Source organism: Chelonia mydas, chromosome 28, assembly GCF_015237465.2.
Source record: "Chelonia mydas isolate rCheMyd1 chromosome 28, rCheMyd1.pri.v2, whole genome shotgun sequence".
Classification (NCBI taxonomy): domain Eukaryota; kingdom Metazoa; phylum Chordata; order Testudines; family Cheloniidae; genus Chelonia; species Chelonia mydas.
Genome location: NC_051268.2, coordinates 129,916 through 385,385, shown reverse-complemented (window position 1 = coordinate 385,385; position 255,470 = coordinate 129,916). Strand labels below are relative to the sequence as shown.

At 57.3% G+C, this 255,470-nt stretch overlaps 16 protein-coding genes and 1 long non-coding RNA gene across 59 annotated transcripts; 11 read left to right on the top strand and 6 right to left on the bottom strand.

The window, feature by feature from the left end:
* Nucleotides 1–14,516: 14,516 nt before the first annotated feature.
* Nucleotides 14,517–17,693, top strand: LAMTOR4 (late endosomal/lysosomal adaptor, MAPK and MTOR activator 4). The gene is made up of 4 exons (XM_037887575.1): nucleotides 14,517–14,654; nucleotides 16,319–16,399; nucleotides 16,701–16,818; nucleotides 17,217–17,693. The coding sequence occupies exons 1-4, from the start codon at nucleotides 14,532–14,534 to the stop codon at nucleotides 17,312–17,314; spliced, it is 420 nt and encodes a 139-aa protein (XP_037743503.1). The 5' UTR covers nucleotides 14,517–14,531; the 3' UTR covers nucleotides 17,315–17,693.
* Nucleotides 17,694–18,176: 483 nt separating this feature from the next.
* TRAPPC14 (trafficking protein particle complex subunit 14) lies at nucleotides 18,177–24,942 on the bottom strand. Of its 3 annotated transcripts, XM_037887643.2 has the most exons (11): nucleotides 24,491–24,939; nucleotides 24,034–24,129; nucleotides 23,793–23,922; nucleotides 23,527–23,613; nucleotides 23,073–23,193; nucleotides 22,814–22,961; nucleotides 22,548–22,630; nucleotides 20,790–20,953; nucleotides 20,305–20,459; nucleotides 19,622–19,815; nucleotides 18,177–19,229 (listed from the first exon to the last, which is right to left on the bottom strand). In XM_037887643.2, the coding sequence occupies exons 1-11, from the start codon at nucleotides 24,875–24,877 to the stop codon at nucleotides 19,076–19,078; spliced, it is 1,719 nt and encodes a 572-aa protein (XP_037743571.1). In that variant the 5' UTR covers nucleotides 24,878–24,939; the 3' UTR covers nucleotides 18,177–19,075. The 3 variants fall into 3 exon arrangements, with proteins under 3 accessions (XP_037743571.1, XP_043393034.1, XP_037743572.1); XM_043537099.1 differs by lacking the exon at nucleotides 23,793–23,922 and having other exon boundaries at nucleotides 24,491–24,525; XM_037887644.2 differs by lacking the exon at nucleotides 20,790–20,953 and having other exon boundaries at nucleotides 19,042–19,229; nucleotides 24,491–24,942.
* GAL3ST4 (galactose-3-O-sulfotransferase 4) lies at nucleotides 19,135–31,636 on the bottom strand. Of its 2 annotated transcripts, none has more exons than XM_037887631.2 (4): nucleotides 31,527–31,636; nucleotides 28,420–28,732; nucleotides 26,591–27,813; nucleotides 19,135–19,147 (listed from the first exon to the last, which is right to left on the bottom strand). In XM_037887631.2, the coding sequence occupies exons 1-3, from the start codon at nucleotides 31,634–31,636 to the stop codon at nucleotides 26,998–27,000; spliced, it is 1,239 nt and encodes a 412-aa protein (XP_037743559.1). In that variant the 3' UTR covers nucleotides 19,135–19,147; nucleotides 26,591–26,997. The 2 variants fall into 2 exon arrangements, with proteins under 2 accessions (XP_037743559.1, XP_037743560.1); XM_037887632.2 differs by lacking the exon at nucleotides 31,527–31,636 and adding an exon at nucleotides 29,533–31,245.
* Nucleotides 25,618–32,430, top strand: LOC122463937 (translation initiation factor IF-2-like). Its single transcript, XM_043537101.1, has 3 exons — nucleotides 25,618–25,922; nucleotides 31,243–31,449; nucleotides 32,072–32,430. Exons 1-3 carry the CDS (start codon nucleotides 25,782–25,784, stop codon nucleotides 32,171–32,173), a joined length of 450 nt encoding a protein of 149 aa, XP_043393036.1. The 5' UTR covers nucleotides 25,618–25,781; the 3' UTR covers nucleotides 32,174–32,430.
* A 10,262-nt stretch (nucleotides 32,431–42,692) lies between these two features.
* Nucleotides 42,693–49,720, top strand: GPC2 (glypican 2). The gene is made up of 10 exons (XM_037887630.2): nucleotides 42,693–42,858; nucleotides 43,853–44,011; nucleotides 44,997–45,307; nucleotides 45,582–45,662; nucleotides 46,059–46,224; nucleotides 46,483–46,613; nucleotides 46,827–46,967; nucleotides 47,724–47,860; nucleotides 48,128–48,303; nucleotides 48,590–49,720. The coding sequence occupies exons 1-10, from the start codon at nucleotides 42,693–42,695 to the stop codon at nucleotides 48,835–48,837; spliced, it is 1,716 nt and encodes a 571-aa protein (XP_037743558.2). The 3' UTR covers nucleotides 48,838–49,720.
* An 871-nt stretch (nucleotides 49,721–50,591) lies between these two features.
* On the top strand, nucleotides 50,592–75,679 carry STAG3 (stromal antigen 3). 17 transcript variants are annotated; one of them, XM_043537088.1, is made up of 34 exons: nucleotides 50,592–50,718; nucleotides 52,294–52,486; nucleotides 53,831–53,942; nucleotides 54,370–54,483; nucleotides 54,831–54,927; nucleotides 55,197–55,273; nucleotides 57,871–58,075; nucleotides 59,251–59,402; nucleotides 59,623–59,696; nucleotides 59,891–60,014; nucleotides 60,151–60,249; nucleotides 60,489–60,568; nucleotides 60,728–60,835; nucleotides 61,212–61,311; nucleotides 61,394–61,505; nucleotides 61,606–61,709; nucleotides 61,945–62,037; nucleotides 62,341–62,430; nucleotides 62,870–63,070; nucleotides 69,091–69,161; nucleotides 69,411–69,498; nucleotides 69,720–69,800; nucleotides 69,915–70,007; nucleotides 70,139–70,307; nucleotides 70,457–70,590; nucleotides 70,995–71,096; nucleotides 71,298–71,443; nucleotides 71,643–71,771; nucleotides 73,204–73,394; nucleotides 74,476–74,626; nucleotides 74,715–74,819; nucleotides 74,900–74,993; nucleotides 75,268–75,342; nucleotides 75,438–75,578. In XM_043537088.1, exons 2-34 carry the CDS (start codon nucleotides 52,329–52,331, stop codon nucleotides 75,444–75,446), a joined length of 3,738 nt encoding a protein of 1,245 aa, XP_043393023.1. In that variant the 5' UTR covers nucleotides 50,592–50,718; nucleotides 52,294–52,328; the 3' UTR covers nucleotides 75,447–75,578. The 17 variants fall into 17 exon arrangements, with proteins under 17 accessions (XP_043393023.1, XP_043393022.1, XP_043393032.1 ...); XM_043537087.1 differs by having other exon boundaries at nucleotides 61,603–61,709; XM_043537091.1 differs by having other exon boundaries at nucleotides 50,594–50,718; nucleotides 60,154–60,249.
* On the bottom strand, nucleotides 75,650–81,705 carry AP4M1 (adaptor related protein complex 4 subunit mu 1). Of its 2 annotated transcripts, XM_037887580.1 has the most exons (17): nucleotides 81,579–81,705; nucleotides 80,814–80,879; nucleotides 80,322–80,416; nucleotides 79,957–80,063; nucleotides 79,689–79,785; nucleotides 79,394–79,504; nucleotides 78,775–78,855; nucleotides 77,821–77,883; nucleotides 77,573–77,639; nucleotides 77,375–77,428; nucleotides 77,178–77,284; nucleotides 76,973–77,064; nucleotides 76,851–76,895; nucleotides 76,660–76,710; nucleotides 76,364–76,481; nucleotides 75,918–76,093; nucleotides 75,650–75,857 (listed from the first exon to the last, which is right to left on the bottom strand). In XM_037887580.1, exons 2-17 carry the CDS (start codon nucleotides 80,869–80,871, stop codon nucleotides 75,842–75,844), a joined length of 1,338 nt encoding a protein of 445 aa, XP_037743508.1. In that variant the 5' UTR covers nucleotides 80,872–80,879; nucleotides 81,579–81,705; the 3' UTR covers nucleotides 75,650–75,841. The 2 variants fall into 2 exon arrangements, with proteins under 2 accessions (XP_037743508.1, XP_037743506.1); XM_037887578.2 differs by having other exon boundaries at nucleotides 75,650–76,093; nucleotides 81,579–81,641.
* Nucleotides 81,706–81,801: 96 nt separating this feature from the next.
* On the top strand, nucleotides 81,802–90,041 carry MCM7 (minichromosome maintenance complex component 7). 2 transcript variants are annotated; one of them, XM_043537098.1, is made up of 16 exons: nucleotides 81,802–81,916; nucleotides 81,981–82,066; nucleotides 83,036–83,115; nucleotides 83,273–83,437; nucleotides 83,525–83,649; nucleotides 83,802–83,982; nucleotides 84,820–84,957; nucleotides 85,159–85,308; nucleotides 85,533–85,647; nucleotides 85,949–86,080; nucleotides 86,260–86,343; nucleotides 86,514–86,907; nucleotides 86,990–87,073; nucleotides 88,166–88,334; nucleotides 88,994–89,103; nucleotides 89,469–90,041. In XM_043537098.1, exons 2-16 carry the CDS (start codon nucleotides 82,036–82,038, stop codon nucleotides 89,674–89,676), a joined length of 2,166 nt encoding a protein of 721 aa, XP_043393033.1. In that variant the 5' UTR covers nucleotides 81,802–81,916; nucleotides 81,981–82,035; the 3' UTR covers nucleotides 89,677–90,041. The 2 variants fall into 2 exon arrangements, with proteins under 2 accessions (XP_043393033.1, XP_037743505.1); XM_037887577.2 differs by having other exon boundaries at nucleotides 81,911–82,066.
* A 3,142-nt stretch (nucleotides 90,042–93,183) lies between these two features.
* COPS6 (COP9 signalosome subunit 6) lies at nucleotides 93,184–99,586 on the bottom strand. Its single transcript, XM_037887647.2, has 10 exons — nucleotides 99,429–99,586; nucleotides 98,525–98,650; nucleotides 97,022–97,153; nucleotides 96,169–96,257; nucleotides 95,403–95,465; nucleotides 94,844–94,891; nucleotides 94,633–94,747; nucleotides 94,409–94,501; nucleotides 94,071–94,171; nucleotides 93,184–93,397 (listed from the first exon to the last, which is right to left on the bottom strand). The coding sequence occupies exons 1-10, from the start codon at nucleotides 99,514–99,516 to the stop codon at nucleotides 93,257–93,259; spliced, it is 996 nt and encodes a 331-aa protein (XP_037743575.1). The 5' UTR covers nucleotides 99,517–99,586; the 3' UTR covers nucleotides 93,184–93,256.
* Nucleotides 99,587–101,254: 1,668 nt separating this feature from the next.
* On the top strand, nucleotides 101,255–106,604 carry LOC119564655 (lysophosphatidic acid receptor 6). Its single transcript, XM_037887658.2, has 2 exons — nucleotides 101,255–102,988; nucleotides 104,586–106,604. Exons 1-2 carry the CDS (start codon nucleotides 102,650–102,652, stop codon nucleotides 105,672–105,674), a joined length of 1,428 nt encoding a protein of 475 aa, XP_037743586.1. The 5' UTR covers nucleotides 101,255–102,649; the 3' UTR covers nucleotides 105,675–106,604.
* Nucleotides 106,605–106,829: 225 nt separating this feature from the next.
* On the top strand, nucleotides 106,830–120,068 carry LOC119564582 (beta-galactoside alpha-2,6-sialyltransferase 2-like). The gene is made up of 3 exons (XM_037887292.1): nucleotides 106,830–106,902; nucleotides 108,113–108,217; nucleotides 119,812–120,068. Exons 1-3 carry the CDS (start codon nucleotides 106,830–106,832, stop codon nucleotides 120,066–120,068), a joined length of 435 nt encoding a protein of 144 aa, XP_037743220.1.
* A 2,230-nt stretch (nucleotides 120,069–122,298) lies between these two features.
* Nucleotides 122,299–134,084, top strand: LOC102932175 (lysophosphatidic acid receptor 6). 4 transcript variants are annotated; one of them, XM_043537116.1, is made up of 4 exons: nucleotides 122,299–122,633; nucleotides 126,479–126,578; nucleotides 131,085–131,244; nucleotides 132,773–134,084. In XM_043537116.1, exon 4 carries the CDS (start codon nucleotides 132,921–132,923, stop codon nucleotides 133,932–133,934), a length of 1,014 nt encoding a protein of 337 aa, XP_043393051.1. In that variant the 5' UTR covers nucleotides 122,299–122,633; nucleotides 126,479–126,578; nucleotides 131,085–131,244; nucleotides 132,773–132,920; the 3' UTR covers nucleotides 133,935–134,084. The 4 variants fall into 4 exon arrangements, with proteins under 4 accessions (XP_043393051.1, XP_037743590.1, XP_043393052.1 ...); XM_043537117.1 differs by lacking the exon at nucleotides 122,299–122,633 and adding an exon at nucleotides 124,896–125,462; XM_037887662.2 differs by lacking the exon at nucleotides 131,085–131,244.
* Nucleotides 134,084–139,181, top strand: LOC119564654 (fibroin heavy chain). 9 transcript variants are annotated; one of them, XM_043537111.1, is made up of 2 exons: nucleotides 134,084–134,634; nucleotides 134,986–139,181. In XM_043537111.1, exons 1-2 carry the CDS (start codon nucleotides 134,085–134,087, stop codon nucleotides 137,724–137,726), a joined length of 3,291 nt encoding a protein of 1,096 aa, XP_043393046.1. In that variant the 5' UTR covers nucleotide 134,084; the 3' UTR covers nucleotides 137,727–139,181. The 9 variants fall into 9 exon arrangements, with proteins under 9 accessions (XP_043393046.1, XP_037743585.2, XP_043393041.1 ...); XM_037887657.2 differs by having other exon boundaries at nucleotides 134,084–135,051; nucleotides 135,649–139,181; XM_043537106.1 differs by having other exon boundaries at nucleotides 134,084–135,576; nucleotides 135,649–139,181.
* A 1,045-nt stretch (nucleotides 139,182–140,226) lies between these two features.
* Nucleotides 140,227–145,554, bottom strand: LOC119564656 (flavin-containing monooxygenase FMO GS-OX4). 5 transcript variants are annotated; one of them, XM_043537112.1, is made up of 6 exons: nucleotides 145,520–145,554; nucleotides 143,886–144,112; nucleotides 143,380–143,518; nucleotides 142,107–142,237; nucleotides 141,544–141,596; nucleotides 140,227–141,369 (listed from the first exon to the last, which is right to left on the bottom strand). In XM_043537112.1, the coding sequence occupies exons 2-6, from the start codon at nucleotides 144,098–144,100 to the stop codon at nucleotides 140,585–140,587; spliced, it is 1,323 nt and encodes a 440-aa protein (XP_043393047.1). In that variant the 5' UTR covers nucleotides 144,101–144,112; nucleotides 145,520–145,554; the 3' UTR covers nucleotides 140,227–140,584. The 5 variants fall into 5 exon arrangements, with proteins under 5 accessions (XP_043393047.1, XP_043393049.1, XP_037743587.1 ...); XM_043537114.1 differs by lacking the exon at nucleotides 145,520–145,554 and adding an exon at nucleotides 145,176–145,466; XM_037887659.2 differs by lacking the exon at nucleotides 145,520–145,554 and adding an exon at nucleotides 144,346–144,395.
* Nucleotides 145,555–155,777: 10,223 nt separating this feature from the next.
* On the top strand, nucleotides 155,778–168,239 carry LOC102932620 (zinc finger protein 436). Its single transcript, XM_043537191.1, is given in 6 exon segments — nucleotides 155,778–157,016; nucleotides 163,629–163,696; nucleotides 164,373–164,499; nucleotides 166,028–166,141; nucleotides 166,499–167,865; nucleotides 167,867–168,239. Coding segments are annotated over 6 exon segments (1,785 nt in total). The 5' UTR covers nucleotides 155,778–157,009; the 3' UTR covers nucleotides 167,969–168,239.
* Nucleotides 168,240–181,212: 12,973 nt separating this feature from the next.
* ZNF3 (zinc finger protein 3) lies at nucleotides 181,213–196,217 on the top strand. Of its 6 annotated transcripts, none has more exons than XM_043537194.1 (5): nucleotides 181,213–181,361; nucleotides 181,740–181,963; nucleotides 185,648–185,809; nucleotides 190,206–190,319; nucleotides 190,680–196,217. In XM_043537194.1, the coding sequence occupies exons 2-5, from the start codon at nucleotides 181,912–181,914 to the stop codon at nucleotides 191,795–191,797; spliced, it is 1,446 nt and encodes a 481-aa protein (XP_043393129.1). In that variant the 5' UTR covers nucleotides 181,213–181,361; nucleotides 181,740–181,911; the 3' UTR covers nucleotides 191,798–196,217. The 6 variants fall into 6 exon arrangements, with proteins under 6 accessions (XP_043393129.1, XP_043393130.1, XP_043393132.1 ...); XM_043537195.1 differs by adding an exon at nucleotides 186,487–186,613 and having other exon boundaries at nucleotides 181,214–181,361; nucleotides 181,740–185,809; XM_043537197.1 differs by lacking the exon at nucleotides 185,648–185,809 and having other exon boundaries at nucleotides 181,214–181,361; nucleotides 181,740–181,880.
* Nucleotides 196,218–212,786: 16,569 nt separating this feature from the next.
* On the bottom strand, nucleotides 212,787–215,552 carry LOC122463941. 2 transcript variants are annotated; one of them, XR_006287720.1, is made up of 2 exons: nucleotides 215,316–215,552; nucleotides 212,787–213,206 (listed from the first exon to the last, which is right to left on the bottom strand). It is a non-coding gene; the product is annotated as an uncharacterized LOC122463941 (long non-coding RNA). The 2 variants fall into 2 exon arrangements; XR_006287721.1 differs by having other exon boundaries at nucleotides 212,787–212,988.
* Between the last annotated feature and the right edge of the window lie 39,918 nt (nucleotides 215,553–255,470).

The following is a 255,470-nucleotide window of genomic DNA, read 5'->3' as shown; positions in this document are numbered from 1 at the left end:
CGTCCGTGCCCCCCCCTTAGCGAGACTCCCCATGAGCCCCTGGGGCAGGTATCGCCCCCCGCCCTTAGCGAGACTCCCCATGAGCCCCTGGGGCAGGTATCGCCCCCCCCCCTTAGCGAGACTCCCCATGAGCCCCTGGGGCATGGGTCGTGCCCCCCTTAGTGAGACTCCCCATGAGCCCCTGGGGCAGGTATCGCCCCCCCCCTTACCGAGACTCCCATGAGCCCCTGGGGCAGGTGTCGCCCTCCCCCCTTACCGAGACTCCCCATGAGCCCCTGGGGCAGGGGTCGTGCCCCCCTCCCCCCTTACCGAGACTCCCCATGAGCCCCTGGGGCAGGGGTCGTGCCCCCCTCCCCCCCCTTACCGAGACTCCCCATGAGCCCCTGGGGCAGGTGTCGCGCCCCCCTCCCCCCCCTTAGCGAGACTCCCCATGAGCCCCTGGGGCAGGTGTCGCCCTCCCCCCTTACCGAGACTCCCCATGAGCCCCTGGGGCAGGTGTCGCACTCCCTGACCCCTCAGCGAGACTCCCATGAGCCCCTGGGGCAGGTATCACACTCCCGGACCCCTTAGCGAGACTCCCATGAGCCCCTGGGGCAGGTGTCGCACTCCCTGACCCCTTAGCGAGACTCCCCATGAGCCCCTGGGGCAGGTATCACACTCCCGGACCCCTTAGCGAGACTCCCATGAGCCCCTGGGGCAGGTATCACACTCCCGGACCCCTTAGCGAGACTCCCCATGAGCCCCTGGGGCAGGTGTCTCCCCCCCCTCTTAGCGAGACTCCCATGAGCCCCTGGGGCAGGTGTCATGCCTCCCTCCCCCCCTTAGCGAGACTCCCATGAGCCCCTGGGGCAGGTGTCGCACTCCCTGACCCCTCAGCGAGACTCCCATGAGCCCCTGGGGCAGGTATCACACTCCCGGACCCCTTAGCGAGACTCCCATGAGCCCCTGGGGCAGGTGTCGCACTCCCTGACCCCTTAGCGAGACTCCCATGAGCCCCTGGGGCAGGTGTCTCCCCCCCCTCTTAGCGAGACTCCCATGAGCCCCTGGGGCAGGTGTCATGCCTCCCTCCCCCCTTACCGAGACTCCCATGAGCCCCTGGGGCAGGTGTCGCACTCCCTGACCCCTCAGCGAGACTCCCCATGAGCCCCTGGGGCAGGTATCACACTCCCGGACCCCTTAGCGAGACTCCCATGAGCCCCTGGGGCAGGTGTCGCACTCCCTGACCCCTTAGCGAGACTCCCATGAGCCCCTGGGGCAGGTGTCTCCCCCCCCCTCTTAGCGAGACTCCCCATGAACGCCTGGGGCAGGTATCACACTCCCTGACCCCTTAGCGAGACTCCCATGAGCCCCTGGGGCAGGTGTCGCACTCCCTGACCCCTCAGCGAGACTCCCATGAGCCCCTGGGGCAGGTATCACACTCCCTGACCCCTTAGCGAGACTCCCATGAGCCCCTGGGGCAGGTGTCGCCCTCCCTGACCCCTTAGCGAGACTCCCATGAGCCCCTGGGGCAGGTATCACACTCCCGGACCCCTTAGCGAGACTCCCATGAGCCCCTGGGGCAGGTGTCGCCCTCCCTGACCCCTTAGCGAGACTCCCATGAGCCCCTGGGGCAGGTGTCGCACTCCCTGACCCCTCAGCGAGACTCCCATGAGCCCCTGGGGCAGGTATCACACTCCCTGACCCCTTAGCGAGACTCCCATGAGCCCCTGGGGCAGGTGTCGCCCTCCCTGACCCCTTAGTGAGACTCCCATGAGCCCCTGGGGCAGGTATCACACTCCCGGACCCCTTAGCGAGACTCCCATGAGCCCCTGGAGCAGGTGTCGCACTCCCTGACCCCTCAGCGAGACTCCCATGAGCCCCTGGGGCAGGTATCACACTCCCTGACCCCTCAGCGAGACTCCCATGAGCCCCTGGGGCAGGTAGCACACTCCCGGACCCCTTAGCGAGACTCCCCATGAACGCCTGGGGCAGGTATCGCCCCCCCCCCCTTAGCGAGACTCCCATGAGCCCCTGGGGCAGGTGTCACCCCCCCCTTAGTGAGACTCCCATGAGCCCCTGGGGCAGGTGTCATGCCTCCCTCCCCCCTTACCGAGACTCCCATGAGCCCCTGGGGCAGGTGTCGCCCCCCACCTTAGCGAGACTCCTGCTGCCGGCACCCAGCGCCGAGAGGCTAAACAACAGCAGGGGTTCGCTACCCGGTGTGCGTCACCCAATCATCACAACGGGGTGGAGAAGCAGAAAAGTTTATTTGCAGCTGCAAAAAGGTACAGGGAGAATAGAATCTCAAATCCTGCACACCGAGCAGGAAGTTACACAGGCTTTTATAAATTTTTGGTTTTTTAGCATACTTATTTAATAGCAAGCTGCCCTAAGTATTTATATAGCCAGCCAATCCAGTTTTCAGCTAGTTTTTTTGTTTCTTGTATTATTTGTTAAACCATAGATAAAGCTGCTTTATTTAGCCTTGTTTTTTTATATTTGCCCTGTTTGCCTTGCTTAGTTTTAGGCAATTTGACTCTGCAACATATTGTTGCAGATCCTCAGCATAACTGCTGCGAGTGCCTCCAGGCGGGGGGGCCAAGGACACTTGGGCCTAGTACGAGGGGGCTTCATCGACACTCGTGGTTTTCCATTTTTTTGAGTTATTTAGTGGCCATGCCCCAGTGTTTTTAACAACTCCCTCCTTGGAGAACACTCAACAACCTTGGCTCTGAGTTTTCTTACTTGGGCTACTTATTTTTTTATAACAGGATTTTGCGTAAGCACTTTGTGATAACCCTGAAGAGAATGACTTATTAACTTTTGCAAAAGGGCCTTAACACATGATACTGCACAGCATAATACCGGTAATACAAGCAATACAGGAAAGAGAAGTTTCAATAGCAGGCTAAAAAAACCACCAAGCCAAGACGACAAACCCCAGCCTGAAAACAAGGTTTGCAACCAATCGCTCTCGGGGGCAGTATAGGCAACCTGTGCTCCGGCTCGGGCATGGGCCTCAGCCTGTACCACCTTTTCATAGATTTTATAACTGTTATTATTTACATATACATAACATTGGGGCCCGACGAGGGCACAAACGCTTCCTTGGGATGCCAAGAGATAGTCCAAAGCCAGCCTGTTTTGGAGGGAAAACGTCCTGAGCTGCTGTACCTTTTTATTTAATGTTTTTATTGCTGATTTTAAATTACTAACCGAGTTTTTTAACTTTAAGGCCATTTTTGAAGTACCATTTGCAGCCTTACAGTATAGTGGCTTATACATGCCATGGCTGGCCGGGTAAACGGTGGCGCTATTCCCAGCACAGAGCACCCTACAAGCTTCTCGGTTGTGAGGGAATTCTTTATATTGCCCTTTAATGCCGTAGTCAGTCGCCGCAGGGTCTTTTCTTGTGACTTAACAGAGGTGTCTCGGGCATTTTTAATTTTTTTTTTGGGCAGTGTGGCAGTTGTTGACAGATGAGGAACTCCACGAGCTATATAACACCTACCTGTCCAGTTGGCTGGCAGCACCTTGTAAGCCTTTTGGCCACATACAAAATAGTGACCCTGTAGGGCCCAGTAAGGACTGTTTCTTAAGGGGATTCCTGGGATATTTAAAACTGTTTTTTTAAACAGTTCATATGCCCCTAAGGGGACATTCCATTCTCCTGATTGGGTGCAAGTGGGGGCGTTTTTAATTGTGCCCTTTAAATTACACTCGCCATAGGGACCACTACAAACTTATCATTGGCTGGCTATGTTGGAGATATTAACTGGACAGCAAGTTATATTTCCAAACCTTTTTTTTGTGGTAAGATTATTTGTAAGAGTTTTCCTAAAAGGGGAGGAACCATTACACCCACACTGTTGGCCTCCCCTTTTGGTTTTTATTTAATACCCATCAGCCCACTGTGTAATAACACAGGAGCTTTTTCCCACAGGACGCCCATAGTGATTAGACTGGTTTCGGGTAAAACATAACACTCCCTCAGTGAGTTCTGCAACTGTATACTCCTGGTCCTGATAGGTGGCCTGCTGTAAAGAGGTCTTATTCCAGAACGGCGAGTCCCTTCTTTCCTGCTTTTTGGTGGCGGCTAATTCTGGTAGGGTCAAGGGAAGCATGTCAAGGGGCATTCCCGTTTGGGGGACAGTGGAGTCGGAGCACACACCCAGCAATCAGTCTGGTTTGTTAAAGTAGCAACATGGTGCGCAAGCAAAACAAAGGAGTTATGCTCCCGATATGCACAGTTTGGAAATACCAATACAGAGAATAACAATGTTACCCAATTAATTATCACCAGAGTCTTCCCAACCCAGGGTCTCCAGTACCTGGGTGGGCCCATTTTAGCGTTAAGATGCCCACTATTTGTGTCTTTTAAACCGTAGCTTTAGCCAGAGATCGTCACTAGATGAGGAGTCAGCAGGTTGGACGGTCCACTGTTCTGCTGACGAGGGGGCGGGTACTGCCTTCAGACGAGAGTGATGGATCCAGTTCTTGTGTCCCTCGATCTTTGCCGCTGTATGGGAGACCAGCAGGACAGTATAGGGTCCTTTCCACTTTTCCTGGAGAGGCTCGTCTTTCCAGGTGCGAACAAGCACCGAGTTACCAGTCTATAAGGAGTAGACAGGAGAGTCCAAGGGGAGAGGCTGGGAATTCTTGCTATACCTGTGAAGAGACAAGAGAACAGCAGACAGGGAACACATATACTGTGACAAAAAACCATTACCCAACTCCCATTCCCCTGACAGAACCGGGGTGCCATTCATAGGCCATGCCCTTTTAAACATCATTTTAAAGGGACTAAGCCCTAATTTACCCTTAGGGAGAACGCAGATACGAAGTAGGACGAGGGGCAAAGCATCAGGCCATCGCAGTGCGGCTTCTTGGCACACTTTTGAGAGATGCCGTTTACGGGTCTGATTGGTACGCTTCACTACCCCACTGGCTTGCGGTCTCCAGGGCGTATGGAGTTTCCAGGGGATCTGTAAGGCATGTGAGATGCTTTGAATGATTTTTGACGTGAAGTGTGTCCCGTTGTCAGATTCCATCCACCGGGGGAGTCCAAAGCGAGGAATGATCTCCTTAACAAACTTGAGGGCCACTGTTCTGGCAGTGCAGTTACGGCATGGGAAGGCTTCTGGCCATCCGCTGAACCGATCCACTATAACTAGGAGATATTTGAACGCTTGGGTCTGGGGAAACTCAGTAAAGTCTATTTGCCACACTTGTTCGGGACCCAGAATGGGTTCTAGGGCAGCTGGTGGCACAGGATGTCCCAGTCGGGGGTTATTTTTTTGGCAGACTAAACAGTCTGCTTGTACCTGGGCAGCCAGGGGTTGGAGTCCGGAAGTGATAAAGTATTTTCCCATTAGCTGGATAAGTGCTTCCCTGCCAGCATGAGTGGTTTGATGTAGTTTCTGCCGGATTAGGCCCTTTGGTAGGAGGACCTTCCCTTCTGGGGAATGGAGCCATCCCTCCTTTTCCCGGAGACCGAGTTTGTCAGTGAGCTGTCTCTCCTCCCCAGAGTACTGAGGGGTTGGAAGCTCCCCTACTGATGGGATAAGGGCAGCATATGGGCGTTCTCAGTCTGAGGGGATGGCAGGGTGGCAGCATGCTTAGCCTCTCTATTTGCCCGGGCGTTACCTCTGGCCACATCTTGATTTTCCCTCTGATGGGCTTTACAGTGTACCACCGCCACTTCCGAGGGAAGTTGTACGGCTTCTAGGAGCGGGAGGATTTGGGGCCCGTACTTGACTGGGGAGCCTTGGGCTGTCAGCATTCCCCTTTGCTTCCATAGGCCAGCATGAGCATACAGCACACCAAAAGCATACTTTGAATCAGTAAAAATGTTGACCCGCTTTCCTTTTGACAGTTCAAGTGCACGGGTCAGGGCTATTAGTTCGGCAAGCTGGGCAGAGGTCCCAGCAGGCAAACCTTCAGCTTCCACAGTGTCATGGAGGGTCACAACAGCATAACCCGCCCTCCTTTGCCCATCTATTACAGTACTGCTACCATCAGTGTACCACTCATAATCTGCATTTGGGAGGGGTACATCCTTTAAATCCGGACGGCTGGAGTACTGGGCATCTATGATCTCTAAACAGTCATGTTTCTGTTCCTCTGTTTCTGGCAAGAGGGTGGCTGGGTTAAGGGAGGGGCAAGGCTGTAAGGTGGCTTCAGAGTTCTCTAACAGCTTAGCCTGGTACCGAGCAATCCGAGCCTGGGTGAGCCAAAGCCCTCCCTTTGCATCCAATAAGGCTCGGACCATATGGGGAGTATAGATTTGCATAACCCCTTCCAATGTTAGCTTCTCGGCTTCCTCAAGCACTAGGGCAGTAGCTGCGACCGCCCGTAAACATGCCGGCCAACCCTTTGCAACCTGATCCAGTTACTTAGAAAAATAAGCCACGGGACGTCATGCTCCTAACAGCTGTGTGAGCACTCCTAGGGCCTCCCCGTTTTGTTCATGTACATACAACTGAAACGGCTTAGAGAGATCATAGAATCATAGAATATCAGGGTTGGAAGGGACCCCAGAAGGTCATCTAGTCCAACCCCCTGCTCGAAGCAGGACCAATTCCCAGTTAAATCATCCCAGCCAGGGCTTTGTCAAGCCTGACCTTAAAAACCTCTAAGGAAGGAGATTCCCCCACCTCCCTAGGTAACGCATTCCAGTGTTTCACCACCCTCTTAGTGAAAAAGTTTTTCCTAATATCCAATCTAAACCTCCCCCATTGCAACTTGAGACCATTACTCCTCGTTCTGTCATCTGCTACCATTGAGAACAGTCTAGAGCCATCCTCTTTGGAACCCCCCTTTCAGGTAGTTGAAAGCAGCTATCAAATCCCCCCTCATTCTTCTCTTCTGCAGACTAAACAATCCCAGCTCCCTCAGCCTCTCCTCATAAGTCATGTGCTCTAGACCCCTAATCATTTTTGTTGCCCTTCGCTGGACTCTCTCCAATTTATCCACATCCTTCTTGTAGTGTGGGGCCCAAAACTGGACACAGTACTCCAGATGAGGCCTCACCAGTGTCGAATAGAGGGGAACGATCACGTCCCTCGATCTGCTCGCTATGCCCCTACTTATACATCCCAAAATGCCATTGGCCTTCTTGGCAACAAGGGCACACTGCTGACTCATATCCAGCTTCTCGTCCACTGTAACCCCTAGGTCCTTTTCCGCAGAACTGCTGCCTAGCCATTCGGTCCCTAGTCTGTAGCGGTGCATTGGATTCTTCCATCCTAAGTGCAGGACCCTGCACTTATCCTTATTGAACCTCATCAGATTTCTTTTGGCCCAATCCTCCAATTTGTCTAGGTCCTTCTGTATCCTATCCCTCCCCTCCAGCGTATCTACCACTCCTCCCAGTTTAGTATCATCCGCAAATTTGCTGAGATCCGGCAGGCCCAGAGCCGGGGCTTCCATTAATTTCTTTTTTAAGATTTTAAATGCCCCGTCAGCCTCTGGGGTCCAATAGAAGGGGTCATGATTTGCTTCTTTTACACAGTCGTACAGGGGTTTAGCCCACAGTCCAAACTCTGGGATCCATATCCTGCAAAAGCCTGCCATACCCAGAAATGACCTGAGCCGCTTACGATTACTTGGGGTAGGAACTTGACAGATAGCTTTCTTTTTTTGCTTGAAAGCTGACGCTCCCCCTGCCGTATGTGAAACCCGAGGTACCATACCTCTGGGAGGACAATTTGAGCCTTACTCCGTGCTAGCTGATATCCCCGGAGTCCAATAAAATTCAGGAGGCTCACGGTGGCTTTAAGGCAGGGGGTTTGGCCCACAGTGGCAATTAACAAATCATTTACATACTGCAGAAGGAGGGCCTTCTCATTATCCCACTCCTTTAGGTCCCTGGCCAGAGCCTGGCCAAAGAGGGTGGGGGAGTTTTTAAATCCCTGGGCCAACACTGTTCAGCAAAGTTGCTTTTTAACCCTTTTTCGGTCCTCCCACTCGAAGGAGAAAATCTCCTGTGACAGGGTGGCAACTGGGATGGTAAAGAAAGCATCTTTCAAATCGAGGACTGAAAAATGGGTATATCCCCCTATAGAAGCCAATAAGGTATACAGGTTAGGGACAAGAGGGTGCAAAGTCTTAACCCGTTTATTGACTGCCCCTTAGGTCCTGTACTAGCCAATACGTGCCATTAGGCTTCTGTATGGGTAGAATGGGAGTGTTCCAGGCTGACTGACATTCCCAGAGAATACCATATATTAGGAATCGATTTATAGTTTTTTGTAAACCTTTTTCGGCTTTTCTTTTGATTGGATACTGTTTTACTTGCACTGGGCCTTTCCCTGGTATGAGTTGAATAGTAATGGGGGTCTGGTGGGTGGCCTTTCCTGGGATTCCTGATGCCCACACGAGGGGGTACACCTGGTCTTCCCACGGGCTCCATTCTGGGGCTTCCATGGCTGAGGGCTCAACTGCAAGGGTCATAATTTATGCATTCTTAGGGGGTAAGGTAAGGGTTATTTCATCCTTAGTAAAATGCAGGGTGGCACCGAGGTGACAAAGCAGATCCCGTCCCAGCAGAGGTGTTGGACACTCAGGGAGGTATACCAGCTTGTGGGATATAGTCCTGTTTCCCAAAGCGCATTCCGCTGGGGCATACACTGGGCACTTGGTGTCCCTGCCTGTGGCTCCCACCACAGTAAGGGAATCTGCTACCGGCAACTGAAGGGGTCGATTTACAGCAGTTCGGGCCGCTTTAGCGTCCACTAAAAAATTTATTTCTGAGCTTTTTACCCGCATCTTTACTCGGGGTTCTGGGGGTAGGGTGGTCCGTCTCCCCTGACACCCCTATTCCTGCTCCGCCATTGCCATTAGAGAGGCACCCCCCTTTTTTTGGGGGGGGGCACTCATTTTTCCAGTGTTTCTCTTGTCGACACAAGGCACACTGGTTGCGACCCAGTCGTCTCTTCTGCAAGCCCGGACGTTCGCGTCCACGGCTTCTTCCTCCCCAGCCACTTCCCTTAGTGCTGGCCTGTACCGCTGTTACCATCAGTGTCACTTGCTTTTTTGTTTTGTTTTGTTTTTTTTAGACTGTAAGCTTGGTTTGCAGTCTCTAAGATTTGTGCCATGGTCATGCCCATTACATTTTTTTTTTTGTAACTTTTTTTTAATATCAGGGGCTGCTCTGCTTGTAAAAATTCCCTTAATAATTGACTCAGTTGTCTGATCATTGGGGTCAGCATTAGTGTTCTGTTGAATTGTGTCCCGAATACGCTGTAGAAAGGCCCCTGGGCTTTTTTTTAAATCCTGCATTACTTCCTATGGCTTTGCCCAATTATTATGTCGGACAGCCGAGTGACGGAGTCCATGCAAAAGCAACTTCTTATAGGAGGTAAGGCGGGTCATATTCCCATGATCATTTGGATCCCACCTGGGGTCTGCTCGGGGGACTTGTGCATCCGGGTCAGGGACATTAATACAATCCCGGTCGTATTGTTTCTGTGCCTTTTTCCTTGCCTTGGACACAACCTGTTGTCTTTCAACCTTAGACAATAGGGTTCGCAAGAGGATGTTACAATCATCCCGGTCTGGCTTGTGACTGCTGAGGCACCCCTCAAAGACTGATATAAACCTGCTTGGGTTGGTGGAAAACTCTCCTGCCTGTGCTTTGAAAGCAGCCAAATTCACAGGATTAAAGGGCACATGAGTATAAACCTGCATAGTCACGGCCGGACGCCTGTCTCATCCAGACCGGGCGACTTTAGTTTTGGTGATTAAGGGATATAGGCCAACCATTGGGGACTTACAAGGTGTGAGTGTAGGGGCCGAAGGGGACACCGGCTCTGCCATTACAGTGGGGGTGGGGGTCTGGGGACTAACATTAGCTGCTACCGAACCAGTCGGAGTCAGATTACAGTGCTGTAAAATATCTGGTCGAGTACATAAAGCCAGAAACAAATGCGTATACATATGTTCATTCCATTTTTTTGTTTTTTGACAGAACAGGAGTAACTGAAGGATCGTGTTGTAATTAATTGACCCTCCTGGTGGCCACCACTCCTGGTCCTTTAGTTGATATTGAGGCCAGTTAACTGTACAGAATCATTTTAATTGGCTTTTAGTTATTGGATCCGCACCAAATACCTTCCAGTTTGCTAGAATGCATTCTAGGGGCGTACACCGTGCCCTAACCCCCGAGCTCTGTCCCTGTCCCATGCCTACAGGGTAACTCTGGGCATCCCCAGGTTTCAACAGAGCATACAATCTGGATTTTAAAAGGTTCCTACTTTATTCCAGGGATCGGTTCCTCACCGTTGTCCGCAGCTGCTTCTCCACTATATGAGTGCGTTGCACCGTTGTGCCCTCCGGGGCCGATCAAATCGCATTTTTTCTGAGGCCCCCGATGAACTCACCGGTGCGCACTGGGCGTTGGTTCTCGCCGCAATCCTTGACCTCCAGGAGGGGTCTGGGCAAGGCTAAATAACAGCCTCGTGGCCCACCCAAGGATGCCAAAAGCTGTTGCCGGCACCCAGTGCCGAGAGGCTAAACAACAGCTGGGATTGGTTTGCTACCTGGTGTGCGTCACCCAATCATCACAACGGGGTGGAGAAGCAGAAAAGTTTATTTGCAGCTGCAAAAAGGTACAGGGAGAATAGAATCTCAAATCCTGCACACAGAGCAGGAAGTTACACAGGCTTTTATACATTTTTTTTTTAGCATACTTATTTAATAGCAAGCTGCCCTAAGTATTTACATTGCCAGCCAATTCAGTTTTCAGCTAGTTTTTTTTGTTTTTTGTATTATTTGTTAAACCATACATAAAGCTGCTTTATTTAGCATTGATTTCAGACTAACAACCGTGTCAGTCTGTATTCGCAAAAAGAAAAGGAGTACTTGTGGCACCTTAGAGACTAATCAATTTATTTGAGCATGCATCCGATGAAGTGAGCTGTAGCTCACGAAAGCTTATGCTCAAATAAATTGGTTAGTCTCTAAGATGCCATTAGTACTCCTTTTCTTTTTATTTAGCATTGTTTTTTTATATTTGCCCTGTTTGGCCTTGCTTAGTTTTAGGCAGTCTGACTCTCCAACCTATTGTTGCAGATCCTCAGCATAACTGCTGCGAGTGCCTCCAGGCGGGGGGGCCAACGACACTTGGGCCTAGTGCGAGGGGGCTTCATTGACACTCGTGGTTTTCCATTTTTTTGAGTTATTTAGTGGCCATGCCCCGAGACTCCCATGAGCCCCTGGGGCAGGTGTCACACTCCCTGACCCCTTAGCGAGACTCCCATGAGCCCCTGCGGCAGGTGTCACACTCCCTGACCCCTTAGCGAGACTCCCATGAGCCCCTGGGGCAGCTGTCACACCCACCCACCCCAGCGAGACTCCCATGAGCCCCTGGGCCGGTGTCGTGCCCCCCTCCCCCCTTACCAAGACTCCCATGAGCCCCTGGGGCAGGTGTCACACTCCCTGACCCCTTAGTGAGACTCCCATGAGCCCCTGGGGCAGGTGTCACACTCCCTGACCCCTCAGCGAGACTCCCATGAGCCCCTGGGGCAGGTGTTGTCCTCCCCCCCTTAGCGAGACTCCCATGAGCCCCTGGGGCAGGTGTTGTGTCCCCCTCTCCCCTTCGCGAGACTCCCCATGAGCTCCTGGGGCAGGTGTCACACTCCCTGACCCCTTAGCGAGACTCCCATGAGCCCCTGGGGCAGGTGTCGCCCTCCCCCCCTTAGTGAGACTCCCATGAGCCCCTCGGGCAGGTGTTGTGTCCCCCTCTCCCCTTCGCGAGACTCCCCATGAGCCCCTGGGGCAGGTATCACACTCCCTGACCCCTTAGCGAGACTCCCATGAGCCCCTGGGGCAGGTATCACACCCACCCACCCCAGCGAGACTCCCATGAGCCCCTGGGCCGGTGTCGTGCCCCCCTCCCCCCTTACCGAGACTCCCATGAGCCCCTGGGGCAGGTGTCACACTCCCTGACCCCTTAGTGAGACTCCCATGAGCCCCTGGGGCAGGTGTCACACTCCCTGACCCCTTAGCGAGACTCCCATGAGCCCCTGGGGCAGGTGTCGCCCTCCCCCCCTTAGCGAGACTCCCATGAGCCCCTGGGGCAGGTGTTGTGTCCTCCTCTCCCCTTCGCGAGACTCCCCATGAGCTCCTGGGGCAGGTATCACACTCCCTGACCCCTTAGCGAGACTCCCATGAGCCCCTGGGGCAGGTGTCGCCCTCCCCCCCTTAGCGAGACTCCCATGAGCCCCTGGGGCAGGTGTTGTGTCCCCCTCTCCCCTTCGCGAGACTCCCCATGAGCCCCTGGGGCAGGTATCACACTCCCTGACCCCTTAGCGAGACTCCCATGAGCCCCTGGGGCAGGTGTCGCCCTCCCCCCCTTAGTGAGACTCCCATGAGCCCCTGGGGCAGGTGTTGTGTCCCCCTCTCCCCTTCGCGAGACTCCCCATGAGCCCCTGGGGCAGGTATCACACTCCCTGACCCCTTAGCGAGACTCCCATGAGCCCCTGGGGCAGGTATCACACTCCCTGACCCCTCAGCGAGACTCCCATGAGCCCCTGGGGCAGGTATCGCCCCCCCCCCCTTAGCGAGACTCCCATGAGCCCCTGGGGCAGGTGTTGTGCCCCCCTCTCCCCTTCGCGAGACTCCCCATGAGCCCCTGGGGCAGGTGTCACACTCCCTGACCCCTTAGCGAGACTCCCATGAGCCCCTGGGGCAGGTGTTGTGTCCCCCTCTCCCCTTCGCGAGACTCCGCATGAGCCCCTGGGGCAGGTATCACACTCCCTGACCCCTCAGCGAGACTCCCATGAGCCCCTGGGGCAGGTGTCACACTCCCTGACCCCTCAGCGAGACTCCCATGAGCCCCTGGGGCAGGTATCACACTCCCTGACCCCTCAGCGAGACTCCCATGAGCCCCTGGGGCAGGTGTCACCCTCCCCCCCTTAGCGAGACTCCCATGAGCCCCTGGGGCAGGTGTTGTGTCCCCCTCTCCCCTTCGCGAGACTCCGCATGAGCCCCTGGGGCAGGTATCACACTCCCTGACCCCTTAGCGAGACTCCCATGAGCCCCTTGGGCAGGTGTCGCCCTCCCCGCCTTAGCGAGACTCCATGAGCCCCTGGGGCAGGTGTTGTGTCCCCCTCTCCCCTTCGCGAGACTCCCCATGAGCCCCTGGGGCAGGTATCACACTCCCTGACCCCTCAGCGAGACTCCCATGAGCCCCTGGGGCAGGTGTCACACTCCCTGACCCCTCAGCGAGACTCCCATGAGCCCCTGGGGCAGGTATCACACTCCCTGACCCCTCAGCGAGACTCCCATGAGCCCCTGGGGCAGGTGTCACCCTCCCCCCCTTAGCGAGACTCCCATGAGCCCCTGGGGCAGGTGTTGTGTCCCCCTCTCCCCTTCGCGAGACTCCGCATGAGCCCCTGGGGCAGGTATCACACTCCCTGACCCCTTAGCGAGACTCCCATGAGCCCCTTGGGCAGGTGTCGCCCTCCCCGCCTTAGCGAGACTCCATGAGCCCCTGGGGCAGGTGTTGTGTCCCCCTCTCCCCTTCGTGAGACTCCCCATGAGCCCCTGGGGCAGGTATCACACTCCCTGACCCCTCAGCGAGACTCCCATGAGCCCCTGGGGCAGGTGTCACACCCCCCCCCCCAGCGAGACTCCCATGAGCCCCTGGGCCGGTGTCGTGCCCCCCTCCCCCCTTACCGAGACTCCCATGAGCCCCTGGGGCAGGTGTCACACTCCCTGACCCCTTAGTGAGACTCCCATGAGCCCCTGGGGCAGGTGTCACACTCCCTGACCCCTCAGCGAGACTCCCATGAGCCCCTGGGGCAGGTGTCGTCCTCCCCCCCTTAGCGAGACTCCCATGAGCCCCTGGGGCAGGTGTTGTGCCCCCCTCTCCCCTTCGCGAGACTCCCCATGAGCCCCTGGGGCAGGTATCACTCTCCCTGACCCCTTAGCGAGACTCCCATGAGCCCCTGGGGCAGGTATCGCCCTCCCCCCCTTAGCGAGACTCCCATGAGCCCCTGGGGCAGCTGTCACACACCCCCCCTTAGCGAGACTCCCATGAGTCCCTGGGGCAGGGGTCGTGCCTCCCTCCCCCCTTCGTGAGACTCCCATGAGCCCCTGGGGCAGGTGTCACACTCTCTGACCCCTCAGCGAGACTCCCCATGAGCCCCTGGGGCAGGTATCACACTCCCTGACCCCTTAGTGAGAGTCCCATGAGCCCCTGGGGCAGGTGTCGCCCTCCCCCCCTTAGCGAGACTCCCATGAGCCCCTGGGGCAGGTGTCACACTCCCTGACCCCTCAGCGAGACTCCCATGAGCCCCTGGGGCAGGTGTCTCCCCCCCCCTTAGTGAGACTCCCATGAGACCCTGCGGCGGGCGGCCGTTGGGCCGGGCTCCCAACAGCCCCTGCGGCGGGCGGTCACGAGCGCGGGGGGCGGCTCCCGAGGAGCCTTCAGGCCACGCGCCTCATTAATATTCATCGGCTCGCCCCGGCGGTCGGGCGGGGGCGAGGAGCCGGAAGTTGCCCAGCCCGCAGGCCCCGCCCCCTCCCGTCCCCCAGCCCCTGGGCCAATGGCAGCGCGAGGCTCCGCTCGGACGGACGGCGCGGCGGGCCAATGGGCGGGGATAAGAGCGGGGCGGGGCGGGGCGTCAGCTGACGGCGGGGCGCGGAGCGGCCGGTGCTGCCCCGAGATGGTGAGAGCGGGACCCCCCCCCATGGCGCGGGGCGGGAGATTCCCCCGGGGGGGGGCGCCCGGGACCCCCCCCCCATGGCGCGGGGCGGGAGATTCCCCCCGGGGAGGGGGGGCGCCCGGGACCCCCCCCCCCCCCCCCCCCATGGCGCGGGGCGGGAGATTCCCCCCGGGGAGGGGGGGCGCCCGGGACCCCCCCCCCCCCCCCATGGCGCGGGGCGGGAGATTCCCCCCGGGGAGGGGGGGCGCCCGGGACCCCCCCCCCCCATGGCGCGGGGCGGGAGATTCCCCCGGGGGGGGGCGCCCGGGACCCCCCCCCCCCATGGCGCGGGGCGGGAGATTCCCCCCGGGGGGGGGGCGCCCGGGACCCCCCCCCATGGCGCGGGGCGGGAGATTCCCCCCGGGGTGGGGGGGCGCCCGGGACCCCCCCCCCCCCCCCCATGGCGCGGGGCGGGAGATTCCCCCCGGGGAGGGGGGGCGCCCGGGACCCCCCCCCCCCATGGCGCGGGGCGGGAGATTCCCCCCGGGGAGGGGGGGCGCCCGGGGCCCCCCCCCCCCCCATGGCGCGGGGCGGGAGATTCCCCCCGGGGAGGGGGGGCGCCCGGGACCCCCCCCCCCCCATGGGGCGGGGCGGGATATTCCCCCCGGGGCGGGGGGGCGCCCGGGACCCCCCCCCCCCCATGGCGCGGGGCGGGAGATTCCCCCCCGGGAGGGGGGGCGCCCGGGACCCCCCCCCCCCATGGCGCGGGGCGGGAGATTCCCCCCGGGGAGGGGGGGCGCCCGGGACCCCCCCCCCCATGGCGCGGGGCGGGAGATTCCCCCCGGGGAGGGGGGGCGCCCGGGACCCCCCCCCCCATGGCGCGGGGCGGGAGATTCCCCCCGGGGGGGGGGGGCGCCCGGGACCCCCCCCCCCATGGCGCGGGGCGGGAGATTCCCCCGGGGGGGGGCGCCCGGGACCCCCCCCCATGGCGCGGGGCGGGAGATTCCCCCCAGGGAGGGGGGGCGCCCGGGACCCCCCCCCCCCCCCCATGGCGCGGGGCGGGAGATTCCCCCCGGGGGGGGGGGGCGCCCGGGACCCCCCCCCCCCATGGCGCGGGGCGGGAGATTCCCCCCGGGGAGGGGGGGCGCCCGGGACCCCCCCCCCCCCATGGCGCGGGGCGGGAGATTCCCCCCGGGGAGGGGGGGCGCCCGGGACCCCCCCCCCCCATGGCGCGGGGCGGGAGATTCCCCCCGGGGAGGGGGGGCGCCCGGGACCCCCCCCCCCCCATGGCGCGGGGCGGGAGATTCCCCCCGGGGAGGGGGGGCGCCCGGGACCCCCCCCCCCCAGGGCGCGGGGCGGGTGATTCCCCCCGGGGCGGGGGGGCGCCCGGGCCCCCCCCCCCCCATGGCGCGGGGCGGGAGATTCCCCCCGGGGAGGGGGGGCGCCCGGGACCCCCCCCCCCATGGCGCGGGGCGGGAGATTCCCCCCGGGGAGGGGGGGCGCCCGGGACCCCCCCCCCCCATGGCGCGGGGCGGGAGATTCCCCCCGGGGGGGGGCGCCCGGGACCCCCCCCCCCATGGCGCGGGGCGGGAGATTCCCCCCGGGGGGGCCGGGACCCCCCCCCCCGGGCCCCTCTCTCCAGCCTCTGCCCCACACACCTGCTGACCCTCCCCCCCCTCTCCCCCCAGACCACGGCGCTGACCCAGGGGCTGGAGCGGATCCCCGACCAGCTGGGCTACCTGGTGATCTGCGATGGAGCGGTGCTGGCGGTGAGTGGGGGGCCCGGACGCCTGGGTTCCCTCCCCAGCGCTGCGGGGGGGCTGGGAGCCCGGACTCCTGGGTTCTCTCCCCGGCTCTGGGAGGGGAGTGGGGGCGGGTGGGTTAGAGCAGGGGGGGCTGGGAGCCCGGACTCCTGGGTTCTTTCCCCGGCTCTGGGAGGGGAGTGGGGGCGGGTGGGTTAGAGCAGGGGGGGCTGGGAGCCTGTACTCCCTTGCGCTGCTGACCTGCTGTGTGAATTTGGGGGAGGGGGGCTCCACACGCTCTCTAACCCGGGGCTCCCCTGCTCCGCAGTCGGCTGGTGAACTGGAGAACGCCGAGCACACGGCCGGGGTGATCTCGGAGCTGGTGGCCACGGCCTGCGGCTTCCGGCTCCAGCGTGGCCCCGACCCCCCCTTCAAACGCCTCTCGGGTGAGTCTGGGGGGAGGAGAACGCCCGCGGGGGCAGGGGTGTGTGTGCTGGCATGGTGGGGTGGGGAGGAAGGGGGCGCTGCTGCTGTAGGGCTGGGCCCTTTGTCCCAGGCCTTCCCCCCGCCCCGTGCCCACTCCCTGTCTGTGACCCCCCAGGAGTGGTGATACGCCCTCCGCTCCAGAACAGCCTCTGGGACCCCAAGGGGTCTCTTCCCCCCACTCCTGAGACTGACCCACTACACAGACCTCCCCTGCCTGACCCCCGTCAACCCCTTGGGGGGACAGAGGTTTCCTCTCGCTCTCCCATGAGCCTCTGGGGTAGCGAGGGTGGCCACCCCTGACTCTCTCTGTCCCCAGCCCTAGCCGGGGGGTCTCATGCCAAACTCTCTCCCCCCTTAGTGGTGTTCGGGGAACACACCTTCCTGGTGACCGTCTCTGGCCAGAAGATCTTTGTGGTGAAGCGACAGAACCATGTGCGGGAGCCGGTCGCCGTCTGAGCCGCGGGGGCGGGTTCCACATGCGAGTGTGGCTGGGTGAAATTGGGGGGGCTCCCCCCTCAGAGTTCTTGATCTGTGGGGGTCTCGCAGGGGCTGGTTGGGGACCCCCCTGGCTTTCCCCTTGCATTACCTGCCCCCATGGCTGCCTGAATGAAGCCTCTGCACCTGCCAGGCCTAGCTGGGTGGGGTCCCCCACTTCACCAGGGCCCCTGCTGGGGCAGGAGGGCTCCAGAGATGCCCCTGCAAACACCCACCCTGTGGGGACAGGAGGGGAGGCTGCAGCGGTATCTGTGGGGCTTCCTGGAGATATGTGGGGGGAGAGAATAGGCTCCGGCCAGGGGCTTCACTGTAACTGTTCAAGAATAAAGTGTTTTTCCTAGCTGGTCTATGGGGTCTCCTTCTGTGGGGAGAGGGAGGCTGTGCGGCTCCTACCCCTGCCATGCTCCAGAGGAGCCCTTGACTTGCCATGGGTCATTGCTGCCCCTCCTCGCCTTCTGCAACTACAGCCGTGTGGGTCACCTAGGGGGCAGCTCCCCCCTGCTCGCAGGGATGGCTCAGGCTCCCTGCACATGCAGCCAGTGGCACTGGGTCGTTCCCAGGCGGGGGCCGGCTCCCCGCTCTCGGAGCGAGGGGCTGGGGGCTCCCGGCAGCCCCCGTCGCGCGGGGGCCGGCTCCCTGCCAGTCGCCCACTGCTCTGCTTTGGCCTGCAGCTGCCTGGACCATGTGTGTCTCTGGGGCCCAGCCCCCTGCAGTTGCTCCGGCTGCAGTGCCTGGTACCCTCCTGGTCTCTGTCGGGGAGAGGGGGGGTCTGCGCCGTGCATGGTGTTATACCCTCCCCCGACACACAGCAAAGCAGGGCCGGTTCCATCCCATGAGGTTTATTCACAGACACAAATAAAGCCAGTTCAGAGACAAATAAATAACAAAAAAATGTAAATAAAGTGCAGTGGGGGCCCCGGTCCAGCGAGTCCCTGTAGCCACAGGGGGCAACCTAGCCTAGGTAGGCCCCCCCCCCCCACCAACAGCAAGGGCTGGGGAATGTACCTGCAGCGAGGCACGTGGGGCTGGGACCTTCCATGCGGTGGCTCAGGGCTGCGCCAGGCACCTTCCTTCCCTCGGCTGGGATGGGGGCTGGCAAAGCTCATCTAGATAGCAGTGGGAGGGGCAGCCCCAGGGGCTGGGGGGAGCCTGGCTCTCAGGGGATGCTGCCCCAGGGGCTGATAGGAAGGAAGGTGCTCACTCCAGCCCAGCCAGGGCCAAGCAGTACCATGGGTCCCTGCCCCCCAGCTCAGGGGGAATTTGCAGGGCCCCCAAATTAAAAAGGCAATGCAGGAAGCGAAGGGTTTTGTAAACAGTGACTGGGAACCAGCAATGAGATGTGTTCACCCCACCCACCCATAGCCAGGGGTCCCACCCCTGGCACCCCCACAACTGACAGCAGGGAAACAGCAGCAGGATCACCCTGAAAATGGCACCCAGCCCACCCCGCCCTTCACAACACAGTAGCTGTGGCCTCTGCTGCCCCAGCTCCCCCCTCCCACCCAGAATGCAATTCTCACACACACACACACCCACCCATACTGGCCTGCAGCCTACCACATGCTGCTCCCCTGAGTCTGCAGTTCCCTCCCCCCCTTGGCACATGCCAGCCTCCCCCTGCACCCCGTCCATGGTCCCAGGCCTCCAGCAACATGAGCTCCGTGGGGAAGCAGCAGCGAGGCGATGGGGGGGACCAGGAGGGGGGAGGGACGTTTGGCCTCTTCACTTGATGGGCTCCACCACCAGCACCTTGCACTCGCGCTTGGCGATCTTGTCCAGTGACAGGACGCTCTTCTCGGGGGGCAGGTAGAGGGGGCGGCCCACGGGGGAGCCCACAGGCGGGGTGATGGCGCGGCGCTCCATGACGCTACCAGACCTGCCGGGGGGGGGCACCAAGTGTCAGTGTGTGTGGGGGGGTGCTGATTCCACCCCTGCCCCCCAGACAGCTCCCCTGCCACCCCTTCCCTTTTCAACCCACTCCCCTCCCAGAGCCAGGAGAGGGACCCAGGAGTCCTGCCTCCCACCAGCCATGTGTATGGGGGGGGGAAGCACAGATGCCCTCACCTGATTGGCCACCCTAGTGCAGACAGGTGAATGAAGGGGAGGGGCCCAATGTTAGAGCCCCGCCTCCCCCAGGCTCCACCCACTGGCCAGGCTCCTTCCCCCCTTAAATACTCCAGCGCTTCTGGGTGGAGGTCTCTGGGACTGAAGACTCCAAGCCTCCCCCAGTCCCCCTGGCCCTCAGCAGCCCCCCACCCCCCTGCACACCTCATGAGGTGGCTGCGGGAAGGCTGCTGGTGGGAGAAGGACTGGGACCGGCCCAGCCCAGCCTGGTGCCGCTCGACCAGGTCCCGCACAGCCGGGCTGCCAGGGCTGCTCCTGCGCGAGATGGGCCGGGCGTCGGGGGGTGGGTTCGAGACGCTCGCCGTGAACTGCAGCTTCAGCTTCATGTGCTGGGAGAGCTGAGGGGAGGAGAGATGATAGCACAGAAACTGCCCCTCCCTGCACCCCCCCCCCCCAAGAACCCAGGAGTCCTGGCTCCCAGCCCCCCCTGTTCTAACCCACCAGCCCCCACTCCCCTCCCAGAGCTGGGAGAGAACCCAAGAGTCCTGGCTCCCAGCCCCCCCTGTTCTAACCCACCAGCCCCCACTCCCCTCCCAGAGCTGGGGAGAGAACCCAGGAGTCCTGGCTCCCAGCCCCCCTGCTCTAACCCACCAGCCCTCGCTCCCCTCCCAGAGCCGGGAGAGAACCCAAGAGTCCTGGCTCCCAGCCCCTCCCTGTTCTAACTTACCAGCTCCCACTCCCCTCCCAGAGCTGGGGAGAGAACCCAGGAGTCCTGGCTCCCAGCCCCCCTGCTCTAACCCACCAGGCCTCGCTCCCCTCCCAGAGCCGGGGAGAGAACCCAGGTGTCCTGGCTCCCAGCCCCCAGGGAGGGCCAGGCGGGCGGGTACCTCGAAGAGGCCGGCGCGGAGGGCCTGGAAGGCGACCTGGATGGTCAGGGCGCTGCCCTTGCGGGAGTAGCCCAGGCTGTTGAGAGGAGTGTGGCAGACGATGGCGTCCAGGGCTGCCTGCGTGGCCCGGCGCTCCTCGCTGGACAGCTTCTTCCCTGGGGGTGGGGAGGGGTCAGAGCCGCCTGGAGCCCCCCGCGGGCCCCACAATGCCAGCCCCCCGCCAAACTCCCACCCCCTCCCAGCGTTCCCAGCCCCACCTGACCCCTCCCAGCGTTCCCAGCCCCCCGCCGACCCCTCCCAGCCGCACCTGACCCCTCCCAGCCCCCCACCGAACCCCCAGCTCCAGGCCGCTCCAGGCCACCCCAGCCTGCTCACGGTCCCCACAGCTCCATCCTGCACGCCCCCCATGCCCACCAGCCGTGGCCTTGCCCACATCACAACACCAGGCCCCTGCAGCCCCGCCCACCGGCCGCGGCCCCGCCCACCGGCCGCGGCGCTCTCCGGGGTCCAGACCAGCCGCACAGCCAGGAAGTCCTGCAGGTTGTTGAGCAGGGTGTAGGTGACGGTGAAGCGTCGGCGCAGGGGCACGGGCGACTCGCAGGCTGCCGTCATCACGAATCGCGGCCGGTCCAGCCGGATGCTGGGCAGCCTGGGAACAGAACATAAGAACAGCCAGACTGGGTCACAGCAAAGGTCCATCCAGCCCAGTGTCCTGTCTGCCGACAGTGGCCAGGGCCAGGTGCCCCAGAGGGAATGGACCGAACAGGGAATCACCAAGTGATCCATCCCCTGTAGCCCATTGCCAGCTTCTGGTAAACAGAGGCCAGGGCCACCATCCCTGACCATCCTGGCTAATAGCCATTGCTGGACCTGCCTTCCAGGAACTTCTCTAGTTTTTTTTTTTTAACCCTGTTACAGTCTTGGCCTTCACCACATCCTCTGGCAAGGAGTTCCACAAGTTGACTGTGCGTTGTGTGAAGAAATACTTCCTTTGGTTTGTTTCAAACCTGCTGCCTGTTCGTTTCATTTGGTGGCCCCTAGTTCTTGTGTTATGAGAAGTAAACAACACTTCCTTATTTACTTTCTCTACACCCATCATGATTTTACACATCTCTCTCATAATATCCCCCCCTTTGTCGTCTCTTTTCCAAGCTGAAAAGTTCCAGTCTTATTAATCTCTCCTCTTACAGCAGCCGTTCCGTACCCCTAATCTTTTTTGTTGCCCTTTTCTGAACTTTTTCCAATTCCAATATGTCTTTTTTGAGATGGGGCGACCACATCTGCACCCAATATTCAAGAGGTGGACGTACCATGGATTTATATAGAGGCAACATGATATTTTCTGTCCTATTACCTAACCCTTTCTTAATGATTCCCAGCATTCTGTTCGCTTTTTTGATGGCCGCTGCACATTGAGTGGATGTTTTCAGAGAACTATCCACAATGACCCCAAGATCTCTCTCTTGAGTGGTGACAGCTAATTTAGACTCCTTCATTTTATACATATAGTTGGGATGATGTTTTCCAATGAGCATCACTTTGCATTTATCAACACTGAATTTCATCTGCCATTTTGTTGCCCAGTCACCCAGTTTTGAGAGATCGCTTTGTAACTCTTCCCAGTCTGCCTGGGACTTAACTATCCTGAGTAGTTTTGTATCGTCTGCAAATTTTGCCACCTCACTGTTTACCCCTTTTTCCAGATCATTTATGAATATGTTGAATAGGCCTGGGCCCAGTACAGACCCCTGGGGGACACCACTATTCACCTCTCTCCACTCTGAAAACTGACCATTTATACCTCCCCGGTGTTTCCTGTCTTTTACCCAGTTACTGATCGAGGAGGGGACCTTCCCTCTTATCCCATAACAGCTGACTTTGCGTAAGAGCCTTTGGTGCGGGACCTTGTCAAAGGCTTTCTGAAAATCTAAGTACGCTACATCCACTGGATTCCCCTTGTCCACGTGCTTGTTGACCCCCTCCAGGAATTCTAGCAGATGGGCGAGGCAGGATTTCCCTTTGCTAAAACCATGTTGACTCTTCCCCAACAAATTATGTTCATCTCTGTGTCTGACAATTTTGTTCTTTACTAGAGTTTCAGCCAGTTTGCTCGGTACTGAAGTCCGGCTCACTGGCCTGTAATTGCTCCGGGCGGAGGGGAGCCCAGGGCCAGGAAGGCGTCAAAGCTGGGGAGGGCCCAGGACAGAGGGAGCCCTGAACCATCAGAGTCGGGGGGTTCTCACCTGTAATGGGTGTAGATGCTGCTGGTGAAGGGGAGTTTGGGTGTCGACCACTGAACCACGGCCACCAGGGGGACCTCGAGACCCTGGGGGAGCAGGGGGCAGAGTGAGTAACAGCCCCATGGCCCTGCCCCCAGTCCTATCCCCTCTGCCTTCTGGCCCTTTCCCCTCCTTGCCCTTTCCCCTCCTTCTGCCCTGTGGCCCCACCCCCCATGGCCCGACCCCCTCACAGCCTGTCCCCGCCCCCTGCCCTCGCCCCTTGCACCCACCTCCTTGGTGTCCTCCTGGGGCCGCTCAGGTGCCTGCAGCTGGAAGAGGAAGTTCTGCTCCTCCAGGGCACTCAAGGCGCAGGGGCAGCCGGAGCCGGCGCCGGCCACGCGGCAGAAGGCGCCGACGGGCACCTCACCAGAGTGATGGCTGAGGCGGGGAAGGAGGGAGGGAGCGTTAGCCCCACAGCCTGCCCCACAGATACCCCCCTGCTCCTTCCCACGGCACTCCCCGACACTGACCCCCCCCGCCCCCACTCACCAGACGTCGTCGACCAGCAGCACGGAGCCATCGGGCAGCATGGGCAGGTAGCTGGCGTTGAAGTTGGGCAGGATGCGGACGTCCCACAGGGAGATTTCCTCCTGGGAGCAGCCATTCAGCACTGGGGAGGCGGGCGGGTCAGAGACAGGGAGCCCCACGCTCAGACCCCCCCCTACCCCCACGGCTCCAGGGCCCCCGCCGTCCTGCCATCCCTCCCGCCACGGCTCCAGGGCCTCCGCCGTCCTGCCATCCCTCCCGGCACGGCTCCAGGGACTCCCCCAGTCCCGCCCCCCACGGCCCCTGCCCCCCGTCCTGCCATCCCTCCCGCCACGGCTCCAGGGCCCCCGCCGTCGTGCCATCCCTCCCGCCACGGCTCCAGGGACTCCCCCAGCCCTGCCCCCCACGGACCCTGCCCCCCGTCCTGCCATCCCTCCCCCCACGGCTCCCCCGTTACCCTTGAGCACGGTGAGGTATTTCCCAGAGACGTTCAGCTGGCGGCACCTGAGCCCCGGAGGGGGCAGCACGGTCAGCATGGTGCTCACTGCGGGCGCAAAGGGCAGGGGTCAGAGCGGTCCCGGGGGGAAAGGTCGGAGGGGGGTCGGGAGTGATCCTGGGAGGGGCTGCGTCTGTCGGCTGCCCCATGGGGCAGGCGCTGTCAGTCTGGGCTGAGGGGCAGGGGCTGAGGGGCGCCATGGGGCGGGGCCAGGGGGCTGCACCTACCTTGGGCTTTGAAGGCCCCCTGCTCCTCGCGGAAGAGCTGGGCCGGCGCCCGGTTCTGCAGCAGGCTCAGGTACCCCCGTTCCCGCACCTCCGGCGCCTCCTGTTCCCGCTTCCACACCGTGACCACGATCTGCGGAGGGGTGGGGGGTGTCAGCGCTGGGGGGCTGGCCCCACTCCCACCCCCCCACAGGTCCCCCCCCCAGCCGCCTTGTCCCACAGGGCCCCGGCCCCCCTCACTCACCTTGGCCTTGACAGTCCCGGGGGGCAGGTTGTCCAGGGAAATCGTCAGGGGGAAAATGACCTCGTCCGTGCAGACGATCGGCTCCTCCACCGGTATCTGGGGCGGGGGAGGGATTGGGGGGGGGCATCAGTGCCACAGTGACCCCAACCCCGACCGGCAGCCCCCATGTCCCCCCAGGTGCCCCTCACTCCTGACCCACAGCCCCCCACCATGTTGATCCTCACTCCTGACCCGCAACACCCAGTACCCGCCCCTTGCTCCTGCCCGAGAACGCCCCCCGGGTTCCCCGCGCTGCACCCCACAGCCCCCCCAAACCCCTGAGCCCCCCCACCCCTGGGTGCCCCTTGCTCCCGACCCACAACCCTCCCCCGCTGGGTTCCCCTCGCGCCCACCCCACAGCCCCCACCCGCCCAGCGCCCCTCGCTCCTGTCCCACAGCACCCCACGCCCCCTCTCACCCCGGCGGCCGGCCGCCCCAGGGGTCCCTGGCCGTGGGTTAGCAGGGGCCGGCAGTCCCGGAAGAAGCCGGGGGCCGGAGGAGCCGTGTCCCCGTCCCCCCCCGGCTCCTCGGGGGGCTCCCCGTCCCCCTCGCCCCCCGGGTCGACCGCCCCAGGGCTGACGCTGGCCAGGGCGGCCAGGGAGGAGCCCAGCTCCCCCCAGGGGGTGCGGGCGCCCCCCGGCCCCGGCCGGCCCCGCAGCACCAGCAGGAAGCGGACGGTCTCGCCCAGGTAGAGGTGGTTGCGCCGGGGCAGCGCCCGGTACCGGCCCGGCTCGCCCCGCAGCAGCTCCCGGGCCGGGAAGGGCACGGCCGGGAAGTACATGAAGTAATCGCACTGCGCCTCCATGGTGTGGGGGGGGGGCTGGAGGGAGGATCTGGGGGGCTGGGGAATGAGGGGCTGGGGAACTGGGGCAGTGGGGGGCCCCTGGAGGGATCTCGGGCAGTGGGAGGATCTGGGGGGCCGGGCTGGGGGGTCGGGGCCCTGCAGGGACTAGGCTGGGATCCTGGGGCACTGGAGGTCTAGGGGGGGAAGGGGATCTGGGGGAGGCTGGGGGGGGGCGCTGGGGATGGGATTCCAGGTGCTGGGGCAGTGCGGGACCTGGGGGGCCGTGAGGACCCGGGGGGGGGCACTGGTGGATCTGGAGGGGGCCGGGGGGTCGCTAGGGCGCTGGGGCCGGAGGGGACCGGGGGGGGCGCTAGGACGAGGGGGGGCCGCTGGGGGGGCGCTAGTGGATCCGGAGGGGACCGGGGGGGCGCCAGGACCCGGGGGGGCGGGGAGGTCGCTGGTGGATCCGGAGGGAACGGGGGGGCGCTAGGACCCGGGGAGGGCGGGGGGGGTCGCTGGGGGGGGGCTGGTGGATCCGGGGGGGGGCGCTAGGACCCGGGGCGGGAGGGGGGGTTGGTGGGACCGGGGGGGGTCCGCTGGTGGATCCGGAGGGGACGGGGGGACGCTAGGACCCGGGGCGGGCGCTGGGGCCGGCGGGTCCCGCTCTCGGGGGGGTCCCGGGCCGGGCGCTGCAGCCGAGGCCGGGCGCGGAGGGGGCGGAGCCAGAGCGGCCGGCGGGGAGTGGGGGGGCAGGGCGCGCAGCCGAGCGCCGAGCGCATCGATCGGAGCGAGCGCGTGGGGGGAGGTGCTAGCGGGGAAACGGCCCCGCCCCCTGTGCCCCCCAGGACTGGCTGGGGGAAGCCCCGCCCCCAGGGACCCGGCGAAAGGGTGATGGACACAGCCAGTGACCAATCCCGGTGCTAGAATGAGGCGGGACTTCCTGGATTCCCCCCCCTCGAAGCTGGGATGTGACGGATCGAGCCGCTGCCCAACCCCGACCCTGGAAGGCCCTGAGGAGGCGGGACTTCCTGGTAGGCCAGGGCAAGGCCCAGGGAATGATGGACAGGTAAGGAGGCCAATTCTGCTCCTGGGAGCTCCTCAGGGGGCGGGACTTCCGAGGTTGCGGGAACCTGAGGCCCAGCATGATAGACAGGCCCAGAGGCCAATCCACAGCCCTGGAACGCCCTGTGGGGGCGGGACTTCCTGGATTGCCCAGGGGAGGATTGACGGTTCCCGGGCCCAATAACCGTTGGGGCCCCTGCTCGGGGTCCTGCCCCAGGGAGCTTGGCCCAGCCTGGGCCTCTGGCCCTGGGCTGCCCCCCAACCTGCCCCCCACCAACTGGGTGGGGGCCGGGCTTGTGCTGCCGGACTGGGGGAGGGGAGGGGCGGGGGGGGCTTCGGCTTCCCATCTTGCTCTTCTATGCACCCCCCTCCTCAAGCCTCCTCCCACTTAATGCCCCCCCCCGGGGCCCCTCTTCTGTCCCCCTCCCCCAGCCCCCCACCCCCCCGGGGCCCGTTCCCTCTCTGCACCGCCCTCTGGGTTTCGGTTTGCAACTTATAATCGCCAGACCCGTTTCCTGATTTAATTACTTTATCAAAAGGAAACAAACCGCGCGAAAGCGGGAACCGTAGAGCCGGGAATTTAACAAGCCCAGTGCGGTGGTGAGGGGCGGCGGGGGGAGGAGAGAGGTACCAAGGATCCCCCCCCTGCCGAGTACAGACCTCACCGGGCACCCGCTGCCCAGTTACAGGCCTGTGATAACAGACCAATAAATATTGTCCAGGTGGAGCCCGGAGACATCGGAGCTGGAGCAGGGGGGGGGCTGTGGCAGCCCCCCAGCTTGAAGTGTGCAGGGTTTACAGTTTGGTTCGACGGCTCTCAGCCCCCCGGGCGCTGTACCCATTGTCCCAGCTCCGTCTGTCCATACCAGGAGCCAGGATATTGGGGGATCCCAGGGGGTTTTGTGCCCCATTGAACCCCCGTCTGTCTGTGCCAGGGGGCTGTGCCCCATATCTCCCCGTGTCTGTGCCGGGGGGCCGGATCTGTGGGGTCCCCATGAGGGTATGTACTGCGTGCCCCCCATCCTTCTGGGGCAGGGGGTCCGTACCAGGTGCAGGGGGTGGGGAGAGGCGGCCCCCAGCTACCTGCCCGCCCCTCCAGGCGCGCCCGCCGAGCCGTTGGCCCCGAACTGGCGGGCGTCCAGCCTGTCCTTGTACTGCAGCTCGGGGGTGACCAGGCGGGTGCAGAGCTGCTGGTCGACAGGCCCCAGCCCCGGCCGCAGCGCGTAGCCCAGGATCTGCGCCTGGCCGAACTGGAAGGGGCGGATCCGCTTGTCGGGGATGCCGGCCGCCTCCACGGGGCCCCCGCCCTGCAGGCAGCGCCTGGCCAGCTCCTGGCGCCGCTCCCGCAGCCTGGCCACCTCGGCCCGCAGCCGGGCCGGCCCGAAGGCCTCCACGTGGCGCCAGAAGCTGCGGTTGAAGTGGGCGTAGAGCTTCCAGTCCAGGGCGTTCCAGGCCCGCAGCTGGGTGGCCTGGGCGGAGGCCAGAGGCCGCACGGCCCGGGGGCTGCGCTCGTTGTGCCGGAAGACGTCCACGTCCTCCTCCCCCCAGCACAGCGCCTCCCGCAGCAGCACCAGCGACTCGTCGAAATGCTCCGTCAGCAGCACCAGCGGGAAGGTCCGGTCCAGCTGGGCCAGCGCTGCCAGCACGGCCTCGGGGCCCGGCGAGGCCGGCGGCGCCAGCCCGAAGTCGAACCACAGCAGGTTGCGGGCGTAGTGGTTGCCCCGCTCGGCCGGGTCATAGAAGCGCCCGGGCGCCTCCAGGAACTGGGCCAGCGAGCCTGCCCGGCGGAAGGCCGGCGCCACCCCCCGGTAGTAGGAGAAGGCGGATTCGGCCAGCGACCCCGGGTCCCGCACGATGGAGAAGTAGAAGCTGTCGGGGGGCATGACTTTCTGCACCTGGGGGAGAGGAACAGGGGGAGAGAGTGGGTCAGGTGGAGGGGAACCCCCAAATCCTGCCTCCTAGGGCCCCCATGCTCCCCCTTCAGAGCCCCCCCAGGCTCTCCCCCAAACCCTCTCACAACTCCCCCCAGAGTCCTCCACATGCTGCCATCTCCCCTCAAGCTCTCCCAGCCCCCCAGGTCCCCTCCCTGTGCTCCCCCCAAATGCACGGTCCGTGGTCCCCCCAAGCTGCCTCCCCTGTACTCCCCCCAAATGCATGCCCCTTGAGCCCCCTCCCCCACACTCCCAGCCCCCCTGAACCGCCTCCCCTGTGCTCCCCCCGAATGCACACCCCCGGTCCCCCCCAGCTCCCTCCCCCATTCTCCCCCCCCCAAATGCATGACCCCAGCCCCCCTGAGCCCCCTCCCCAGGGCTCCCCCAGTATGCATGGCCCCTAGCCCCCCTGAGCCCCTTTCCCAAAGCCCCTGAGCCCCCTCCCCAGGGCTCCCCCCGTATGCATGGCCCCTAACCCCCTGAGCCCCCTCCCCTGGGCTCCCCCGAATACACGACCCCTGCCCCCCCAACCCCCTCCCGGCTGCCCCACTATCCCCCCCCCAGTCTCACCTCGGTCAGGTCGAAGCGCATGTGGTGACAGAGGATGTCGAAGCTGGGCCCCCCCGGCCGGTAGCCCTTCACCCGCCGGGCCTGGAAGGGGTAGGGGTACCCGAACTGGTAGCGGGGGGGCAGGGCGAAACGCAGGCCCCGCGTCTCCCCGAACCGGTGCAGCAGGTTCACGATGGTGCTGCTGCCCGTCTTGTGCGTCTTTAGGAAGACGATGTGGCGCCGGGGCTGGCAGGGCCGGGAGGGCGAGGGGCCCCCCTCCTCAGCCCCACCCCCAGGAAGCAGCTGCAAATCGGGCAGCTGGTCCGGGGAGCCACTGGAACAGAGGGGGGAAGTGAGAGACGGACAGAGACCCCGCTGACCCCCAACCATGGGGGATCCCCTCCCCCCACAGGGCTCACAGCCCCTGGCCCCCAACCATGGGGGATCCCCGCCCGCCCCAGGGCTCCCAACCCCCAACCATGGGGGATCTCCTCCCCCCATAGGGCTCACAGCTCTTGACCTCCAACCGTGGGGGATCCCCTCCCCTCACAGGGCTCACAGCACTCTCCAGACCTTGGAGGCTCAGAGGCCCCCCTCTGGACTCCCTTCCCTCCCCCACCAGGGATCTCCCAACCTGGAGGGGGGCGTCCCCCTGCGCAGCCCTCTGGAGCCAGTCACCTCCTGCCCCTGTTAATACCCCCCCACCCCCCCAGTAGGAGATCAGCCCTTTTGCCACCCGACCCACCCTAACCCCCGGCTCCATGTCAGCAGCGGGGCCGCCTCTAGCTGGGAGCCCCCGTTCATGGGGGCGCGTGTGATTTTCCTTCCCCCAGGTGACCCTTGGTGCTTGTCTGTGCTGAGTTTTGCCATGTGGATTTCGGACCCCTCCTCCAATTTGTCCGGATGGTTTTGAATTCTGCTCCTGTTTCCCTGGCTGACTTCTGAGACTGTCCTGCGGTCCTGCCTCAAAAGCCAGACTAAAAGCTCGAGATCTAGTGAGTCTGCCACTTCCCCCCGCACCCATCAGGCCGGTTGCCCCGTCGATGACAGAAATGACCCCGGGGTGTCAGGGTTTGTTTGTGACACACCAATGCTGGCTGCTCCTCGTCACCCCGTTCCCGTCCAGGGGCTCACCGCTGGCTTGTCATTCCCTGCGTCCTCCATGTTCCCCTTTGTCTAGACCAGTGCCACATTTCCCCTTCTCCAGGCCGCTGGGCCTCCCCCGTCTTTCCAGGAGTTCTCCAAAATCGTCGCTAATGGGTCTGAGATGACTTCAGCTGGTTCCCACAGTAGCCAAGGCTGAATTCAGGCCCTGCCGACTCGGTTACGTCCAACGTATCCACGGGGTCTTTAGGCTCTTCCTTCCCCGGTTCGGCCGGCGTTCCTTCCCTTGCTGTGCCCTGCAGCCTGGCAGAGAAGGGGTAGCTCTGTTCTCCTCAGGCTCTTGGGAACGCATTCACTGTGGATGCTCTGGGGATGTTGGGGTCCTCCAGGGAACCACCCGGGTACGGCCCGGATGGCGGCTGGTTTCAGCGTCACCCCGAGCCGTGACTGCAGTTTGCCAGGATCGGGTCAGAAGCCCTGGAGCTTTTCTGCCTCTCTGCCATCCCCGGCGCTGAGCGGATGCTGGCTGTTTCGGACGGCTCGCCGCAGGGGAGAACACCTGTGTGCCAGCCGAGAGCGGCAGGACAGTGGAGTGCGTGTACAGTTTGACCCGCGGGCCTGGCGTTAGCAGCGGGAACGGCTCACTCCAAGACGTGGTTATTGCTGCCCTGCTGGGTCAGGCCGAAGGGGAGTTCTGGAGAGATCTGCCCCGACTGCCACAGCTGGCAGAGAGAGGTCTAAGGATGCCCAGAGCATGGGGCTCCGTCCCAGACCACCTCGGCTAGTAGCCATTGGTGGACCTCGCCTCCAGGAACTTCCCCGGTTCTTGTTTGAACCCGGTTATACTTTTGGCCTTCACAGCATCCCCCAGCAAGGAGTTCCGCAGGTTAGTTGTGTGACAAAGTGCTTCTTGTTGGTATAAAGCCTGCAGACTGTTAATTTCATCAAGCGACCCCTGGTTCTTGTGTTGTGTGAAGGGGTAAATAACACTTCCCTCTTCGCTTTCTCGGCACCAGTCCTGGTTTTATAGACCTGGATCGTATCCCCCCCTTAGGCGTCTCTTGTCCAAGCTGAACGGCCCCTGTCTATTTGGTCTCTCCTCGTACGGGAACCATTCTGTACCCTGGATCACGTGTGCTGCCTTTCTCTGAATCTTTGCCAGCCCCACTTGCTCCCTTTACAGTGGGGACTGTGGTAGAGATTGTCCCGTTTACCCCGTCGTTCCTGCGTAAAACCTTCTGCAAAGTGGGGTTCCTGGGCGGGGCTCGAACAGGAGTTTTCGGGGGGGGGGGGTACTCTGACCCAACCAAAGCTCAGATAGTGCCCTGGGCCATGTCTCCCTGTCTCGCCCTGTGCACCGTTCCTAGGCAGTTTACTCCCCACGCGCAGGCGGGCCGTAAACACTGCAGCCCTCTCGATGCCATGCGTTCCCAGCTCCCCTTCTCCACTACGCGGCGGGCCTCCGCTTTCCCCGTCTTCCTCCTGCTCCTGACGTGTTTAAAGCACCTTTTCTGCCTCCCGATCCTGACCCGGGCTGGGTATAACTCATCCAGCGCCGGGGTCTGATTTCCTCCCGACCTGCCTTTCGTTTGTTTTCCTCCGCAGCAGTTCGCCCGGGTTTCCGCCTTGTGGGAGGTTCCCTTGGGATTATTAAGGCACTCTCGGTGGAGCCTTTTGGCCCCGTCCTAGTCTCCCCGCCCTCCCTTGGGACTGAAATTTCTCTCTCTTCTTTTCCCCTAGGGGCAGCCCAGAGGCAGGAGGCTGGATGGGAGTCGCAGGTTCGATGCACAGCGTGAGGAGCGCAGCGCTCTCCCCTCAGCCCGGGAAGGACGGCAGTGGGCAGGGGGATTTGCAGGGTCCAAGGGCAGAGGGGACTGGCTGGCAAGCTCACCAGCTCCTAGAAACGTGGCAGAGATGCGCGGCCCCCCTCTCCCCTCGCCCGTTAAGGTAGGTGCAGGCCCCGGTGGTTCCCCTGCATGGCCAGCAGGTGGCGCCCCTGTTGCAGCTGCACCCTGGGGACTCACCTCCGCTGGAAAGGCGCCCCCAGAAGCTGGAGGGTGAAGCCGATGGTCATGCACACGGCCAGGGCAGCCCCGAGGACCTGGAGCCGGCAGCACGCCAGGGGCAGCTTCATCCTTCTGCCGGGACCAAGAGGGGTCAATGGGACCCAGGTGTCCTGGTTCCCAGCGCCCCCTGCCCCCTGCTCAAACCCCCCAGCCCTCCCTCCCTTCCCAGAGCTGGGGAGAGAACCCAGGAGAGAACCCAGGCTCCCCACCCCCCCTGCTCTAACCCACCAGCCCCCACTCCCCTCCCAGCACTGGGGAGAGAACCCAGGAGTCCTGGCTCCCAGCCCTCCCTGCTCTAACCCACCAGCCCCCGCTCCCCTCCCAGAGCTGGGGAGAGAACCCAGGAGTCCTGGCTCCCAGCCCCCCCTGCTCTAACCCACCAGCCCCCGCTCCCCTCCCAGAGCCGGGGCGGGAACCCAGGAGTCCTGTGCTGTTAGTACCAGCTCCACTGAGCCTCTCTCTGCCTCCTCCCATCCTGACCTCCTCCCTCTCCTCCCCCACAGCCCGATGTGCTGTTGCCTGCCAGGGGAGAGCGCCCCCACCCCGCTCCCCACAGCTCAGCGCCCCCTAGCGCAGCCGGGGGCATCGGGGCCAGCACTGACTGAGAGGGCGGCCGTGGGACCTACTCCCTGCATTGCCCTGCCTTGTTCTCTGAGTTGTCTCCAAGAGGTGCTGCTTCCCAAGCAGGATGTGACACCTTCCCAGATGGGTCAGACAGACAGACGGACAGACAGCTGTCTCCTTCCTCCCCCCGCCCGCCCCCACCTCTCTTCCTGGGTTTCCTGTGCCAGTGCCCCTCGCTCCCGACCGGCCGCCCCTGCTAGCCCAGCCCTGGGTTCCCCCCAGCCCTGCCGGTGCCCCTCACTCCTGACCGGCCGCCCCTGCTAGCCCAGCCCTGGGCTCCTCCCAGCCCTGCCGGTGCCCCTCACTCCTGACCGGCCGCCCCTGCTAGCCCAGCCCTGGGTTCCCCCCAGCCCTGCCGGTGCCCCTCACTCCTGACCGGCCGCCCCCTGCTAGCCCAGCCCTGCCCCCCCAGCTCTGCCGGTGCCCCTCACTCCCGACCGGCTGCCCCCTGCTAGCCCAGCCCTGGGTTCCCCCCAACCCTGCCGGTGCCCCTCGCTCCCGACCGGCCGCCCCTGCTAGCCCAGCCCTGGGCTCCTCCCAGCCCTGCCGGTGCCCCTCACTCCCGACCGGCCGCCCCCTGCTAGCCCAGCCCTGCCCCCCCACCCCAGCTCTGCCGGTGCCCCTCACTTCCACCCCGCAGCCCCTGCCAGCCCAGCCCTGCCCCCCAGCTCTGCTGGTGCCCCTCACTCCCGCCCCACAGCCCCTGCTAGCCCAGCCCTCCCCCCCCAGCCCTGCCGGTGCCCCTCACTTCCGTCCCGCAGCCCCTGCCAGCCCAGCCCTGCCCCCCAGCTCTGCCGGTGCCCCTCACTCCCGACCGGCCGCCCCCTGCTAGCCCAGCCCTTCCCCCCCAGCCCTGCCGGTGCCCCTCACTTCCGCCCCGCAGCCCCTGCCAGCCCAGCCCTGCCCCCCAGCTCTGCTGGTGCCCCTCACTCCCACCCCACAGCCCCTGCTAGCCCAGCCCTCCCCCCCCAGCTCTGCCGGTGCCCCTCACTTCCGCCCCGCAGCCCCTGCCAGCCAAGCCCTGCCCCCCAGCCCTGCCGGTGCCCCTCACTCCTGACCCGCAACCCCTGCCAGCCCAGCCCTGCCCCCCAGCTCTGCCGGTGCCCCTCACTCCCACCCCACAGCCCCTGCTAGCCCAGCCCTGGGCTCCCCCCAGCCCTGCCGGTGCCCCTCACTCCTGACCCGCAACCCCTGCCAGCCCAGCCCTGCCCCCCAGCTCTGCCGGTGCCCCTCACTCCCACCCCACAGCCCCTGCTAGCCCAGCCCTGCCCCCCCAGCTCTGCCGGTGCCCCTCACTCCTGACCCGCAGCCCCTGCTAGCCCAGCCCTGCCCCCCCCATCTCTGCCGGTGCCCCTCACTTCCGCCCCGCAGCCCCTGCCAGCCCAGCCGTGCCCCCCAGCTCTGCCGGTGCCCCTCACTCCTGACCCGCAACCCCTGCCAGCCCAGCCCTGCCCCCCCCAGCTCTGCCGGTGCCCCTCACTTCCGCCCCGCAGCCCCCTGCTAGCCCAGCCCTGCCCCCCAGCTCTGCCGGTGCCCCTCACTCCCGCCCCACAGCCCCTGCTAGCCCAGCCCTGGGCTCCCCCAAGCCCTGCTGGTGCCCCTCACTCCCGACCCGCAGCCCCTGCCAGCCCAGCCCTGCCCCCCCAGCTCTGCTGGTGCCCCTCACTCCCGACCCACAGCCCCCTGCTAGCCCAGCCCTGCCAGTGCCCCTCACTCCCGACCCACAGCCCCCATACTCTGAGACAGGGCCCCCCTCGGCCAGGCCGGCCAGCTCCTCCCAGGGCCCAGCAGGAAGGAAACCAGCGCTCCGGCCCCCGCAGAGGGAGCGACAGATCCAGGTGCGTACTGGACAATGGTGGCCCGTGTGGCTTCCTCCTCCTGCTCATCGGGGCCAGAGCGGGGGCTCCAGGGGGCTGGGTCAGGGTTCGGGGCTGGAGCGGGCCCTGAGCTCTGTGTCTGTCCCAGGCTGGCCGAGGGGTCCCCCTGTCTGGCTGTCCCTCCGACGCCTGGCGTCTGACAACCGACCCCTAATGCAGCGCTAAGCTGCAGCTGAGCGGATTAGCTGGGCCCTGCCCCCCAGCAGATGGGAGAGGGGGGCGGGGGGTGAGGGAAAGGAAGTGAGGGGGTGCTGTCCCATAGGGGGCGCTGTCTGCTGGCACACAGGGCTGGCCCCAGTGCAGGGAGTGGGGGCAGCACTAGGGGGTGCTGCGCTATAGGGAGGGGGGACGGGGCGGCGCTGGGGGCACTGGGCTATAGGGAGGGGGGACGGGGCGGCGCTGGGGGCGCTGGGCTATAGGGAGGGGGGACGGGGCGGCGCTGGGGGCGCTGAGCTATAGGGAGGGGGACGGGGCGGCGCTGGGGGCGCTGGGCTATAGGGAGGGGGGACGGGGCGGCGCTGGGGGCGCTGAGCTATAGGGAGGGGGACGGGGCGGCGCTGGGCTATAGGGAGGGGGGACGGGGCGGCGCTGGGCTATAGGGAGGGGGGACGGGGTGGCGCTGGGGGCGCTGCGCTATAGGGAGGGGGACGGGGCAGAGCTAGGAGGTGCTGCGCTATAGGGAGGGGAGGCGCTAGGGGGCGCTGTGCTGTAGGGAAGGGGATGGGGAGACGCTGGGGGAGCTGGGCTATAGGGAGGGGGGACGGGGTGGCGCTGGGGGGGCTGTGGTATAGGGAGGGGGACGGGGCAGAGCTAGGGGGCGCTGCGCTATAGGGAGGGGGGACGGGGAGGCGCTAGGGGGCGCTGGGCTATAGGGAGGGCGACTGGGGGGCGCTGGGCTATAGGGAGCGGGACGGGGAGGCGCTGGGGGGGCTGCGGTATAGGGAGGGGGACGGGGCGGCGCTAGGGGGCGCTGCGCTATAGGGAGGGGGGACGGGGAGGCGCTAGGGGGCGCTGGGCTGTAGGGAGGGTGATGGGGAGGCGCTGGGGGCACTGGGCTATAGGGAGGGGGGACGGGGCGGCGCTAGGGGGCGCTGGGCTGTAGGGAGGGGGATGGGGAGACGCTAGGGGGCGCTGTGCTATAGGGAGGGGGGACGGGGCGGCGCTAGGGGGCGCTGCACTCTAGGGAGGGGGGACGGGGCGGCGCTGCGCTATAGGGAGGGGGGACGGGGCGGCGCTAGGGGGCGCTGGGCTATAGGGAGGGGGGACGGGGAGGCGCTAGGGGGCGCTGTGCTGTAGGGAGGGGGATGGGGAGACGCTGGGGGGCACTGCACTCTAGGGAGGGGGGACGGGGCGGCGCTAGGGGGCGCTGCACTCTAGGGAGGGGGGGACGGGGAGGCGCTGGGGGGCGCTGCACTCTAGGGAGGGGGGACGGGGCGGCGCTAGGGGGCGCTGCACTCTAGGGAGGGGGATGGGGAGACGCTGGGGGGCGCTGCACTCTAGGGAGGGGGGACGGGGAGGCGCTGGGGGGCGCTGCACTCTAGGGAGGGGGGACGGGGAGGCGCTGGGGGGCGCTGCACTCTAGGGAGGGGGGACGGGGCGGCGCTGGGGGGCGCTGCACTCTAGGGAGGGGGACGGGGCGGCGCTGGGGGCGCTGGGCTATAGGGAGGGGGGACGGGGCGGCGCTAGGGGGCGCTGGGCTATAGGGAGGGGGGACGGGGAGGCGCTGGGGGTGCTGGGCTATAGGGAGGGGGGACGGGGTGGCGCTAGGGGGCGCTGGGCTATAAGGAGGGGGGACGGGGCGGCGCTAGGGGGCGCTGCGCTATAGGGAGGGGGACGGGGCGGCGCTAGGGGGCGCTGCGCTATAGGGAGGGGGACGGGGCGGTGCTAGGGGGCGCTGCGCTATAGGGAGGGGGACGGGGCGGCGCTGGGCTATAGGGAGGGGGGACGGGGCGGCGCTAGGGGGCGCCGCGCTATAGGGAGGGGGACGGGGCGGCGCTAGGGGGCGCTGGGCTATAGGGAGGGGGGACTGGGGGGTGCTGGGGGCGCTGGGCTATAGGGAGGGGGGACTGGGGGGCGCTGGGGGCGCTGCGTTATAGGGAGGGGGACGGGGCGGCGCTAGGGGGCGCTGGGCTATAGGGAGGGGGGACGGGGCGGCGCTAGGGGGCGCTGGGCTATAGGGAGGGGGGACGGGGTGGCGCTGCGCTATAGGGAGGGGGGACGGGGCGGCGCTAGGGGGCGCTGGGCTATAGGGAGGGGGACGGGGCGGCGCTAGGGGGCGCTGGGCTATAGGGAGGGGGGACGGGGAGGCGCTGGGGGGCGCTGCGCTATAGGGAGGGGGGACGGGGCGGCGCTGGGGGCGCTGGGCTATAGGGAGGGGGGACTGGGGGGCGCTGGGGGCGCTGCGCTATAGGGAGGGGGACGGGGCGGTGCTAGGGGGCGCTGGGCTATAGGGAGGGGGGACTGGGGGGCGCTGGGCTATAAGGAGGGGGGACGGGGCGGCGCTCGGGGGCGCTGCGCTATAGGGAGGGGGGACTCGGGGGCGCTGGGCTGCGGGGCAGGTTGGGGGTTTGTGGGTGGGTGAGAGCTCGGATTCAGGGGGGCAGGGGCAGGGGCAGGGTGGGGCCCCGGCCGGCCGGCGGGGGCGTCGGCCGCATTTGGCGGCTGTGGACGGGGGCTCCGGCCAGCTGGCCCCGGGCCCCGGCCTCGGCCTCTCCCTGCCCCATCTGGATCCCATTAGGGAACCGCAGCCCCAGACCCGCCCCCATCCCCACAGACAGACAGGCCGGCCTCAGGGTCAGCCTCCTGTCCCGCCCAGCCCCACGGCCTGGGGCACCCACCCCGTGGGCAGGGAGCCGCGTGGGAGACTGGGGGGGCAGTGTGGGGAGATGGGGGGCAGTGTGGGGAGAGGGGGCAGCATGGGGGCGGGGGGGGCAGTGTGGAGAGATGCGGGCAGCGTGGGGTCGGGGGGGCAGCGTAGAGGGCAATGTGGGGAGATGGGGGGCCATGGGGGGAGATGGGGGCAGCGTGGTGGGCTGGGGGGGGCAGCGTGGAGAGATGGGGCACCGTGGGGGCTGAGGGGCAGTGTGGGGAGATGGGGGGCAGCGTGGGGTCGGGGGGGCAGCGTAGAGGGCAATGTGGGGAGATGGGAGGCCATGAGGGGAGATGGGGGCAGCGTGGTGGGCTGGGGGGCAGTGTGGGGAGAGGGGGGTAGGATGTGGGGCTGGTAAGTAGCATGGGAAGGGGGGGCAGTGTGGGGCAATGTGGGGCAGGACGGGGCTGGGAGCTGCTTCTCCATCCCCGCCCCTCAGCCCCCCATCCCTCTCAGCAGTGTCCAGCCCTTCCCCACCCCCCAGATGTTTATCTCGGTGAGTCATGGCTGAGTTCATGGGGGGGGGGGGGTCCTCGGGGTGTGTTTCACCCGGCCGGGGCGGGGGGGGCGAGGGGTCTCGTGTTCAGGGCGGGGTAACCCAGGGGTGCCTGCCTTTTGAGTCATGGGGGACAGTTAGGGGCCCCCAGCCCCCCATAGGCCCCTCCCTGCCCGAAGGGGGAGCCCCCCGAGTCCCCCTCACTCTGAAAGCGGATGCCCTGGGCTGTGTGTGCCCCCAAAACCTCCAACCCCCTCCCAGACCCTGAATCTCTCCGAAAACCCAGCCCCACCCCAATCCCCAGCCCCCCACTGCGCCCCCCGGCCGGGTTCCGTGCACCCCCCGCCGTGTCTGTCTGCTCCCCCCCCAGGTACTCACCCTGCGTTGGGGGGGGGGACCGGCGGAGTTTTCTTCAGTCCCACTCCCAGCAGCCGGGACCCCCCATTCCTGCAGGGGGAAACTATCCCCGAGACCCCCCCCGTCTGTCCCTGAGCCCCGAGACACAACCCCCCCCCCCCCGTCCCCGGGGCGCCCCCCCGCCAGGTCTGCCTCACTCCCTCCAAACTTCTTCTCTCTTCTCTAACTTTTCTTCTCTGCTCCCTTTGTCTCGCCCCCCCATCCCCCGTCTCCAGCCCTCCCCCTTCTCCACCCCCAGGCCTCCACCCCCCCCCCCACGTCTCCACCCCTCCCCAGGAGCGATGCCTTTCCCAGCTCTTCCCAGGATCCTTCACAACAAAAGTCCCATTCACCGGGATGGGGGGGGTGCATGGGGGGGAGTCTCTGACATGGGGGAGAAACGGCTGCCCCCCCCCAAAAACTCTCCCAGTCCCAACCTAGGCTGCTTCCCCCCCCCCGCCCCCCCAGCTTGTCCCGACAGGCCAGGCTGGGGTGGGAGGGGAGGAGTTGGCAACCGGAAATCAAGGACTGGGAGGTGAGAATCCACCAGCCCCATCTGTCTGCCCCCCAACCCCCCCGCTGTCCCCCCTTTCCAGGTTTAATCCCCAGAGCAGCCGGCAGCTGGGGGCAGATCTGGGGGGCCGGGGGCTCAGCACTTAGACCGTCCCCCCCAAACCAAAGGGAACAAAGCCCAGAACAGGCCAGAGACCCCCAAGAAGTGGCCCCCAGGTCCTGCCCCCTGCATCCTCCCAGCCCCGCAGAGACCCGCAGACCGACACAGGCCCCAACACGCAACCAAGACATGCAGATACACAGACACACGCAACATGGGCCAGCCCGGCACACGCCTCCGGGCGCAGGCTGGCAGCCAGATCACAGAGTCCCCCGCAGAGACGCTGGTCGGGGAGCTGGGTCATCGCACACCACACGGACACACCATGGCACACGGACACACCACGGCACACACACACACAACACACGGGACGCCCACACATCACACAGACACGGACACACCACGCTACACACACACAACACACGGGACGCCCACACAGACACACATAATAGACACACCCACAGCACGCGGACACACCGAAACACCCAGGGGATGCACACATGACACACCACAACACGTGCACACACATGGGTGACACACACACATATGACACACGGACACACCCAGGGGATGCACACACGCCTCACGGACACACCACGCCACATGCACACACGGGGGACACACACACACACGACACATGGTCACACACACGGGATCCTCACACAACACCACACACACCCAGGGATGCCCACCGGCAGAGACCCCATTGGGAAGGGGTCCGGGCCAGTCCCCTGTGTGTAGCTCCCCAGTCTCAGCAGGGGGCCCCAGCCCCGATCCCAGCCTGGCAGAGACCCAGGGACAGGGCCCGGCCACGGTGATCAGGCTGCGAGTTCATCCCAGAGGTGGCCGCATCTCAGTGCTGGGCGAGGGATCCCTGTGTCACCCACCGCCCCGCCCCAGAGGTGGCCGCATCTCGGCCTCGGGGTCCCCGTGTCACCGGCCGCCCTGCCCCAGAGGTGGCCACATCTCAGCACCGGGCGAGGGGTCCCCGGGTCACCAGCCGCCCCGCCCCAGAGGTGGCCGCATCTCAGTGCTGGGCGAGGGGGTCCCCGTGTAACCCGCCGCCCCACCCCAGAGGTAGCCGCATCTCCGCGCCGGGCGAGGGGTTCCCGTGTCACTGGCCGCTCTGCCCCAGAGGTGGCCGCATCTCAACACCAGGCGAGGGGTCCCTGGGTCACCAGCCACTCCGCCCCAGAGGTGGCCGCGCTTTGGCGCCGGGCGGGAGCCCTGTGCATGACACAATTCTCCCTGTGGGTCCGTGGCTCCGTCCTGCCGTGGGAGATGCTGTTTCCTGACCAGCTGCAGGTTCGGGAAGTTCGAAGGGGCCTGCCTCCATTCCCAGCTGATGCGTAGGGTACATTGACGCCGCCCAGAGAGCCAGCCCTGGGCCATGCCCCATACCCTGGCACCCCCTGCCCTGATCCCCAGTTCCCCTTGTCCCTGCCCCGCTCCCTGCACAAATGGGGCAGAGGGAACTAGGCCCTGTACCCACAAATCTTACTCCCCAGCAGGGACCCCTCACCCGGCGCCGAGATGCAGCCCCCTCCGGGATGGGGCGCGGGGGCTGTTCATACAAGCCCCCCTCGCCCAGCGCTGGATCATGCCCTTCAGCCCTTTCTGCCCCTCGCTGCGCCCCGCTTTCGGCCCCCTGCACCCGGAGAGCTGGAGCCAGTGTGCCACGCTGCCAGCACACGGACAAGGGCCCTTTGTTCTTTGTCCTGCTGCAGGGATTTGGTGACACCAGACTCCGGCGAGGGGGGTCTCTGGCTTTTCACTGGGCGGTGACCTTTAGCTCCCGCTATGGGGGGGTCAGAGTTGGGGGGCTGTGCCCAGCCAGGTACCAGCCCCGCCCCGGGTTCGGATTCCCCAACCCCCTGGTGCTACACAGGCATGGTCGGGACACAGCTGGGAGAGCGGGAAAGGGAGCGCGCCACAAGGCAGGGGGCAGCGTGGGCAGTGGTGGGGAGAGTGTCCCCTGCTGAGCCCCCCGCCCCTTGCCCCACAGTGCCCCAGCACAGCGCTAACCCATCCTATTTCCACCCCACACTATCTATGTATCCCCATCCACCCCCTCTGTCTGTCTATCTATCTATCTATCCCCAGACACCCCCTCTATCTATCTATCCACCCCCTTTATCTATCCCCATCCACCCCCTCTATCCATCCATCCCCAGACACCCCCTCTATCTATCTATCTATCCCCAGACACCCCAACTAATCTAATCTATCTAACCATCCCCAGACACCCCCTCTATCTAATCTATCTATCCTCAGACACCCCCTCTATCTATCCCTACCCACCCCACCCATCTATCTATCTATCCATCCCCATCCACCCCCTCTATCTATCTATCTATCTATCTATCCATTCATCCCCATCCATCCCCTCTATCTAATCTATCTATCCCCAGACACCCCCTCTATCTATCTATCCCCAGACACCCCCTCTATCTAATCTATCTATCTATCCCCAGACACCCCCTCTATCTAATCTATCCCCAGACACCCCCTCTATCTAATCTATCTATCTATCCCCAGACACCCGCTCTATCTATCTATCTATCTATCCATCCCCATCCACCCCCTCTATCTATCTATCTATCTATCCATTCATCCCCATCCATCCCCTCTATCTAATCTATCTATCCCCAGACACCCCCTCTATCTAATCTATCCCCAGACACCCCCTCTATCTAATCTATCTATCTATCCCCAGACACCCCCTCTATCTAATCTATCCCCAGACACCCCCTCTATCTAATCTATCTATCCCCAGACACCCCCTCTATCTATCTATCCATCCCCATCCACCCCATCTATCTATCTATCTATCTATCTATCCATCCCCATCCACCCCATCTATCTATCTATCTATCTATCCATCCCCATCCACCCCTTCTGTCTATCCCCATCCACCCCCTCTATCTGTCTATCCCCAGACACCCCCTCTATCTATCTATCTATCCCCAGACACCCCAACTAATCTAATCTATCTAACCATCCTCAGACACCCCCTCTATCTAATCTATCTATCCCCAGACACCCCCTCTATCTATCTATCCACCCCCTTTATCTATCCCCATCCACCCCCTCTATCCATCCATCCCCAGACACCCCCTCTATCTATCTATCTATCCCCAGACACCCCAACTAATCTAATCTATCTAACCATCCCCAGACACCTCCTCTATCTAATCTATCTATCCCCAGACACCCCCTCTATCTATCCCCACCCACCCCACCCATCTATCTATCTATCCATCCCCATCCACCCCATCCACCCCATCTATCTATCTATCTATCTATCCATCCCCATCCACCCCCTCTATCTATCTATCCACCCCCTTTATCTATCCCCATCCACCCCCTCTATCCATCCATCCCCAGACACCCCCTCTATCTAATCTATCTATCTATCGATCTATCTATCTATCTATCCCCACCCACCCCACCCATCTATCTATCTATCCATCCCCATCCACCCCCTCTATCTATCTATCTATCTATCTATCTATCTATCTATCTATCCCCAGACACCCCCTCTATCTATCTATCTATCCCCAGACACCCCCTCTATCTATCTATCTATCCCCAGACACCCCTCTATCTATCTATCTATCAGGGTATTTGGGTGAGTGGCTGGGGGTGTCTGGGAACAGGTATGTAGAGAGGGGGTGTATGGAGAGATGGGGGGTGTATGGCGAGACGGGGGTAAGGGCTGGCTGGGGCTCGACAGGAACAGGCAGATAAAGGGGAGGGGGATAGATGGGAACGAGACACCGCCCTGGACTCCCCCCCCCCCCCCCCGCGACCCCCTCCCGTCAGTGACAGACCCTCCAGCCTGTGCACCAGATGCAGAAGCAGCGACCAGCTGTACCCCCAAGGGACATGGGCAGCTCTGGGTCCTAACGCCCGCCTGTGCAGGCCGGGCTGGCAGGGCTGCGGGGCGGGAGAGCTGCGGGGGGCAGGGGCTGGGCTAGCGGGGGGCTGGGCTCGCCGGCGGGCGCTAGGACCCGGGCCCCGGCGCCATTGTCTCCCGGCGGCGGCGGCCGGCGCTAGGGCCCCGCGGACGCCCCGCCGGCCGCTCGCGCTCCCATTGTCTCGGCTGCTGCCGGCGCCGGGTGCGGGCTCGGCGGGGGACGCGGCGGCTCCGTTTTTCTCCGGGCCGGGCCGCCTCGCCGCCGCCGCGCGCCGCCCTCCCCGGGCCGGGCCGCTCTTCCCCCGCCCGCGGGGCCCTGCACCTCGCGCCATGGCGCCGCCGCCGCCGCGCCTGGCCGCGCCGCTGCTCCTGCTCCTGCTGCTGGGGGCCGCCGGGCCGGGGGCGGCCGCGGGGGCGCGGGGCTGCGCCGAGGCGCGACGGGCGCTGGGCGCGCGGGGGCTGGGGCCGGGCGCGGTGCCCCCCGCGCTCATCTCGGGTAAGCGGGGCCCCTGCAGCCGGGGCGCCCCCCACGCCCCCTGCCCCGCCCCCATGGGCCCCCCTGCAGCCGGTGCCCCCCTGCACCCCCTGCCCTGCACCCCCATGTGCCGCCCTGCAGCCGGTATACCCCCCCCCGCGTGCCCCTGCCCCCCCCATGTGCCCCCCTGCAGACAGCGCCCCCAATGCACCCCCTGCCCTGCACCCCCATGTGCCGCCCTGCACCCCTTTGTGCCCCCCTGCAGCCGGTATACCCCCCCCGCGTGCCCCTGCCCCCCCATGTGCCCCTCTGCAGCCAGCGCCCCCAATGCACCCCCTGACCTGCACCCCCATGTGCCCCCCTGGAGCTCCCTGCAGCCAGTGCCCCCAATGCACCCCCCGCCCTGCACCCCCATGTGCCCCCTGCAGCCAGAGCACGCAGTGTCCCCTCTGCAGCCAGTGTGCCCCCGGCGCCTTCTGGGGTCCCCCCCCCGCAATCTCCCTGTGCTCTCTTCATTGCACCCTCGTCTGCAGCCAGCGCACCCCCCTGTGCCGGCACCTCCCCACCACACCCCCTTCTCTGCTCCCCCACTGTGCCCCCTGGGCTCATGCCGGGTAAGGGGGGGCACCCTGCATCCTGCTCCCATTGGGGCTTGAGCCCCAGCCCCAATCCCCCTCCAACCTCCCTCTCCAGCCAGAGAGTGAACACCCCCTGCTGGAGGGGCAGCGGCCCCCATAGGGCAGGTCCAGTGGTGAGGAACGAGCCTGCAGCTCCCATGTGAGCTAAATCCTTCCCCAGTGGCCCCCTGCACCCCCAAGCATCTGACACTGGTTCCCCCCCTGATCCTTAGGCACCCGCGACGCCCGCTCCCTGGGTGTGGGAACCAGGTGGTGGGGCTGGGGACAGCGGTGGCTGTCTGAGTGTGGCAGGCGGGGGTCGGACTGTGTGTGGGGGGGATCTGCGGGCCCCCCATGGCCAGGCACTGAGTGGTGGTGTCTTTCTCTGTCCCGCCCAGGGGAGCACCTGCGGATCTGCCCCCAGGACTACACCTGCTGCTCCAGCGAGATGGAGGAGCAGCTCAGCCTGCGAAGCGACAGGGACTTCCGCGCCCTGGTGGAGGACGGGGCCAGCTTCCTGTCCAGCACCCTGGCCTCACGCCACCGCCGCTTCGAGGGTGAGAACCCAGGAGTCCTGGCGGCCAGCGACCCCTGCTCTAACCCCCAGACCTGCCTCCCTTCCCAGAGCCGGGGGGAGAACCCAGGAGTCCTGGTGCCCAGCTCCCCTGCTCTAACCCCCCAGACCTCCCTCCCTCCCTTCCCAGAGCCGGGGGGAGAACCCAGGAGTCCTGGTGCCCAGCAACCCCTGCTCTAACCCCCCAGACCTCCCTCCCTCCCTCCCTTCCCAGAGCCGGGGAAGAACCCAGGAGTCCTGGTGCCCAGCTCCCCTGCTCTAACCCCCCAGACCTCCCTTCCTCCCTTCCCAGAGCCGGGGGAGAACCCAGGAGTCCTGGTGCCCAGCAACCCCTGCTCTAACGCCCCAGACCTCCCTCCCTCCCTTCCCAGAGCCGGGGAAGAACCCAGGAGTCCTGGTGCCCAGCTCCCCTGCTCTAACCCCCCAGACCTCCCTCCCTCCCTTCCCAGGGCTGGGGGAGAACCCAGGAGTCCTGGTGCCCAGCTCCCCTGCTCTAACCCCCCAGACCTCCCTCCCTCCCTTCCCAGAGCTGGGGGGAGAACCCAGGCATCCTGGTGCCCAGCTCCCCTGCTCTAACCCCCCAGACCTCCCTCCCTCCCTTCCCAGAGCTGGGGGGAGAACCCAGGCATCCTGGTGCCCAGCAACCCCGGCTCTAACCCCCCAGACCTCCCTCCCTCCCTTCCCAGAGCGGGGTGGGAGAACCCAGGAGTCCTGGTGCCCAGCCCCCCAGGTCTGGAGCCCGTGCATCCCCTGGTGGGGTGCTGAGCAGTCTCTGCCTGTCAGTGGCCTGGCTGGGCATCCCGGCCCCGAGCCGGGGTCTGACCCGTTTCGTTCAGGGCTGGGGTCGGACCGGGCACCCTGCCCTTACAGTGCGATGGGAGCGGGAGGCGTGTACGGGGGGCAGGGGCTGAGGGTGCCCTCAGTCTGCCTTGACATCTCATGGAGCTTTTCCCCGTTCTCTGGTGCAGAGTTTTTCCGGGAGCTGCTGGCGGCCGCCGAGCGGGGGCTGCAGGCCATGTTCACGCAGACCTACGGCCGCCTGTACGCCCAGAACGCCCGGCTCTTCCAGGGGCTCTTCACCGAGCTGCGGCGCCACCAGGAGGGCGCCCGGCTCAGCCTGGACGAGGCGCTGGGCGAGTTCTGGGCCCGGCTGCTGGAGCGGATGCTGCCCCTGCTCAACCCCCAGTACCAGTTCCCCCCTGAGTACCTGGAGTGCGTGGCGCGCCAGGGGGAGGCGCTGCGGCCCTTCGGGGACGTGCCCCGCAAGCTGCGCCTGCAGGTGAGACTCCGGCCCCACCCAGCGCTGCCAGCTGGGGCTGTGCGGTACCTGGGGCCCAAGGGGGCTGAGCTGGGGGGAGACCGTGGTGTCCTCTCCCACAGCTCCCCATGCCAGGGCTGGGGGCTCTCGGCCAGGGTCCCTGGGAGGCCGGGTCTCTGGGGTGAGGCTGGGGTCCCCGGGGGGCTGGGCTCTCTGGTGTGTGGCCGGGGGGCTGGGCTCTCTGGGCTGGGGGGGATCTCTGGGGGGCTCCCCTCACCCGTCCTGTCCCCCCCAGGTGACGCGGGCTTTTGTGGCAGCTCGGGCCTTTGTGCAGGGACTGGCCACCGGGCGTGATGTGGTCGCCAAGGCCTCCAAGGTGAGTCGGGGGGAGGCATGGGAGGGCAGAGGGGGTGTGGGGGGCTGCGGGAGGAGGCATGGGAGGGCAGAGGGACTGTGCAGTAGAGATGCAGAGGGGATGCGGGGGGAGGTGTCTCTCTGTCCTTCTGGCTGCCCTTTGGAGTCGACCCAGAGCCTGGAGACCCCCCTAGATTTTCCTCTCACACCCCACAAAGCCTGAGGGGCTGCTTGGGGCTCCCCCGTCGACACCGCTGGGGTCCCCAGCAGAGAATGCCAGCTGGGGAGTGGGTCCCCTCTCTTCCCCCGTGTCCCCCCAGTGCAGTGTCTGGAGGGGGCGGGTCCCCTCTCTGCTCCTCGTGTCTCCCCAGTGCAGTGTATGGGGGGGTCCCCTCTCTGACCCCCGTGTCCCCCCCAGCTGCCCCCCAGCGGCGAGTGCCTGCGGGCCGCCATGCGCATGTCTTCCTGCCCTCTGTGCCGTGGGACCCCGGCCCTCAAACCCTGCAATGCCTTCTGCCTCAACGTCATGAAGGGCTGCCTGGCCCGCCCGGCCGAGCTGGACCCCGAGTGGAACCGCTTCCTTGGTGAGACCCCGGGGCGCTGGGGGGTGGCACAGGGTGCTGGGGGGGCGGCATGGGGCTAGAGGGCAAGGGTGCTGGGGGAGGGTGTCTCCGCAGGGGATTCTCCCCACCTGGGCTTTGCCCCCCTACCAGCTTATGTGGGCCCCCCATGGGGCTGGCACTGGTGGGGGGCTATGAGCCCCACGGGGGATCTCTGGGAGGGGCTCCCCCTTCCCCATGGTGTAACTCAGCCTCCTGCCCCTCTCCCCCCCACCCCCCCAGACGCTCTGATCCAGGTGGCCGAGCGGCTGGAGGGGCCCTTCAACATGGAGCTGGCGGCCGACTCCATCGGGGTGAAGATCTCGGAGGGGATCATGTACCTGCAGGAGAACGGGGTGCAGACCTCTGCCAAGGTTAGGGGCTCGCGCTGCCGGGGGGGCGGGGGTGCTGCTGGAGGGATCTCACAACGCTGCGGGTGGGGGCTCTGCAAGGGGAAGCTCGTAGCGTGGGGGCGGGGGCGCTGCTAAGGGGGAAGCTCGCAGAACCAGGTGGGGAGGGTCTGGCTGGCTCTGAGCTGGCCCTGCCCTACCCCATCCCCATCTCCCCCCCTTTGCCCCTGCCCCCAGGTGTTTCAGGGCTGCGGGACCCCCCGCCCGGCCCCCGCCCGATCCCGCCGTGCCGCCCGGGATGACACCAAGCGTCGCTTCCGCACCTACCCCCCCGAGGAGAAACCCACCACAGCCGCAGGGACCAACCTGGATCGACTGGTACGGAACCCCCGAGGCCTCCCCCCTGCTGCTGCCCCCCGAGTCCCCTGTTGCCCCTGCCCCAATCTCCAGGGTCTGACGACACCCAAGCTTCGGAGCAGGCCTGCGGAGGAGCCCAGCAGCGTGCCATATCCTCCCCAGAGCAGCCACCTGGCCTTTGTGAAGGAGCCTGGGGGCTCCTGCCGCCCCACGAACTCTTCCCCACTGAGCCAGCTGCCTGGGAGAGCCTCTCCCCCTCTGCAGAGAGCCTGGCGCCCAGCACAGTGGGGGCTGTTGGTCGCCTGCACCTGCATGGGCAGCCGGCAGGGTGGCACGAAGGCAAGGAGGTGCCCCTCGGAGGGCAGCACTTCACCCCGACGCTCTTCCCTTGGCGCTGGGGCTGGGGCCGGGCCTGCCTGCCGAGAGGCGGGGGACGGTCTCCGTCCTCTGGGGTGCTGAGGGGGCAGATGGGACGTTCCCCTCCTCTCTGTGGGGTTCTCTGTCGAGACGGGGTCACCGGCACTCACCCCAAGAGCAGACTTAACCCTTTTACACCCGCGTGGAGCAGTGCCAAGCGCGGAGGGAGACTGAGGGATGCACAGGCTTTGTAGGCATGTTTCAGAAAACTTCCCCCCATCACACCTTGGCCCCAGCCCTCCTCCCTGGAAAGACTGGTGTGGACCCCCCTGGGGTGGGGTGTAGCGGCTCACGTCCCCCAGCCAGCCCTGAGGAGCTGGCCCATGGGCACTGATCCCATCTGCCGCCCCCTGCCCCCAGGTGACGGACGTGAAGGAGAAGCTGCGGCTGATGCGGGGGTTCTGGGTCACCCTGCCCCACACGCTCTGCAGCGACGGGAAGGTGGCGGCTGATGTGACGGACGAGGACAAGTGCTGGAACGGGCAGGCCCGGGGCAGGTGAGGGGGGCAGGCTCAGCTGGGCAAAATGGGGGGGTTGGGGGACAGGGGGAGCTTCCCCAATAGCCAGCGCTCCTGCCCCATGGCGCCCCCTTCTCGGAGAGGCCAGGGCTTGGGATGCCAGGAGGACACCCCCCCCCACACACACATACATACACACATTGGGAGAGGCTGGGCTGGGGTACCTGGGAGCTCCCCCCAGCTGGTGCTCCACCCATCCCCCACCTGCCGTGGGGAGCAGCGCTGTCTCTGACCCCCTCTCCCCAGGTACCTCCCGGATGTGACGGGGGACGGGCTGGTGAATCAGATCAATAACCCGGAGGTGGAGGTGGACATCGGGCGGCCCGACCTGCTCACCCGCCAGCATGTCCTGCAGCTGCGGGTGGCCACCAGCCGCCTGCAGGGGGCCTACGGGGGCCAGGACCTCGACTTCCAGGACACCTGTGAGTCTGGGGGCTGAGGGGGGTGGGGGGGACCGCTCCCCTGCTACAAGGCCGTGCGTTCCTTGGAGGGGTCTGGCCCCCTGCCCACGTGGGTGATAGGGATGGGACCCGGGCGGCGAGTGCCTCGTCACCTGTTCTCCTGGGGTCCAGGGCTGGGGGGGTTGATCCCCATGTGTCCCCCACAAACACCCTCTCCAGGCCCTTGCAGCTCCCCCAGGGAGGTGTGGCCGGAGGGGCCCCCCATGTCTCTAACACCCCCCCCCCCACCCCTTTGCTCTGGATGCAGACGAGGACGGCAGCGGCTCCGGAGGGGGCGAGCGGTACAGCGAGGACTGGCCGGCTGGAGGGGGCAGCGCCAGCAATTCAGGGTCCCGCCCCCCGGACTCCCGTTCACCCCGCAAGGACCGGCCTGGCAAGGGCTCCAGGCAGAACCACCGCGTGGGGGGCAGCAGCAGCCGTGCCGCCTCCTGGGGGGGCCCTGCCCTCCCCCTCCTGCTGCTCCCCACCCTGATGCTGCCTCTGCTGGGGCGGTAACTCCCCAGGCGCCTTGAATGTAGGGGGCATCCCTCACTTGGGCTGCAGCTGGGGGGGACTTGCATCCTCCAGTGGCTCCCCCACCAGCCGGGGGAACTGGGAGGGGGGGAGGTTTTTGGGGGTGGAGAGCGAGATGGGAAGTAGCATTAGGGGAGGAGGGATGGTGGGGGGTAGTAGGTGAGGTTTATCCAGCCCCCCAGAGGGAATTGCCAAGGGGAGGGAAGGGGGGCTAGGTTAGTTAGGCCCTGAGCCGGGGCTGAGCATGGACGAATGTACTGGGGGGGCAGGGTGTGGGCCCCACACAGAGCTTTTATTTTTTTACGTTGGTTTTTTTTTTACAGGGTGTATTTATTTGGGGGGTTGTTTTTTAATGAGGCAACGGCCAGGTTAATTTTTTATAGGGTGGGTGGCGGGGGCAGGACTGATTTATTTCCTAGTCTCTTTCCAGAACACACATCCGCCCGCCCCCCCCCCCCCGGCTCACCCTGCCCCGGGGGCCCAGCTCTGAGCAGCCCCAGCAGGTCTCGGTCTCTCTCCCCCCGCCCCAGTATCCACCCTACAGCAGGGCAGGGAATGGGGTGGGAGCTCCTGGCTTCCCGCAGCAAGGAGTGATCCTGCCCCGCTCCCCGCAGCGCCCCTGCTGGGGGAGGCCGGGCCTGGAGAAGCCGGGCGCTCCCCTTGGGCAGGGGGGCAGCGTCCCCAGGGCTGCTGGGCGTGGGGCGACTCTCCCGGCCCTGGCACAAGGGGTTTTGTAGCACAATGTACAGTAGATGCCGATCTGGCTTTTTAAGGGAACGAACCTTTTTTTAACGAGTTTGGACGACTTCTCCGTGTTGGTTTTTGTCTTTTTTTTATCACACAATAAAACATTTAATTTATTGACTCTCATTCTGGTAGGATCTTATGCAGGGGTGGGGCGCAGGGGGCTGTTTTCACGGGGCCCCAGCGCTGGGACGTGGCCCCTCAGGGGTGGGGCGTGGAGACAGGGTACGGGGGAGCCCCTCGCCCACTGCTGGGACGTGGCCCCTCTGGGGTACGGGGATGGGGTACAGGGGTGCCCCTTGCCCAGGGATGGGCTGTGGCCCCTGGGGTTGGAGCGTGGGGTCTGGGTACAGGGGCGCCCCTTGCCCAGCACTGAGATGCAGCCACCTCTGGGGTGGGGGAAGCTCCTGGGAGATGGGGGGGAGGAAAGCAGTCAGGGAAGGGGCGTGGCTTCTGATTTAGAACCCCAGCAGGGGTGGGTCTTATCTGTGAGGGGTGGAGCCAGGGGAGGGGGTGGGGCTTAGCTGACAAAGAACCCTGGAAGGGGCGGGGTCTTATCTGTGAGGGGTGGAGCCAGGGGAGGGGGTGGGGCTTAGCTGAGAAAGAACCTGCCGGGGCGGGGTCTTATCTGTGAGGGGTGGAGCCAGGGGAGGGGGTGGGGCTTAGCTGACAAAGAACCCTGGAAGGGGCGGGGTCTTATCTGTGAGGGGTGGAGCCGGGGGAGGGGGTGGGGCTTAGCTGAGAAAGAACCTGCCGGGGCGGGGTCTAATCTGCAAGGGGTGGAGCCAGGGGAAGGGGTGGGGCTTCTGGGGGCAGGGCTGGCTGGAGAGGGGGGAGCTTCTCCCCCGAGGGTGGGGGGCGGCTCAGAGGCCGGCGGGGGCGTGGTCTCCGCGCAGGGGGCGGGGCGCGATGGGCGGGGCCGGCGGGAGTGGGCTGGGAGGAGGCGGGGCTAGGCCGCAGGGAAGGACGGCGTGGGAGGGGGCGGAGGGAGAGCGGTTCCGCGCCTGCGCAGTGTTGGCGCGCGGGCCCCTCGTGCTGGGCGTGGCCTGAGCGTTTCCCGCGCTGGGCCGAGGCTGAGGAGAACGCGGCCGTTAGAGCGGCGCGCGCGGCAGCGGCCGGGCGGGTGAAGGGGGCGCGACGCTCCCCCCACGTGACTCCCCTCCCCTTATTCTGAGTGGGCGATAGAGGGGCGCGAGCCCCGCCCCCCCCCAGCTGCCGTTGGGGGCTCGAGACCCCTCCCCCCGCGTGACGCCCCCCTAACGGCCGTGAGGTGCAGGGGGGGTCTCAGTGAGGAGCAGCCCCCCCCGTGTTCTGTGGGGGGCGGGTCCTCTCAGTGTGTCCTGGGGGGGGTGACTGCCCCATGGCGGGTCCCTGTGGGGGGAGGGGGTGACTCCCCTCAGTGTGTCCTGGGGGGGTGACTGCCCCATGGCGGGTTCCTGTGGGGGGTGGGTCCCCTCAGTGTGTCCTGGGGGGGAGGGTGACTGCTCCGGGGAGGGTGACTGCCTCACGGTGGGTCCCCGTGGGGGGTGGGTCCCCTCAGTGTGTCCTGGGGGGGAGGGTGACTGCCCCACGGCGGGTCCCCGTGGGGGGTGGGTCCCCTCAGTGTGTCCTGGGGGGGAGGGTGACTGCCCCGGGGAGGGTGACTGCCTCACGGTGGGTCCCCGTGGGGGGTGGGTCCCCTCAGTGTGTCCTGGGGGGGAGGGTGACTGCCCCACGGCGGGTCCCCGTGGGGGGTGGGTCCTCTCAGTGTGTCCTGGGGGGGAGGGTGACTGCCCCATGGCGGGTCCCCGTAGGGGGAGGGGGTGACTCCCCTCAGTGTGTCCTGGGGGGGTGACTGCCCCATGGCGGGTTCCTGTGGGGGGCGGGTCCTCTCAGTGTGTCCTGGGGGGGAGGGTGACTGCCCCATGGCGGGTCCCCGTAGGGGGAGGGGGTAACTCCCCTCAGTGCCTCTTGGGGGGGAGGGTGACTGCCCCATGGCGGATCCCTGTGGGGGGAGGGGGTGACTCCCCTCAGTGTGTCCTGGGGAGGGTGACTCCCGCCCGCGGGCTGAGTCCTGGTGTGGGGGTGACTCTTCCTGGGTGGGTCCCTGTGGGGGGCGGGTCCCCTCAGTGTTTCCTGGGGGGGGTGACTGCCCCATGGCGGGTTCCTATGGGGGGCGGGTCCCCTCAGTGTGTCCTGGGGGGGGTGACTGCCCAATGGCGGGTCCCAGTGCGGGGCGGGTCCCCTCAGTGTGTCCTGGGGGGGAGGGTGACTGCCCCATGGCGGGTCCCCGTAGGGGGAGGGGGTAACTCCCCTCAGTGCCTCTTGGGGGGGAGGGTGACTGCCCCATGGCGGATCCCTGTGGGGGGAGGGGGTGACTCCCCTCAGTGTGTCCTGGGGAGGGTGACTCCCGCCCGCGGGCTGAGTCCTGGTGTGGGGGTGACTCCCCCTGGGCGGGTCCCTGTGGGGGGTGGGTCCCCTCAGTGTGTCCTGGGGAGGGTGACTCCCGCCCGCGGGCTGAGTCCTGGTGTGGGGGTGACTCCCCCTGGGCGGGTCCCTGTGGGGGTGGCTGGCCTGGCTCAGGGCCAGTCTCCAGGGGGGTGTCTGTAGAGCAGGGGTAGGTGACTCTGCAGGTAGTTTCCCCTTGTTGGGCTTTGGGGGGGCCATGTTCTCCATCCCCGTTATCCCGTCACATGTGCTGTGCTCTTCCCACAGGCTGCTCCCGGATCCAGGCCTCGCTCCCTCCCGTCATGTTACTGCGGAAATCCTCCCGCGTTCTCGACTCCCCAGGCAGCTCCAGTTCCTCCCTGGTGCAGCCGCAGGGCATGTGGGCCAGCTCCAGCTCCTCCGTGGCACAGGGGGATGCGGAGATGGGCTCCCTGCCAGCCTCCGGGGTGCCAGATGTCCTGTGAGTGGGCTGCAGAGCACGGTGCAGGCTGTCTGGGAGCAGGCAGGGGGGCAGCACTGGAGGACTGCTGGTGTGGGGACAGAGTTGGGGAAGGCTGGAGGGCAATGGGTCAGGCGTTAGCACTGGGTAATGGCATAGAGTGCACACTTACACAGCTTGCGGACGGTACCAAGCAGGTTGCAAGGGTTAGAATTCCAAAAGAACAAACAGGAGAAATGGTCTGAAACAAATAGGGTGAAATTCACACAGGACAAATGCAAATTTCTGCCCGGAGAGACAAATACACAATGCACAAATACAAAATGGAAGTGTGAGTGCCGAGAGAGGAGCACTTGAGGCAGGCGTCTGGGGGTTGAGGTGAATCCCAAAATAAATGAGCAAAATTGTGCCCAAAAAGTGAACATCATTCTGGGTTGTGTTAGCGGGAGTGATCTAAGCATGACACGCTCCACTCAGCACTGATGAGGCCTCAACTGGAGTACTGTGTCCAGGTCTGGGCGCCACGCTTCAGGAAAGATGGAGACAGATTGGAGAAAGTCCCGAGGAGAGCAACAAAAACGATGAATGGTCTAGAAAGCACAAGCTATAAGGAAAGATTGAAAAAATGGGGTTTGTTTAGTCTGGAGAAGGGAAGACTGAGGGGGGGACGTGAAAACAGTTTTCAAATGCATAAAAGGGGGTTATAAAGAGGAGGGTTATGAATTGTTCTCCTTCAGTCCTGAGGATGGGACAACAAGCAAAGGGCTTAAACTGCAGCAAGGGAGGGTTAGGTAAAACATGAGGAAACCCTTCCTAGCTGTCTGGGTGGTTAAGCCTTGGAACAAATTGCCCAGGGAGGCTGTGGTATCTCCGGCACGGGAGGTTTGTAAGAGCAGGTTAGACAGACACTTGTCAGGGGTGGTTTAGTTCAGTGGTTTTCAAACTTTTTAGGTTGCATACCCCTTTCCAGATAATCGAGTGTAGCGTGTACCCCCATCTGAGAGAGGGTTATAGTATACCTGTGAAAGCAGAAACAAAGGTTGGTAAGGGATAACACGGTGCGTTGTCCGCCACCATAGGATTTTTCTCACATACCCCCTGACCAGAGCTCGTGTACCCCAGTTTGAAAACCACTGGTTTAGATAATACTTAGTTCTGCCTCACTGCAGGGGTCTGGACTAATCTCGAGGTACCTTCCAGTCCTACATGTCTGTCACTGGGGAGTCCTCAGACCACAGAGGTTGCTGGGGTGGTGTGGGCGTGCCAGATGGCATGGTGGGAGCCCTGGGGCTGTGAGGAGGGCAGCTGGGGGAGGGCAGTGAGGCCATGGGGGCTGTCTGCTCAGGACGTGTGCTCTGCCCACAGGGACCTGAGCAGCAGTGAGGATGGAGGTGGCTCCGACTCAGGCAGTGACTTTGAGGACACACTCTGGAAGGGCGGCAAGCGGGGCACTAGGACCCCTCTTAGCCGCACCCTGGTATGCATGGCCCTTGCCTGTCTCCTCTCCAGTCTCCCAGCCCCCTGAACCGCACACTGGTACACCCCCTTGGCTCCCCAGCATCCCCTCATGTGGACACCCTCAACCCCCTTGAGCTTCAGCCTGGTCCTCTGTGCCCCCCTAGCCTCTCTATGCCCCCACTCAGTCTGATCCCAGCTCTTCTGCTACAGCCAGGTTTGTGCCATGGAGCTGATGGGATGCAGGTGCAGCACAGCCCAGGAACTTCTGACTCTGGTCCCAGCCTCCCCCTTTCCCCTGTTGTGGCCAGCCAGGGCAGGAACCCCAGCCTCACCTGGCTTTGGGGTCCCTGCAGCATGGGTTCAGTGTTGTCTCTCAGGCACACTTCTCATGAAGTTGTGATATACTCGAACCCAGGGCTCAGCCTGTGTCTTTTCTCCTCCCCCAGACAGCCAAGCGATCCCGGAAAGACGCCAGCAGAGATGGGGGTAGCCTGGCTGAGAGAAACCAGGAGCCCAGCAACCTCTTTGAGGTAGTGAGGCTGGCTAAGAGTGCCATGGAGGTAATCACACCCTCTTCATCCCCCTGTTTCCACCCTCCCCATGTCACTGCACGGGAGTATCACTGGGACTCCTGGGTTCTCTCCCCAGCTCTGGGAGGGGAGTGGGGGCTGGTGGGTGAGAGCGGGGGGGCTGGGAGCCAGGACTCCTAGGTTCTGTCCCTGGCTCTGGGAGGGGAGTGGGATCTAGTGGTCAGAGGGTGCAGGGAGTCAGGACTCCTGGGTTCTGTCCCCGGCTCTGCTGACTCACTGCTTGACTTTGGGTGCTCAGGCCCTATCTCTGTATCCCACGCCCTGCGTAACCCCTACTTCTCCTTCTGTCTCTTTCCTCACGTCTCCTGTACCCTAAGTCCGTGGTGGACGACTGGCTGGAGAGCTACAAGCAGAACAAGGAAGCTGGGTTCCTGGAGCTCGTCAACTTCTTCATCCGCTCCTGTGGCTGCAAAGGTGAGAGGCCCTGGGCCTGCATCCTGAGATCCCTGGCCCAGCTCTGTACCCTTCTGTGTCTGTGTGGCACAGCTCAGCTCCAGGCACTGGTCCCCACCTCTGGATTTGCCCCCAACACCTCTTTTTAGGGTGAGCTCCAAGCCCCATTTCCTGCCTCTTTCGGGGGAGGAACCACTGAGAGATCCCTGGGTAGTCTGTGGGGAGCCCAGGGCAGGAGTCCTGGCTGGTTGTCCCCTTGCCACCCGATCTCACCTCTCTCCCCTTGGTAGGTGTCGTGACCCCGGAGATGTTCAGGAAGCAGCAAAACTCGGAGATCATCCAGCAGCTGACGGAGCAGTTTGATGAGGTGCCCAGTGTGTGGGGCAGGGGAGGGAGGAGCTGTCCAGGCAGGGCTCCCAGGAGGGTTGGGGTAGTGGATATAGGCCCAGCTCATCCCCTGTAAGGGTGGCTGGGAGGAGACAGAGGAGCATGGGGTCTGGCATAGGGGGCAGTGGGCGGTGCCCTCCCATACCTGTTGGTAAATCGCTACCCCCTGCTTATGGTGTATGAGAGAGCCTTGTCTGTGCCCAGTGGGGGTACACTCTCACAAAACTGCTGGTAGCACAGGGGTTCCACTCTGGGCTGTCGCAAGCCCCCTCTTTCCCAGTGCTGGCTAGCAATCCACACGCCCCACTTCATTACACTCGAGTGCCCAGCCCCTTATCTTCTGGACACCCGCAATGCACACCGGTCTGCTGCCCCGTGGGAGCACCACACCCCACTCCACCAGTCTCTCCTCTGTTCAGCGCTCCTAAGCACAAGGCTCTTAGGCAGGTGTCTAGTAAAACCGGAGTGAAGTTGATTTAACAAAGCTCAAGCTAAAGATTCAAATAAAAGCCAGGAAATGGATTTGGAAACATATGGTGTCACGGAGTGTGGGGGAGTCCAGGCCCTGCACCCCTCTTCCTGGGATTCACCGTGACTCTCAGCCAGCCAGTAAAACAGAAGATTTATTGGACAATAGGAACACAGTCTAGAACAGAGCTTGTGGGTACAACCAGGACCCCTCAGTCAAGTCATTCTGGGGGGGCAGGGAGCTTAGACCCCAGCCCTGGGGTTCCCTGCATTCCACCACCCAGCCCAAAACTGAAACCAAAGCCCCTCCAGCAGGCTCTCTCCTGCAGCCTTCGTCCAGTTTCCCTGGGCGGAGGTGTTACCTTCCCCCCACCCCATCCCCCTCCTGGCTCCGGTTACAGGCTCTCGGGTATCCCATCCCCAATGACAGGTTTCAGAGTAACAGCCATGTTAGTCTGTATTCGCAACTCCCCTGCCACATTCCCAGGTCAACACTCCCCCCTCCCTGCTGCGTCACATCAGGGTACAGGGAAAAGAAACGCTTGACTTGCAATCTGTAGCCTGTATTTACTGACTGCCTCATAAAGTGTTTCTAACCCAATGGTCCGTCCCTACAGCATTTGACCAGTCCAGAAAGCTGGGATCCGCTTTTCACTGAATGCATCCGATGAAGTGAGCTGTAGCTCACGAAAGCTTATGCTCAGATAAATTTGTTAGTCTCTAAGGTGCCACAAGTGCTCCTTTTCTTTTTGCGAATACAGATGAACACGGCTGCTACTCTGAAAGCTTTTCATCAGACACTCATGCTGACAGAGTGTTGCCTGCAGAGTGGATCATCTCTTGTGCCCATCAATGTAACAAAGTGGGACTGTTCTTAATGTTTCCTCTGAATAGTGTGGGGGTGCCTCAGTTTCCCCTATGCAGTTCTCAAGTATCTAGGGGGTGGGATAAGGGTGTATGATCATTGCAGAGCCCTAGAGGGCAGGTGTGTGCAGGGGTCTGGACACAGAAAATGTCCGACACCCTGTTTCCTGGCAACTGATGGCCTGGGCCCTTCTCCCCTGCGAGGTGAGAGCTAAAGGGTTGGAGAACAAAGGAATCCGGTGACCTCCTGGCCCGGGAAAGGGACAAAGCCCAAAGGAGGAGGGGCTGGAGGGGGTTTCAGTTTGGGGCTGGCTGGGACATGGAGTGAAGGGCAGATGTGGCTGTCTGGCTCACTGCCCCCCCAAAATGGACCCAGCTGAGGGGTCCTGTTCTCTGCACCTGCAAGCTCTGTTTTAGACCATGTTCCTGTCGTCTAATAAACCTTCTGTGTTACTGGTTGGCTGAGAGTCCCGTCTGACTGCGAAGTTGGGGGGCAGGACCCTCTGGCTTCTCCAGGAGCCCCGCCTGGGCGGACTCGCTGTGGGAAGTGCACAGAGGGGCAGAGGATGCTGAATGCTCCAAGGTCAGACCCAGGAAGGTGGAAGCTGTGTGAGCTGTGTGTCCTGCAGACAGGCTGCTCCCAGAAAGGAGACTGCCCCAGAGTCCTGCCTGGCTTCGTGGGGAGCAGTTCCAGAGCATCGCCCAGGGACTCCGTGACACCATCCTTCTCCCAGACTTTGTCTCTTTTCATAATGAGGGCATTTCATTAACTTCAGCTTAGCCCTGAGGGTTCGCTGCTCAGCGGGTTTTCTTGGGGTTCTTCTGTCTAAATGCTCAGGCCTGCATATTGCTCAGACAGTAAACACAGGGTGGGACGTGTTGAAAGTGGTTAATTATTCTCTCTTTTAGCTGAGTTAGCTCCGAGGCGCACCCTGCTTAAGATGATGTGCTTCAGCTCCAGCGGTTTTGGAACAGAATGAGTCTATATTATACATCTCACTTAAAATAGTTCCTGTACAAACATCTTTTCTTTTTGCGAATACAGACTAACACGGCTGCTACTCTGAAAACAAACATCTCTCAGTAACCATGGCCATCCACTAATCCTTAGCTTTCACTGGAGACCACACATGACCCCCGGCCTTTGGTGGAGTATTGAGAAAATGGTCAGACATAGGTGTAACTGGGCACGTCTACGTCACGCCTGTCTCACCCCTCGTGCCTTCCCTCTCCTCCCCTCTGCAGGACTCTGCTGAGTACCCGCTGGTCTTGACCACCCAGCCCTGGCGAAAGTTCCAGGCGGGATTCTGTGAGCTGGTGACAGTGCTGGTGCGACGCTGTCAGTACAGCATCATCTACGACGAGTACCTCATGGACACACTCATCTCCCTGCTCACTGGCCTCTCCGACTCCCAGGTGCGCGCCTTCCGCCACACCAGCACCCTCGCAGGTGAGCCCCGCCCCAGGGACGCGAACGGCATCTGCCTTAGCATTGCAACCGCAAGGTAGCAGTTAGAGCAGGGTGCCTGGGTCAGGGGTATCTGGGGAATCCTGGCTTTCTGCTGTGCTGCAGTGCGTTCCTGTATGGGCTCAGAGGGCTGGGAGCCCACGGATGGCCTCTCTGTAGGGGAGAGTGGGAGGGTAACTTGTAATATTGTTGTCCTGTTTGTATCTCAGTTTCCCCTATATGCTGCATTGTTATCCAGGCTGGTAGGGGGGTGGTGACCACTGTTCCCTCTAAGCTGTGCGAGTCCTAAACCCTGCGCACACGGTGAAACTCTGCATGTACAAAAATTTGCACAGAAGAAATTTTTTGCGCACCCGGCCTGTCAAAAATTAGAGGAAACATTGGCGGTGGCTGTTTGCTCTCGGGGCAGGCGAGGAGACAGAGGGGTGGGTGCTCGCTGTCTGGGCCTTAGGTCCCATATCAGTGGCGCTCTTGAGAACACAATGGCAGATCCAGTCACCAAGACCTAGCAAGCCAGGACCCAGAGGGAGATGGATTTAGCCTCCTTGCTGAGAGGTGGGGAACAGCATTTCACCAGCTCCAGAACAAACAGTTAGATGAGGTGGGGGGACAAATGTTGGCTGCTGGAAGGTGTCAGGGCTCTCAGCTGGAGTCTGGCCCAGGAGGTCGGATAGACGGGCAGACAGCTTGAACCAAGGGTTCCCTACAACGTGGCTCGGCTCTGGGCTACCCAGAATGGAGGATGCTTTAACCTTCATTTCTCTAGACTCCCCTGAGCTTTCTGTGTGCTATGTGTCACTTAACGAATAAACCCAGCTGTTCTGACAGTGCTGTGTGAGTGTCACAGCGAATGCCAGGTGAGGGGTGTTAATCCCTGCAGAGCGGGCGAGTCTCCCCCAGGGTCTGTCTCTGGGACTCGCTGAACAGAGCTCATGGTGGGAAGCAGGGGTGCTGCAGCCCCAGAACCCCAGTCTAAGGAGGTGGTGAAACAGTGTGGCTTCCCCTGAAAGAAGAGGGAAACCCCTCGGGGGTCTGGCACGCTGACGGGTTCCTCCTAGAGACTGTTCCAGAGCGGGGGCCGTAGCCCCGATCCTGGGGATCCATAACCGGGTTACGTGCAGAGCTCCCCACTTTGCTCACTCCATGCTCTTTGCCAGCCATGAAGCTGATGACAGCGCTGGTGAAGGTGGCCCTGGGCGTGAGCCTGCACAAAGACAACAACCAGCGGCAGTATGAGGCTGAGAGGAACAAGGGGCCGAGCCGCAGGGCCACGGACAAGCTAGAGGCGCTGCTGGAGAAGCGCAGGGAGGTGAGCAAAGGCTAGACCCTGGATTGGCAGGGGCAGTGCTAGGGGACACTGGGTTGGTGGGGTGGGGCACGGTGCCAGGGAGTGCTGGACTGGTGGGGATGGGATGGGAGTGTTGGGATGGTCGGGGCAGGGTGGGGGATGGTGGTGGTGGGGGCGGGTGCTGGGCTGGTAGGAGCAGGGCCTGCAGGAGTGCTGTGGGTGGCACCTGTGTCTGTCTCAGCTCCAGGAACAGCAGGAGGAGATTGAGAACATGATGAATGCCATCTTCAAAGGGGTCTTTGTGCATCGCTACAGGTGAGTGCGGGGAGGGGAGGTCAGGCTGGGAGGGGCCCCCGCCAGCTGGGTGTGGCTCTGCAGGGAGTCCCCGTCTTTCCCTGGGACGGCAGTGTGCCATCTGCACTTGAGGCTGGGGGTGGGCCAGGGCTCACGCATGCTGTGGGGACAAGGGGCAGGTGCCGCAGGGGCATGCTGCGTGTCTTGTCTGGCAGGGACGTGGTGCCTGAGATCCGGGCCATCTGCATAGAAGAGATGGGGAACTGGATGCAGAGCTACAGCGCCTCCTTCCTGACAGACAGCTACCTCAAATACATCGGCTGGACCCTGCACGACAAGGTGGGGAGCAGGGGCTCGGCGAGGGCTGGGGCGTTGGAGGGGAGCAGGGAGATCCAGAGGCTGGGCTCTGACCTGTGAGACAGGGAAGGGACGGAGGCTGGTGCTGGCCTGGCTCTCAGCTTCTCCATCCCCACAGCAGCGGGAGGTGCGGCTCAAGTGCCTGAAGGCCCTGCAGGGGCTGTACCGCAGCCGGGAGATGGCTGCCCGCATGGAGCTCTTCACCAGCCGCTTCAAGGTGAGTGCCCCACCCTGCCGCCCGCCTGTCCCTGGGACGCCCCCACTCCTGGGGAGCCCAAACTGCCGACCACTCTGCTGCTGGGACCCCCCGCCCCCCTCCTGGGGAGCCTGCCCTGCTGCCCGCCTGTCCCCCTGCAGCCCACCCTGGGAGGCCTCCCTCCTGTGGGGCCCTGTTGCCCACTTACCCGTCCTGTGACGCCCCCTCCCGTGATTGACTCTCCGTTCTGTGGCTCTCAGGGTCGCATGGTGTCCATGGTCCTGGACAAAGAGCCCGAAGTGGGTGTGGAGGCCGTCAAGCTGCTGACCCTGATCCTGCAGTGAGTACGGTGCTAGGAGCCAAGTAGGGACACGGGGGAGGCCAGGCACATGCAGGGCATTTCAGGAAGCTGGGAGGGGCACGTAGTGAGCCCCATGGTGTGGGGCAGCTGGAGACCCCTCTCCCTGCTCAGGCTGAACCTCTCCCACTCTGTGGGCAGGAACATGGAGGGGATGCTGACAGATGAGGACTGCGAGGCCGTTTACCCCGTGGTGTATGCTTCCAACCGGGCGCTGGCTGCTGCGGCCGGGGAGTTTCTTTACAGGAAGTGAGTGAGCGAGCGCGGTCACAGCACCGCCAGCAGGGGGCATGGGGCTGCCAACAAATATACACCTTCCTACCCCTGGGGTATAGGGCTCCCCCAACAGCCACTCCACACAGAGGGGTTTCACCTCCCTCCTCCCTTCAGGCCTTAACCTGCAATCTCAGCCTGTGCTTGTCACAGGTGGCTGAGATACAACATTCCCTCTCCTCTGCTCCAACCCACCAGCCCCCACTCTCCTCCCTGAGCTGGGGAGAGAACCCAGGCGTCCGGGCTCCCAGCCCCGACTGTTCTAACCCACCAGCACCCATCCCCTCACGGAGTTGGGGAGAGAACCCAGGCATCCTGGCTCTCCCCTCTCTAATGTGTGTGTGGTTTGCAGGCAGTTTGACCGGGATTGGGAAGCTGTGAAGGAGAAGGGGCGCCGTGGCGGGAGCAGGGACTTCTTTAGACTGCTGCTGGCTTTCTTCATCGAGAGCGAGGTGAGGGGCGCAGTGGGTCGGGAGGAGCGTGGGGGGTCTGTGTGGGGGCTAGTTTCACCAAGTCTCCCCTCTCCTGCCCCAGCTCCACGAGCATGCGGCGTACCTGGTGGACAGCTTGTGGGACTGTGCTGCCCCCCTGCTGAAGGACTGGGATGGGCTGACCCACCTGCTGCTGGAGGAGTCCCCGGAGGAGGGTGAGTGAGGGAGGGGAGGCTGTGATGCACGGGGTGAGAGTCACAGCTGCCTGGTAGCCTTTGGGGCTGGTCCTGGTCCTATTCCCTCTCCCCCCAGCAGGCTGGGGTGACCAGCAGGAAAACGCCCTGATCGAGATCCTGGTGTCCAGCATGCGCCAGGCAACGGAGGGGAAGTCGCCCGTCGGCAGGGGCCCTGGCAAGAAGGTAAAAGTGCCCGAGAGAAGGGAGGGGAGTGCTGTCCATCAGCTCCCCCGGGGGGTTCGGCGGCTCTGGGTGACATGTCCCCATAGACCCGGAGATTTCAACACTCACCCTTCGCACTCCCCCAAGGGGGTAGGCAAGCGGGGTCCCTGTGCCGCTGGCCGGAGGTGTGCACGCTGCACCGTCTGCAGCCACCGGGCAGGGGAGCCAGCTCTCACAGCACCATCCCCTGCGCCAGGTCCTCTCAGCGCGGGAGCGGAAGGCCCTGGAGGACGACAGGGAGAAACTCACTCAGTACCTCATCCCGCTGCTGCCCCAGCTGCTGGCCAAGGTAAATGGAGGGGAGGTGCAGGGGGGCGACCTCCCAGAGGTGGGTCCCGGGGGAAGTAAAATGCCCCTTCCTGCCTCTGCTCTTCACCTGCAGCTGGGGAGGGAGGGGGCCATGATGAAGCAGGAACCCTGGGTCTGGCCTTTGCCCTTCCCCGGGCACCCCAGGGCCTCACGTGCCATAATCTGGATGATCTTGCTGTGAGGCCATTCCCAGCTAGGTCATACGTAGTGGGGAGTACAAGGGGGGGTGTCTGCCCCATCCTGCTGCCTCCCTGCTTGAGTGACACCTGCTCTGCTCCCGCAGTTCTCAGCTGATGCGGAGAAGGTGGCGCTCCTGCTGGCGGCGCCGCGCTGCTTCAACCTCAGCCTCTACAGCAGTGGGCGGCTGGAGAAGGTACTGAGGGTGGGTCTTAGCAATCCTGGCTCCCAGCCCCCCACGTCCCTCCCAGAGCCAGGGAGAGAACCCAGGAGTCCTGGCTCCAGAGCTGCCAGTCCCGGAGCAGGGGAGACCCAGGTGCTCTGGGGCCTGCAGTGCCATGGGAACAGGAGCATCTGGGGTGGGGAGGAGGGGACCCCATTAGCTGCTTCCTTTGAGGTGCTGGCTGAGTTGCACTGTGCTGTCTGGGGACCCCTCCCATCCAAGTGATGCAACTAGTGCTGGGGGTCCCCTTGGACAGGGGTACAGTGAGTCACAGCCTGTGAGCCCTTCTCCTCCCTCTGCAGGAGCTGGGGATCCCCCTTTTCCTTCTCCAGAGTCTGCCTGTTTCCCTCCACCACCTTCCCAGGAGCTCTCCCCCCTCTGCCCAGCCCCACCATACCCTCTCTCCCCACAGTACCTAGAGCAGCTGCTGGCCCAGCTGCGGGAGGTGGTGGAGAAGCACACTTGCCAGGAGGTGCTGGAGGCTGCCTCCCAGGCGCTGTACGTGCTCTGCAACCCAGAGTTCACCTTCTACAGCCGCGTGGACTTGGCCCGCAGCCGCCTTGTGGACACGCTGACTGACAAGTTCCAGCATGAGCTGGCTGAGCTCCTCCAGGTACCTCCCGGGGCTGCAGCCGGGGGCTAGGGTTGGGACCCTGTGGGAAGGGGATGTCACTGCAGGGAGTGGGGGGACTGCTAGCCAGGCAGGGGAGTGGAGAGGGCATCTCTCTGTGAGGGTGGGGGGCCACCAGTGTCATGGATTCACAGCTGCAGAATGGTCTCTAAGAGGGATCCTTCAGTGGGCCAGACCCCCAAAGGTCTCCCTCTTCCTCCAGGGGAAGCTATGTGGCTTCACCGCCTCCTGAGGCTGGACTTCTGGGCCTGCAGACCTGCTGTTCTCTCCCCCCCCCACTCCCGTGAGCTCCGTTTAACAAGTCCCAGGGAGACTTGCCCGCTCTACAGGGATTCACACCCCTTGCCTGGTGCTTGCAGTGACACTCTCACAGCACTGTCAGAACAGCCGGGTTTATTCGTTAAGTGGCGCAGAGCACAGGAAGCTTAGGGGAGTCTAGAGAAATTGTTAAAGCATTGTCCATTGTGGGTAGCCCAGAGCCCAGCCACTCTGTCCGTCCATCCGACCTCCTGGGTCAGACTGCAGGTGAGAGCCCAAACGCCTTCCAGCAGCCAACACTTGTCCCCCCACCTCATATGCCTCCAGTCCTTTGTTCTCCAACTGGGGAAATGCGGCTCTTCTTGGAGTGATTGCTCATATCGATTCCAATTAGGTGTGCGCGCGCCGCATGCACGGTCATCGGAAAGTTTTTCCCCTGGCCCTTCGCATTAAGCCTTCGATTCCTCCATGGGCAGCGCAGTCCCGGGGAAAGCCGGTGATGATCGGCCCTTCGACTCAGCCTGCAGAGGGGAGGTACCACTCGGAGTCCCGGCACTGATCAGTCTCATGGCACCAGTTGCACTTGCGGTGCAGGTCTGACTCGCGGCACCGATCCAGGTCCCGCCAGCGCTCCCGCTCACGCGCAGATCACCTTTGTGCAGTAGGTCCCGGTCTCGGCACCATTTGTATCCGACTCTCTGCGCAGACCCCACTCATGGCACCACTCCCCAGCCTTGCGGCACTGCTCCCTGGCTCAGCTGCATTTGGCACCGCCACAGCCATTGTGGTCCCGGTCCCCGTTTTCGGACTTGGAGACGGGGGTCCAAATATTCGCAGCAGCCCTGGCAGAAGTTGGCACGGGACAGACCTGACATTGGTGCAGGGCAATGGCCTGCACAGTAGCATAGGCCAGAGCAGTGAGCATTTTGGACCCCATGGGCATACCACCAGGCCCAGGGTGCCCAGTCAAAGGCCTCATGCTCAGTGGCGTCTGAGCCTAGGGTGCCAGAGGCAGCGGCCAGTCACCCCAGCCCTAGGGGTGCAGAGGAGCCGGCGGGCGCACCACCTCCTCCGGAACCCACCCCAGTTCCTGAGCCAGACCCTGGAGTGGCTGGCACGGAGCTAGAGGCGGTCCCCAAGGACCAAGACGGTCAGAAGGACCCAGTTTCCCCACTAGTGTCCTCCTCATCCTCCCCAGACGAGGCAGTGGTGGGCACCTCCGTCTCAGGGCCGCCCCCTATAGATAGCCGTGCCCACCAGGAACTCCTGTGCAGGGGGCACGGAATATGAACCTGCAGCTGAGGAGGTGGTAGTGTGAGAGGACCCTATGGTGGACATCGCGGCACCAGAAGGACTATCTAGGGTCACTCTACCCCTCATCAAAACTATCCAGGCCAATGCAAAGACCGTTTGGCAGACCCCAGCCTCCATCCCTCACACCGCTAAGGATGTGAAGAGGAAGTACTTTGTGCCCTCCAAGGGGTTCGACTACCTGTTCACACACCCACAGCCTTGCTCGTTGGTAGTATCTGCAGTAAATGAGAGGGAGAGGCAGGGTCAGGAAGCCCCAGCACCTAAATCTAAGGATGCCAAGCGCCTGGATTTATTCAGATGCAGTTTACTCCATGGGTGGGGGCTTGCAACTCAGGATTGCCAACCAACAGGCGATCCTGAGCAGATACAGTTTTAACTCCTGGAACTCAATGCTGAAGTTTAGGGATCTGGTACCAGCAGAATCTAAGGAGGAGTTTGGGGCAATTGTCAAAGAGGGCAAGGCAGTGGCATGGACCTCTTTACATGCCTCACTGGACACTGCAGACTCGGCAGCACGCACCTTGTCCTCAGGGATAGTTGTGTGGCGTAGCTCATGGCTGCAGCCTTGGGGCTCCCACCCGAGGTTTGCAAACTATGCAAGACCTACCCTTTGATGGGGTGGGTCTGTTTGCTGAACTCACTGACTCCAGGCTGCATAGCCTCAAAGACTCCAGGGCAACAATGAAATCTTTGGGTATGCATACCCCAGCAACCCAAAGAAAGCCCTTTAAGTCCCAACTGCCGCAACAGTGCCCGTATCCTCCTCAGCTGAGGCAGGATTTTTACAGGCGCAGGGGTAGGAACGGCAGGCGTAAGCCTTCCCATTCCCCATCCGGGCAGGGCCAGGGCCTGACTAAGCCTTCGTCAGGCTCAAAACAAACATTTTGAAGGTCCGCCCAAGGATCGAGCACCTGTCTCAACGCCGGATCCTTCCACGTGTTTTTTGAACTGTCTATCCCACTTCTACCATGCATGGTCCCAAATAACATCGGACCACTGGGTTCTTCACATGGTGGGAGTGGGATATTTTCTGCAATTCTGTTCCTACCCTCTTCCCGTCCCTCTTCAGGGACCCTTCTCATGAGCAACTCCTTATCCAGGAGGTGCAGGTGCTCCTCGCCATAGGAGCGATGGAGGAGGTTCCTCAGCAGCTAAGGGGCAAGGGATTCTACTCCCGTTATTTCCTAATCCCCAAGCCAAAGAGGGCTGGGGGGTCTCAGGCTCATTCTAGACCTGCGAGGACTCAAGAAGTTTCTGGTAAAGTTGAAGTTCTGCACAGTCTTTCTCAATACAATCATCCCTTCCTGGGATCCGGGAGACTGGTTCGCCGCTCTTGACATGAAAGATGCATACTTTCACATAGTGATTTGCCCTGCTCACAGACGCTTTTTAAGGTGCGTGATCGACCAAAAACATCAGTTCACGGTCCTTCCCTTCGGCCTGTCGACAGCTCCATGAGTGTTCACCAAGCGTGTTGTGTAAAGCCTCCGCTCAATCCAGTAGAATGCGATTGTAAGATTTGTAGTCTTTCAGTCATTGCCAGTATGTTCATTAAGTTCTGTAACCTTTTGCAAACTTTGTAACATGTAGTCATTGTTAGCATAGCCTATTAAATCTTGTAATTTTTGCAAGCTTTTGTAAGCTTGTATAACCTGCAAGCTTTGCAATATTCCATCACGCGATCAGGGAGAGGGTGAACAAGGGAGTTTGTGTGGGAGAGAAGGGAGTGTGAACAAGGGAGTTTATATTGGGACTGGGTGGAGAGGAATTGCAAGGGAAAAGAGCCAGGAGACAGGTGTGTCTGATGTAATCTGCCCTGAGAAGGCAATCACAGGGTGCTGTAAAGAAAATAATAACCTGCTATGCATGAAAAGAATGTCTGGGAATGCTGTGATGGACACAGAAGGAAAACTCAGTGTACGTGACAGAAGCCGTCCAGTTCCAATAAAAGGAAGACCGCACGCTCACAGCTGTCTCTTCGTCTTGGCCTGCTTGCCGGCCCGGATCCATGACCGCAGGCGGACACACCAGATCTGCTATGCTTTGGCTTCTCGGCTTCCTCAGCTGTCTCCCGGAACTCTCCACCTGCATGAATGTGGGGATGCATGAGGGTATGAATGTGTTGAATGTATGCATGCATGAATAAGCTCCATCCCTTTTCTGTTTGATCCAATAGCGGCATTTAATAAAACCAATATAAGTGTAACCCTGAGTTGGTTTCTAGTGAATTTGCGGTAACAAAGTGCATGTCGATGGTAGCAGCTTTCCTCCGAAGGAGGCAGGTGTAGGTATACCCCTACCTCGACAACTGGCTACTCAGGGGGCACACCGGAGAGCAGGTGGAGTTGCAGATCAGTCTGGTCACATCCACGTTTGAGAGACTGTCTCCTCTTCAGTGTGAACAAGTCAACCTTGTCACCGACCCAGAGAATACAATTTATTGGGGCAGTGTTGGACTCGGTCCAGGCAAGAGCACGTTTGCCAGAGTCCCGATTCCAAGCAATGTCATACATCATTTGATGTGTGAGAGAGTACCCAACCACTACAGCAAGGAATTGCCTTGATCAGAAGGCCACCTGCATGTACGTGGTCCGGCATGCCAGGCTGAGGCTCAGGCCTCAACAGACGTGGCTTACCTCGACATACGCCCCGGGGTGCAGCAGCCTGAATTTAGGGGTCATGGTGCCACAGAAGGTATGAGTCACTCCAGTGGTGGCTCAATGCTCAGATAGTCTGTGAGAGAGTCCCCTTCAGCAGCCCTCAACTCTCCTTGTCTCTAGTTGCGGACACGTCAGCTCTAAGGTGGGGCGCACATCTGGGAGATCTCCAAATGCAGGGCCTCTGGGCACAGGACGAGCTCTCTCTCCATGTCAATATCAAGGAGCTCAGAGCGGTGCGACTCGCATGCCAGGCTTTTCAGTCATAACTGCAAGGCCAATACGTGGCAGTCATGACGGACACCGCCGCAATGTTTTACATCAACAAGCAGGGTGGAACCCGGTCCCCACCCCTCTGCCAGGAGGCCCTCAGGCTCTGGGAATTCTGTATAGCCCACTCCACCTGGAAGCATCATATCTGCCAGGAGTCCAGAATATACTGGTGGACTGCCTCAGCAGGTCCTTCCACAACCACGCGTGTTCCAGCCAGCCAGACATCGTTCACTCCATTTTCCAGAGGTGGGGTTTCCCCAGGTCGACCTGTTCACCGCTCGGAGCAACAGGAAGTACCCAGCGTTTTGCTCCTTCCAGAAAAGCAGCCTGGGCTCAATCGCGGCCACATTCCCGCTACCCTGGGGAGGCCGCCTGCTCTGCGCCTTTCCCCCGAGCACTCTCGTGCACAAGGTCCTGCTCAAGGTCCACAGAGACGGTGTGACGTTCCCTGCTGGTGGTATCTGGACTGGTGATCTGCTAGGCCACTCCAATCCTTGCCTCTGGGAGCCAGCTTGACCCTGCTCTGCTGTGAGAACCCCCTGAGCACCTGACGGGTTCTGCTGGAGGAAAAACTTTCCAACGACTGCACACAGCAGACACACATCTAATTGGAATGGATATGAGCAACACATCTCGAAGAACAACAATTACGAGAAGGTAATTAACCGTTTTTAGCCTGCCTGCTGAGAGGGGAAGTCCATCTCCCTCTGGATCCTGGCTTGCTAGGTCCTGGTGATTGGATCTGATTTAATTGGGGATTGGTCCTGCTTTGAGCAGGGGGTTGGACTAGATACCTCCTGAGGTCCCTTCCAGCCCTGCTATTCTATGATTCTGTGATCTGCCATTGTGTTCTCAGATGCTCCATTGACATGGAGACTAAGGCCCAGGCAGATATGGACACCCACCCTTCTGTCTCTGAGAACAAACACTCCTTTTCCACCCACGGGGTAACACTGCCGCATATGGGGAAACAGGTCCAAACAGGACTACAAAAATATTACAAAATATTCCCACTTTTCACAGCTGGGCGTTCAGGGAGTAGAGTGTATGGGGCGTGTTACTGCAGGCTCTGGGGGTTAGGGGGGCCAGGCATTCAGGGAGTGGGGGGTATATAGCATGTTACTGGGGTTTGGGGGCACCAGGTTCTCAGGGATTATGGTGTATGTAGTGTGTAACTGGGAGCCAGGGGTGCCAGGCCGTCAGGGAGTGGGGCGTGTTACTGGGGGTGTGGGAGGGGGTACCAGGCACTCAGGGATTGGGGTGTATGGGGCATGTGACTGGGGACATTGGGGGCACCAGGCGCTCAGGGAGTGGGGCGTGTGACTGGGGGCAGTGGGGGCACCAGGCACTCAGGGAGTGGGGTGTACATAGTGTGTAATTGGGAGCGGGGGGGCGCCAGGCGCTCAGGGACAGTGCTGGGGGTGCTGTGCTGGCTCCAAGGGGAGCTGTAAGACTGGTACCTAGGGGCCTGCCCTGCTGAGATGTCTCGGTCCCCCTCAGGCCTCGTACCTGGACGAAGACGAGGTTTACAGCATGGCTGCCACTCTGAAGCGCATTTCCATCCTCCACAAGTGAGTACCAGACTGTGTCCCCCCGTCCCCCCCAAGCTCCGTCCGGACAGCGGGGCCCGGTCACACAGCTCTGCCCTTCCCGTCCCATCTCCTGGAGGGTGTCCCTGCCTGCCCAGGGAGCGCAGAGTGGGGAGGAGCCTCCCCTGCTCCCTGTTCACGTGGGTCCCTTCGTCCTTGCCCTGCAGTGGGAGGGGGTCGGGGGCTAGGACACCCCTGTGAGCGAGGTACTCTCTCTCTCTCTCTCTGCAGTGCTCACGACCTGACCCCATGGCAGCTCTATGAGCCCTGCAGCCTCCTCCTCCAGCGAGCTGTGGACACAGGCGAGGTCCCCAAGCAGGTACTGGGGGGCCTCTCGGGGAGCCAGGAGCCTGGCCACCTCCTCACAGCCGGGAACCCAGGTGGGGCCTTGCCCTGTCGGGCAGTGTGGGGGACTGTGGGCAGAGGATGTCCTTGTCTGGACCCAGGGGAGGGGAGGCAGAGGAAGCAGCGATGCAGTGGGGCAGCTTGGGACTGAGGGGGACTGCTACTCCACATGCTCACTCTGGGCTTCCATTGCAGGTGGTCATCCCCACCATGACCTGTCTCCACTTCAGCATCCTCTGGGATCTGGCTCATGTCTCCGGCACCGTCCCTGTGCAGGTGAGGCCGATGGGGAGGTCCCTGCCAAGAAGGGCAGCGTGGGGGGGAGCCCTGGCCCTGCCTCTGGGGCTTGCGGGTTCCTGCCCCTCACAGCCTCCTCTGCTCTTACCCCAGAAGGAGCTGCTGGCCCTGAAGCGCAAAGTCGCCTCCTTCTGCTCCCTCTGCCAGAGCTGCCTGACCGACGTGGACTCCAGTGTCCAAGAGCAGGTGAGAGGTGGACAAGGGCTGGGAGCCGAGGGCTGGACAGGCTGCAGCTCGGGCGTGCTGGGGGAGGGGGTCTGGGAGCCCCCACCAGCAGTGCTGTTTGTGGGGTGATCATTCTGCCTCTGTCTGTCCAGGCCTTTGTGCTGCTGAGTGACCTGCTGCTGGTGTTCAGCCCGCAGCTGGCTCGAGGCGAGCGGGAGGCGCTGGAGTTGCTGGTGTACCGGCCCGAGGTCGCCCTGCAGTCCCAGCTGGCCGGATTCCTCATGGATCACGTCTTCAACCACGCCGAGCTCGTGGGCAGTGGTGCGTACTCGCCCCATGGGGCCGGGGGGCAGTGGCGGGAGAGTGGACAGGCAGGCTGGGGAAAGGGGGCTGAGTAGGGAGGGGGGAACAGAGAAATGGGGAGAGGGATCTGTTGGCAAAAGCCTCACCCCTCCACCCCTCCTCTGCAGATGAAGAGGACAGTGAGGGGAAGATTGAGAGGCTACACCAACAGCGCAACCTGCTGGCCGGGTTCTGCAAACTCATCCTCTACAACGTGCTGGAGCTGAGCGCTGCCTCCGACGTCTTCAAGCACTACGCCAAGGTGGGGGAGACACGGGAGGGACCCCACGGCACAGGGCGGGGGTGCTCCTACCATACTAAGGGGTGGGCCGCTAGAGCTTGGGGTGCGGATCGGGGGGACAGACTCTCAAATGTCTGGGACTGCGCCCAGCTCCCTGCTGCAGGTGTTGCGACCCACCTGGCACACGGGGCCGCAGCACTGCTGAGGTTTGGCCTGGCCTGCGCCTGACCCCTTGTGCCAGGTTGCAGCACCCAGAGCGGGAAGCTGAACCCAGCCCTGCGGGCAGGCGCCGCCACTACAGGTGAGTTTTTCTTAAAATCCTGGCCCCAAAGGAAAGTCACAGCAGCTGTGACAAGCCTGCAGCCCTACTCGCCACTGGTGGGGCTGGGCAGGCGGGGCCCCCACCACCCTGCTCTCCCTTCCAGTTCTACAAGGATTACGGGGACATCATCAAGGAGACGCTGAGCCGGGCGCGGCAGATTGACCGGGATGAGTGGGCCCGCACCCTTCTCCTCAGCCTGCAGCAGGTACAGGGGAGGGGGTTGTGCCCAGTGCTGCCTGGGGTAGAGGGGAGCCCCTGTCACTGATCCATATCCGTGTGTATGCTGTTGGGGGGCTGGGGAGGCCCTTGGGTTGGCCCGTCCCTGTGCGTCTGTGTAGGGAGGTGGCTGGGGGATGGGGCTCGGCTGCCATGCGGCCCCATGTCTGACTCTCTGCCCCCTGTGCAGCTGCTGACAGAGCTGCTGCTGCAGCAGGGCCCGGACGCAGTTTACAGCAAGGCCTTCCTGGAGATCCGGGACCTGGCACGGCGCTTCTCCCTGTTCTTCAGCCTGCACCAGCTGCACAATCGCCAGGCGCTGGTTGCCCTGCACAAGTGAGATGGGGGGCTGGGCGGGGAGCAGAGCAGAGCTGTGGGGGCATGCTGGGATCCGGGAGCCTCTAGGAATTGGGGAGCGGCATGCTGGGGTCCGCACTTCACGTGGGGGTGGGATGGCTGGCACTTGGACTTGCAGGGTTTGGTGTGTGTCTCCCCACCATCCTGCTCCCCGTCTCTCTTTCTCTCTCTTGCCCAGGGCTGGGATCAAGTTTGCCTTCCAGGAGCCAGCACCCTCAGGCTCAGAGTTGGGGCCCCTCAACTTGCCCTTCCTGGAGGTGCTGAGCGAATTCTCCCCCCGCCTGCTGCGCCCGGACAAGAAACTGCTGTGAGTGCCCAGGGTGGTGGGCCGGTGGGGGTGGCAGTTCCTTGGGGAGGGGGTACAACTGGGCTTTCAGGAGTGCTTGGGGGGGTGATTGCAGTGGCCCCCATGCTGTAAGGGTTAACCTGCCTTTGGGGGGGTCAACAACCACGTGGACAAGGGGAATCCAGTGGATGTAGCGTACTTAGATTTTCAGAAGGCCTTTGACAAGGTCCCACATCAAAGGCTCTTACGCAAAGTCAGCTGTTATGGGATAAGAGGGAAGGTCCCCGCCTTGATCAGTAACTGGGTAAAAGACAGGAAACACAGGGGAGGTATAAATGGTCAGTTTTCAGAGTGGAGAGAGGTGAATAGTGGTGTCCCCCAGGGGTCTGTACTGGGCCCAGGCCTATTCAACATATTCATAAATGATCTGGAAAAAGGGGTAACAGTGAGGTGGCGAAACTTGCAGACGATACAAAACTACTCAGGATAGTTAAGCCCCAGGCAGACTGGGAAGAGTTACAAAGCGATCTCTCAAAACTGGGTGACTGGGCAACAAAATGGCAAATTAAATTCAGTGTTGATAAATGCAAAGTGATGCACATTGGAAAACATAATCCCAACTATATGTATAAAATGAAGGAGTCTAAATTAGCTGTCACCACTCAAGAAAGAGATCCTGGAGTCACTAGGGATAGTTCTCTGCAAACATCCACTCAGCATGCAGTGGCAGTCAAAAAAGCAAACACAATGTTGGGACTCATGAAGAAAGGGAGAGATAATAAGACAGAAAATATCATATTGCCTCTATATAAATCCGTGGTACCCCCACATCTTGAATACTGTGTGCAGATGTGGTCGCTCCATCTCAAAAAAGACACATTGGAATTGGAAAAGGTTCAGAAAAGAGCAACAGAAGTTATTAGGGGTACAGAATGGCTGCCATATGAGGAGAGGAACTTTTCGGCTTGGAAAAGAGACAGCTAAGGGGGGGTATGATTGAGGTCTATAAAATCATGACAGGTGTGGAGAAAGCAAAGAAGGAAGTGTTACTGACTCCTTCTCATAACACACGAACTAGGGGCCACCCAATGAAACGAACAGGCAGCGGGTTTAAACAAACCAAAGGAAGTATTTCTTCACACAATGCACAGTCAGTCTGTGGAACTCCTTGCCAGAGGATGTTGTGAAGGCCAAGACTATAACAGCGTTCAAAGAAGAACTAGATACGTTCCTGGAGGATGGTCCAGCAATGGCTATGAGCCAGGATGGTGTCCCTAACCTCTGTTTGCCAGAAGCTGGGAATGAGAGACGGGATGGATCACTTGGTGATTCCCTGTTCTGTTCATTCCCTGTGGGGCCCCTGGCATTGGCCACTGTTGGAAGACAGAATACTGGGCTAGATGAACTTTTGGTCTGACTCAGTATGGCCGCTCTTATGCCTTCCCTCGCACAGCCTGTCCTACCTGGAGCAGACCTGCCAGGCCAGGCTCTCCCCACAGCAGAGAGGGAAGGCCTGGAATCCACTCCTGACATATCGCCGCTCCCTGAGATCCCTGGATGACATGGGCTCTGACGCCAGCCGGATTGCAGCGCCCCGACCCCGGAGGAGACCCGGCGCCGCAGCCAAGAGGAGGCGTCTGGATGGTGAGGGGCAAATGCCACACGCTGCTGCCCCTGCTAGGAAATGGCAGGTGTAACGCTGCTTGCAGTGACTAGTCCGAAGCATGAGCGCCAGTCTCAGGGCAGCTCCTCAGGCAGGGTAACAGGGTCACAGACAGGCCCCTCAGGGACAGGTGGGCTTAGCTGTGTCACAGCATCACAGCAGTGTTCAGGTTACTGCCACTCCCGAAGGGCCAGTCCCTTACCCCAGGTCAGTTCCACCTGAGGGCTTGCACCAAGGATAAGGCTTGTAGCCATGATAAACTGTGTGTGAAACTGGGAAAGGAAACCAGGGAGTTATTTACAAGCCTAAGCAAGTCGACAGAGAGCCACACAGATGAGTTACAATCTTAAATTTCAAAAGGTAATGAAAGCTGCTATAGTCTGCAAGCTCTCTAAGTCCTGTGGGGTAAGCCAGTCATGCCTACAAACACACACTTCGCCTCCAGCGTAATCAGTTCCTTCTTGTCAGGGGCTTTATTCCCCTCCGGCCATGTTCTGAGCTGCAAGCTCACCTGCCGGGAGTCCGCCTGCATGACTCTCCTTCCTGGGGAAGAGTGCAGAACAGTAGAAGTCTCGTGTCCTCTTGCTGAGAGTCCCTAGGGAAGTTCCAGTTGCACAGTCCCAGCCCCTAGCGCTAGTTAACGTCTCTCTCCTGTCTGGCGGTTTACACAGGCCCAAATACTACCATGCAATGTGGGACACGGATGGTACATGTGAGATTAATACAGGCGGCCGCTCACAAGCATAAAGTCTAAACATACTCTTACCATTCTAATACCAGTTTTACCAGTACTAACGCACAGGTGAGCCGGACAGCTTCCAGTTGTGTAGCTGTCAGTGTTTGACTGAGACATGGGCATGTTGGTCTGCTGGCACCACAGCGGGGGGCTGCGGGTCAGGATTGAGGTGCACTGGCAGACCGAGTTGGGGGTGGAGAGCCCAAGGCTGGGATAGCAGGGGATGTGGATCAGGATTGGGGGGAACCAGCAGAGCGGGGGGGTACAGTGGGGTGACTCCGGGGCCAGGACTGGATCACCTGGCATCTGTCTCTCTCCTGTTGCAGACTCGTCTCAGCGAGGGGATTCCAGCCTCCAGCTGAGCAGCCGCCTGGAGGCCCCGATGCTCACATCAACGGTGCTGAAAAGGGGGCGCCAGCCGGGCAGCCCGGCGCAGCTGCAGGAGGAGGAGGGGTCCGAGTCGGACTTCGTGCAGAGGTGAGACCCATGGGGGGCAGGGCAGAGCCAGCAGGGATGGGGGACGGATTAACCTGCTCTGACCCTGCTGCCCTCCTGTCCCTTGCAGCCAGCCCTGGTTCAGCTCCCAGCGCTCCCGAGAATCGCCCGGCCGGCAGCAGCTCCTGGTCCCCCGGAGCGCCTCGAGACCTGGGCTGGGCAGCAGGATGGACCGGTGAGTAGTCGTCGCTGTCCTGGGGGGCGGCTCTCCCTCTCTGGACCAGAGCCCCCTTGACCCTGCCCTGTGTCCCCTAGGCTCAGCCTGATGGAGGAGGAGGAGGAGGAGGAGGAGGAGATGGTGATCCAGGAGGAGAGCAGTGATGAGGAGGATCCCCAGGGACGGGACATGGTGAGGGGAGCCCTGGCGGGAAGGGCTATTGGTGATGTGTTGAGGGCCTGTGAGCCCTGGCCTGACTGGGGCAGGCCCCTTCCACACAGCCTGGCTGGGGATGACCCTAACATGAGCTGCGTCCAGCGGGGTGTCCGGGGCCTGGCTCCCCACAGCCCCTTCCCCTGGGGCTCTCTCTACCTTGCAGCCAGGACTCTGGCTGGCTTGCTGGCGGCAGGAGGGGCTGGGCTGGGGGGCACAGAGGGCACTAAGGCACTGGCATTTGCCTCTCCAGCCGCTGATCCGCTCGCACAGCTCCCAGGGTGAGCAGCTCCGGGACCTCTTCGACTCCACCATCCTCGGCATCGAGGTGAGCGCAGGGAAGTGTGAGAGCCGGGGGAGGGGGAGCACCTGCCGTGTTGCAGTGGGGGGAGCTAAGTCTTACTGGGAATCTCTCCCCCGCAGGACCCCTGACGTGGCTGGAGCAGGCGGGAGACCACCTGTCCGGGAACAGGGCCTCTCTCAGGGAATTACACACCAGGCTCTTTCTCTGTGGCCCGGCTCCAGGACCGGCCTCCCAAGGGGGGTGAGCACCCTGGGGGGTCTGGGTCGACGGGTCTAGGCCAGGCTCTGTCGGTGCCCTGACCGGGCTGCTGTTCCAGATGTTAGGGGGTTGGTTCTACTCATAAATAAAGTTGTTTATTGCCAGAGTCCTGTGTGCGGGGAGGTGACTAGCCTGGAAGAGCGCAGCGCAGGGGGGACGCTCTGGGAGTTACTGCGCAATGCCGTGGGGCAGGGGATGCAGGCCAGGGAGGTGGATGAGAGCCGTTGCTGAGGATGACCTAGCACACCCAGCGGTGGGGCTGGGCTCAGAGGCGGATGACGGAGGAGTCGCTGTGGGTCACAGCGCAGCCAGCGGTAGGCTGGGCTCAGAGGCGGATGACGTAGGAGTCGCTGTGGGTCACGTAGCGCACCCAGCGGTGGGGCAGCCCAGCTGGGGGGGCCGTGAAACGCAGGAAGCGGATCTGCAAGCCGGAGCAGGTGTGCATGGGCAGCTCGAAGGACATGTTCGCCGGCCCCACTTCCAGCAGCGAGGAGCTGCTCAGTCCTGGGACCTCCAGCTGCAGGGAGAGTCGGGGGGTTATTGCCCAGGGCAGAGCAGGGCCCGCCCCCCCCTTCTGAAGGGTGGGGTTGGGACCCCTCAAACCCCATCATCGACAGGGGAGCCCCAGCCTGCTCCTTCACCCCCCTGCCGCTGCCGCTCATCCTCCTTGCAGAGGGCAGGGGCTATCCACCCTCTCCCCAGCACCGGGGGGGTGTGCCCCCCTGCCCCACCCCTCCCCGCTCTGGCCAGGGGCCGTCTCCCCCTCCCCCCCCAGGCCAGGCTTTACCTTGAAGAGGGCGGAGAGCTGGGAGCCCCCCTGGACGCGCGGGATCACCCAGCGAATGGCCTTGAGGGTGGGCTGCAGCTCCACGGTCTGCTCGGGGCTGCTCAGCTCCTGGGACAGGCTGGGGGAGAGGACAGAGCCGGGGTGGGGACTGACCCTGCCGGAGCCAGGCCCCAGTGAGGTGTCTCAGGGCCCAGGCCCGCCAGCCGCTGGAGAAGGGCTGCCTCTAACCCCCCCCCCGCCCCGGATGCAGCTCCCCATACTCGAGGGGAGACCCACCGGGAGCCCATGTCACCCACCTGACGACCCCCTTCGGCACCGGCAGCTGGACTCGCACGTTCAGGGCCTGGCTGGAGGGAAGAGAAAGCGGTGAACTGGGGCCAGGAGGGCAGGGTCTCCCCGCAGCCTGGGAGCCGGCTCAGAGGCTGGGGGCCTGGATGGCAGGGGCCATCCCCACCCCAGGGAGCCCCCCAGCTCACCGAGCTCTTACCTTTTGGGCGCCAGGTCACAGCGGAGCTTGAGGTAAACACGGAGCCTGTGGGGAGATGGGAACGGTGAGTGCCGAGGGGCTGGGCCGAGGGGCCTTGTGCTCCCGGCTGCAGCCTCGCTCACCTGCCCGTGGGGTCCCGCTCCAGGGTGGGGAAGAGCTGGAAGGGCAGGGCAGAGGGGATGTCGTCTGACAGCTGGTACTGCATCAGTGGGAGCTGGGGAGAGCAGAGCAGGGTCAGGCCGGCCCCCCAGGGCCACACTGGGGGCCGGCCCCCAGCTGCAGGCCGTGGGGCTCCAGAGAGGGGTCAGGGCAGGCTGTGGGGCTCACCTCCCCCTGGCTGGGATTGACCTTCAGGATGCGGCTGCTCTCGAACTCGTCCAGCTTCACGGAGCTGTGGAAGGCGCACTGGTCGGCGCGGACGGCGGTGCCGTAGCCTGCGGGGGGAGGGGGGGGTCAGAGCCGGGGGGGGTCAGAGCCAGGGCGCCCCCGCCAGGCGGAGCAGAGACCTGCGTCCGGCCACTCACCTCGCAGCTCCGACTTCCCCACGCAGAACTCCTCCGTCAGCCCGATGCGCAGCTCTGCGGGGAGAGGGGCGAGCGTCAGGGGAGGGCTGCCCCACGCCCTGCTCCCGCCGCGCACGGGTATGTCTGCACGGACGTTAAACCCCCACGGCCGGCCCGCGTCCGCCGACGCAGGCTCACGGGGCTGCAGGCGTTACTCACCGGAGCAGCTGGGCAAGTAGCTCTTGAGGCGGATTTCTCCCTGGATGTCAGCCTTCATGGGGGCGCCCTGGGCGGGAAGCAGGGGACGGGGGTGAGTCCCAGACAATGAACCAGCCTGGTGGGGACAAGGCCCCAGCTGGGGGGTGGGGGGCTGGGGCATTACTAAGACCCTGTGGATCCATGATGTGGGGCCCAGGACTGGGGCCCAGGACTCCGCTGGACACCTCCCCCTCCTGCCCCTGACTCACGTTGGCCGCGATGACGACCGTCAGCCTCTCCACCACGTCCAGAAACACCTCGTTCCTCGCGCCCTGTGGGGAGAGATGGCTGGGCATTGAGCGACTGCTGTGGGCGGGGCCCTGCCCCCCCACCAGGGGGAAGGTGGATCCGTGCACCCCTCCCCTGCCCCCCACCGAGGGGCTGGTGTGACGTAGTGGGGATTTTCCCTTATGTTGTATGTGAGCCTATGTGAACCTTACTGTTTCGCATGAATGCTGTGTGCCTCGGTTTCCCTGTGTATTGCACCAGTGTCTAGAGAGTGGGAATAAGGGGGTGTGACTTTTGTGGGGGCTCCTCCAGCTGCCTGCAGGGAGGGATGCTGTGGCTGCCTCTTCGTCACCTGAGACCCAGGAGGGGGATGCAACCAGGTGACTCTTGGCCCAGGAAAGGGAGACAAAGGCCGGAGGGGGGAGCAGCGGGCCAGGCAGCTGGAAGGAGTCGGTCTCAGCTGGCTTGGGGGCAGCGGGAGGGCAGAGGCCTGGCTTTGGGCTCCCTTCACCCCAAGATGGACTTGGCTGAAAGTCCCCGATTTCTGTGCTAACGAGCTGTGCCCTACGCTATGTTCCTGTCGTCTAATAAACCTTCTGTTTTCCCGGCTGGCTGAGAGTCCCGTCTGACTGCGGAGTTGGGGGGCAGGACCCTCTGGCTTCCCCAGGACCCCGCCTGGGCGGACTGGCTGTGGGAAGCGCAGGGAGGGGCAGAGGAGGCTGAAGGCTCCGAGGTCAGACCCAGGAAGGTGGAGCCGGGGGAGCTGTGTGTCCTGCAGACAGGCTGCTCCCCGAGAGGAGGCTCCCCCAGAGTCCTGCCTGGCTTCCTGGGGAGCAGCTCCAGAGCATCGCCCTGGGGACCCCGGGACAGCTGGCCTGTTCCGTGCCGGAGGAAGGGGTAGTGCTCACTGTTGGGGGGCTCGGGGGGTGTCTCACCTGGTCCCCATGGGGGGGCAGCACAGGGCGGCTGGCGGCTGAGCTCGGAGCCACTTTGCTTTGCTGCGTCTCTGCTCCAAACTGAAACCAAAGGGGCCAGGGTCAGAGCAGGGCCCTGGGATGGAGCCCTGGGGCAGGAGGGGCCCTGGGGAGGGGTCAGGGGCACCAGGTACCCCATGGCCTGACCCCTCTCAGGGTAACATTTTCCCTGGAGGAGCCACTGCCCTGAGCTCAGCCATGGGTGGGGAGAGACCCCCAGTCTGCAGGGGAGCGGGGGGCGGGAATCAGGCAGTCACTGTCTGGGGGGATTTGGGGCCCGGGCTCACAAGGTGACACTGCCCAGGGGGTTTGGGGGCCATGCTCACCAAGCCAAGAGGGGTGCTAAGGGAGGAGAGGGGACCGGGTTCCCCAAGCCCTGGGGGGGCGGGGACACGGAGGGGGGAATTCGGGGGCTGTTCTCACCAGGCCGACGCTGCCCAGGGGGTTCGGGGGCTGTGCTCACCAAGCCGAGGGGTGCTGAGGGGGGACAGGGGGCAGGACTTGGGGACTGGGCTCCCCAAACCCAGGGGGTGCTGGGGGGGCGGGGACACGGGGGGGGGAATTCGGGGGCTGTTCTCACCAGGCCGACGCTGCCCAGGGCCAGCAGGCTGAAGCCCTTGCTGTGCACAGGCTCTGTCTGGATGAAGTTGCACAGCACATCCGGCGCCGTGGTCTGCACGTAGCCGTAGTCCTGGGGGAGGGGGGGGGCACAGCGTGAAGGGGAGGGGCTGGCTACACCCCCCCCCCCGGCAAGGGAGGCCAGTGCTGCGTGCTTCCCCGCAGCAGTGCCCCAGCTGGGGGGTCTGACCCAGGGACCTTCCCTGCAGCAGCGCCCCCCCCATGCCAGACGCAGTGCCCCCCCCGCACACACACACCAGCATCTCGTCCAGCAGCTCGTAGATGAGAGCGAAGTTGAGGCTGACGGTTTTCTCGCTGAGGGAGCCGCAGTAATCGCGGACCAGCGTCACCAGCCTGCGGGAAGGGAGGGAGACGGGGGTGAGGACGCGGACGGCTGCTGCCCCCAGTCCCTGCCCCCGGTCCCCCTGCCGGCACCCACTCCTGGGGCTGCGGCTTATCCCCCCATCTGCCCCCTCCCCAACCCAGGGTCACTCCCCCCCCCCCCCCCCGACACGCCCGCCTCACCGGTTCAGGAACTCGATGATGGTGAAAGGGGAAACGTCGTGCCCCGTCGTGGCCACGAAGTAGAGGCCGGCGTGACGCACGTGGACGAAGTGCAGCCCCTCGTGCGCCTGCGGGGAGGGGAGCGGGGGGGGAAACACAAGCAGAGTTAGACAGACCCCCTCCCCCACCTGGGCAATGCCTCCCCCCCCATTACCCCATGGACATGTCCCCTGTTCCCATAGCGATATTAGAGATGCTCCCCGCCTCTGTTACCATAGAGACGCTTACTTCATCCCCATAGCGGTACCCCCTCCCCTGTTACCACAGAGACACTTAACCCGCCCCATTGTGGTGCCATTCACTGGCCGCCCCCCCCGCCCCAGTACCATGAAGACGGGGGCCTGGTCCCTGGGCAGGGCTGTGATCTTCCTATAGAAAGTGTCCACCAGATCCGTGCTGCCCCCGCCGGCCTCGCCGCGGACTCGAGGAGTGGGTTAAGGAGAAATGACCCCATCAGGGTGCAGGTGGCTGTGAGCTTCCCCCCAGCAGTGCCCAGATGGAGCCCCTGGGTCTGGGCGGCCCCCCAGCAGTGGCCTTCCCGGGGCAGGGTGATCTGCGGGACGTCTCTGAGGGAGGAGGTTCCTGGGGGGTGGGGGGGGCAGTGTCCAGAAGAAGGGGACCCGGGGTGAGGAAAGGGGGGATATGACCCCTGCATGGGGCCTGGGGGGGGTGGTTTAGGTGGAACTTGGAGGGGGGCACGATACAGCCCTTGGGGAGGAGCTGATCGTGGGGGCGCTGAGGGGGGTTATATCAGAGCCATGTGGGGGGCAGTCGGGGGCTCCAGGGGGAACACGTGGGGCGGCCTAGGGGCAGGATACAGTCCTTGTGGACGAGTCTGTCTCCCTTGGAGGAGAGAATGAAAATCTGAGACAACATCACAGAGCCTGCCGGGGTGGGGGGAAGGAGAGAGAGAGTGAGCGGGACCCGCCTCCAACCCCGGGGCCCCGCCCCTGCCCCAACCTCTGGGCCCCCCTTCCCCTGAGACCCCGCCCCCAACCTGTAGCCCCGCCCCCGCTACCCTGCCCCCACCTCTGGGGCCCCGCCCCTGCCCCAAGACCCCGCCCACAACCTGTAGCCCCGCCTCCGCAACCCTGCCCCCACCTCTGGGGCCCCGCCCCTGCCCCAAGACCCCGCCCACAACCTGTAGCCCCGCCCCTGCCCCCACCTCTGGGGCCCCGCCCCTGCCCCAAGACCCCGCCCACAACCTGTAGCCCCGCCCCTGCAACCCTGCCCCCACCTCTGGGGCCCCGCCCCTGCCCCAAGACCCCGCCCACAACCTGTAGCCCCGCCCCGTGGCCCCGCCCGCAACCCTGGGCCCCGCCCCTTCCCCCGAAACCCCGCCCCAACCCCCGGAACCGCACCCCTTGACCCCGCCCCCACTCCTAGACCCCGCCCCCTGCCCCGGGGCCCCGCCCCCTGCTCCAACCTACCCCGGCTCCGCCCCTGCCCCCTGAGCTCCCGCCCGCAGGAACCCTCCCTGGGCCCCGCCCCCTGCTACAGGGGCCCCCCAGGCCCGCCCCGGGGTCGCGGCCCCTTTAAGTGGGGGCGGGGCTTGCGGGGGGTCCCGCTGGTTCCGCTCGAACCTGGGTCCGGCGCGGGCCGCTGCGCTGTCACGTGACGGCGACGCGTGGGCGGGGCCTCCGCACGACGCTCTGCCCGAGCTGCGATTGGCGGGCTGGGCGGGGCACGTGCCGGGCACTGGTTGGCCCGGGGCGGGCACGTGGCAGGAGGCGGGTCTCTAGTTTCGCGCCACTTTTGGTTGCGGCGGCGGCGGCGGCAGCGAGAGCCGGGAGCGGTGCTGGGCGGCAGCGGCCGGGACGGACCCCGACGGGGACCCGTAGCCAGGGGGCCGCGAACGGCCGGGACTGACCCCAGCGGGGACCCGTAGCCGACGGGCCGCGAACGGCCGGGACTGACCCCAGCGGGGACCTGTAGCCAGCGGGCCGCGAACGGCCGGGACGGACCCCAGCGGGGACCCGTAGCCGGCGGGGACCCGTAGCCAACGGGCCGACTGGACCTGAGGGACTCTCCCCCCGCGCTATGGCGCCCAGAGACTACGCCGCGGAGAAAGGTGGGTGGTGCCCACGCGGCCGGCCCGGGGGCCCGGCAAGATCCCATTGGCCGCGAGCCGGAGGAGGGGGCGGGCCTCGGGCTGCCATTGGCGGCCGGGGGATCCGGTTCCCGCGCGGCGGGACGCGGCATCCCCCCGGAAGTGACGTCACGGCGGAGCCTCCGCTCCCGGCTCAACCGTGTCCGTCCGCGGAGGGATCCGGGCGCGCGCCGGCTCCGCGTGCCGCTGTGTTTACACGGGACGGGGGGGGGGACCCATGGGAGGGGCTGGGGCAGGGAGGTTACGGGGGCTGCAGCAGGAGGTGGGGGTTGGGGGGCTGGAGGGGGGATGGGGGGCACATTGGGGTCGGTATGGGGAGGGTGGGGGGGTGCCGTGGGGGGAGGCTGGTGTAGGGAGAGGCGTTGGGGGGGGCTGGGGAGGGGGGGCTGCAGCAGGAGGTGGGGGGCTGGAGGAGGGATGGGGGGCACATTGGGGTCGGTACAGGGAGGGTGCGGGGGTGCCGCGGGGGGAGGCTGGCGTAGGGAGGGGCGTTGGGGGGCTGGGGAGGGGGGGCTGCAGCAGGACGTGGGGGGGCTGGGGGGCTGGAGGGGGGATGGGGGGCACATTGGGGTCGGTACGGGGAGGGTGGGGGGGTGCGGTGGGGGGAGGCTGGTGTAGGGAGGGGCGTTGGGGGGTGGGGGCTGCAGCAGGAGGTGGGGGGCTGGGGAGGGGGGCTGCAGCAGGAGGTGGGGGGCTGGAGGAGGGATGGGGGGCACATTGGGGTCGGTACAGGGAGGGTGGGGGGGTGCCGCGGGGGGAGGCTGGCGTAGGGAGGGGGCGTTGAGGGGCTGGGTGTGGAGTAGGCCGTTGCTGGGAGGTTTGAGGGGGTTGGTGCCAGTGTGGGGGTTGCTGGGAGGAAGTGGGGGGGCAAATCGGTGCATGGGGGGGTCCCCGGCTTGACTTTCTCTCTCTTTCTCTCTCCCCCCTCAGAGAAGGTGAAGCGCTTCTTGCAGGAATTCTTCCGGGATGGCGAGCTCGGCAAGAAGGAGTTCCCGTATCGGGACCAGCTGGTGAGGGAAACCCCCCCTCCTCCCCCCACCCCACAACACCCCCCACCTGCCCCAAAGCTCCCGGCTTCCCCATCCTCCGTCCCAGCAGGGGGTGCTGCAGGCAGCTGTGGGTCTCCCGCAGCTCAGCCCAGCACCCCTCCCTGCCCCGCACCCGCAGGTGTCTCTGGCTCACCGGGAGCAGGTGGCCCTGTACGTTGACCTGGACGAGGTGGCCGAGGAGGACCCCGAGCTGGTGGACGCCGTGTCTGAGAACGCCAAGCGCTACGGCCGCCTCTTCGCCGACGCTGTGCACGAGCTGCTGCCCCAGCACAAGGAGCGGGAGGTGAGGGGCACTAGGGAGAGAGGCCGGGGCGGGAGTGGGAGGCCGGGGCCATGCCCCCGCTTCACAGAGCCCTTGTCCGCCCCCCAGGTGGTAAACAAGGACGTCCTAGATGTGTACATCGAGCACCGGCTGATGCTGGAGCAGCGTGGCCGGGACACAGGGGAGACACACAGGCCCCAGAACCAGTACCCCCCGGAGCTGCTGCGCCGCTTGTGAGTGCCTGGAGTTCTCTGACATCTCTGGCTCCCTGCCCCCACCTCTAGGCCCCTGGATCTCCCAGCCCTCCCCACGCAGGGAGCTGGGCTCTGGGTCCCTTAAATACCCCGTCCCGTCTCTAACTCCCTGCCTCTCCCTCCTGCCCCAGCGAGCTGTACTTCAAGGCCCCGTCGGGCTCCAAGGCCCGCGTGATCCGGGACGTGAAGGCCGACTGCATCGGGAAGCTGGTCACCGTCCGCGGCATCGTCACCCGGGTCACCGAGGTCAAGCCCATGATGGTGGTGGCCACTTACAGCTGTGACCAGTGCGGAGCAGAGACCTACCAGCCGGTGAGTGGGCGGGGAGTGGAGCTGCCGCCTGTCTGTCAGCTTGGGGGAAGCTGACGGGGCCAAGCGTCCTGTCACGGAGCTACGGGACCAGTGCGGTCTCTTGGGGGAACCTCTTTGACGTGCCGGACCCCTCAGGGGCCTCCAGGGGAAGCCACGCGGCCTCACCGCCTCCATGAGCTCTGGTCAGTGAGTCAAACGGAGACTGAGCCTTGGGAGAGACATGTCTGTTCTGCAGCGACCAGCGCGCCCCAGCCAGTGCTGACAGCGACGCTTAAGGCAATGGACCCAGCACGGGAGGTCCGGGGTTTAGCACAGAGAACAGAAGGGTGAAGCGTCGTGCGATCTGCTCAGCCCAGGGCAATTCCCCAAGCCAGGCTTTAGGGGATCCCCATTTTCAGAGTGTCTCTGACTTCCTTCCTGGCCAGACGCCAGCACTTCTCCCTCACCTCCCACCTTCCCGGCCTTTGTTCTTCAGCTGGGGTCTCTGCTCAGTCACTGGCCCTTGCATTTGTGTCTCTGGCCCTCTTGTGGGTTTGGGTCTGTTTCATCCAGTTCCTTAACCAAGGCTGCTTCCTCTCCCAAGACCAGGAGGTGACACGCACACCTGTGTCTTTCAGTCTGCCCTCAGAGCAAACTTAACCCCCTTTCCCTCAGTGGGTAGCCAGGTAACCCCCAGGGGAAACTGAGGCAAGTATAGGCCTCATTAAATAATTACAAACATTCCCAGTTTGTCATACCCCCCCACCTGGGCGTGGGGGAGCATCCGAGTCCCCTGTTCAGACACCGGGTGGGGGGGTGTGTGGCTGACCCTCTTTCTCTCTCCACCCTGGCCCCCAGATCCAGTCCCCAACTTTCATGCCGCTGATCATGTGCCCAAGCCAGGAGTGCCAGACCAACCGCTCTGGGGGACGTCTCTACTTGCAGAGCCGCGGCTCCAAGTTCATTAAGTTTCAGGAGCTGAAGATGCAGGAGCATGTGAGTCGGGGGTGAGGGGGGTTTCCAGGCTGGGGAGGGGAGTTGGGGCATGGAACTGGGGGCCCCAAAGATTGATATGGGCTCCCTGACGTGCCCCCCCATTTGGTTATGGGGTTTCTGCCAGAGTCGGGGGGCTGGTCCCCTGATGGGGGGTGCAGCTGGATCGGGGCTGACTTTTTTCCTACTCTTTCCCCCGTGCAGAGCGACCAGGTGCCGGTGGGGCACCTCCCGCGCTCCATCAGCGTGGCTGTGCACGGCGAGAACACGAGGCTGGCCCAGCCCGGGGACCACGTCAGCATCACCGGCGTCTTCCTGCCCCTGCTGAGAGCTGGCTTCCGGCAGATGGCCCAGGTGAGAGCGGGAGAGGAGGGTGGGGGGCAGGGCCAGATCAGGGGGGCTGGGCTTGAGTGGAAGGGAGGTGGTTGGGCCAGGCGTCCCTGCTGGTTGCTGAGGGTAGTTCTGGGGGGATGGAGGGGAGGGGAACCTTTCACCCCATGGGTGGGTGCTGGGCGGTTGCCTGGGTTGGGCCTGGCTGGGCAGGTCGCCTGGAGTGACGCGCCCCCTGCTCCCCCCAGGGGCTGATTTCCGAGACCTACCTGGAGGCGCATCGCATTGTGAAGATGAACAAGAGCGAGGAGGACGAGCTGGGGTCAGGGGAGCTAACGGAGGACGAGCTGCGCCAGATCACAGGTGACCCCTCTCCCTGCCCATAGCCCTGCTCATCCCCTGCCCTCTCCCTCCGCCCGCCCCCAGGGAGCCACGCCAACTCCACGGCCCTGCGGCACCTCCTGCCAGCCCCTGGGCGTGCTGAGTGCGGGGCAGCTGACGGAGGAGGAACAGGGCCTGCTCGTGGGTGAGATCTCCTCTGTATAGCGCTGTTTGCCCCTCCTGCTAGCAGCCCCCACACCCTGGCCTGGTTGGGGGGGCGGGGGGGAATCATGGATCAAGGACCCCCCAGCCCTGATGACTCCCCCAACCCCGCTGTGTGCAGAGGAGGATTTCTACGACAAGCTGGCAGCCTCCATCGCCCCCGAGATCTACGGGCACGAGGACGTGAAGAAGGCCCTGCTCCTGCTGCTGGTGGGGGGTGTGGACCGCAACCCCCGGGGCATGAAGATTCGGGGTGAGTCTGAGGTGGCGGGGACGGATCCCCGGGGTGAGGAAATTCAGGGAGGCTGCGGGGGAGGAGCGCTGCGGGGGTGTGTGTGTCTAGGGGTGGGTCTCGGGGGCGCTCGATCCTGTGGGGGGGGGGGGGGGGGGCCTGCTCTGATGCTAACCCAGCTCCTCGCCGTCTTCCTCCAGGGAACATCAACATCTGCTTGATGGGTGACCCGGGCGTGGCCAAGTCCCAGCTACTCTCGTACATCGACCGCCTGGCCCCCCGCAGTGAGTAACACCCCACCCCAGGGGTTAGGGGGCACTGGGGCCCAGCTGGGGGGGGCATTCAGGACCCCACAGGTGCATCCTCCAGGGGCTTCCCAGCAGTGGTGGGGAGGGGGACCCTGGGGCTGTGACCCTCCGACTCCCATCTCTTCCCCCCTCCCCCCCTTCCCCAGGTCAGTACACGACGGGGCGCGGCTCGTCGGGCGTGGGGCTGACAGCCGCCGTGCTGCGCGATCCGGTGACGGGGGAGCTGGCCCTGGAGGGTGGGGCGCTGGTCCTGGCCGACCAGGGTATCTGCTGCATCGACGAGTTCGACAAGATGCTGGAGAGCGACCGCACAGCCATCCACGAGGTGATGGAGCAGCAGACCATCTCCATCGCCAAGGCGGGCGTGCTGGCCACCCTCAACGCCCGCTGTGCCATCCTGGCGGCCGCCAACCCCGCCTACGGGCGCTACAACCCCAAGCGCAGCCTGGAGCAGAACGTGCAGCTGCCGGCGGCCCTGCTCTCCCGCTTCGACCTGCTCTGGCTGATCCAGGACCGGCCCGACCGGGACAACGACCTGCGGTGAGAGCCCGGTGGGCCCCTCTCCACTCAGGGCCGGGGTGGGGCGTCCGGGCAGCAGTGCTAACGTGTGTCGCCCCTGCAGGTTGGCCCAGCACATCACCTACGTCCATCAGCACAGCCGGCAGCCACCCTGCACCTTCCAGCAGCTTGACATGAAGCTCATGAGGTGAGAGCTTGGTGGGGGCTGGGAGCCAGGACTCCTGGGTTCTCTCCTCCGCTCTGGGAGAGGAGCCGGGGGGGGTGGCTGGGAGCCAGGACACCTGAGATATTTCCCCCGCTCTGGGAGGGGATGTTGATGAATGCAAAGTAGTGTGCACTGGAAAATATAATCCTACCTATATCTATAAAAGGATGGGGTCTAAATTGGCTGTTAACGCTCAAGGAAGAGATCTTGGAGTCACTGTGGATAGTTCTCTGCAAACATACACTCAGTGTGCAGCAGCCGTCAAAAAAGCGAACAGAATGTGGGGAATCATTAAGAAGGGGAGAGATAATCAGACAGAAAATATCATGTTGCCTCTCTATAAATCTATGGTACGTCCAGGTCTCGAATACTGCGTGCAGATGTGGTCGCCCCATCGCAAAAGTCATCTAGTGGGACTGGAAAAGGTTCAGAAAAGGGCAACCGAAATGATTAGGGGTGTAGAATGGCTGCGGTATGAGGAGAGATTAATAAGACTGGGACTTTTCAGCTTGGAAAAGGGACGACTAAGGGGGGATATGATCATGATGGGTGTGAAGAAAGTAAATAAGCAAGTGTTCTTTACTTCTCATAACAAAAGAACTAGGGACACTCAATGAAATTAATAGGCAGCAAGTTTAAAACTAACAAAAGGAAGTATTTTTTCACCTGTGGAACTCCTTGCCAGAGGATGTTGTGAAGGCCAAGACTATAACAGGGTTCAAAGAAGAACTAGATACGTTCCTGGAGGACAGTCCAGCCATTGGCTATGAGCCAGGATGGGCAGGGATGGTGTCCCTAGCCCCTGTTTGCCAGGAGTTGGGAATGGGCGACAGGGGATGGGTCACTTGATTCCATGTTCTGTTCGTTCCCTCTGGGGCCTCTGGCACGGGGCACTGGGCTGGATGGACCTTTGCTCTGACCCAGTCTGGCCGTTCTTACGTTTCCCAGCTCTGGGAGGGGAGTGGGGGGCTGGGAGCCAGGGTTCTACGCCCAGGTCTGCCCCGTGCATCCTGCTGGGGAGGGGCAGATTCTCCCCCCCTCCCCCCGCACATAACCCATCTTGCCCCTCCCCAGGCGCTACATCAACATGTGTAAGCGGAAGCAGCCGGCCGTGCCGGAGGCGCTGGCCGATTACATCACAGCCGCCTACGTGGAGATGCGCAAGGAGGCCTGGGCCAGCAAGGACACGACTTTCACCTCGGCCCGCACCCTGCTGGGCATCCTGCGCCTGGCCAGCGCCCTGGTGAGCCCCCGCCCCGGCTCGGGGCAGGGAGGGGGCGGGGCGGGGGCAGTGTCGTTCCCGGCTCCACAGGGCTAAAGTGCTGACAGTGCAGGTAGCTGGCGTCTGTGTGCTACTGCAGTGTGGGGGCTTGCAGCTCTGGGGGGCCACTGGCGTCGGCAGGCTCCCCCCCCGGCCGGCCAGCCTGCGGCCAGGGGCAGGGCAGAGAGGGAGGTGCCCGGCGCTGGGGCTTGGCCACCTGGAGCAGGAACCGCTCGTCCCGTCCCCCCCAGCCAGTCCCAGAGGCTCCAAAGTGCTGTTCGTGCAGGTAGCGTGGGCAGCCGTCTACTGCCGAGTCAGCGCTTCGCGAGCCCCCCGGACGCCCCGTCGGGGGGACCCCTCTCGGCTGCAGGGAGGGACCCAGGGGCCCTGGGGCTGCTCTTCGGGTCATGCAGCGGCCAGGCCCCCTCCCCCGGGGGGGTGGGGGTGGAGCCCCCGCCAGGCTGAGCGGCTCGGGATTGGCAGGGGTTGGGTCAGTAGCTGGAAACAGCCCGGGGCATTGCCCCTCATCTCAGTCTGCCGGGGCGGGCGCAGTGCGCTGGGGATGGACGGGCGCTGGCGGTCAAGCATTTCCTGGGCTCTGGGGCAGAGCTGACGCCCTCCCCGTGCCGCCTCCCCTCCAGGCCCGGCTGCGGCTGGTGGATGTGGTGGAGAAGGAGGACGTGAATGAAGCCATGCGGCTCATGGAGATGTCCAAGGACTCACTGCTGGGGGACAAGGGTCAGCAAACCAGGTGAGACGCGGGGTTCGTGCCCCCTAATGCTGACACGCCGAGGCAGGGCTCCCGTCCCCTAAGACTCCTCCCCACACACACACACATCCAGGGGTTCTGCTAGGGGCAGGGCGCTCTGGAATAGGGGCACGTTCCTGCTCAGGGAGTGGGGTGTTCCCATGGCTCCATTTGTCTCTCTTCCTTTCCCCCACCCCCCCTAGTCCGAAGGAAGCAGCAGATGGGATCTCTGTGGGGGGGTGTTCCCCGAGGCTGGGACTGGGGGCAGTGCAGGAGGGGGTTCATGGAGGCTGGCAGTGGAGGGGGGGGTGTGGCCGGAGGCTGGCGCCAGGACTGGGGCAGCGCTGACAATTTCCCCCTTTCCCCAGGACGCAGCGGGCGGCTGACGTGATCTTTGCGGCCGTGCGGGAGCTGGCGGGCGGGGCGGGCGGGCGCTCGGTGCGCTACGCCGAGGCCGAGCAGCGCTGCGTCTCCAAGGGCTTCACCCCCGCCCAGTTCCAGGCCGCGCTGGACGAGTACGAGGAGCTGAATGTGTGGCAGGTGAACCAGGCCCGGACCCGCATCACCTTCATCTGAGCCTGTGGGGCACAGGAGGGGAGATCCCTGCCCCCGGCTGAGCCCAGCTCGCTCTGCGTCCCCGGGGGCTGGGCTGTACCCAAGCAGGGGGCCCCCCTTCATGTGGTAGCTGGCTTCAGCCCTCTGCAGTGGGGGGGAGATGCGTAGCCTCCCTGGGGTGCGCATCCCGTGCCAGGTTCTGGGGTACAGTTGGTCCCAGAGCCCCCCGCGGAGCTGGGGCGGTGCCCCATGGGCCCCTGTTCTGTGCCGAAGGGGTGGGGGAGGCCAGGCCTGTGTCGAGGGGACTCCTGCCCGGGGCTCCCTGTCATTGCAAAGGCGACTTGTTCGGCTTTTTCTCTTACCAATAAACCAGTGTTTGTATGTTACAGCGCTGCAGGTGGACCGCGGGTGAGGAGCTGGTAGCAGGGTTGGGGGGGCAGCAGGGGGGTGTGAGCATGGCCTCCCAGCAGGGGCTGTGAAGCTGGGGGCAGAGATGGGGGCCCATCTCACCAGGCAGCTCCTGTCCAGGCTGGCGGGCGAGCGAGCACCTCACCCCATCTCCCTGAAGGGCAGGGCTGAGCCCAGCCTCTCTGCTCTGTGGGGCAAAGCAGCTCCGTCCCGCCTGCAGGCCTGAAGCCCCGTGCCAGACCCAGTACTGCTGGGTTCTGGTCTGAAGGGGCCGGGTGGTGGCTCTGTTTACGCTGAGGGAATTGGCTGTAGCTCCCTGCATCACCCCTCAGGGCCTAGACCCCAGGCATCCTGGTTCTCAGCCCCACTGGGTGAAAGCCCTAGACAGGGGCTAGAAGCGAGGAGCGCAAGGATGGGCCTGGGTGTAAGATGTTCGCCTGGGACTGAGAGCTGGGGGTGAGCGTGGACACCTCACTTCTCCGTTCTCAGCTCTACCGTGGGGGGAACGGCATGGTCCAGTGGGGGGTGGGGTGAGGATAAATACACAAGGGGGTACAACTATGGTGGAGACACACACGCACACAATGTTGGCAGCCACTCTCCATCTCTAAGGGGAGTTCGGCTGCAGAACAGGCTTCCAAGGGAGGTTGGTAGGGGCAGGTTGGCCAAACACCTGTCAGGGCCGGTCCAGGTTTGCTTGGTCCTGCCTCCCCCTGGATGACTTCTACAGCAGAACAGGGTCAGGTCCATCTCGCCCAGGGTCCTGTCCACTGAGCGTGGTCAATGCCAGAGCCTCGGGGAATGAACAGAGCAGGCAGGTACCGAGTGATCCCTGTTGTCCACTCTCAGCTTCCTGCAGTCAGAGGCTGGGGACACGCAAAACAGGAGGTTGCAGCCATGGCCATCCTGGCTAATAGCCGTTCATGGACCTGTCCTCCAGGAACTTACCTAGTTCTTCTTTGAACCCTGTTATAGTCTTGGCCTTTGCAACATCCTGGGGCAAGGAGTTCCACAGGTTGAGACTGCATTGGGTGAAGAAATACTTCCTTTTGTGTGTTTTAAACCTGCTGCCTGTTAATTTCACTGGGTGACCCTTAGTTCCTGTTATGAGAGGGAGTAAATAACACTTATTTACTGTCTCCAAACCCACTGTGATTTTATAGACCTCTATCCTATCTGCCTTTTTAATCTCTTGTCATACGGAAGCTGTTTCATACTTCTAATAACTTTTGTTGCCCTTCTCTCTACCTTTTTTCATTTCTAATATAACCTTTCAGAGATGGGGCGACCAGAACTGCACCGAATATTCCAGGCAGGGGCCTACCATGGATTTCTATAGTGACATGATATTTACTATCTTGCTATTCCTTTCTAACATAGGGGTAGCTTGTTTGCCACTGCATGTTGAGTGGATCGTTTCAGAGAACTATCCCCAATGACTCCAAGATCTCTTTCTTGAGTGGTCACAGCTTGACCCCTGGGGGACACCACTATTCACCTCTCTCCACTCTGAAAACTGACCATTTATACCTACCCTTTATTTCCTCTTTTACCCAGTTACTGATCGAGGAGGGGACCTTCCCTCTTATCCGACAACAGCTGACTTTGCGTAAGAGCCTTTGGTGCGGGACCTTGTCAAAGGCTTTCTGAAAATCTAAGTACGCTACATCCGCTGGATTCCCCTTGTCCACGTGCCTATTGATCCCCTCAAACAGCTTGTCCCCAACAAGTTATGCTCATCTCTGTCTGATAATACTGGTCTTTGGTGTAGTAATAACCACTGGGCCTGGGACTGAAGTTAGACTGAAAACAGGAGTCCTGTGAGCTCTTGGCCACTCAGCTGGTCGAGAAGTGGGTTTAAATGTGTGATTACACACCACAGGTAGTGGTTCTGCATTTGTTGTTTGAGTTCCTTCGGAAGGCTTAGGGGCTGCCCTCCAGTCCAGGTGACTCATTTGTGTTGGATTTATCAATTCTAACACCTCCTCCCGCGATGCCTCAGTGTGGGGCAGTTCCTCACAGTGGCCCGGCTCTACCCAAGGTGGCCACTCTGAGAGCAGTGCCCCGGCCTGAGGAAGGGCTGCGCGAGCTAAAAGCTGGCCTCTCTCTTCAACAGAGGTTAGTTGGATACGATCTCCTGCCCCTTGTATCCCTCATTGCTTGTGACCAACGCAGCTACAGCACACATCAAGGTGAATACGAGGACCCCACTCCCCTCCCAGAGCGGGGGAGAGAACCCAGGAGTCCTGGCTCCAAGCCCCCCTGCTCTGACCCACCAGTCCCCACTCCCCTCCCAGAGCCGGGGAGGGAACCCAGGAGTCCGGGCTCCCTGCCCCCACTGCTCTAACCCACCAGCCCTCACTCCCCTCCCAGAGCCGGGGAGAGAACCCAGGAGTCCTGGCTCCCAACCCCCCTGCTCTGACCTACCAGCCCCCACTCCCCTCCCAGAGCCGGGGAGGGAACCCAGGAGTCCGGGCTCCCTGCCCCCACTGCTCTAACCCACCAGCCCTCACTCCCCTCCCAGAGCCGGGGAGAGAACCCAGGAGTCCTGGCTCCCAACCCCCCTGCTCTGACCCACCAGCCCCCACTCCCCTCCCAGAGCCGGGGAGGGAACCCAGGAGTCCGGGCTCCCTGCCCCCACTGCTCTAACCCACCAGCCCTCACTCCCCTCCCAGAGCCGGGGAGAGAACCCAGGAGTCCTGGCTCCCAGCCCCCACCCTGCTCTAACCCACCAGCCCTCACTCCCCTCCCAGAGCCGGGGAGGGAACCCAGGAGTCCTGGCTCCCAGCCCCCACCCTGCTCTAACCCACCAGCCCTCACTCCCCTCCCAGAGCCAGGGAGAGAACCCAGGAGTCCGGGCTCCCCGCCCCCACTCCCTTCCCAGAGCAGGGAATAGAGCCTGAGAGTCCTGACCCCTGCCCTTTCTCTGGAGCTACCCCAGCCCAGCATCCCCTCGCTGCACCCTTGTGACACATAAAAGGGGAGGGCGCCGCCGGCAGGCTGGGGTGTCGATTTGTAACCTGCTTTCGCAGGGGCGGGGTGAGGCCGGGGGAGCCTCCCCCCGCACAGCAGAGCCCCCAGCCCGTCCCGTGGCCGGAGCAGCAGTGAGCAGGCGCCAGCGTCGCTCCAGCAGGAGTTTATTGGCGGGGAGGGGAGAGGGCCGGGAGGGGGCCGCGCCCCCCGGGCCGAGGGCTCAGAAGAAGAGCCCGCGCATGCGGCGCCCGATGCCCTGCCGGTCGTACAGGATGTTGAACTTGTTGACAAACTGGTTCATGGTATTGCAGGTTTTGGTGATGGTGCCCAGGTAGGCCATGAGCCCCACATCGTTGCATTGCTGTGGGGGAGGGAGGGCAAGGGGGTTAGTGATGCTCTCGGCCCCCCACAGCCCTGGGGAGACGGCTTCCTGCCCCCCCAGCCTCCCCTCCCCAGCCCTGGGGAGACGGCTTCCTGCCCCCCCAGCCTCCCCTCCCCCGCTGGGGAGACGGCTTCCTGCCCCCCCAGCCTCCTCCCCAGCCTGGGAGACTGCTTCCTGCCCCCCCAGCCTCCCTCCCCAGCCCTGGGGAGACTGCTTCCTGCCCACCCCCCCCAGCCTCCCCTCCCCAGCCCTGGGAGACTGCTTCCTGCCCCCCCCCCAGCTCCCCTCCCCAGCCCTGGGAGACTGCTTCCTGCCCCCCCCCCCAGCCTCCCCTCCCCAGCCCTGGGGAGACGGCTTCCTGCCCCCCAGCCTCCCCTCCCACACTAGAGAGACGCTTCCTGCCCCCCCCCCCCAGCCTCCCCTCCCCAGCCCTGGGGAGACGGCTTCCTGCCCCCCCAGCCTCCCCTCCCCAGCACTAGGGAGACGGCTTCCCACCTGCCAGCAACCCCAGCAGAGATGCTCCCGCCCCGGTCCCTGCCTGCCCCGGCCCAGACGCCCTCCAACCCCTGCTCGCCCCCACGCCAGACACCCAGCCCCCTGCCCGCCCCACCACAAACATCCCCCCAGCCCAGATGCCCCAGCCCGCCCTCACGTCATAGAAGTCGGTCTTGAACTTGTCGGTGCTGAGGACAGGAAGGCAGTGGCAGAGGGCATAGGCCTCACGCAGGATCTCGTGGTTGAAGGGCACCTCGCCTGGGGGGGCAGGGGAGAGACAGTTAAAGGGGGCAGCACCAGGGACCCTGCCCCACCTGGCGGGGGGTGGGGGGCAGCCCAGGCCTGACACACCAGGGCCATGGGCTCAGCGTCAGAGCTAAGGGGGCAGCGCAGCCCAGGGCCCCGACGCACCAGGCGGGTGCTGGAGCTAATGGGGGGCCCTGATGAACGGAATGGGAGGGAGTGGGGGTCGAGGCGCGCAGCCCGGGCCCTCACCTGCCTCTGAGGCCTTGACATACTCCAGGATGAGCTTGACCCGACTGTGGAGCATCTTGATGGCGCTGTGCTGGGCGATCAGGTGCTCAGCCACTGGGAGAGATAGGGCAGGGTCAGGAGGCTCCGCCCCCCGGCGACTCACCCCTGAAGTCCCCCATCTCCAGTGTCCCCTGCACGCGCACCCCTGGGGAGTCCTCCCCTACCCCCCCCCCCCCCCGGCTCACCTGTGGAGTTCTCCCCGCTGCCGGTCGCCGTCATTCGGGCCACGTGGTCGACCCCGATGCGCTCTGCTTCCTCTGTGGCCAGTGTGTAGGTCAGCTCCGCAAACAGCATGGTGGCCTGGGGGCAAGGGGGGGTCAGGAGGCTTTGGGCCGGAACCAGCCCCTCCCCCTAGGGAACACGCACAGCCGGGGGGGCCTGGGGGAAGGTACTTACCTCTCCATTGATGATGTCGATCACTGACTCAAAGACACTGACTGGCAGCTGGGGACAGAGAGCAAGAAATACCCTGATACACTGCACACAGACGCCCTTCGCCCCACAGCGAGAGGGGTAGGACAGGCTGAGACGCGGCCCCCCTGGGGTGAGGTACGAGGCTGATTATACGGGGACCCCTCACCCAGCTCTGAGATGCAACTTATTCTGGGGGGGGGGCGCGCAGGGGCTGTTCATACGGGGACCCCTCGCTTGGCACTGAGACGTGGCCCCTCTGGGGTGAGACGTGGGGGCTGGTTCTACAGGGACCCCTCACCTGACACTGAGACATGGCCCCTCTGGGGTGGGGCACAAGGGCTACTGAGTGGTGGTTTGAGACAGGAAGTGAAGGGAAATTCCGTACGCAGCCAAAGCTGCAGGGGGCAGGGAGGACAGACGCCCTCGAGCCAGACTTCACTCCTTGGGGCAGGTGGGGGGCTGGTTTCCCTTCCCCTACTGACCGGGCCCCAGGCAGCCCCCTCTGGATCAGGCTGTTAGTGGGGGGGAGGGGGGTACTCACATCCGTGTGCTTGGTCATGGGGTTCAGCTTCAGGAAGAGGGGGCTCTCGATGATCTCGCACACCTGGGCTCGGGGAAAGGCGACCATGAGCATGGTGCGTGTCAATGTCAGGCCCCGCCCCGCCCCCCACTGCACACAGGCTGCCAGCACCCAGGGGCTCCACCAAAGACCCCCGGTGTAGGAGGGTCCCTCCCCTGCCACGTGGGGTCAGAGGGACTCTGGGACTTTGAAATGGCAGCTCCCGCTATTGCTTAGTGGCGGGCGGGTGGGGGCAGCTGGGAGCCAGGACTCCTGGGTTCTCTCCCCGGCTCTGGGAGGGGAGTGGGGGCTGATGGGTTAGAGCGGGGGGGCCGGGAGCCAGGACTCCTGGGTTCTCTCCCCAGCTCTGGGAGGGGAGTAGGGGCTGATGGGTTAGAGCAGAGGGGGCTGGGAGCCAGGACTCCTGGGTTCTCGCCCCGGCTCTGGGAGGGGAGCGGGGGCTGGTGGGTTAGAGCAGGGGGGTTGGGAGCCAGGACTCCTGGGTTCTCTCCCCAGCTCTGGGAGGGGAGCGGGGGGGCTGGGAGCCAGGACTCCTGGGTTCTCTCCCCAGCTCTGTGAGAGGAGTAGGGGCTGATGGGTTAGAGCAGAGGGGGCTGGGAGCCAGGACTCCTGGGTTCTCTCCCCGGCTCTGGGAGGGGAGTGGGGGCTGATGGGTTAGAGCAGGGGGGGCTGGGAGCCAGGACTCCTGGGTTCTCTCCCCAGCTCTGTGAGAGGAGTGGGGGCTGACCTGTTTATGGACGTGGATGTCAGACTGGTCCGGGGGGCCACCCGTCGTGTACCAGCCCAGGAACTCCATATCCTTGAAGACCTGTTTGACTGGGTGGTGGAGGAAGAGAGGAACACGGTTAGCGGGGGGGGGCAGATCCCAGCCCCCACCCGCTCCTGCAACTCAGGGCTCTACAGACAGTCAGGCCAGCAGGGCCCATTCGATCCTCAAGTCTGAGCTCTGCAGGCCAGAGACTCTCGCCCAGTTCCCCCGCGTCGTGTTTGGCTCAAAAGCCTCCTGCCTGGCCTGGAACCATCACCAGACTGAGAATCCCCCGTGCCCCAGGATTCACCCTCCCGGCTGGGGATCTGCCCCCTCTTTCTAACCTGGACTGCTCTGGTTTTAGCTTCCACCGGTTCTTGTTCTACTCATGCTCAAAGAGCCCTTTCGTACCTGGTGTACCTTCTCCCATGTCACCTTTCTCCCCATGAAGGGTCTTCGTACCATCACCAAATCAGCCCCGTCTGCTTGCTGACAAAGAACACCGGCCGGGTGGGGTAAGCGTCTCACTGGAGAACATTTCCCCAGCCTCCGAAGCAGCAGCGTGGCTCCTTCCTGACCCCCTTTTAAAACGCGGACACCGGGACTGGACACTGTGTGCAGAGGTAAAATCCCCTCCCTGCCCTGCCCGCTACGCCCTGGTTACACACTGACCCCCTGCCAAAGCATCACACCCCCATTCCTACTCCACCTGCCAGGCCCTGATACTGCTGCCATGTAGCACCAGGCCCCTCCGCACTGTGCCCATGCAGTCGCCTCAGGGAGGGAGAGCCGCTCGGCCCACCAGCCCCCCGTCCCCCCCGTGCGCACTCACACTGCTCCTCCTTGGTGTAGTAGTACTCCTTGTCGATGACAATGTTCTCCTCCACCGTGTGGGACAGCAGCTCGAAGGAGTTCATCACCTCGATGTTCCGGCCCTCCTGCCGCCCGATCAGCGCCCCGATCACTGGCAGACACGGTGGAGGGGTGTCATGGGGAGCCAGGACCCTCTCGGGACAGGAATCACGGGCCTGGACCCTCAGAACACAGGAACCCGCTGCTTTACCGGCTGGACCCTCCCTCCCTGGCTCAGTGGGGGTGCGGGGCACAAATGCAGCCTTAAGCAGCAGATGCCCCCACAGCCCGGCAGGACCGGAGGTCTAGGGGCAAGGTGTGCCCTGACTCCCAAGAGCAGCTGTGAAGGGAACAGGGGGTGGGGTCCTCAGAGCAGCGCTGGGACGGGACCCAGCCGGGTGTCATGCCGGGAGGCTTGGCCTGCGTCCGGGGGATCCCCGGGCTGGCGGCTGCCGGAGCGGGGGGCCGCCGCGAGGCTTGGCCTGCGTCCGGGGGGACCCCGGGCTGGCGGCTGCCGGAGCTGGGGGCCGCCGGGAGGCTTGGCCTGCGTCCGGGGGGACCCCGGGCTGGCGGCTGCCGGAGCTGGGGGCCGCCGGGAGGCTTGGCCTGCGTCCGGGGGGACCCCGGGCTGGCGGCTGCCGGAGCTGGGGGCCGCCGGGAGGCTTGGCCTGCGTCCGGGGGGACCCCGGGCTGGCGGCTGCCGGAGCTGGGGGCCGCCGGGAGGCTTGGCCTGCGTCCGGGGGGACCCCGGGCTGGCGGCTGCCGGAGCTGGGGGCCGCCGGGAGGCTTGGCCTGCGTCCGGGGGGCCCCGGGCTGGCGGCTGCCGGAGCGGGGGGCCGCCGCGAGGCTTGGCCTGCTTCCGGGGGGCCCCGGGCTGGCGGCTGCCGGAGCGGGGGGCCGCCGCGAGGCTTGGCCTGCGTCCGGGGGGCCCCGGGGCTGGCGGCTGCTGGAGCGGGGGCCGCCGGGAGGCTTGGCCTGCGTCCGGGGGGCCCCTGGGCTGGCGGCTGCAGGAGCGGGGGCCGCCGGGAGGCTTGGCCTGCGTCCGGGGGGCCCCGGGCTGGCGGCTGCAGGAGCGGGGGCCGCCGGGAGGCTTGGCCTGCGTCCGGGGGGCCCCGGGCTGGCGGCTGCCGGAGCGGGGGCCGCCGGGAGGCTTGGCCTGCGTCCGGGGGGCCCCGGGGCTGGCGGCTGCCGGAGCGGGGGCCGCCGGGAGGCTTGGCCTGCGTCCGGGGGGCCCCGGGCTGGCGGCTGCCGGAGCGGGGGCCGCCGGGAGGCTTGGCCTGCGTCCGGGGGGCCCCGGGGCTGGCGGCTGCCGGAGCGGGGGGCCGCCGGGAGGCTTGGCCTGCGTCCGGGGGGCCCCGGGCTGGCGGCTGCCGGAGCGGGGGGCCGCCGGGAGGCTTGGCCTGCGTCCGGGGGGCCCCGGGCTGGCGGCTGCCGGAGCGGGGGCCGCCGGGAGCTGGAGCGGGGCGGGCGAGGAGGCCGGTACCTTGCACGGGGCGCCCCTCCTGCGAGCGCATGCGGATCCAGTGGTCGGAGATGTTGAGGATCACCAGCGGGTGCAGGGCCACCGAGACGCTGCCCGTCACGCCCGACGCCATGACGGTGGGGAGCACTGGGGGGGACAACGCGGTCAGCGGGGCGGGGGGCGGCTGGGGGGAGGGAAACAATTGGGGTGGGGCAGTGAGCCCCACTGGAGACCCTGCCCCTCGGGGGGGGTCTCGAGGGCAGACTGGGGCGGGGGGGTGGGTCCAAGGGGAAGGGGGCAGGCCCATGAGAGGGGCGGGGCCCCAAAGGGAGGGGGTGGGGTCTCTCAGGGGCTGGGCACAAGGGGAAGGGGAGGAGTCTCGTAGGGGGCGTGGCCTATTGGAAGGGGCGTGGCCCGCACGAGGCCACTCTGGGGCGGGCCTGAGGGGAAAGGAGGGGGTGGGGCCTCTGAGAAGGCGGGGGTCCCCAGGGGCGGGGCGAGAGGGACCTCGGAGGGGGCGGGGTCTGCGCGAGGAGGGGTTCCAGAGGGGGCGTGGCCCGAGGGGAGGGGGCGGGGTCTGCACGCGGAAGGGTTCCAGAGGGGGCGTGGCCCAAGAGGAAGGGTCTGCGCGCGGAGGAGTTCCTGAGAGGGCGGGGCCCGAGGGGAGGGGCGGGGTCTGCGCGCGGAGGGGTTCCTGAGGGGGCGGGGCCCGAGGGGAGGGGCGGGGTCTGCGGGCGGAGGGTTTCCTGAGGGGGCGGGGCCCGAGGGGAGGGGCGGGGTCTGCGCGCGGAGGGGTTCCTGAGGGGGCGGGGCCCGAGGGGAGGGGCGGGGTCTGCGCGCGGAGGGGTTCCTGAGGGGGCGGGGCCCGAGGGGAGGGGCGGGGTCTCGCTGGCCTCCTCCGGCCCCGCCCGGGGCGGGCCGGTACCTGCCGCGTCCACCTCCATCCCGCCGGCCCCGGAGCCCCCGTTGCTCCCCGCCGCCGAGCAGGAGGCCCCGGCCGCCGCCGCCGCCATCTTGACGCCGTTTGTCCCGGCGCGGCCGCCGTAGCCAAGTCCCTGCGCTCTGCGCCTGCGCCCTACGGCCGCCGCTTTAGGGAGCCCCGCCCCCTCCCCCGCGCGCCAGCTTCTGGCGCATGCGCTGTGCGAGGGCGGGAGGCCGCCGGCGTCCGGAGCATGCGCATTAGCAAAGGTTAGAGCTCCTGTGGCCATAGGAGTTTGCGCCGCGGCCCCGCGCATGCGTGGAGGGAACCGATGCTTCACGTGCGGCGCTTCGGTTCCCGCCCCGGCGCAGGGCGGCTGGGAACGGGCCCCCCCCCGGGCCCCCCCGTGCTCTGCCCCCCCCCGGCACCGCCCCCCTGCGGCCCCCCCGCTCCTCCTCCCACCCCGGGGCCCCCTTCACCGCCCCCCCCACTCCGCCCCCCCTCGGCACCGCCCCCCTGCTCTGCCACCCCCGCGGCCCCCCCGCTCCTCCTCCCACCCCGGGGCCCCCTTCACCGCCCCCCCCACTCCGCCCCCCCTCGGCACCGCCCCCCCTGCTCTGCCACCCCCGCGGCCCCCCCGCTCCTCCTCCCACCCCGGGGCCCCCTTCACCGCCCCCCCCACTCCGCCCCCCCTCGGCACCGCCCCCCCTGCTCTGCCCCCCCGCGGCCCCCCCGCTCCTCCTCCCACCCCGGGCCCCCCCTTCACCGCCCCCCCTGCTCTGCCCCCCCGCGGCCCCCCCGCTCCTCCTCCCGTCCCCGGGCCCCCCCACTCTGCTTCCCCTTCGGGCCCCCCCGTGATCTGCCCCCCTCGGCACTACCCCCCTCTCCTTCTCCCGTCCCCGGGCCCCCCTGGCACCGCCCCACCTGCTCTGCCCCCCCCCCGCGGCCCCTCTCCACCCCCCGGGCCCCCCCCGCTCCTCCTCCCATCCCCGGGCCCACCCCTTCACTGCCCCCCCCACTCTGCCTCCCCCCGGGCCCTCCCCTGCTCTGCCCCCCCTTGGCACCGCCCCCCCGCTCCTCCTCCCGCCCCCGGACCCCCCCTGCTCTGCCCCCCCTCCACCTCCTGGGCCCCCCCGCTCTGCCTCCCCACCGGGCCCCCCTCTGCTTTGCCCCCCCCGCTCCTCCTCCCGGGCCCCCCTGCTCTGCCCCCCCCCCCGCAGCCCCCCCACTCCCCCTTCCAGGCCTCCCCACGGCACCGACCCCCCTCGCTCCCTCGCCTGCCCCCAGACACCCCCCCCCGGGCCACCCCTCTGCACTGCCCCCGGACCCTCCCGCTCCCAGGCCCCCCCGGCACCGCCCCCCTCGCTCCCTCTCCTGCCCCCCCAGGCCTCCCCCGCTCTGTGCCCCCCCCGGCACTGCCCTGCTCTGCTCCCCCCCTCGGCCCCCCCCGTTCCTCCTCCCGGGCCCCCCCCCCCGGCACCGCCTCCCCGCTCCCTTGCCTGCCCCCAGACCCCCCCGGACCCTCCCGCTCCCCCTGCCCCTCCCACTTCCAGGACAGCCCCCGGCACCGGCCCCCTCGCTCCCTCTCCTGCCCCCCTGGGCTCCTCCTCCCGCCCCCCCCCCGGCACCAGGCTCCGTCCCCAGACCCTCCCCTGCTCCACCCCCAGCACCGCCCCCCTCACTCCCTCTCCTGCCCCCAGACCCCCCCCCCCGGGCCGCCCCTCTGTACTGCCCCCGGACTCTTCTGGCCCCGGGCCCCCCCCCCCCACTCCCCTTCCCGCCCCCTCGCTCCCTCTCTTGCCCCCCCCTGCACAACCCCCGGGCCCCCCTGCTCCCCCTCCCGGGCCCCCTCCCATTCCTACTCCTGCACACACCCTATCACATCAACACGTTGCATGCGCACACACCCCGTCACGCACACACAACACGTCGCACAACGCGTTGCACGTGCGCACACACCTCATCGCGCACACACCTTGTCTCTCACACAACACGTTGCACACCCCGTCGCACACCCCGTCACTCACGCACAACACGTCGCACACCCCGTCACTCACGCACAACACGTCGCACACCCCGTTGCACGTACACACACAACACGTCGCACGCCCACCCGTCGTGCACACAGAGCGTGTTGCACAACATGTCGCACGCGCACAGCACGTTGCGCAACACCCCTGGGGTTGGACACACCTGCCACACACGGCACCTCACCACGATCATGCACACGCCACACCCTCACACACAACACATCACAATCACACACACGCAGGCCACCGTCACTGTTGTACACCATATTCACACCCAACGCCCACTTCTCACGTACAGTACCGCTCACAGCCATACCCCCCCTCCTGATACACCCAGCCCCACACATCTCACGTATCACATGACATTCACGCCCGCCCCCTCACATCTCACGTGCGACCACACCACAGTCACATACCACACTCACCCCCACCCCACCGCAATGTCACACCCACAGCAGCAGGAAGCTGGTCTCAGAAGCATTTTGCAACCAATCATTACTTAATAATGGGAATTTCCCAGCCCTGCGGCTGTTTCCCGTCAGTCCCGTTCCCCCACCCTGCCCCGGGCACAAGACGGGGGCTTCCCGCTCCCCTGGCCCGGCCTGCGGGCAAATCGGCCAAAAATAATTTGTGCCACGTTGGGGGAGGGGTGAAAAGGACAGCAAAACGCAGGTTGGGTGTGTCAGGCTGAGTGGGAAGGCGTGCGTGGGTGTGAGCAGAGGTGTGCAGGTGTCAGTGCAAGTGTGTAAGGTGTACAGGGCGTAGGTGTGAGTGAAGGCGTATCGTGTGTGCATGAGAGGGTGTGCAGGAAGAAAGGGTATGAATGTGTTGAACTGCGGGGGGGGTGTGCGCGTGCATGTGCCTTTGTGTGTTTGGGTTAGTGTGTGTGGGTTTTTATGGTGCGAGGGTGTCTGTTTACACGGCTGTGAGTGTGTGTGCAGTGCATCAGTGTGCATTTGTGTCTGTGTCTCGTGTGTGTGTATGTGAGTGAGCGGGAAGCTGAGAGTGTGCCTGTGTGTGTGTGTTCAGTCGGGGGGGGGGAGTGGCAGACAGCAGCTGGTCTGTATGTAGGTGTAACGCCCATCGGCTGAGGCCCCCCTCCCTGGGGGGGCTTTCACCCCAAAGGGAGAGGAGCTGCCGGCTCCAGGAACAGCAGGGTCACTAGATGCCCAGGGACAGACTTGGTGCCCCTCGGCCATGGAGCCAGCAGCCTCGCCCCAAACACAGGGACCCCCAAGCGATAACTTGCCGGGACCCCTTGCAGCCCCCCAGGGCTGGTCTTATTGGGGATCAGCCCCCACCCCTCCAAGGCAAATCGTCTGCCCAGGGTTAAGGTGTTCTCCCCTCCCCGCTGGGGAACCTCCTCCCTGGCTAAGGGGCGGGATTAGGGTGTTCTCACTTCCCCCCCCACATCCCTCCCGGGCCTCCACCCTGGCAGGGGGTGGGCATAACTGGACAGGCGGGTCGAGCAGCCCAGTTTGTCTGAGCCTGGACTCTCCCCAGAGAAGCCGCAGGATCCTGGTTCCCATGGACGGGGTGAGTCAAAGCCACTCTGGGGGTCGATGGGTCTCCCTGGGTCCGGGGCGGGGGAGATGGTCTGGTTGGGACAGGTGGGGAAGGGTTGGGTTGGGGCAGGGGATCCCTGGATCTAGGACAGCTGGGAGAAGGGAGGGATGCCTGGGGCTGCGTTACACTTGGGGGGGGAAGGGGTCCTCTGAAGGGTTGAGGGCAGGTCCCACCCATGGGGAGCTTGCTCCTGCTGTGGGGCCCCACCCAGGTGCTGAGAGGCTGAGCAGAGAGTGGGAAGTTTTGGGGGACACAGGGCAGAGGGAGGCACCATGGTGGAGAAGGGGGCTGGGGTTCCCTCATCCTGCTATGGGAACAAGGGGTTGTGGGATGCAGTGGGGGAAGGAGAGGGCCCCTGGGGGCAGGTTACCCCAGAACTGACACATGGTGGGGGGTCACCCCATCCCCTGCATCCTGACCCCCCTGGGTGTCCTGTCCCGGGGGTCAGTCAGGCTCGGGAATCTCTGTCCCTAGGGCAGCTCATTTCACCCCTCAGCCACCCCCGCTGCCACTGGGTATGGGGCTGAGCAGGGTTTAAAACAGGATGTGTGTGGGGGGGGGGCGGGGTTATATGGAGAATGACAACATCCAGAGTTATCCCAGGAGACCCCCACTCCCCTCCCAGACCCGGGGAGAGAACCCAGGCGTCCTGGCTCCCAGCCCCCCTGCTCTAACCCACCAGCCCCCGCTCCCCTCCCCGAGCCGGGGAGAGAACCCAGGCGTCCTGGCTTCCAGCCCCCCTGCTCTAACCCACCAGCCCCCTCTCCCCTCCCAGAGCTGGGGAGAGAACCCAGGAGTCCTGTGGGCAGCCAGGTGATGGGGGGTTTGGCGCAGGCAGAGGGAACTCACTCTACCAGCTGGCGCCCAAATTTCTTCCTGCCCATCCCATCGCAGCCTGGCTTTGACCCCCGGTCCCTGCTGGCCTCCTCCCCTCCCGCAGCGGGCAGCCCCGCCTGTGTGCGCAGCAGGGTGCAGATCCCGTTAAGCAGCATATGGGTTGCGACACCGCTCCTCGGTGCCAGGCCACCCCCTCCCCTTGCACCCTGGGCATTCCTAGCATCCTCCTTTGCAGCTCCCTCCCGGGCTCTTCCCAGGGCTCTGGGATCCAGGGGCAGCCCCCTGCCTGCACATGGGGGTGGGGGGGAGCTCAGTTCTTGGGCGCTAACGGGGCCCCCTGGGACACAGCCCCCCCCCCCCCCCCCCCCGGGGACCCTGCGCTGGGATGCAAACAAGGAGATTCCTAGGCCCCAGCCGACGTGTAACTGCACAAAGCCAACCGTAGAGTCGGGAGTGAGGGGCACCGGCAGAGCTGGGTGGCAGGGCTGGGCTGGGCTGTGGGTCGGGAATGAGGGGCGCCGGCAGAGCTGGGGGGCAGGGCTGGGCTGGGCTGCGGGTCAGGAGTGAGGGGCGCCGGCAGGGCTGGGCTGGCAGGGCTGGGCTGGGCTGTGGGTCGGGAGTGAGGGGCGCCGGCAGAGCTGGGGGCAGGGTTGGGCTGGGCTGCGGGTCAGGAGTGAGGGCTGGCCGAGCTCTGTGTGGGTTTTAACCTCCCTCCCTCCCTCCCTCCCAGCCTCGCTGGATCCTGGCCGCGAACGCCTCGGCGCTGCCCCCCAACGAGACGGGCTGCGGGGAACAGGCCGACTTCCAGTACGTGCTGTTCCCCGTGGTTTACAGCCTGGTCTTCGTGCTGGGCCTGGCCGGGAACCTCTCCGTGCTCTGGTATTTCCTGCGCACCCGGACGGCCACCGCCCCGGCCAACATCTTCCTGGCGAACCTGGCGTCCCTCGACCTGATCTTCGTGCTGACCCTGCCCTTCCGCGTGGCCTACCACGCCCTGCGCAACGACTGGGTGTTCGGGGAGGCCCTGTGCAAGATCACCGGCTCCCTCTTCTACGCCAACCTGTACGGCAGTTCCCTCTTCCTCACCTGCATCTGCCTGGAGCGCTACGTGGCCGTGGTGCACCCGCTGCGCTCGCTGCGCCTGCGCCGGCCCCTCTACCGCGTGGCCAGCTGCCTGGCCATCTGGGCCCTGCTGGCCGTGGCCGTGCTCTACCTGACACTGCGGGGCCCCCTGACCCGCCCCTTCCCCGACGGGCGCCTGGCCTGCCTGGAGAACTTCTCCAGCGGCTCCTGGAAGGGCCGGATCTCCAGGGTCAGCCTCTTCGCTGCCGCCGTGGGCTTCGTGGTGCCCCTGGCGCTCATCGGCGTCTGCTACCCGCTCATCGCCCGCCGGCTGCTGGAGACGCCGGGGATGGCGCCCGGCTCGCGGGCTGCCCGGCGCAAGGCGCTGCGCACGGTGCTGGTCGTGCTGGCGGTGTTCCTGCTCTGCTTCGCCCCCTACCACGTCACCCAGGTGGTGCACACGCTGTGGCGGCTGGGGGTGCTGGAGGGCTGCCAGCTCCTCCGCGGCACCTACGCCGCCCGGCGTGTCACCATGGCCCTGACCAGCCTCAACGCCTGCCTGGACCCGCTGGTCTATTACTGCGCGGCCGAGCGCTTCGCCTGGAGCCCGCCCTGCAGAGGCCGGTGCTGCTGGGGGCGGCCGGCTGCCTCCGGGGACACCCAGGGCTCAGGGCTGCAGGCACTGGACAGTGGACCCTCCCGGGGAGCCCACGCCGAGACAGTGACCTTGTCCCACGGCACCCGTGGAGGGGCCTGAAGGGTCCCCCCGTGCTCGGGTCATGGGGAAACACCAATGGACTCCCCCCGCTTGCTGCGCCATGGACCCTGGGGCCCTGCGTCCCAGCTCTCAGTGTTACCCTCCCCCGGAGCATCGATGTTGGGTTCTCTGCTGCTGGAGAAGGGAGGGATGGTGAACAGTGTTACATGGGTGTGTACGTCCGTGTAGTATTACGTGTGCGCACAGCCGTGTGTGTGTGAGCGAGCGCACAGACGTGCCAAAGACCGAGGGGTCGGCGTCTCTCCCTTGTTCACGCCTGCCGGGACCATCAGATCTCACCAGATTGAACGGACGTTGTGTGTGCGTGCGTGGGAGGGAGCCTGTGGGTGTGATAAGTGTGACTGTGTGCACCAGGGTGTGAGTCTGTGTGCGTGTTACAGGAGCGTGTGTGTGTTTTACCCTTGTGAACGGCTGAGCTTGCATCTCCTTGGCTGTGACACTGTGTGGGACTGTCCTGTGAGGAAAGGTGTGACTCGGGAGGGTTGTATCTGCCCGTTAGGTGTGTGTCTGTGTGTGTGAAAGAGAGAGAGAAACCCTGGGCAGGGGGCACTGGGGGACACTGGCATTTGTGTGTCTTGGGGTGGAGGGAGGCAGCTGTGTATGTCTGGGGCAGTTGCAGCTAGTTGTGTGTGTGCACGACACTGCAGGGTGCTGGGTTTTGTGTGGGGTGCTGAGATGTGCGATGCTGCGTTGTGCAATGCTCTGTGTGTGTATGTGTGCGCGTGACCCTGTGCGGGGTGCTGGGGTATGTGTGTGTGATCCTGGGATGTGCGATTTGCGTCTGAACGGCTGGCGGGGAACATGTGAGTCGTGGAACCTCCCCTGTTGTGTATTTGTGTCCTGCTCCCCCTGTGCTGGCTCTTTTGTACATTTTGCACTTTCCTGCCAAGTAAAAGCAACGTTTCCATCTTCCTATGTCCCATCCCTCCCTGCGCAAACACCCCCCGGATTCGCCTCACAACACCTCAGGCTCAGCACAGGCCCCAGGGGGCCCAGGGCTGGAGTGAGGGGCCCCGGCGGAGCTGGGGGGGGCCCAGGGCTGGGCTAGCAGGGGCTGTGGGTCGGGAGTGAGGGGCCCCGGCAGAGCTGAGGGGGGCAGGGGCGTGGCTGGGTCACATGTGGTCTCCCCGGTCCATGACGCCCCTGGTGGGGCTGGAGGCTCCGGATGCGATGCGGCGGCTCCCAGGGACCCGATGGGCTGGGCAAGGTGAGTCCTGCCCCCCCGGGGCGACTGTTTGTGTCTCTGTCTCCAGCCTGGGGAGCCCAGGGCGGGGAGAGCCAGGGGCAGGGGGGTGAGGGGCATGGAGGGGGGGAAGGAGGGGGGTGAGGGGGGGATGATGGAGTACAGGGGTGTGTATGGGGGTGAGGGGGGATGGAGGGGTGTGGGGGTAAATGGGGAGGAGGGATGTATGTGGGGCTGTATAGGGGGATGGAGGGGTATGGGGATGGGAGTATGGGGGCATGGAGGGGTGTATATGCAGGAGGGAGGGGTGTATATGGGGCTGTATAAGGGGAGGGAGGGATGTATGGGGGATGGAGGGGTGTATAGGGCTGTATGAGGGATGGAGGGGAGTGAGGGGGGTGGATGGAGGGGTGGGTGACGGGTGTATATGGGGATGGATGGAGGGAGGAGGGGTGTGGAGGCATGGAGGGGTGTATATGGGGGAGGGAGGGGTGTGGGGGCATGGAGGCGTGTATATGGGGGAGGGAGGCGTGTATAGGGGGGATGGAGGGGTGTATAGGGCTGTATGGGGGATGGAGGGGAGTGAGGGGTGTATAGGGGGCTGGATGGAGGGAGGAGGGGTGTGGGAGCATGGAGGAGTGTGTATAGGGATTGAGGGATGGATGGAGGGGTGTATAGGGCTGGATGGAGGGAGGAGGGGTGTGGGGGCATGGAGGAGTGTGTATAGGGATTGAGGGATGTATGGGGGGGATGGAGGGGTGTATAGGGCTGTATGGGGGAGGGAGGGGTGTATATGGGGCGGGAGGGAGGGGTGTATAGGGCTGTATGGGGGAGGGGTGTGGGGGCATGGAGGAGTGTGTATAGGGATTGAGGGATGGATGGAGGCGTGTATAGGGCTGTATGGGGGATGGAGGGGAGTGAGGGGTGTATAGGGGGCTGGATGGAGGGAGGAGGGGTGTGGGGGCATGGAGGGGTGTATATAGGGATTGAGGGATGTTTTGGGGGGATGGAGGGTGGGTATAGGGCTGGATGGGGGATGGAGGGGGTGAGGGTATATGGGGATGGCACAATGGAGGGGCGTGGGGAGGGGGGTGAAGAAAGGTGTATGGGGAGGAGGAAGGTAGATTAGATGCCCCCCTCCCCAGCTCCGATGCCCCCCAAGCCCTGTCTCCGATCTGTGGGTGCAGCCCCATTCGCTTGGGGGCACTCGGGGGTGTGCGACCTCTCTGCCCAGACACCCACGACGCGGAGCTGAGATTCAACGCGGCTCCAACGGCCGGCTACGAGCGCGACGTGGGCTCCAAAACCACCCTGCGGCTGCTCAATTCCCAGGGGGGCTGTGGGGGGAGGAGCCAGGGAGGGGCAGCAGGGGGCAGTTCTGGAGGTGAGGGATGGGGGGGGGGTTGCAGGGGTGGGGAGGAGGCAGCTGGGGGGTTGCAGCGTGTGGGAGGAGGTGGTTGGGGGGACTGGGGGGTGTAGTAGGGCGGGGGGAGGCGGTTGGGGGGCTGGAGGTTTGCAGGGCGGGGGGGGAGGCGGTTGGGGGGCTGGGTGGTTGCAGGGCTGGGGGGGAGGCGGTTGGGGGGCTGGGGGGTTGTAGTAGGGCTGGGGGAGGCGTATGGGGGACTGGGGGTTGCAGGGAAGAGGAGGGAGCGGTTGGGGGGGTTGCAGGGTGGGGGAGCAGGCAGCTGGGGGGTCGCAGGGCAGGGACGGAGGTGGTTGGGGGGCTGGGGGGGTTGCAGGGCGGGGGAGGAGGTGGTTGGGGGGCTGGGGGGGGTCACAGGGCGGGGGAGGAGGTGGTTGGGGGGCTGGGGGTCGCAGGGCAGGGAAGGAGGCGGCTGGGGGGGGTCGCAGGGCAGGGAAGGAGGCGGTTGGGGGGGCTGGGGGGTTGCAGGGCAGGGGGAGGGGTGGTTGGGGGGTTGCGGGGGAGGGGGCGGTTGGGGGGCTGGGGGTTGCAGGGCAGTGGGAGGGGGCAGTTGGAGGGGTGTGACGAAGTGGGACTGTTCTTAATGTTTCCTCTGAATAATGTAGGGGTGCCTCAGTTTCCCCTGTGCAGTTCTTTAGTATCTAGGGGGTGGGGTAAGGGTGTATGATCTTTGCAGAGCCCTAGAGGGCAGGTGTGTGCAGGGGTCTGGACACAGAGAATGGCCGACACCCTGTTTCCTGGCCACTGATGGCCTGGGCCCTTCTCCCCTGCGAGGTGAGAGCTAAAGGGTTGGAGAACAAAGGAATCCGGTGACCTCCTGGCCCGGGAAAGGGACAAAGCCCGGGGTGGGGGGGGAGCTGGGGGGAGTTTTCAGTTTGGGGCTGGCTGGGAACATGGAGTGAAGGGCAGACGTGGTTGTCTGGCTCACGGCCCCCCAAAATGGACCCGGCTGAGGGGTCCGGTTCTCTGCACCTACAAGCTCTGTGTTAGACCATGTTCCTGTCGTCTAATATACCTCTGTATTACTGGCTGGCTGAGAGTCCAGCCTGACTGCGGAATTGGGGGGCAGGACCCTCTGGCCCCCCCAGGACCCTGCCTGGGCAGACTGTCTGTGGGAAGTGCACGGAGGGGCAGAGGAGGCTGAATGCTCCGAGGTCAGACCCAGGAAGGTGGAAGCCGGGTGAGCTGTGTGTCCTGCAGACAGGCTGCTCCCAGAGAGGAGACTCCCCCAGAGTCCTGACTGGCTTCCTGGGGAGCAATTCCAGAGCATCGCCCAGGGACTTGGGAAGAGCTGAGCGATGGCCTGTCACAGTCTCCTGAAGAAGGACATTGTAACCCTGTGCCGAAAGAGAGGGTTGAGCATTGGAAAGTTCACCAAGGCACAGTTAATCGTGCAGCTGGAGGAGGATGACGGCTCTAAGGAACAGATTCCTGACCCCACATGGGGCTATAGCAGGGTCTGGGAGCAGCTGGGGTGGTAGCCAGGCATCCCCAAGACTCCTGTCCCCAACCAGACGAGGGTCTTCGTGATCGGGTTCCCCATCGGGGGATCGGAGACGGACGGGATTGGAGCTGAGTCCGAGAGAGCAAGAGGACTGTGAGAGACAGCGAGAGCCCGAGAAAGAGCTGCAGAAGCAGCAGCAGCATGAACTGGCGGTGGGGGAGCGGAGAGGCCTAGGGGACCCCCCAGGGGTGAGTGGGGATAGACCCCGGGGGGCCAGTTCCGCAGGGAACCTCGAGAGTAAATTGCTGCCCCTGGTTAAGGAGTGGGGGGATGTGGATGCCACCTCACTGCCTTTGAGCAGGCTGGAGATCTGAACCAGGGGGACCCTGCGGAAAAGCCCCGGTGTCTAGCTCCCTCGCTGGGTCCCAAGGCCGTAGACTCCGTCAGCCAGATGGGTGGGGAGGTGGACAGGCTCCCGCTCCTGACCCCAACCTATATGTCTGGGTGGAGTTTCCTGGGGCCAGGCCCCTCAGACCTCCAGTGGGAGCGGAAGGTGACGGTCAATGGGGAGACATCCTGGGGTGGCGAGATCCTGGGACAGAGAGAACTGGTGTCAGGCCCTGGGTGGTGCAGCCTCAGAGGCTGAGGGGCTGTGTGAGCTGGGTAAGAGTCCCAGGGATGAAGCCCCTTGCCCTGCCTACTGCCCAGATCCCTGTGCAGACCCAGGAGGGGTGGGGCTGGCTGGCCGTTGGGGTTCTCCAGGACACCAGCTGCGAGACCCTGTTGGGGGGCGACTGTGTCTCTTTGGGGCAGGATCCAGGCCCTGCTCCTGTAACTGCCAAGGGTTTGAATTTGAATCCAGGGAACCAATCGGCGGAGAGGGAAATGGTCACTGAAAATGCAGATGACCTGGCTGGCAGGGGGGAGGAGCTGCTAGGCTCAGGCTACCTGCCTGCCTGTAACCAGACCCCTGGGGCTGGGTGGGACAGAGAGATGCTCCCTGCCCCCCTGCACACCGGAGAGGGGGCTCAGGCTGGCTGTGATGCAGTGAGGAAAGCAGCGAGCTCGCTGCCTGCCCCCACTGGGACAGCAAGGGCAGTGCTGAGCACAGGGGGAGCTGAGACCCCAGCTGAGTGGGGGGAGACTCAGGCAGGGCAGGGGATCTGTGGGGAGTGGCAAGGTGCTTGGTAAGGAAAGTCTGGATGAGCCTAGGCAGCCTTGTGAGCTGATGGCTGTGTCCAGTCAGCAGGGTGGGAAGGCGAGGAGAGTGGAAGATGAGTGTCCCTGGCCCTTACCTGTTAGCTGGGGGGAGAAGTGTGACAGTGAAGGAAACGTGCCTGTGTCTGTCAGGGGTATTGACTTGCCTATGGAGGGAGCTACCCTGATCTCCAAGCAGTTGTCTGTGACCAGCCTTGTGTGCTGGGACCAGGGGAATGAGATCCCAAGCTGGGTGTCTGGGAAAGGAGAAAGTGTGTCCGGCTCTTCGTCGGTGGAGCAGACAGAAGGGGCCTTTCAGCCTGTGACGGTTGAGGGTCGTGCAGTTGTCTCAGAGCTGGTTCTGGATTCAGCTAAAGCCCAGGAAGGGAAGGGTCCTAAGTTTGTGTCTGGTTGGGAGAATGGCCCTGTAACTAGGTCGCATCCAGTTAGCGTCTATGTAAAATCCCAGAGACCAGACAATTCTGGTGCTTGTATTTTGCCTGTTGCTAGTGTGTTGTTGGAAAGGGTGGAGCAACTCTGTCTAATCAGGGTGAGATCCTAGCCAGGGCACAAGGAGAGCATGAAGGTGTGTGATTGTGTTACCTACTGAGGGTGTGGAAACCTGTCGCAAGAAGGAAAAGATTCCTGAACTTGTGTGTGGCAAAGGGAAGGAGAATGCTTCTAACCTTTTATCTAGGAAGTCTGTCAGTTTGCCTGAAAGGGGATTGTGTAGGAATCCGCCAGATGGGCCAGAGGTGATTCTGGATGTAAGGGAGACCCAGAAAGAGTCTGTTGTTGCTCAGGAAAGCGTTCCTCTAGAGCAAGCCCTCGGTGAAGAGGGTAAGGGCAGAATTTCTGTGAGGGGTGAATTGTTGCATAGAAAAGCCCTAGGGAAAAAAATCCTCATGGAGTCTTTGCAAGCAGTTTACTGCCACTGAAGGGTGTGAAAGTGATTTAATCAAGAAAGTTTCAGTTCCTAACAGCCAGAGATTTTCTGTTGTGAATGGATCCACTGACTTCCTGTTGAAAGACCCAGTGTGGGTAGCTTTCAGAAGGTCTCAGATGGAGTGAAAGCTGTTAAGAAAGTTAAACAGTCCTATAACCAACTGGCTGTGTTTGGCCAGCTTGTTGGGGAGAAGACCCAATCCCAGTTTGACCCTTGGGGTTTTGGGGGTGGCCAAAGGGCACAGGCCACATAAACCTTCTCACATGCAGCCTGCGAGTGCTATCGACCACCCCCGACCTAAGGGAGGGCGTGAAACTGGAAGGGCCTGGTGTAACTCCGACCAAGGAATGGGAGAGATGCTGCGCCATCCATGGGAACGTTGGTGGCTTCAAACTTCCCCAGGTCACTGGCTACAGTGACCCCGCTCAGTTCGATCTCGAAGGGGGGAGAGATGTGACGAAGTGGGACTGTTCTTAATGTTTCCTCTGAATAGTGTGGGGGTGCCTCAGTTTCCCCTAGGCAGTTCTTAAGTCTCTAGGGGGTGGGGTAAGGGTGTATGATCATTGCAGAGCCCTAGAGGGCAGGTGTGTGCAGGGGTCTGGACACAGAGACTGACCGACACCCTGTTTCCTGGCCACTGATGGCCTGGGCCCTTCCCCCCTGCAAGGTGAGAGCTAAAGGGTTGGAGAACAAAGGGATCCGGTGACCACCTGGCCCGGGAAAGGGACAAAGCCCAGAGGAGGAGGGGCTGGAGAGAGTTTCAGTTTGGGGCTGGCTGGGACATGGAGTGAAGGGCAGATGGGGTTGTCTGGCTCACGGCCCCCCAAAATGGACCCAGCTGAGGGGTCCTGTTCTCTGCACCTACAAGCTCTGTGTCAGACCATGTCCCTGTCATCTAATAAACCTTCTGTGTTACTGGCTGGCTGAGAGTCCCGTCTGACTGCGGAATTGGGGGGCAGGACCCTCTGGCTTCCACCGGAGCCCTGCCCTGAGCGGACTCGCTGTGGGAAGCGCACGGAGGGGCAGAGGAGGCTGAATGCTCTGAGGTCAGACCCAGGAAGGTGGAAGCTGTGTGAGCTGTGTGTCCTGCAGACAGGCTGCTCCCAGAGAGGAGACTCCCCCAGAGTCCTGACTGGCTTCCTGGGGAGCAATTCCAGAGCATCGCCCAGGGACTTGGGAAGAGCGGAGCGATGGCCTGTCACCGTCTCCTGAAGAAGGACATTGTAACCCTGTGCCGAAAGAGAGGGTTGAGCATTGGAAAGTTCACCAAGGCACAGTTAATCGTGCAGCTGGAGGAGGATGACGGCTCTAAGGAACAGATTCCTGACCCCACATGGGGCTATAGCAGGGTCTGGGAGCAGCTGGGGTGGTAGCCAGGCATCCCCAAGACTCCTGTCCCCAACCAGACGAGGGTCTTCATGATCGGGTTCCCCATCACGGGATCGGAGATGGATGGGATTGGAGCTGAGTCCGAGAGAGCAAGAGGACTGTGAGAGACAGCGAGAGCCCGAGAAAGAGCTGCAGAAGCAGCAGCAGCATGAACTGGCGGTGGGGGAGCGGAGAGGCCTAGGGGACCTCCCAGGGGTGAGTGGGGATAGACCCCGGGGGGCCAGTTCCGCAGGGAACCTCGAGACTAAATTGCTGCCCCTGGTTAAGGAGTGGGGGGATGTGGATGCCCACCTCACTGCCTTTGAGCAGGCTGGAGATCTGAACCAGGGGGACCCTGCGGAAAAGCCCCGGTGTCTAGCTCCCTCGCTGGGTCCCAAGGCCATAGACTCCGTCAGCCAGATGGGTGGGGAGGTGGACAGGCTCCCGCTCCTGACCCCAACCTATATGTCTGTGTGGAGTCTCCTGGGGCCAGGCCCCTCAGACCCCCAGTGGGAGCGGAAGGTGATGGTCAATGGGGAGACATTCCTGGGGTGGCGAGATCCTGGGACAGAGAGAACTGGTGTCAGGCCCTGGGTGGTGCAGCCTCAGATGCTGAGGGGCTGTGTGAGCTGGGTGAGGGTCCCAGGGATGAAGCCCCTCGCCCTGCCTACTGCCCAGATCCCTGTGCAGACCCAGGAGGGGTCGGGCTGGCTGGTCGTTGGGGTTCTCCAGGACACCAGCTGCGAGACCCTGTTGGGGGGCGACTGTGTCTCTTTGGGACAGGATCCAGGCCCTGCTCCGGTAACTGGCAAGGGTTTGAATTTGAATCCAGGGAACCAATCGGCGGAGAGGGAAATGGTCAGTGAAAATGCAGATGACCTGGCTGGCAGGGGGAGGAGTGGCTAGGCTCAGGCTACCTGCCTGCCTGTAACCAGACCCCTGGGGCTGGGTGGGACAGAGAGATGCTCCCTGCCCCCCTGCACACTGGAGAAGGGGCTCACGCTGGCTCTGATGCAGTGAGGAAAGCAGCGAGCTCGCTGCCTACCCCCACTGGGACAGCAAGGGCAGCGCTGAGCACAGCGGGAGCTGAGACCCCAGCTGAGTGGGGGGAGACACAGGCAGGGCAGGGGATCTGTGGGGAGTGGCAAGGTGTTGGTAAGGAAGGTCTGGATGAGCCTAGGCAGCCTTGTGAGCTGATGGATGTGTCTAGTCAGCAGGGTGGGAAGGCGAGGAGAGTGGAAGACGAGTGTCCCTGGACCTTACCTGTTAGCTGGGGGGAGAATTGGGACAGGGAAGGAAAAGTGCCTGTGTCTGTCAGGGGTATTGACTTGCCTATGGAGGGAGCTACCCTGATCTCCAAGCAGTTGTCTGTGACCAGCCTTGTGTGCTGGGACAAGGGGAATGAGATCCCAAGCTGTGTGTCTGGGAAAGGAGAAAGTGTGTCCAGCTCTTCTTTGTCTGTGGAGCGGACAGAAGGGGCCTTTCAGCCTGTGATGGATGAGGATAGTGCAGTTGTCTCAGAGCTGGTTCTGGATTCAGCTAAAGCCCAGGAAGGGAAGGGTCCTAAGTTTGTGTCTGGTTGGGAGAATGGCCCTGTAACTAGGTCGCATCCAGTTAGTGTCTATGTAAAATCCCAGAGCCCAGACAATTCTGGTGCTTGTATTTTGCCTGTTGCTAGTGTGTTGTTGGAAAGGGTGGAGCAACTCTGTCTAATCAGGGTGAGATCCTAGCCAGGGCACAAGGAGAGCATGAAGGTGTGTGATTGTGTTACCTACTGAGGGTGTGGAAACCTGTCGCAAGAAGGAAAAGATTCCTGAACTTGTGTGTGGCAAAGGGAAGGAGAATGCTTCTGACCTTTTATCTAGGAAGTCTGTAAGTTTGCCTGAAAGGGGATTGTGTAGGAATCCGCCGGATGGACCAGAGGTGATTCTGGATGTAAGGGAGACCCAGAAAGAGTCCGTTGTTGCTCAGGAAAGTGTTCCTCTAGAGCAAGCCCTAGGTAAAGAGGGTAAGAGCAGAATTTCTGTGAGGGATGAACTGTTGCATAGAAAAGCCCCAGGGAAAGAAATCCTCATGGAGTCTTTGCAAGCAGTTTACTGCAACTGAAGGGTGTGAAAGTGATTTAATCAAGAAAGTTTCAGTTCCTAACAGCCAGAGATTTTCTGTTGTGAATGGATCCACTGACTTTCCTGTTGAAAGATCCAGTGTGGAGAGCTTTGAGAAGGTCTCAGATGAAGTGAAAGCTGTTAAGAAAGTTAAACCGTCCTATAACCAACTGGCTGTGTTTGGCCAGCTTGTTGGGGAGAAGACCCAATCCCAGTTTGACCCTTGGGGTTTTGGGGGTGGCCAAAGGGCACAGGCCACATAAACCTTCTCACATGCAGCCTGCGAGTGCTATCGACCACCCCCGACCTAAAGGAGGGCGTGAAACTGGAAGGGCCTGGTGTAACTCCGACCAAGGAATGGGAGAGATGCTGTGCCATCCATGGGAACGTTGGTGGCTTCGAACTTCCCCAGGTCACTGGCTAAAGTGACCCCGCTCAGTTCGATCTCGAAGGGGGGAGAGATGTGACGAAGTGGGACTGTTCTTAATGTTTCCTCTGAATAGTGTGGGGGTGCCTCAGTTTCCCCTAGGCAGTTCTTAAGTCTCTAGGGGGTGGGGTAAGGGTGTATGATCATTGCAGAGCCCTAGAGGGCAGGTGTGTGCAGGGGTCTGGACACAGAGACTGACCGACACCCTGTTTCCTGGCCACTGATGGCCTGGGCCCTTCCCCCCTGCAAGGTGAGAACTAAAGGGTTGGAGAACAAAGGAATCAGGTGCCCTCCTGGCCCGGGAAAGGGACAAAGCCCAGAGGAGGAGGGGCTGGAGAGAGTTTCAGTTTGGGGCTGGCTGGGACATGGAGTGAAGGGCAGATGGGGTTGTCTGGCTCACTGCCCCCCCAAAATGGACCCAGCTGAGGGGTCCTGTTCTCTGCACCTACAAGCTCTGTGTTAGACCATGTTCCTGTCGTTTAATAAACCTTCTGTGTTACTGGCTGGCTGAGAGTCCCGTCTGACTGCGAAGTTGGGGGGCAGGACCCTCTGGCTTCCCCAGGAGCCCTGCCTGGGCGGACTCGCTGTGGAAAGCGCACGGAGGGGCAGAGGATGCTGAATGCTCCGAGGTCAGACCCAGGAAGGTGGAAGCTGTGTGAGCTGTGTGTCCTGCAGACAGGCTGCTCCCAGAAAGGAGACTCCCCCAGAGTCCTGCCTGGCTTCATGGGGAGCAGTTCCAGAGCATCGCCCAGGGACTCCGTGACAGGGGGGTCGCAGGGCAGGGGAGGAGGCGGTTGGGGGACTGGGGGGGGTCGCAGGGCAAGGAAGGAGGCGGTTGGGGGGCTGAAGGTTTGCAGGGCAGGGACGGAGGTGGTTGTGGGGCTGGGGGGTTGGAGGGCGGGGAAGGAGGCATTTGGGGGACTGTGCTGCCCTCCCCCCAACTAACCCCCCCGACCCCCCAGCTGATGGCGTCCAAGGAGCACCACTTTCTGGACAACCCGCTCTAGGACTCCGGGGGGCTGGTGGCCTGGGACCAGCCACGTACGCAGCCGACCTGCAGGAGGTGAGACCTGGGGGGCCGGGGAGGGACTGGCTGCCTTGCCCATGGGGCCAGGGGAATGGGGGTTATGGGTGGTCGGTGCACTGCAGGATCATGGGACGGGGTCCCTGCGGGAACGGGGGTCTGTAACGGGTTGTGGGGAACCCTTCCCTGAGCGGGTGAGTTTCCAGTGGGCCCCGCAGGGGCCGGCTCTTGGCCCCCGGCAAGTCCTGGGATGGACGCAGACGGGGGAAAGGGGGCCGAGGCTGGGGCCTCAGATGGCAGGGGTGGACCCCAGCCGCACCCCAGCCTCATCCCTGAACACTCCTCCATGGCCCCCTAGGAGAGCGCGCCCCACGGTTTGGCTGGAGAAGAAGGTGTAGGGTTTTCACGGTGCCGGATTAACCCTGGGTGATTCCCCGAGGGGCCTGGGGGGTCACCATCGGGGCAGTTTCTCGGAGCGAGCCGCGCCAGGAATGAGGGGGGGGGGCCAGGTCTCTGGCCGGTGTCCCACGGGATCCCGCCCAGCTTTGGACTCGATGAATTCCCTTGGGGGGACCCTGGGGCAGGGTGGGGGGTGTTCAGGGCACCACGGGAGTGCTGGGAGGTGGCGGGCAATGGGGGGAATGTGGGGCGTTCATTCCCCGTGGGGGCCCCCTGGAGGTGGGGTGTACGGGGTGCTGCAGGGATGTGGGTGCCGAATGTCCCAGGTTAAAGTCGGGGGGCTGGGGAGGACAAATAGGGGGTGATGGGCACCAGGGCCCTGCTGAGCACAGTGGGATGGGGGGGCCTGTGAGGGGGCCTGACAGTGGTACCGAAGCCGGAACGACCCCATCCTGTGGGGGGTCCCAGGGGCTGTGTTGGGGGGCTGAGGGGCTGCATTGGGGTGTCAGTGGGGGGCTGGAGGGATCTGTCTCTCTCACCGACCGGCCCCTCCCTGTAGTGGTACCGGACCCCTGACGACCCCATCTTCACCCAGTTCCGGGCGGGGCGGGCGCGGCGCCCCCACCAGGCCGCCCACATCCTGCACCCGCGGCTCCGGTGACAGCTCTGGGACCTGCTCCAGGAGAATGCGGCCGAGGTCATTCGGGGTGAGCCCCCCCCGCGGGACTGCCCGGGACCCCCCCTGGAACCACCTCCCCATGACTGCCCGGGACCCCCCCTGGAACCACCTCCCCATGACTGCCCGGGACCCCCCAGCACCCTCCCTGGAAGCCCCCCCACGACTGCCTGGGCCCCCCCCGGCACCTGCCCCAGCACCCCCCCGGAACCCCCCCACGACCAGCCAGGAACCCCCCCGGCATCTGTCCCGGCCCCCCCTGGAATCACCCCCCCACAACTGCCCCGGGACCCCCCAGGAACCACCCCTTGGAACCACCCCCCCACGACTGCCTGAGACCCCCCGGCACCTGCCCCGGCACCCCCCCAGAACCCCTCCATGACCAGCCAGGAACCCCCCCCGGCACCTGCCCTGGCACCTCCCCCAGAACCACCCCCCCACGACTGCCCGGGACCCCCCAGCACCCCCCTGGAACCCTCCCGGCACCTGCCCTGGCATCTCCCCTGGAACCCTCCCCATGACTGCCCGGGCCCCCCCCCCCCGGCACCTGCCCCAGCATCCGCCCTGGAACCCCCCCCACGACTGCCCAGAACCCCCTCGGCACCTGCCCCGGCACCCCCCTTGGAACCTCCTCCACAACTGCCCTGGCACCTGCCCCAGCACCCCCCCTGGAACCCCCTCCACGACTGCCTGGGACCCCCCCGGAACCCCCCCACGACCAGCCAGGAACCCACCCGGCACCTGCCCCGGCACCCCCCCTGGAACCACCCCCCCACGACTGCTCGGGACCCCCCCCGGCACCTCCCCCAGCACCTGTCCTGGCACCCGCCCCGGAAACCCCCCTGAACCCCCCCCCGACCGGCCAGGGACCCTCCCAGCACCTGCCCCGGCACCTGTCCCAAACCCCTTATCCCTGAGGCCCCCCCTTGGAAACCCCTCTGAAACCCCTCCACATGACCAGCCAGGAACCCCCCTGGCACCTGCCCCTGCACCTGCCCCCCCCCCCGGAACCTCCCCACGACTGCCTGGGAACCCCCCCGCCCCGGCACCTGTCCCAGCATCCCACCTGGAACCGCTCCACGACTGCCCAGTGACCGCCTGGCACCCCCCTGCCTTGTGTGTCCCCCCATGGGGCAGTGACCCCTGTTGGCTGGGAGGAGCCAGGAGGCGCAGTGCCCCCTGGTGGCCCGGGAGGGGCAGTGCCTGTATTCCCCCCATGGGGCAGTGCCCCCTGGTGGCTGGGAGGGGCAGTGCCCCCTGCTGGTTGGGAGGAGCCGGGAGGGGTGGTGCCTATAGGCCCCCCCATGGGGCAGTGCCCCCTGGTGGCTGGGAGGGGCAGTGCCCCCTGCTGGTTGGGAGGAGCCGGGAGGGGCAGTGCCCCCTGGTGGCCGGGAGGGGCAGTGCCTGTATTCCCCCCATGGGGCAGTGCCCCCTGGTGGCCGGGAGGGGCAGTGCCCCCTGGTGGCCGGGAGGGGCGGTGCCTGTATTCCCCCCATGGGGCAGTGCCCCCTAGTGGCCGGGAGGGGCGGTGCCTGTATTTCCCCCATGGGGTAGTGCCCCCTGGTGGCCGGGAGGGGCAGTGCCCCCTGGTGGTTGGGAGGAGCCAGGAGGGGCAGTGCCCCCTGGTGGCCGGGAGGGGCAGTGCCTGTATTCCCCCCATGGGGCAGTGCCCCCTGGTGGCTGGGAGGAGCCGGGAGGGGCGGTGTCTGTAGGCCCCCCATGGGGCAGTGCCCCCTGGTGGCTGGGAGGAGCCGGGAGGGGCGGTGCCTGTAGGCCCCCCCATGGGGCAGTGCCCCCTGGTGGCCGGGAGGGGCAGTGCCTGTATTCCCCCCATGGGGCAGTGCCCCCTGGTGGCTGGGAGGAGCCGGGAGGGGCGGTGCCTGTAGGCCCCCCACGGGCCGGTGACCCGCTCTCTGCCCCCCAGGCACGGTGCTGATGATGTCCCTTTGCCGGCTGGTGCAGTTGTACGAGTTCCTGCCCTCGCAGCGCCGGACCGATCGGGGTCCCGAGCCCTTCCGGGACGCGGCCTGTTCGCTGGGCCCCTACCACCCGCTGCTCTTCGAGAAGAGCCTGGTGCGGCTCCGGAACCGCGGCTCCGACGCCGACGTCTCCCTGCACGGCCGGGTCATGCTGCCAGGGCTCGGCACCCTGAACTGCACCGGGGCCCCCCGGGGAGGGTGAGCGCCCCGCACTGCAGGGGGGCACCTTGGGGGGAGGGGGGAGCACCCCGAACTACTTCAGGGCACCCAGGGAGGTGAGCACCCCGAACTGCAGGGGGTGCCTGTGGGGGATGATTACCCTGAACTGCAAAGGGTCGCCCTGGAAGGCGGAGCACCCCGAACTGCAGTTCCCCAGGGCAGACGCCCCCCCCCAAGCCCCACAGTCCCCTGCCTACGCAGGGCGTGGAGGAAGTGGTGCAAGGATGGAGCAATGGGAACGTGGGGAAGCAACAGGGTGGGGCCTGCATGGGGGGGGCAGCGCTAGGGACTGGGGCTCCCCCACCCTGCCAGAGTCAACCTAGGGTTGCCAACTTTCTGACGCCCTAACTCCGCCCGTTCCCTGAGGCCCCTCCCCTTTCCCTGAGGCCCCGCCCCCGCTTACTCCATTTCCCCTCCCTCTGTGGCTCGCTCACCCTCACTCACTTTCAGTGGGTGGGGGAAGGGGGTTGGGGGGCGGGAGAGGGGGCGGGCTCTAACTGAGGGGGGCGGGCTCTGGGGTGGGGCCAGAAATGAGGGGTTCAGGGTGCAGGAGTGGGTTCCAGGCTGGGGCAGGGAGTTGGGATGCTGGCTCTGGGGTGGGGCCAGGGATGAGGGGTTTGGGGTGCAGGAGGGGAGTGAGGGCTCTGGGGTGCAGGAGGGGGCTCCGGGTTTGGGAGGGCTCAAGGCTGGGGGTTGAGGTCCAGGAGGGGGTACAGGCTCTGGGAAGGGGGTGCAGGCTCTGGGGTGGGGCCAGGGATGAGGGGTTTGGGGTGCAGGGGAGGCTCTGGGTTTGAGGGGGCTCAGGGCTGGGGCAAGCTTCTTGCGTGTCCTGGGGCACCGCACTGCGCCCCGGAAGCGGCCAGCAAGTCCGGGTCCTAGGCGGGGGGCCAGGAGGCTCCATGGGCTGCCCCCCACACCCCGAATTGGCCAGTTCACGGCCAATGGGAGTGCAGAGCCGGTGCTCGGGGCAGGAGCAGCACACGGAGCTCTGTGGCCCCCCCGCCTAGGAGCCGAGGGACTCGCCTGCTTTAGCCCCACAGCACCGCGACCGGGGGCTGACCGGAGTCGCCAGGGACCCCTTAGGACCGGGTACCGGACACCTGGTCGCCTAATTTCAACCCCTTGGGCTGCCCTGCTTTGCCGCTGAGCAGGGCACCGAGTCCCCGTGGAACCAGGGGGGGGGTGCGCTGGGTCCCCTGGAACTGGGGGCTCTGGGTCCCCTGGAACTGGGTGGGGCGCTGGCGTGTACGTGCTCTCAGCTATTTTTAAATAAACGACTGTGGAAACCCCCCCCCGCCGCGTTGTGGTTGCCGAAATTCCAGCCAAGCCCACAAACAGACCCCCCCAGCTGGGCGCTCGGCCCCCCATTAGCTTCCCCGCCTCCCCAGCTGGGCGCTTGGCCCCCCCCCTTAGCTCCCCCGCCCCCAGCTGGGTGCTCGGCCCCTGCTTAGCTCCCCCGCCCCCCCAGCTGGGCGGTCGCTCCCCCCCCAGCTCCCCCAGCACCCCAGCTGCGCACCCAGCCCCCCCCCCAGTTCCCCTGCCCCCCCCCAAGCTGAGCGCTTGGCCCCCCCCTTAGCTCCCCCCCCAGCTGGGCGCTCAGCCCCCCCAGTTCTCCCAGCCCCCCCAGCTGGGCGCTCGGTCCCCTCCTTAGCTCCCCCACCCCCCCAGCTGGGCGCTCGATCCCCCATTAGCTCCCCCGCCCCCCCCAGCTGGGCGGTCAGCTCCCCCGCCCCCCACAGCTGCGTGCTCGGCCTCCCCCAGCTGGGCGCTTGGTCCCCCTTTAGCTCCCCCACCCCCCAGCTGGGCGGTCAGCCCCCCCCAGTTCCCCCAGCCCGCCCAGCTGTGTGCTCGGCCCCCCCCAGCTCCCCTGGCCCCCCCCAGTTCCCCCGGCCCCCCCAGCTGGGCGCTCGGTCCCCCCTTAGCTCCCCCACCCCCCCAGCTGGGCGGTCAGCCCCCCCAGTTCCCTCGGCCCGCCCAGCTGTGTGCTCGGCCCCCCCCCCAGCTCCGCTGGCCCCCCCCAGTTCCCCCGGCCCGCCCAGCTGGGCGCTCGGTCCCCCCTTAGCTCCCCCACCCCCCCAGCTGGGCGGTCAGCCCCCCCAGTTCCCTCGGCCCGCCCAGCTGTGTGCTCGGCCCCCCCCAGCTCCGCTGGCCCCCCCCAGTTCCCCCGGCCCGCCCAGCTGGGCGCTCTGCAGCCTGCAGCAGCCTGGGGTTTGGCTGCACCCCACCGTGTGCGCTCCAGGCCGCCGCAGGTCCCCACCACAGGCTGCTCCCCTGTGGGGCCCCTCGCTGTCAGCGCCTCCTGCCAACGGGCCCTTTGCAAACAGCTCCCAGGTCACCGGGAGCACAGGCCCCCGCCCCAGCACCCGCCTCCTGCCTCGGGCAACCCGCCCCCCAAGTCACCACAGAGTCATCAGTACCAGGGAGAGAACCCAGGAGTCCTGGCTCCCAGCTCCCAGACCCCTCCTTTTCCAGAGCCAGGGGTGGAACCCAGGAGTCCCGGCGCCCAGCCCTCCCTACACCCCAAAAATAAAGGCTGTCCGGTTAACTGGTAAGTGGGTCCCTGGATAACTGCTGAGGAGTGGGGTATAGTGGGTTTGGGGTGGGGGCTGGAAGCCAGGACTCCTGGGTTCTCTCCCCAGCTCTTGGATGGAAGTGACGGCTGGTAGTTGGGGGCGGGGGGCTGCGAGCCAGGACTCCTGGGTTCTCTCCCAGCTCTGGGAGGGGAGTCGGGGCTGGTGGGTTACAGCATGGGGGGCTGGGAGCCAGGACTCCTGGGTTCTCTCCCCAGCTCTTGGATGGAAGTGACGGCTGGTAGTTGGGGGCGGGGGGCTGCGAGCCAGGACTCCTGGGTTCTCTCCCCAGCTCTGGGAGGGGAGTGGGGGCTGGTGGGTTAGAGCAGGGGGGCGCTGGGAGCCAGGACTCCTGGGTTCTCTCCCGGCTCTGGGAGGGGAGTGGGGGCTGGTGGGTTAGAGCAGTGGGGGCTGGGAGCCAGGACTCCTGGGTTCTCTCCCGGCTCTTGGATGGAAGTGACGGCTGGTAGTTGGGGGGCGGGGGACTGGGAGCCAGCACTCCTGGGTTCTCCCCGGCTCTGTGAAGGGAGCGGGGGCTGGTGGGTTAGAGCAGGGGGGCTGGGAGCCAGGACGCCTGGGTTCTTCCCTTGCTGCTACAGTTTCCCCCCCCCATGTAGCAGGGTGACGGTGACCGCGGGGGCTGCTGCGGAGCGGGGACCTGCTGGCACCCCTGCCCCCGTGGTGGGGGTTTTCACACTCCTGTGATATTTTTGCTCTCAGGAAGGGTGAGCGGCTACGAAACACGCAGCGTGCGACAGGCACAATGGTGGTTGTGCCGAGCCCCTGCCGGGCTCAGTTCCTGCTTTCTCTTGCTGTACCAGCAGCAAGGCGGCCTGGGGTGGGCAGAGGCCCTGCTGGGTGAGCCCCCTTTGCCATGGCTCAGGGCTGCTCCAGCCCAGAGGGGCAGCACAGGGAGTGGGGAATCAGGCAGGGTGAGGAGCCTTCAGAGACAGGGTGGCAGGTGTGAGGGGCAGGCGGGTAGTGCGGTATGCCTGGGGTTAGGGGGTTGGCTGGGGGGATGGGTGTGGGGATGGCGGGGGCAGGTGTCCATCTGTGTCCGTCCCTCTTGTGCCTTTGACTTTCCCAGTGGGCCCGATCTGGAAGCGAATTTGGAGCGCGGTGGGTTGGGGAGCGTTTGCCGTGAGCCGTGTCCTTTTGCCCCTTCAGCTGAGGCCCCAACCCTCCCCACGGCAATAGACACAAACCCTGTCTAAACATTGTTTCCTCCAGTAGTGTAGGTGTCACCCGCACCGTTTGTGATGCAGCAGGGAGGGGGGAGTGCTGACCTGGGAATGTGCCCTGGGGATGGGAGACCTGAGAGCCTGTCACCTGAGCCGGGAGGGGGAGGGGGAGGTAACACCTCTGCCCGGGAATGTGGACAGAGGCTGCAGGAGGGAGCCGGCTGGGGGGGTTTAGTTTCAGGTTGGGGCTGGGTGGAGGAACACAGGGAACCCCAGGGCTGGGGTCTGAGCTCCCTGCTCCCCCAGAAGGACTTGACTGAGGGGTCCTGGGTGTCCCCACAAGCTCTGTTTTGGACTGTGTTCCTGTTGTCCAATAAACCTTCTGTGTTACTGGCTGGCTGAGAGTCTCAGTGAATCCCAGGAAGAGGGGTGCAGGGCCCGGACTCCCCCACACTCCGTGACACTTGTTCCGTCACTGGGCCCGAGCCCCAGGAAATCGCTCTGGTGAAAATCCTGGGGTGGGCTGTGGTGTCGGAGGAGGCAGGACCTAACTGTTCCCAGCACAGGGGCGGGCACAGGGGGTCTCCATGGGTGTGGGTGTTCACACATGGGTGTGCTGATGACCCAGGACACGGTCTCTCTGCTCTCGCTGGGCCGGAGGCTAATCGCTGTTGTACTTAATCCAGGTCATTGATGAAGTACAATGATGAGGTCAACTACCTGAAGGGGGGTCCAAAGAGGATGGATCTCGGCTGCTCTCAGTGGTGGCAGAGGACAGAATGAGGAGTAATGGTCTCAAGTTGCAATGGGGGAGGTCTAGGTTGGATATTAGGAAACACTATTTCACGAGGAGGGTAGTGAAGCACTGGAATCGGTTCTCTAGGGAGGTGGTGGAATCTCCTTCCTTAGAAGTTTTTAAGGTCAGGCTTGACAAAGCCCTGGCTGGGATGATTTAGTTGGGGATTGGTCCTGCTTTGAGCAGGGCGTTGCACTAGATACCTCCTGAGGTCCCTTCCAACCCTGCTAATCTATGATTCTGTGAAGATAAACTCCCTGCTGATGAACTGGGGGTGGGGAAGGAAGCAAAGACTGACAGATAATTGGTAAATAAGTGTGAGGCCGGGACAGTTGTACGGTGCTCAGCTGGGCCCAGCCAAACCCAGTGAGATGGATAACAACAGCCGGGGCACAGTTATACATCGGGGAACGAGGAAGCCAGGCCGTACCGCAGCACGGCGGGGGACTGAATCCTGGATAGCGGCGACTGGAAAGGACTTAGGGGGCATGGTGGGCAAACAATTCCACCCGCGTGCCCAGCGCGCTGCTGGGAGAAAAGGGCCAATGTGATCCTCGGATGGAGAAATGGGTGGAGTGAGAGGAGCAGGGTGGAGAGTTTACACAGCGCTGATCAGATGGATACTGGCTACTGCGTCCAGCTCCGCTGTCCAGGTTATCAAGAGGAGGCTGAAAAGTTGGCAAAGAGGCAGAAAAAAAGCCCCAGTGATTCAGGATTCGAGGGCTGGAGGAAATGTCTTTACCATGAGGGACTCAATGTGTTTCGCTTCTCAAAAATCAAACTGACTTTGCTTCCAGTGTCTACGTAGCTTCAAGGGGAGAAAATACCAGGTACTAACGGGGTCTTTAACATAGCAGAGAAAGGCAGAGCAAGAACCAATGGCTGGGCGTTAAAGCCAGACACGTTCCGGCTAGAAATCACAATTGTTCACAGTGTGGGTGATTAACCGTGGGAACAAACTCCCCCGAGCAGTGGTGGATGGTCCCTCTCTCGGACTGGAGCCTTTCCGGGGATGCTTTAGTCCAGCACAAGTGACTGGGCTCCATGCAGGGCTAGCCGGCCAGGGTTACGCAAGAGACCCTGCTGGTGTTTTGATTTCATGGGAGACTAGCCAATTTAATGATCCCTTCTGCGCCGGGATTTCCATCCCCACAGGGAAGGGGGGAGGTCGGCAGAGGGTCTCTCTTTTGGTGGCTGGTGGGGGGCACGGGTGGGGGCATCCCTGGCAGTTTGTTCTGACGGGTTTAAAAGGGGCAGACGACGTAATGCTTTCCTAGCCTGTGACATTTCCGGCGATGGCTGGTTTCACAGGTGTGAAGGCAGGTTGACAGCTCTGAACGCTTTGAAGGGCGGAGCAGCTGTTGTCTGTTCGTGGCTCAAACTCAGTCACGTTGCCCAGGGAAGCAGTCCCCGTCCTGTTTGCTGCTTCCAAGAGTCTCTCATCTGCCCTTTGCCAAACCCCCTGACACAACTTCTGAAGTAAAATCTGAGGCCCGGCGCCGCAAAGGCTGTCTACACACGTTTCTCAGAAACCTGCCCAGGGCAGGGCTCGGCCTTGCGGCACACGGGCGCTGCCGAGGGCTGCAGCACGTCCCCTTGCGCCTCTCGAGCGGTCTGGGGCCAGGCTGCCTGCGAATCGTGCAAACGTGACTGTGTGTCAGCTCCAGCCACTTTTACCCTCAGTAAGGATTTCAGTGTTGGTTCCCCAACGGGGCCGTGTGGGCCGGACCCCAGCTGGGATCAGTCCCAAGGGCCGAGATCAGCTCGGGGAGGCCAAGTCTGCGCCCTAGGCTGGCGCTTTGTAAGGATGGCAACATTTTGATGGTTTCCATGATTTTTATTTTAGGGGGGGAGCTGATTCTTGGGAAACCTTCTCGCAAACAGCCTCCAACCAGTGACGTTACCCGGGATCCCCATGAGACACGGCGCTTTCCACGTCAATCCAGGTAAGTGTCTCGGTTCTAGAGCGCGTAGAAAAAATGGGTAGTAAAGAGTCACAGAGTATCAATCTTAACGATAACGGTGCTATTCCGGCTCTCCTTCCCTCCGTCCATCCAACCATCCTTCCCTCCGTCCATCCAACCATCCTTCCCTCCGTCCATCCAACCATCCTTTCCTCCCTCCGTCCATCCAACCATCCTTTCCTCCCTCCCTCCTTCCTTCCATCCCTCTGACCCTCCTTCCCTCTGTCCATCCATCCCTCCATCCATTCCTCCCCCTTCCCTCCATCCCTCAGTCCATCCTTCCCTCCCTCCCTCCTTCCCACCATCCATCCATCCCTCCCTCTTTCCTTTCATCCATCCGTCCCTCCTTTCATTCTTCCTTTCTTTCTTCCATCCATCCATCCTTCCCTCTTTCCTTCCCTCCGAATGATTTCCTTCTCCCTGCCCCAGGAGCTTGCTGGAACCCGACTCCTGGTAGCAGGCCCAGTTCTTTGGTGCAGGCTTCATCTCCCAGGGCTGTTCGCCCCCCCACCCCACCCCTCCCACCATCCCACACACGCAATCTCTGAGCGAGCAGACCCAAAGCAGGCCCCAAACCACAGAAAAACACAGACAGACCCAGCCGATAGCATCTTTGCACAATCCCCCAACGGACGGACGTGGTGGTGGTGGAGGGGGCGGAGGGCGGACAGGGCTTGTGCCTCAACATGCTGTAACTTCTGAGCGTGAAACATGAGGCAGATTCCCGCTATAGTCACCCCTGCTGGTGCCTCTCAATCTCAACCTGCTGCAGCCCCCTGCTAGCCCAGCCCTGGGTCCCCCTCCCCCAGCTCTGCTGGTGCCCCTCAGTCATGCCCTAGACTTCGCCTCCCCACGGTTTGGTGGGTGAGAACCGGATGATAACAGAGGAAAGATAATTCCTTCGAAGTGTCTTGTTTGCACAAATGCTGAGCTGTTTTTTCCTCTCCCTGCGTGAGGTTGCCCCCATTGCTACCTGCGATCTGTGGCTGCTGACTCAGCCGTGTCCTCTCCTCGCTGATGACACTGGAGGGGCAGCCAACAGCTCGACATGGCTTTGCCGCCCTCACGGCCTTTGGAGAGAGGAGATGCAGTGTCTCACCAGGGCAGAGGCCAGGACTTTGTTCAGCCAAACACTTAGCAAGCTGCCCGGCTCAGATTCCCTCACCCCCAAGGACTTAGCTATTGCCTGAGAAATGCAACTGCGTCTTAACATAGATTTGTTAACAACAGCTGTTCTGTTCCCCTGGGTAGATTGCTTTAAATCCAAGTGAGTCAAGCCACTGACACAAATCAGCAAGCAGGAAATCTTGTTTTAAATCATCGGTTTTAATCTTCTTTTGCCTTTGTACTTCATTATTTTCCTAAAGAAAGGTAGATTCTCATTGGTTGGTATAATTTGGGACCTTTCTTTTGCGAACCAGGATGATACAGTGTATCTAGCCTCATTTAGTCAAGCAGTTACACAGCATAACATACTTTTATCAGTCCTCATTTTAACATTTGTGGTGATGTTAGAAAATGGCGAATGACACATTTCCTATTGACAAGATGAGGAACTTTTTACTCGTCATTTGGTCGTGCTGCATTTGGGTGGAAACTGGAATTCAATGCACAAAACCAGCATTTTATATTTGTTTTTGTTGCGTAAATCAAACTATTTTACATGTGCTGGACACGTGAAGAGAAAAAGGAAGTTTATCAAACTATGTTTTGCATTTAAAACTGATGGATTTATTAAACAGAGGAACTATTAGTATCTGCAGTCAAGTGAATTGAACTTATTGTTTCTGGTCACCTCACCCTTCAAGATTTTAGAATTAGTAGATCTCATCCTCACACCTAGTTTTTATTCAGGTATTGGAAGAGGAAAAACAAGCTTTCCTGCTTTTTCAACTCCCACTCCATGTCACACAGAATCATGAAGATTAGGGCTGGAAGAGACGTCAGGAGGTCATCTAGTCCAACCCCCCCTGCTCAAAGCTTTGAGCTGAACTAGCTGAATAAACTTCAATGAAGAAAATATTCCCTCTGCACCTCGTGAAGAAACTACTGGCCTCACAAGCTGGCTGACTTCGTCAACAAACTGGTTTCCGGTGCTAGCCAGTGACATCCACCAATTCAGTGGTTTCATGTCCTGCTTGAATATTGTTGCCACTGTTGACCTGAGTCGTTCACCAATATTCGGGGTGCAGGGGTTGTTTCCACTGGAGGGGGGGGGGGGAGAAATTGATGATGGACTCAAGCATTTATTTGAAGCCATCCTGTTTATTTACAAAGAACCACAGCTAGCACTCTGCCCAAAAGCTCCTTCTCTTTCCCATTTCTCAGCGCTTCTCTGGCTGTCTCTTGGGACTTCCTGCTGTTAGTTCTGTGTGCTGCTGTGGCCTTTCTGCTCCCTCTTTCACATGGACCCAGACCCAGCTCTCTCCCTCCAACAACCAGCTTTCTCACTCCACGGAGAACCCCGCAGACTTGGGCTTGGTTTTGTGTGGGTGGCTCCTAGTGTTTCGAGCGACTGTTCCACAAAGGGGCTCTGTTCCTCTGTACATTTGTCGTGAATTCAGGATGGCTACTACACCCACCAGCTTCAATTAGGCTTTGCTCAATCCCCAGCATAATAACAGGGTTACTTTTAAAAATAATTATTAAAAAATTTAAATTTAAATTTAATTAAAAATTAAAAAAATAATTATTATTTTAATACATTATAGTGCGCCTCAATCCTGGATTGCAGCCCCCTGCTAGCCCAGCCCTGGGCTCTCCCCAGCTCTGCCAGTGCCCCTCACTCCCGACCCGCAGCCCCCTGCTAGCCCAGCCCTGGGTTCCCCCCAGCTCTGCCGGTGCCCCTCACTCCTGACCTGCAGCCCCCGCTAGCCCAGCTCTGCCAGTGCCCCTCACTCCCGACCCGCAGCCCCCTGCTAGCCCAGCCCTGGGCTCCCCCCAGCTCTGCCAGTGCCCCTCACTCCCGACCCGCAGCCCCCTGCTAACCCAGCCCTGGGCTCCCCCCAGCTCTGCCAGTGCCCCTCACTCCCGACCCGCAGCCCCCTGCTAGCCCAGCCCTGGGCTCCCCCCAGCTCTGCCAGTGCCCCTCACTCCCGACCCGCAGCCCCCTGCTAGCCCAGCCCTGGGCTCCCCCCAGCTCTGCCGGTGCCCCTCACTCCCGACCCGCAGCCCCCTGCTAACCCAGCCCTGGGCTCCCCCCAGCTCTGCCGGTCCCCCTCACTCCTGACCCGCAACCCCTGCCAGCCCAGCCCTGCCCCCCAGCTCTGCCAGTGCCCCTCACTCCCGACCCGCAGCCCCCTGCTAACCCAGCCCTGGGCTCCCCCCAGCTCTGCCAGTGCCCCTCACTCCCGACCCGCAGCCCCCTGCTAGCCCAGCCCTGGGCTCCCCCCAGCTCTGCCGGTGCCCCTCACTCCCGACCCGCAGCCCCCTGCTAACCCAGCCCTGGGCTCCCCCCAGCTCTGCCGGTCCCCCTCACTCCTGACCCGCAACCCCTGCCAGCCCAGCCCTGCCCCCCAGCTCTGCCGGTGCCCCTCACTCCCGACCCGCAGCCCCCTGCCAGCCCGGCCCTGGGCTCCCCCCAGCTCTGCCGGTCCCCCTCACTCCTGACCCACAACCCCTGCCAGCCCAGCCCTGCCCCCCAGCTCTGCCGGTGCCCCTCACTCCCGACCCGCAGCCCCCTGCTAACCCAGCCCTGGGCTCCCCCCAGCTCTGCCAGTGCCCCTCACTCCCGACCCGCAGCCCCTGCTAGCCCAGCCCTGGGCTCCCCCCAGCTCTGCCGGTGCCCCTCACTCCTGACCCGCAACCCCTGCCAGCCCAGCCCTGCCCCCCAGCTCTGCCAGTGCCCCTCACTCCCGACCCGCAGCCCCCTGCTAACCCAGCCCTGGGCTCCCCCCAGCTCTGCCGGTCCCCCTCACTCCCGACCCGCAGCCCCCGCTAGCCCAGCCCGAGGTAGTCTCCTGGTGGTGGTGCTCTGTACAGGGTGGGTTTCATAAGGCCAGATGGATCCATTGTGATCCTCTCCTCTGATCTCTTCCCTTACCCAAACCACAGGATGACTCTCTATTTAGGGACTGAAATTAGGGGCTTGGTTTTTGGCAGAACTGGGCCCTGGGCGATCTCTCACCCGCATGACCCCCTGCCCAGCTGCAGTGGGGAGTTCCAGGCCCTCAGCAACGCTGAGTATCAGATCCAGGTTTGTCGCTTATGTGTCTGTGTCTCAAGCCTGTGGTTTCCCTGAAGAGACTTCTGCTTTTCTGCATTAGCCACCCTTGTTCGTGAGACTTCACCCTGCCCCTCCTGCCCACTGCCCTGTCTATCCATCTGTCTATCATTCACTTGGGCAGCGACGGTCGTCTGGGCAAAGTGTCTGCCCAGCACCAGGCACAGCAGGCCCTAATCCCTGACTTGGGCTCCACAGCACAGAGACAGTCTGGCTACAATGGGCCAGGCGGCCCTGTGATAGGAAATGGGGTGTCTTCTCTTCAGCTTCACAGAGGGATGGTTAATGACCAGGAAGTAACCTACTGTGGGGGGCGATTATCCCACGGCTGCCACCGCAGGTTCTCATGCCAGGATGCTGCCGCTGCAGGAGACAAGACGGGCCTTGGTTCCGGTCCAGCCTGGTGCTGCCTAAGGATCTCTGCCCGTAAGTACCAGCTCGAGCAAACAGGCTTTCTCACCACGGGCGGCTTCCACAACAACAGACGTCTTCTGGGCATGTTGAAATTTTTCGCAGGTTTTGGCCAACTGAAAATTTGACAAATTCTCCAAAAGCATCGTTGACAATGTTTCCAGTCCAACCCAAAAGCCATTTTCCACTGGAAAAGATTTTTCTACCCTCTCTGCAAAGTTGCTGAATGAAGAGATGTCCGGTCCTCACGTTCTCCTTTATCCCCCAGGAAAAGGCAGAACAAGATGCAACGGACGGACAAATTCAGACTGAAAAGAAGTAGCGAAGGTTTCAGGAGGGACGGGAATTAACCTCAGGACTGTGGTGTATTGAAAATTGTATTGCAATTATAAGCCGTCACTTTAAATCCTAGAATAGCAGGGTTGGAAGGGACCCCAGGAGGTCATCTAGTCCCACCCCCCTGCTCAAAGCAGGACCAATCCCCAACTAAATCATCCCAGCCAAGGCTTTGTCAAGCCTGACCTTAAAAACCTGTAAGGAAGGAGATTCCACCACCTCGCTAGGTAACACATTCCAGTGTTTCGCCACCCTCCTAGTGAAACAGTGTTTCCGAATATCCAACCTAGACCTCCCCCACTGCAACATGAGACCATTACTCCTCATTCTGTCATCTGCCACCACTGAGACCAGCCAAGCTCCATCCTCTTTGGAACCCCCTTTCAGGTAGTTGAAAGCAGCTATTAAATCCCCCCTCATTCTTCTCTTCCGCAGACTAAACATTCCCAGTTCCCTCAGCCTCTCCTCATAAGTCATGTGCCTCAGCCCACTGATCATTTTCATTGCCCTCCGCTGGACCCTCTCCCATTTGTCCACATCCCTTCTGTAGTGGGGGGACCAAAACTGGACACACTACTCCAGGTGTGGCCTCACCAGTGATGAATAGAGGGGAATAATCACTTCCCTCGATCTGTTGGCAGCGCTCCTATTAATACAGCCCAATATGCCATTGGCCTTCTTGGCAACAAGGGCACACTGCTGACTCAGGGGTTTTCCTGGTCCTACTTGCAGGCTGGGGGCTCTGTTGGGAAGCAGGAGATCTGGGTCTAGCATTGGCCAGTCTGCAGATGGCCTACCACAAAATGGGGTGAGTTGGGCCTTTCTGCCTTATGGAGCAGCCTGCTTTCTCTCTCTCTCTGTTTCGGTTTGTGTGTGCCAGGGCTCTGGATTCTAAGAAGTAAACTCATGTTGCTTTGCAACCCTCCAGCAAGAGTATTTTATGTTTTTATCTAATGTATGTGTGCGTCTGCACACGCATGCCATGAACATACAGGGGCTAACTGGCTCAGGGATGGGGGCAGATTCTCCAGCATGTGGAAATTAGGCATCTCTTTCTTATAGCTCCTCAGATCTGGGTTGTATGCAGGAGCCTGGTGCTGGGGCGATATGAGACCCCAGAATGTTCCCACAAATCTATTTAATCCTGGGCTCCTCTTTGACCCCACGGCCAGTGGGACGCACTCACTTCTTCCCTGCTTTCTCCTAGGTTGAAGACGGGCGGCGCTCAGAGAGATCGTGTGTCGCGGAGCCACGTGTGGGGCAGCATCTGGTGCTCAGTGGGGCCGATGTTTCCCTGACCCTCGTGGGACACTGCCCCAGCTTGTCCCTCGCCTGGCCTGGAGCTTCGCAGCAAGATGACCTCCAATCACAGCAGCAACAGCAGCTCGGCGGACCCGGTCTTCGTGGGGCTGTACGCCCTCATCTTCACGCTGGGGCTGGTGCTCAACCTGGCCGCGCTCTACATCTTCTTCCGCTGCAGCAGCGTCCGCTCCTTCACCACCGTCTACATGAAGAACCTGGCCGTCTCCGACCTGCTGCTGGTGGTGTCGCTGCCCGTCCGGATCTATTACTATAGCGGGCGGCCCAGGCTGGGACTCCAGGTCTGCGAGATCACGGGGCTGCTGCTGCTGGTCAACATGTACGGGAGCATCTTCCTGCTGACCTGCATCAGCGGGGACCGCTGCATGGCCGTCTGCTTCCCCCTGCACCCCCGGGTCAAGGCGCTGCGCAAACAGGCCAAGTACATCTGCCTGGGCGTCTGGCTGCTGAGCTGCGCCGGCACCGTCCCCACCTACTTCACCCAGCGCGGGAAAGAGCCGCTGTGGGACCACTGCTTCGACAACAAGCCCAAGTACGTCACCCAGCCCGTCGTGTCCTCGGCCATGGCTCTGTGCTTCGTCCTGCCGCTGCTGGTCATGGTGGTCTGCTCCTGGGCCCTGCTCCGAGCCATCCAGCGCAGCGCGGCCGCCCAGATGGAGCTGGTGAACAGCGCCAAGATCCGCAGCATGATTGTGGCCAACGTCACCATCTTCCTGGGCTGCTTTCTGCCTTTCCACCTGGTGCTGATCTGCTACCAGGTGGATGCCCTGCAGGGCAACATGCTGGACTTTTCCTACCGCTGCACCTTGCTGGTGGCCTCCGCCAACGCGGCCCTGGACCCGCTGGCCTATTACTTCGCCACCGAGACCTTCCAGCGCATGGTGGTGATGGACAATCTGCGCAAGGCCTGGGGCTTCCACACTGACAGCGCCGAGGGGCAGAGCCGCTCCCAGACTGCACTTGGGCAATGCATCTACCTGCAGAATACCATGTCTTTGCCTAACAGCACCCCACTGGTGGGCAGCCCCAACAGGGAGCCCAGAAGCTAACTGGCCATGGGGCTGGGCTCCCCCGGGCAGGGCACAGGGCAGTGGGACATGCATGAGCAGAGCTGGGAGCGAGGGAGGTGTCCAGTTTGGTATTTGGGCATCCCAGGCTGGGTTTGTGCTGGGACAGGGGTGTCGCTGGCTCGGGTTACGATGGGCGCTGGGACGTCGCAGGCTGGGTTTGTGTCGGGCGCTGGGACGTCGCAGGCTGGGTTTGTGTCGGGCGCTGGGACGTCGCAGGCTGGGTTTGTGTCGGGCGCTGGGACGTCGCAGGCTGGGTTTGTGCTGGGCGCTGGGACGTCGCAGGCTGGGTTTGTGCTGGGCGCTGGGACGTCACAGGCTGGGTTTGTGCTGGGCGCTGGGACGTCACAGGCTGGGTTTGCGCCGGGCGCTGGGACGTCACAGGCTGGGTTTGTGTCGGGCGCTGGGACAGGGGCATCGCAGGCTGGGTTTGTGCCAGGTGCTGGGATGTCACAGGCTGGGTTTGTGCCGGGTGCTGGGACATCGCAGGCTGGGTTTGTGCCGGGCGCTGGGAAGTCGCAGGCTGGGTTGGCGCCGGGTGCTGGGACGTCACAGGCTGGGTTTGTGCCGGGTGCTGGGACAGGGGCATCGCAGGCTGGGTTGGCGCCAGGCGCTGGGACAGGGGCATCGCAGGCTGGGTTTGTGCCGGGCGCTGGGACGTCGCAGGCTGGGTTTGTGCCGGGTGCTGGGACAGGGACATCGCAGGCTGGGTTTGTGCCGGGTGCTGGGACAGGGGCATCGCAGGCTGGGTTTGTGCCGGGCGCTGGGACAGGGGCATCGCAGGGTGGGTTGGCGCCAGGCGCTGGGACAGGGGCATCGCAGGGTGGGTTGGCGCCAGGCGCTGGGACAGGGGCATCGCAGGCTGGGTTTGCGCCAGGTGCTGGGACAGGGGCATCGCAGGCTGGGTTTGCGCCAGGTGCTGGGACAGGGGCATCGCAGGCTGGGTTTGCGCCAGGTGCTGGGACAGGGGCATCGCAGGGTGGGTTGGCGCCAGGCGCTGGGACAGGGGCATCGCAGGCTGGGTTTGCGCCAGGCGCTGGGACGTCGCAGGCTGGGTTTGCGCCGGGTGCTGGGACGTCACAGGCTGGGTTTGCGCCGGGTGCTGGGACGTCGCAGGCTGGGTTTGCGCCGGGCGCTGGGACGTCGCAGGCTGGGTTTGCGTCGGGCGCTGGGACGTCGCAGGCTGGGTTTGCGTCGGGCGCTGGGACGTCGCAGGCTGGGTTTGCGCCGGGTGCTGGGACGTCGCAGGCTGGGTTTGCGCCGGGTGCTGGGACGTCGCAGGCTGGGTTTGCGCCGGGTGCTGGGACGTCGCAGGCTGGGTTTGCACTGCGCGGTGGGACGTCGCAGGCTGGGTTTGCGCCGGGCGCTGGGACAGGGGCATCGCAGGCTGGGTTTGCGCCAGGTGCTGGGACGTCGCAGGCTGGGTTTGCGCCGGGCGCTGGGACAGGGGCATCGCAGGCTGGGTTTGCGCCAGGTGCTGGGACAGGGGCATCGCAGGCTGCGTTTGCGCCGGGCGCTGGGACAGGGGCATCGCAGGCTGGGTTTGCGCCAGGTGCTGGGACGTCACAGGCTGGGTTTGCACTGGGCGGTGGGACAGGGGCATCGCAGGCTGGGTTTGCGCCGGGTGCTGGGACGTCACAGGCTGGGTTTGCACTGCGCGGTGGGATGGGGGCATCGCAGGCTGGGTTTGCGCCAGGCGCTGGGACGTCGCAGGCTGGGTTTGCGCCGGGCGCTGGGACAGGGGCGTCACAGGCTGGGTTTGCACTGCGCGGCGGGACGGGGGCATCGCAGGCTGGGTTTGCGCTGCGCGGCGGGACGGGGGCATCGCAGGCTGGGTTTGCGCCAGGCGCTTGGACGTCGCAGGCTGGGTTTGCACTGGGCGGTGGGACAGGGGCATCGCAGGCTGGGTTTGTGCTGGGTGCTGGGACAGGGGCATCGCAGGCTGGGTTTGCGCCAGGCGCTGGGACGTCGCAGGCTGGGTTTGCACTGGGCGGTGGGACAGGGGCATCGCAGGCTGGGTTTGTGCTGGGTGCTGGGACAGGGGCATCGCAGGCTGGGTTGGCGCCAGGCGCTGGGACGTCGCAGGCTGGGTTTGCGCCAGGTGCTGGGACAGGGGCATCGCAGGCTGGGTTTGCGCCGGGCGCTGGGACAGGGGCATCGCAGGCTGGGTTTGCGCCAGGTGCTGGGACGTCACAGGCTGGGTTTGCACTGGGCGGTGGGACAGGGGCATCGCAGGCTGGGTTTGCGCCGGGTGCTGGGACGTCACAGGCTGGGTTTGCACTGCGCGGTGGGATGGGGGCATCGCAGGCTGGGTTTGCGCCAGGCGCTGGGACGTCGCAGGCTGGGTTTGCGCCGGGCGCTGGGACAGGGGCGTCACAGGCTGGGTTTGTACTGCGCGGCGGGACGGGGGCATCGCAGGCTGGGTTTGCGCTGCGCGGCGGGACGGGGGCATCGCAGGCTGGGTTTGCGCCAGGCGCTGGGACGTCGCAGGCTGGGTTTGCACTGGGCGGTGGGACAGGGGCATCGCAGGCTGGGTTTGTGCTGGGTGCTGGGACAGGGGCATCGCAGGCTGGGTTTGCACTGCGCGGTGGGACGTCGCAGGCTGGGTTTGTGCCGGGTGCTGGGACGTCACAGGCTGGGTTGGCGCCGGGTGCTGGGACGTCGCAGGCTGGGTTTGCACTGGGCGCTGGGACAGGGGCATCGCAGGCTGGGTTTGCACCAGGTGCTGGGACGTCGCAGGCTGGGTTTGCGCCGGGCGCTGGGACAGGGACATCGCAGGCTGGGTTTGCACTGCGCGGTGGGATGTCGCAGGCTGGGTTTGCACTGCGCGGTGGGACAGGGACGTCGCAGGCTGGGTTTGCACTGCGCGGTGGGACGTCACAGGCTGGGTTGGCGCCGGGCGCTGGGACGTCGCAGGCTGGGTTGGCGCCGGGCGCTGGGACGTCGCAGGCTGGGTTTGCGCCGGGCGCTGGGACGTCACAGGCTGGGTTTGCACTGGGCGGTGGGACGTCGCAGGCTGGGTTGGCGCCAGGCGCTGGGATGTCACAGGCTGGGTTTGCACTGCGCGCTGGGACGTCGCAGGCTGGGTTTGCACTGCGCGGTGGGACGGGGGCATCGCAGGCTGGGTTTGCGCCGGGCGCTGGGACGTCGCAGGCTGGGTTTGCACTGCGCGGTGGGACGGGGGCATCGCAGGCTGGGTTTGCGCCAGGTGCTGGGACGTCGCAGGCTGGGTTGGCGCCAGGTGCTGGGACGTCGCAGGCTGGGTTTGCGCCAGGCGCTGGGACGTCGCAGGCTGGGTTTGCGCCAGGCGCTGGGACGTCGCAGGCTGGGTTTGCGCTGCGCGGTGGGACGGGGGCATCGCAGGCTGGGTTTGCGCCAGGTGCTGGGACGTCACAGGCTGGGTTTGCGCCGGGTGCTGGGACGTCGCAGGCTGGGTTTGCGCCAGGTGCTGGGACGTCGCAGGCTGGGTTTGCGCCGGGTGCTGGGACGTCGCAGGCTGGGTTTGCGCCAGGTGCTGGGACGTCGCAGGCTGGGTTTGCGCCAGGCGCTGGGACGTCGCAGGCTGGGTTTGCGCTGCGCGGCGGGACGGGGGCGTTGGGGGCTCGGGTGGCACTGGGAGCTGGCGGTGGCAGTCTCTTGGCTAGGGAGATGAAGCGCTTGTTGCCCTTTAACTCTGCTCAGAGCTTCGCCTGGGTCCCTTCGTGTTCTCACCAGATGTTAACCCGTGGGAGGTGTTATAATCAGCAAGGGCCCAGCTGTGAACTGTCACCCTGAGCTGCCCAGGGCTCGCAGCCCCATCTCCTCATCATGGGGCCCAGAGACCCCGAGCTCCCCTTTCCCCCAGCCCGGCTCGCAGCTGCCTCTCCATGCAGCGAGGGCTGCTCAGGGGTGTGTGTGTGTGTGTGTGAAATTGGGCAGAGGGGGGTGTTAATTGGGGCTGAGCCTGCAGGGTTGTGGCATGGGGAGGCGTCTCACCATCCCAGCCCCTCCACTGCAGCCTGGGGGCCAGCACAGTGCAGCGTTTCCGCCGTGCATGCTGATGGGGTTTGCCCTGAGGTTTCACGCCGAGGCTCCTGGCAAAGGCAGCAGGAATTTCCCCCCCGAGCAGCAAGCGCTTGCGGTTAAACCGCCCCACCCCGGTGCCGAGGATGACTCAGGGCTTGAGCAGCGGCCGCTCCTGCTCTGGGCTCCAGGGGTCCCCAGTTCCGTCCCCGGCTGTCGGTCATCACACGGGCATTTCTACTCTGAGCAGTGTCTGAAACCCAATGTGTCCTGTCTGGGCCAGCACCGGGGAGGAACCAAACCCAGAGCTTGAGCATCAGACATGCAGCCTGTGCCAGCCAAGTCCCGCTGAAACGGGCTTTAAGCTGCACAGGGCAGGCCAGGGTTTTGTGGGGCCAGATTTCACAGGAGCGCAGCTCCCATCTGGGTGCATCAAAGAAGTTTTGTCTGCTGCGGGGGTGACCCTCTGGGAGCCTGAAATTCTGGCCTTTAACTGCTCGGCTTGGCCAGTCCTGACTCTGCCCCAGGGTTTCAAAGAGTCTCTGTGACAGCCCAGGGGAGCGGCCAGGCTGGGCGGGCGGCTCAGGAGAGCCGCAGCAGCCCGGGAGCTGGTTAGGGCGGGGAGCCGGGATTCGGGTTCGGGGCCTGACTCTTGGCGGGAACGGAGGTGACGCCAGAACTCCTGGGCTTCTGCCGAGCGCGTGCCAAATCCCATCCCCCCTAAACGGCTCCGGTTCCCTGGCGGTGCAATGGAGTTAATGCCACCCGACTTCGGACAGGGGGTGTTTGCTCACTCGAGAGGCCGGGGCCCCGTGGAGCCCCGCGGCCCAGCAAAGGGGCTGGAACTCAGTCACTTCGTGACATTTGCACTTTAGCGCCGGCACAGGAGGTAATAAGCACGTCGGGCCAGATGGTGGTATTCAGGGGGCTGCCCCCCTGCCCTTCCCCTCCACAGGCCTCTGCCAGCATGGGCTGGGCATGCAGCCAGGAACCTCCCCCGTGGAAAGAGGAACAGGTGGCGGGGGGTGCGCGTGCGGGTGTGTGTGTGCGTGTGGGGGGGGGGGGGGGCGCTGTAATAATAATGCAGGAGACTCTGAGGGTTTGGACAGGGGAGGGGCTGTGCCTGGACCCTGGGGCTTGATCCTTGTATTTGCAGTGACGCATTTCCAGCTCTGATGGGGCTGGTTCTTTTACAGCAGCAGCAAATAAATAATAATTTTGAAGCAAGAGGCAAGTGTGACGCTGCAGGTCACTGGGGGCACTGCCGGGGTGGGGGGCCCTCAGGCAGGAAGCGCGGCTGCTAATACCCCTCCCCCCCCGGGTGCTTGCCCCTCCACCCCCCTGAGCTCCCAGCCCTTCCACCCACCCCACTGCCCCTGATTCTGGTGCCTTTTGCTGAATATAGGGCAGGAGGCCCAGCAGCAGAGCACCTGGCCTGTGAACTGGTTTGGTTTATGTGTGAGCGTGTCCATTGGCGGGTGGGCTGGCTTGGTCCAGGAGTGTCTGCGTGTCTATGGGGCGTTTATAGCATGTGTCTAGGGTGGTGTTTCGGGGGTCTGTAGGGCTGTCTATGGTGGGTGTGTGGGTGTGCATATGGGATTATTTATGGGCTGTGTCTGTCTGGGGACGTGACTATGGGGGAGGTCCTGGTACGTGTGTTTGGGGGCTGTTCATGGGGTCTGTGGTTCTACCAGAGTTTTTATGGGGTGTCTGTGCCTGTATCTATAGGGAGCGTCTGGGGGGGGTGCACTTGTTTATATAGGGTGCCTGTGTGTTTGGAAGGGTGTCTCTATCTGGGGTGTCGAGGATGTTTGTGTGTGCCTGTCGGGTGGTGTTCATGGTGTCTATAGGGGGTTATTTATGTGGGTGTCTATATCTAGGAAGGGGTGCTCTGGTCCTTTGATCACAGAGCCCTGTGGGGGCGGGGAGGGGTTATCACAACAGGGCCCACTGCCCGCTGGGATGGTCGCCCCCTCCATACACAGGTCCCAGAGGGATTGGGGGGATCATGGGGGGCACAGATCCCCGTGGCCAGGCTGGTGTCTGAGCTGGGCTGAACTCGGTCCAAATCAGAGACCACCAGCCCCGTGCCAGTCAGGGAGGCGAGACTGGGTTTGCGCCAGGCATCGAGCCCTGTGCCCAGGGGAGAGGAGCTGCTGACAGTGGACTATGCCCGTTTGCCCCTCCCCCATCACAGACCATGGGGCAGTGAGGGGCAATTCCCCCCATGCTCCCCTCCCCCCGCCCCAGCTAACGTCCATGGGGCAGCAGGTTCAGTTTTCAGACTTTATTTGCTCATTTCTTTCCTATCAAAGCGCCCAAGACCGAGGTTTCGGCTCCTCGTGCTAACGGTGCCGATTCCCCACCGCCCCGATGCTCCTGGGGATTTTATCCCTGCTCGGGTGTGGCGGGAGGGCTGGCCGAGTCCCCGGTGTCCAAGGGAAGGGGAAGGGGCTCCGGCGGCACTGGCTGGGTCAGACGACGACCGGCCTGCTAACCCTCAGCCGCAGACCGGGGCCAGTCCGGGAGCGTGGCACGGGCGGGAGCTCTGTCGGCGTTGCCCCCTGCCCCTCTGGGCTGTCCCCATTGTGCAGAAAGGGGCAATTAAATCCTCCCGCCTGGGGCCCCCCTCATGGCCCATCTTCAGCCCCCTTCCCCCCAGGGTCAGCCCCCACCAGCACCCACTCCTCAGCACTCAGCACCCTGTAGTTGAGGCTCCGGTAGCTGCAGACGTCCTGCCTGCGGCTCGCCTGCGTGGCCTCGTAGATCTTCCTGACCACGGGGGACAGGGGCTCGAACCCGCCCAGCCGCGCCAGCTCCTGGCAGTAACCCCACTGCCGCCGTCCCAGCTGGTGGAAGTGCCTGGGGGCCCCGCCGGCCGCGAGGTGCTGCCGCAGCTCCCCCTCGGCGGCCGCCTGCCTCTCGGCAGCGGAGGGCAGGCAGCAGGCGCCCCGCAGCACCGCCAGGCAGAAGAGCAGCTGGCAGTGGAAGTGGGGGAAGGGGCAGATCTGCTGGCAGACCCCGATGAAGAAGAGGTCAGGGTGGTGCGGGGGCAGCAGGTGCCGGTACAGCGGCGTCACCGTCTGGGCCGTGATCCTCAGGCCCAGGCGGGCGGGCGCCAGGAAGGGGAAGCGGTACCGGTACCCGGTGCAGAGGATGAGGACGTCGGCCCTGTGCTCGGCGCCGTCCCCGAACTGGACCGTGTCCCCGGCCACGGCCACCGCCGGCGCTGCCTGCAGCACGTTCCCGGGCAGCGGGGGCAGCGGGGGCTGCCGGTGGCTCAGGATCACCCGCTGGGCCACGGGGGCCAGCTGCAGCGTCAGGTCCACGCCGGACGGGCCGGCCCCCAGCAGCACCACGGTGCGGCCGGCAAAGGGCTCCGGGCAGCGGTATTCGTGGCTGTGCAGCAGCTGGCCTGGGGGGAGGGAGAGGGGGGTGAAAAGGGGAGCCGCAGGGGTTCCCCGCCTCCCAATGGGTTCCCCACGCACAGGGCTGCCCTGCCCCACGGAGCGTCTCCCTCCTGCTGTATTCGCCAGGGCAGCCCATGCCCGGAGCCCAGAGCAAAGGGCGGGTCACAGGAGGCTCTTACCTGGGAAGGTCTCCAGGCCGGGGATCGCGGGGACGAAGGGGTCGGAGTAGTGACTGCAAAGGGAGCAGAAAGAGGGACCCTATTACTGCTTCCTTGGGGCTTCCCTTTGGGGCCTGGGGCCCCCCATTTACTTACAGAGGCCCCCCAGGGAGGGGGGAGTCTCCAAACTCCAGCCCAGGACCAGAAATTTGCTCACCCCCTGGGGAGGGGTTTTTCTGGGGCTCCCCCTTGACAGGACTGGTCCATGACTGCCCCTAACACCCTGGGTTCCCCCACAGCCATGGTTTTTTACCCCCCCCCCCCCCAGGTCTGGGCTTCCCCACAGCCACCCTCTGCACACCCCTAGGGACCCTTGCACCCAGGGGAGAGGCCTCTGCAGAGCACACAGCCCCCCCTGCAGAGCCAGGAACCCCCCCACACACACACACACACCCACCCACCCTGGCAAGTGACCCTGCTCAGCCCCTTTGCCAGCAGCTCCGAGGTGCCCGCAGGGCAGGGGGAGCAGCAGCAGGAAACTGGGAGCGACCCCCCCACCCCACGCGATTGCCCGAGGGCCTCACCCGCTGCAGACGATTACAGCATCGAAGCGCTCGGTCACTTGCACCGTCCGGTCCTGGGCCCGGCAGGCGGTGACATCCCAGCCGCCCTCGGGGCCCTCGGCCGGGCTCACGGCATCCACCAGCCACGAGAACTGGAAGGGGAGACAGGACAGGTCAGATCCAGGCGGGGAACAGTAACAACCTCAGACGGGGACTGCCGGAGCAGCCCATGCAGGGGCCTTGGCTGGGCAGGGTCTCGGCTGTGTCTCTGGGGCGAGCAGGTGTCCGGTTTTCGACCCTGGCGGCTCCGGTCAGCACTGCCGACTGGGCCGTTGAAGGTCCAGTCCTCAGGGCTGCAGGGCTAAGGCAGGTGCGTCCCTTGGAGCACCGCGCTGCACCTCGGAAGCAGCCAGCCGGTCCGGCTCCTAGGTGTGTGGGGGGCGGGGGGCTCCGTGGCACCGGCTCCCCCTGCCCTGAGCACCGGCTCCGCACTCCCATCAGCCGGGAACCTGCCTTAGCCCCGCTGTGCCGCTGACCGGGAGACGCCCGAGGTAAGCCTGCACGCCAATCCCAAACCCCAACCCAGAGCCCCCTCCTGCACCCCAAACCCCTCATCCCTGGCCCCAGCCCAGAGCCCCGAGCCCCCCCAACCCAGAGCCCCCTCCTGCACCCCAAACCCCTCGTCCCTGGCCCCAACACAGAGCCCCCTCCTGCACCCCAAACCCCTCATCCCTGGCCCCAGCCCAGAGCCTGTACCCACTCCCACACCCCAGCCTCGAGCCCCACCCAAACCTGGAGCCCCCTCCTGAACCCGAGCCCGCATCCCCAGCCCAGAGCCCTCTCCCACACCCTGAACCACTCATCCCCAGCCCTACCCCTTCTGCACCCCAACCCCCTGCCCTAGCCCCGTGAAAGTGAGTGACGGTGAGCGAGCCACCGAGGGAGGGGGAATGCAGTGAGCGGGGGGAGGGGGCCTCGGGGAAGGGGCGGGGGTAGGGTGTTTGGTTTTGTGCCAATAGAAACTTGGCACCCCTAGCCGTGGCCCAGCTCTGTGCTCAGGCCCGGTCTCTGGGTGGAGGGAGTTGGGGGTCGTGTCCTGCCAGGGCCCAGCTCCGTGCTCAGGCCTGGTCTCTGGGTGGAGGGGCTGGTTTGTACCCCTGGGGGGGTCTGGTCTGTGCTCCTAGGGGGCTGTGTCCTGCCAGCCAGGGCCCAGCTCCGTGCTCAGGCTCCGTCTCTGGGGGGCAGGCAATGGGGATCCCCAGGCGTTCCTGCTCCGCCCGGCCCCCCCACTCACCCTGATGTGCTCTCGGACACAGAAGTGGTCGGCGTAGCTTTCCAGATAGGCCAGCACGTCCGAGTGGTGCAGGAAGGACGGCAGGGAGGGGTCGAAGGGGAAGTCTGGGAACGCCATCACCTCCTTGGGCAGGTTGGTCCTAGGGGTGCAAACACCGGTTAACGCCCCCCCCTCCTCGCCAGGAGGGATGTGCTGCCCTCCCCTCACAAGGTCCCCGTCCCCTCCTGCACCTGCCTGCTCTTTCCAGGGCTTGGCATCCCCAGGACTGGCCCACGTGGGTAGCAGAGGGTGCCCCACTGCAGCGGGGAATGGGGGAGGTGTGGAGAGGGGGCAGTGAGGAGACAGACCCCCGGGAAGATGGGGGGGCTGGTCTCAGGGGAGGGGATCCTACCCCCACGAATACTTGGAGGCTTGGCAAGCTCACGGGACTCTGACGCTAGGAACAACTCCTCTGCCCCTGCCTGGTGCCCAGAAAAACACGACGCTTGCGGCCCCACGCCGGCTACCTGAGGTCCCGGTACATGCTGGAGTGGATGGGGAGCCCGTCCGGGCTCTGCCCCGTCTCTTCGGTATAGACCCAGGTGCCCCCGACGCGGCTGGACGCCTCGAACACCACGGGGGGCGCAAAGGACTCAGGGCAGGCAGCAATGTGACGGGCTGCGCACAGCCCGGCTGCTCCTGCCCCGATCACCGCCACCCGCAGCTTCCCTGGGGCCGTCATCCCGCAGCGCGGCTGGGAACAGGCAAAGCAGGGGATGAGAGTTGGGGCCCAGGCCTCTCTCACTCCCGCCCAGCCTTCCCGCTACCCAAAAACTCCCTGCAAATGCCACAACCTGCCAAAGTTCCCCATTGCCCCTCACCCCTAGATCTCTCCCAGCCACTCCGTCCAAACCCTCCCCTCTCCCACACCCCCATAACTACCCCCCACTTTTCCCCTCCTGCCTCCTCACTAGAACAGGCTCCTACCCCGTTCACAGGCACAAAACACGTCCAAACCCTGCATGGACTTTGGCCACAACTCACAGACACTCAGCAGATTCCACACATGCCATCACGCTGCCGTAGTCACCAGGGGAAAAACTTTTGTAAAGAGTTTGGCACCCATATCCCCAGCACTCCAGACAAAGCAGTTACACCAACAGGGATCCCTTGCCCAGCACTGAGGTGCAGCTGCCTCTGGGGTGGAGTGTAAGGATTATTTATAGAGATGTAAGGGACATGGGGAAGGGGGATTTTTATGTGTGTATGTTTGTGAGGCCTAGTCTGGAAACCTTGGGAATATTGAGAAAAATGGAAAAGAAAGAGCAGTGCAAGAACTTTTAGAGTTGCTGCCCTTCAGTCCTTCAAAAGTGCTTTCTACTAATAACTCGGAGGTTTTTACAATTAATCAAATGTGTCTCTACCAACACGAGTTTCTGCTATTTCTGCACGATAATATCAGGTCATTTCTGAGCCCACAGGATGCAACGTTCCTCTTTGGTTACAACAACATCGATAAGTGTCAGAGGGGTAGCCGGGTTAGTCTGGATCTGTAAAAGCAGCAAAGGGTCCGGTGACACCTTATCGACTAAGTGCTGTAGCTCTCGTGGGTGACTCCCCACTTCCTGGGATGTGTGTCGATACTGATGTGTTCTCGTGTCAATGGGTTTTTTTTTCTTGTTTGCTAACTGGCAAAAAAATACACCCAAGTGCCCCAATACCAAGACTAAACCATTTATACTTATTCCAGATATATTCTAAACAGGGTTTGTTATGTGCTAACACATCTGATTCTTAAAGAAATAAAGAAAGTTTACTTCTGATCCGCAAGTAACCAGGTATTTCAACTATTCCTCGCGTTTTCTAGCGGGTTTACAGGGTCAGGAAGTGAAAGATAACCCTGTTTCCAGCTGACACTGCGGGGGATATTCCCCCTCCGTGGGGCCAGGACACCGGTCTCTGACCAGCACAGCAGGGCAGGGGGTGGGGGTCTCAGTCCCTTCGCCCCAGGCAGGGGCTGCCCCCCAGCTGCTCCCTGGGGCTCCGGCAGAAGGGATGCCCCTCAGTTCACCCTCCTACAGGCATAACTGGGGCTCCCACCCCACCCCGGGCACGGCTCATTGCCCACCCCCTCTCAGCCCCACGGCTGCCCCCGACTCACCCACTGCACTCAGACCCACATGCTCCTGCCTCGGTGGCACCCCATACCATGCTGGGAGTTGTAGTCTTCTGCTTCCTGCCCAAACTTGGTGCCGAGGTGTGGGGTCCTGTATCCCCGTCTGAACTTCCTCAGCCTCCTCCCCCCACCCCGAGACAGCAACCAACCCCCTTTCCCAGAGGCCAGAAGGGCGCCAGGGTTGGGTCCGGTGAACTGCAAACCGCACCAGTGTCTCCGCAGGCTCAGTGCGGCCGATAGAAATCAATACAACCAGCATTTGGAAGTTGGGTTTTTAAGAGTTATGTCAAACGGCCTTAAATGTGCTGGAGACATAAAAAAAAATGCTGAGCAAAGCGGGTGAAGTGGCGTGAGACTCGAGGTTGGAAGCGAGTTAGCGATAAGTTAGGACAAGCCCCCAGGGCATGTTGTAAACAGATTTGGGTCTTAATGACTCTTTTAGACGAAAGGTGGCTGTCTGTGGTGCTAATTACTGGGGTGGCACTTACCCCTCAACGGAGCAACCGGGACAAGCGCGGCAGGAAGTGCGGCTACCCCAATGAGACCCTGCCCCACGTCCTGTGTGGATGCCAGCACCACTCCGGAGCCTGGCGGCACTGCCACAGTGGATGCCAGCACCATCCTGCCATCCCTGGGGAAGGTCACCGTCGACTCTGCCATCCCTGGAATGAACAGCCGGCTGCGACCCGACATTGTCATGACTGATGCGGAAGAGAAGAAGATCCTCATGGTGGACGTCACGGTGCCATTCGAAAACAGATCATTGGCCTTCCACGAGGCCCGAGCTCGGAAGGTGCTGAAATAAAGCCCGCTCATGGTGTCTGACACCATCAGGTGGTCCAGAGACATACACACAGAGCACATCATGGGACACCGTCAGTACCAGGTGTTAGGATATAGATATTCAGGCCTGTCGGTAAAGGCCTGTACTCTAAGAACTTAGGTGTATTCTTATCACTTAGCTAGTTCTAGAGGTATAAAAGAAAGAATCAAAATCACTGTCTGCCAGTGTAAGGGCCTTCTCTCACCGTGACAGTCTGAGGCCCTGTTCTTAGGCTAAGGCCTTTGGCTAAGCAGCACAGGCAGCCATGAGCTGGGAAGCGACCGGTCACCTCCTCACATTCCAAACTAGTCACATTGAAAGAAGGTGCTATTGGGCTGTTAGGATACAATCCTGTCCTGATAATGCCTGTCGCCTCCAGAGAAAGGGAAGTGCCTAGAAAATGTAAAAGGAAACTTAGTTTGAGAGCATCCTGTCTGGCAAGAACTCACTTATCAATAGCTGGGATGTGAAATCCACACTTCTGCATTGTTTTGTCATTATAGTTCCCACTTTGTTATTGTTTGTCTGTATAATCTCTGTCTGGTTCTGTGATTGTTCCTGTTTGCTGTATAATTAATTTGCTGGGTGTAAACTAATTAAGGTGGTGGGATATAACTGGTTACATAATCATGTTACAATATGTTAGGATTGGTTAGTTAAATTTCAGGAAAATGATTGGTTAAGGTATAGCTAAGCAGAACTCAAGTTTTACTATATAGTCTGTAGTCAATCAGGAAGTGGGGTTGTGTGGGTTGGGGAAATGGGAACAGGGAATGGGGGTGGGGAAATTGGAATCGTGTTTGGCTAAGGGCAGGAATGGGAACAGGGACACAGGTGTAAGGCTCTGTGGTGTCAGAGCTGGGAAGGGGGACACTAAGGACGGAAACTGGAATCATGCTTGCTGGAAGTTCACCCCAATAAACATCGAATTGTTTGCACCTTTGGACTTAGGGTATTGTTGCTCTCTGTTCATGCGAGAAGGACCAGGGAAGTAAGTGGGTGAAGGAATAAGCCCCCTAACACCAGGTCAAGTAATCGAGAACGCTGGTCAGGGAAACAACCCACTTCCTTCCCTGATGAACCAAGGGACGCACCCCACCCATGTACTGATTCACTACACCAACACTGACTTGGACTCTGAATAGAGTCTATGGGTGGCGTACCCTACATCACTTATCCACTGATATTTTAAAAACTCCTGCACCCCAATCTGGGTCTCTGCTGGTTATGTGCTATGTATGCATCTTATGAACCTTGTAACCGACACCTGTAATCCCTCATAACCCAAGCCTGACCCCAGAGGTACAGTACCTTCCTTCTTCACTTGTGTAAATGTGATTTTAAACATTAACTTTAATAAAATTTTTAAATAGCCAATGAGGGTGTAGAAGGTATTTCAATTTAAGGTAGCCAAAAGATAGATCTGGTAAAAGCCAGACACTGTTAATTAATTAGCGATGCTATTGTAAGTGACTAGAAAAAGGGTAGCACACTAATTCCAGCTGGAGCTGAACGGGTGTCGTCTCCACCTCTCCTCGGACGTGCTCCGGGTGCTGGCCCAGTGACTGAGTGGGGTGAACGAGAAAAAGGATCGTACGTTGTGAGAGGGACCTGGAGGGTTTCAGGGCTGAAAAGCCACGGGGAGAAATGGCTTCTCCCAGCTACCAGGGGGATGGGGCCCATTAAGGAACCTGGATAGAAAATGCAGTGGAGAGAGCTTGTGGCAGGGACAGGGCCGGCTCTAGGCATCAGCCTAGCAAGCAGGTGCCTGGGGTGGCAAACAGGAAAGGGCAGCTTCCTGGGCGGTCTGAGCGGGGGACTGCGGTGGCTCCTCCGGTTCCCTATTCGGCGGCTTGCGGGTGGCAGCTTTTTTTTTTCCTTCGCTGCTTGGGGCAGCAAACAAGTTAGAGCTGGCCCTGGGCAGGGAGCAGCGGAGGCCGGATGTTAACGGCCGCAGGCGATGAGGGCAGTAAATCACCCCCCAGCGTCCCCCATACTGGGAAACCCCTGAGCGGCAGGAAGTGAGAAGGCCAGCACCCTCTCTGGTGCTGCGCCAATCCTGGGCCAACCTCGATGGACATACGAGGGGGGGAGCACAGGGCAGCCCTGAGCTTCTCCACCCCCAGCCGGGCAGTTGAGGGGGAGCTGGAGGGCCGTGCCATGCAGCCTTGCTGGGACCAGACCCCCGACCCAATGCCCTGTGTGTCCCCCCCCCCACATTGATGCAAGGACTCCTGGGGCCAGGTGGGACAGCGTCCTGCATGTATTCCTCCCTGCCCCCCTTCCTCCCGCAAAGGATAATGACGCTGGTAACCCCATGGGCTAGTGCCCTGTAAGCCCCTCACCCACTGTAGCCCCATGGGGCAGTGCCCTGTGTGTATCCCTGTAGCCAGACAGCCAGCCCCCCCTCAGACCAGCATTACTGGAAACACACGGGAGCCAAAACACCAGGGCACTCCAGCACAGCCTTTGAAGCTGTGAGAAGCACAGGTGTGCTGTGACAATGTGCCTCTGGGAACATATGCAACGATTAGGCTCACAGCAGGCAGAGGCCCTGTGACAGACATGGCTCTTAGCCCTTACTAAAACAGCATGATGCACACACACCAACATCCTAGGTGGGAAAATATTTACCCTGATAAAAGAAGTGTCCAGTAGTCGAAACTTATTGTTTCTCCCTTGCAAGTGTGAACTACTCTTGCGAGAGCTGGCGTCACCCCGACAGACCAGCCCCAATTTAGCATAGAAAGGAGAAAGAGAATAAAGGAGTACAGAGGTATAAGTAGGGGACCTACAGCACCATGATTTTTGAGTGCTTTTCACTATCTATCTGCTGGTCAGATAAGTGACAGCCTCCCAAGGCTTCTGCAGCTAAGAGGGTCCCTAAGCCTTGTCCCTTATTCGTCTTTCCGCGGAATTGAGTGACCGATCCTGGCTTGGCACCGCTGGAATCGAGAGATGCAAGGAGGGTAAGAAGCACCCACACCTGATCTCCTATCTTTAGTGTACACATATTTTGAAATAGAGCTCTATACTTTGTTTTCTTTCTTTGGGATTGTGGCTTCAGTTTTGTAACTTGTTTGTGTGTGTAACATCTCTACATTTAAATAAGTAGGCACTAGCAATTTTGTAACCACATGATTAGAATCTAGTTTAATAAATTTTGGTAACCATTGTGCATAAGCCTGACTTGTTTTCTCTGGTTTACTGTAAAGCAGCCAACACAATTAAAGAACCTCAGCCGTTTTGGCTATAAAGCCTGGCCATTAGGTGAGAGTACTAAGAGCCTAGTGTTGAGTTGTGCCGCCTCCACGGGGCAAACTCTTGGGGCACCTGTCAGTCAATCCTGGCTGCCCGCTGCGAAGGAGCTCTGAGCTCTAGCAGTTAAAGTCACGGGTGTGGAGAGGCTCTTAGTGCTGCCATTGGGGCACCTGTCAGTCAGTGTTGACTGCCCGCTGCGAAGGAGCTCTGAGCTCCAGCAGTTAAAGTCACGGGTGTTTAGGACCTTGGGGCATCCGTCAGCCTAGCCCGGGCTGCCCGCCGCGAAGGGACAGTGCGTCCTAGCGGTTAAAGTCACGGATGGTATAAAACGGGCATAGCTGGCACCTCACCAAACATCCCTGGCCATCGGCTAACAATCCCCCAGCCCCACACGTGGGCGGCGGGTATGGGGGGAATGATCTCTGGCCTCCACATGGGGCAGTATCCTGGGTATAGCACCCCAACTCCTGCAGTGACCCCTGCTGGCCGGGGGTGTGTGTGTGTGTCCACGATTTGGGCAGTGACCCTTGCTGGCTAAGTGGGGCACCCTCCCCCCCCGGTTATCCCCCCCCCGACACCGAGGCAGTGACCCCTGGTGGCCTTTAAGCCCCGGGCCCTGGGAAGCGGGGGCTGTGCTGGGGGGGGGGATAAAAAAAGCCCCCCCCAGCTCCCCCCTCCCCAACCCCTGATTCGGCCCCTCCCCTCTCCCCGCCTCCAGCTGTTTGACCCCCCCCCGCACAGTCAGTGTCCGCCCCCTGCCCCGACTCCGCCCCTGCCCCCCGCCCCGCCCGGGCGTTTAGGGCCAAGTCAGGGCAGAGTGAGGGCACTGCGGCTTCAGCGGGTACAATTGAGCATGCGCCTTCCGTGCTCCACGCGCATGCTCAGTCCCACCCAAGGCAGCGCGCGCGCGCGGGCTCATAGCTGCCGAACCCGCCTCGGGTCAGGCTGGGCCCGAGCGGACGGCCGTGCCCCGGGGCAGGCTGGGAGATGTAGTTCCTGACGCACCTCGGGCCGGAAATGACGTTAGCCCAACCGACGGGCGGAGGCTGTTAGCGAGGCGCGTGAGGGCACCTCCCCCTCCCCGCTCGCTGATTGGCGGGGAGCCCCTCGGGGCAGCCGCACGCGCGGGGCCTGTCGGGCCGAGACTCCTGGAGCCAGGGGTGGGGGAGGGGCAGACGGCGTGAAATGTGGGGTCAGGCGGGGGGGACGGAAAATCAGCCAGGGGTGGGGGAGGGGCAGACGGCGTGAAATGGGGGGGTCAGGCGGGGGGGACGGAAAATCAGCCAGGGGTGGGGGAGGGGCAGACGGTGTGAAATGGGGGGTCAGGCGGGGGGGACGGAAAATCAGCCAGGGGTGGGGGAGGGGCAGACGGCGTGAAATGGGGGGTCAGGCGGGGGGGACGGAAAATCAGCCAGGGGTGGGGGAGGGGCAGACGGTGTGAAATGGGGGGTCAGGCGGGGGGGACGGAAAATCAGCCAGGGGTGGGGGAGGGGCAGACGGCGTGAAATGGGGGGTCAGGCGGGGGGGACGGAAAATCAGCCAGGGGTGGGGGGGGCAGACGGCGTGAAATGGGGGGGTCAGGCGGGGGGGACGGAAAATCAGCCAGGGGGGGCAGACGGTGTGAAATGGGGGGGTCAGGCGGGGGGGACGGAAAATCAGCCAGGGGTGGGGGAGGGGCAGACGGCGTGAAATGGGGGGGTCAGGCGGGGGGGACGGAAAATCAGCCAGGGGTGGGGGAGGGGCAGACGGTGTGAAATGGGGGGTCAGGCGGGGGGGACGGAAAATCAGCCAGGGGTGGGGGAGGGGCAGACGGCGTGAAATGGGGGGGTCAGGCGGGGGGGACGGAAAATCAGCCAGGGGTGGGGGAGGGGCAGACGGTGTGAAATGGGGGGTCAGGCGGGGGGGACGGAAAATCAGCCAGGGGTGGGGGAGGGGCAGACGGCGTGAAATGGGGGGTCAGGCGGGGGGGACGGAAAATCAGCCAGGGGTGGGGGGGGCAGACGGCGTGAAATGGGGGGGTCAGGCGGGGGGGACGGAAAATCAGCCAGGGGGGGCAGACGGTGTGAAATGGGGGGGTCAGGCGGGGGGGACGGAAAATCAGCCAGGGGTGGGGGGGGCAGACGGCGTGAAATGGGGGGTCAGGCGGGGGGGACGGAAAATCAGCCAGGGGTGGGGGAGGGGCAGACGGCGTGAAATGGGGGGGTCAGGCGGGGGGGACGGAAAATCAGCCAGGGGTGGGGGGGGCAGACGGTGTGAAATGGGGGGTCAGGCGGGGGGGACGGAAAATCAGCCAGGGGTGGGGGGGGCAGACGGTGTGAAATGGGGGGTCAGGCGGGGGGACGGAAAATCAGCCAGGGGTGGGGGGGGCAGACGGCGTGAAATGGGGGGTCAGGCGGGGGGACGGAAAATCAGCCAGGGGTGGGGGAGGGGCAGACGGCGTGAAATGGGGGGTCAGGCGGGGGGGACGGAAAATCAGCCAGGGGTGGGGGGGGCAGACGGTGTGAAATGGGGGGTCAGGCGGGGGGGACGGAAAATCAGCCAGGGGTGGGGGGGGCAGACGGCGTGAAATGGGGGGTCAGGCGGGGGGGACGGAAAATCAGCCAGGGGTGGGGGAGGGGCAGACGGCGTGAAATGGGGGATCAGGCGGGGGGGACGGAAAATCAGCCAGGGGTGGGGGAGGGGCAGACGGCGTGAAATGGGGGGGTCAGGCGGGGGGGACGGAAAATCAGCCAGGGGTGGGGGAGGGGCAGACGGCGTGAAATGGGGGGGTCAGGCGGGGGGGACGGAAAATCAGCCGGGGTGGGGGAGGGGCAGACGGTGTGAAATGGGGGGGTCAGGCAGGGGGGACGGAAAATCAGCCAGGGGTGGGGGGGGGGCAGACGGTGTGAAATGGGGGGGTCAGGCGGGGGGGACGGAAAATCAGCCAGGGGCAGATGGTGTGAAATGGGGGGGTCAGGCAGGGGGGACGGAAAATCAGCCAGGGGTGGGGGGGCAGACGGTGTGAAATGGGGGGGTCAGGCGGGGGGGACGGAAAATCAGCCAGGGGCAGACGGTGTGAAATGGGGGGGTCAGGCAGGGGGGACGGAAAATCAGCCAGGGGTGGGGGAGGGGCAGACGGTGTGAAATGGGGGGGTCAGGCGGGGGGGACGGAAAATCAGCCAGGGGTGGGGGAGGGGCAGACGGTGTGAAATGGGGGGTCAGGCGGGGGGGACGGAAAATCAGCCAGGGGTGGGGAAGGGGCAGACGGTGTGAAATGGGGGGGTCAGGCGGGGGGGACGGAAAATCAGCCAGGGGTGGGGGAGGGGCAGACGGTGTGAAATGGGGGGGTCAGGCGGGGGGGACGGAAAATCAGCCAGGGGTGGGGGGGGGCAGACGGTGTGAAATGGGGGGGTCAGGCGGGGGGGACGGAAAATCAGCCAGGGGTGGGGGAGGGGCAGACGGTGTGAAATGGGGGGGTCAGGCGGGGGGGACGGAAAATCAGCCAGGGGTGGGGGGGGCAGACGGTGTGAAATGGGGGGGTCAGGCGGGGGGGACGGAAAATCAGCCAGGGGGGGCAGACGGTGTGAAATGGGGGGGTCAGGCGGGGGGGGACGGAAAATCAGCCAGGGGTGGGGGGGGCAGACGGCGTGAAATGGGGGGTCAGGCCGGGGGGACGGAAAATCAGCCAGGGGTGGGGGAGGGGCAGACGGTGTGAAATGGGGGGTCAGGCCGGGGGGACGGAAAATCAGCCAGGGGTGGGGAAGGGGCAGACGGTGTGAAATGGGGGGTCAGGCCGGGGGGACGGAAAATCAGCCAGGGGTGGGGAAGGGGCAGACGGTGTGAAATGGGGGGGTCAGGCGGGGGGGACGGAAAATCAGCCAGGGGTGGGGGAGGGGCAGACGGTGTGAAATGGGGGGGTCAGGCAGGGGGGACGGAAATCAGCCAGGGGTGGGGGGGGCAGACGGCGTGAAATGGGGGGGTCAGGCGGGGGGGACGGAAAATCAGCCAGGGGTGGGGGAGGGCAGACGGTGTGAAATGGGGGTCAGGCGGGGGGGACGGAAAATCAGCCAGGGGTGGGGGAGGGGCAGACGGCGTGAAATGGGGGGGTCAGGCGGGGGGGACGGAAAATCAGCCAGGGGTGGGGGAGGGGCAGACGGTGTGAAATGGGGGGGGTCAGGCGAGGGGGACGGAAAATCAGCCAGGGGTGGGGGAGGGGCAGACGGCGTGAAATGGGGGGGTCAGGCGAGGGGGACGGAAAATCAGCCAGGGGTGGGGGAGGGGCAGACGGCGTGAAATGGGGGGTCAGGCGGGGGGGACGGAAAATCAGCCAGGGGGGGCAGACGGTGTGAAATGGGGGGGTCAGGCGGGGGGGACGGAAAATCAGCCAGGGGTGGGGGGGGCAGACGGCGTGAAATGGGGGGTCAGGCGGGGGGGACGGAAAATCAGCCAGGGGTGGGGAAGGGGCAGACGGCGTGAAACGGGGGGGTCAGGCGGGGGGGACGGAAAATCAGCCAGGGGTGGGGGAGGGGCAGATGGTGTGAAATGGGGGGGTCAGGCCGGGGGGGACGGAAAATCAGCCAGGGGTGGGGGAGGGGCAGACGGCGTGAAATGGGGGGTCAGGCGAGGGGGACGGAAAATCAGCCAGGGGTGGGGGAGGGGCAGACGGCGTGAAATGGGGGGTCAGGCGGGGGGGACGGAAAATCAGCCAGGGGTGGGGGGGGCAGACGGCGTGAAATGGGGGGGTCAGGCGGGGGGGACGGAAAATCAGCCAGGGGGGGCAGACGGTGTGAAATGGGGGGGTCAGGCGGGGGGGACGGAAAATCAGCCAGGGGTGGGGGGGGCAGACGGCGTGAAATGGGGGGTCAGGCGGGGGGGGACGGAAAATCAGCCAGGGGTGGGGAAGGGGCAGACGGCGTGAAATGGGGGGGTCAGGCGGGGGGGACGGAAAATCAGCCAGGGGTGGGGGAGGGGCAGATGGTGTGAAATGGGGGGGTCAGGCCGGGGGGGACGGAAAATCAGCCAGGGGTGGGGGAGGGGCAGACGGCGTGAAATGGGGGGGTCAGGCGGGGGGGACGGAAAATCAGCCAGGGGTGGGGGGGGCAGACGGTGTGAAATGGGGGGTCAGGCGGGGGGGACGGAAAATCAGCCAGGGGCAGACGGTGTGAAATGGGGGGGTCAGGCAGGGGGGACGGAAAATCAGCCAGGGGTGGGGGGGGCAGACGGTGTGAAATGGGGGGTCAGGCGGGGGGGGACGGAAAATCAGCCAGGGGTGGGGGAGGGGCAGACGGTGTGAAATGGGGGGTCAGGCGGGGGGGACGGAAAATCAGCCAGGGGTGGGGGGGGGCAGACGGCGTGAAATGGGGGGTCAGGCGGGGGGGGACGGAAAATCAGCCAGGGGTGGGGGAGGGGCAGACGGCGTGAAATGGGGGATCAGGCGGGGGGGACGGAAAATCAGCCAGGGGTGGGGGAGGGGCAGACGGCGTGAAATGGGGGGGTCAGGCGGGGGGGACGGAAAATCAGCCAGGGGTGGGGGGGGGCAGACGGTGTGAAATGGGGGGTCAGGCGGGGGGGACGGAAAATCAGCCAGGGGGGCAGATGATGTGAAAGGGGGGGTCGGGGGGGATGGAAAACTGTAGCCGTGAATCCCTCTCAGCACATGGGGGGCGAGGGGGCGGGAGCAGGTTCGATCCCCGCCGCAATGATCCGTTTCGAAGGAGTCCGGCCTCCTCCTGCCGGAGCCAGGTTTCTGGTCTCGCTGAGGCGCCTGTTCAAGGCCAGGTGGGGCCGTGTGTGTCTCCACTATTTGGGCAGTGACCCCTGCTGGCTAAGGGAGGCAGTGCTGCCCGGTTACTCACCGACAGAGGAGAGGCTATTTCCTCCCCCTTTGCTTTGCTCAACTCCTCCTTTACATCAGCAGCTGCCTTGTCTATGGCACTCAGCTCCGCCTCCTGTGGTGCCACCCTGGGACTTCCTTTTCCTATCTGCAGACTGCCGGTAGCTCCTGCGCGGCTAACTTCCTCTTCTGACTCTGCCCGTGGCTCTCAGACTCCATCTCCAATCCCGCTCCTAAAGGTACCGTATCAGCCTGAGCGAATTCTCTGGCCCTACTTCTAGTAGTTGGCCTGCAGGTTTGTCTACCTCTCTTGGTTCCACCATGCTGACAGGGATGGGAATCGATTCTTTATCCTCCTCTGACACATCTTCTCTCTTTTCTAATTCTTTCCAACAGCTGATCACAGTCTGATCTATAGCCCTCCAGTGACTTTAAGCTGGCATCCACATTTTGCTGGGCTTCCCTGAGTAGCCCTACTTTTTTATTCAATTTCTTTCCCAGCGAACTACAAGCCACGAGCAGGCATTCACAACTATTCCCTTTACCAGTTTAGCCCTTTTCTTTTTCTGCTCTGTTTCTACATCAAATACCTCACTTACAAAACCCCATGAGTTACCATGCTCAGAAATCCTCTCGCTATTTCTCAGCTGTTCTAAACCTCCTCCCCCCCCTTAGACGATCGTATCACTTTAAATAATATTATTTTAACAACACAATTACTTTATAATATTACTTTTTATCTTGCAGTATTATATTCAAAAACCTTAAAATTAAACTTCTAAGTCAAAACCACAACACAAAACCAGAAATACTGGGACTGCTGCCAAGCTGCAGTCACAGGAAATTAGGTTTCTGTTTTCTTAAGAGAGTGGGGGAGACACACAATTTGTAAGTCTCTGTAATTTTAACCATTTACTTATGCCTCAGGTGAGATTTCTAGGGGTCTAAGGATGCCTGGAATTCCTGAAAATTCCTGTCACACACTCATTGAGTCTCCTGGCTAGTTGAAGATGAAGAGATCTAGAATAGATGATGAATGAAGCTCTTTTATATGACACAAGTACCGGAAATCCTTCCTCTTATGCCCAAATTTCATTCCTCCCCTACAGAAATGTTAGGGTACACTTACCCCATAGGCTAATATGTACATGCGTATTGTAAGAGAAAAGTGAGTAGGCCTAAAACTCTGGTCAAGCTAACTATGTACGTGGTCAGAGGGCAGGAGAAGAGAGTGGAAAGTTCCAAGCAGAAAAATTTGTAATAGCCAATCTTGAGAAATATAACAGCCACAGCTAGTGTTAGGAAAGCTCGTAACCGCAAAAGAACAAACTGTGAATAACAGGACAAAGCTTGTGTTTGCTGTATTCCTAATAAGGAAAATGTATTCCTAATAAGGCGAAAAATTAATAAGGAACTGTGTGCAATTGATTGTGGTTTTGATCTATATAAAGCTTCTGTGTTCCCTGTTTCGGGTTCGGCAGCTAGGCTGGCTGTGGTCCCCTGCATGCTTGTAATAAAGTGGGCCTCAGGCTGTTCTGAACCAAATACAATGCTTGGTTAATTTTCCACAACAGTATTGATGACAGGTATGTATGCACTTGTGGTGTACTTGTTAAGTCTGTGGGTACAACTTTGAAAAACCCGCTATGCCATTCTTCGTTGTCTATTGGTCTGGGTAAAGGTCTTAAACGTAGGCATGGGTGCTTTTTCTATTTGTCTTTCACTTGTCTTTATTGAATTTCATCTCGTTCATTCAGCCTGCTTCTCCAGTTTGTAAATGTTACCTTGAACTCTAATCTTGTCCTCCAATGTGCTTGCAACCCCTCGCAGCTGCTGTTATCTGCATATTTAGACAGCATGCTCTCCAGTCCATTATCCAAGTAATTAGTGAAAATATTGAATATATCAGATCCAGGACTGGCCCCTGGGCACCCCATTGTATACATCCTCTCAGTTGGACAGTGAACCACTAATGATTCCTGTCTGAGTACAGCCTTTCAACATTTTCACCCATTTTATAGCACTTGCATGTACACCAGATTTCCCTAGTTCATGGTGAGAATGTCATGGGGGCCTGTGTCAAAAGCCTGACTAAAATCAAGATATGTCCTATCTAGTGTCCCCTGGATCTATAAGTCCAGTACCCCTGTGAAAGTAGGAAATTAGATTGACTTGGCATTATTTGTTTTTGCAAATCCATGCTGGCTATAACTTATCACCTTACTGTCCTCTAGGTGCTTACAAATTGATTGTATCATAATTTGTTCATTCAAGGTATCTAAGGAAGGCTCGACTTTATTTCCCGGTTCTCTTTGTTCCCCTTTTAAAAGATCAGTACTCTGTTTGCCCTTCTCCAGTCTTCACCGTTCTCCAGGTGTTCTCAAAGATAATTGCTAATGGTTCCCAGATTGCCTCAGCTAATTCCTTGAGCACTCTAAAATGAATTTCATGGCTGACATTAATATATATAATGTATCTACATATTTTTAACCTGTTCTTTCCCTATTGTGGTTTCTGTTTCTTCCTCCTCTAGGTTAATAATAATTAAGACCCTACCTGAATCGCAGGATGATCTTCAAATAATTGCAGCTGAGTTGCAAAGAAGGCTTGGAAAATCGCAGAAAAGTAATAATGGACCTTTATTAATTGCCATAATTTGGAAAGGCCACAGCAGATCAGTAATCTGCTGGAATAATATAAACACTCAATTATTATATTACGCCTGTGAATTTTTTTGGTAACCAGACAATCTGGTGCAGCTACAGGGCCATAACTAGGGTGGGGTGAGTGGGGCGGCCGCCAAGGGCACAAAGCAGGGCTGGGGAGTAGAAAAATGGGGCAGAAAAATGAGGGCGGACATTTGTGTCACAGACCATGAAATCTGGTCTCTGCCTTCAGAGCTGGGCAGCCGGAGTGGAAAGCGGCAGCTGCCGGCTGGGTGCCTAGCTCTGAAGGCAGTGCCCCCACAGTACAGAAGTAAGGATGGCAATTCTAAGCCACCCCTACTTCTCTGCCTTCAGAGCTGGGCACCGGCCAGCATCCACCGCTCTCTCGCCACCCAGCTCCAGGCAGCGCCGTTGCCAGCATCAACTCAGGAGTAAGGGTGGGAATACTGCGCCCCCCGAATAGGCTTGCAACCCCCTTTTGGGTCTGGGCCCCTAGTTTGAGAAACGCTGTGGAGAAATTACACTTTTTCGTGGGTTACTCACTACATAAATAGCAAATTTTGTGGGTGTATAACACATCCGCAAAGTTCACTATTTCTGCCATGACCAACCCTTAAAAATTGTATGATTCCCCCTTCCTGCCCCGTGATTTAAGTAGTACCCTACTTATTGCCTTCTATGTCCCTTGCTAGGTGTAACTTATTTTGTGAGTTAATCTTTCTGATTTTGTCCCCACATGTTCATGGTACTCACTGAGCGGGGGGAAAACCAATAACAGAAAATGTGGAAATGGCAGAAGTGCTAAACGACTTTTGTTTCAGTTTTCACCAAAAGGTTTAGTAGCAATTGGACATCTAACTTAATGAATGCCAATGAAAATGAGGTAGGGTCAGAGGCTAAAATAGGGAAAGAACAAGTTAAAAATTTACTTAGGTTAGACGTCTTCAAGTCACCAGGGCCTGATGCAATGCACCCTAGAATGCAGAAGGAGCTGACTGAGGAGATATCTGAGCCATTAGCGATTATCTTCTAAAAGTCATGGAAGATGGGAGAGATTCCAGAGGACTGGAAAAGGGCAAATCTAGTGCCCATCTATAAAAAGAGGAGTAAGGACAACCCAGGGAATTTCAGACCAATCAGCTTCTTTTAATTCCCTGGAAAGATAATGGAACAAATAATTAAGCAATCAGTTAGCAAACACCTAGATGATGATAAGGTGATAAGTAACAGTCAGCATGGATTTGTCAAGAAAAAATTGTGTCAAACCACCCTAATAGCTTTTTTTTTGACGGGGTAACAAGCTTTTGGATAGAGGGGAAGCGGTAGACATGATATATCTTGACTTTAGTAAGGCTTTTGATACTGTCTTGCATGACCTTCTCATAAACAAACTAGAAAAATACAACTGAGATGGAACTACCATTAGGTGGGTGCATAGCTGGTTGGAAAACTGTCCCCAGAGAGTAGTTATCAGTGGTTCACAGTCAAGCTGGAAGGGCATATCGAGTGGGATCCCACTGGGATCAGTTCTGGGTCCGGTTCTGTTCAATATCTTCATCAATGATTTAGATAACGGCATAGCGAATACACTTATAAAGTTTGCGGATGACACCAAGCTGGGAGGGGTTGCAAATGCTTTGGAAGATAGGATTAAAATTCAAAATGGTCTGAAGTAAATAGGATGAAATTTAATAAGGACAAATGCAAAGTACTCCACTTAGGAAGGAACAATCAGTTGCACACACACAAAATGGGAAATGACTGCCTAGTGAGGAGTACTGTGGAAATAGATCTGGGGGTCATAGTGGATCACAAGCTAAACGAGAGTCAACAGTGTAACACTGTTGTAAAAGAAGCGAACAACTTTCTGGGGTGTATTAGCAGGAGTGTTGTAAGCAAGACACAATAAGTAATTCTTCCGCTCTACTCTGTGCTGATTAGGCCTCATCTGGAGGATTGTGTCCAGTTCTGGGTGCCACATTTCAGGAAAGATTTGAAGAAAGTTCAGAGAAGAGCAACAAAAATTATGAAAGGTCTAGCAAACGTGACCTGTGAGGGAAGATTGAGAAACTTGGGTTTGTTTAGTCTGGAGAAGAGAAGACTGAGAGGGGACATGATAACGGTTTTCAAGTACATGAAAAGTTGTTACAAGAAGGAGGGAGAAAAATTGTTCTTATTAACCTCTGAGGCTAGGACAAGAGGCACTGGGCTTAAATTGCAGCAATGGTGGTTTAGGTTGGACATCAGGAAAAACTTCCTAACTGTCAGGGTGGTTAAGCACTGGAACAAATTGTCTAGGGAGGTTGTGAAATATCTGTCATTGGAGATTTTTAAGAGCAGGTTGGATAAGACACCTGACAGGGATGGTCTAGATCAGGGGTTCTCAAACTGGGGGTCGGGACCCCTCAGGGGGTTGTGAAGTTATTATGTGGGGGGGTCGTGAGCTGTCCGCCTCCACCCCAAACCCCACTTTGCCTCCAGCATTTCATAGAATCATAGAATATCAGCGTTGGAAGGGACCTCAGGAGGTCATCTAGTCCAACCCCCTGCTCAGAGCAGGACCAATCCCCAATCAAATCATCCCAGCCAAGGCTTTGTCAAGCCTGACCTTAAAAACTTCCAAGGAAGGAGATTCTACCACCTCCCTAGGTAACGCATTCCAGTGTTTCACCACCCTCTTAGTGAAAAAAATTTTCCTAATATCCAACCTAAACCTCCCCCACTGCAACTTGAGACCATTACTCCTTGTCCTGCCCTCTTCTACCACTGAGAATAGTCTAGAACCATCCTCTCTGGAACCACCTCTCAGGTAGTTGAAAGCAGCTATCAAATCCCCCCTCATTCTTCTCTTCCGCAGACTAAACAATCCCAGTTCCCTCAGCCTCTCCTCATAACTCATGTGTTCCAGACCCCTAATCATCTTTGTTGCCCTTCGCTGGACTCTCTCCAATTTATCCACGTCCTTCTTGTAGTGTGGGACTGAACGCCTCTAAGTCAGAATCCCCCCTAAACGTAACGATACAGCAGCGCCGCGGACAATTTTAGGCTTGAGAAAAGAAGGGTGAGAGGGGGATCGGATAAAAATGTTATGGTCTGCTGTAAGAAGGATGGCGCTGGACACAGTACTCCTGACTGGCCTGTAGTTCCCAGGATCCTCCTTCTTCCCTTTTTTAAAGATTGGCACTACATTAGCCTTTTTCCAGTCATCTGGGACTTCCCCCGTTCGCCACGAGTTTTCAAAGATAATGGCCAATGGCTCTGCAATCACATCCGCCAATTCCTTTAGCACTCTCGGATGCAACTCGTCCGGCCCCATAGACTTGTGCACGTCCAGCTTTTCTAAATAGTCCCTAACCACCTCTTTCTCCACAGAGGGCTGGCCATCTACTCCCGATGTTGCGATGCCCAGCGCAGCAGTCTGGGAGCTGTCCTTGTTAGTGAAGACAGAGGCAAAAAAAGCATTGAGCACATTAGCTTTTTCCACATCCTCTGTCACTAGGTTGCCTCCCTCATTCAGTAAGGGGCCCACACTTTCCTTGGCTTTCTTCTTGTTGCCAACATACCTGAAGAAACCCTTCTTGTTCCTCTTGACATCTCTTGCTAGCTGCAGCTCCAGGTGCGATTTGGCCCTCCTGATTTCCTTCCTACATGCCCGAGCAATATTTTTATACTCTTCCCTGGTCATATGTCCAACCTTCCACTTCTTGTAAGCTTCTTTTTTATGTTTAAGATCCGCTAGGATTTCACCGTTAAGCCAAGCTGGTCGCCTGCCATATTTACTATTCTTTCGACTCATCGGGATGGTTTGTCCCTGTAACCTCAACAGGGATTCCTTGAAATACAGCCAGCTCTCCTGGACTCCTTTCCCCCTCATGTTATTCTCCCAGGGGATCCTGCCCATCAGTTCCCTGAGGGAGTCGAAGTCTGCTTTCCTGAAGTGCAGGGTCCGTATCCTGCTGCTTACCTTTCTTCCCTGCGTCAGGATCCTGAACTCAACCAACTCATGGTCACTGCTTCCTTTATAATGGTGTTAAATATATAATGCTTTTAATTTATAAGGGGGGTCGCACTGAGAGGCTTGCTGTGTGAAAGGGGTCACCAGTACCAAAGTTTGAGAATCTCTGGTCTAGAAAATACTTAGTCCTGCCATGAGTGCAGGGGATGGGACTAGATGACCTCGCGAGGTCCCTTCCAGTCCTATGATTCTATGCTTGTGCTGTTCTTTTGTACTCATCCATAGCAATCTGTCCATGATTCAAATTTTTGTAGGATTCCTTTTTATTGTCTGGTCATTAAAGAGCTTACTGACCAAATAAAGCAAAATACGCAAGCTAAGCTCAATATACTTAAACAAGTTACAGAATGTAATTTCTTACCCTGAATGTTATTTTAGGCAGGTTGCAAAGTTTCTGTGATTCAGAGTTCCAGTTATTTTCTTTTCAGACTGGACCCCTGTCTCAGTGTGGACTCCCCCCTGCCTTCCCTTCAGATGGCTTTAGCAGTCTTTCTTCTTGGGGAGACAGGCCATGGAGAGAAGGCGTCTCGTTTGCCTTCCTCCCCACCCTTAAATAAGATTTACATAAAGCGGGAATCTTTTATTTCTCAAACTTGGCCCCCCCCTTCCCTTCCAGTGGAAAGTTACAAGAAGTCCCAGGTGTCACAGACTCACAGGTCATGCCCACTCTTGGCCCCATGCGGTCTCTGGGGGAAACCCCCTTCAGTGAGACAGCCCTTCTCAGGGGTCCACTCTCTCTCGGGGGTTACCTCCTGAAGCCGCACCTCTCTGAACCTTAGCACACCTGTTTCTTGCTGTGGGCCCCCTCCGGGAGTCCACTTGCTCTAGACCCCCGGGGCCTCTACTCCCAGAGGGAATGATGCAACCCTGTTCTCTAGATCAGAGCGACTCTCAGCCAGAAGGGTTTATTGAGTGCCTGAACACAGCATAGGAAACTCTCAGGGCCCTCAGGCCTGGCCTTCCTCAGCACAGCACATCCAAGTCTCCCCTGCTTCCAGGTGGGCTCTGCCTGGTCTCTCTCTCTCCAGTCCCGAGCCCCCCTGCTTCCTGGCTGGGCATTTGATATCACCTGCCTTTTTGAAGTCCGTTGTACTTATTTTCCTGCTCTAATGCCTTCCTTCTCTTAGAATCACAAAATCATCATTTCATGAACACTTTCACCCATATTGCTTTCCACCTTCCGTTTCTTAACTAACTCCTGCCTGTTAGTCGGAATCAACCCTAAAATGCCTGTCCCCCTGGTTACTACGTCCATCTTCTGAAGCAAACAGGTGTCCCCAACACATTCCAAGAACTTATTGGACACTTTGTGTTTGTTTGAATTCCTTTTCTACGGATGTCTGGGTAGTTAAAGTCCCATGTCTTTCCCCCGTCCCCCCCATTACTAACTGTGTTTTGAATATTTCTTTTATTTGCATGACAGAATCGAGAACATCAGTCTGCAGGGAAAGAGCCGCGGGGAATTGTGATGTGATGTTACTGTCCTGTTCTGACATGTCCCCTTCTTGCCCTGACAGGCTGCAACATTACATCCCATCCTTCCAGGGACCAGGGAAGGGAAATGGCTGCCGTGGGGCCAGTTCAGGTAGGGATTATCGGGGAGTTACTGGTGGGCTCCTGTTGGCAGGAGAAGGGCAGTAAAGACATAGGAGGTGGGTGCTTCTGTGGGTGGTCGGCAGGTGGGAGGAGGCAGGAAATACACAGGCTGGAGAAAGGGAGGGAGACAGGGTGTGACAAACCTGCTGGGATTTGTTTACGGTGGGGCCTAGATTCTAGCAACAAACCCATGGGGTTTGTGGGTGGAAATTCCCTAATTTGTCAAGCAGGAAACACCCCCCTGGACTGGGCTGGGGAAATGTACCAGACTCCAATACTGGAGTCTGAACTTAATAGCCAGAGAGTAACCTCCAGTGAGGCCCAGGGAAGACACCCCATCCCTTTCCATCCAACTGCTGACACGGGAACGGGAGTTGGGATTCCTACCAGGGGACTGGCTGTCCCTGGACTCTCCTGGGGACTCTATCTCTTGTATCCACTTCTGGCTGGTAGGTGAGTGTTGACTGTGAAGACCGCGGCCATCTCTGTCTGCCTCTCTCTCTTTCTCCCCTCAACCTGATGCCTTCTGGCTGCTCTGATGGAGAGGGGGTCGGATCCTGCCTGCCTGCCTCCCAGAGCTTCCATGTGATTGGGCCTCCTCCCCTGTGAACGGTGGGGTTGTCACTGGGCAGCAGGTGCAGAGTGGGGGGCTCTTGCTCTTTCAGGGGCCGGTGACTTTCGAGGAGGTGGCTGTGTATTTCACTGAGGAAGAGTGGGCTCTGCTGGACCCCTCTCAGAGAGCCCTCTACGGAGACGTCATGCGGGAGAATTATGAGAATGTGACCTCGCTGGGTAAGGATTCCTGTCCCCTCGGTTCTTAGAAGGAGAAATGAAGAGTTAAGGTTCACATTGCACCCTCAGTTTCCCCCTGTTTCAGCAACCCCCTGACAGGCCAATGACACACAGACTAGCACTCGAGCCTCCCCGCTACAGAACACTTTGGGAGCAGAGCACAGGTGCAGGACAGCACAAACGCTAACACCGTCTCTTTGCTAAGGCAAAACTTGGGATTCGGTCCGATGTAGGGAACGGAAGCTGCCTACCCCTGGCCTGCACTCAGACACTGAGCCTACTGCGCACAATCCATCTCAGACTTCCATAATGTCACCAACCCTTTACCCTTCCAATGAGGATTCCTTCCGAGTCGTTGCCTTCACTTACCCCTTACTGAGCCCCGGAGACCCCTAGCATGTACGGCACCAGCCTGCTGACAAGCCTTGTGGCAAGAACATGCCCTTGTGCGCCTTTATTGACGCTGCCTACGCCACTCAGCACTGAAATGAGGAATACCTGTTCCTTACAGTTTCACATGCACCTCTATTCATGGCACAGCTCTGCCCAGCTGCTCCAACTAGTCCCTCCACCGTTCATTTAAAGCTGCAGCTGGCACAGTGCACGCTGCTGGAGTGAATATGGAGAAATGCTGGTATTCAAATCTGAGGAACGTAAAACACACAGTGGCATGTTCTTAGTCCTTCCTTCTGTTGATCAATAAATTTTAAGGCTGGGGGAGACTATTAGGTCATCTACTCTGACCTCCTGTGTAATACAGGCCATGGAGTTTCATCCAGTTACCATTGTAGTGTGCTGAATTCCTTGTGTTTGATGAAAACATCTTCCAGAAAGGCATCCTGTCCTGACTTGAAGACTTCAAGAGATGGAAAATTTGCCCCTTCCTTGGGTAGTTTGGTAACCTTGGCACCACCCTTCCTGACCTATTCCCAGTGATATTTTCCAGCTTCAGGGTTAGGGGGTAGGGGCGGAGTTAAGGTTACATTGCAGGGGTGGTGTGTAGTTTAATTCTTCATTTCCTGGTTTTCAGAGGTTTTATTTTTCACCACCATCCACATGCTGGAAGGGCACGAGGCAGCACTAGGCATCCTTAACTCTGCTTAATGTACTTTATGGGCCTTTAATTTCCTTGGTTTTCTGTTTAATGGACTTTTTTGCCACTGTAACTGTGTCAACACTACAGTTTTTGCTGCAATTTATGTCAGGTGGGGATGCGATTTTTGACATCGCTAACTTACAGAGCAATGGGCTCAGAGGTAGTTCCAGCACCTTCGGTGACAAGAGGGTCTCTGTGACCCAACCCATCACAGGGAGGTCTGGTGAGGGGTAGGAAGGGAAGGTTTCAGGGAGTCAGAGATTGTAAGACTTCACTGAGGCACCGGTCTACACAGCTGTTTTTAATGGGCTAGCACCTACAGTGGAGCACCCACAGGGAGACACATCTCAAAGAACCATCGCTGATGCACAAGTTGAGTAACTTCTTCTTGTGCTGTTACCTGATCTCACTGGTCGTCTTTCCCCTGAGCAGGGTTTCCAGTTTCCAAACCTGATGTCATCTCCCAGCTGGAACGAGGGGAAGAGCCGTGGGCCCCAGATCTCCGGGGCTCAAAGGAAAGAGAGATCCTGAGAGGCAGCCGCTTGGGTGAGGGATGATTAAACCTACTCAGTGATTGAAGGAAACAGCTGGGATTCCCAACAAAGACCTTGTGAGGTTTCTGGGTTCAGGATGGTCCCCAGCAGGTGTCATATCCTCAGGGCAGATACTGTTCATGGCTCCCTACCCATCCTAACTCCTGGCAGTAGTTCCCTCCCCAAACTCTCTTCTCCCTGGGGAGTGTTTATATGGGAACTGGATACAGAATTGATCCCTTCCTCTTGCTTTAGGAAAGAGTTGGGGGAAATTCAGTCCCTGGTTTTTCTCCATCTCCAGCTATTCTCTTGGTTTGTTCCCCCCTTTTCTCTTCTGGTTTCTGAGGTTTTTCTTTCTCTGTCCCAGCAGGTGATGGGATGGTGAGAGAGACCATGGAGCAGAATCCTCAGCAGGAAGAGGAGCAAGTGGAATCGCAGGGGACGTTATTGCAAAGATGCACAGGGAGTGTGTCCAGGAGTTGTGAGCAGGGAAAAGGCTCTCAGGGGCAGCACAGGCCAGAGAAGGGGCAGGGAAACCAGCACAGGCCAGAGAAGGGGCAGACAGTTGGAATACCTGTTAATTATCGGGGAACTCACAAAGGCCTCAAGGAAACCACGTCCCAGCAGAGAATCCTGACGGGAGAGAGAAATAACACGGGCTTTGAGTGTGGGAAAAAGTTCAGGAGGCGCTCACACCTTATTACCCATGAGAGAATCCACACCAGAGTGAGACCCTATGGATGCTGTGAGTGCGGGAAAACCTTCACTGAGCGCTCAACCCTTATTCGCCATCAGAGCATCCACACTGGAGTGAGACCCTATGAATGCTGTGAGTGCGGGAAAGCCTTTGCTGAGAGCTCAAACCTTATTCGCCATCAGAGCATCCACACAGGGGAGAAACCCTATAAATGCTGTGAGTGCGGGAAAACCTTTGCTCGGAGCTCACACCTTACTCGCCATCAGAGGATCCACACAGGGGAGAAACCCTATGACTGCTGTGAGTGCGGGAAAACCTTCACTCGGAGCTCACACCTTATTCGCCATCAGAGGATCCACACAGGGGAGAAACCTTATGAATGCTGTGAGTGCGGGAAAACCTTCGCTCAGAGCTCAGGCCTTATTACACATCAGAGGAGTCACACAGGAGAGAAACCCTATAAATGCTGTGAGTGCAGGAAAACCTTTGGTGGGAGCTCAGAGCTTATTACACATCAGAGGATCCACACAGGAGAGAAACCCTATAAATGCTGTGAGTGCGGGAAAACCTTCATTGATCGCTCACACCTTATTCGCCACCAGAGGATCCACACAGGAGAGAAACCCTATAAATGCTGTGAGTGCGGGAAAACCTTCACTCAGAGCTCAGGCCTTATTACACATCAGAGGAGGCACACAGGAGAGAAACCCTATAAATGCTGTGAGTGTGGGAAAACCTTTGCTCAGAGCTCAGGCCTTATTACACATCAGAGGATCCACACAGGAGAGAAACCCTATGAATGCTGTGAGTGCGGGAAAACCTTTGCTGGGAGATCAGGACTTATTATACATCAGAGGATCCACACAGGAGAGAAACCCTATAAATGCTGTGAGTGCGGGAAAACATTCGCTGGGAGATCAGGCCTTATTACACATCAGAGGAGTCACACAGGAGAGAAACCCTATGAATGCTGTGAGTGCGGGAAAACCTTCGCTGGGAGATCAGGCCTTATTACACATCAGAGGAGCCACACAGAAGAGAAAATCCTATGAATGCTGTGAGTGCGGGAAAACCTTTGCTGGGAGATCAGGCCTTATTATACATCAGAGGAGTCACACAGGAGAGAAACCCTATAAATGCTGAGTGCGGGAAAACCTTCCATCACAGCTCTACTCTTATTTATCACCAGAGAAGCTGCAAGGGAGATAAACACCATGAAAATCTTGTCTAGGGCTCAGAAAAGATGGTTTTTTCCTTTTCCTAATTCCCAAGTAGTGCACTTTAAGGCAGCATTTGTGGTGTCTCAGTTCCTTCAGGTGAGTTGTCTGCTTTTCCCTTTTGCAGCTCACCCTTCCTTGGAGTGAAGCCCACAGTGTTTTTCATCAACTCCTTTGTCCTGTGTCATTGTCAGGGTTCCCTCCCCACTCTGAACTCCAGGGTACAGATGTGGGGACCCGCATGAAAGACCCCCTAAGCTTATTCTTACCAGCTTAGGTTAAAAACTTCCTCAAGGTACAAACTTTGCCTTGTCCTTGAACCCTATGCCGCCACCACCAGGCGTGTTAAACAAAGAACAGGGAAAGAGACCACTTGGAGACGTCTTCCCCCAAAATATCCCCCCAAGCCCTACACACCTCCTTTCCGGGGGAGGCTTGAGAATAATATCCTAACCAATTGGTTACAAAATCATCAAAGACCCAAACCCCTTGGATCTTGGAACAATGGAAAAATCAGTCAGGTTCTTAAAGGAAGGATTTCATTAAAAAAAAAAGAAAGGTAAAAATCATCTCTGTAAAATCAGGATGGAAAATACTTTACAGGGTATTCAGATTCAAAACACAGAGCATCCGCCTCTGGGCAAAACCTTAAAGTTACAGAAAACAGGAATAAACCTCCCTCTTAACACAGGGAAAATTCACATGAAACAAAAAATAAACTAATCCGCCTTGCGTGGCTTACCTCTACTGGTTGCAATATTGGAGACTTGGATTAGGATGGGTTGGAGAAGATGGATTTCTGTCTGGCCTCTCTCAGTCCCAAGAGAGAACAAACGTGAACAAAGAGCACAAAACAAAAGCCTTTCCCCCCCCCCAAGATTTGAAAGTATCTTTTCCCCTTATTGGTCCTTTGGGTCAGGTGCAAGCCAGGTTAGCTGAGCTTCTTAACCCTTCACAGGTAACAGGATGTTGCCTCTGGCCAGGAGGGATTTTCTAGCACTGTATACAGAAAGGTGGTGACCCTTCCCTGTATATTTATGACAGTGATGGAAGTGTGCATCCCTCCAACAGGAATGTCCATCAGTCCCAGGTGGGGGAACCAGGAGTGACACAACTATTTTTCAAGAAAGAAAATAGCCCATATAGCGGCCAGGGTAACGTAGCAAATTTCCTCACCACTGGACACAAGCTTCAGCACTTTTCCTAGTCTAACCAAATTTGGAGCATCAAGTTTATACTTTTCCTCCCACTGCAAAGTGATTGTTAGTCATCAGGTTCCCCCATTAGGGACAGATTGCCTCATTCCCAGTTGTTCCCACGTTGCACTGGGTTCTGCTGAATAGCAGTTGGGTTTTGTACCATTTTTCTCAAAGTAAATATAACAGAGAAGGTGCAGGGATAGAGGGTGTGACTAAGTGGGGATTTTCCCTTATGTTGTTTGTGTTCCCTTACTGTTGAGCCTATGTGAGTTTTACTGTTTTGCATGAATACTGCATGTGCCTCAGTTTTCCTGTGTGCTGCACCAATACCTCGGTGGTGGGAATAGGGGTGTGTGACTTTGGCTGAGACGTCTGGGGCTGGTGAGGCTGTGTGACATTGCAGTCTCTATGCTTTATGGAAATATGCTTTTGAATATGACAGAACTGGAATATGCTTTACACTAAATACCCCTTGTATGGTGTCGTTAGAAAGCTTGTAATCTACGAAATGTTCATCCTATTTGTTTGCATGTATTATCTCTACACCTGGAGGTAGGAGAATAAGCTATAAACTTGTATCACTGATGTAAACATATTAAGTGGAGGCCATTAAGGGTTTTCCAGAAACAATCAGTTGTAAATGGCCTTAGTTACTTGAAAGACTTCCTGTGTATGTGTGGGCCAGCCCATGGGGAATGGAGACTAGGGGTCTTACAGTGACATGTGACCATGTAACCTGATGATGAAATCCATCTTAAATCTAGTACTTTTTCATTTAGAAGGAGGGGTGGGGACCCAGAGAGACAAAAGATTCCTGCCTTGTGCCAAATCTATAAAAGGGGGTGGAGCAGGACAAAGGGGGCCAGTCATGAGAAATCCCCTGCTTACCACCTGAGATGTCTGCTGGAACTTACACTACCTGGGGAAAGGATTGGGCCCAGACTAGGAAGGAGTCTAATCTGTGAAAGAACTTTATTGGAACATCTCTGAGGGTGAGATATTACCTGTAATCAGTTTCTTAATATATTAGGCTTAGACTTGTGTGTTTTTCTTTATTTTGCTGGGTGACTTACTTTGTTCTGTCTGTTATTACTTGAAACCACTTAAATCCTGATTTTTATATGTGGAAGAGCTGCCGCAGGCATGCTGCCGAAGAATCAAAGGCGGCAGCTCCTTTGGCGGTGACCCTCCTGCCGCGCACCCCCAGGGATGGTCTTGTGCACCCGCTGTGGTGTGCGCACCCCACTTTGGAGTCCACTGGTGTAGCCTATAGGACTAACTGGCTTGCTTGCATAGATGTATCTTTTCGTTTAAGTATTTGTTTTTTTTGTAATAGGTTTATAGATTTATATTAAAGTAAATCTTGGCTGTAACGCAAGAGACCTAAAGGCCATATCCTGTGTGTTAAGCTTAGGGAAGTTAACACATCTATATTAAGACCATTTACCCAGAAAAGTAAAGTTAACCTATATCTTGTTACCTAAATAAATAAGTTTCCACGCATATGTCTATAACCTTCTACCTAGACCAATAGATAATGAAGAATGGCATAAAGGGTTTTTCAGTGTGGTACCCACAGACTTAACAGGTACATCACAAGGAAACTTAACGTGCATATACTGTATACGTGTCATCAGTACGCACAAACCTTCTAGCTTATGGGGTAAGTGTACCCTACCGTTTGTGGGTGAGGAATAAAATTTGGGCATAGGAGGAAGGATTTCCAGCACTTGTGCCCTATAAAAGAGGTGACCCACCTCGCTAGAGCACTTCACTCCACTCCACTCTATCATTTTCACTTACTCTGTCTTACACTCACTCTATCTATTCTATCTACAATGGCTACTACTATTGGTAGGCTATACTTGTTCTTCTTAAACTTTAAGTTTCAAGGGAACTAGGCTCAGCTTGGTTTCTTTTATTCTGAGTTTTGTTTTATTAGGTTTTAAGTTTAAGTTAGTCAAGTAAACCCTAAGTTAGTTTTTCTAAGCTCTGCATCAAGAATTGAGAAACCTGAACTGCAAGGCTGGTCCTGTGTCTCTTACCCCCAGGTTATCAAGGAAGGGTGTGAGTACATTAACCAAAGCTTTGTAGCATATAATACTATATTATCATATGTATCTTTTGAATAGCAGTAATGCAATTGTAACTTTGTAATTCTGGGTATTTTACCATTTACTTACTATTATAAATTTTAATAAAAAGTCTGTAAGGCTATATCTGTCTCAGTGTGAGCTTCCTGTCATACCCTAACCTAGTGGCTAACCTAGTGAGGAGGGCTTTAAACTAGGTTCACCGGGGGAAGGAGACCAAAGCCCTGAGGTAAGTGGGGAAGTGGGATACTGGGAGGAAGCATGAGCAGGAGAGCGTGAGAGGGGAGGGCTCCTGCCTCATACTGAGAAAGAGGGACGATCAGCGAGTTATCTCAAGTGCCTATACACAAATACAAGAAGCCTGGGAAACAAGCAGAGAGAACTGGAAGTCCTGGCACAGTCAAGGAATTATGATGTGATTGGAATAAAAGAGACTTGGTGGAATAACTCACATGACTGGAGTACTGTCATGGATGGATATAAACTGTTCAGGAAGGACAGGCAGGGCAGAAAACGTGGGGGACTTGCATTGTATGTAAGAGAGCAGTATGACTGCTCAGAGCTCAAGTATGAAACTGCAGAAAAACCTGAGTGTCTCTGGATTAAGTTTAGAAGTGTGAGCAACAAGGGTGATGTCGTGGTGGGAGTCTGCTATAGATGACCGGACCAGGGGGATGAGGCGGACGAGGCTTTCTTCCGGCAACTCACGGAAGTTACTAGATCGCAGGCCCTGGTTCTCCTGGGAGACGTCAATCACCCTGATATCTGCTGGGAGAGCAATACAGCGGTGCACAGACAATCCAGGAAGTTTTTGGAAAGTGTACGGGACAATTTCCTGGTGCAAGTGCTGGAGGAACCAACTAGGGGCAGAGCTCTTCTTCACCTGCTGCTCACAAACCGGGAAGAATTAGTAGGGAAGCTAAAGTGGATGGGAACCTGGGAGGCAATGACCATCAGATGGTCGAGTTTAGGATCCGGACACAGGGAAGAAAGGAGAGCAGCAGAATACGGACCCTGGACTTCAGAAAAGCAGACTTTGACTCCCTCAGGGAACTGATGGGCAGGATCCCCTGGGAGAATAACATGAGGGGGAAAGGAGTCCAGGAGAGCTGGCTGTATTTTTAAAAAATCCCTTATTGAGGTTACAGGGACAAACCATCCCGATGTGTAGAAAGAATAGTAAATATGGCAGGCGACCGGCTTGGCTTAACAGTGAAATCCTTGTTGATCAAACACAAAAAAGAAGCTTACAAGAAGTGGGAGATTGGACAAATGACCAGAGAAGAGTATAAAAATACTGCTCGGGCATGCAGGAGTGAAATCAGGAAGGCCAAATCACACCTGGAGTTACAGCTAGCAAGAGATGTTAAGGGTAACAAGAAGGGTTTCTTCAGGTATGTTAGCAACAAGAAGAAAGCCAAGGAAAGTGTGGGCCCCTTACTGAATGAGGGAGGCAACCTAGTGACAGAGGATGTGGAAAAAGCTAATGTACTCAATGCTTTTTTTCCCTCTGTCTTCACGAACAAGGTCAGCTCCCAGACTACTGCACTGGGCAGCACAGCATGGGGAGGAGGTGACTAGTCCTCCGTGGAGAAAGAAGTGGTTCGGGACTTTAGAAAAGCTGGACGAGCACAAGTCCATGGGGCTGGATACACTGCATCCGAGGGTACTAAAGGAGTTGGCGGATGTGATTGCAGAGCCATTGGCCATTATCTTTGAAAACTCATGGCGATCCGGGGAAGTCCCAGACGACTGGAAAAAGGGTAATGTGGTGCCCATCTTTAAAAAAGGGAAGGAGGAGGATCGTGGGAACTACAGGCCAGTCAGCCTCACCTCAGTCCCTGGAAAAATCATGGAGCAGGTCCTCAAGGAATCAATTCTGAAGCACTTAGAGGAGAGGAAAATGATCAGGAACAGTCAGCATGGATTCACCAAGGCCAAGTCATGCCTGACTAATCTAATTGCCTTCTATGACGAGATAACTGGCTCTGTGGATGAGGGGAAAGCGGTGGACATGTTGTTCCTTGACTTTAGCAAAGCTTTTGACACCGTCTCCCACAGTATTCTTGCCAGCAAGTTAAAGAAATATGGGCTGGATGAATTGACTATAAGGTGGATAGAAAGTTGGCTAAGATTGTCGGGCTCAACGGGTAGTGATCAATGGCTCCATGTCTAGTTAGCAGCTGATATCAAGTGGAGTGCCCCAAGGGTTGGTCCTCGGGCTGGTTTTGTTCAATATCTTCATAAATGATCTGGAGGATGGTGTGGATTGCACCCTCAGCAAGTTTGTAGATGACACTAAACTGGGAGGAGAGGTAGATACGCTGGAGGGTAGGGATAGGATACAGAGGGACCTAGACAAATTAGAGGATTGGGCCAAAAGAAATCGGATGAGGTTCAACAAGGACAAGTGCAGAGTCCTGCACTTAGGAGGGGAGAATCCCATGCACCGCTACAGACTAGGGACCGAATGGCTCGGCAGCAGTTCTGCAGAAAAGGACCTAGGGGTTACAGTGGATGAGAAGCTGGATATGAGTCAACAGTGTGCCCTTGTTGCCAAGAAGGCCAACGGCATTTTGGGATGTATACGTAGGGGCGTTGCCAGCAGATCGAGGGATGTGATTGTTCCCCTCTATTCGACATGGGTGAGGCCTCATCTGGAGTACTGTGCCCAGTTTTGGGCCCCACACTACAAGAAGGATGTGGAAAAATTGGAAAGAGTCCAGCGGAGGGCAACAAAAATGATTAGGGGGCTGGAGCACGTGACTTATGAGGAGAGGCTGAGGGAACTGGGACTGTTTTGTCTGCAGAAGAGAAGAATGAGGGGGGATTTGATAGCTGCTTTCAACTACCTGAAAGGGGGTTCCAAAGAGGATGGACCTAGACTGTTCTCAGTGGTAGCAGATGACAGAACGAGGAGTAATGGTCTCAAGTTGCAGTGGGGGAGGTTTAGGTTGGATATTAGGAAAAACGTTTTCACTAGGAGGGTGGTGAAGCACTGGAATGCGTTACCAAGGAGGTGGTGGAATCTCCTTCCTTAGATATTTTTAAGGTCAGGCTTGATAGAGCCCTGGCTGGGATGATTTAGTTGGGAAATTGGTCCTGCTTTGAGCAGGGGGTTGGACTAGTTGACCTCCTGAGGTCCCTTCCAACCCTGATATTCTATGGTTCTATACCCCCAAGGGTCCTTAGTAAATTCCCTGAAGCCTAATTTGGAACAAAAACTTTTATCTTCTCTTCAAACAAATTGGCAAGCCTAAAACCAATACTGTTAATATTATTAATTAATAAAATAAAAGAACATTAATTTAATTAATTTATTTTATATTAGCATACCCTAAATCAGGCTACAGTCATCATGTTTAACCTGCTCTGGAATTTCTAGTTATATGAAACTGGATGTATCTTGTGTGATGTGGGTTTTTCCTCTTCCGGGACATTTGGTCACAAAACCAGATATTTATTTTATTTGCCAGACTGTAGCTCAGATTTCCTGGGGACTTTGAGAAAGTGACTATTTACTGAAATAGTCATTTCTTATTTATTTTTTGCTTTTTCTCTGCTCCCTCCATGGTGACATGGAGAAACTTCAAGTGCAGTTCAGTCAACAGGAGAGACGACTCCAAGCTATTGGACGTGCCACCAACTGGTTCTAAATCTCCAGTCTGAAATGGCGAACTAGAGCACACCCCAACTTGTGCAACTAACTGAAGCGACTGCACACAATCACACTGCTGCTCGATTGTTTTAGGTCAATGTTGTCTCTGAAGATCCGGGGAGAGAATTCCACAGTAAGTAACGAAGAACTGGGCAAAAGGCCCCTGTCTCTGTTTCCCAAGGTAGTTTTGAAAGAGGCTTTTGTGACAGATGAACACCCATGTTCACACCCTGCACTGGGGGGTTCTCAGCCTTTGTCTTTCTGAGCCCCCCGCAACATGCTATAAAAACTCCAAGGCCCAGCTGGGGTAGGGGGGCAGCTCGGGTCTCTGGGCTACAGCTGCTGGGTTGGGGGCAGCTCTGGGCTACACGTCACAAGCGCGTTGTACGTAGCACACGACACCGACACACAGCACATGACACCGACACACAAAACACCACACACATGACACCAACACAGAAACACAAAACACATCACACGACACACAAAACGGTACACAGAAAAAATTACACACAAAAATCGACACAAAACAAGACACACCAAACAAAAAAGACACTAAAAAGACACAAAACCCACACAAAAATGACACACAAAAGAAAAACGACACACAACACAGTACACACAAAAAATCACACACACGGCACACGACAGCGACACACAAACAACACCTCACACGAGACACAAAACGGCACACAACACAACACACAAAAGATCATGCACAAAAAATCACACACAAAAAAATCGACACACAAAAAAAGACAGGCAAAACAAAACAAAAAAGACACACAAAAGAACCAGACACACAAGACACCACACACAAAAAATCACACAAATACCGACAAACACACAACATCTCACACGACACACAAAACGCACACACCATAACACACGCAACATGACACACAAAACACACAGAAAAAATCACACACAATACCGACACAAACACACAACACCTCACACGACACACAAAACGGCACACAACACATCACACTGAAAAAAATCACACACAAAAAAATTGCACACCGCAGTCACACGTCGCTCGCGTGTCGCACGCACATCACTCGCACGTCGCATGTCATACACAAAAAATCATCACAAAAAGACAATACAAAAACAAAGACACACAACACAAAATCACATACACAACACATGACACCGACACACAAACACACAACACCTCATGACACACACCGCATGCAACACAACACACGCAACACACACACAAAACACGGCACACACCGCATGCAACACAACACACGCAACACACACACAAAACACGGCACACACCGCATGCAACACAACACACGCAACACACACACAAAACACGGCACACACCGCATGCAACACAACACACGCAACACACACACAAAACACGGCACACGACACCTCACATGACACATAGAACACATGGAACACAACACACGCAACACGACACACAAAAAATCACACACACAACACACGACACCGATGCACAAACACACAACACCTCACACGACACATGAAATGCACACAACACACACAACTCGACACACAAAACACCACACACGACACAGAAAACAACACACAAAAATCACACACAAAGTTGGCACACATGACACAACACCACCCACAACACATGACAACACACAAACACACAACACCTCACACGACACACGAATCGCACAGAACACACACGACACAAAACACCACACACAAAAAATCACACGCAAAAAAAGACAAAAAAATCGCACTTCGCGTGTTGCACACACGTCGCACCTCGCGCATTGCATGCACGTAGCATGTGACTAGCACGTGGCGTGTTGTATGGCGCGCGTCACATGCACGTTGCACGTCGCACATGTCACACACAAAAAAATTGACACAAAAAGACAATACAAAAGACACACAAAGCACACAACCACACAAGACATGACACCGCCACACAAACACACAACACGTCACATGACACACAACACATGACACCGCCACACAAACACACAACACGTCACATGACACACAACACATGACACCGCCACACAAACACACAACACGTCACACGACACACACAAAAATTGACACACACAAAACACCACACACAAAAAAATTGACACACACACACCACACACAAAAAATCACACATACAAAAAAATCGCGCATCACACACACATTGCACGTCACGTGTTGCACACACGCTTCGCATGTCACTCGCACATCGTGCGTCGCACACAACATGACACACAAAAACGACACACAGAACAAAAGAAAAAACACACAATTGACACACACAAAACACCACACACAAAAAATCGACACACACAAAACACAATGCCGACACACAAACACAACACCTCACACGACACACAACGCACAGAACACACACAACACGACACACAAAACACCACACACAAAACACTACACAAAAAATCACGTGTCGCATGCATGTTGCACGTCACGTGTTACGCGTCGCACGCTTGTTGCACGTCGCTCGCATGTCGCTTGTCGCACGCATGTGTCACACGTCGCACATCATACGTTGTGCATCGCTTGCACGTCACTCACAACGCACACAACACAAGACACACACAAAACTCGCACGTACGTCGCATGCACATTGCACTTCGCTCGCATGACTTGTGTCCACACACGTCTCTTGCACATCGCACGCACGTCACTTGCACGTCGCTGTCACGTTGTGCGTCATGCCGCTTACAATGCACACAACACAACACACACAAAACATCACACACAAAAATCATGCGTCGCACATCACGCGTCGCATGCACGTTGCACGTCGCGCATTGCACGTTGCACATCGCACACACGACATACAAAACACCACACAAAAACACACACAACACATGACACCGACACAAACAACATCACACAAAAAATATTGCGCGTTGCACATAGCTGACAACGCACACAACACAACACACACACAAAACATCACACAAAAAATAGGGCGTCGCAGGCACGTGGCGCATCGCACGTCACTCACACGTCGTACGTCTCGCCAAAAAAATGACACACAAAAAAGCTTTCAGAGTAGCAGCCGTGTTAGTCTGTATTCGCAAAAAGAAAAGGAGGACTTGTGGCACCTTAGAGACTACCCAATTTATTTGAGCGTAAGCTTTCGTGAGCTGCATCCGATGAAGTGAGCTGTAGCTCACAAAAGCTTATGCTCAAATAAATTGGTTAGTCTCTAAGGTACCACAAGTACACAAAAAAAAGACACACAAAACACCACACAAAAAAAATTGACACACAAAAAAGACACACAAAACACGACTCACACAAGATCACACACACAACACACTTCACACAAAATGCATGCAACGTTGCATGTCGCGTGTCGGACGCATGTTGCACGTCGCACACATGCAGGTCAAGCGACGGAGGCACGTGTCACGCGCACGTCGCACGTCACGCACAAAAAATGACCCAAAAATGACAAAAAAAGACACACAAAAAAGACACAAACCACCACACAAAAAATCACACACGACACCGACACACAACACTTCACACGACACACAAAATGCACAGAACTCACGCAACTCGACACAGAAAACACCACACACAGAAAATCACACACAAAAAATTGCGCGTTGCAGGTCGCGCGTCGCACGCATACGTCGCTCATGCATTGTGCGTCGCTCGCATGTGTCGCACGTCGCTCGCATGTCGCACATTGTACGTCGCGTTTCGCTCACGCGTCGCTCACGCATTGCACGTTGCATGTCGCTCGCACGCGTTGCATGTCACACAGACAAAACATCACAAAAATTGCATGTCGCATACAAAGTCACACATACAACATGTCGCACAAACAGCACGTCGCGCGTCGCAATTTGCAAGTCACGCACAAAGTCACATTTCTCACTTTGCACACTCACACGTACAACACGTCACACACACAGGACACACACAATACAACACACAACCCATCAAACACACACAACACATCAGATGACACACAAAGCGGCACACAACACGACACAAATCACACACGACCGACACACAAACACACCACACACACAACATCACACACAGAATATGACACACAACATGTTACACACACACTCAAGACAACATACACAAGATGACACAACACGACACACAACATGTCACACATACAGAACACATGACACCGACACACACAACACTTAAGGAAACACACAACACATAACAGCTCACACACGTCATATGACACACAAAATGGCACACATGACACACAAAATGGCACACAACACACGACACCGACACACAAACACACACAAAATATCACACGCACAACATGTTGCACAATACACAAAACGGCACCCAACACGACAGAAAACGGCACCCAACACGACACACAAAATGGCACACAACACACACAACATGACACATCACACACACAACACACACCAACACACACATGTCACAGATACACAAACATGTCTCACACGCACACACATCACACACACAACACACACCAACACACACATGTCACAGATACACAAACATGTCTCACACGCACACACATCACACACACAACACACACCAACACACACATGTCACAGATACACAAACATGTCTCACACGCACAACACGTCACACACACAACACACACCAACACACACATGTCACAGATACACAAACATGTCTCACACGCACAACACGTCACATGAGACACAAGGGCACACAACAGACACATCACACACAACACACAAACTCACAACACGACACACAAAATGGAACACAACACATACAAAACATCACACACAAAACCCACGATACCGACACAAACACACCACACGTCACATGCATACTCAACACAACACTTATGACAATGCACAACACGACACACAACACGTCTCACACACACAAACACGTCTCACACACACACACAACACAGGACACCGACACACACAACACATAACACTCAAGGAAACACACAAGATGACACACACACAACACGTCACACAACACACAAAGCGGCATACAACACGACAAAAATCACACACAACACATGACACCGACACACAAACACAGAACACGACACACACAACCTCACGACACACAAAAGGCACACAACACAGCACACAACACAGCACACACACAACACAACACACAATATCACACACAAAACATTACACAGAACACACAACACCGACACACACACCTCACGACAAACAAAATGGCACACAACACAACACACACACACAACATGACACAACATCACACACAACACCGACAAACACAAACAACACAAATCACACATGGCACACAGAGCACTTCACACGTCGTGCGTCGCATTTACTTCACATGTAGCACGTAGCACATCACGCACAACACGTCACACTTTGCACAGGCACACACACAAAACGTCACGCACGTGCACGCACACACAGCACGTCACACACACACAGAACACCACACACAACCCGTCTCACACAGGCACGTTGAACACGACACACAACCCATCTCACACAGAGACAAACAATACGACACACACACACGCTAGATGACACAACACACGGAAAAGACGACACACACACTCCACACAACACTCGAGACACACAACACACACCACACAACACACAACACGTCTCACACACACAACACATCACACACACAACACACAACACATCTCACACACGACACTACACACGACCAGTTTCACAAAGACACACAACACAACACACGAGACACACACACAACAGAACACACAAAAGGGCACACAAGACAACACACACACAACACAACTCACAAAACATCCCACACACACACCGACACACACACACAACACGCCACACAACATGCCACACACACAACATATGACACCGAAACACACACAGAGACACACAACACGCCACACACACACACCACACACAACACGACACACAACATCACACGACACACAAAATGGCACACAACACAATACACACATGACACAAATAACATCACACGCAAAACACACAACACACCACACGTACACACAACACATCACATACCCACAGGACACGACACATGACACACGACACACAAAATGGCACAACACATCACACACACAAAACAACACAACACACAGAGACACACACACAACGACCCACAACACACAGCATGTCACATACACACCACACGACACACAACACCGCGTGTGACCGGCGGGGCGGGGCGGGGGGGTCTGTATGGGCGGGGGGGTCGGTGCGGGCCTGGCCCGAGAGTTCGGCAGCGCCCCAGGGCAGGCTGGGAGATGTAGTTCCTGACGCACCTCAGGCCGGAAATGACGTTCCCCAACCGACGGGCGGAGGCCGTTAACGCTGCGCGTGAGGGCGCTCCGCTCGCTGATTGGCGGAGAGGCCCAGGGGGCAGCCGCGCGGACAGAGACTCCCGGAGCCAGGGGTGGGGGAGGGGCAGAGGGTGTGAAGGGGGGGTCAGGCGGGGGGTGGGGATGATGTGAAGGGGGGGGTCGGGGGGGGATGGAAAACTGTAGCCGTGATTCTCTCTCAGCACATGAGGAGCGAGGGGGGCGGGAGCAGGTTCGATCCCCGCCGCAATGATCCGTTTCAAAGGAGTCCGGCCTCCTCCTGCCTGAGCCACGTTTCTGGTCTCGCTGAGACGCGTGTTAATCCGGAGTCGCTGCAAGGCAGACCAGGGAGTGACTCCAGATTAACATGGGGGGCAGATACGCTCAGGGTGTGTCCCTGTGGGGAGGGGATTTCAGGTGTTGCGAAGGGGGGAAAGTTACTCACTTTCTCTCCATCTCTTTCCCTGCCTCAGGATATTGGGGTTGAGCTTCCTGGTTCAGACGCTGCTGCCTCGATTGTGATCTGGGAGCCCAGGCTGAGCAGCTGCGGCTCCCCCAGCGGGATCGGGGCTGGGGAGTGACCGTGAGTAAAGCGTCCTCTGTGCCCAGCCAAGGTGAGGATTTTCTCCAGCTGTAATTAGCCCCATGGGGCAACCCAAGGCTCTGCCCACTCCAGCGTCTGAGCCAGAGACTCCAGGTGATTGATCGAGACCTCAGGGAACGGGCATGAAAGTGACTCTGCACAAACAGCCCCTCCTCACCCCATGTCTCTCCTCCCTTCAGCAATTGCAGGAGCCGATCCAGCCATAGGAGAGCGAACCCCCAGCATTGGCTGCCAGCCAGAGACAGGGGAAGGGAGACACAAGGAGAAAAAGGAGAGAGAGAGAGACTGAAAAGGGCAATGGGAGAAATAATTGGGGAGAGAGATTCCCAGATTTCTGACCGGCCCACGCACGCTTATTGCCGCATCCCTGGGCAGATTCACTTTGCTACGAACAAGATGAGGTGCAGGGGGAGGAAAAGCCAGCTCCTGACTCTCCCTGTATCCCCTGCTGTAGGAGTGTGCTGCCCTGGGGACAATGTCAGGGGGAATCCCCCAATGTCACTCCTTTTATTCTGCTCTTCTCTCCCATTCGGTTCCCAGACTTTGTTACTGGGAGGGTTTCAGAATGTCTCGGTGGTTTAGTGCTAGTGGGAGGGGCTGGTTAGTGCTGTAATCAAGTGGCCAGACGTTTCCCCAGCATAGAATCGTAGAACTGTGGGGCTGGAATGAACCACGAGAGGGCATCTAGACCAGCCCCCGGCACTACGGTGTTTGTCCAACCTGTCCTTAAAAACCTCTAATGATGGGGATTCCACCACCTCTCTTGCTAGTCTATTCCAGTGCTTTATTAGGTTTTTTCACAATTGAGTCATGTGGTTGACTCAGATTCAATTTGTGATCCACTCTAACCCCCGATCGTTTTCAGTAGTACTACCTCGTAACCAGCTATTTCCCGCTTTGTAGTTGTGCATTTGGTTTTCCTTCCCTAAGTCTAGTACTTTGCACTCGTCTTTATTGAATTTCATCTCATTCCTTCAGCCCACTTCTCCAATTTGTAAATGTTACCTTGAATTCTAATCCTGTCCTCCAATGTGCTTGCAACCCCTTGCAACTGCTATTATCTGCGTATTTAGACAGCATGCTCTCCAGTCCATTATCCAAGTAATTAGTGAAAATATTGAATATATCAGATCCAGGACTGGCCCCTGGGCACCCCATTGTATACATCCTCTCAGTTGGACAGTGAACCACTAATGATTCCTGTCTGAGTACAGCCTTTCAACATTTTCACCCATTTTATAGCACTTGCATGTACACCAGATTTCCCTAGTTCACGGTGAGAATGTCATGGGGGCCTGTGTCAAAAGCCTGACTAAAATCAAGATATGTCCTATCTACAGTGTCCCCTGGATCTATAAGTCCAGTACCCCTGTGAAAGTAGGAAATTAGATTGACTTGGCATTATTTGTTTTTGCAAATCCATGCTGGCTATTACTTATCCCCTTACTGGCCTCTAGTTGCTTACAAATTGATGGTTTAATAATTTGTTCATTCCAGGTATCTAAGTAAGACTTGGCTTTATTCCCCAGTCCTCTTTGTTCCCCTTTTAAAAGATCAGTACTCTGTTTGCCCTTCTCCAGTCTTCACTGTTCTCCAGGCGTTCTCAAAGATAATTGCTAATGGTTCTGAGATTGCTTCAGCTAATTACTTGAGCGCCCTAAGATGAATTTTATGGCTGACTTTAACATATCTAACATGTGTAACTCTTCCACAGCAATTTGTCCATGATTCAAATTTTTGTAGGATTCCTTTTTATTGTCTGGTCATGAAAGAGCTCCTAACGGAGCCATATTCGCAGTTTACTATTCTTTCTGTCTTTCCTTCCCATTGGGATAGTTTGCTGTTTCTCAGAGACAGCATTAACGGAGCAACGGCCAGCTCTCCTGAGCTTTAGTCTCCTTAGAATCTTATTCCCGTGGGACTTCACTGTGACAGGTTTGGGTCCTTTGGGGTGTCACCTGATGTGCTGGGGTGCCACTGAGGCAGCCTATTCTACCAGCCTCGGTGCCCTTTACCTGGCTGGGTTAGGCTCACAAGCCTGTTCCAGCCAAGCACACGGGCAGGGCCCTGCTCAGCTGCACAGAAAGAAAGAGATCCGCTCTGGAAATACTCAGCCTTAGGGACTTGCCCTAGCACTCTGGTGCCCACTCCCTTTAAGTGGTACAGACTCAAAGGATTTTATGAAATTTGCCCCCTCCCTCAATGTCGAGGGATATATGCACAACTTCTTGCCTCCCACAGGTAGAAATTATATAAACTGGGTTAAATTATAAACAAGAAATAAGTTTATTAACTACAAAAGGTGAATATAAGAGTTAACAGACAGAACAAATCAGATTACTGACTGAATAAAGCAAAATACGCAAGCTAAGCTTAATATACTTAAAAAACAGGTTACACAATGTAATTTCCCGAAATGTTATTTTAGGCAGGTTGCAATGTTTCTGTGTTTCAGAGTTCCAGTTATATTTCTTTTCAGACTGGACCCGTCTCAGTCTGGACTTCCCCCCGCCCAGGCCTTCTCTTCAGGTGGCTTTAGCAGTCTTTCTTCTTGGGTAGACAGGCCTTGGAGAGGAGTCGTTTTATTTGCCTACCTCCCCAGCCTTAAATAGGATTTACATAAGGTGGGAATCCTTTGTTTCCCAAACTTGATCCCCCTTCCCTTCCAGTGGAAAGTTACAAGAAGTCCCAGGTAATGTTGAGTATCCGGTGACAAGACCACCTGACTCTGTAGTATCACAGCGTCCAGGAGTCAGTGGCAGTATGGAGCCTTTTCACAGTCCATTGTTCTTGCTGATGGTCCATCCGCCCTGTCTGGCTTTTCCATTGTTGTACCTGAAGTGTGAGCAGTGGGCGTCACCCAAAGTAGCATAGTTGAAATACAGATACATAGTCAGTATTCCCAACTTCAGATATAGAAATGATACGTGCACACAAATTGGATAATCGTAGTCAGTAAATTATAACCTTTCCAATGATATCTTACAAGACCCATCTTGCACAGAGTACATCTCGGTTATCTCCTATTCATTTCATAAGCATATTTTCATAAAGAATATGGAGGGAAATGTCACACTCACATACCAGTTTTCACAGTTTGTTGAAGTCTGCTTTTTTGAAGTCCGTTGTCCTTATTTTCCTGCTCTAACACCTTCCTTCTCTTAGAATCACAAAATCATCATTTCATGAACACTTTCGCCCATATAGATTCATAGATATTACGGTCAGAAGGGACCATTATGATCATCTAGTCTGACCTCCTGCACAGTGCAGGCCACAGAATCTCACCCACGCACTCCTGCAATACACCTCTCACCTATGTCTGAGCTATTGAAGTCCTCAAATCATGCTTTAAAGACTTCAAAGTGCAGAGAATCCTCCAGCAAGTGACGCGTGCCCCATGCTACAGAGGAAGGTGAAAAACCCCTAGGGCCTCTTCCAATTTGCCCTGGAGGAAAATTCCTTCCTGACCCCAAATATGGAGATCAGCTGAACCTTGAGCATGTGGGCAAGATTCAGCAGCCAGATACCTTCCATTTCCTAACTAACTCCCACCTGTTAGTCAGAATCAACCCTAAAATGCCCATCCCCCTGGTTACTGCTTCCATCTTCTGAAGTAAGCAGATGTCCCCAATAAATTCTGAGAACTTATTGGACACTTTGTGTTTGTTTGAATTCCTTTTCTAACAAGTGTCTTGGTAGTTAAAGTCCCATGTCTTTCCCCCATCCCCCCCATTACTAATTGTGTTTTGAATATTTCTCTTATTTGCATGACAGAGTCGAGAACATCAGTCTGCAGGGAAAGAGCCGGGGGGAATTGTGATGTGACGTTACTGTCCTGTTCTGACACGTCCCCTTCTTGCCCTGACAAGCTGCAACGTTACATCCCATCCTTCCAGGGACCAGGGAAGGGAAATGGCTGCCGTGGGGCCAGTTCAGGTAGGGATTATCGGGGAGTTACTGGTGGGTTCCCGTTGGCAGGAGAAGGGCAGTAAAGACATAGGAGGTGGGTGCTTCTGTGGGTGGTTGGCAGGTGGGAGGAGGCAGGAAATACACAGGCTGGAGAAAGGGAGGGGGACAGGGTGTGAAAAACTTGCTGGGATTTGTTTACGGTGGGGCCTAGATTCTAGCAACAGACTCATGGGGTTTGTGGGTGGAAATTCCCTAATTTGTCAAGCAGGAAATACCCCCCTGGACTGGGCTGGGGAAATGTACCAGACTCCAATACTGGAGTCTGAACTTAATAGCCAGAGGGCAACCCTCAGTGAGGCCCAGGGAAGACACCCCATCCCTTTCCATCCAACTGCTGGCACGGGGACGGGAGTTGGGATTCCTACCAGGGTGCTGGCTGTCCCTGGACTCTCCTGGGGGCTCTATCTCTTGTATTCACTTCTGGCTGGTAGGTGAGTGTTGACTGTGAAGACCGCGGCCATCTCTGTCTGCCTCTCTCTCTTTCTCCCCTCACCCTGATGTCTCCTGGCTGCTCTGATGGAGAGGGGGGTCGGATCGTGCCTGCCGGCCTCCCAGAGCTTCCATGTGACTGGCCCTCCTCCCCTGTGAACGGTGGGGTTGTCACTGGGCAGCAGGTGCAGAGTGGGGGGCTCTTGCTCTTTCAGGGGCCGGTGACTTTCGAGGAGGTGGCTGTGTATTTCACTGAGGAAGAGTGGGCTCTGCTGGACCCCGCTCAGAGAGCCCTCTACGGAGACGTCATGCGGGAGAATTATGAGAATGTGACCTCGCTGGGTAAGGATTCCTGTCCCCTCGGTTCTTAGAAGGAGAAATGAAGAGTTAAGGTTCACATTGCACCCTCAGTTTTTCCCTGTTTCAGCAACCCCCTGACAGGCCAATAACACACAGACTAGCACTCGAGCCTCCCCGCTACAGAACACTTTGGGAGCAGAGCACAGGCGCAGGACAGCACAAACGCTAACACCGTCTCTTTGCTAAGGCAAAACTTGGGATTCGGTCCGATGTAGGGAACGGAAGCTGCCTACCCCTGGCCTGCACTCAGACACTGAGCCTACTGCGCACAATCCATCTCAGACTTCCATAATGTCACCAACCCTTTACCCTTCCAATGAGGATTCCTTCCGAGTCGTTGCCTTCACTTACCCCTTACTGAGCCCCGGAGACCCCTAGCATGTACGGCACCAGCCTGCTGACAATCCTTGTGGCAAGAACATGCCCTTGTGCGCCTTTATTGACGCTGCCTACGCCACTCAGCACTGAAATGAGGAATACCTGTTCCTTACAGTTTCACGTGCACCTCTATTCATGGCACAGCTCTGCCCAGCTGCTCCAGCTAGTCCCTCCACCATTCATTTAAAGCTGCAGCTGGCACAGTGCACGCTGCTGGAGTGAATGCGGAGAAATGCTGGTATTCAAATCTGAGGAACGTAAAACACACAATGGCATGTTCTTAGTCCTTCCTTCTGTTGATCAATAAATTTTAAGGCTAGGGGAGACTATTAGGTCATCTAGTCTGACCTCCTGTGTAATACAGGCCATGGAGTTTCATCCAGTTACCATTGTAGTGCGCTGAATTCCTTGTGTTTGACGAAAACATCTTCCAGAAAGGCATCCTGTCCTGACTTGAAGACTTCAAGAGACGGAAAATTTACCCCTTCCTTGGGTAGTTTGGTAACCTTGGCGCCACCCTTCCTGACCTATTCCCAGTGATATTTTCCAGCTCCAGGGCTAGGGGGTAGGGGCGGAGTTAAGGTTACATTGCAGGGGTGGTGTGTAGTTTAATTCTTCATTTCCTGGTTTTCAGAGGTTTTATTTTTCACCACCATCCACATGCTGGAAGGGCACGAGGCAGCACTAGGCATCCTTAACTCTGCTTAATGTACTTTATGGGCCTTTAATTTCCTTGGTTTTCTGTTTAATGAACTTTTTTGCCACTGTAACTATGTTGACACTACAGTTTTTGCTGCAATTTATGTCAGGTGGGGATGCAATTTTTGACATCGCTAACTGACAGAGCAATGGGCTCAGAGGTAGTTCCAGCACCTTCGGTGACAAGAGGGTCTCTGTGACCCAACCCATCACAGGGGGGTCTGGTGAAGGGTAGGAAGGGAAGGATTCAGGGAGTCAGAGATTGTAGCACTTCACTGAGGCTGTTTTTGCTGAAGTCTCTAATGACCGGTCCCTAGGCGAAGCTCAGAACCAGCACTCCATCCTCCTCCTCCACCTTGACCTGTCAGCTGTCTGACACCACTGACCGTGGTCGTCTTCTTGAAATCTGATCTTCCCTTATCCTCTCCTGCTTAGGGTTAGGGTAGGGAGAAGTAGAAACTGGCTTGTTCTGCAGCATGGGATCTTTAGGTTGGATATTAGGAAAAACTTTCCTGCTGTGCATATAGATAAGTACAGGAATACCTTACCAAGAGAGGTTGTGGAATCTTGGTCATGGAGGTTTTTAAGAAGAGGTTAGACCGATGGTCTGTGTATACTTGGTCCTGTCTCAGGGCTGGAGGATGAACTAGCTGACATCTTGAGGTCCTTTTACCCCATGTGTTTCTGTGATTTTATGGTTCATTATCCTAGCCCTTCACTTTGACCTTGTCTCCCTCTGGAGAATGGCGGCTTTATTTAGTAGTTTTGTTTTTTTAATGAAAAATATGCATGGGTCAGCTTCCCTCTCAATCTGCTTTGTTAGCCACTGGGTGTGAAGGAGTGAATTCCTCTTCTGGGATGGGGATGTGATTCCTGTTTAAGTAGCATAGGCCTGTCTCCATTTACATGGAAACACTATCAAGGACTATCCACATATGTATGAAGCACACTGGACAATGGAAGTCTCCTGGAGGTTAATGTGTAATGACTGGGTCCAAGGGAAGCAGAACACGGGAACACAACTGCACTGCACTTTGGGACATAGGTACTAGGGTACAAACAGACCGGGCTTAAGTTTGCTGCTATCCAGGGCAAAAAAACAAGGCAACACAGAGAGAGAGAGAGAGAGAGAGAGAGGTTGCAGATTGGTCTGGAGCTCGGTCTCTTAAGCCTGAGCTGCAGTGTCTACACCAGTGGTATGTGTACCCCTGGGGTACGCAGAGGTCTTCCAGAGTTGCTATGGAAAAATCACTAGCTAAGTCAGTACAAAGTAAAATTTCATACAATGACTTGCTTATGCTGATCTATATACTATGCTGTCATAAGAATAAAGGGAAGGGTAACCACCTTTCTGTATACAGTGCTATAAAATCTCTCCTGACCAGAGGCAAAACCCTTTCACCTGTAAAGGGTTGTTAAGCTAAAATAACCTCGCGGGCACCTGATCAAAATGACCACTGAGGAGACAAGATACTTTCAAAGCTGGAAGGGGGGAAACAAAGGGTCTCTCTGTCTGTGTGATGCTTTTGCCGGGAACGGATCAGAAATGCAGTCTCAGAACTTCTGTTAGCTAGTAAGTAATCTAGCTAGAAATGCGTTAGATTTCCTTTTGTTTAATGGCTGGTAAAATAAGCTGTGCTGAATGGAATGTATGTTCCTGTTTTTGTGTCTTTTGTAACTTAAGGTTTTGACTAGAGGGATTCTCTATGTTTTGAATCTCATTACCCTGTAAGGTATTTACTATCCTGATTTTACAGAGGTGATTCTTTTACCTTTTCTTTAATAAAAATTCTTCTTTTAAGAACCTGATTGCTTTTTCATTGTTCTTAAGATCCAAGGGTTTGGGTCTGTGTTCCCCTGTACAAATTGGTGAGGATTTTTATCAAGCCTTCCCCAGGAAAGGGGGTGTAGGGTTTGGGGGGATATTTTGGGGGAAGATGTCTCCAAGTGGGCTCTTTCCCTATTCTTTGTTAACACGCTTGATGGTGGCAGCATAGGGTTCAAGGTCAAGGCAAAGTTTGTACCTTGGGGAAGTTTTTTACCTAAGCTGGTAAGAATAAGCTTAGGGGGTCTTTTATGCAGGTCCCCACATCTGTACCCTAGAGTACAGAGTGGGGAAGGAACCTTGACATATGCACTGAAATGTAAGTACTATATTTATATTTCGATTATTTATTTTATAATTATATGGTAAAAATGAGCAAGTTAGCAATTCATGGTGTGCAATGGCACTTTTGTATTTTTATATCTGATTTTATAAGCAAGTAGTTTTTAAATGAGGTGTAACTTGGTGTAATTTGCAAGACAAATCAGACTCCTGGAAGGGGCACAGTAGTGTGGAAAGCCACCGGTCTACACAGCTATTTTTAATGGGCTAGCACCTACAGTGGAGCACCCACAGGGAGGCACATCTCAAAGAACCATCGTTGATGCACAAGTTGAGTAACTTCTTCTTTTGCTGTTACCTGATCTCACTGGTCATCTTTCCCCTGAGCAGGGTTTCCAGTTTCCAAACCCGATGTCATCTCCCAGCTGATACGAGGGGAAGAGCCGTGGGCCCCAGATCTCTGGGGCTCAGAGGAAAGAGAGATCCTGAGAGGCAGCCGCGTGGGTGAGGGATGATTAAACTTACTCAGTGCTTGAAGGAAACAGCTGGGATTCCCAACAAAGACCTTGTGAGGTCTCTGGGTTCAGGAGGGTCCCCAGCAGGTGTCATATCCTCAGGGCAGATACTGTTCATGGCTCCCTACCCATTCTAACTCCTGGCAGTAGTTCCCTCCCAAAACTCCCTTCTCCCTGGGGAGTGTTTGGATGGGAACTGGATTCAGAATTGATCCTCTCCTCTCGCCCCTTTGGGGAAGAGTTTGGGGAAATTCAGTCCCTGTTTTTTTTCCATCTTCAGCTATTCTCTTGGTTTGTTCCCCGCTTTTCAGTTCTGGTTTCTGAGGTTTTTCTTTCTCTGTCCCAGCAGGTGATGGGATGGTGAGAGAGACCATGGAGCAGAATCCTCAGCAGGAAGAGGAGCAAGTGGAATCGCAGGGGACGTTATTGCAAAGATGCACAGGGAGTGTGTCCAGGAGTTGTGAGCAGGGAAAAGGCTCTCAGGGGCAGCACAGGCCAGAGAAGGGGCAGGGAAACCAGCACAGGCCAGAGAAGGGGCAGACAGTTGGAATACCTGTTAATTATCGGGGAACTCACAAAGGCCTCAAGGAAACCACGTCCCAGCAGAGAATCCTGACGGGAGAGAGAAATAACACGGGCTTTGAGTGTGGGAAAAAGTTCAGGAGGCGCTCACACCTTATTAGCCATCAGAGAATCCACACCAGAGTGAGATGCTGTGAGTGTGGGAAAACCTTCACTCAACACTCACACCTTATTCGCCATCAGAGGATCCACACAGGGGAGAAACCCTATGAATGCTGTGAGTGTGGGAAAAGCTTCGCTCGGAGCTCAGGCCTTATTACACATCAGAGGAGCCACACAAGAGAAAAACCTTATGAATGCTGTGAGTGTGGGAAAACCTTCGCTTGGAGCTCAGGCCTTACTGGGCATCAGAGGATCCACACAGGGGAGAAACCTTATGAATGCTGTGAGTGCGGGAAAACCTTCGCTTGGAGCTCAGGCCTTATTACACATCAGAGGATCCACACAGGGGAGAAACCCTATGAATGCTGTGAGTGCGGGAAAACCTTCACTCGGAGCTCACACCTTATTCGGCATCAGAGAATCCATACAGGAGAGAAACCCTATGTATGCTGTGAGTGCGGGAAAACCTTCGCTCAGAGCTCACACCTTATTCGCCATCAGAGGATCCACACAGGGCAGAAACCTTATGAATGCTGTGAGTGTGGGAAAACCTTCTCTCAGAGCTCAGGCCTTATCGTACATCAGAGGATCCACACAGGAGAGAAACCCTATGAATGCTGTGAGTGCGGGAAAACCTTCGCTGGGAGACCAGAGCTTATTACACATCAGAGGAAGCACACAGGAGAGAAACCCTATAAATGCTGTGAGTGCGGGAAAACCTTTGCTCAGAGCTCAGGCCTTATTACACATCAGAGGATCCACACAGGAGAGAGAACCCGATGAATGCTGTGAGTGCGGGAAATTCTTCCATCACAGCTTTTCTCTTATTTATCACCAGAGAAGCTGCAAGGGAGATAAACACCATGAAAATCTTGTCTAGGGCTCAGAAAAGATGGTTTTTTCTTTTTCCTAATTCCCAAGTAGTGAACTTTAAGGCAGCACTTGTGGCGTCTCAGTTCCTTCAGGTGAGTGCTCTGCTTTTCCCTTTTGCAGCTCACCCTTCCTTGGAATGAAGCCCACAGTGTTTTTCATCAGCTCCTTTGTTCTGTGTCATGGAAGTGTGCGTCCCTCCAACAAGAATGCCCATCAGTCCCAGGTGGGGAAACCAGGAGTGACCTTTACTAGGTATATGGAGGTTAAATCTACCTGGGCTTTGACTCCACTAGGCTTTTCCATGGAGTTAGCTAGATTGAATTAGCGATCCTGATGTAAAAACACAACTATTTTTTCAAGAAAGAAAATAGCCCATGTAGTGGCCAGGGTAACGTAGCAAATTTCCTCACCACTGGACACAACTTCCAGCACTTTTCCTAGTCTAACCAAATTTGGAGCATCATGTTTATACTTTTCCTCCTACTACAAAATGATTGTTAGTCTTCAGGTTCCCCCATTAGGGACAGATTGCCTCATTCCCAGTTGTTCCCACATTGCACTGGGTTCTGCTCAATAGCAATTGGGTTTTGTACCATTTTTCTCAATGTAAATATAACAGAGAAGTTGCAGGGATAGAGGGTGTGACTAAGTGGGGATTTTTCCTTATGTTGTTTGCGAGTCTTGCTGTCAAGCCTATGTGAGTTTTACTGTTTTGCATGAATACTGTGTGTGCTGCAGTTTTCCTGTGTGCTGCACCCATACCTCAGTGGTGGGAATAGGGGTGTATGACTTTGGCTGAGACATCTGGGGCTGGTGAGGTTGTGTGACATTGCAGTCTGTATGCTTTATGGAAATATGCTTATGTATATGACAGAACTGGAATTTGCTTTACACTAAATACCCCTTGTGTGGTGTCATTAGAAAGCTTGTAATCTACAAAGTGTTCATCCTATTTGTTTGCATGTATTATGTATTATCTGGAGGTAGGAGAATAAGCTATAAACTTGTATCACTGACGTAAACATATTAAGTGGAGGCCATTAAGGGTGCTCCAGAAACAATCAGTTGTAAGTGGCCTAAGTTACTTGAAAGCCTTCCTGTGTACGTGTGGGCCAGCCCATGGGGAATGGAGACTAGGGGTCTTACAGTGACATGTGACTGTCACCTGAAAATGAAATCCATCTTAAACCTGGTTCTTTTCCATTTAGAAGGAGGGGTGGGGACCCAGAGAGACAAAAGATTCCTGCCTTGTGCCAAAGCTATAAAAGGGGGTGGAGCAGGACAAAGGGGGCCAGTCATGAGAAATCCCCTGCTTACTACCTGAGATGTCTGCTGGAACTAACACTACCTGGTGAAAGGATTGGGCCCAGACTAGGAAGGAGTCTAATCTGTGAAAGAAGTTTATTGGAACATCTCTGAGGGTGAGATATTACCTGTAATCAATTTCTTAATGTATTAGGCTTAGACTTGCGTGTTTTTGCTTTATTTTGCTGGGTGACTTACTTTGTTCTGTCTGTTATTACTTGAAACCACTTAAATCCTGATTTTTATACTTAACATAATTTTTGTTTATTAATAAACCCAGAGTAAGTGATGAATACCTGGGGGAGCAAACAGCTGTGCATATCTGGGGAAGGGATAGCTCAGTGGTTTGAGCATTGGCCTGCTAAACCCAGGGTTGTGAGTTCAATCCTTGAGGGGGCCATTTAGGGATCTGGGGCAAAAAAAATTGGGGATAGCTCCTGCTTTGAGCAGTGGGTTGGATTATATGATCTCCTGAGGTCCCTTCCAACTCTGATATTCTATGATCTCTCTATCAGTGTTACAGAGGGTGGACAATTTATGAATTTACTCTGTATAAGCTTTATACAGAGTAAAATGGATTTATTTGGGGGTTTGGATCCCATTGGGAACTTGGTGTCTGGGTGCTGGAGACAAGTAAGCTGCTGAGCTGTTTTCACTTAAAGCCTGCAGCGTTTGGGGCGTGGTTCAGACCCTGGGTCTGTGTTGCAGCAGGCTAGCATGTCTGGCTCAACAAGACAGGGTTCTGGAAGTCCCAAGCTGGCAGGTAAAACGGGCTCAGAGGTCATTTCAGCAGATCACATGACAGTCCCAAGGGGGTCTCTGTGACGGAACCTGTGACACGGTGCCCTTCGTAACCTGAGACCCAGGAATGGGGTGCGACCAGGTGACTCTTTGCCCAGGAAGCGAGATAAAGACAAGGAGGAGGAGCAATGGGGCTGTCTGACTTCGGGTCGCTGGAAGCTGGCAGTCTGCTTGGGGGAACTGGAAGAGAGGGAGTCCAGGGCATCTGGCCCACGACTCCCCAAGATGGACTTGGCCGAAAGTCACTGATTTCTGTGCTAACAAGTTCTGTTGTATGCCGTGTTCCTGTCGAATAATAAACCTTCTTTTTACTGGCTGGCTGAGAGTCACTGCGGAGCTGGGGGGCAGGGCCCTCTGGCTTCCCCAGGAGCCCCATCCGGGTGGACTCGCTGCGGGAAGCACACGGTGTGGAAGGGGATGCTGAATACTTCGAGGTCAGACCCAGGAAGATCGAAGTTGTGTAAGCTTCTTGCCCTGGTGACAGTGTGTTGAGAGAGAGGAGACATGCTCCCCACAGAGTCCTGACTTGCTTCATATGGAGTAGTTCCAGAGCATCGCCTGGTGACTCTGTGACTTGGGGGGACGGGGGAAGAGTGTGTGTTTTCAACCTCTGTGACACCTGAAGTGGTGAGTCGGAGGGATTCTCACCTGCCAAATTACCCCAGCAGTGTTTCCTCTTGTTGAGCCATGTAGAATTGATCTTCTCCACTTTCTACAGTTCCACTGCTCAATGTGTCCTATGATTCAGGGTTCTCAGCCCTCTGTTTATGGATCACAGTTTGTTTTCTTTGCTCCTAAAACAGTAATTTAGGGCCTGAGATGGAAGTATCACAGACCTGGATGGAGTAGCAGCCGTGTTAATCTGTGTTCGCAAAAAGAAAAGAAGTACTTGTGGCACCTTAGAGACTAACAAATTTATTCGAGCAGAAGCTTTCGTGAGCTACAGCTCACTTCATCGGATGCATTCAGACCTGGATGGGGAATTTGAATGGATCTGAAATACAGTGAGATCATTTGGAGTTTAAATCCCAGTTTCCAACTGCTGGCAAAGCCTGTTGTAGGACTTTTCCTACTGAGATGGGATTGTTTGCAGATGGGGAGGCTGGCTGGTTGGTTTGTTTTTTGTTTTTTTCAATTATGATGATGCTAGAAGTTTTGTAAATAGTATGACTCAATACTAATGAGTGAAGGAGGTTTGAATGGCTCAGAGGAGAATGCAATGGGAGAATCTCTTGTCCTGATTCTGAGTCGTGTAGCCAATAGGACTAACCTGCTTGCTTGCATAGATATATTTTTTTCGTATACGTTTAAGTATTTGGTTTATTGTAATAGGTTTAGAGATTTATATTAAAGTAAGCTTGGCTGTAACACAAGAGACCTAAAGGCCATATCCTGTATGTTAAGCTTAGGGAAGTTAACACATCTATGTTAAGACCATTTACCCAGAAAAGTAAAGTTAACCTATATCTTGTTACCTAAATAAATAAGTATTTACACACATGTCTATAACCTTCTGTCTAGACCAACAGATAATGAAGAATGGCATAGAGGGGTTTTTTTTAATGTGGTACCCACAGACTTAACAGGTACATCACAAGGAAACTTAACGTGCGTATATATGTGTCATCAATACGCACAAACCTACTAGCCTATGGGGTAAGTATACCCTAACGTTTGTGGGTGAGGAATAAAATTTGGGCATAGGAGGGAGGATTTCCGGCACTTGTGTCCTGTAAAAGAGGTTAGCCACCTCGCTAGAGCACTTCACTCCACTCCACTCTATCATTTTCACTTACTCTGTCTTACACTCACTCTATCTATTCTATCTACAATGGCTACTACTATTGGTAGGCTATACTTGTTCTTCTTAAACTTTAAGTTTCAAGGGAACTAGGCTAAGCTTGGTTTCCCTAAGCTTTTATTCTTAGTTTTGTTTTATTAGGGTTTAAGTTAGTCAAGTAAACCCTAAGTTAGCTCTTAGCATTAGTTTTTCTAAGCTCTGCATCAAGAATTGAGAAACCTGAACTGCAAGGCTGGTCCTGTGTCTCTTACCCCCAGGTTATCAAGGAAGGGTGTGAGTACATTAACCAAAGCTTTGTAGCATATAATACTATATTATCATATGTATCTTTTGAATAGCAGTAATGCAATTGTAACTTTGTAATTCTGGGTATTTTACCATTTACTTACTATTATAAATTTTAATAAAAACTCTTTAAGCCTATATCTGTCTCAGTGTGAGCTTCCTGTCATACCCCCGAGTGTCCTTACTAAATTCCATGAAGCCTCATTTGGAACAAAAACTTTTATCTTCTATTCAAACAAATTGGCAAGCCTAAAACCAATACTGTTAATATTATTAATTAATAAAATAAAAGAACATTAATTTAATTAATTTATTTTATATTAGCATACCCTAAATCAGGCTACAGTCATCATGTTTAACCTGCTCTGGAATTTCTAGTTATATGAAACTGGATGTATCTTGTGTGATGTGGGTTTTTCCTCTTCCGGGACATTTGGTCACAAAATCAGATATTTATTTTATTTGCCAGACTGTAGCTCAGATTTCCTGGGGACTTTGAGAAAGTGACTATTTACTGAAATAGTCATTTCTTATTTTATTTTTGCTTTTTCTCTGCTCCCTCCATGGTGACATGGAGAAACTTCAAGTGCAATTCAGTCAACAGGAGAGACGACTCCAAGCTATTGGACGTGCCACCAACTGGTTTTAAATCTCCAGTCTGAAATGGCGAACTAGAGCACACCCCAACTTGTGCAACTAACTGAAGCGACTGCACACAATCACACTGCTGCTCGATTGTTTTAGATCAATATTGTCTCATGATCCGGGGAGAGAATTCCATAGTAAGTAACGAAGAACTGGGCAAAAGGCCCCTGTCTCTGTTTCCCAAGGTAGTTTTGAAAGAGGCTTTTGTGACAGATGAACACCCATGTTCACACCCTGCACTGGGGGATTCTCAGCCTTTGTCTTTCTGAGCCCCCGGCAACATGCTATAAAAACTCCAAGGCCCAGCTGGGGTAGGGGGGCAGCTCGGGTCTCTGGGCTACAGCTGCTGGGTGGGGGGCAGCTCTGGGCTACGGCTGCTGGGTGGTGGAGGCTCGGGGCTTTTGCCCTGTGGAGTGGAGAGCATTGGGGCTCCAGGCTTCTTTCCTGCAGGAGGCTTGGGGGCTCTGGGCTTCAGCTGCAAGGCCCTGAAGACCTCCTGAAACCAGCTCACAGACCCCTGGGGGTCACACTGCCCTACACACTACTGCAGTAATGTTTGTACAAGGTGTGACGCTGGCAGGGCAGGTTATGTCAGAGTGTATTCAGGCCAATGGATGTGTGTATTAGTATAGATCAAAGTGATTGTTAAATGTTCAAATGTATTGGGTGCTTAAATGTCCTGAAACACTGTAACAGGTTACAGTAAGTTAATAGCAAACAGTTACATTGTGTAAACCCCTGTCACTAAATAACCCATCCAACGCCCATGAAGGTTTTTGGAATGCAAAGGAAGAAAAGGTTCATTTCAAAACCAGTGGTCGTAAGAAGCAGGATTCCTGGGGTGTTTGCACTGTTGTTGCACAGGGGGGAATGGGGAACTGGGCTCTGGCTTAAAGCGGTGTCAGGCTTAGAGGGGCTGGGTTCAGAGCTAGAGTTTAGGGTTGGGGTGAGGATTGGGCTATGGTTTTGGTTAAGGGGTTTAGGGTTGGGGACCAGGTTATAGGGTAAGGGTTCCAGTTTGGTTCAAGTTGGGTTCCGGGTAGGGGGTGGAGTTGGGATTTGTATTTTGGGGGGAGGGTTTGGCCAGCAGCAGCATAGAAGTGTGGGTGGCAATGGAGTGCCAACCAATAGTGATTTATAAGTAGGGGTTTTTAGGTCATTTTAGTGTCAGTAGCACCCTAGGGAGGGGTAGGTTCATGTTTGCTACAGGGGACTAAAGCGTTGGGGAAGGGGTGGCAAATTGACCCATCATTGTTAAGCTAAGATTTTGTCATGGTTATTTTAATAAAAGTCATGGACAGGTCATGGGCATTGAATCTCTGTAATCATGTATAGAAAGATCTGTTTCTCCATGTGTACCTTCACAGCAGGATTGTTACATCACAAACTACTAAACATGTGGGAAGAGGGGGCAAGTTCCTCCCCTTTCCCTTCACTCTGAACCACCTGTACCGTGCTGGAGGGGAGATAGCCCAGGACTTCTGCAGGTCCCCTTTTGCCCCAGCTCTTTACTGAGATGTCACAGCAGGGGCAAGGCACTAAGCAGGGGGTTGGATCGAGGGGAAAGGGGTACAGGGGTGCACTGTGAGAGATATAGGGTGTCTTCGCCTACCTCACCTATTGGACTTTGGAGGTGGTGTGGAGATGGAGCGTTTTGTGCTGTCTTCCACCGTGGAGTGAGGAGCCAGAAATTTCTAGCTGCCCGGGGGTGAGGGGAAGCACAAGCTGTGCTGAAAAGTGCCCCCAGTGTGTGCAACAGCACGTCACTGAGGGAGCATCCCTGAGCTGTGCTGCCCAGGGGTGCAGCCAACCTCTCGGTGAGGGGGATGGGTGACCCTCCCCCCAGGACTGGGGACAGTCGGTTACAGGGGGGCAGCCTTAGCCATTCTCCCCCTTGGCTTATGTGTCTCAGTTTCCTCCTCTGAAACCACTTCACCTCCTGCTCCTACCCCCCCAGGCACTAGATAAAGACCCCTGACCCCTCTCATTCCCTCCCCCCGGGACACCTGGACCCCCCATCTTGCACCCCCCATCCTCCTCATCCAAAATCCCCTCATCTGCCCTTGCCCCTGCAACCCTCCTGCCCCTGCCCAGATCCCCTCAGCGGGTCCTAAACTGACCTGCCCCCACTTCACCCCAACTCCCCCTCCCAGCAGTGCAGGGAGCCCCAATCCCTCTGCTCGTCCCCCGGTCTCCTTCCCCCCCAAGCCACAGCACACCCATTGCCTTGTGCCCCGCTGAGGCCTCTGGGAGTGCCACTCCATCCCTACACCCCAACCCCAATGCCAAGATGGTAACTTAGATGTTTTTTCCCATGTGCTGGGTTTAGGGAGAAGAAGTCACATGTCAGAGTATACTGCCCTCATGCGATGGGATGGGAGCCAGAGCGACAAGACCGCAAGAATTGTTGATGCCAGGCAAAAGCCGTCCGTCTGGGAGCGGAACAGCCGCCACTCTGTGAGATAAGTGTCAGGTTGTGAGCAGAGCAATCACCAAACCAGTCTGGCTCCAGGTAGGGAAGCCCCATTGACTGGGGCTGGGTTTGTAAGAAAAGGATCCTGATGAGCTGTGGTTACGAGGGAGACGAGGTCCCCAGCTTCAGGGGTTGCTCATTTCTCTGGCCAGGAGTCGTGTGTCCTCCGCAGCAGAAGGTTGGATCTAGTAGGACGACTTACCTTCCTCCAATGTTTTACTTCCTCCCTCCCTCTCTCTCCTGTAATGTGTTGGCCAACTCCCTCACTCGCCTCTCCCAGTGTCACTCTTGCAACATGAGGGAAACGCTTTGTGCATTCCCCGGAGTGGCCACCCGGTGTCACTGTTGCTCCATACGGGAAATGCTTTGTGCACTACAGCAAGTGGCCACCTGGTTTCACTGTCCCTTGATGAGGGAAATGGTTTGTGCATTACCTGGATTGGCCACGTGGTTTCACTCTTGCTCCATGTGGGAAATGCTTAGTGACCCCAGGTGGCCACTCGAGGTAATGCACACAGCATCTCCTTCAGCGCTCCCCACCAGGCCCCATTCCACATCCTCCCACCTGCTCCCGCATCCCCAGGCTTGCCAACACTCCGCTCACCCCACCTCAAGCTGCCCCCTTTACCTGGACTTTCCCTTGGCCCTCCTGATCCACTCCATCTGCTTCCCCATCTCAGGGCACCCCAACATCCTCCGTGGCACCCCATCCCTACACCCCAACCCCCTCCAACCTAGTTCTCCATTGCTGGGCCCCACTTTCCCAGCTCCGCACTCCACCACGCCATCCACAGCCTGTAAGGTTTCCCTCTCCAATTCCTGTTCCCTCTCGAATCTGCCGGGTTCCCCTTCCCAGACACCCTGGGGACCTCCAACCCCTGGCCACCCTGCCCTTACTCCAGAGGTGGGCAAACTACGGCCCGTGAGCCACATCGGGCCCAAGGGACCCTCCTGCCTGGCTCCTGGCCCGGGAGGCTAGTCCCCGGCCCCTCCCCCGCAGCCTCAGTGCGCTGTGCGGCCGGCGCTACACTCTGGGCGGCCAGGCAGAGCAGCTGCAGAGCCGCGGCCTGACCCGGTCTCTGGGCTGCGCGGCTGTAGTGCCACCAGCCACTGGCGCTCCAGGCAGTGCGGTAAGGGGGCAGGGAGCAGGGGGGGTTGGACAGAGGGCAGCGGATTTGGGGGTGGTGGTCAGGGGCAGGGGTGTGGATAGGGGTGGTCAGAGGGTGGGGAATGGGGGGGGGGTGAATGGGGGCAGGGGTCCTGGGGGGCCAGTCAGGAAGGAGAGGGGGGGTTGGATGTGGCGGCAGGGGGCAGTCAGGGATCGGGGTCCTGGGGGGCAAGTCAGGAATGGGAGGGGTGTTGGATAGGGCGGCAGGCAGCAGTCAGGGGTGTGGGGTTCAGGGGTGGTCAGGGGATGGGGGGGTTGGATGGGGTTCAGGGGTGGTCACGGGATGGGGGGCTGGATAGGGCAGGAGTCCTGGGGGGCGGGCGTCAGGGGGCAAGAAGGAGGGGGGTCGGACAGGAGGCAGGGACCGGGCCACGCCTGGCTGTTTGGGGAGACACAGCCTCCCCTAACCAGTCCTCCATACAATTTTGGAAACCCAATGTGGCCCTCAGGCCAAAAAGTTTGCCCTCCCCTGCCTTCCTCTCTGGGGCTTCTGAATCCCAAATTGCTTCAGTACACCTTGGGAACCCTACACTCCTCTACCCTGCGGTGCAGCCCTCACCCCCATTTTTCCTCAACGGGTAGTGATCACCACTGATCTAGTTGGCAGCCGGTATCAAGTGGAGTGCCCCAAGGGTCGGTCCTCGGGCCGGTTTTGTTCAATATCTTCATAAACGATCTGGGGGATGGTGTGGATTGCACCCTCAGCAAGTTTGTAGATGACACTAAACTGGGAGGAGAGGTAGATATGCTGGAGGGTAGGGATAGGATACAGAGGGCCCTCGACAAATTAGAGGATTGGGCCAAAAGAAATCTGATGAGGTTCAACAAGGACAAGTGCAGAGTCCTACACTTAGGGTGGAAGAACCCCATGCACCGCTACAGACTAGGGACCGAATGGCTAGGCAGCAGTTCTGCAGAAAAGGACCTAGGGGTTACAGTGGACGAGAAGCTGGATATGAGTCAACAGTGTGCCCTTGTTGCCAAGAAGGCCAATGGCATTTTGGCATGTATAAGTAGGGGCATTGCCAGCAGATTGAGGGACGTGATTGTTCCCCTCTATTCGACATTGGTGAGGCCTCATCTGGAGTACTGTGTCCAGTTTTGGACCCCAAACTACAAGAAGGATGTGGAAAAATTGGAAAATGTCCAGCGGAGGGCAACAAAAATGATTAGGGGACTGGAACGCATGAGTTATGAGGAGAGGCTGAGGAAACTGGGATTGTTTAGTCTGTGGAAGAGAAGAATGAGGGGGGATTTGAAAGCTGCTTTCAACTACCTGAAAAGGGGTTCCAAAAAGGATGGATCTAGACTGTTCTCAGTGGTAGCGGATGACAGAACGAGGAGTAATGGTCTCAAGTTGCAGTGGGGGAGGTTTAGGTCGGATATTACGAAAAACTATTTCACTAGAAGGGTGGTGAAACACTGGAATGTGTTACCTAGGGAGGTGGTGGAATCTTCTTCCTTAGAAGTGTTTAAGGTTGGCCTTGACAAAGCCCTGGCTGGGATGATTTAGTTGGGGGTTGGTCCTGCTTTGAGCAGGGGGTTGGACTGGATGACCTCCTGAGGTCCCTTCCAACCCTGATATTCTATGATAGACAGTCATTCATATGACTAAGCCACTGATGCGCGTACCTCAAATTGCCTTCTGAACTTGTTCATCGATCAGCCCCATGGACTGATTCTCTCCTTTCCTCTCCTTGTGCCGTTTCCCTTCATAGGACACGGGCAGGCGTGCTAGGTATGCATCCCCACAGGCTAGGTCTCGGGAGCCATGAAGAAGTAGGAGGGGACGAAAATCATGCAGGGCAGTGGGTGTGAGAATGGATAGAGCTCTGTGTAGTGATGGTTCTTGCTTGGCTTTATTAGTTTGCAGAGGAATCGTCCAGAAGCCCTAGCCGGAAGAGAAGGTGGCAGAAGTGGACCTGAGCAGCCTGGACATCCTTCTAAGGAGACATGAACAGTCCTCATGTTTCTGCCTTCTGCATAACTGGCTGTGAGTAAGAGGTCAGTGCTTTGAATTCCTCATCTGTACTCGCTGTAGTTTTCTTCACAGGCCGTGTGCTTCCTTGTTGGGTACGAGGCTCTGGGATTAAGCCTGGGGAAGGGACAAGAGTCTCCTGAGCAAAGTGACTATTTTAGGTGCCTTTACAATGGGTATCTTCCAATTGCAATTGTAAAGTAGTAATGGGAGATGAGTTAAGGGCGGAGCCCTGGAATACGGGAGACATGGAATGAAGAGACAACGCGACATTGCAGATGGAGATGCTAATTTTTGTTGTTGTTCCCTCTTCTGCTGGGTTTAGTCCCAAGGGAAAAGAAGTCAAGCGTCGGAGTCTACTGCCCTTATGCGATGGAAAGAGAGCGACGAGACCGTGAGCGTTGTTGATGCCACGGAAAAGTTGTCCAACTGGGAGTGGAACAGCCACCACCTTCGGAGAAGTAAGTGTCTGTTTTGGTGATTGCTTTGCTCACGGCTCACCTCGCTCCTGGTAGGGATGCCCCTTTAGCTGGGGCTGGGTTTGTAAGAAAATGTCTTGACTAGCTGTGGTTACGAGGGAGACAAGGTCCCCATTTTCAGGGGCTGGTCATTTCTCTGGCCAGGAGTGGGGTGTCCTCTGCAGCAGAAGGTTTGATCCAAGAGGATGACTCCAGGTGGTGAGTCGCTTGCCTTCCTTCCATGTTTTTTCTCTCTGTCTCTCTCTCTTCTCTAATATGTTGGCCAACACACACCCTCCCCCTTACCTTTCTGTCCTTACCTTTCCTTGTGCCTTCTCCCTTCATAGGATACTGGGAGGCGTGTTAGGTGTGCATCCCCACAGGCTGTGTCTTGGGAGCCATGAAGAAGTGGGAGGGGACGAAAATCATGCAGGGCAGTGGGTGTGAGAGTGGAGCGGTGACTGTCGGTATTAACTTGGTCTCTGTTCATCAAGTGGGGCCAATGTAGATGGAATGGAAGAGGGAGGCAGGAATGAGGGGAAGATTTCAGGCACCAATAGACCTTTGTGTAGCGATGGCTTCTGCTGCTGCTCTTGCAGAGGAATTGCTGAGGAGCCCTAGCCGGAGGAGAAAGTGGCAGAGATGGACCTGAGCAGTTTGGACATTGTTCTAAGCAGACGTGAACAGTCCTCCGCTTTCTGCCTCCCGCTTAACTGGCTGTGAGTAAGTGGTCAGTGCTTGGAATTTCTCATCTGTACTCGCTGTGGTACTCTTCACAGGCCGTGTGCTTCCTTGTTGAGTACGGGGCTCTGTGGTATTAAGGCTGAGGAGGGGCCACGTCTGCTGTGCAGAGTGACTATGTGGGGTGCCATTGCAAGGGGTGCTTTTTGGTTGTAATGCTAAAGGTGTAATGGGAAGAGGGTTGAAGGCGGAGCCCCGCCATGCAGGAGAGGGGAAAAGAAGGGCCAACGAGACGTTGCCGACTGAGATGGTAACTGATTTGTTTTTCTCGCTTGTGCTGGGTTTAGTCCCAAGGGAAAAGAAGTCACGTGCCGGAGTCTACTGCCCTCATGCGATGGAAAGCGAGCGACAGTGACAAGACCACGAGTATTGTTGATGCCACGCAAAAGCCGTCCAACTGAGAGCAGAACCGCTGCCACTCTGTGAGATAAGTGTCTGTTTTGGTGATTGCTGTGCTCATGGCCCACCTGGTTCCAGGTATGGATGCTCCTTTAGCTAAGGCGGGGTTTGTAAGAAAATGTTCCTGACTAGCTGTGGTTATGAGGGAGACAAGGTCCCCATTTTCAGGGGCTGCTCATTTCTCTGGCCAGGAGCAGTGTGTCCTCCGCAGCAGAAGGTTGCATCTAGGAGGATGACTTCATGTGTTGAGTTGCTTGCCTTCCTCCCATGTTTTTGTCTTTCTTTCTTTCTACTCTCGTGTGTTGGCCAACTCTCTCTCTCCTCTCCTTGTGCTGTCTCCCTTCTTAGGACGCAGGCAGGGGTACGAGGTTTGCATCCCAACAGGAGAAGTCTCGGGAGCCCTGGAGAAGTTGGAGCAGATGAAAATCATGCGTGGCAGTCGGTGTTAACTTGGTTGTCGAGTGGGGCCAGTGTAGATGGGTTTGGAGAGGGAGGCAGGGCTGAGGGCAAGATTTCAAGCACCGGTAGAGCTTTGTGTAGTGATGGCTCATGCTTGGCTTTTGCAGCTGCTCTTGCAGAGGAATTGTCCAGGAGCCCAGCCAGAGGAGAAGGTGCAGAGGTGTAGCTGAGCAGCTTGGGCATCCTTCTGAGGAGACATGAACAGTCCTCCCCTTTCTGCCTCCCGCATAACTGGCTGCGTGTAAGCAGTCAGAGATTGGAATTCCTCCTCTGTAGTTGTGTTCGTCACAGGCAGTGTGCTTGCTTATTGGATACGGGGCTCTCTGGTATTTAAGGCTGGGGAAGGTATCACATTCACAGTTGCCATCTTTTACGGGGTAAATAAGCACCCTGACTTTCACAATAAACCAAAAATCAAGCTAATCCCATTTCAAAACAAGGAATCCATAAGAACCCGAACACTCTGTGACTAGATCCCCCCTGCGTGCAGTCTGGGATGGTGGTGGACCCACTGTGCACCCCTGACTCTCTCCCCCACTTTGCCTCTCCTTGCCCCGTGCCCTTGCTTGCCCCTGCTTGCCAGGAGCTGATTTAAAAAAAAGAAGTAACAAGCTGCAAGGTAAACAAGCAGCAAGCCAGCAGCCCAAAACTCGCCAAGAAGCAACTCTCAAGCCAATTAAGCAAAAAACAAGCCCAATGTCTGCATTTTCCCCACAGGTTTGGTGTGTTTGACCAGAATCTGCTGTGCAGAGTGACTATTTCGGGTGTCATTGCTGGGGTGCTTTCTACTTGTAGTGTAATGGGAGGGGGGTTGAGGGCAGAGCCCTGGGCTGTGTTAGATGCAAGAAGAAGAGCTTATGCCACATTGCCGACTGAGATGCTAACTTCTTTGTTTTTCTCCCTAGTGCTGGGTTTGGTACCAAGGGGAAAGAAGTCAAATGACAGAGTTTACTCCACTCGTACGATGGAAAGCGAGTGAGAGCAGGGAGACTGTGAGCCTTGTTGAAATGAGGCAGGAGCCATACATTTGGGAGTGGAGCAGCCGCCACTGTCAGTGAGATAAGTGATATATTTCATGCGAGATAGTCTTTTAAGGTATCATTGGAAAGGTTATAATTTACTGCATGTGATTATCCAATTTGGATGCATGTATCATTTCTGTATCTAAAGTTGGAAATATTGACTATGTAACAATTAAAACCGGGTGTATACTTGGGAAACTCCCACCAGACAACACGCCATCAGCCTTGCTAGGCCATTAGGAGGAAACAATAAGACTTTGAAGACACTAATCTCTCTCCTTCCTGAGATGCGTCCTGGGATGTAGCTGTGATGCTACTAGGTCAGGTGGTCCTGTCACCTGGTACTAAACACTATCTTGGACTTCTAGTCATTTTCCACTAAAAGGAGGGGGAGGTCAAGACTGGGAAACAAAAGATTCCCGCCTTATGTAAATCTTACTTAAGGCTGGGGAGTAACGCAAACAGGTCTCTTCTCCATTGCCTTCCTGTCCAAGTAGAAAGACTGCTAAAAGTACCTGAAGGGACAAAGGAACTGAGCAGGGGGAAAGTCCAGGGCTGAGTCCAGACTAATACAGGAGTCTGGTCTGTAAAGAGAAATAACTGGAAATCTCAGCTACAGAAACCCTGCAACTTGCCTAAAAACAACATTTAGGGTGAGAAATTACTTCTTGAATCCAGTCTCTTTAAGATTTTAGGCTTAGTATGCATGTTTGTTTTATTTGCTTAGTAATCTGCCTTCTTCTGTTTGCTATCCCTTATAATCACTTAAAATCATCTCTTATAGTTAATAATAAACAAAAACAAGTTTATTAAACCCAGTTTGTGCAGCTTCTAACTGGGGGGGGGCAAAAGTTGTGCATATCTTCCTCCACATTGAGGGAGGGGGTGAATTTATGAGCTTATGTTGTATAGATTTCTCTATGGCCCAAGACAATATTATTTTGGGTGTACTTTCCAGAGGGTAACTGCACTTGAGTGCTGGGTGATTTCCTAGCTGAGTCTTCTCATAGAGAGCTGTTGACAGACTCTGTGTGATTCTACAGCGTGTGTGTGTGTGTGCTGTCAGAGGCTGGAGAGCCTAAGTCAGCAAAACAGGGAGAGGGAGGCCAGGCTAGTGCAGCAGGCAGGCTCAGTGAAATCCCAGTACATCAGGTGGAATCCCAGAATGGGGGTCAAACCCGTCACAGGGTGGGCCCCTGAGAAAAGACTTCTGCATCTAACTGGGGCACGATAAGTGTGGGGGAATCCTTTGTGGCCTCCCAAGGAGTTGTCAGGTGCTATGGAATCTTCCTGAAGTCCGGTAACTTCGTGGAGAGCAACTTGACTGTAACAAGAGATGCTTAGTCCTCAGGTGTCTTCCTTCTACATCACTGGTCATGCCAGTCTAGTCCTCCTTTCTGAAGCAGGCCACATTCAGTCGAGGATGTGAGCAGGGGTCTGAGAGTAGCCCTCGGCCTGTGTCTCCACTCACCAAGTTGCATCACCCAGGGCATGTGGCGGGTCCAGGGCTATGCACAGCACTCTGGACTGACTTGCTCCAGCTCAGGCTCCTGGGTCCTAACCCCTGTGCTCGCTGCTACTCAAGGGCTCTCTCTGTACATTACCCCCAACTGGGCAGCGGATGTCATTGTAACGCTGTGGGAGAAACGCTTTGTGCATTACTCTGACAGGTCACCGTTGCTCTGAGGGAAATGCTTTGTGCATGACGCAGAGTGGCCACACATTATCACTGTCCCTTCGTAAGGAAAATGGTTTGTGCATTACCCCAACTGGCCACCTGGTGTCACTGTTCCTCCATGTGGGAAATACTTCGTGCATTAACCCGAGTGGCCACCCAGTGTCAATCTTGCTCCATGAGGAAAATGCTTCATGATACCAAATGGCCACTCGGGGTAATGCACACAGCATTTCCCTCATGGAGGAACAGTGACACTGGGTGTCAAGTATCAGGGGGGTAGCCGTGTTAGTCTGTATCCACAAAAACAACAAAAAGTCCAGTTGTATCTTTAAGATGAACAGATTTATTTGGACATAAGCTTTCGTGGGTAAAAAACCACTTCTTCAGATGCATGGAGTGAAAATTACAGATGCAGGCATTATATACTGACACATGAAGAGAAGGGAGTTACCTCACAAGTGGAGAACCGGTGTTGATGGCCAATTCGATCAGGGTGGATGTAGTCCACTCCCAATAATTGATTAGGAGGTGTCAGTTCCAGGAGAGGCAAAGCTGCTTTTGTAGTGAGCCAGCCAGTCCCTACTCAAGCCGAAATTAATGGTGTTAAATTTGCAAATGTATTTTAGTTCTGCTGTTTCTCTCTGAAGTCTGTTTCTGAAGTTTTTTTGTTCAAGTAATGTACAGTTGCTCCATGAGGGAAATCCTCTGTGCGTTACCCTGAGTGACCACCCAGTGTCAGTCTTACTCAATGTGGGAAATGCTTTGAGCATTCCCCAAGTGGCCACCCAGTGTCACTTTTGCTCCATTAGGGAAATGCTTTGGGCATTCTCCCAAGAGGCTGCCCATTGGTGGGATAACTCACCTGACTGGAGTACTGTCATGGGTGGATATAAAGTGTTCAGGAAGGACAGGCAGGGCAGAAAAGGTGGGGCAGTTGCATTGTATGTAAGAGAGCAGTATGACTGCTCAGAGCTCCAGTGTGAAACTGCAGAAAAACCTGAGAGTCTCTGATTAAGTTTAGAAGCGTGAGCAACAAGGGTGATGTCGTGGTGGGAGTCTGCTATAGACACCGGACCAGGGGGATGAGGTGGACAGGGCTGTCTTCCGGCAACTAACAGAAGTTACTAGATCGCAGGCCCTGGTTCTCATGGGAGACTTCAATCACTCTGATATCTGCTGGGAGAGCAATACAGTGGTGCACAGACAATCCAGGAAGTGTACGGGACAATTTCCTGGTGCAAGTGCTGGAGGAACCAACTAGGGGCAGAGCTCTTCTTGACCTGCTGCTCACAAACCAGGAAGAATTAGTAGGGGAAGCAAAAGTGGATGGGAACCTGGGAGGCAGTGACCATCAGATAGTCAAGTTCAGGATCCTGACACAGGGAAGAAAGGAGAGCAGCAGAATACGGACCCTGGACTTCAGAAAAGCAGACTTTGACTCCCTCAGGGAACTGATGGGCAGGATCCCCTGGGAGAATAACATGAGGGGGAAAGGAGTCCAGGAGAGCTGGCTGTATTTTAAAGAATCCTTATTGAGGTTACAGGGACAAACCATCCCGATGCGTAGAAAGAATAGTAAATATGGCAGGCGACCGGCTTGGCTTAACAGTGAAATCCTTGCTGATCTTAAACACAAAAAAGAAGCTTACAAGAAGTGGAAGATTGGACAAATGACCAGGGAAGAGTATAAAGATATTGCTCGGGCATGTAGGAGTGAAATCCGGAAGGTCAAATCACACCTGGAGTTGCAGCTAGCAAGAGATGTTAAGAGTAACAAGAAGGGTTTCTTCAGGTATGTTAGCAACATGAAGAAAGTCAAGGAAAGTGTGGGCCCCTTACTGAATGAGGGAGGCAACCTAGTGACAGAGGATGTGGAAAAAGCTAATGTACTCAATGCTTTTTTTGCCTCTGTCTTCACGAACAAGGTCAGCTCCCAGACTGCTGCACTGGGCAGCACAGCATGGGGACGAGGTGACCAGCCCTCTGTGGAGAAAGAAGTGGTTTGGGACTATTTAGAAAAGCTGGACGAGCACAAGTCCATGGGTCCAGATGCGCTGCATCCGAGAGTGCTAAAGGAGTTGGCGGATGTGATTCCAGAGCCATTGGCCATTATCTTTGAAAACTCATGGTGATCCGGGGAGGTCCCGGACAACTGGAAAAAAGCTAATGTAGTGCCCATCTTTAAAAAAGGAAAGAAGGAGGATCTGGGGAACTACAGGCCAGTTAGCCTCACATCAGTCTCTGGAAAAATCATGGAGCAGGTCCTCAAGGAATCAGTTCTGAAGCACTTAAAGGATAGGAAAGTGATCAGGAACAGTCAGCATGGATTCACCAAGGGCAAGTCATGCCTGACTAATCTAATTGCCTTTTATGACGAGATAACTGGCTCTGTGGATGAGGGGAAAGCAGTGGACGTGTTGTTCCTTGACTTTAGCAAAGCTTTTGTTACGGTCTCCCACAGTATTCTTGCCAGCAAGTTAAAGAAGTATGGGCTGGATGAATGGACTAGAAGGTCGATAGAAAGCTGGCTAGATCGTCGGGCTCAATGGGTAGTGATCAACGGCTCCATGTCTAGTTGGCAGCCGGTATCAAGCGGAGTGCCCCAAGAATCGGTCCTCGGGCCGGTTTTGTTCAATATCTTCATAAATGATCTGGAGGATGGTGTGGATTGCACCCTCAGCAAGTTTGCAGATGACACTAAACTGGGAGGAGAGGTAGATACACTGGAGGGTAGGGATAGGATACAGAGGGCCCTAAACAAATTAGAGGATTGGGCCAAAAGAAATCTGATGAGGTTCAACAAAGGCAAGTGCAGAGTCCTGCACTTAGGAAGGAAGAATCCCATGCACCGCTACAGACTAGGGACCGAATGACTAGGCAGCAGTTCTGCAGAAAAGGACCTAGGGGTTACAGTTGTTACGAATTTCAGAGTAACAGCCGTGTTAGTCTGTATTCGCAAAAAGAAAAGGAGGACTTGTGGCACCTTAGAGACTAACCAATTTATTTGAGCATGAGCTTTCGTGAGCTACAGCTCACTACAGCGTCCGATGAAGTGAGCTGTAGCTCACGAAAGCTCATGCTCAAATAAATTGGTTAGTCTCTAAGGTGCCACGAGTTGTTACGAATTACACCTGAGAGGACACGCACACAACCGCTGCGAATTATACCTTGTAGGACACGCACACAAATGCTACGAATTACACCTGGTAGGACACGCACAGTTCGAGTCTAGGCTGAGGCACATAAACAAAGTCCACAACTGCAGAGTTCCCAAAAGACACTAAGTTTATTACGCTCGAGCATGGTGCCCCCCTGCTAGCCAGGAGGGGACCCTGAATACAGATTATACAAAGGTTATATACTTTTTAGCAAAGCATGTTGCCCTCGTGCATCGGAAACCTTAGCCAATAAACAAACCCTTGTCTTATCTACCACCTATCCCTGCTTGGTGCATTCCTCGTGCTATACCAGTATGTTAATTACACAGCATGGTCCTAAAGCCATGCATCAGTAACCTTTATTATCAGGATGGGAGGCCTCACATCAAGGCCAAGAGACAGGGAGTTAGAGACTGTCAAAAACCAGATACTGGGAGTCAAGGCAGGCTGGAGACAAGGAGGAGGATTTTCGCAGGGATTCAGTATCTAAGGATCACTCCTCCTGGCGTATGATGTGCTGGCATTTAGACAATGGTGGGCCCCAAACCAAAATGGAATCACATGTGCTAACTTTTCCTTAACAGTCCTCCCTTTCTTTTTGTACGTCAGTAGGCTATATTGGGGCTGAGTAACCGCGCTGCAGGGTTAGCAACTGCCGACAGCACATACTGCAGCATTGTAGGCATACAAAAAATAATGCAAAAACAATAACAGTCAAAAAAAGTAAATACAAAATACGCTGTCCCCAAGTCCCCACATCCGGTAGCCATGAGGTGAGTCAGTCCCAGACCTCCTGGAATCCGGCGCTGGTAGTGTCGTGGCTGATGTGGTGGAATAGGGCTGCCTGTTGCTTGAGGATGTGGATGTCAGTTTCCACCCTATGGTACTGATTTACAAATACACAACAGCTTGAATTGACCAGAGCACAAACCCCGCCCTGATTTGCAAGGAGATAATTCAGGCTAGGCGGTTTTGCAATGTAGTTTGGGATAGCTGGGTGACTTTAATTTGAAGGGCAGATAGAGCATCTGCAGTAGCATTTGCCATTAGTTCCAAAGCAGCTGAAATGTTAATTATAGCTTTTTTTAGCTCGCTTACTTTTAACCATGGCAGAAACCAACGCACAAAGGAGTGAAAGCCTTTGGGCCGTTGAGAAAGGGGGTTTAAAGGAATACTTCGTCGGTCCCGCCATACTAGATTGCGGCTCTTTCCCTGGGTCAGGTTCTGGTATACTGTCACGGCGTGTACTATAGCCCTTAAGGTACATGTACCACACCATCCTGCTGGGAGAACCTTATAGGCTGTGTGATTGCATAACCAATACCAGCCAGACCCCTCGGGGACTGGCCACGGGGTCCTGGACTAGGTAGAGGGGCCTTCCGCACCAGAGCTGATTTGGGTGGTGTCCTTGCACCCCACAAAATTTCCTACAAAAACTGTATTTTTTATGCCCTTACGACACACATAAAGCATAATTACCTTGGGCCACCATATCAATAGACCATATTTGGATTGTAACATTTCAGTTAAATGTAGTGTTTGCCCATAGCTTAGTTTGGAGTATTTGATTAAGGGGGATAGGTACCCCTACTAACGGGACCCCCTGACCTAAATATGTGGGGGTATGAATACAAATTTAACACTACGTTCGATTTACACCCTGTTTGATAGCGTGGGTTAAATTCAAGAAGCTATTGCCCTCCCATCCTTGTACTGGACTTGGGAATAGGGAGAGGAACCCCCCATGCAAACCATACCAATGTCGGCATCCTTCGTTATACCATACAAAAAACACTACCCCCAATGTAAGTCCAATAAACAGGAACACAAAAAGTCCTGGTGGGCTGTGAAGGTCCCAGTAGCTGGAAAGCTTAGTCCATGGGTTGGTCGTGGTGTTCATTCATGAAGTGGCTTGTCCAATGGCTTGTCAGGGTCAGGTGAGGGTCCCAGCGCCAACTTAACGTAGCTATGATGGATCCAGGAACCTTTACCTGCAAAGGAGTGGTGGCAGATGGTGGGAGTAATGTTCGTGGCTGTAAGGCATTTTTGGTATTTCTAGTTGCCTACAAGCACAGGTTCCAGCCTCTGGAATAAACCCACCCCACCACTTCACTTCACATTCCCAAGAATACATCCTATAACTTTCTCCCTGCCAATGTATAATGCTCCATCTTTGCCATCAAGGCCAATTTTTAGTGTTTTTTGCAGTTAAGAATCCTTGGATTTTGGTGGTTTTAGCAGAGCAGGCGTTTTTTTTTTTTTTTTTTTTTTGGAACAGTCATGGTTTTGCGTTATACAGGGGAGAGGTTACTAGCACGTCACCCTGTAGTGCTTTGGTTTCTTTAGCAAATACTGAATGCAGGTTAGCTTTGTCAGTGGACAAGGGAGAGGTTACTAGCACTTCACCTTGTTTTTTTTTTTTCTGCTGTTTAAAAGGAGGAAAGAAAAAAAACCCAGAAGGAGGGACAGGCTGATCAGTAGTCGAAGTGAAGTCATCTCGAGGTGGAGGGGTCTTTTTGCAGTAAGAAGCATGGGTCCAGGCAGTCAGTCCTTGGCACTTCACAGCGGTGTTGGTAGTTAGCAGGACTTAATAAGGGCCTTTCCAGCATGGAGCCAGAGTAGTCTTTTGTTGATGGACCTTTATGTAGACCCAGTCACCTGGTTTTAACAAATGGCAGGTTTGCTTAGGATTCTTGAAGCAGGACTTTTTTTACCTGTAAATACAGAGACCTAACACATTTCATTAATGTCTGGCAGTGTGTTGCAGATTTCACAGCTGCTTGGGCACATTCAAGCTCCCCTCTTTCTTGGCTGTTAGCCAAATCCTAACTGTGAGTAGTGTCCTTGGGCAGGCCAGTGTCTTATCTTTGGACCGAGCCTGCCAGCTACAGCGTTGAATTAGCTCGTCCTCCATTTTATTTCTTTTCCCCTTCTTGGCTTTTATTAACCTGCAAAGGAAACTTTCACTTTTTACTTATACACCTTTGTTTAAAAAGGAACACATGTACATTGCCCATTATACAGCACTTTAGTCTTATTGTTTAATATATGCCACATACACCCTTCTAGGAAAATGACTTTATTACAGAGCTTTGGAGCAACAAGCCAGGACAAGCACACCCACTTTTGAGGAGTCCACTTGGTACAACTTCTGGTGTCCAATAGCTTTCCTCCCTCCCCAGCCCTCTGGCTAGAAATGTGAGGTAGCCAGAAGGATCTCATGTATAATATGGGGAGTGGGTTAACCTTTCATGTCCTTGCTTCCAAAGACTGTTGGTGTGCAAATTTTAACAACAATTTTTTTTAATTAAAAGATCTGGCCAATGAAATTTTTTTTTTTTTTTTTTTTTACTTGAGCAAATGTATTAAACTTTAGTATATCACATTTTTTTGATATTATTCAAACACTTTGTATTCCAAGTTGAATAAAATAAGTATCTGCATTTTGATTTAACCCTTTTATTTAGTTTTAAACTAAACTGTCCTATGAAAAATTAAACACAGCAATTCTGGCCACAAGACAAACACCACAAGACAGGACATAGAACACAGAACAGAATTCCTATTGTGCCAGTAAATTCATGAGATGTTGAATTGCTTTTCAGCTGGCATCAGTTTTCTCTGATTTTCTGAAAGACAAAAAAAACCACAGATCTACCCCTTTTGGACAGTCAGTCATTGCTTAAAATATTTCCTTTTTATACAAATACCCTTGTTAATTGCAGGCAAAACAGAGGAATTACCCATATTTTCTTGTATTTGTTTTATAGGCAGCCCAGGTTTCAGTGGCCTCTACCTTATCAGTTAGGTAATTTACAATAAAACAAATGCTTTTCGGCTTGCTTTTGGATATACAGGTTAAAGATTCTTACTTTAAAAAGGGCACAATAAACTTTACCAGACTTTTGATTGCCTTTTACTGTTAATTTCTGCTGTCAAACACACAGCGACCTGAAAAGGAAGACACCACCTATTGTAGCCTCTTGGAGCCTAATAAGACATTAATTAAGTAGCACTGTATAATCGCATTTCTTTGGAAAAGGGCCCATGTTTTCCAAAATGGCTGCAAAGAAACCAAGAATTTTTTTTCTTTCCAGTATTTTACAAAGTTCAACTGCTTAATTCTTTCGAGCAACTACAGAGTTAACTTTTTACTTTTTTTTTTTTAAATCACTTGCTTATTTCCCAAAACGACACCCAATTAACTTAGATTTTACCATTTCAAGTATTATTCCGGGATTTACGTTTTCCATTCCTGTAATTATTTACTCCTCTTTTTTTACTATGACCTTCAAGTTTCCAACCTGTTTTCCAATCTCTCTATCTGTTGCCTGCCTGCTTGGGCCCGATCCTGTTTTTTTCTTTGAACTGTCCCTTCCATGAGCACCAGCTTTGTTTCACTACCAAATTAACAAGGAGGGTGGGCTTCTTAACTAGCCCCCAGCCCTCCTGGTCTCTTTTCTTAAATATTTTTACTTACAAGGGCTACCCGAGTCCTCCCCCCATGAGGCTTGTCACCTGGACAGAAAGCACGGCTAATTGGCAAGCAAGGAGGTGACAGGCATAAGTCAGAAAGCCGAGGGTAAGCCGGAGGAGGGGCAGAAGCAGGCATATCACAGAGCGGGGCTGGAGACCCCACAGATGAATTAGCAAAGGAGGAGGAAAGAGAACGTCCTTTTGCATGCGCATAAGCCCAGTTGTCCCACACATACCAATAATCCATCTGGGCTGGAGCTTTGTTTTTTAGCCTTTTCCTAAGCGCTGTTAATTTTTCCCCAGCAAAGAAACCATCCGGTGGCCAGTCAAAAGGTGTTTGAGTTGTTAGTGCTGGCCACTTGACCTTGCACAAGATTACAGCTTTTTTTTTTTTTTTAACCTAACCTATGGGTACCAGAAATATTCCCCCAATTCTTGAGAATTTCAGCCAAAGGGGTCCCCTTACTTACACTCTGCCCAGAACCCATAATGGGCTACCAAAAGGACTCCAAATGTGCCACCTTATCGCCTACGCAACGGCTCTCACCCCCCCTCCTCAGAGTTTTCAAAGGTGAACTCACCCTATGCCGGCTGGAGCTGTCCGAGAGGAGGAGTGTAGTCTCGCTTGTTGGGGCGAGCCTAGAGTCCCTTCGTGGTCGCCAAAACTGTTACAAATTACACCTAAAAAGACACGCACACAACTGCTACAAATTATACCTTGTAGAACACGCACACAAATGCTACAAATTACACCTGGTAGAACACGCACACAAATGCTGCGAATTATACCTAATAAGACACGCACACCAGTGCTGCGAATTATACCTGATAGGACACGCACAGTTCAAATCTAGGCTAAGGCACATAAACAAAGTCCACAACTGCAAAGTTCCCAAAAAACACTAAGTTTATTACGCTCGAGCGTGGTGCCCCCCTGCTAGCCAGAAAAAAACCCTAAATACAAATTATACAAAAGTTATATACTTTTTAGCAAAGCATATTGCCCTCATGCATCAAAAACGTTAGCCAATAAACAAACCCTTGTCTTATCTACCACCTATCCCTGCTTGGTGCATTCCTCGTGCTATACCAGTAGGTTAATTACACAGCATGGTCCTAAAGCCATGCATCAGTAACCTTTATTATCAAAATAAAAGGCCTCACATCAAAGCCAAAAAACAAAAAATTAAAAACTAACAAAAACCAAATACTAAAAATCAAGGCAAGCTAAAAACAAAACAAAAAAAAATTTCACAGAAATTCAGTATCTAAAAATCACTCCTCCTAATGTATAATGTGCTGGCATTTAAACAATAATAGGCCCCAAACCAAAATAGAATCACAAGTGCTAACTTTTCCTTAACACAGTGGACGAGAAGCTGGATATGAGTCAACAGTGTGCAGTTGTTGCCAAGAAGGCCAATGGCATTTTGGGATGTATATGTAGGGGCATTGCCAGCAGATCGAGGGTCGTGATCGTTCCCCTCTATTCGACATCGGTGAGGCCTCATCTAGAGTACTGTGTCCAGTTTTGGGCCCCACACTACAAGAAGGATGTGGAAAAATTGGAAAGAGTCCAGCGGAGGGCAACAAAAATGATTAGGGGACTGGAACGCATGAGTTATAAGGAGAGGCTGAGGGAACTGGGATTGTTTAGTCTGCGGAAGAGAAGAATGAGGGGGGATTTGAAAGCTGCTTTCAACTACCTGAAAAGGGGTCCCAAAGAGGATGGATCTAGACTGTTCTCAGTGGTAGCGGATGACAGAACGAGGAGTAATGGTCTCAAGTTGCAGTGGGGGAGGTTTAGGTTGGATATTAGGAAAAACTTTTTCACTAGGAGGGTGGTGAAACACTGGAATGCGTTACCTAGGGAGGTGGTAGAATCCCCTTCCTTAGAAGTTTTTAAGGTCAGGCTTGACAAAGCCCTGGCTGGGATGATTTGATTGGGGATTGGTCCTGCTTTGAGCAGGGGGTTGGACTAGATGACCTCCTGAGGTCCCTTCCAACCCTGATATTCTATGATTCTATGATTCTATGGAATGCGTTACCTAGGGAGGTGGTGGAATCTCCTTCCTTAAAGGTTTTTAAGGTCGGCCTTGACAAAGCCCTGGCTGGGATGATTTAGTTGGGGATTGGTCCTGCTTTGAGCAGGGGGTTGGACTAGATGAGCTCCTGAGGTCCCTTCCAACCCTGATATTCTATGATTGTCACTGTTGTTCCATAAGGGAAATGCTTTGTGCATCTGTGCAACTGGCCACCCAGTGTCACTGTTGCTCCATGAGGGAAATGCGTTGTGCATTAACCCGAGTGGCCCCTCGTTGCCTCTCTCCCTTGATGAGGGAAATGGTTTGTGCATTACCTGGATTGGCCACCTGGTTTCACTCTTGCTCCATGCGGGAAATATTTTAGTGACACCAGGTACCACTCTAGGTAATGCACACAGCATTTCCCTCATGGAGCAACAGTGACAGTGCGTGGTCACTCAGGGTAATCCACAGTTGCTCCATTCAATGAAATGAGCTGTAGCTCACGAAAGCTCATGCTCAAATAAATTGGTTAGTCTCTAAGTTGCCACAGGTACTCCTTTTCTTTTTCCATGAAGGAAATGCTTTGTGCATTACCTGGATTAGCCACCTAGTGTCACTGTTGCTCCATGAGATAAGTGCAGTGTGCATTAACCCGAGTGGCCATCCAGTGTCACTGTTTCTCCATGAGGGAAATGTTTTGTGGATTATTCCGTGGTCACCCAGCGTGACTGTTGCTCTATGGGGAAAATCCTCTGTGCATAACCCCGCCCTTCCGCCCAGTGTTACTGTTGTTCCAGGGCAGCTGCAGGCTGAGTTGCCTGTAAGGGTATGTCTATGCTGGCATTGAAGGACAAAACTTTTGTCTTTCAGAAGCATTAATCCCCCCGCCCCCCCCGAAAGACAAAAGTTTTGCCACTACAAATACCAGTGTGAACCACGCATTGTTGGCAGGAGCGCTCTCCTGCTCACAATACAAATGCCGCTCGTTGGGAGTGGAGTTTTTTGTTGGCAGGAGAGACAACAAACAGCGGCTACGCTTCACGGCTTTTAGCAGCAGGGCTGAATCCTAAGGGTATGTCTACACTACCCGCCGGATCAGCAGGTAGTGATCGATCTATCGGGGGTCAATTTTAGTCTAGACGCGATAAATCGATGGCGAGAGGTGCAAGCAGAGTCGACGGAGGAGCGGTGGCAGTCGACCCCATGCCGTGAAGACGCCGAGGTAAGTTGATCTAAGATATGTCGACTTCAGCTACGCTGTTCTTGTAGCTGAAGTTGCATATCTTAGGTCGATCTCCCCCCCACTCCCCAGCGTAGACCAGGGCTTAGATAAATGCATGGTAGAGCCTGAGTACAGACGGCTGCTTCCCTTTAGGTGAGGCTTGGTTTCTCATAAAAGTTTTCCTCCTTGTTCTGGGTGTGGGAGGAGAATTTTCCTATTTTGTGAGTAGGTGTGGGTTTACGTAAGAATGGCAATACGGGGTCAGACCAAAGATCCGTCTAGCCCACTATCCTGTCTTCCGACTGGCTAATACCAGGTGCTTCAGAGGGAATGAATAGAACAGGTAATCGAGAAGTGATCCATCCTGTGTCACCATTCCCAGCTTCTGGCAAACAGAGGCTAGGAACACCATCCCTGCCCATCCTGACTAATAGCCATTGATGGACCTATCCTCCATGAATTTACCTAGTTCTTTTTTGAACCCTGTTATAGTCTTGGCTTTCACAGCATTCTCTGGCCAGCAATTCCACAGGTTGAGTGTGTGTTGTGTGCTTTTTAATTGTATCTGTGAAGGTATAATGGGACAGGGAGAAGAAGAACCGACACAACATTGCGGATTCCGATGATAACTTTTGTTTTTCCCTCTTGTGTTGTGCTTAGTGTCAAGGGTAAGAGCCCACCCCTGTTGTGAGATGGAAAGCCATGAGACACTGAGCATTGTTGATGCCAGGCTACGGTGATGCCGTCTAGCTGGAAGCAGAGCAGCCATCACTGTCAGTTAAATAAGTGTCTGGTTTGGTGAGGAGTCTGGTCACGGCGCACCTGGCTCCAGGCAGGGACGCGCCATTCGCTAGGTCTGTGTTTGTAAGAAAAGGTTCTTGACTAACCGGCTACGGGGGAGACAAGGCCCCCATTATCAGGGGCTGCTCATCTGTCTGGCCAGGAGAGGTGTGTCCACTGCAGCAAAAGGTTGGATCCAGGAGGATGACTGTAGCTGGTGAGTTTCTTGCCTTCCTTCCCATGTTTCTCTCTCTCTTCTCTACTCTACTGTGTCGGCTGACACACTTTGTCTGTGCTTGTCTCTCCTTGTTCTGTCTCCCTTCAGAGAACACGGGCAGGCGTTCTCGGTGTGCAGGTCTCGGGATGGCTAGGTCTCAAGGATGGCTAGGTCTCGGGAGCCATGAAGAAGTAGGAGGGGACAAAAATCATGTGGGGGAGTGCGCTGGAGAGTGGAGTGTCACTGTCAGCGTTGACTGAGTCTCTGTTCATCAAGTGCGGCCAATGTAGATGGGATGGGAGAGGGAGGCAGGGATGAGGGCAAGGTTTTGTGCACCAATTGAATTTTGTGGAGTGATGGCTCCTGCTTGGCTTAATTGTGGTGCTTGCAGAGGAATCGTCAAGCAGCAGCTGCAGGAGAAGCTGGCAGAGGTTGACCTGAGCAGCCTGGACATTCTTGTAAGTGAAGATTAACAGTCCTCCACTTTCTGCCTTCCGCATAACTGACTGTGAGTAAGCAGTCAGTGCTTTGAATTCTTCGTTCTGTACTCACTCTGGTTTTCTTCACAGGCCGTGAGCTTCCTCATTGGGCTCAGGGCTCTGTGGGATTAAGGCTGAGGAAGAGGCAAGTCTCCTCTGCAGAGTCACTATTTCAGGTGCCGTTGCAACAGGTGTTTTCTATTTGTAGTTATAAAGGCAAAGTACAAGGGGGGTTGAGGGCAGAACCCTGGAGTGTGGGAGATGCGAGAAGAGCAGTGTTGCCGACTGAGATGCTAATTTTACTGTCCGTCCCCCCCCCCACTTGTGTTGGGTTTAGTACCAAGGGAAAAGTGGCGGGTCACAGTCCACTCCCCTCATGCGAGGGAAAGCGAAGGCAAGCTGTGAGGGCTCTGCTCACGGTCCACCTGGCTCCAGGCTGGGACTTTCGTTAGCTGGCACTTGGTGTGTAGGAAAAGGTTCATGACTAGCTCTGGTTACGAGGGAGAGAAGGCTATTATTTTCAGGGGCTGCTTTTTTCTCTGACCAGGCGTGGAGTGTTCTCCCCAGCAGAAGGTTGGATTCAGGAGGTCAGTCCAGACAGTGAGATGCTTTTCTTCCTCCCATGTTTCTCTCTCTCTCTCTCTCTCTCTGTCTTCTGTGGCCAACACAGACGTGCATGTTCCCTCTTCTTGCCGCTGCTGGTTCTGTCTCCCTTCACAGAAATTGGGCATGGGTGCTGTTTGTGTGTCCTCACAGTCTTGGAGTCAAGAGCTGGCAGGATGGGGGCGGGAAAGGGTGTTAGAGCTGGCAGAAGGGGGGCGTAAATGGCCATTTGACCCATCAGCATTTAGTCCGTGTCTTTTACTACAATGGAGATGATGTAGTACGGATGGGAGAGGGAGGCAGGTATTGGAAGATCTCATGCACCTATAGCCTTTCTAGCAGCGATGGTTTGGTTTGCTGTTCTTGCAGAGGCCTGCTCCAGGCCAGTGCAGCAGCCCCAGACAGAGGAGGAGCATCTGGAGAAAGTGGACCTGCACAATCTAGACATTTCACTTGGCAGTGGAGCTGAGGAGGTCTCTTGTGATGTTGGAGGAGCAGGTGTGTGTTTGTGAAATATCTCTCTCCAGTATCTGCATAGTGAGGTGCCTCCTTGAGAACAGAGAGATGCTTCTCATTTCCATGGGATGTGTCCTGGGGAAGGTACAGCTCTGCCTGTGGCTGGTAATTGTCTGGGATTGTCCCTTTCCTGGAGGGTTGTAGTTCCTTGGGAGTGATGAGCGTTTTAGGCCCTGGGTGGGCTGGAGAGGAATAAAGAACGGGGCTCCAATGAGCAGAAGCCACATGCACCAGTGGTGGCCTAGCTTACAAGTGTTCTCTCTTTCTCTTTTCAGTTCCTGATGAGATTGGGTAGATGAGAGAATGGCCAACCTGTGGCAGAGACCTAAGAAGGAGCAGCCACCCTGAGCCCATCCCTAGGGATCGAAGCCAGACAGTGATCTGCAGAGTAAGAGCAAATGGAAATTTGCTTAAGTTAAGTATTGAGGGAGGGCTGCAAATACTCTTGTCGGTGGAGAGAATTTGTCAGTATGGGGTCGGCCCCTGAGGAAAGGCCTCTGAATCTAGCTGGAGCAGGACCCACACCTGAGCGGCTCTTAAGGTCTGCGAGTTGTCGAAGGAGCAGCCACAGCCCCGGAACCCCCAACCAGTACAAGGACAAGATGGGGGAACATTTTGCCAGCCTGCGTCATTGCACCACCTAGAGTAGCAGCTGCCCCATCCTGCCTGGCTCTGACTTTAAGCTTCTGGCCTCTGACCTGGTGAAGGGCCGGAGCCTCTGAGGGGAGGAGGCAGGACTTTTCCTTGAGTGAGGGAGAGCCACAGAGAGGGCCAAGGCCTCATGGAGGGTGGGGGGAATGTAGCTGCCACAAGTTTCTGTCTACCCCACCTCAGCCCCTCTCCCCCCCTCTCTTCCCCCCCCGGGGGAGCAGGCTGGGGCTGCCACAGGCTGTCACTGCTCCTCCAGGGCATATGCACACTACTCATTACCCTAACTGGTGATCAGGAGTCACTGCTGCTCCAGGGGAAACAGAGTCTGTATATTACCCTGTCATAAATATAAAGGGAAGGGTAAACCCCTTTGAAATCCCTCCTGGCCAGGGGAAAGCTCCTCTCACCTGTAAAGGGTTAAGAAGCTAAAGGTAACCTCGCTGGCACCTGACCAAAATGACCAATGAGGAGACAAGATACTTTCAAAAGCTGGGAGGAGGGAGAGAAACAAAGGGTCTGTGTGTCTGTCTATATTCTGTCTTTTGCCGGGGATAGACCAGGAATGGAGTCTTAGAACTTTTAGTAAGTAATCTAGCTAGGTACGTGTTAGATTATGATTTCTTTAAATGGCTGAGAAAAGAACTGTGCTGAATAGAATAACTATTTCTGTCTGTGTATCTTTTTTGTAACTTAAGGTTTTGCCTAGAGGGGTTCTCTATGTTTTGAATCTAATTACCCTGTAAGGTATCATAGAATCATAGAATATCAGGGTTGGAAGGGACCTCAGGAGGTCATCTAGTCCAACCCCCTGCTCAAAGCAGGACCAATCCCCAATTAAATCATCCCAGCCAAGGCTTTGTCAAGCCTGACCTTAAAAACTTCCAAGGAAGGAGATTCTACCACCTCCCTAGGTAACGCATTCCAGTGTTTCACCACCCTCTTAGTGAAAAAGTTTTTCCTAATATCCAACCTAAACCTCCCCCACTGCAACTTGAGACCATTACTCCTTGTCCTGTCCTCTTCTACCACTGAGAATAGTCTAGAACCATCCTCTCTGGAACCACCTCTCAGGTAGTTGAAAGCAGCTATCAAATCCCCCCTCATTCTTCTCTTCCGCAGACTAAACAATCCCAGTTCCCTCAGCCTCTCCTCATAACTCATGTGTTCCAGACCCCTAATCATTTTTGTTGCCCTTCGCTGGACTCTCTCCAATTTATCCACGTCCTTCTTGTAGTGTGGGGCCCAAAACTGGACACAATACTCCAGATGAGGCCTCACCAATGTCGAATAGAGGGGAACGATCACGTCCCTCGATCTGCTCGCTATGCCCCTACTTATACATCCCAAAATGCCATTGGCCTTCTTGGCAACAAGGGCACACTGCTGACTCATATCCAGCTTCTCATCCACTGTAACCCCTAGGTCCTTTTCCGCAGAACTGCTGCCTAGCCATTCGGTCCCTAGTCTGTAGCTGTGCATTGGGTTCTTCCGTCCTAAGAGCAGGACCCTGCACTTATCCTTATTGAACTGCATCAGGTTTCTTTTGGCCCAATCCTCCAATTTGTCTAGGTCCCTCTGTATCCTATCCCTGCCCTCCAGCGTATCTACCACTCCTCCCAGTTTAGTATCATCCGCAAATTTGCTGAGAGTGCAATCCACACCATCCTCCAGATCATTTATGAAGATATTAAACAAAACCGGCCCCAGGACCGACCCCTGGGGCACTCCACTTGACACCGGCTGCCAACTAGACATGGAGCCATTGATCACAACCCGTTGAGCCCGACAATCTAGCCAACTTTCTACCCACCTTATAGTGCATTCATCCAGCCCATACTTCTTTAACTTGCTGACAAGAATACTGTGGGAGACCGTGTCAAAAGCTTTGCTAAAGTCAAGAAACAATACATCCACTGCTTTCCCTTCATCCACAGAATCAGTAATCTCATCATAGAAGGCTATTAGATTAGTCAGGCATGACCTACCCTTGGTGAATCCATGCTGACTGTTCCTGATCACTTTCCTATCCTTTAAGTGCTTCAGGATTGATTCCTTGAGGACCTGCTCCATGATTTTTCCGGGGACTGAGGTGAAGCTGACTGGCCTGTAGTTCCCAGGATCCTCCTTCTTCCCTTTTTTAAAGATTGGCACTACATTAGCCTTTTTCCAGTCATCTGGGACTTCCCCCGTTCGCCACGAGTTTTCAAAGATAATGGCCAATGGCTCTGCAATCACATCCGCCAATTCCTTTAGCACTCTCGGATGCAACTCGTCCGGCCCCATAGACTTGTGCACGTCCAGCTTTTCTAAATAGTCCCTAACCACCTCTTTCTCCACAGAGGGCTGGCCATCTACTCCCCATGTTGCGATGCCCAGCGCAGCAGTCTGGGAGCCGTCCTTGTTAGTGAAGACAGAGGCAAAAAAAGCATTGAGCACATTAGCTTTTTCCACATCCTCTGTCACTAGGTTGCCTCCCTCATTCAGTAAGGGGCCCACACTTTCCTTGGCTTTCTTCTTGTTGCCAACATACCTGAAGAAACCCTTCTTGTTACTCTTGACATCTCTTGCTAGCTGCAGCTCCAGGTGCGATTTGGCCCTCCTGATTTCATTCCTACATGCCCGAGCAATATTTTTATACTCTTCCCTGGTCATATGTCCAACCTTCCACTTCTTGTAAGCTTCTTTTTTATGTTTAAGATCCGCTAGGATTTCACCGTTAAGCCAAGCTGGTCACCTGCCATATTTACTATTCTTTCGACTCATCGGGATGGTTTGTCCCTGTAACCTCAACAGGGATTCCTTGAAATACAGCCAGCTCTCCTGGACTCCTTTCCCCTTCATGTTAGTCCCCCAGGGGATCCTACCCATCCGCTCCCTGAGGGAGTTGAAGTCTGCTTTCCTGAAGTCCAGGGTCCGTATCCTGCTGCTTACCTTTCTTCCCTGCGTCAGGATCCTGAACTCAACCAACTCATGGTCACTGCCTCCCAGATTCCCGTCCACTTTTGCTTCCCCCACTAATTCTTCCCTGTTTGTGAGCAGCAGGTCAAGAAAAGCTCCCCCCCCAGTTGGCTCGTCTAGCACTTGCACCAGGAAATTGTCCCCTACGCTTTCCAAAAACTTCCTGGATTGTCTATGCACCGCTGTATTGCTCTCCCAGCAAATATCAGGAAAATTAAAGTCACCCATGAGAACCAGGGCGTGCGATCTAGTAGCTTCTGCGAGTTGCCGGAAGAAAGCCTCATCCACCTCATCCCCCTGGTCCGGTGGTCTATAGCAGACTCCCACCACTACATCACTCTTGTTGCTCATATTTCTAAACTTAATCCAGAGACACTCAGGTTTTTCTGCAGTTTCATACCGGAGCTCTGAGCAGTCATACTGCTCCCTTACATACAGTGCTACTCCACCACCTTTTCTGCCCTGCCTGTCCTTCCTGAACAGTTTATAACCATCCATGACAGTACTCCAGTCATGTGAGTTATCCCACCAAGTCTCTGTTATTCCAATGACATCATAACTCCTTGACATCACCAGGACCTCCAGTTCTCCCTGCTTGTTTCCAAGGCTTTGTGCATTTGTATACAAGCACTTGAGATAACCTGCTGATCGCCCCTCCTTCTCAGTATGAGGCAGGAGCCCGCCCCTCACAGACGTTCCTGCCTGTGTTTCCTCCCGGTATCCCGCTTTCCCACTTACCTCAGGGCTTTGGTCTCCTTCCCCCGGTGAACCTAGTTTAAAGCCCTCCTCACTAGGTTAGCCAGCCTGCTCGCAAAGATGCTCTTCCCTCTCTTCGTAAGATGGAGCCCGTCTCTGCCCAGCACTCCTCCTTCATGGAACACCATCCCATGGTCAAAGAATCCAAAGCCTTCTCTCCGACACCACCTGCGTAGCCATTCGTTGACTTCCACGATCCGACGGTCCCTGCCCCGTCCTTTTCCTTCCACGGGGAGGATGGACGAGAACACCACTTGCGCCTCAAACTCCTTTATCCTTCTTCCCAGAGCCACGTAGATGGTAAAATCTACCATCCTGATTTTACAGGGGGGATTTCTTTATTTCTATTTACTTCTATTTTTATTAAAAGTCTTCTTGTAAGAAAACTGAATGCTTTTTCATTATTCTCAGATCCAAGGGTTTGGGTCTGTGGTCACCTATGCAAATTGGTGAGGCTTTTTATCCAACATTTCCCAGGAAAGGGGGGGTGCAAGTGTTGGGAGGATTGTTCGTTGTTCTTAAGATCCAAGGGTCTGGGTCTGTAGTCACCTAGGCAAATTGGCGAGGCTTTTTACCAAACCTTGTCCAGGAAGTGGGGTGCAAGGTTTTGGGAAGTATTTTGGGGGGAAAGACGTGTCCAAACAGCTCTTCCCCAGTAACCAGTATTAGTTTGGTGGTGGTAGCGGCCAATCCAAGGACAAAGGGTGGAATATTTTGTACCTTGGGGAAGTTTTGACCTAAGCTGGTAAAGATAAGCTTAGGAGGTTTTTCATGCAGGTCCCCACATCTGTACCCTAGAGTTCAGAGTAGGGGAGGAACCTTGACATACCCCGACTGGCAACACAGTGTCACTGTTGATCCATGGAGGGAAATGGTTTGTGCATTACCCTGAGTGGTCACCCAGTGTCACCGTTGCTCCACAAGAGAAGTGCTCTGTGCATTACCTGATTGGCTGCCCGGTGTCACTGTGGCTCCTTAAGGAAATGGTCTGTTTATTCCCCGGTTGGGGCACCCAGTGTCACTCTTGCTCCAGGAGGGAAATAATTGCTTAGTGCATTCCCCTGGCTGGCCACCCGGTGTCACTTTTACTCCATGAGGAGAATGCTCTGTGCCACTCCCCTGAGTGGCCACGGGATGTCACTGCTGGTCCATGGAGGAAATGATCTGTGCATTACCTCGAGTTGCCCCTGGACATCACTGCTGCTTCATCAGGTGAATGTTCTGTGCAGTTGCTCCATGAGAGAAATGCTTTGTGCATTCCCCTGACTGGCCACGTGGTGTCACTGTTGTTCCTTGAGGAAATGGTTTGTGAATTACTCCGAGTGGCCACCAGGCATCACTGCTTCTCCATGTGGGAAATGGTTTGTGCATTCCTCTGGCTGGCCCCCCGGTATCACTGTTATTCCATGAGAGAAATGCTCTGTCCATTTCCCCCCCCAACTGGTCACCCCGGGTCACTGTTGTTCCATGAGAGAAATGCTCTGTCCATTTCCCCCCCGGTGTTGATGGCCAATTCGATCAGGGTGGATGTAGTCCACTCCCAATAATTGATTAGGAGGTGTCAATTCCAGGAGAGGCAAAGCTGCTTTTGTAGTGAGCCAACCAGTCCCTACTCAAGCCCAAATTAATGGTGTTAAATTTGCAAATGAATTTTAGTTCTGCTGTTTCTCTTTGAAGTCTGTTTCTGAAGTTTTTTTGTTCAAGTATAGCTACTTTTAAATCTATTATAGAATGTCCCGGAAGATTGAAAAAAGAAAAGGAGTACTTGTGGCACCTTAGAGACTAACCAATTTATTTGAGCATAAGCTTTCGTGAGCTACAGCTCACTTCATCGGATGCATACTGTGGAAAGTGTAGAAGATCTTTTTATACACACAAAGCATGAAAAAATACCTCCCCCCACCCCACTCTCCTGCTGGTAATAGCTTATCTAAAGTGATCATTCTCCTTACAATGTGTATGATAATCAAGTTGGGCCATTTCCAGCACAAATCCAGGTTTTCTCCCCCCCCCCCCCCCCCCAAACCAACTCTCCGGCTGGTAATAGCTTATCTAAAGTGACCACTCTCCTTGAGCTGTAGCTCATGAAAGCTTATGCTCAAATAAATTGGTTAGTCTCTAAGGTGCCACAAGTACTCCTTTTCTTTCTCCTTACAATGTGTATGATAATCAAGGTGGGCCATTTCCAGCACAAATCCAGGGTTTAACAAGAACGTCTGGTGGGGGGGGGGGTAGGAAAAAACAAGGGGAAATAGGTTACCTTGCATAATGACTTAGCCACTCCCAGTCTCTATTCAAGCCTAAGTTAATTGTATCCAATTTGCAAATGAATTCCAATTCAACAGTTTCTCGCTGGAGTCTGGATTTGAAGTTTTCCATATGAAGTGGAAATATATCAACTGCATGAAAAAACTTGTACAGATACAGACAGACATCATCTTCCTTTCCAAATGCAAACAGATGGACATCGTACCAAAAGGACTGAAGATAAAAAATCCATTACAATCTACATACCACACAGACTATGCTGATAGCTTGTGCCACACGCTCTCAAAGAAACTGCAGAATCACCTGGTCAACATCCTCTATAGCAAACAGGGAAAGATTAAGAATGAGCTCTCAAAAATGGATACTCTCATAAAAAACCAACCTTCCACACAAACTTCCTCATGGCTGGACTTTACTAAAACTAGACAAGCCATTTACAACACACACTTTCTCTACAAAAGAAAAAGGATACTAAACTTTCTAAACTACTACATGCCACAAGGGGCCACAGCAATGGTTCCCTCAACCCACCCAGCAATATTGTTAACCTAGCCAACTATACTCTCAGCCCAGCAGAAGCAGCTGTCCTATCTCGGGGCCTCTCCTTCTGCCCCTCCACCCCCACGAACATGATACAGTTCTGTGGTGACCTAGAATCCTATTTTCGACATCTCCGACTCAAGGAATATTTCCAACACACCTCTGAACAACATACTAATCCACAGAGACCTCCCTACCAACACTACAAAAAGAAGGATTCTAGGTGGACTCCTCCTGAAGGTCGAAACAGCAGATTGGACTTCTACATAGAGTGCTTCCGCCGACGTGCACGGGCTGAAATTGTGGAAAAGCAGCATCACTTGCCCCATAACCTCAGCCGTGCGGAACACAATGCCATCCACAGCCTCAGAAACAACTCTGACATCATAATCAAAAAGGCTGACAAAGGAGGTGTTGTTGTCATCATGAATAGGTCAGAATATGAACAAGAGGCTGCTCGGCAGCTCTCCAACACCACTTTCTACAAGCCATTACCCTCTAATCCCACTGAGGGTTACCAAAAGAAACTACAGCATTTGCTCAAGAAACTCCCTGAAAAAGCACAAGATCAAATCCGCACAGACACACCCCTGGAACCCCGACCTGGGATATTCTATCTACTACCCAAGATCCATAAACCTGGAAATCCTGGGCACCCCATCATCTCAGGCATTGGCACCCTGACAGCAGGATTGTCTGGCTATGTAGACTCCCTCCTCAGGCCCTACGCTACCAGCATTCCCAGCTACCTTCGAGACACCACTGACTTCCTGAGGAAACTACAATCCATCGGTGATCTTCCTGATAACACCATCCTGGCCACTATGGATGTAGAAGCCCTCTACACCAACATTCCACACAAAGATGGACTACAAGCCGTCAAGAACACTATCCCCGATAATGTCACGGCTAACCTGGTGGCTGAACTTTGTGACTTTGTCCTTACCCATAACTATTTTACATTTGGGGACAATGTATACCTTCAGATCAGCGGCACTGCTATGGGTACCCGCATGGCCCCACAGTATGCCAACATTTTTATGGCTGACTTAGAACAACGCTTCCTCAGCTCTCGTCCCCTAACGCCCCTACTCGCGCTATATTGAGGACATCTTCATCATCTGGACCCATGGAAAAGAAGACCTTGAGGAATTCCACCATGATTTCAACAATTTCCATCCCACCATCAATCTCAGCCTGGTCCAGTCCACACAAGAGATCCACTTCCTGGACACTACAGTGCTAATAAACGATGGTCACATAAACACCACCCTATACCGGAAACCTGCTGACCGCTATTCCTACCTACATGCCTCAGCTTTCACCCTGACCACACCACACGATCCATCGTCTACAGCCAAGCTCTGCGATACAACCACATTTGCTCCAACCCCTCAGACAGAGACAAACACCTACAAGATCTCTATCAAGCATTCTTACAACTACAATACCCACCTGCGGAAGTGAAGAAACAGATTGATAGAGCCAGAAGAGTTCCCAGAAGTCACCTACTACAGGACAGGCCTAACAAAGAAAATAACAGAACGCCACTAGCCGTCACCTTCAGCCCCCAACTAAAACCCCTCCAACGCATTATTAAGGATCTACAACCTATCCTGAAGGATGACCCAACACTCTCACAAATCTTGGGAGACAGGCCAGTCCTTGCCTACAGACAGCCCCCCCAACCTGAAGCAAATACTCACCAACAACCACATACCACACAAAAGAACCACTAACCCAGGAACCTATCCTTGCAACAAAGCCTGTTGCCAACTGTGCCCACATATCTATTCAGGGGACACCATCACAGGGCCTAATAACATCAGCCACACTATCAGAGGCTCGTTCACTTGCACATCCACCAATGTGATATATGCCATCATGTGCCAGCAATGCCCCTCTGCCATGTACATTGGTCAAACTGGACAGTCTCTACGTAAAAGAATAAACAAATCAGATGTCAAGAATTATAACATTCATAAACCAGTCGGAGAACACTTCAATCTCTCTGGTCACGCGATTACAGACATGAAAGTTGTGATATTACAACCAAAAAACTTCAAATCCAGACTCCAGCGAGAAACTGTTGAATTGGAATTCATTTGCAAATTGGATACAATTAACTTAGGCTTGAATAGAGACTGGGAGTGGCTAAGTCATTATGCAAGGTAACCTATTTCCCCTTGTTTTTTCGTACCCCCCCACCCCCGACATTCTTGTTAAATCCTGGATTTGTGCTGGAAATGGCCCACCATCATACACATTGTAAGGAGAGTGATCACTTTAGATAAGCTATTACCAGCAGGAGAGTGGGGTGTGGGGAGGTATTTTTTCATGCTTTGTGTGTATAAAAAGATCTTCTACACTTTCCACAGTATGCATCCGATGGAGTGCCCCAGGGGTCGGTCCTGGGGCCGGTTTTGTTCAATATCTTTATAAATGATCTGGAGGATGGTGTGGATTGCACTCTCAGCAAATTTGCGGATGATACTAAACTGGGAGGAGTGGTAGATACGCTGGAGGGGAGGGATAGGATACAGAAGGACCTAGACAAATTGGAGGATTGGGCCAAAAGAAATCTGATGAGGTTTAATAAGGATAAGTGCAGGGTCCTGCACTTAGGATGGAAGAATCCAATGCACCGCTACAGACTAGGGACCGAATGGCTAGGCAGCAGTTCTGCGGAAAAGGACCTAGGGGTGACAGTGGACGAGAAGCTGGATATGAGTCAGCAGTGTGCCCTTGTTGCCAAGAAGGCCAATGGCATTTTAGGATGTATAAGTAGGGGCATTGCCAGCAGATCGAGGGACGTGATCGTTCCCCTCTATTCGACACTGGTGAGGCCTCATCTGGAGTACTGTGTCCAGTTTTGGGCCCCACACTACAAGAAGGATGTGGATAAATTGGAGAGAGTCCAGCGAAGTGCAACAAAAATGATTAGGGGTCTAGAGCACATGACTTATGAGGAGAGGCTGAAGGAGCTGGGATTGTTTAGTCTGCAGAAGAGAAGAATGAGGGGGGATTTGATAGCTGCTTTCAACTACCTGAAAGGGGGTTCCAAAGAGGATGGCTCTAGACTGTTCTCAATGGTAGCAGATGACAGAACGAGGAGTAATGGTCTCAAGTTGCAATGGGGGAGGTTTAGATTGGATATTAGGAAAAACTTTTTCACTAAGAGGGTGGTGAAACACTGGAATGCGTTACCTAGGGAGGTGGTAGAATCTCCTTCCTTAGAGGTTTTTAAGGTCAGGCTTGACACAGCCCTGGCTGGGATGATTTAACTGGGACTTGGTCCTGCTTCGAGCAGGGGGTTGGACTAGATGACCTTCTGGGGTCCCTTCCAACCCTGATATTCTATGATTCTATGATTCTAAGTGAGCTGTAGCTCACGAAAGCTTATGCTCAAATAAATTGGTTAGTCTCTAAGGTGCCACAAGTACTCCTTTTCTTTTTGCGAATACAGACTAACACAGCTGTTACTCTGAAACCAGGAAGATTGAAGTGTTCTCCTACTGGCTTTTGTATGTTACCATTCCTGATGTCCAATTTTTGTCCATTTATTCTTTTACATGGGGACTGTCCGGTTTGGCCAATGTACATGGCAGAGGGGCATTGCTGGCACATGATGGTGTATTGTTACGAATTACACCTGAGAGGACACGCACACAAATGCTACGAATTACACCTGGTAGGACACGCACACCAATGCTGCGAATTATACCTGATAGGTCACGCACAGTTCGAATCTAGGCTGAGGCACATAGACAAAGTCCACAACTGCAGAGTTCCCAAAAGACACTAAGTTTATTATGCTCGAGCGTAGTGCCCCCCTGCTAGCCAGGAGGGGACCCTGAATACAGATTATACAAAGATTATATACTTTTTAGCAAAGCATGTTGCTCTTGTGCATCGGAAACCTTAGCCAATAAACAAACCCTTGTCTTATTTACCACCTATCCCTGCTTGGTGCATTCCTCGGCTATACCAGTATGTTAATTACACAGCATGGTCCTAAAGCCATGCATCAGTAACTTTTATTATCAGGATGGGAGGCCTCACATCAAGGCCAAGAGATAGGGAGCTAGAGACTGACAAAAACCAGATACTGGGAGTCAAGGCAGGCTGGAGACAAGGAGGAGGATTTTCACAGGGATTCAGTATCTAAGGATCACTCCTCCTGGTGTATGATGTGCTGGCATTTAGACAATGGTGGGCCCCAAACCAAAATGGAATCACATGTGCTAACTTTTCCTTAACAGTTTATAACATTAGTAGACGTGCAGGTGAATGAGCCTCTGATGGTGTGGCTGATGCGGTTGGGTCCTCTGATGATGTCGCTAGAGTAGATATGGGGACAGAGTAGGCAATGTGGTTTGCTACAGGGATTGGTTCCTGGGTTAGCGTTTCAGTGGTGGTGTGTAGTTGCTGGTGAGTATTTGCTTCAGGTTGGGGGGGCTGTCTGTAAGTAAGGACTGGCCTGCCTCCCAAGGTCTGTGAGAGTGAGGGATCGTTTTCCAGGATAGGTTGTAGATCATTGATACTCTGCTGGAGAGGTTTTAGCTGGGGGCTCTACGTGATGTCCAATGGTGTTCTGTTATTTTCCTTGTTGGGCGTGTCCTGTAGTAGGTGATTTCTGGGTACCTGTCTCCACCCTGATCGAATTGGCCCTCTCAACACTGGTTCTTCACTTGTGAGGTAACTCCCTTCTCTTCATGTGTCATTATATAATGACTGCATCTGTAATTTTCACTCCATGCATCTGAAGAAGTGGTGTGTCATCAATAGTGCTCCTCTTCGGACCGAGAGGTGTGTACTGAATACTGTTCCATCTAGAAATGAGGTGTGTTGTCAATTGTACTTCTGGAAACAAGAGGTGTGTCCTGAATATTGTCCCGTCCAGAAACAAGGATGTGAGATCAATTGTACTTTGTTACGAATTACACCTGAGAGGACACGCACACAACTGCTGCGAATTATACCTGGCAGGACACGCACACAAATGCTACAAATTACACCTGGTAGGACATGCACACAAATGCTACGAATTACACCTGGTAGGACACGCACAGTTCAAATCTAGGCTGAGGCACATAAACAAAGTCCACAACTGCAGAGTTCCCAAAAGACACTAAGTTTATTACGCTCGAGCGTGGTGCCCCCCTGCTAGCCAGGAGGGGACCCTGAATACAGATTATACAAAGGTTATATACTTTTTAGCAAAGTATGTTGCCCTCGTGCATCGGAAAGCTTAGCCAATAAACAAACCCTTTTCTTATCTACCACCTATCCCTGCTTGGTGCATTCCTCTTGCTAAACCAGTATGTTAATTACACAGCATGGTCCTAAAGCCATGCATCAGTAACTTTTATTATCAGGATGGGAGGCCTCACATCAAAGGCCAAGAGATAGGGAGCTAGAGACTGACAAAAACCAGATACTGGGAGTCAAGGCAGGCTGGAGACAAGGAGGAGGATTTTCACAGGGATTCAGCATCTAAGGATCACTCCTCCTGGTGTATGATGTGCTGGCATTTAGACAATGGTGGGCCCCAAACCAAAATGGAGTCACATGTGCTAACTTTTCCTTAACAACTTCCTTAACAACTTCCTGAGAAAAAAGGGTGTGTCATCAATATTACCCCTGGAAACAAGGGGTGCGTCCGGAATACTGTGCCCTCTGGAAACAAGGGGTATGTTCTGAATATTGTTTGTTCTGGAAACAAGAGGTGTCTCATCAGTTGTGCTCCTTGTGGACAGAAGAGGTGTATCCTGAAAACTGTCCTGTCTGGAAACAAGAGTTGTGTCAACAATAGTACTGCTCCTGGAAATGAGGGGTGTGTCCTGAATACTGTGCCCTCTGGGAACAAGGGGTGTGCTCTGAATACTGTCCCATCTAGACAGAAGGGTGTGTTGTCAATTGTACTCCTCCTGACAAAAAAGGATGTGGCATGAATAGTACTCCTCCTGGAATTCAGCTGTGTGTAATCAATAGTTCTCCTCCTCGGACCAAGAGGTGTTTCCTGAATATGGTCCTCGATGGCCCCGACGTGGTCACTGGAGGGTGACAACCTCTCCGGATCAAGGCAGAGGAAATGGAGGAGCAGACGGACACATTGTTCAATGTGCTCTCGGCAGCCACCCCAGCTCATGTCACATTTCTGGTGCATGAGGGGGTCCTGAATATTGCCAAGTCCCTCTGGCAGACCCCGTTCTCTATTCCGCCCACATCTAAATGGGCGGAGAAAAAGTACTTTGTTCCTGCGAAAGGGTTCGAGTACTTATACACCCACCCGCCACCAGGATGGTTGGTCAGGTCTGTGACCAAGGAGAAAAATAAGCAGGGCCCCAACACTTCCACCCCTAGAAATAAAGATGCTAAGCGGTTGGACTTGTTTGTTTGGTCACAAGGTTTATTGTACAGCCAGCCCTCAGTTTTGGGTGGCGAACCACCGGGCCGTTACAATTTTAACTTGTGGGACTCCCTCCTTAAGTTCAAAAACTCCATGTCCCAGGAGATGGCAACTTTGGTAGAGGCAGGCACCGCTGCAGCTCGGTGCTCCCTCCAAATAGCCTGGGATGTGGCCGATTCAGCTGCCTGGGTGGTCGCCTCAGCGGTGGTGATGAGGTGCAGTTCCTGGCTCCAGACCGCAGGCCAGTCCCAGGAGACGCAGGCCTGTATTCAGGACCTCCCATTTGATGGTGTCGGCCTGTTCTCTGACGAGATGGATATGCGGCTGCATGGTCTTAAGGACAAGTGGGTGACTCTCCGCTCTCTGGAGATGCACATTCTTCAGGCATCGAGACAGCCGTGCCGGCTCCCGCTGCCACCATGACAGTGGCAGCTTTGTCATGGGCTTACAAGGAAACAGGACACTGGGTTTAGCTGCTGCCGCCAGTCGTCGCCCCACTGCCCTGCGTAGCTTGCCCCAGCGAAACGGCAAGGGGGCCAGGAGTGCTGATTTTGAGCGTGTGCCCGGGAGCGATGCACCAGTCATCTGCCCAGATCCTTCCTGCCCTTTCCTTGACCGCCTCTCCCCCTATTGTTTAGCATGGTCCAAGGTTACGTCAGACCACTGGGTCCTGGACATAATAGCTTGGGGCTATACCCTGCAATTCTTGGACACCATTCCCTCCTGCTCTCTCTCTTGCTGGACCCTTCTCATGAGCATCTCGTTTTTCAGGAGGTCGAAAAGCTCCTGATCTTGGGGGCAGTGGAGGAGGTTCCTCAGGATATCATAGAATATCAGGGTTGGAAGGGACCTCAGGAGGTCATCTAGTCCAGTCCCCTGCTCAAAGTAGGACCAATCCCCAATCAAATCATCCCAGCCAGAGCTTTGTCAAGCCTGACCTTAAAAACTTCCAAGGAAGGAGATTCTACCACCTCCCTAGGTAACGCATTCCAGTGTTTCACCACCCTCCTAGTGAAAAAGTTTTTCCTAATATCCAACCTAAACCTCCCCCACTGCAACTTGAGACCATTACTCCTCGTTCTGTCCTCCGCTACCACTGAGAACAGTCTAGAGCCATCCTCTCTGGAACCCCCTTTCAGGTAGTTGAAAGCAGCTATCAAATCCCCCCTCATTCTTCTCTTCCGCAGACTAAACAATCCCAGTTCCCTCAGCCTCTCCTCATAAGTCATGTGCTCCAGCCCCCTAATAATTTTTGTTGCCCTCCCCTGGACATTTTCCAATTTTTCCACGCCCTTCTTGTAGTGTGGGGCCCAAAACTGGACACAGTACTCCAGATGAGGCCTCACCGATGTCGAATAGAGGCGAACGATCACGTCCGTCGATCTGCTGGCAATGCCCCTACCTATACATCCCAAAATGCCATTGGCCTTCTTGGCAACAAGGGCACGCTGCTGACCCTCATGGGAGGGAGAGGATTCTGTTCCCGTTACTTCCTAATCCCAAAGGTGAAAGGGGGCCTCAGACTCCGTGGCCTCAACAAGTCTCTCAAGAAGTTGAGGTTCCGCATGGTCTCTCTGGCCTCCATCATCCCTTCCCTGGATCCGGGGGACGGGTGTGCCACTCTCGACTTAAAGGACGTGTACTTCCATGTTTCCAGGACACAGATGGTTCCTATGCCTCATAGTGGTTGGGTGACACTTTCAGTTCACGGCGCTACCTTCTGGTGTGTCCTTGGCCCCCAGGGTGTTCATGAAATGCGTGGCACCTGTGGCGGCTTACCTCCGACATCGGGTGGGTCCAGATCTTTTAATATCTCAACAACTGGCTCATCAAGGGCAGGTCTCCGGAGCAGGTGCAAAGGAGCCTTGACCTGGTGCTTTCCACGTCCAGTGACCTGGGCCTGTTGATAAACAGAAAAGTCCACATTAACACCAGTCCAATGCAAAGAGTTTACTGGAGTGGTCCTCGACTCCATGTGGGCCAGAGCCTTCCTTCCCAAAGCATGTTTTCAGGCCATGGAGGATTAAATCCCCCACATAAAAGGCCACCTGCTCACCATGGCCCACATGTGTCTGTCTCGGGCCACAGAACTGCGTGCACGCACGTGGTCAGCCATGCTCATTTTTATATGAGGCTTCTGCAAGTGTGGCTGGCCTCGGTTTATGTTCCTAGCAGGCACCCCCTAGACTAAGCGGTCACGGTACCAAGTCATATCCTACTGTCACTAGACTGGTAGTGGGATCCCGAGTCAGTGCTGCAAGGAGTTCCCTTTGTGTCCCCCACCCCATTGCTCACCCTGGTATCGGATGCTTCAGGCCTGGCTGGGGAGCCCACCTGGGCGAGCTCAACACCCAGGGTTGTTGGCTGCAACCCGACTTAGCTCTCCACATCAATGTCAGGGAGCTCAGGGCAGTTCGCTTGGCCTATCAGGCATTCTTGTCCCACTTGAAGGGCAAGGTGGTGCAGGTCCTGATGGATAATACAGCCGCAATGTATTACGTGAACAGGCAGGGCAGCGCCAGGTCTTCGGCCCTTTCTCGAGAAGCGCTCGGAGGTGGTCAGCCTCATCTCCCGCAGGTCGGGGAGTCCTCAGGTGGACCTGTTCGCGTCTAGGCAGAACAGGAAAAGCCCTGTGTTTTGCTCTCTGTAGAACAGGGACAAGGACTCCCTGTGGGATGCCTTCCTGATCTCATGGTCGGGAGTGCTGATGTACTCCTTCCCATCGGTACCCTGGATCCACAGGGTCCTCCTGACGGTCAAGCAAGACAAGGCCAAGGTTATCCTTGTGGCCCCATCGTAGCCACGACAACACTGGTTTGGCATGCTGCTGAGTCTGTCATCAGCAATCTCCCTGCAGCTGCCTGTTGGGCTGGATCTGCTGTCCCACAGTCATGGCAGTCTGCTGCACCCGAACCTTGCGGCGCTGCATGTGACAGTCTGGCTGCTGTGTGACTGAGTGGAGAGGAGCAGTGATGTTCCACTGATGTCCAGCAAGCCCTGCTGGGCAGCAGGAAGCCTTCTACCCGAGCCACCTATGTGGCAAAGTGGAAGCGATTTACTTGTTGGGCCTTGGACCATCGCATCCTTGCAGAGGAGACCCTGCTGCAAGACATCCTGCACCTTAAGCTCCAGGGCCTGTCGCTGTCTTCAGTCAAAGTGCATCTGATGGCCATTTCGGCATTCCAGCCTCCATTTCAAGGCAGGTCAGTCTTTGCCCACCTTATGACGGTGCAGTTCTCGAAGGGCCTGGAGCGCCTCTACCCCCATGTCTGGGATCCGGTACCCCCTTGGGATCTAAATCTGGTGCAAAGCAAGATCTCTCAGCTGGGCTTTTCCCTCTCCACTGATGACTCCCAGTTTGTAGAGTTTTGCTGGGAAAGTTCCCCAGCCAGGCTGAGTTCGCCTCCCAGCTCCCTAGGGGAGACCAGTCACCACATGGTCAGCTCTGCTCTGGCTGCTAGTCCAGGGCTGCTCCTGCTCAGGGGCCGCCCAGAGGATTCAGGGGGCCTGGGGTCTTTGTCGGCGGGGGTTCTTCCGCTCTGGGTCTTCGGCGCACTTTGCCGAAGACATGGAGCAGAAGGATCCCCCGCTGCCGACTTGCTGCCAAAAAGTCTTGTGGGGGCCCCTGAAAACTCTCATGGGGGCCCCTGCGGGGCATGGAGTAAATTGCCCCACTTGTCCCGTGTTGTTGTCCCCTGTCCCCCGCCGGGTGGCCCTGCTCCTGCTGTGAGTGTATCTGGACTCTGGGGTAGGAGGGTACAGTTGTGTAATCTGCACCTTGAGCCCTGCACCCCTTTGTGGTGAGGGGAAATCCTGGGAGCAGAAGCAGCCTGATCCCTGCCAGCAGAGGTCAGCCCCTCTGCAGTGACCGAGGAGCCCAGAGTCATCTCTGAACCTGAGGATCATTCAGGGAGGTTGTGAGTGCACCATCTTTTAGTCAGTCAGGGAAATTGTTTTGGGGACTGCCTACTCCCTGAACTGTGTCCTCAAGCCAGGGAGTAAGGGTTTGGGGATTTTATAACCTCCTGCGTGTTAAACCTGTGGAGGGACTTACCACCTCCTCCCACTTGTGAGTCCTTTGGGCTGTACTGAACCCAGTCAGCCACACTGCTAAACCACTGCAGAGAAGATATCGTGGTCACAGGTCATCAAGGGCCCCAACAAAGTACAGTACCAAGGGGATGCTAATCTTACATTTGCTACATCAGGTCCCGTGACTGGAGAAAGTCACGGGTATTATCAGTGTGGGCACCGATGACCCTAAGAATCGTGTTTTACTCTGTTATGTTATGTTTGTCTCCTGTGTAATGCAATTACTGTGCTGAATATATTGTATGTATTTGTGTTATTTCTTGGGAGTCTCCAACTCTCTGGCAAGTAAGTGGGGGTTACCCTGTGGTTAGAATTTCCCTCCCAAGCTGCCCTGGTGACCAGAGCACAGCGAAATAAATTCATAGGGAACAATAAAGAAGATACACCTGCTGAGTGGGTGGCGGGATCCAGAAGAACCCAGACCTGTCCATCAAAACCTGTAAGCAGATTGGCATTACAGAAGGTAACTGGGTGGAGAGGGGACGCTACTAAACATTGGAATATCCCCCAGGTTTGGGGATTGTCTGCCCCGTTCTTTGCAGTTGACCCTAATTGAGTGCCAGGACCCCAGGTTACAGCCCCAGTGAGTCTGATGTTAGCCCTGTGGGCTAGTAAGGTTTTCTATTGTGGAATGTGTGTGTTTAGGGCTTGTAATAGCTTGTTGCTGGCCCATTGTCACGGCTGAGAGGTGGGCAGGGTCTTGCAGCTGCGGTCTGCCCCTGCCCCCTGTGCTTTCTGCACCAGTGCTCCATCTCCTCCCCTCCCTCCCCCCTCCGCAGCTGTGCCCCCAAATGAGCTCCAGCCCAGCCCAGCTCCAGCCCCAAACTCTGCTCCACCTTCAGCCTGGCCCAGGGGATTATTTTAGATAAGGCCGGCCCTGGAGGCAGGTGCCGGTGGGTTCACTCAGTAAAGCTGCTTCTCCCTTTTGCATTTTGGTTACTCTTGGGGATCTGAGGCCAGCAGCATGCTTGTTTCTTGGTTGCCTGCCTACCTGTGACCCCTCTTTGAGGTCCTCCTTCAGCAGGTTTGCCAAGACTGGTAGGGTCATTATCTTTTCTGTTCTTAATAGGCCACAGTCTAGGTGGATGAAAACAGAGAGAGAGAGAGAAATCCCATCTCCTTAGGATGTGAATGGTGCCATGGAGGTGTAATGCCCTGGGGGCTGATGTGCAGATTGCTTGGCTACTCTAGTGCTGTGTGTCTGTGGGGGAGATCCTGTTGCTCTGGGCTGTTTGTGAGAGTTTGAGGTCATGATGGCCCTTTTTTGTCATTGTCCAGGCTGTCGTGCCCTCCCAACAGCAACATCTTGGGCAATGCCTCTTGGCAGGGCAGAGTAGTTTGCACTCCAAGATCAGACAGCATGGATCATTCTCTGTGTGGTAAATACGTCAGACTTGTGCTGAGCCTATGGTACTGTCAGGGGTTGGCATCTGGGACCTGGTGTGCCCAGAGCTACACTGGTCATTATGTGCTATTTCAGCGGTTCTTCAACTTTAGCAACCGGAAGACCCCCATTTTGATTTAAAAATTTTTGCAGACCCCCAAGCCAGCTTCTAATTTTTTCCCTGGGGTTCTCAACCCCTGCTCAGCCCCAGTACCTGCCCCCACTCCACCCCTTCCCCTAAGGCCCCACCCCCAACCCACCTCTTCCCTGCCTCTTTCCGCTCCCTCCCCGAGTGTGCCCCATCTCCACTTCTCCCATTCCTACATGCCGCTGAACAGCTGTTCCGTGGTGTGGAAGAGGCGCTGCGAAGGAGGGGGAGGAGAGTTGATCAGTGGGTCCAGCGGCCCCGGACATGACTTGCGGACCCCCCTGGAGTATCCTCATGGACCCCCAGGGGTCCACAGATCCCAGTTTAAGAACCGCTGTGCTATTTTATTTTCAGATGTAGTCCATTCCGGATTCTGTTAGGTGTAGGGCTGTCCTGATCCTTGGATTTTGGAAGGTATGCTGTAGCCTGGTGGAATGATCAGATCAGGTGCTCTGTCCCGGCTTTTTTTGTTCAGTGACAGACTACTAAAGAAGCTGACTCAGTGCAACCAAAGTGCATTGTGTGATGGAGCTTCTTAAATTGTTTTCAGACCTTTCAAATGTATAGTTTGGTGGGGAGGATGCTTGAAATGTGAATAGCTTGTCCTTGGAGCTGTGGTGTGGGTAGGAGAATTCCTCCCTGGCTTGGGTGTGCTCTGGTTATGGAGGCTTTTTCCTCCCTCTGGGTGAGGTGTGTCTTCTAGCAGAAGGTGACATGATGGTATGTTGCTGAGGAATGACAAATCTGAGGAGCAGAACTGCAGCCCCAAGGGGGAGGACGACAGCAATATGAAGACAGATTCTGAGGCCAGGCTTAGCGAGTTGTGTGGCAGGAGATATGCTGAACAATGCTCGGGATTTGGGAGACAATCCGGGATGAGTCGAGGGTCCAGAGATGGCTAGGGTTGGGTATCTGTGTCTGTAACCCTTCTTTGCTCCGTCTCCAAACTGGAGTTCTGTGGGGATAGGTTGTAGAGAGCTTAACCACAAAATAAAGTCATACTGTCCTACATGCTTGTGTGAGATGGATGATGTCACCAATCTCTCTTCAGCTGCCTTGTCAATGTCTACCTCTGTGTTCATGGTGTTTTTTCTGCCCTTGTAGTCCCTGTTGCATGGCTTGTTATAAAAAGATATATAAAGTGACAATATTAGCATTACAACGCCTATACCAAAATATGAGAGTGTTGTCCTGGGGCATCTGCCAAGAGGGGTGATGTCTATCCTGGCAGATGGCAAGGCTGGAGCAGATGCTGCTGTAGTACATAGTATACCACAGGCTGAGGACAGAGGCCCAGGACAAGGCAAGAGCATGAGCTGCCACACCAAGGGTTGTGGGGCACGTGAGTGCAGGTGGGGTAGCGGTAGTGGTCTCTGCACTAGCAAATATCCTAGTGCTAGAGAGGAAATCTACAAGTTTATCCTGGGCCTGCTGCTTTGCTTGAGGGGTGTAACACGGGCTGGAGTGTCCGAGAGGAAACCTGGTGCAAACAGCTCAATATGCTGAATGTCCTGTCTGTTAATGAATATGGATGAGCAAAGTCTGGTTGTGTCTGTTTCTTCAAAATTGTGGAAGTGCTGAGAGAATGTTTGCAGTGTTTCAGAGCTTAAATGAAAGCCTCTATAGCCTCTGTTAGGGAGGGGAAGGAGTCCTAATTAAATCGCCAATTTCCTTTGTATCCAAAATATCCCAAAGCAGTTTGAAAGGGTGAGGGTTAAGAGGTGGCGGACCAGGTTATGGACTCCTTGCTCAGTAAGGGATAGTGTGCTAGATTTTATCAAAGTGCATTTCTCTTGCTCAGAGGTTACACCGTGTCTGTTTCTGTGGCATGGCTGGTATTCCTTGTGCTCTGCATGGGGTTAGGCTAAGGATTATGGGACACCTCATCCCTGTCAACAGGTTCCTTCATGTGCAAAGCAGGTTTGAACTGGATTTTCTGCGTTCATCATATTTACGCCATGAACTATTTAATCTCATAACACACACAAGTTTAGGCTGTTAGTGCCCTTTGAAGGTTTAAGCTGCTACTGCTTGCCTCTAAACTCAGCACTAGCATGCTGGGCAAGGTATATCGGTTTTGTAGTACTTAGAGGGCAGAATTCAGTATGTCAAGAATTTAATCGTCAAAGCATTCTTTACCATGTTTCTAGAAGAGCACAGCAGTGCTATAGGAAAGCAGATTGCAGACATGTAGAAATGTCGGGTTGGAAGGACCTTCAGGAGGTAACGCACCCTTTTTCTACTATGCTGAAGAAGGAATAAGTATATCTAGACCATTCCTGATAGACAAATACCTAACTTGTCATTATAAAGCTCCAGTGATGGGCATTTCACAACATCCTCACACACACTATTCTGGTGCTAACTACCTTTATAGTTAGAAAGTTTTCTGTTAATAGGTGAGTTCACTTTGCCTTGTTGGAAATCACCTGCTCTCCATGTCCACAGAGGCTAGGAGCACAAGTAATCAGCTGATCAGTGTCCTCTTTAGAAGAACCTTTTATATATTTGAAGACTTTCTGTATCCTCCCCTGAGCTGTCTTTTGTCTAGATTAAACCTTTCCCCTTTTGTCATAGGTCATGTTTTCTAAAGGTATGATTTTTTTCTCTGTCTCATTTTGCACATTTTAAATTGTGTGTGATGCTTCTCAGGGATACACAGGGTTTGGAGAAAGCCTTGTATGTGCCTGCCTGGGGTCAGCTCCTTGCCTCTCCTAGCCCCAACGAATAGAAGCACTGCATTTTCAGTCCGTGTGTGCTTTGCTGTCCTTGATGCAGTCTAGCAATAGGCATACTCCACACCCCAGGTGCTCTGAGTGTCTCTCTATAGTGTCCCAGGCCCTTATGTACTGGACAGTCACAGAATTACCAGGGCGGCCATTTACAAAGGAATTGTACACCCTAGTTTACTAGTTACAGGTTAGAGCACCTCTCTGCCTAATACACTGTACTTAGGTTTCTTTATAGAGGTTCATATGATAGCAGAGATTAGAGAAAGCAAGTATATTTACACAGAAATACTGGAAACAAACTTAAAAAGATTTACTGGACTTGGGTTTATGTAACTTGCAGTGTAGCCTCGAAATCAACTCCTATTTGGCAACATATTTCTTACCCCAAAGTTATTCTTACAACATTTTCCCATCCAGCTGGTTGAAATCTGTAGTTTGTCAGGCCAAGCCTGTGGGTTGCTTATCTTCCCCTCCTCCGCATCTACTAGACCAGTCTTTTGTTTTTCATCTCTAATGAAAGCTGGATGAGCACAAGTCCATGGGGCCGGATGCGCTGCATCCGAGAGTGCTAGAGGAGTTGGCGGATGTGATTGCAGAGCCATTGGCCAGTATCTTTGAAAACTCATGGCGATCGGGGGAGGTCCTGGATGACTGCAAAGAGGCTAATGTAGTGCCCATCTTTAAAAAAGGGAAGAAGGAGGATCCTGGGAACTACAGGCCCGTCAGCCTCACCTCAGTCCCTGGAAAAATCATGGAGCAGGTCCTCAAGGAATCAATTCTGAAGCACTTAGAGGAGAGGAAAGTGATCAGGAACAGTCAGTATGGATTCACCAAGGGCAAGTCATGCCTGACTAATCTAATTGCCTTCTATGACGAGATAACTGGCTCTGTGGATGAGGGGAAAGTGGTGGACGTGTTGTTCCTTGACTTTAGCAAAACTTTTGACATGGTCTCCCAGAGTATTCTTGTCAGCAAGTTAAAGAAGTATGGGCTGGATGGATGCACTACAAGGTGGGTAGAAAGCTGGCTAGATCGTCAGGCTCAACGGGTAGTGATCAATGGCTCCATGTCTAGTTGGCAGCTGGTATCAAGTGGAGTGCCCCAAGGGTCGGTCCTGGGGCCGGTTTTGTTCAATATCTTCATAAATGATCTGGAGGATGGTGTGGATTGCACCCTCAGCAAGTTTGCAGATGACATTGTCAAAGTCAGATTCAGGACTCACATAATTTGTCAGACCACTCTGTTTATTAGCAAAGCGCCTTGCTAATGCACCCAGATGTGAGCCCCTCTCTGAGGCCCAAGATAACTTATTTATACAGCTAAGCCAAAGCCAATTTAACATAAGAGACAAAAGAAAGCAGAAACTGACAAATATACATACGTATCTTATTTGCATACTAACGTTTACCAATCTCCTAGCTCAGTAGGAGCTCTAAGTTAATTAGTTTGAGGACCCATTGTCTCACACTCCTTAATGTTTCTCTTCCTGACAACTATATTTCAACAAACCCTTCAAGTAGCATTTCTTTAATGAATTATAATTTCAATATAATTCATTCTACTTTCACAACACTAAACTGGGAGGAGAGGTAGATATGCTGGAGGCTAGGAATAGGATACAGAGGGCCCTTGACAAATTAGAGGATTGGGCCAAAAGAAATCTGATGAGGTTCAACAAGGACAAGTGCAGAGTCCTGCACTTAGGACGGAAGAACCCCATGCACCGCTACAGACTAGGGACCGAATGGCTCGGCAGCAGTTCTGCGGAAAAGGACCTAGGGGTTACAGTGGACAAGAAGCTGGATATGAGTCAACAGTGTGCCCTTGTTGCCAAGAAGGCCAATGGCATTTTGGGATGTATACGTAGGGGCATTGCCAGCAGATCGAGGAACATGATCTTTCCCCTCTATTCAAAACTGGTGAGGCCTCATCTGGAGTACTGTGTCCAGTTTTGGACCCCACACTACAAGAAGGATGTGGAAAAATTGGAAAATTTCCAGTGGAGGGCAACAAAAATGATTGGGGACTGGAACACATGACTTATGAGGAGAGGCTGAGAGAACTGGGATTGTTTAGTCTGCAGAAGAGAAGAATGAGGGGGGATTTAATAGCTGCTTTCAGCTACCTGAAAGGAGGTTCCAAAGAGGATGGATCTAGACTGTTCTCAATGGTAGCAGATGACAGAACGAGGAGTAATGGTCTCAAGTTGCAGTGGGGGAGGTTTAGGTTGGATATTAGGAAAAACTTTTTCACTAGGAGGGTGATGAAACATTGTAATGCGTTACCTAGGGAGGCGGTGGAATCTCCTTCCTTAGATATTTTTAAGGTCAGGCTTGACTAAGTCCTGGCTGGGATGATTAGGTGGGGATTGATCCTGCTTTGAGCAGGGGGTTGGACTAGATGACCTCCTGAGGTCCCTTCCAACCCTGATATTCTATGATTCTATGAAGGCTTTTCTCCTGCTGTGGTGTTCATGTTTAATTTGCCTTTTGAAATCCCCTCAATTGCCTCATGAGCACTGGAGTTATGCAAGCAAATAGACTTGGGTTGTAAGTCAGACAATACACATACAGTAACTCCCCACTTAATGTCCTCTCGCTTAAAGTTTCGATCTTACGTCCCTCCTCAATTACAGAACGTGCTCCATTTAAAGCTGTGCAGTGCTTCGCTATAACGTCGTCTGGCTGCCTGCTTGGTCCACAGCTGGCAGCTCTCCTATGCCCCCTCCCCCCGCCCTCCCCCACAGTGCCTCTTGCCCGCCGGCAGACCCCAGGGATCAGCGCCTTCCCCCTCCTGCCCACGGCAATCAGCTGGCTTGAGGCATTCTGGAGGGAGGGGGGAGGAGTGAGGACTCGGCGTTCAGGCTCCCCCTCCCTCCCCTGCCTCCTGAATGCCACAAACCAGCTGATTGCTGCGGGCAGGAGGCAGGGAAGGGGTGGGGGAGGAGTGAGGATGCAGCAGTGTGGAGTAAAGCAGGGGGGGAAGAAGAGGCAGGTTGGGGTGGGGGCTTGGGGGAAGGGGTTGAGTGGGCGGGCCGAGGGTTGAGCCCCCCGCCCCCGGTGCTTGCAGAGTAGGGGAAGCTGCTGCTGCTGCGCAACGTGCTTCTCCTAGACTACAGCACCTTCAGCCTCCTTGCCTGCCTCCTTGTCTCCAGTGCCAGTGGGCTGTGCCTTTGTGGGGGAAGGCGGGGGCACCTCCCAACCATAGTACTGTACTGTATGTACCGTATGTTTGTAAACACACAACACGTGCACACTACTCCCCCAGCCCCAGCGATCCACTGTTGCTTTATGGCCCAACGGCCCTGCTCGGGAATAGGGCTCTACACCAAGCGCTCGCGAGGCCACCAGCTGCCTGCAAAGCAGCTGCGGGTGGTGCACAGCAGAGGCCCTGCCTTGCTGTCTTGCTACAGTGATGATTGTAGTATTAAATTGCTTGCTTAAAATGTGTATAATGCCTTTTGTCTGGCAAAAAAAAAATTCCCTGGAACCTAACCCCCTCTATTTACATTCATTCTTATGGGGAAACTGGATTCGCTTAACATCGTTGCACTTAAAGTCGCATTTTTCGGAACATAACTACAATGTTAAGTGAGGAGTTACTGTACAGATAGGGTTGGCAACCCTCCCGGTTTTGCCAGGAGTCCCCCGGAATTGGGCTTAATCTCCCAGAGGCTACTGAAGCCAGTCTGAGAGATTTTAAACTGCTGATGAAAGTCCAGCAGGGCTGAGGCTCTGACCCTGCTCTGCCTGCTCTGACCCTGCACGACTCCCGGAAGCGGCCGGCACGTCCCTGCGGCCCCTAGGCAGGTGTGGGCAGGGGGTCTCGGCGTGCTGCCCCCGCCCCGAGCGCTGATTCCACAGCTTCCAGTGCCTAGGAACCACGGCCAGTGGGAGCTGTGGGGCGGTGCCTACGGGCAGGGGCAGCGCGTGGAGCCACCTGCCTCCCCATCCCTAGGGGCTGCAGGGAAGTGCTGGCCAGTTCCGGGAGCCGCACAGAGCCAGGGGAGGCAGGGAGCCTGCCTTACCCCCACTGTGTTGCCGACTGGGAGGCACTCAAGGTAAGCGCCGCCTGGCTGGAGCCCTGAGCCCCCTCCTGGAGCCAGCACCTGCACCCCCTCCTGCCCCCCGAACGTCCTCCCGCACCTGAACCACCAGCCCTGAGCCCCTTCCTGCATCAAAACTCCCTCCCAGAGCCTGCACCCCCTCATGCACTGCAACCCCCTGCCCCAGGCTAAGCTCAGAGCCCCCTCCCACACTCCAAACCCCTCTGCCCCAGCCCAGAGCCCGCACCCCAATCCCTAGCCCCATCCCTGTGAAAGTGAGTGTGGGTTGGGGAGAGCAAACAAAGGAAGAAGGGGGGATGGAGTGAGTTGGGGCAGGGCCTTGGAGAAGGGGCAGGGCAGACACATGGCCTTGGGGAAGGGGCAGGGTAGGGGGCAGGGCAAGGGTGTTTGGGTTTGTGTGATTAGATGGTTGGCAACTCTAGATACAGAAGGTGGGAAACACTTGTTTGGTGGATCCTGACTTTAGGCCTGCTTTTAACTACATGGCCTTTAGAAAATGATATGTAAGGAAATTCTGGTATATCTCACTCACTCTCTCACACTCACACTCAAGATTATGATGAGCAAGGTGATGCAGGATTCAAATAGAAACCTTACATGAAGTCTTTGGTGAGCTAGATTGTAAATATGAGAACCAGAGGATTGCAAGTCCGAGACTGACACCCAGTACTGCCAATAAGTCACTGAAATGTCCTTGCTCTTCTAATGTATATTCCTGGTAGGTTGTATCTTTCAAAAATGGGCATTAATGCACTATTAAGGAACCAAGTTAATTTCAGTATTCCTTTTTGGATGTTCTACATATGGGTTGCATTTTGGAGTGTTTCCCAAGATTTGGTTTTGTTAAGTTTTAGTTAGTAAAAGATTATGTACCACGATTTTACAGGATTTAACTATTTTACTCTCTTGCATTTACATGGAAATAGAAATGTACCATGTCTTTTAAACATTGAGAGTATTATACTGTGAAGTCTGTTTTACCAGTGTAATTGTATTGACATGCTATTATGCAGCTTTTCGACCCCATTGTTTTGTAGTTCTGAGTGTGTAGGTGGCAGGCGTAGTAGCTTGTGTTGGCCTCTGCTTTGCCTGACCACTTACGTGTAGTCTGTGAGTTTGCAGAATCTGTTGTTTGGGAGTTCTGTATTGTTGGTTTTTATTTGCATAGTACAACAAAGAAAAAATACTCCAGTAATAAACGTATTCTGTAATAATACTGCTGTTATTAATATATGTTCTTTCTTTCAATATTTTTAATTGCTTAATGTGGAGATGTTTGTTCCCCTTTGTTTTTTTTCTTGATTAATGTGCAGCAAGAACACCTTAGGGCTGTGGGTTTTGGTGGTTTTATTAAATAACGTTGTAGGGATTTTCCCAGCTAGGTTGCAAGGTGTGTCCCTTTTAAATATGTACTTTTACTATGATGCTATTTCAATTGTTTTTTACAGTTCAAATGGTTGGTCTCCCTTTTGCTGTTGCAGCTCTACATTTTTGGCTGCCCCTAAATAAACTTTTTAGTTGTTCCTTTAACTGTAAGACCCATTGGTGGGTGGGGGTGGGGGTGTGTGCACAGCAAGTGTTCTGGCAGTGTCATTTTAAGCCCAGTTGCAGTTACAAAGGGTGCTATCCTTATAGCTTTACTAGGGGTAGCTTGCAAAACCTTCTGTAATATTGGCAGTTTCATATCCAAGTTCTTGCTGTTTAACTTAAAAGTAATGCTGACAAAATATCTAAAGGTGTGGTTGTTAAATTATTTAGTAGACTTGAGATGATAGGCGATATGAAATTTTTGGTGTACACTTGTCACAACCATTACTGTGGAAATTTTTTATAATGCAAAGTGTGCGTTTTGATTTCAGTCTGTTAGCTATGCCAGTGGTTTTCAACCTTTGTTTCATTTGTGGATCCCTAAAAAATTTCAAGTGGAGGTGTGGACCCCTTTGAACAGAATTCAACTATATATACAGACAATAAATTTCCAGTCGGTTTTCAGTCAAAACGTTTTGTGGATCCCCTAGACATACTTTGTGTACCCCAGGTTGAGAACCACTGATGTATGGGAGCCCCCATTTGCTCAAGGTTGTTTTAATAGAACAGTAACAGATGCTGGTGCTGCTGCTCCATTATTTTTCATAGGAATAGCTTCTACCCAAATGGGTAGGAAAAAGCAGCTGTAGAAATGTTTCCTTTAACTTCATTAAACCGTTACCTAAAAATGCTAATTTGCAACATAAGCTAAGGGTTCTTTTTATGTCTGCTGATGTAACAATCCATGTTTAGGTATTAGTGGGTTGAGCTATATATATCTTTTTTAGGGGTTTTGTATTCCCCTCAGTAGAATCTTTGTACTTGAATCTGGACTTCAGGAAAGCAGACTTCGACTCCCTCAGGGAGCGGATGGGTAGGATCCCCTGGGGGACTAACATGAAGGGGAAAGGAATCCAGGAGAGCTGGCTCTATTTCAAGGAATCCCTGTTGAGGTTACAGGGACAAACCATCCCGATGAGTCGAAAGAATAGTAAATATGGCAGGCGACCAGCTTGGCTTAACGGTGAAATCCTAGCGGATCTTAAACATAAAAAAGAAGCTTACAAGAAGTGGAAGGTTGGACATATGACCAGGGAAGAGTATAAAAATATTGCTCGGGCATGTAGGAATGATATCAGGAGGGCCAAATCGCACCTGGAGCTGCAGCTAGCAAGAGATGTCAAGAGGAACAAGAAGGGTTTCTTCAGGTATGTTGGCAACAAGAAGAAAGCCAAGGAAAGCGTGAGCTCCTTACTGAATGAGGGAGGCAACCTAGTGACAGAGGATGTGGAAAAAGCTAATGTGCTCAATGCTTTTTTTGCCTCTGTCTTCACTAACAAAGGCAGCTCCCAGACTGCTGTGCTGGGCATCGCAACATGGAGAGTAGATGGCCAGCCCTCTGTGGAAAAAGAGGTGGTTAGGGACTATTTAGAAAAGCTGGACGTGCACAAGTCCATGGGGCTGGACGAGTTGCATCCAAGAGTGCTAAAGGAATTGGCGGATGTGATTGCAGAGCCATTGGCCATTATCTTTGAAAACTCGTGGTGAACGGGGGAGGTCCCAGATGACTGGAAAAAGGCTAATGTAGTGCCAATCTTTAAAAAAGGGAAGAAGGAGGATCCTGGGAACTACAGGCCAGTCAGCTTCACCTCAGTCCCCGGAAAAATCATGGAGCAGGTCCTCAAGGAATCAATCCTGAAGCACTTGCATGAGAGGAAAGTGATCAGGAACAGCCAGCATGGATTCACCAAGGGAAGGTCATGCCTGACTAATCTAATCGCCTTCTATGATGAGATTACTGGTTCTGTGGATGAAGGGAAAGCAGTGGATGTATTGTTTCTAGACTTTAGCAAAGCTTTTGACACGGTCTCCCACAGTATTCTTGTCAGCAAGTTAAAGAAGTATGGGCTGGATGAATGCACTATAAGGTGGGTAGAAAGTTGGCTAGATTGTCGGGCTCAACGGGTAGTGATCAATGGCTCCATGTCTAGTTGGCAGCCGGTGTCAAGTGGGGTGCCCCAGGGGTCGGTCCTGGGGCCGGTTTTATTCAATATCTTCATAAATGATCTGGAGGATGGTGTGGATTGCACTCTCAGCAAATTTGCGGATGATACTAAACTGGGAGGAGTGGTAGATACGCTGGAGGGCAGGGATAGGATACAGAGGGACCTAGACAAATTGGAGGATTGGGCCAAAAGAAACCTGATGAGGTTCAATAAGGATAAGTGCAGGGTCCCACACTACAAGAAGGATGTGGATAAATTGGAGAGAGTCCAGCGAAGGGCAACAAAAATGATTAGGGGTCTGGAACACATGACTTATGAGGAGAGGCTGAGGGAACTGGGATTGTTTAGTCTGCGGAAGAGAAGAATGAGGGGGGATTTGATAGCTGCTTTCAACTACCTGAGAGGTGGTTCCAGAGAGGATGGTTCTAGACTATTCTCAGTGGTAGAAGAGGACAGGACAAGGAGTAATGGTCTCAAGTTGCAGTGGGGGAGGTTTAGGTTGGATATTAGGAAAAACTTTTTCACTAGGAGGGTGGTGAAACACTGGAATGCGTTACCTAGGGAGGTGGTGGAACCTCCTTCCATAGATATTTTTAAGTTCAGGCTTGACAAAGCCCTGGCTGGGATGATTTGATTGGGGATTGGTCCTGCTTTGAGCAGGGGGTTGGACTAGATGACCTCCTGAGGTCCCTTCCAACCCTGATATTCTATGATTCTATGATTCTACTAAGCATGAAGCCCATGCAACCAATGGGTTTTTGAACGGTTGTAGCTTGTTTTTACAGGGATGCTACATCAAAACATTGTTCCAGTGTGTTTTAGTAACACTCATGGGGGCAACGCTGCTTTATAATCCTTCCCCCGCCTCCTCCAGGGAGGCCGTCATGCCTTCTTCTCTAGCTGTCAGGTCAGCTTCTCTGTTTCATTCTGTGTGTGGGGATGATATAGAGTGAGCTTTATCCTTTATCAAAGCAAGCAGCATGTCTTGGTGGTGTTTGCTATAAGGCTTGATAATACATACTTTTTCATTTAGAGTACTAGTTAGTAAAACTAAGATTGCTTTAAATAGTACAAGGACCTGTGTTCGTGAGCAAACTGCTATAAATCATTAAAGCTTAGAACATAAAACTGTCTAAAATAATAACTGCACCGTTGTTGCAGTCATTCCAGAACAACAGTTTTGGCCTGTAGCTAAATTACAGCAAATTAGTAAACAAATGGTTTTTAAAAAACTGACAACTGTACAGGTTACTTACTTTTTATTAACAGATTAAGCCATTAGCCACATAGTTAATAAATGTGCAAAAAACATTTTACCCATGTGTGACATTCCACAGCGTACAGTCTACACCAGCAATTCCCAGTTGCGGGTCTGTGAGCCCTGGTGCCCCATGGGGTAGAAGACCTGGCATTGTGCAGGGCTAAAGCTGGGTGCCCCAAGCACCGGCCTCCTGTGGGACTGAAGCCCCCAGCCCTCCAATCTGGTGGCTGAAGCTTGGAGCCCCCCACAGCCCCCTGCGCAGTGGGGCAGAAGCCCTGATCTAGACTGTTGAACAGATGTGTCCCCTTAGTTCTCCAACCTGGAGTGCTTTTTACACTTCTTTGCTGTGAGAAGCACCACTACCGGTCAGTTCGTACACAGCCTCCAGGTTGTGAATTACTCCCAGCTATGCAGTGTGAATGCCAGCAACCGGCCACGTGCATGTTACGCTGCAGAAGAAGAGCAGGACATTCCCAGTCTCAGACTCCCCCACCCCCAGCAATGTGCATCTTGTACTGCCCGGGACACGAGCGGACAGTGTGAGCTCATATAAAGGCTGTCGTTTCATTCATAGAAAATGATATGCACAAGCCATGTTATCTCAAGTGGAAGGTCCCAAATGCACTGGTTAGCGAATACAATAGTTTTATTGTTAATCTTTCTTTCTGTAGTTAAAAGTCAGCGGTTCTCCAACTGGGGGTCCTGATGACAAGGGGGGTTGTGGCATTGCCAATCTACCTTGTGTTCTGCCTTTAGAGCTGGGGGCTGGCAAGGGGGGGCTGCTAGCTGGGCGCCCGGCTGCGAAGGCAGCACCGCTGCCAGCGGCGGTGCAGAAGTACGGGTGGCAGTACCATGCCATGCCAGGTCAGCAGCTGCTGCTCTCTGACTGCCCAGCTCTGAAGGCAGCACGTAAGTAAGGGTGGCACGGTATGGGGAGGGAGGTTGTCGCAGCCTGCAATATTTTCAAAGGGGGTCCTGGCCAAAATGTTTGAGATCCTCTGTTTTAAATGATTGCAAGTGCTGAGGCATGAAAGTGAGAACTGGTTAAAAAGAAAATAAGATAAAATGCAAAGTAATACCTAACTTAGCAAGTTAAATGGATTCAAAGCTAAGCTTTTTCTTACCATATGCTCTTCACAGTCTGTACTGTCCAGAGGCCTCCAGGCTAGGACCCGTCCCCCAGTTGTGTTTCTTTAGGTGGTGTTGCTGCTATGAGTGGAGAAGAGCGGAGGAGAGAGGTGATTTTTCCTCTCTCCTTATACTTTTGACTCACTGTGATTTATGCAAGGGAAATTCATTTTTACTTTGCCCGCTTAAGCTAGCTTTGATTTGTTTGGTTCCAAGCATGTGTGTTCCCTGCTCTCATTTCCACTGGCTGTATCTGTCTTATATCAGTTGTTGTTGTTCTTTTTACTTAGGGTCTATTTTTATGTCTTTGAGGCTTGCTTATTCTTGATGAGGGGATTGGAGGTATACTTGACCATTACTAACAAATTTGTCCCACCTTCACCTGGTAAAATGCCTGGTCTCTACAGATATCAAAGATGATACACAAACCTGATTCAACTTTTAAAACTGTGTCAACCATATCTGGAGAGCCGTATGAGCAAAAACATAATATATGTAATAAACATATATTAAACAAATATTTCTTTTTGTAGAAAAGAAAACATAATCTAATCATTATGGCTTTGAGTCACAATTTGTGATACAGTTCTCCAATCAGGGTGCTTCATTATTATTTAAGGCATGCAAAGCTCCTTTCTTTAAACTTTGACTTTCCAAATTTGATTTGACTAAATAGTAGAAAATTCCAAGGAACATTGTAGATTTGAGGTCATTAAGCTATCAAAGTGGAGACATAATTTACGTGTAGCTAAAAAGAAACTAAAAACTGATATTAAGTTGTAAGATGTTTAGCAGTGCATCCGCTTTTATTAGATATTTTTGGCTGTAAACTGAAAATGAGTAAAGATCATCATTTGTTTCGCTGCTTGCATATTTAAAGCTGCATTATTAACACGGTATGCACCGGAGGTTAAACTTGCTTATTTGGCATCATAATTTATCCTTGTGGAATTTTTGAGGTGTGTGTTTTTTTTTTTTAACCATCAGCAGTCAGCTGATGTTTTTGGGGCCACTTTTTGAAGTTACTAGCCACTTCCTACACCCAAAAGCCGTTAACAGGAAAAAAAGTGGAAAAAATAATAATAATAACTCAATGCTAAAATAACAGTGCATGAAAGAAAAATATTATTATGAAACCAACACACAGAAGTGTGGTTCTATAACTATCCTTGTAGGTCATGTGACAAATTATAGGTAGCTAACAAAACAGTAGTGTAATTGTAGCTCTGATTTAAGCTAAGTTGAAAGCCATGTGGTTAAGCAAGTAAATTTGGGTTTTTAATGCTTGTGAAGTAAACCTTAATCACATTTTAAAACACTTTAGGGTTACTAAGTTTTACCAGTTACAAAAATTACACACCGTAAAATAAACAAAAGAAAAACAAGCAAGCATTTAACATATGAAAAAATAATTATAAATGGTTAACCCTTCAATTTGTTTAAGCAAAAGGACTCTCACAATTTGCTTTCCAATTGTAGTCTTAGCATGCCACGATTCACAAGTAAATGAAAGAACTAATTTTTTTCCACACCAAGAAAAAAGTGGTTGAGAGCATAAAAAACTGCAATCAATGTTGTCTTTTTGAAAAGGGGACTTTGAGTGGCTACACAACACAAACTTAACAACTATCTGTTTCAATTTCTGTGCTTTTTTGTTTGGATGCATTTTGTTTCTTTTGTATTTTTCAAGTAATTATTTCACAAAATTTGGATTGAATTGTAGAGTTTTCAAGCGTGTGGGCTAGTTTATATCATCAAAATTCACATAACTCCTCTTGTCTCAGTTACCCTGGCTTGGTTCTAGCTCCTTGATCGGGGGCGGGCAAACTTTTTGGCCCGAGGGCCGCATTGGATTTCTGAAATTGTCTGGAGGGCCAGTTAGGGGAAGATGTGCCTCCCCAAACAGCCAGGTATGGCCCGACCCCTATCCGACCCCCCTTGCTTCTCACCCCCTGACAGTCCCCCTGGGACTCCTGCCCCATCCAACCCCCCTGTTCCCTGATGTATGGGCTGGATGAATGCACTATAAGGTGGGTAGAAAGTTGGCTAGATTGTCGGGCTCAACGGGTAGTGATCAATGGCTCCATGTCTAGTTGGCAGCCGGTGTCAAGTGGAGTGCCCCAGGGGTCGGTCCTGGGGCCGGTTTTGTTCAATATCTTCATAAATGATCTGGAGGATGGTGTGGATTGCACTCTCAGCAAATTTGCGGATGATACTAAACTGGGAGGAGTGGTAGATACGCTGGAGGGCAGGGATAGGATACAGAAGGACCTAGACAAATTGGAGGTTTGGGCCAAAAGAAATCTGATGAGGTTCAATAAGGATAAGTGCAGGGTCCTACACTTAGGATGGAAGAATCCAATGCACCGCTACAGACTAGGGACCGAATGGCTAGGCAGCAGTTCTGCGGAAAAGGACCTAGGGGTGACAGTGGACGAGAAGCTGGATATGAGTCAGCAGTGTGCCCTTGTTGCCAAGAAGGCCAATGGCATTTTAGGATGTATAAGTAGGGGCATAGCGAGCAGATCGAGGGACGTGATCGTTCCCCTCTATTCGACACTGGTGAGGCCTCATCTGGAGTACTGTGTCCAGTTTTGGGCCCCACACTACAAGAAGGATGTGGATAAATTGGAGAGAGTCCAGCGAAGGGCAACAAAAATGATTAGGGGTCTAGAGCACATGACTTATGAGGAGAGGCTGAGGGAGCTGGGATTGTTTAGTCTGCAGAAGAGAAGAATGAGGGGGGATTTGATAGCTGCTTTCAACTACCTGAAAGGGGGTTCCAAAGAGGATGGCTCTAGACTGTTCTCAGTGGTAGCAGATGACAGAACGAGGAGTAATGGTCTCAAGTTGCAGTGGGGGAGGTTTAGATTGGATATTAGGAAAAACTTTTTCACTAAGAGGGTGGTGAAACACTGGAATGCGTTACCTAGGGAGGTGGTGGAATCTCCTTCCTTAGAGGT

Coding starts and splice junctions, on each gene's coding strand:
- LAMTOR4 (XM_037887575.1), top strand. CDS start 14,532: ATGGCAGCGCGAGGCTCCGCTCGGACGGACGGCGCGGCGGGCCAATGG. Junction 14,655..16,318: donor GCCGGTGCTGCCCCGAGATG/GTGAGAGCGGGA, acceptor CTCTCCCCCCAG/ACCACGGCGCTGACCCAGGG. Junction 16,819..17,216: donor CCCCTTCAAACGCCTCTCGG/GTGAGTCTGGGG, acceptor CTCCCCCCTTAG/TGGTGTTCGGGGAACACACC.
- TRAPPC14 (XM_037887643.2), bottom strand. CDS start 24,877: ATGGAGGCGCAGTGCGATTACTTCATGTACTTCCCGGCCGTGCCCTTC. Junction 23,194..23,526: donor ATACCTCACCGTGCTCAAGG/GTAACGGGGGAG, acceptor CCGCCTCCCCAG/TGCTGAATGGCTGCTCCCAG. Junction 19,816..20,304: donor TCCGCGCCGGCCTCTTCGAG/GTACCCGCCCGC, acceptor TCCTCCCCTCAG/CTCTCCCAGCACATGAAGCT.
- LOC122463937 (XM_043537101.1), top strand. CDS start 25,782: ATGAGGCGGGACTTCCTGGATTCCCCCCCCTCGAAGCTGGGATGTGAC. Junction 25,923..31,242: donor GCCCAGGGAATGATGGACAG/GTAAGGAGGCCA, acceptor CTTTTCCCCTAG/GGGCAGCCCAGAGGCAGGAG. Junction 31,450..32,071: donor CTCTCCCCTCGCCCGTTAAG/GTAGGTGCAGGC, acceptor CCTCCCCCACAG/CCCGATGTGCTGTTGCCTGC.
- GAL3ST4 (XM_037887631.2), bottom strand. CDS start 31,636: ATGAAGCTGCCCCTGGCGTGCTGCCGGCTCCAGGTCCTCGGGGCTGCC. Junction 28,733..31,526: donor GGGGCGCCTTTCCAGCGGAG/GTGAGTCCCCAG, acceptor CCTCTGTTCCAG/TGGCTCCCCGGACCAGCTGC. Junction 27,814..28,419: donor TGCGCTTCGACCTGACCGAG/GTGAGACTGGGG, acceptor CCTCTCCCCCAG/GTGCAGAAAGTCATGCCCCC.
- GPC2 (XM_037887630.2), top strand. CDS start 42,693: ATGGCGCCGCCGCCGCCGCGCCTGGCCGCGCCGCTGCTCCTGCTCCTG. Junction 47,861..48,127: donor AACGGGCAGGCCCGGGGCAG/GTGAGGGGGGCA, acceptor CCCTCTCCCCAG/GTACCTCCCGGATGTGACGG. Junction 48,304..48,589: donor CCTCGACTTCCAGGACACCT/GTGAGTCTGGGG, acceptor CTCTGGATGCAG/ACGAGGACGGCAGCGGCTCC.
- STAG3 (XM_043537081.1), top strand. CDS start 52,329: ATGTTACTGCGGAAATCCTCCCGCGTTCTCGACTCCCCAGGCAGCTCC. Junction 61,312..61,393: donor CTTTCTTCATCGAGAGCGAG/GTGAGGGGCGCA, acceptor CTCCTGCCCCAG/CTCCACGAGCATGCGGCGTA. Junction 61,506..61,602: donor GGAGGAGTCCCCGGAGGAGG/GTGAGTGAGGGA, acceptor CTCTCCCCCCAG/CAGGCTGGGGTGACCAGCAG.
- AP4M1 (XM_037887580.1), bottom strand. CDS start 80,871: ATGTTGTCTCAGATTTTCATTCTCTCCTCCAAGGGAGACAGACTCGTC. Junction 77,429..77,572: donor CTACTTGCCCAGCTGCTCCG/GTGAGTAACGCC, acceptor CTCTCCCCGCAG/AGCTGCGCATCGGGCTGACG. Junction 76,482..76,659: donor GTGCCGAAGGGGGTCGTCAG/GTGGGTGACATG, acceptor CCTCTCCCCCAG/CCTGTCCCAGGAGCTGAGCA.
- MCM7 (XM_043537098.1), top strand. CDS start 82,036: ATGGCGCCCAGAGACTACGCCGCGGAGAAAG. Junction 82,067..83,035: donor AGACTACGCCGCGGAGAAAG/GTGGGTGGTGCC, acceptor CTCCCCCCTCAG/AGAAGGTGAAGCGCTTCTTG. Junction 83,983..84,819: donor GAGCAGAGACCTACCAGCCG/GTGAGTGGGCGG, acceptor CCTGGCCCCCAG/ATCCAGTCCCCAACTTTCAT.
- COPS6 (XM_037887647.2), bottom strand. CDS start 99,516: ATGGCGGCGGCGGCGGCCGGGGCCTCCTGCTCGGCGGCGGGGAGCAAC. Junction 94,892..95,402: donor CCATGACCAAGCACACGGAT/GTGAGTACCCCC, acceptor CTCTGTCCCCAG/CTGCCAGTCAGTGTCTTTGA. Junction 94,502..94,632: donor CAGCGGGGAGAACTCCACAG/GTGAGCCGGGGG, acceptor TATCTCTCCCAG/TGGCTGAGCACCTGATCGCC.
- LOC119564655 (XM_037887658.2), top strand. CDS start 102,650: ATGGAGCCAGCAGCCTCGCCCCAAACACAGGGACCCCCAAGCGATAAC. Junction 102,989..104,585: donor TCCTGGTTCCCATGGACGGG/GTGAGTCAAAGC, acceptor CCTCCCTCCCAG/CCTCGCTGGATCCTGGCCGC.
- LOC119564582 (XM_037887292.1), top strand. CDS start 106,830: ATGACGCCCCTGGTGGGGCTGGAGGCTCCGGATGCGATGCGGCGGCTC. Junction 106,903..108,112: donor GACCCGATGGGCTGGGCAAG/GTGAGTCCTGCC, acceptor CTCTCTGCCCAG/ACACCCACGACGCGGAGCTG. Junction 108,218..119,811: donor GCTCAATTCCCAGGGGGGCT/GTGGGGGGAGGA, acceptor TCTGCCCCCCAG/GCACGGTGCTGATGATGTCC.
- LOC102932175 (XM_037887662.2), top strand. CDS start 132,921: ATGACCTCCAATCACAGCAGCAACAGCAGCTCGGCGGACCCGGTCTTC.
- LOC119564654 (XM_043537104.1), top strand. CDS start 134,085: ATGGGCGCTGGGACGTCGCAGGCTGGGTTTGTGTCGGGCGCTGGGACG. Junction 137,161..137,193: donor GCAGGCTGGGTTTGCGCCAG/GTGCTGGGACGT, acceptor GGTTGGCGCCAG/GTGCTGGGACGTCGCAGGCT.
- LOC119564656 (XM_043537112.1), bottom strand. CDS start 144,100: ATGACGGCCCCAGGGAAGCTGCGGGTGGCGGTGATCGGGGCAGGAGCA. Junction 143,519..143,885: donor AGCATGTACCGGGACCTCAG/GTAGCCGGCGTG, acceptor TTGCACCCCTAG/GACCAACCTGCCCAAGGAGG. Junction 142,238..143,379: donor GTGTCCGAGAGCACATCAGG/GTGAGTGGGGGG, acceptor CTCCCCTTCCAG/TTCTCGTGGCTGGTGGATGC.
- ZNF3 (XM_043537192.1), top strand. CDS start 186,340: ATGTCTCCTGGCTGCTCTGATGGAGAGGGGGGTCGGATCGTGCCTGCC. Junction 186,614..190,205: donor TGAGAATGTGACCTCGCTGG/GTAAGGATTCCT, acceptor TCCCCTGAGCAG/GGTTTCCAGTTTCCAAACCC. Junction 190,320..190,676: donor CCTGAGAGGCAGCCGCGTGG/GTGAGGGATGAT, acceptor TCTCTGTCCCAG/CAGGTGATGGGATGGTGAGA.